The 272817-nt window shown below is 39.1% G+C and overlaps 53 protein-coding genes and 1 non-coding gene across 101 annotated transcripts in view; 24 read left to right on the top strand and 30 right to left on the bottom strand.

Annotated features, from left to right (window-relative positions):
• LOC117794476 (skin secretory protein xP2) overlaps window positions 1–824 on the bottom strand; it is a 1900-nt gene extending 1076 nt beyond the window's left edge. Inside the window, exons 1-2 of the mRNA XM_034635088.1 lie at window positions 523–824; window positions 1–385 (exon numbers count right to left, since the gene is read on the bottom strand). The exon at window positions 1–385 is cut by the window's left edge and continues 191 nt beyond it. Of these exons, the coding sequence (XP_034490979.1) occupies window positions 1–385; window positions 523–577 (440 nt within the window). The 5' untranslated portion in view covers window positions 578–824. The remainder of the gene's footprint in view (window positions 386–522) is intronic.
• A 2251-nt stretch (window positions 825–3075) lies between these two features.
• LOC117794478 lies at window positions 3076–5635 on the bottom strand. The gene is made up of 4 exons (XM_034635090.1): window positions 5617–5635; window positions 5426–5511; window positions 3604–3730; window positions 3076–3543 (listed from the first exon to the last, which is right to left on the bottom strand). The coding sequence occupies exons 1-4, from the start codon at window positions 5618–5620 to the stop codon at window positions 3179–3181; spliced, it is 582 nt and encodes a 193-aa protein (XP_034490981.1). The 5' UTR covers window positions 5621–5635; the 3' UTR covers window positions 3076–3178.
• Window positions 5636–8652: 3017 nt separating this feature from the next.
• On the bottom strand, window positions 8653–10244 carry LOC117782274 (mitogen-activated protein kinase kinase kinase 7-like). The gene is made up of 5 exons (XM_034619337.1): window positions 10104–10244; window positions 9667–9987; window positions 9429–9599; window positions 9220–9361; window positions 8653–9153 (listed from the first exon to the last, which is right to left on the bottom strand). The coding sequence occupies exons 1-5, from the start codon at window positions 10158–10160 to the stop codon at window positions 8930–8932; spliced, it is 915 nt and encodes a 304-aa protein (XP_034475228.1). The 5' UTR covers window positions 10161–10244; the 3' UTR covers window positions 8653–8929.
• A 2331-nt stretch (window positions 10245–12575) lies between these two features.
• LOC117782277 lies at window positions 12576–15725 on the bottom strand. Of its 3 annotated transcripts, XM_034619339.1 has the most exons (3): window positions 15608–15725; window positions 15102–15315; window positions 12576–13149 (listed from the first exon to the last, which is right to left on the bottom strand). In XM_034619339.1, exons 2-3 carry the CDS (start codon window positions 15157–15159, stop codon window positions 12770–12772), a joined length of 438 nt encoding a protein of 145 aa, XP_034475230.1. In that variant the 5' UTR covers window positions 15160–15315; window positions 15608–15725; the 3' UTR covers window positions 12576–12769. The 3 variants fall into 3 exon arrangements, with proteins under 3 accessions (XP_034475230.1, XP_034475232.1, XP_034475231.1); XM_034619341.1 differs by lacking the exon at window positions 15102–15315; XM_034619340.1 differs by lacking the exons at window positions 15102–15315; window positions 15608–15725 and adding an exon at window positions 13862–13930.
• Window positions 15726–18694: 2969 nt separating this feature from the next.
• On the top strand, window positions 18695–23045 carry LOC117782275. The gene is made up of 4 exons (XM_034619338.1): window positions 18695–19151; window positions 22167–22340; window positions 22403–22795; window positions 22859–23045. Exons 1-3 carry the CDS (start codon window positions 19097–19099, stop codon window positions 22618–22620), a joined length of 447 nt encoding a protein of 148 aa, XP_034475229.1. The 5' UTR covers window positions 18695–19096; the 3' UTR covers window positions 22621–22795; window positions 22859–23045.
• An 853-nt stretch (window positions 23046–23898) lies between these two features.
• On the bottom strand, window positions 23899–24637 carry LOC117782278 (guanine nucleotide exchange factor MSS4 homolog). Its single transcript, XM_034619342.1, has 2 exons — window positions 24366–24637; window positions 23899–24296 (listed from the first exon to the last, which is right to left on the bottom strand). The coding sequence occupies exons 1-2, from the start codon at window positions 24486–24488 to the stop codon at window positions 24051–24053; spliced, it is 369 nt and encodes a 122-aa protein (XP_034475233.1). The 5' UTR covers window positions 24489–24637; the 3' UTR covers window positions 23899–24050.
• A 1076-nt stretch (window positions 24638–25713) lies between these two features.
• On the top strand, window positions 25714–28476 carry LOC117779791 (protein mitoshell). Its single transcript, XM_034616104.1, has 5 exons — window positions 25714–26065; window positions 26123–26339; window positions 26399–27587; window positions 27644–27790; window positions 28130–28476. Exons 1-5 carry the CDS (start codon window positions 25714–25716, stop codon window positions 28274–28276), a joined length of 2052 nt encoding a protein of 683 aa, XP_034471995.1. The 3' UTR covers window positions 28277–28476.
• Window positions 28477–29198: 722 nt separating this feature from the next.
• On the bottom strand, window positions 29199–34202 carry LOC117782273 (multidrug resistance-associated protein 7). The gene is given in 6 exon segments (XM_034619336.1): window positions 29199–29744; window positions 29747–29809; window positions 29869–30838; window positions 30901–31601; window positions 31665–33611; window positions 33671–34202. Coding segments are annotated over 6 exon segments (4440 nt in total). The 5' UTR covers window positions 34017–34202; the 3' UTR covers window positions 29199–29331.
• Window positions 34203–34918: 716 nt separating this feature from the next.
• On the top strand, window positions 34919–36142 carry LOC117781492 (coiled-coil domain-containing protein 97). The gene has a single exon (XM_034618262.1). It carries the CDS (start codon window positions 34947–34949, stop codon window positions 36021–36023), a length of 1077 nt encoding a protein of 358 aa, XP_034474153.1. The 5' UTR covers window positions 34919–34946; the 3' UTR covers window positions 36024–36142.
• Window positions 36011–37728, bottom strand: LOC117781491 (N6-adenosine-methyltransferase non-catalytic subunit). Its single transcript, XM_034618260.1, has 3 exons — window positions 37542–37728; window positions 36938–37481; window positions 36011–36881 (listed from the first exon to the last, which is right to left on the bottom strand). The coding sequence occupies exons 1-3, from the start codon at window positions 37605–37607 to the stop codon at window positions 36271–36273; spliced, it is 1221 nt and encodes a 406-aa protein (XP_034474151.1). The 5' UTR covers window positions 37608–37728; the 3' UTR covers window positions 36011–36270.
• Window positions 37729–38024: 296 nt separating this feature from the next.
• LOC117780490 (tumor suppressor candidate 3) lies at window positions 38025–39537 on the top strand. Its single transcript, XM_034617047.1, has 4 exons — window positions 38025–38231; window positions 38351–39077; window positions 39140–39302; window positions 39367–39537. Exons 1-4 carry the CDS (start codon window positions 38145–38147, stop codon window positions 39380–39382), a joined length of 993 nt encoding a protein of 330 aa, XP_034472938.1. The 5' UTR covers window positions 38025–38144; the 3' UTR covers window positions 39383–39537.
• LOC117780491 (polyprenol reductase) lies at window positions 39482–40578 on the bottom strand. Its single transcript, XM_034617048.1, has one exon. The coding sequence runs from the start codon at window positions 40520–40522 to the stop codon at window positions 39551–39553; it is 972 nt and encodes a 323-aa protein (XP_034472939.1). The 5' UTR covers window positions 40523–40578; the 3' UTR covers window positions 39482–39550.
• Window positions 40579–41079: 501 nt separating this feature from the next.
• LOC117780465 (epsilon-sarcoglycan) lies at window positions 41080–43498 on the bottom strand. Of its 2 annotated transcripts, XM_034617013.1 has the most exons (5): window positions 42848–43497; window positions 42045–42467; window positions 41725–41817; window positions 41491–41634; window positions 41080–41432 (listed from the first exon to the last, which is right to left on the bottom strand). In XM_034617013.1, the coding sequence occupies exons 1-5, from the start codon at window positions 43405–43407 to the stop codon at window positions 41321–41323; spliced, it is 1332 nt and encodes a 443-aa protein (XP_034472904.1). In that variant the 5' UTR covers window positions 43408–43497; the 3' UTR covers window positions 41080–41320. The 2 variants fall into 2 exon arrangements, with proteins under 2 accessions (XP_034472904.1, XP_034472905.1); XM_034617014.1 differs by lacking the exon at window positions 41725–41817 and having other exon boundaries at window positions 41292–41432; window positions 42848–43498.
• A 314-nt stretch (window positions 43499–43812) lies between these two features.
• LOC117780006 (dolichyl-phosphate beta-glucosyltransferase) lies at window positions 43813–45197 on the top strand. The gene is made up of 4 exons (XM_034616373.1): window positions 43813–43994; window positions 44061–44235; window positions 44302–44698; window positions 44755–45197. The coding sequence occupies exons 1-4, from the start codon at window positions 43929–43931 to the stop codon at window positions 45095–45097; spliced, it is 981 nt and encodes a 326-aa protein (XP_034472264.1). The 5' UTR covers window positions 43813–43928; the 3' UTR covers window positions 45098–45197.
• A 335-nt stretch (window positions 45198–45532) lies between these two features.
• Window positions 45533–89295, top strand: LOC117780045 (tyrosine-protein kinase Btk29A). Of its 4 annotated transcripts, XM_034616422.1 has the most exons (13): window positions 45533–45881; window positions 48737–49004; window positions 62952–63047; window positions 63130–63331; window positions 64122–64268; window positions 86123–86319; window positions 86380–86496; window positions 86795–86875; window positions 86935–87065; window positions 87130–87258; window positions 87613–88385; window positions 88729–88862; window positions 88929–89295. In XM_034616422.1, the coding sequence occupies exons 2-13, from the start codon at window positions 48756–48758 to the stop codon at window positions 89025–89027; spliced, it is 2355 nt and encodes a 784-aa protein (XP_034472313.1). In that variant the 5' UTR covers window positions 45533–45881; window positions 48737–48755; the 3' UTR covers window positions 89028–89295. The 4 variants fall into 4 exon arrangements, with proteins under 4 accessions (XP_034472313.1, XP_034472310.1, XP_034472311.1 ...); XM_034616419.1 differs by lacking the exons at window positions 45533–45881; window positions 48737–49004; window positions 62952–63047; window positions 63130–63331; window positions 64122–64268 and adding exons at window positions 70218–70663; window positions 76013–76254 and having other exon boundaries at window positions 88929–89036; XM_034616420.1 differs by lacking the exons at window positions 45533–45881; window positions 48737–49004; window positions 62952–63047; window positions 63130–63331; window positions 64122–64268 and adding exons at window positions 70220–70663; window positions 76016–76254.
• Trnak-uuu lies at window positions 55969–56041 on the bottom strand. Its single transcript has one exon. It is a non-coding gene; the product is annotated as a tRNA-Lys (tRNA).
• A 7854-nt stretch (window positions 89296–97149) lies between the features above and the next one.
• LOC117782400 lies at window positions 97150–107182 on the top strand. Its single transcript, XM_034619517.1, is given in 15 exon segments — window positions 97150–97269; window positions 97331–97520; window positions 97584–97889; window positions 99458–99562; window positions 99701–99799; window positions 100693–100791; window positions 100882–101763; window positions 101863–102576; window positions 102579–102608; window positions 102611–103849; window positions 103921–104016; window positions 104120–104212; window positions 104477–104542; window positions 106325–106832; window positions 107042–107182. Coding segments are annotated over 15 exon segments (4443 nt in total). The 5' UTR covers window positions 97150–97260; the 3' UTR covers window positions 107049–107182.
• Window positions 104972–105567, top strand: LOC117782399. Its single transcript, XM_034619516.1, has 2 exons — window positions 104972–105070; window positions 105133–105567. The coding sequence occupies exons 1-2, from the start codon at window positions 105007–105009 to the stop codon at window positions 105495–105497; spliced, it is 429 nt and encodes a 142-aa protein (XP_034475407.1). The 5' UTR covers window positions 104972–105006; the 3' UTR covers window positions 105498–105567.
• Window positions 107183–107909: 727 nt separating the features above from the next.
• Window positions 107910–108672, bottom strand: LOC117782398. The gene is made up of 3 exons (XM_034619515.1): window positions 108583–108672; window positions 108116–108517; window positions 107910–108044 (listed from the first exon to the last, which is right to left on the bottom strand). The coding sequence occupies exons 1-3, from the start codon at window positions 108643–108645 to the stop codon at window positions 108000–108002; spliced, it is 510 nt and encodes a 169-aa protein (XP_034475406.1). The 5' UTR covers window positions 108646–108672; the 3' UTR covers window positions 107910–107999.
• Window positions 108673–109374: 702 nt separating this feature from the next.
• LOC117794506 (vascular endothelial growth factor receptor 1) lies at window positions 109375–130893 on the top strand. The gene is given in 20 exon segments (XM_034635141.1): window positions 109375–109603; window positions 120862–121051; window positions 122533–123041; window positions 123650–123824; window positions 124221–124556; window positions 124967–125118; window positions 125183–125363; window positions 125427–125896; window positions 126319–126345; window positions 126459–126768; window positions 126995–127441; window positions 127505–127984; window positions 128048–128207; window positions 128576–128826; window positions 128885–129157; window positions 129460–129709; window positions 129778–129850; window positions 129906–130056; window positions 130319–130376; window positions 130378–130893. Coding segments are annotated over 19 exon segments (4722 nt in total). The 5' UTR covers window positions 109375–109603; window positions 120862–120984; the 3' UTR covers window positions 130730–130893.
• Window positions 130894–131313: 420 nt separating this feature from the next.
• On the bottom strand, window positions 131314–132103 carry LOC117779787. The gene is given in 2 exon segments (XM_034616098.1): window positions 131314–131764; window positions 131822–132103. Coding segments are annotated over 2 exon segments (603 nt in total). The 3' UTR covers window positions 131314–131443.
• Window positions 132104–132683: 580 nt separating this feature from the next.
• LOC117781824 (E3 ubiquitin-protein ligase msl-2) lies at window positions 132684–136263 on the top strand. 2 transcript variants are annotated; one of them, XM_034618692.1, is made up of 3 exons: window positions 132684–132784; window positions 132903–135105; window positions 135169–136263. In XM_034618692.1, the coding sequence occupies exons 2-3, from the start codon at window positions 133203–133205 to the stop codon at window positions 135546–135548; spliced, it is 2283 nt and encodes a 760-aa protein (XP_034474583.1). In that variant the 5' UTR covers window positions 132684–132784; window positions 132903–133202; the 3' UTR covers window positions 135549–136263. The 2 variants fall into 2 exon arrangements, with proteins under 2 accessions (XP_034474583.1, XP_034474582.1); XM_034618691.1 differs by lacking the exon at window positions 132684–132784 and having other exon boundaries at window positions 132818–135105; window positions 135169–135544; window positions 135815–136263.
• A 991-nt stretch (window positions 136264–137254) lies between these two features.
• Window positions 137255–138981, top strand: LOC117780343. 2 transcript variants are annotated; one of them, XM_034616828.1, is made up of 3 exons: window positions 137255–137486; window positions 137551–137813; window positions 137878–138981. In XM_034616828.1, the coding sequence occupies exons 1-3, from the start codon at window positions 137414–137416 to the stop codon at window positions 138871–138873; spliced, it is 1332 nt and encodes a 443-aa protein (XP_034472719.1). In that variant the 5' UTR covers window positions 137255–137413; the 3' UTR covers window positions 138874–138981. The 2 variants fall into 2 exon arrangements, with proteins under 2 accessions (XP_034472719.1, XP_034472720.1); XM_034616829.1 differs by having other exon boundaries at window positions 137258–137497; window positions 137878–138976.
• LOC117780342 (exocyst complex component 2) lies at window positions 138866–142069 on the bottom strand. The gene is made up of 4 exons (XM_034616827.1): window positions 141883–142069; window positions 141205–141819; window positions 139325–141149; window positions 138866–139266 (listed from the first exon to the last, which is right to left on the bottom strand). Exons 1-4 carry the CDS (start codon window positions 141989–141991, stop codon window positions 139128–139130), a joined length of 2688 nt encoding a protein of 895 aa, XP_034472718.1. The 5' UTR covers window positions 141992–142069; the 3' UTR covers window positions 138866–139127.
• A 298-nt stretch (window positions 142070–142367) lies between these two features.
• On the top strand, window positions 142368–145929 carry LOC117780405 (conserved oligomeric Golgi complex subunit 3). The gene is made up of 8 exons (XM_034616918.1): window positions 142368–142563; window positions 142641–143138; window positions 143193–143680; window positions 143742–143881; window positions 143945–144105; window positions 144366–144480; window positions 144536–145290; window positions 145356–145929. Exons 1-8 carry the CDS (start codon window positions 142399–142401, stop codon window positions 145668–145670), a joined length of 2637 nt encoding a protein of 878 aa, XP_034472809.1. The 5' UTR covers window positions 142368–142398; the 3' UTR covers window positions 145671–145929.
• On the bottom strand, window positions 145729–147030 carry LOC117780406 (AN1-type zinc finger protein 2A). Its single transcript, XM_034616919.1, has 3 exons — window positions 146886–147030; window positions 146256–146800; window positions 145729–146193 (listed from the first exon to the last, which is right to left on the bottom strand). Exons 1-3 carry the CDS (start codon window positions 146938–146940, stop codon window positions 146020–146022), a joined length of 774 nt encoding a protein of 257 aa, XP_034472810.1. The 5' UTR covers window positions 146941–147030; the 3' UTR covers window positions 145729–146019.
• An 837-nt stretch (window positions 147031–147867) lies between these two features.
• Window positions 147868–150439, bottom strand: LOC117780218 (sorting nexin-2). Its single transcript, XM_034616659.1, has 5 exons — window positions 150135–150439; window positions 149714–149835; window positions 148742–149627; window positions 148525–148677; window positions 147868–148457 (listed from the first exon to the last, which is right to left on the bottom strand). The coding sequence occupies exons 1-5, from the start codon at window positions 150306–150308 to the stop codon at window positions 148407–148409; spliced, it is 1386 nt and encodes a 461-aa protein (XP_034472550.1). The 5' UTR covers window positions 150309–150439; the 3' UTR covers window positions 147868–148406.
• A 135-nt stretch (window positions 150440–150574) lies between these two features.
• On the bottom strand, window positions 150575–151476 carry LOC117780219 (trypsin). Its single transcript, XM_034616660.1, has one exon. The coding sequence runs from the start codon at window positions 151447–151449 to the stop codon at window positions 150628–150630; it is 822 nt and encodes a 273-aa protein (XP_034472551.1). The 5' UTR covers window positions 151450–151476; the 3' UTR covers window positions 150575–150627.
• Window positions 151477–152623: 1147 nt separating this feature from the next.
• On the top strand, window positions 152624–153965 carry LOC117782297 (ras-related protein Rab6). Its single transcript, XM_034619384.1, has one exon. The coding sequence runs from the start codon at window positions 153002–153004 to the stop codon at window positions 153626–153628; it is 627 nt and encodes a 208-aa protein (XP_034475275.1). The 5' UTR covers window positions 152624–153001; the 3' UTR covers window positions 153629–153965.
• Window positions 153966–154908: 943 nt separating this feature from the next.
• On the bottom strand, window positions 154909–158169 carry LOC117782296 (threonine--tRNA ligase 1, cytoplasmic). 3 transcript variants are annotated; one of them, XM_034619382.1, is made up of 4 exons: window positions 158041–158169; window positions 157288–157351; window positions 156694–157127; window positions 154909–156640 (listed from the first exon to the last, which is right to left on the bottom strand). In XM_034619382.1, the coding sequence occupies exons 1-4, from the start codon at window positions 158092–158094 to the stop codon at window positions 155054–155056; spliced, it is 2139 nt and encodes a 712-aa protein (XP_034475273.1). In that variant the 5' UTR covers window positions 158095–158169; the 3' UTR covers window positions 154909–155053. The 3 variants fall into 3 exon arrangements, with proteins under 3 accessions (XP_034475273.1, XP_034475272.1, XP_034475274.1); XM_034619381.1 differs by having other exon boundaries at window positions 157825–158159; XM_034619383.1 differs by lacking the exon at window positions 158041–158169 and adding an exon at window positions 157448–157598.
• Window positions 158170–158707: 538 nt separating this feature from the next.
• On the top strand, window positions 158708–161203 carry LOC117781164 (probable protein S-acyltransferase 23). Its single transcript, XM_034617904.1, has 2 exons — window positions 158708–160384; window positions 160442–161203. The coding sequence occupies exons 1-2, from the start codon at window positions 158918–158920 to the stop codon at window positions 160631–160633; spliced, it is 1659 nt and encodes a 552-aa protein (XP_034473795.1). The 5' UTR covers window positions 158708–158917; the 3' UTR covers window positions 160634–161203.
• Window positions 161102–164251, bottom strand: LOC117781163 (engulfment and cell motility protein 1). Its single transcript, XM_034617903.1, has 4 exons — window positions 164039–164251; window positions 162611–163639; window positions 161997–162548; window positions 161102–161937 (listed from the first exon to the last, which is right to left on the bottom strand). Exons 1-4 carry the CDS (start codon window positions 164148–164150, stop codon window positions 161435–161437), a joined length of 2196 nt encoding a protein of 731 aa, XP_034473794.1. The 5' UTR covers window positions 164151–164251; the 3' UTR covers window positions 161102–161434.
• Window positions 164252–164420: 169 nt separating this feature from the next.
• On the bottom strand, window positions 164421–165634 carry LOC117780550 (tRNA (cytosine(38)-C(5))-methyltransferase). Of its 2 annotated transcripts, none has more exons than XM_034617116.1 (2): window positions 165495–165634; window positions 164421–165436 (listed from the first exon to the last, which is right to left on the bottom strand). In XM_034617116.1, exons 1-2 carry the CDS (start codon window positions 165553–165555, stop codon window positions 164460–164462), a joined length of 1038 nt encoding a protein of 345 aa, XP_034473007.1. In that variant the 5' UTR covers window positions 165556–165634; the 3' UTR covers window positions 164421–164459. The 2 variants fall into 2 exon arrangements, with proteins under 2 accessions (XP_034473007.1, XP_034473008.1); XM_034617117.1 differs by having other exon boundaries at window positions 165491–165576.
• A 1203-nt stretch (window positions 165635–166837) lies between these two features.
• On the top strand, window positions 166838–168199 carry LOC117780262 (probable ribosome production factor 1). The gene has a single exon (XM_034616717.1). It carries the CDS (start codon window positions 166948–166950, stop codon window positions 168166–168168), a length of 1221 nt encoding a protein of 406 aa, XP_034472608.1. The 5' UTR covers window positions 166838–166947; the 3' UTR covers window positions 168169–168199.
• Window positions 168191–169966, bottom strand: LOC117780264 (peroxisomal biogenesis factor 19). The gene is made up of 6 exons (XM_034616718.1): window positions 169803–169966; window positions 169613–169730; window positions 169331–169547; window positions 169028–169114; window positions 168793–168956; window positions 168191–168671 (listed from the first exon to the last, which is right to left on the bottom strand). The coding sequence occupies exons 1-6, from the start codon at window positions 169855–169857 to the stop codon at window positions 168434–168436; spliced, it is 879 nt and encodes a 292-aa protein (XP_034472609.1). The 5' UTR covers window positions 169858–169966; the 3' UTR covers window positions 168191–168433.
• Window positions 169967–179946: 9980 nt separating this feature from the next.
• On the top strand, window positions 179947–182265 carry LOC117781926 (segmentation protein paired). Its single transcript, XM_034618810.1, has 2 exons — window positions 179947–180086; window positions 180288–182265. Exons 1-2 carry the CDS (start codon window positions 180020–180022, stop codon window positions 182036–182038), a joined length of 1818 nt encoding a protein of 605 aa, XP_034474701.1. The 5' UTR covers window positions 179947–180019; the 3' UTR covers window positions 182039–182265.
• Window positions 182266–188912: 6647 nt separating this feature from the next.
• LOC117781927 lies at window positions 188913–189977 on the bottom strand. The gene has a single exon (XM_034618811.1). The coding sequence runs from the start codon at window positions 189962–189964 to the stop codon at window positions 188975–188977; it is 990 nt and encodes a 329-aa protein (XP_034474702.1). The 5' UTR covers window positions 189965–189977; the 3' UTR covers window positions 188913–188974.
• A 3396-nt stretch (window positions 189978–193373) lies between these two features.
• LOC117781698 (epidermal retinol dehydrogenase 2) lies at window positions 193374–196195 on the top strand. The gene is made up of 6 exons (XM_034618505.1): window positions 193374–193513; window positions 194291–194394; window positions 194810–194963; window positions 195028–195182; window positions 195419–195779; window positions 195846–196195. The coding sequence occupies exons 2-6, from the start codon at window positions 194372–194374 to the stop codon at window positions 196107–196109; spliced, it is 957 nt and encodes a 318-aa protein (XP_034474396.1). The 5' UTR covers window positions 193374–193513; window positions 194291–194371; the 3' UTR covers window positions 196110–196195.
• Window positions 196196–196991: 796 nt separating this feature from the next.
• Window positions 196992–202812, top strand: LOC117779788 (rab3 GTPase-activating protein regulatory subunit). The gene is made up of 7 exons (XM_034616099.1): window positions 196992–197086; window positions 197149–197455; window positions 197513–199282; window positions 199691–200029; window positions 200082–201213; window positions 202239–202436; window positions 202536–202812. Exons 1-7 carry the CDS (start codon window positions 197011–197013, stop codon window positions 202710–202712), a joined length of 3999 nt encoding a protein of 1332 aa, XP_034471990.1. The 5' UTR covers window positions 196992–197010; the 3' UTR covers window positions 202713–202812.
• LOC117779789 (WD repeat-containing protein on Y chromosome) lies at window positions 202702–208003 on the bottom strand. 2 transcript variants are annotated; one of them, XM_034616100.1, is made up of 6 exons: window positions 207377–208003; window positions 205831–207070; window positions 205018–205451; window positions 204759–204957; window positions 203670–203870; window positions 202702–203457 (listed from the first exon to the last, which is right to left on the bottom strand). In XM_034616100.1, exons 1-6 carry the CDS (start codon window positions 207984–207986, stop codon window positions 202803–202805), a joined length of 3339 nt encoding a protein of 1112 aa, XP_034471991.1. In that variant the 5' UTR covers window positions 207987–208003; the 3' UTR covers window positions 202702–202802. The 2 variants fall into 2 exon arrangements, with proteins under 2 accessions (XP_034471991.1, XP_034471992.1); XM_034616101.1 differs by lacking the exons at window positions 202702–203457; window positions 203670–203870; window positions 204759–204957 and having other exon boundaries at window positions 205373–205451; window positions 205827–207070.
• A 5-nt stretch (window positions 208004–208008) lies between these two features.
• Window positions 208009–209118, bottom strand: LOC117779790 (60S ribosomal protein L7-4). The gene is made up of 3 exons (XM_034616103.1): window positions 208993–209118; window positions 208281–208929; window positions 208009–208222 (listed from the first exon to the last, which is right to left on the bottom strand). Exons 1-3 carry the CDS (start codon window positions 209001–209003, stop codon window positions 208109–208111), a joined length of 774 nt encoding a protein of 257 aa, XP_034471994.1. The 5' UTR covers window positions 209004–209118; the 3' UTR covers window positions 208009–208108.
• A 348-nt stretch (window positions 209119–209466) lies between these two features.
• On the top strand, window positions 209467–214546 carry LOC117780800 (large neutral amino acids transporter small subunit 1). Of its 2 annotated transcripts, none has more exons than XM_034617461.1 (8): window positions 209467–209629; window positions 210777–211107; window positions 211706–211901; window positions 212435–212537; window positions 212610–212877; window positions 213237–213561; window positions 213617–213741; window positions 213801–214546. In XM_034617461.1, the coding sequence occupies exons 2-8, from the start codon at window positions 210884–210886 to the stop codon at window positions 214072–214074; spliced, it is 1515 nt and encodes a 504-aa protein (XP_034473352.1). In that variant the 5' UTR covers window positions 209467–209629; window positions 210777–210883; the 3' UTR covers window positions 214075–214546. The 2 variants fall into 2 exon arrangements, with proteins under 2 accessions (XP_034473352.1, XP_034473353.1); XM_034617462.1 differs by having other exon boundaries at window positions 210771–211107.
• Window positions 214410–216707, bottom strand: LOC117780801 (PI-PLC X domain-containing protein 1). The gene is made up of 4 exons (XM_034617463.1): window positions 216351–216707; window positions 215336–216290; window positions 215005–215278; window positions 214410–214946 (listed from the first exon to the last, which is right to left on the bottom strand). Exons 2-4 carry the CDS (start codon window positions 216279–216281, stop codon window positions 214709–214711), a joined length of 1458 nt encoding a protein of 485 aa, XP_034473354.1. The 5' UTR covers window positions 216282–216290; window positions 216351–216707; the 3' UTR covers window positions 214410–214708.
• A 957-nt stretch (window positions 216708–217664) lies between these two features.
• LOC117781898 lies at window positions 217665–220978 on the bottom strand. The gene is made up of 4 exons (XM_034618780.1): window positions 220870–220978; window positions 220714–220805; window positions 219933–220221; window positions 217665–219461 (listed from the first exon to the last, which is right to left on the bottom strand). Exons 1-4 carry the CDS (start codon window positions 220875–220877, stop codon window positions 217778–217780), a joined length of 2073 nt encoding a protein of 690 aa, XP_034474671.1. The 5' UTR covers window positions 220878–220978; the 3' UTR covers window positions 217665–217777.
• A 360-nt stretch (window positions 220979–221338) lies between these two features.
• Window positions 221339–223314, top strand: LOC117780340 (zinc finger protein with KRAB and SCAN domains 8). The gene is made up of 2 exons (XM_034616825.1): window positions 221339–221914; window positions 221968–223314. The coding sequence occupies exons 1-2, from the start codon at window positions 221384–221386 to the stop codon at window positions 222913–222915; spliced, it is 1479 nt and encodes a 492-aa protein (XP_034472716.1). The 5' UTR covers window positions 221339–221383; the 3' UTR covers window positions 222916–223314.
• A 1555-nt stretch (window positions 223315–224869) lies between these two features.
• On the top strand, window positions 224870–227471 carry LOC117780873 (pinin). The gene is made up of 3 exons (XM_034617552.1): window positions 224870–226090; window positions 226395–227022; window positions 227089–227471. The coding sequence occupies exons 1-3, from the start codon at window positions 225462–225464 to the stop codon at window positions 227428–227430; spliced, it is 1599 nt and encodes a 532-aa protein (XP_034473443.1). The 5' UTR covers window positions 224870–225461; the 3' UTR covers window positions 227431–227471.
• Window positions 227472–227941: 470 nt separating this feature from the next.
• LOC117794524 (endoplasmic reticulum lectin 1) lies at window positions 227942–230055 on the top strand. Its single transcript, XM_034635162.1, has 4 exons — window positions 227942–228170; window positions 228226–228340; window positions 228406–229226; window positions 229281–230055. The coding sequence occupies exons 1-4, from the start codon at window positions 228018–228020 to the stop codon at window positions 229755–229757; spliced, it is 1566 nt and encodes a 521-aa protein (XP_034491053.1). The 5' UTR covers window positions 227942–228017; the 3' UTR covers window positions 229758–230055.
• A 26-nt stretch (window positions 230056–230081) lies between these two features.
• Window positions 230082–232555, bottom strand: LOC117794523 (UDP-glucuronosyltransferase). The gene is made up of 3 exons (XM_034635161.1): window positions 232474–232555; window positions 231129–232025; window positions 230082–231073 (listed from the first exon to the last, which is right to left on the bottom strand). The coding sequence occupies exons 2-3, from the start codon at window positions 231854–231856 to the stop codon at window positions 230146–230148; spliced, it is 1656 nt and encodes a 551-aa protein (XP_034491052.1). The 5' UTR covers window positions 231857–232025; window positions 232474–232555; the 3' UTR covers window positions 230082–230145.
• Window positions 232556–233216: 661 nt separating this feature from the next.
• On the bottom strand, window positions 233217–235252 carry LOC117781381 (UDP-glucuronosyltransferase 2B15). The gene is made up of 2 exons (XM_034618133.1): window positions 234558–235252; window positions 233217–234497 (listed from the first exon to the last, which is right to left on the bottom strand). Exons 1-2 carry the CDS (start codon window positions 235229–235231, stop codon window positions 233588–233590), a joined length of 1584 nt encoding a protein of 527 aa, XP_034474024.1. The 5' UTR covers window positions 235232–235252; the 3' UTR covers window positions 233217–233587.
• A 1122-nt stretch (window positions 235253–236374) lies between these two features.
• On the bottom strand, window positions 236375–238127 carry LOC117781811 (UDP-glucuronosyltransferase 1-8). The gene has a single exon (XM_034618677.1). It carries the CDS (start codon window positions 238062–238064, stop codon window positions 236484–236486), a length of 1581 nt encoding a protein of 526 aa, XP_034474568.1. The 5' UTR covers window positions 238065–238127; the 3' UTR covers window positions 236375–236483.
• A 1053-nt stretch (window positions 238128–239180) lies between these two features.
• Window positions 239181–240968, bottom strand: LOC117781782 (cytochrome b5-related protein). The gene is made up of 4 exons (XM_034618643.1): window positions 240697–240968; window positions 240296–240626; window positions 239848–240230; window positions 239181–239785 (listed from the first exon to the last, which is right to left on the bottom strand). Exons 1-4 carry the CDS (start codon window positions 240789–240791, stop codon window positions 239272–239274), a joined length of 1323 nt encoding a protein of 440 aa, XP_034474534.1. The 5' UTR covers window positions 240792–240968; the 3' UTR covers window positions 239181–239271.
• Window positions 240969–243188: 2220 nt separating this feature from the next.
• On the top strand, window positions 243189–244848 carry LOC117781784 (cytochrome b5-related protein-like). Its single transcript, XM_034618646.1, has 3 exons — window positions 243189–243651; window positions 243727–244109; window positions 244190–244848. The coding sequence occupies exons 1-3, from the start codon at window positions 243238–243240 to the stop codon at window positions 244701–244703; spliced, it is 1311 nt and encodes a 436-aa protein (XP_034474537.1). The 5' UTR covers window positions 243189–243237; the 3' UTR covers window positions 244704–244848.
• Window positions 244849–247325: 2477 nt separating this feature from the next.
• Window positions 247326–248903, top strand: LOC117781783 (cytochrome b5-related protein-like). Its single transcript, XM_034618645.1, has 3 exons — window positions 247326–247739; window positions 247800–248182; window positions 248263–248903. The coding sequence occupies exons 1-3, from the start codon at window positions 247326–247328 to the stop codon at window positions 248774–248776; spliced, it is 1311 nt and encodes a 436-aa protein (XP_034474536.1). The 3' UTR covers window positions 248777–248903.
• Window positions 248904–249072: 169 nt separating this feature from the next.
• LOC117781778 (myosin heavy chain, muscle) lies at window positions 249073–272272 on the bottom strand. 35 transcript variants are annotated; one of them, XM_034618633.1, is made up of 18 exons: window positions 269696–269996; window positions 268943–269086; window positions 267720–268100; window positions 267573–267636; window positions 267393–267491; window positions 264947–265050; window positions 263392–263799; window positions 262359–262529; window positions 260792–261381; window positions 260442–260559; window positions 257269–257532; window positions 255478–255687; window positions 254356–255242; window positions 253657–253735; window positions 252195–253370; window positions 251222–252127; window positions 250331–250395; window positions 249073–249843 (listed from the first exon to the last, which is right to left on the bottom strand). In XM_034618633.1, the coding sequence occupies exons 1-17, from the start codon at window positions 269897–269899 to the stop codon at window positions 250351–250353; spliced, it is 5850 nt and encodes a 1949-aa protein (XP_034474524.1). In that variant the 5' UTR covers window positions 269900–269996; the 3' UTR covers window positions 249073–249843; window positions 250331–250350. The 35 variants fall into 35 exon arrangements, with proteins under 35 accessions (XP_034474524.1, XP_034474526.1, XP_034474527.1 ...); XM_034618635.1 differs by lacking the exons at window positions 260442–260559; window positions 264947–265050 and adding exons at window positions 258798–258915; window positions 267048–267151 and having other exon boundaries at window positions 269696–269899; XM_034618636.1 differs by lacking the exons at window positions 260442–260559; window positions 264947–265050 and adding exons at window positions 258078–258195; window positions 267048–267151 and having other exon boundaries at window positions 269696–269899.
• Between the last annotated feature and the right edge of the window lie 545 nt (window positions 272273–272817).

Genomic DNA, 272817 nt, shown 5'->3' with positions numbered 1-272817 from the left:
GTTCCAGCTGCTGCGCCAGCTGCCGCTCCTGTAATCACATTATTGCCCGCTGACTCATCTTCATCGCTGTCATAATCCTCCTCATCCTCACCGTTGCCAGCGACTGCAGCTGGAGCTGGAGCAGCGGCTGGAGCTGGAGCAGGACCAGGAGCTGCGGCTGGAGCTGGAGCAGGACCAGGAGCTGCGGCTGGAGCTGGAGCAGGAGCAGGAGCACTGACTGCCGCTGGAGCTGGTGAATTGACAGCGGTACTTGCAGGATTTGTGGCAGGCGATGCTGGCACTCCAGTTGCAACCGGCTGTTGCGTCGTGGATGGCACACTGCACACCTCCAGTTCCTTTAGCTGGGACTGCTCGTCGCAATCCTCGCATGTGTAGCAACGCAGCGCTGCAAGCACAACAACAATTCGATTAATTACTATAATGATCCCGCTTATCAGCTACTCTTATCAGTTGCAACAATTCGGGTCATTCAATTATCACAGCTCCCGCTTGACTCCTTTGATTTATGACATATCCACCTACCTGAACTGGCGCTGCTTAAAAGTGACAACAACAACATGCAATACGTTATCCTCATTCTTTTTTTTCTGGGAATGCTGTAAATTAACTTTCGAAAGGGTCACGCAACGGTGAAGGATTCTCTTGGGTTAGTTGCTCTGTGGCTTCTGTTGCCGAACATTTAAATTGAACTGCCAGCAACAATATCGACACGTCGATTGGGCTGCTGTGCCTCTTTGGTTTTGGCGTTTGACTCTCTATCAAAAATTTGTGAGGCTATCTCGACGTAAAATAATTTGCGGTACTGCTGAAACATGTCGCCTCAAGCTGGATGACAAGCCGACGGTTCGATAGCATCAGCAAAGAGTTTCAAATTAAACGGATGCGTGGGAGGTGTGGGGAGGAATGTGGTAGCTGCTTGCATCTAACATGAGTAATGGGAAAATTATCGCTGATTGGGGAAACAACAACAAAAGCAGCCCAAAAAAAACAAAAAACATAAAACTACAATATCGAGCAATACTCAACTGTGATTCACTGTTATACACTGCTGCTACTTGTATTCGCGGTTGCCATCTGAAATAAACCTTATTTCGTACAATACTTAAAAAAGAAAAGTTAAATATTCTTCAAGTATGTAAATAATTAATGTTCAAAGTGTTAAGTATAAATTGAATAAAAGACTAAACCAATTGGGTGAGATTTTTCATAGTTTTTTATAGTTAAACCGACAGATATTTCTCTAAAAGTTTTAATGTTTTAAACTTACTCCAATTTTTTTTAATACTTGGAACTGTCATATCTTTGTGAAACCTAACCAAATTCCATTGCATAGATTGTCCAATTGATTTCGATTTGACTCCTAGGCTATTATAGAATTTAAATCTTGATGCTTTGAAAATTAAATTTTATTTAAATTGAAAATACATATACGATGTTCTCTTTAATGTACCAAAAAAAATGTACCATTATAAATGCAATTGTACCGACAGTAGAAACAATGCTGTCATACTGTGTACTGTCATACAGTATGACAGTTGTACTGTTGCACAGTGCTGTTGCTATCAATCGCAACAGTTATTTCGCCATTTACAATAAATAATTTAACACTGTTATACTGCTATACTGTCATACAGCTCTTGCTTAACGCGTTCTTTATTTGCCATTTTCATTTGACTTACAAACTAATTAGAACTTAGTAGCATTATGTGCACTTTACTTGCAATAATTTAGCAACATTGATTTTGTGGGCGTGGCTGTGGACTTACAATAAGCACATAATTAAGCTCGCTCTGGTGTTTATAGTTTGTTTGTTTCAATTCTATTATTCCTCAAAAAGTATCAGTATTGCTTTGTTCAACTTTTCTAATTGCACATTTAATTAACATTTGTTGCACTTGTTTCATAATATTTTCACACATTTATTTCTGATTGTTTTTGCGTGTTTGAAAACTATATATATTCATTATAAACTCTAATATATTTTAAGTATTTAAATATATATGTAACTTGCTTAAGGCGCTGTATAAACATTTAAGCACTCACATATCAATAAATTTGCTATATTTTCGCATAAGATTTCTATTTCTAGCAATTATAAATATTTATAAATTTACTAATTAATAAAATTATAATTATAAACCAATTAAAAATTGCAATATGCGGATAAAAGTACAAGAATAATTGTAAACTTGTAGAACTCAAATCCTTTCTATGTGATTGCTTAATTTCATCTCCATTCTTCTTTCAATATCAGTTGCAACAACAAATAATTGCTTTACCAAGCAATTTAAGTTGTGTCTACCTTAAAATACACATACAAGTACATAATAGATATGGTTTCATGAAATACCTGCAACAAAAAGGAAATGAAATTCCAATGCTAATGTACATGAAATTGTTTAACATTTTTAAATATTTTCGATTTTGTATATATTTGTTTAGAATTATTTCATGGTGCCATTAGGTGTTCATATTTACGATTTCATATAATTCTATAAATATATTTAAGTATAAGTGTATATATATTTAAGACTTTTTATAATGTGAACAATAGAAAATTAAAGGCATTTGGTGAATTCTTACTTATCATTCAACTCTTCAACATTTGCTCAGTGCAAACTAATTATAACTTAATAAAGCTATAAAAATCAATTGACTTCATATCTCATTTTTATTTCAAAGTTCACGTTAGTTGTTCGTTGCTGCCACATCTGCGTTGAAAGGCAAGTGGCAACACTGACAGCATATTGAATGTGATTGCATGAATTGAACATGAACACGAGAACATATAAAACTGAATGGAAAGTTCTTGATATACGAGTACTCGTAGGATACTCAATTGGTTTTTTCAAGCTGCCTTTTAATTGAAATTCGTATATTGGTGAGAATCAAAGCATTGGCTTATGTGTGTGCAATTGTAACTGCAATTGTATCTGCATCTTTTAGTAGCTGTATCTGTGTATACGTGTTTGTGCTTTGTATCTGTATGTGGCTGTCTAGGCTTTTTGCGTGGTTCAGGAGGGTTTTCGTGTTGGGGATGACTTCTCGGGGTTGTACAAATCAACGATGTCATTCAATGGGCACTCGAATATTTACAAAGTAAACGATAAACGTTAAAGGTAACTCAACCTAAATGCAACCAGCGTTTAGCCGTGACATCTACACCGCCCCTCTCGCTTCAGCAGCGAATTAGGGGGCGTGTCAGCAGCTGTTGCAATACAAACATTACACCTATTATCGTGTATGACGTTAGCGTGACAGCGTCAGCTCCATTGCAGTGATCCTTTTTGCAAATATCACAAAAGAATTCATCCTCGGCTGAAGCCTCTTCTTCAGCATCCTTGCCATGACCCTTGCGTCGCTGCTGCTGCTGTTGTTGTTGCTGTTGATGCTGATCCCGCTCCCAACGCCTCTGCCTCTGACCCCGCTGCCCTCCATTGTTATCACTACTGATTTTCAACTTGGAGCGCAGAATTTCACAAGCATCTGAATCTCCAGTGTCCAACTGACAGAAGCGTGCTGTTACCATCTTGTTGGTTTCATCTATGGAAATATAATCAAATAACATACATGGTCTATGTGGGAAAAGGACATTCGACTTACAATCTTTAGCCACCACCTTTTGGCAATTCATAAGCGGATTCTTGTTTGCGCCATTATCAAAGTAATCAAACTTGTTCAGTTCAAAAAGCCAGCTGTCCACTGATTTCATTTTGTCCAGAGTGCAGTTCTAGCCAAGAATTCCAAGTATTAGTCGTAAAGTGTTAAGTATATTGTAAATATTTATTCTGCATTGAATGACATGACGAACAATGGCTAATGATTGATCAGTTGACGGCAATTGCTATCTAGTAGTTTCCCCTTTCCTCCTTAACAATCCTATCTTTATGTGAGTGGACTGTAATTGCTCTCTTAATTGACGTTGCAGTTAGCAGAGTTTATCTTATCATCGTCTCACGCGGTACAAGCTCCGATACCGATACCGCTATCGTTATCGTCATCGTCATCAATATTGCAGCGACCTTGCCTACAACAATGCGTTGGCCTAAAAACAAAATCAGCTACACAAAACACACTTACTAACTGAACTTTTGACTTATTTACTGTAAATACACACAAAGTGTTGAATCAGTTATTGGGTTTCCCCTTTTTGACGATTGAAGTGGATAATAAACTTTAATAATCTACAAACATAGGATTCCTGATAGGAATTTCAGTTTTAAAATTAAATTCAATTGGCTTTGCTAAACCTTAAACTTGTTTTTGTAGAATTATAAATTTGTGAATCAACTTTTTATTGGTCACTTTAGTTTAACACTACCAGATGCGGATTTCAAATACTAGGCTATTTTTAAAATTAATTAACATTATATCAGATTTTTTAATTTCAAAGAAAAGTTCAATACTTTCAATATATATCCTTTTTCAAATTCTATATACAGTTTTGTACTTTTGGAAAAGAAGTATAAATATTTAAATTGTATTTTTAATAACAATTAAATATCCTGAAGAAAAAGACCGTTTTTTAAAGTATAGAATATGTATCTTAAGAGTTTTTTTAAAGAATATATTTTCTCAAAATTAAAATATTGCGATAAAAACTGTTCCTTTTAAAATGGCTTCGAGAACAACAATAATTTTATCAGAAATTTGAAAAAGTTCTGTTTTATATTTTTTTTTATTTTAAATGAAATGTAGATAGTTATAAACAAATGCTTGAAGAAAATAAAACAATATTTTTAGGAAATTTAGACTATTTTATTTTTATACATTTAAAGTCTACAAAAAGACCAAAATTTTGCATAACTAAAAATTTAAACAGATTAACTTTTCATTATAATTATGTTCCTACAGTTGCGATATATGGAATTTAAGTTCAGCTCTGATGATATTTGAAGAAATAAAAAGAGTGAGAGAAGAAAGCACAAGAAATTTCAGGCTGTCCAAATTGTCAAGTGTGTGAGATTTACGTTCATAGACTTGTTCGGAAGTAAAGTATTTTAGGCGCAAGTTGTACAAAGAATATGGCAAGGAATTGCAATGGAGAGATGCCAACACATTCAGTTAACGATCACGACAACGTCGACAATAGCGACAACGTTGCACGTTTCCACATCCGTTTCCGTTGTGTTTTTACTTTTCAGATTTTGGTATTTATTTTTTTTGGGACTCGAAGGTGGCTGCTCTTTGAGAATTTATGTGCTATGTGCTTTTAATTTAGGGTGCTCAGAAACTTGGCAAGCAGCTAGCAACTTGGCTGGTACTTTGATTAAGGTCAAGTAGGTCAGATTAGTCAATGGCCAAAGGTCAGGTGCTAAATATGGTTCTTTTCAAACATGGTCAATCAATCAAAAATTCCTTGATAGATGTCGATGCACAAACTGTGATGTAAAATGAAAAAAATAATTAACCACTTTCCACTTACTACGGAAACAATGCTCGAGTTGGGATTGAGATCCTCACAGCCGGGATTGACGCTGGAGTCGCAAACATAACATTGTATGGCTGCGCCTGTGGAGTATATGATTCTTATTTATCTATTTGTATCCATTGTTTTTGTTGAAAGTGAAGGAATATCTTTTAAATTAAAGCACAAAACACAATAACAGAACACACCCATTGATATACAGCTGAGAAGCTGCAACAAAAGCAATATAGCTGATGATCTCATCAGAGCCTGATGGCCACACATTTTCACACTTTTCATGATCTTTAGAATTTGTATATTAGATGAACACTCGCACTTCTTACAATTTCCGAATTTGTTTAATTATTTGTATCTTTGTATCTTTGTTGATAAATAGCGTGTTAAGCAAAGATGTACCGAAGCTAACGTCGGCCAACTGAAAACTGTTCAAGCTATTTGGAATTTTGCTGTTGCTGCCATCAAAAAAGGGGACAAAATGACGACGTCATCGGCACAACACGAGCACAGGACGAGTGTGAACCGAGGGAAAATGGCGAACGATGTGGCATGTGGGTGCGGTGCTCTCTCTCTCTCTCTCGCTATAAATATATACACATATATACACATGTTGTATGTATATATCTCTTTCTGTCTCTTATTGCCTGCGGTTCTCTGGTTGCCTGAGTGTTGCGTGGGTGCCTCGGTTACTTGCGCTCGAGTGGCTATGACAGTAATAACCTCTTGGCTCCCAAGCATAGCTGCAAGTCACAAGAGAAGAAAAAGAACCAAAATATAAGATTAAATTATTCAAATTTGAAAATACAGCCACATGCATACTCTAAGGGCAACAGTTATCAGGCTGACCCATCCGTATCCACCAAATGCAATTTCTTTTCAAATAGTTTGACGCTCTTAAAGTTGTTGTTGGTATGAAAAACTTTTAGCTAGAAGCTAAAACAAAATTATGCATTTATAAGGCAAAACGAGCGGGATGGGGTCACAAAAGCGGATGCTGCACTTGAATCGCCTTGGGGAGTAACCCATTCCCTGAGGAGCAATTACAAAGAGCTAACAATTAGTGGCGTCCAAGAGCGTAAAATCCAACGTTCTGGCATCGTCCTCGTCCTCGCCCATATCCTCGACGATGACTGCATAGTGGGTGCTTATTTATCGCAGTCTCTCCTTGCCTGCTTACAACTGCAACTGGCAACCATTTCAATTTATCATAAACAATGCGTCCACTGATTGGTATAGGTCACGGCCCTGGCCCCAAAAAATAAGCAACAAAAATATGAAGAATAACAAAAAACAAAAGCAAGCAGCGCCAAGTGATGGCTAATGGGGAAGCTTGTTTTCAAAGTTCTGAATGTGGAGAATACGCGTAGGAGGATAAACAGCGAAGAAACGAAGGAATGAGGCAAAAGGATTTCATTGATATGCCAAAAGCATTGCCCACTTACGAGTAGTCGTAACTACAGATAGAAGCAGTTGCCAGTAATCCTTATCCCTTGGCTGCATGTGGTACTCATTCTCAGGATCTATTTCGCTTGCATTTCTCTCGAATTTTGTTAAGTTTAAAATGAAGTATATTGGGTTTAAAAAATAATTGCACTTGAATCTAGAATTATTGGGGCAGCCGCCATTAAAAAACTATTTGTAGTTACTAAAATAAAATACAGAATACTTAATTTTTTGTCGGAGTGTGATCAGAAAATATTAATAAAAAACTATTCTAGCTGGCGTACTAATAATTAAAAATTAAAAATATAAATAGCAACAAAAATATTGTATATTAATGGAAATACGACTATCAGGCTTTTCCCTATACTGCAGTTAGTAACTTTTTCTGACTCTTGTAATTTTGTAGACAATCCTAAAAGTATACTACTATATACCACGAAATACTACAAGAGTAAAAATTTTCTTCGCACGCAATTAAAATCACTTGAGGTCAAAATTAAATCAAAGTTGCCCAATTTCTCGTTGCGTGACGAGGAGACATTTAAGACATGACGTCGTTGGTGGCGTTGATGTCATAATTCGTCGACTTGTGAATGGCAAGTGGCAGGTGACCAATAAATACGACTTTGGAATTTGCACTTTGGACTACAGAACATTCTTAAATATGTTAACGCATGCTTCCGTTTCCGGTTGCCAAAGGTCAGCCTCATAAATTAGTCGCCGCACAAAAACTATGCTTTTGGCATGTCACACTTTTACACGCACATTTGAGGGTGACCATGTTTCAAGATAACGCTTTGAAAAGTCTTGTTTCATTTCATTAATAGTATCGTAAGAACCGCTTCTTTGTCCCGAAATACGATTGGCGGTTACTAATTAGATATAAGTTATTAAATATAAATGCCATGAAATTTCCATTTCATTAAATTTGTAGTTATAGTGTGTTATTTCGAATTAAAGTTCGAACGAGAAACAGTCTATATGCTATTAGAGTTACTATTGTTGGGTTTTATTTAGTCAATAAACCAATTACATCTTTAATTAGCCGTAGACGATGTTGGATGTTTAAAAGATGCAAAATTTTTGATTTGCATGGGCCCAAATTCGTTGTCTACGGTCAATTCTAAGAAATTTTTACAAAGAACCTATAGTTCTAAAATAAATTCCTAATCCCCGCTTTTGAGTTGAGCAATTTTGATTTTTAGTTTATAATTATGTAATTAACCCGCCCTTATATACATACATAATCTAACAAAGTGTACACTTTATAATAATAATAAGCTGTATTTTTCATTAATTCACAACATAAAATAATAATTCATTTAGTTATATGTATATCAACTGTCATAATTTTAAGTTAAAAAAAGGTTGTTTTCTAAAATGATTTCCTTCTTGACAATTAAATTCCAAAGCTATTAAAATCAGACTTTTTCGTGTATTTTATATGTATTGGATTCCTCCGCTCTATTTACTTCTTTAATTATGTATAGAATATGAAATTTGATTCCAAGTGGAATTCAATGCAACTTTTATAAATTTGACTTTTGAATATAATTCAATGAATAAATGCCAATTGACTGGAATATACAAAATATAACGCTTTGATGCATCCATTTAACAGCATTAAAATACGAATATTTCCTTCCACTCTCATTCATGAAAAAAATATTGTAAGTGGATTAACCTATAATTTCACCTCTATAACAAACTAACAGCATCTTGTAATTAAGTAATCTATAAAAAATAGGAAAGCTTTTCCAAATACTAATAAGAAATGCGACTCCTTGTCGTTTGTGGCACGAAACACACCTAAAATTAACAAGTTTCAATCAAAAAATTCATAAAGTCGTCCTAAACCTTTTTACGTTAATCTGCAAAATGTTAAATGTTTGCCATACTTAAAAAACGTTAAAGAATTGATTGATTGCTAAATAAAATATAAAATTTTTTGAGTAATTCGTGCCGGGCTTGTGCTACAAAAACCAATTATCAATATCGAGCCATTTTTAAATAGCTAAATTCGGGCTCGGCTCGTACCGGGACTAACAAATGAAGCCCGCGTTATTGAAACTGGAAGTCTTCAACATTTATCTCAGGCAATGGTCTAACAAGGGCTATCAATTCAGGTCTATTGGAAAACAAACTAGGATCAATGCCGAGAGTAAATGCCAGTCCTTTCATTGTGGGCCGCTTCTTTGGATCTTGATCCCAGCAGTTTTTAATTATTGGTCTTATATGATTTGAGTTCTTAAAATCCTTGATATCTTTAAGATCGGGACGATCACCTGTAATGGTAAAATTTTAAGTTAATTATTGGATATCTGTAAGCTTTCCGAAGGATATTTTCTTACCCAGACTGACTTTATTTTGAAGAGTCAACGGAGGAATTTTTCCTAGGTGGGAAAAAGGCTTCTTCCGGGTCATAACCTCCCAGAAAATAATGCCGAAACTATAAACATCGCACTTTGTGTCGTAATAACCACTAATTGCGACCTAAGAAATAAAAGAATTTCTTCAATTGAAGTTTATATCCTTACATCTTCCATTGAAAAATACAAACCTCTGGTGCCATATAATTTACAGTTCCAGTGTTTGCTGTGTTTGTAGTTGAAATTTCTTTAACTGTGCCAAAATCACATAATTTCAGTATACGATAATTGTCGAAAAGTAATATGTTATCTGATTTCAAATCCCGATGGATTATATTTTTCTCGTGCAAGTACGCAACACCCTGTTAAGAATAATATGAATATTATAAGTATTTTGGTGTCAGTACAAACAGCATAAAACATACATACCTTGGCACATTGAAGCATCCAATTAAGTTTACCTGTATATGAAATTTGATCATTTTCGTGTTTCTTACTGTGCAGGAAATAGTTAAGAGATCCGCACTCTGCGTACTCTAAAAGTATGTGAAATTTGTTCTCGTGATCTTTAGAGATACCGTATAATGTGACAATATTCGGGTGCTTAAGACACGATAAAATAATTATCTCTCGCTTAAGATTTTGGTCAGAATCTAGTGGTTGCTTAATCATTTTGACCGCAATTGTCTTGTTGCCATATTTATTTGCCCACTTTGCACTGTATACGTCGCCAAACGAGCCGGATCCAATCTATAAATACGCAAAATTTAAGTTCTAGTGCATATACATATTTGAGTCGTCTTCTAAAGTTATTGGACGTGTAAAAGATACCAGATTTTAGCACAATTAAATCAAACATTTCGTACAAATTTTATCAATGTTATTTCTTTAATGTTCACGTTAATATCCACGTCGTTATCCATGTTGAAGCGATGCAAATAACTTTAATAAAATTATATATTGATCGTAATTTAACTTTGTCGAGCTTATTACAATGACTAATGAACAAAAAACTGATAAGAAACTTAGTACTGGGAAGAAAATCAAATTCGATGTATCGATATGTTAGAGAGGACACACTTACCGAAACAATCTACTGATTGAATAAAAATTTCGTTGTTAAATTTTTTTTATTTTTTAATTTAATTTAATTCAATAAAGTATTTTATTTTAAACATTTTTCCTCTTTATTTCTTTAAATTTTTTTGGATTTTCATTGCATACTTTCAAGCATAATTTGTTATGCGTAGTGAGGAACTATAGAAGCAGTTTCTGCATAACATTATTATTAGCTACCCTAGGTAAAAACCTAACTTTTTTTAAATTTTAAAATTAAGATATTTTTAGCTTTGTCATATGTGTCCTGGAAAAATTGATAATGTCTCAAGAACGTCAGAGCCGATGTTAAAAGTCAATCATTTTCTGACAGCCGATTTTATATCTATTAATAATTCATACACAGTTTTAAATAAACATCAACAGTTATGCTGGGATCTATTTTTAAAATTCAGAAAATGATGATATTTTTGCAGTATTTTTCCTATTTTATGTGTATTAAATACAAATCTGTATGGGTACTTCCCCTTGACATCATAATTTATTGCATCCTAAAACATGTAACAGAATATGAAATCTTTTCGGAAAAGTTTAAAGTTTTTTACAAGATGATTATCGGTAATTCGATTGACAATTAAAAAATTTCATAAAAGTGTTATTGATTGTTGCAATAATTCAAGATTTTAAAATAAAATCAATGTAAAATATACTTAAAATAATCACTACAACAGCAAGACAAAAAAAGCAAGTATAAAATCAAAAGCAACGTTTCCCCGCTTTATGACTGCATAATTAATAATTTATGTATGGCGCCGGAGTAAAATCTATATGAAGAGTTTGTGTTGATTTAAGCTCGAGCGCAATATCCTTCGAGAGTTATAAGGACTAACGTTAAAGTACGCACCCCAGTGAGTCAACGATAACCACATTTGCTGTTGTCGCAAGAGCTGAATTCAAAATCAATGTTTTTTATGTTGGCGCCAAACTGTCCACGAAAATAATAGAAAGTCGGTTGAAGGGGGGTGGAGGGGGGTGAGAGGATGTTGGTATCAAACGGAAGCTGTGAATACTGTTGCTCGGTTGGCGTCAGACTGACGACAAACGCACACGCATTCACATTCACAAACTATTTGAACTGACAGCGAAAGCAACACAACACAAAGGAGACGAGTCAAAATGGTTATCGACTGGAAGATACCCTTTGTTCTGATATCTTGGTTATCTTCTGGTCTCATCTCAGACAGAGTATACACATACATAGCACACTCTCACGTCGTATACGAGTGAGCTCCAGTTGTAAGTATCTTTACAAGTATCTGGGTTAAAACAAACATCAACAAATGTAACGAGTCCAGCAAGTGAGGGGTGTGTTTTTGTGTATGTGTGTGTTGTGGTGTGTTTTTACCAAGTTGCCGTCCTTGTCATCATCAGCTTCAACTGCTTCATTGCTTTCCGGCGAGCGTGTTCGAAAATAAATTAATTTATTATTCTATCAAAAAAAAATAACATATATTAAATTTAATATTGTTAAGAAACAAAGTTAAATTAATTTTACGTTTACTAATTGTGTCAATAAAAATTTAATTTAAAATGGATTTAAGCGCATCTATCATACCCTTCGACTCAGTTAATAGTATGAGGGTATAGTGAAACTCACAAAGTTATGCTATTAGTTTTGGCTGGCGATGACGCTGCGTAACTGGGACGGGGCCACAAAACAATTGTGCAGACATTTTGGCATCAACTGTTGGCCAGAACAGTATTGTTGTTTTTGTCTTTGTCTTTGTTTTTATTTATTTTTTTTTCATGTGGGCGAATCCTTGGTCAAATCGTGCTTTAGTTTCACTATTCACTTGACTTGTCCAAATAATATGATTTTTCATTTACGCATCGAATTTTATGTAATTTTTGACATTCTGTGAAGCCATTTTGTGCACAATATTTGCATTACGGTAATAAGGGTGAAACTCTAATAAATAAATGTATATGTATAAGCGGCATGACAAAATATTATATTTTTTTTAAATTTATATTGAATTTTAATTGTGTAAAGTTAATATATATCTCACCAATAATGAAAACAAATTTTATTTGAGAAGATAAGGGTAAATATCACATATTCACATATTACTTGCGATTTTATGTTGTTTTAAGTCGAGGCTTTTAAAGAACCATTTTAAAAAAGCTTTTGCCGAAATTGTTGATATTAAGATACGACAGACTGGCAAAAGATTTTAAAATCAGGTCCCTGTAAAAGTATTCCAAATAATTATACAAAAATATAGACGAAAAAAGCATCCATCGTTTAATTATTAAATAAAAATACAAACAAGTGAAACAGATACGATTATAATAGAGCTTATGTATAATGCAAGTTATTAAATTTGAAGTTTAATTTCTAGTTTCTCATCGTATTTGTGTGAATGAATCGTGAGTGGAATTTCCATTTTCTAGATGTATGAAATGTTAAGTGAAATCAATGTCTCAGCAGATAGCTGAGGGATACTGTTAGACCAAGGCTCATAGCCAGGCCGGGACCAATTCCAGTTAAAGCACTTGCTCCATTGCAGCCATCCTCGCTGCAGGTGCAAATGGTTTGCTTATAGCCTTCATTGTCGGCCGTAAAGCAGGTATTGTGGGAATTATCCGGGACCCAACCACAGTCGCGATCGATGCGATGCTCATTGCGAGCTTCCAGCTTGAGGATCGTCTTGCGGCAGAACATCTGCTTATCTTCCTTTGGTGTACATTCCCGTAGATATTGATCATCGCGTTGGGCACGTGGCGTTCTTACCATGAGGCTAACGCAATCTTCATTATTATGGGAACTGCATTGATGACAGCGTAGACCCGAAACTGCATAAATAAACAATGAAATGGAAAATGCAATTCATCAGCAAAATTCAACAATGACATTCAAAATAGGGACGACAGCTGCCCTCGCTCTTTTCAGAGCCAGACATTTTGACAGCAAATTATTTTATTAGCCTCCATTGGCTGTCAGCCACCAAAAAAATAAAGACTAACTGACTGGCTGACTGACTAACTGAGTGAATGACTGGCCAACTCAGAGTCTCTCTGCAGTATACTTAATAATTGCATGTCAACTGCAAGTACTTCGAGTTCGAGTTCGGTTTCTGTTTTTGTTACCAGCTCTGGTAATAGTTGGCACGCAAGCAGCCATAAAAAATGAGACAAAGTTCCTTTCTATATACGTATGCTTAGATACCCTAATAAAAACCACTTGTATATCTATATAATAATATTAAAATTAATTTTTTAGTTACCTACTTCGATAAGTAACTTTGAGAAAAGTTCTGTCAATCTTAAAAAACATTGGCAGCTACAAATCAAGTGAAAACTACTAACAGTTAGTCGGACAGTTTAAGAACAGAACCAAATGCTGTCAGTTGCAGTAAATGTCGACTGTCAGACGTTTAACCGGGCGTATCCGCAATTTTTTCACCTTTCGCAGTAAGAAAAGGAAAATAACAGACATTTGGCCTACTCAGCTGACGGAGGACAGGATGGCGGTAGCGGGAAGTCAAAAGTCGGGTCAAGTTTTTACCTTTTGGTAATTAAGCCGCACAAAACATTGAATACGACGCTAATAAAAAGCAACTGCCATAAAAAATGCAACTGTTGTTGCAACTTGGCATTTGAATTTAAGAGCTTAGATTTGAAATTTGAGATTCGGTATATTTTCATTTCACATTTTACAATATTCCATTTCACTCACTGCATATTCATGCGGCTTGCGGTCTCAACAACAACAACAGCAACAACAACACAAACTTGAACTTGCAATTTGTTGTCAGAGAGACTGTGCCGCCTTTGTAGCAGTCTTTTCAGTCGACAATTGGACGCTAATGAGACGTGCTCTCGAATGATAAATGTTATAGAGAAAAAGAAGAGGCAAGACAAGTATTTGCTCATGTTATTATCACTAAATAGCTTCAATAATTTAACGCCTTTAATGCTCTTGACAGTCTGACATTTACGAATCTTCTTCCAAATATTCGAGTATACACGTCCAAAAAAAAATAAAGGATATAATTTTAAATTCTTCATAGCATACATAAATTGTAAGAAAATTTAAAATTAACAACAAATAAAGTCCCTTTTTAACTTAAAAAAAAAACTTATCGTAACTAAAATTTAATACATATTTGTTAATTTAATTGAAATTTATGAAATTTTAAAATTCTTTGAATTTGATAAAACTTTATTTTACTTAAACTACAACCAAAAAATTATTTATTGTTTTATTTTTTTCTGTATATTAGCAATAATAGTTAATAGTACTTTAAAAACTGCTTACTTTAATTAAAGACGCTTTTTTAAAGGTCAGTCTTTTTGATTCAACTTCATCTGGTTTAACATACTTGAATATAAATGTAGAAAAATCTACTCGTAAAGTAAAGTTTATAAGTGCATGTATATTTGTGTAGGTGCCTGCGATGTCTACTCGTAATTTAATTAAAGTGCAAAATGAAAATTAAATTGCTTTGTCCAATGTATTCTTTTATTGAATACATGATTAACCCGACTTCTCCACCCTCAGACATTGGAAAACAATCCAAAAAAGTGTTGGCATCATTTTCCGCATCAGTGCGTCTAACGCTTGACGAGATTAAATGGAAAGTCAATAGATTTGATTGACAAAATTCGTATTATTTTGAAAATAAATTGGTTAATTCTGATAAGCATTTAATTGATTTAAAAAGAGAATGTCTATTTACATTACAATCTCTTAAAATTTTTAAATTACATTATACATATTTTATATATTTTCATGAGTCATTTACCTGATAAGAGATTCGCTGTTAAGGCGATAAACACAATGTAAAAAAGCGTCGTTGACATTATTGATGTGTCTGTTTCGATTCTCCAAAGTCTTTTTCCGATATACTTGAGAAGTATTCCAAGTCTGATTATATATAGTTTCGTTATGTGTTTTTTTGTTTAAATCTTTTATTTGATCTGGATTTAGTAAAGTCAATTAGTGTGCCATGTGATTATCTGAAGGGAAATGATAAAAGTTTGTTGAAAAACTAGATAAAGTTCTCTTCTCTAAACGTGTAAGTTGATTAGCACAATTAGCAATGCTATAATTATCTTGGAGAGATAAGTGTTAACTGTGTGTATCCCAAAATTTAAATATAATAATTAAGAATGGCAATTAAAGCAATTTCAAATTATTGTCAGTTAACAGTCTTAGAGAACTTAATTCCATTGGTATTTATTAAAATATTATTCGGCTTTTATTTATATTAGTTTTGCACCATTAAAATAATTATGCTCAGAGACTCACAACTTAATTTTATATTTATTTTTGTTCAAAATTCAACGACAAGCCAAAACCGCAGCTGACGACAACTTGACGCGTGCACCGTCCAGATGAATCTGAAAACTTGGTTTGAGTTATTCAAAACAGATTGAATTGGAAAACGTAAACGCTACTCAAGAAGAATAAAAATATATATACATAATATAAAGAGACAACAGAGAGACAACTGCTGAGATTACCGGGAGCATGCATACACAGAGACTAAAAGCAGCCGAGAGAATTACATGTGTGGGTGCGTAAGAGACAGTAGGAGATAGAGAGAAAGAGAGAGAGAGAGAGAAGAAAGCAGAATTTTAAGCGTAAGTTGAAATGGTGGCTGTGAAGGGTTTTCTAAAGAAAACTAGGGAAAAACTTTCGTTACACGATCTTTGTTAGGGGGTCGAAATTGCATTAGGTTAGGGAATTATATACCAAATGAAGCACTTGTGGTTCCTGCGACGTCACTTATTGACCATTTACAAGCAGTTTTATTAACAAAAATTACCAAGGCTCTTTCTATTTTGTTGTTTTGTTATTGAGAGTATCTGTAGCTGTTGTTATTGTTGTGGTCAGCTGTGAACTTTGTATGCCATGTGTTGCTTATGTTCCGGTGCTGCTCTTATTGATTATGGAGCGCACATCTAAACAGTTTTCTTATCAGTGGCTTGTTTAGTTAAAACTGGTATTGGGCTACCGAAACTCAGTCACTTTGGTTTCATCCAGCTCAAAACTGAGAAATCAATTCAATTGTCTGCTGTTTGTAATTTTATACTCATCGCACACCAACCGGAAATTTTAGGCTCTGACTAAAACTCGGAGACGCGGGCTTATCAAGTGTAAGCAGTGCAAGGCAATCATTTTAGCTTCTTTTTTTATACTATGTAAATTAAAAACAAAAATATCAAACAACAATATTACATTCAATACATAAATATGTACATATGACTTTAGTTCTGCATTGTTTTCATAATATAATTAAGCGGTAATTTCTGCAGAGCTAATTGAAATTATTTCGCTGATTTGCATAAGTCAAAAACAGCGCTAAGAATTTCGACAGTTGTCTGCTAAAGCCGGTTTAAAGTGGTTCCCGAAACACATATATTTATTTAAGTTTGTCATTAAATGTTAATCGTTAAATTTAAATATTATTTTGTCGCAATTTCACTGAAATATTTTTAGCTATTCAAGCTATAATTATTACAAAAATGACGATGACAAAGTACTTGAGGTAAAAATACAATCACAATTTACACAGTTTCAATGGGTTGATTTGAATTATTTTTTTAACCGATTTTAATGAATAGTAAGACTATAAAATTTGAATCTAATTCGCTTTTAGATTTCTTATTTTAATCATTAACAGTATAATAATAAAGTACTAGTACTGAATATATTATAACAATATGAATATCTTGAAATAAATAATGTAAAATACATTTATCATTACTCTAATATAGTCTTAACGGTTTAATTTTGTGTATAATCTTTCTCTTTTTTTTAAGACATTTTTACTCTAATTTATTATTCAGCTCTGCGGACACTCAGAAATCTACTTTATTACTTGAAATGAGATCTTGTAATGTAGATATGTTTTGTTTCTCTATTGGTAATCCATGGACGAATGCTGCGAGTGCCAATAAAGAACTGATCTCATCTCGAAATAAAATTCTCTGTCAGCTGATCTTTCACATCCCCTTGGTAATTTTGAAACAGTGTGTATAAGTGTGCGAGTTGGTATGTGATTCGTACTGTTAATATTTGTCAAAACTGGTTTGATTCGATTTATTATTCATTCCTTCATATACCATCATAGCCACTTCCCCTAAATTTCCTGAAGATTAATTGCAAAAGTTGTACCGACGTCGTAGACGTTGCTTTGCATTATTAATAAAATACAATAACAACATACAATGCCCAAAATAGTGGGAATTTGGAAAGGAAAAGCTTTAAAAGCTTAAAAGAACCAATATATATTTTTTAGAAAAGCTTTCAAGTAGTTGATAATACAACCGTAACAACCGTAAAAAGTCATTTTAGGTCTGCAGTTTAAAAGCTTTGTAAGTTGAGCTTAAAGCTTTCACTGTCAAACACTGCGTATACTTAATCCGTTAAATTGAAATAATTTGTTTATCAGCATTTTGATTAGGTGTACTTTAACCCTAGAGTTAGCTGTAAAGCTATTTTTAGACATAGACTCATAAATAAAAGTGATAATGACATCAATTGAAGCGATGCTCGGACAAAATGAGATAGAACTAACGAGAGAAAGAGATAGGTAGTGCATGTGAGTGAAATATAATCAAAAGGGCAAGGCACTGATTGGGATTGTTTCGAAATGTGTTTGGGGTCTGCAATTTTTCGCTTTTTATTGAGGCACAAAGCAACGCACAATTGCAAAAAAAAAAACGAAAAATTCAAATATGAAGGCAAAAACAATATAGCTTTACTCAATTGGATAGCGACTCGACGACTTGGCGACTTGATAAGCAAAAGGAAACTTACGATTAAGCTTAATTAATAAGTTGGGCAGATAGATTTATGTCACTAGTAAATACGGGAACAACTCGTGCATATGCACACCCACACAGATTGTGAGTGTGTGAGTTTCACGTGTGTGTTTTTATCAACTGTCTCGTCGCCTCGTTTAGTGGCACTCAGGGTTAAGAATAGCTTATAGCTGAAAAACAGACAAATCAGACTTTGCTTAATTGCAATTTAATTGCCTAATTTGCATGGATCTGATGTGAGATTAACAAGCTTTGATATATTTGAAATATAAAAAAGAATTTTTAACAATTTTGTATAAAATTAAATTAATTTAAATAATACATACAAATTATAAGTTTATATCCTTTTTATTTATATTACTAGTTTTAGTTAATAATGAAATTTTTGATAAGCATTGTGTATTAGTATTTTAAAAAAAATGTACTTTGATTAATTTAAATTAGTACCCAAACTTGTGTTGGTCTGTGCAAACTTTTTAAAGAGAGAAGCAGGACTCAAGTGACACAGAGCGTACTAGAACGCGCTCAAAAGCTCACAAAAGCTTACCAGGCATTACCCGATGTGTTGCGACTGTGGCTCTGATTATTGCTGTGACTGTGGCTATCTAACCGAGTGCTCATCTGTTCATTCGTGCCACATTTCTCGTGCAAGCTGCGTCTTCAGTTCCAGTCGCTTGTTGTCGTTGTGACGTTCTCGTTGTCAACTAGTGCCGTTTTCACTGGTTTTTTGCACAAGCAGAAATCAAAAAGTGCTGGACAAAAAGAAGACTATAAAGCAAAGAACAGAACACAAACAGATAACAATCAAATCAGTGAAAATCATTTGAGTGCGCCGTATTTTAAAAATTCAATTGAATTCAATAAAAAAAAATAAAAAAAAAATTTTGAAAAAACTATAAGGAGAGCGCTTGCCAAGTGTTTTCACATTTTTAAATATATCAAAATTTATATTATTCAATTAGAAGCAATGCAGTACATCTATGTGATTAGCGCGCTAATTTTGGCAATTGCCGTGCAGCAAGGTAAAATGAAAAAAGAAAAGAGAAACGGCAAATATAAATATAAGCAGAGCCTCCAATTGAAATTTCAAGCCCCCCTAACAAAAAAACGGGAAATCAGCCTCAACGATTACGATTACATAATGCGTATACGATGGAGAGACAGAAAGAGAGGTTCAGAGAAAAACAGAGAATGAGCAGAGACGGAGAGCGAATTTAGAGTGGAAGTTTTAGCTCGCTACTGCTTTTGCCCCAAAAAGAGAGCAAGTTGCGACGCCAAGACTCCCTGTCACCCTGACGCCTTGACGCCTTGACGCCATCTAGTGCCGGCCACAATGGCGCCTTTTTGGCCAGCAAAATAGCAGAAATCTTTGGAGCACAGTCACCCCAGACTGGCAGTCTGTCAAGCTGTATTTCATAGATATTTTTTTTGTTAGTTATAGTTAGTCTTTGCTGGTTTTGCCTTCAGTCTTTCCATAATAGAGAGCTAAGTGACATTCTAATCGAATTTGCTTCCTTTAATTGACACTTAAACTATCCATATACCATTAGTATATTGTATATGCAACCCACTTCTCATCTAACTTATAGACAGAGAGAGAGACAGAGAGAATGCCAAGTAATCCCTAACTTAATTCGCAGTTTTCCTTCCTGCCGTTAACTGGGTGACCTGCGTGTGTATGTATGCGTGCGTGTGTGTCTGTGTGTGTGTTTATGGGAATGTAGGACATGCGCACTCTCGCGCTCCAATTGCCCTGCCTGTCATTTGGTTAACAGGCTTCGAGCCAGTTGCAGCAATCCCCACTGCCCAACTGCCCTCAAGTCGTCAAGTCGACTGACTTATATAAGAAATATTTTTATTAATAGAACTTAAGAAACCGACTTAGTTATGCATCTGATATACTATATACGCTTTGCTTTCGAATAGTGGAAAAGCAATGCAATCAATCGGCATTCATTTACTCAATAGACCTCAATAGACCATAAAAAGCACTTAAGATTTTACAATATAAACGATTTTGAGAAGAAATTGCATGACTTATGTATCCTCATAAATGTCCATAAATTACTTAATCAGAAACGAGTTTCACACTTACATATGATCGAACATAAGTATTATTATAAACAAATTGTATTTCCGTTTAATGTTTGACTTATTTTTTCGGCAACTATTCACGCCCTCATACACATCTGTACTGATTGAGAATTGAACAGTATTAGGTGTTTAAAATGCCAAAAACTAATATACATATATACTCTATCGAGATTCAGTTTCTAGATAACTTTCCAGTCGAAGTGTGGACACATAATTCAAATAATTCAAATAATTGAAGCCCCTTAGGAACCACATCAAAAACCCATAAAAAAAAAATCCCGGACATTTCTTTACACATGTTGTTTTTGCTTGAGCTGGAGCTAGAGTTGAAATTTTACAATTAGCTGAAAATTTGTTTGGTAGGGTAAAGTGCTGGTGATAAAACCTCAATAGCCTCCAAGCGCAACGTTGATAAGTCCGCGCTACAAAAATTATATTTTATTGTACAAATTAAATTTTGTTAATAGAAAGTCTTTTTTTGTAGAAAAAACCTTTATTCATTATGTTTAAAAATGTATTCCTTGATCATATACTGTAACAGATTATATAATTACTCATACAGTACATATTAGTATACAATTGCGAATAATCAGATTGATTATGATATTTCTTCAGCAGAGATAGAGTTTTTTACTTAACTTTACATTCCATAAGCATCATGCTGGACTTAAAACAGTCCATTAGACCTACTATTTTAAAGTAAAAATTAATCATATTGATTGGTCGTATTGGTCGACTACTCAATATTTTTAGAGAATACTCGAATAAATGTCGCTAAAAAGCCATTGCTCTGATTCCTCGCCTTTGTGGGCAACGAGAGTTCGTTGTCTTAGATAATGTGCATTGTCTCATGGAGCACTCGACAACAATGTGCATTATGTAAACGAGTTGGGAGTAAAGATGGGCTGTGGGCTGTTTTATGAAATTAAATGTTGTAAATGAGCCGGTGGCAGAGTTATTGAAGTCCATTAACAAGTAAAAGCTGATGCAAGCACACCGAGATTGGTTCTAATTAGAAGTCGACTCTCAAGAGTCTAACAGGCGGACTCTAATGGAGGCGTCGCTTCCATCGATCTATCTTGGCTGCAAAGTGCAATTTTTGCCACAGTGTGATACGTGAACAAAAGCGCATATCAATTGCATAATAAAGTGTAAAGGGGGTTAGGATAGTGGCCGGGAGTTGTGGGGGGTACATTTAATAAATAAATTTATGTACAAGTAGATGTTTTTGTCAGAGTATTAAATAAAATTAAATAATGCGAATCTCGTGTCGCGCACGACCTTAAATTCAATTTAGCTAAGTCAACGTCTCAATCTAATGCTCAATGTAGCGACTAATATTTGTTTACACTTGTTTGTTCTCTTTTTTTGTCCAACAATTAAGGTTAAGCGTATTCGAGTAGCTTTAGCTTAATTCAACATACATAAATGGAAAATTTATTTTCAGGATAACTTATGTTGCCTTGTCAAATATTAAATTAACTATTAGAAAATGCCACAGTCGAGGGAACTCAACTGAAAGAGACCCGGTACTTACTTTGTAAAACGAATTCGTTTCTTTGTTAACTTTCTTGAAACTTAAAGACGAAATGGGCGTGACAGTAATATAAATAAACTAGGCATTATACATACACTTATAAAAAGAAAATTCTAAATGATTAAGATTTTTGTTTCAACAAAAAGAACTTTTTTTTACAAAAATAAAAAAAAAGTTTGTATCCGATGGGAACTAGATTGATTATCAATATGATCTTAAATAGCTATGGCGGAATGATATCTGAGTGTGTTTTCTAGTCGCCACAACATCTTAATTATAAGTTGTCTTATTTTAAAAATAAAATAATTAAGACGATTTAGATCTTTTTTATCAGTGTGTAGACTGTAAGATCGAGCTGCTTATTATTTGATCTGAAACATGCAAATTTTACTTGAATTTGTTGCAGGCGTTGCCATCAAGTGTTTTGTATGCAACAGCCACAAAGATGCCAATTGTGCGCTGGATATACCGCCCGATAATTTGCTCAAGGACTGCCAGGAGGATTATTCGACGCGCGGCAAAGGCATACCCACTTATTGCCGCAAGATCACACAGATTATTGAGTTCTCCGTGAATAACCGTGAGTACAAGGAAACAAATAACTCAACATTTTGTTGAAAATGTTGCTTCCATTTCGTACAGTGCCACCAGATAGTCGTGTGATACGCACCTGCGGTTTCCAGAATCAAACATCGACCAATTATTGCTACTCACGTGCCGGCTTTGGTGGTCGACAGGTGGTTTGCTCCTGTGATACGGACAATTGCAATGGCGCCGCTGCGCTGAGCGGCATCTCGGCCCTGGGAATGGTTGGCGCCGTTGGCCTCCTATTGGGCGCCTGCAAGTGGCTGCAGCGTTAAGCGCCAAGCGTCATTATGTCGCTTCAGTTTTACTTTTTCTTATGTTCTTTTGTTTGATTTCAACTCACCGCACCATGTCCTCTTTTGTTATATTGTCGCTGATCCTTTAAGTTTTCCGTATTACCAAGCAGCACTTTCAACTTGATCGACTAACAAATCTCTGCTACAGTCGCTGGTAAGCATTAATTCTTCTTAATTTAGTCTGACTAGTACCTAACTAATAAATACTCTCTTGCAGTTTAGTTCCAGCAACTTTTTTCCCAAATGTCTCAATGTCAAATGGCAAAAGCTTTACAAAAACAAAAATATATATTTGAAGAGTTCTTTAATTGTATATAAACAAAATAAAAGCAACAATTGGCCAATAAAATTATCTCCTAGCAATAATATGAATTTTGAAACTAAAGTATTAAATATAATAAAAATAAATACAACTAAAACCTACCGCAGTTAAATAAAAAAGTATTTAAATCCCCCCTATAAAATAAATTTATTAAATAAATGAATAAACGTTATAGTTAAGGAAATCAAATAACAAACAAAACCTTTAACGGAACTTAGTAGTACATACGAGTATATAAAATAAATGTTAACAATTTTTTCTGAGTTCCCCTTTTTTATTTTCATAAGAAAATTTTCTAACAAAGAAACAATAACAAACGAAAGCTATACAAAAATTATTCAAAATCAGCAAGATTGCTAAACAATTTCATATATATATATGATACAAATCTATTAGACAAATTCATAGCGATATACAAAAAAACGAATCGTCAAATTGTATTCAAAACCAAATAAACAAAACCCATCTAGGCTAAGTCGAACACGCTTAAAGGACACCGCCAGAGGCAATGCGATAAACACGCCCCTTTCATATTGCACACACGAAGAACACTCGTTGAAACCAACTGCCAAAAACAAAATAAAAACAATGAATGAATGGAACAACTTTTAAAATTAAACCATAAGCCGTAAAAAGATTTCTCTTTGCACCACAAGCTATGATATGGAACTGGCACCCGTAAATGATTTGATGAAATGGGAAGACCAAGCTGTGTCCACGCAGATACCAAAGCCACACCAAATACATTTTAGTTAAAATTGTAAGCCACATTGCAAAACAACAAAAAAATAACAGTTTATAGTAACAATTTTTTAGTTAAGAATCTCCTCTTAAATGCAATAATTATAATGCAATAAAATTGTAAAATGTTTGAGCAAAAAACAATAAATATTAATAAAAATAAAAAAAAGCAAGAAATTAATTACTGTATACAATCAAGAAAACATGTTTATAGATTTCCTTATATTTTATACTTTAGTCATTTGTATGTTTTCAGTATACCATTAAATTTACAATTACAATAGGCGATGGAGGCAGTAAAGGGGTTGGCTACAATGGGATCCATATGATTCATCAGCCTATTCGCCTATTTATCCGAGTGCACCACTCGCTTTAGCGCCAAGAAGCAATGTTTCGTGGACAGCTCATGGTATCCCACGGGACCACGTTCACAGTCTGCGCAGACCAGAAACTTGCGCCCGTCGACGGTGTGTGAAAAGCCGATATTCTCAAATGTCATCATATCATCGATCTGCCAGAAATGACGCAGTGTCTCTGTGTTCAGTGACTCCGCTTTACTGTCTTGCTTCTGAACCATCAGTGGTACATCTATCTGACAAAATTTCAAGGCGTTAGCAAAAGTTGTTGGTCATAATTATTCAGATTCGGGCCCAAAACTTACTTCCTGCTCACAATACTTTCCCTCTCGCGCTTTGAGCATAAAACTGTTGCAAAACTGGCAGCGCACATTTGTCTTATTATGATTGTCTGCGATTTGCTCCGCAAAATTAGCTTCCTCTGTCATTTTCTACTTTTTTTTTTGAGATACTTCTTGTTTTGCAAATAAAAGTAAATCGTGATTCTTCTTCTTGGCAAGACGGGTGATTTACAAATGTAGAGCTGCCCACTTGTTTTAATAGCAATGTCGCAAAGGAAAACAGGCTGGCAGCCTTATCTCGCGGATTAAGGCCTATTATTTTCAGACACTTCTATAATTTTAAAGCTATAATTTTGAAAATTTTTGCATCTTTTTGTTTGGTATTTTGACGATTTTTTGGATTTAAATAACTAATCATAGTCACACAACTTCTCCCCTTGAGTCACAATGCAATCTCTGCATTCATAAACAAATTTATTTTTATATTAACTTATTTCGAATTTAAAAAGGTTCATTTAAAAAAAATGTGAATTGCTCGCCGTTTGCATATTGTAATACTGTTAAGTGAGGAGCAAGTTGCTAATGAGGAGTAACGTGGTAAATCAATTCAAATTTATTTACAATCGGATCGAATCGATTCGCCATAAAAGTTTTTAGCAGTGACTATCGATATAAGCAGTTCAACACATTTGCTTAGCGATAATAATCGATTTCTTGGGGACGTTATTATTTAAATTTTTCAAGTAAAAGTATATAATCTGTACGTTTTTTTGAGTATAAATAAAATATAAAGGAGGAATAATATATTATATAAGCCCGAATAACATATTATTAAAGGCTCTAACCAATTTAATGCGGAGCTGCTTGTGTGTTTGAATGTGTAACTGACATTTAAACATATCGTACCGATATTAAAGCTCGAGCTTGGATTGTGAAATGTTTTACTTTGCAAATGTACTCTAATATGAATGTGATCTATTTGTATTTATTAATCATTGAATATTTAGTGCAAATATTGAATAAATTTTTGATTCAATCGATATCTTTTCGCCGATATTTGCTTAATCGCGAATACGTTGCGCCGTCGCTTTTGTGCCGTTTTTACCGTTGCTCTTTTTGTCCGTGTCGAAATTAAATTCGGTCAGACTTGCTCGGTAAGAAATATTATTTTTATTTTTTCAATCTTACAATTTTCAGTTGATTTGTGTAGTGTGTGCTGTAAAGTGATTAAAATTGACAAAAGCATGAAAACTGACAATGCGCAGCTAAAAGGAAAATTATCTGACAATAAACTAACCTTCCAATTTACTGAGTCGCTTTGCAGTTGTTGCAATTCCTTTTGCTCAACGTATTTCTTTTCAAGAACCCCATCATGAATAACGGAAGCAATGCTCCCATATATCATATGCCAGCCATGGCCATGGAGTCCCATGGTGTCCAGCAGTCCATGTACCAGCAACGCACCTATGTGGATCGCAGTCGCATGGCCGTCACAGATGTCTATGTGCAGGAGCATGTGTCGCAGAGCTCCTGCTCCTGGTCAGTGAGTTCCCCGCATGTGCACGTGCGTGCTCCAGTTTACCTACAAACCGGTCGAGCTCCGTATATAGGTAACAATCCCGGTCCTCCACCGCCACCGCAAGGACAACCGCATCCATCAGTGCAAGGTCGATTTGGCTACATGTCCGTGCCGGGAAATGTGCAGTATTATGCAGCAAGTTCGGGTAAGTAGGATTCCAAAACGTTGAAATGTTTCCTTTATGGAGCTTCTTTTATTCCAGCTTCCATGAATTCCTACGGGCAAATGTACATGCAACATTCTTCGGCATCCGCCAACGTTGGTGGCGTCTATGTGCCGCCGTATCATTCGATGCAGATGCGTACCAAGGAAACTTCAAGTCAGACACTGGCGCATATTAAGCGTAGCTGTGATGCAGCCACTCAAACTGATCTCATTGGCGATGCTCCACCCATGACGAAACTGAATGTCAGTGACAGGTAAGTGGAGATCGCACTATGTACTTCCAGTTGGACCACAGAGTTCGTTTCATTTGCAGCAAGGATTCGAGCAACAGCTCTCTAGACAGCTCCGAGATACAGGGTGTTCAGCAGGGCGAGCGTCGCAATTCGGAGGTGACATTGCCCGTGCAGCGTCTACAGGATATCACACGGATTTCGCTGCAGGGCAGCGACATTGCCGAACGTTTGGCCAATGCGCATCGCCAGCGTCCTTGTTTCAAGAAGATGGACACGTTGTGTGCACGCCTTAAGCAGGACTTACTGCGTCCGGATGGTGTGCTGCCTAACATCAACTCTCAGGGCATTGCTTGGGCTGTCAAGGATTTCATTTTTGTTTTCACTCGCATTGTCAATTCGTGGGTAATACTCAAGGGATATGTGTACAATACTCCTGAGGGTCTTAACAAGATCAAGGACGAGCTGCCGGATGGCTTTATGGCCGCCTTTGATTGCTGGCAGATCAGCACACTCACTCTGGTCGACATGATCATCAAGTCGTTTGTAAATCTCGATAGTATGCTGCAGAAGCAAAAGAACAGTTTCTCCAAACCGGACATTAACAATTGGAGCAGCAACGGAAATAGCAGCGATTCCAATTCCAGCAATAAAACCCTTAATGGCACTGATATCGTGTCGGAAGTCGAAGCTGGACGTGGCCCCAGTGCCTACAGCACACCGCAGAGTAACACGAAAAATAGCGCCAGTGGCGATGCCCTGGACAATAGCTTTAATAGGCCACAGGTGCAGCTAAATCCCAATTGCATGGATAACAAACCGATGGCCGGTAAGAATTTGAATTATTTGTATACAATGGTTCAGGATTCGGAGGAGGCACAGCGCTGTGTAAACGCCAATGGCACATATCTAAAGACTGGAACATATACGCCGCTCATGAAGGACGCTACTCAAGTCGAGCAGTCACCACAGACTCCACCAAAAAGCATTCCCATGGTCTGGGTGCAATCAAACGTGCCCAATGCCAGGAACAGCCCCTGTCTGCCGGCACAACCTTTGCCACAGCAATCACTGGAGCAATCCAAGACGGTGCTCAAAAGTCCAACAGCAAAGCTAAAGTCCCAGTGTCGTCATAACGATGTGAAACCCTACACAACACCAATGAGTCTGATGGGTCGGGAGATGGCACGCAAATTGTTTGAGCTGAGCAATCGCATAATGCAGATGCAGAACATCGATCGTTTCTTTCAAAAGCTGTTTACACTCAACTATGTAGGTTTTAACGGTTTTTATGTTAATCTCCAGATCTTATTCAATTAACATTCCAGTATCCGTATTTCTATGAGCGTTGCCAGCACGAGTTCATTGATGTCCGTGCCATCATATTAAAATGTGAGAGCGCAACCTATCAGCATGTGTTCCAGGCCATTCACGATTTGCGACGCATTATATTCTTGGTGCGCAACGATCTTAAGGTACTTACTTGATCCAATTCGATTAATATAGCTTTATAAATATACAAATCTTTTCTTTATTTATTCACATACACATTTATATTCGTACACACTTTTGTTTATAATCTTTTGCTGCGTTTTAGCCAACGGACTGCGTATCCATGTCAAGGTATTAGTATGAGTTAGCCATAATATGGACTAATGCACTAATCACTGGTCTCATTTGGGCACTAATCTCATAACACGACTAACAAGGCTAATCAATTTACATACCATACACTATACATCAGTTAACATATCATTAATAATGCTATTAACATTAATAATAAATTTAACTAATACTTATTATAACTTTGACAGGATCATACCAACATGGATTTGCGTCTATATACAGCTCTCTATGAGCGCTCCATCAACGAGATGCTATCCAAGCCGCCCTATCAAATCCAGCACTTCGAGCATATCACTGGACGTCCCGGCGAGAAACTTTTTAACTTTGACATTTGAACTGCTTTTGCATTTATTCATTTGATTTTTTTTTAACAATTCCGTATCAACGGTATCCACTCAGCATAGTTATTAGCTTTTCAATTTTTTCATTATTACTTAGCTTTTTAATTTGCAATACTAATCGTAGAATAATTAATCAAAATAGCATGGTTTTCACAGCAGAACTCAATATTTCGGCTGTAAGCAATGTGATATTATTCCATCTTTAATTTTTTTTAGAAAACATATTTAATTGGTTTACTATTGTTTGTTGCTACAATTCTTTAAACAATCTTAATATCAATAACTAAAGCTGAAAAACATTTGTTCATCGATATCACACCGTTATATAGCAACAAATTATTAACTAAAACTCAGATAAACATTTTATTTTAGGCATGTTTTAAAATACTTGAATGCAATTTTTTCACAACATTTTATATATTCAACATATGTAATATTTTCAATGTCCAATTTGTCACAATACAAATAGATACACAATTTACACAAGTAATGTAAATCCCAAATAACATAATATTGGAAATTATTACAAATATTTAGATATATTCAACAATATTTGCTTGTATCGTAATTATCAGTTTACACTTTGATTTCCTAAATTTGTATATTAGATTTATGTAATAATACTTCAGGAAATATGATTTAACTAATCAAAAAACTAATTATTAAATATTTAAAGTTAAATTTTGTGTAGATTATGATAAACCAATTTTGTTAATATTATGTAATCTCACTATAGTTAACTTTCCCACAAGATGCAAATATATACCACAAATGTAAAAAAGGCTCAAATGATTTAACTGATTATAAATTTTAGTATTTAAAATTCATTGAATGAAATTATTTGTTTACACTTTAATATTGCAAAATGCTTTCAATTAACTTTATGTAATCCCTTATAGTCAAGAAAAAGTAAAGATTATTTTAAATGTTATATTTTTGGTAAAGAGTTAAATACTATGAACTAAAAATAGTTTACATACATTTAAAACAAATTATGTAAATAATAAATACACAGATCTATTTAAAATGAATATTTACAACGATAACTATTAATCGACCTTAGCAAAGTCCTCCAGACTAATGTCCTGCGCTTGCAGCATGCCATGGAACATTGTGGACTCATCGGAGGCCAACTCCTGCGGCTTTCCCTGCTCACAAATGCGTCCATTATCAAGGACAAGTATGCGATCCATAGCCTGTAGTCCACGCAGTCGATGAGCAATGAAAATCAGGGTGCAACTTTTAAACGCATTACGCAGCGCCTGTTGCATGCACAAATCCGACTCATCGTCCAGTGAGGAGGTACCCTCGTCAATGCAAACGACCTTTGCATTCTTGAGCAGTGCTCGCGCCAGGCACAACAATTGACGTTGTCCGGCCGACAAATTGTTGCCACACCGATCCACATGGCCATCTAATCCACCCAGTTGCTGAACTAGCAATGTTGCTGCCGCTGAATTTTGATGGCATGCCAAATCTCAGAGTCATAATATCTATGACTAGGATCCAGATTTTCACGCACAGTGCCTGCAAAACAGGACGGGATTAGCTAAACGCAATGCTAAGAAATTTGTATATTTTTATACCTTCAAAGAGGAAAGGCTCCTGGGTGATGACGCCGATTCGTTCGCGTAGCACACTTAGTGCCAGTGTCTTTAGATTCATCTGGTCGAGATATATGTCACCCTGGGATAGTGGTGCAACTCGCAGCAAGGCTGCCAGCACAGAGCTCTTGCCGGCTCCAGTGCGTCCGACGATGCCGATGCGTTCAAACGCCTCCGTTTCAAAGCTGATGCCATGTAACGCCGGCGACAGATGCTCCCTGTAGCTAAGCTGCACGTGTTTAAAGCTGAGCACACCTTGTGTTGGCCAACCAAATGGCGGATCGGCACTGCCATCGGCATTCTGTTCCGGCTCCAGCTGCAAATACTGATCCACACGCTCAACAGCCACAAGCTCTTGCTCTGTCTCGGCCACGGCATGCAAAAGACCGTCCAGTTGGCCAGTAATTGACAATGCATACGTTAAACACAATCCAACCAGGCCAGGATTCGTTATATGCGATGCTGTTATTGCTGTCAGCAAAGCAGCACCGCCCACCAACATTGCACCCAACAACTGGAGACGCAGTGCCAACCACTGTTGGGCAGCTGCTGCTGAAAGTTGCGCCTTTATGCTCTCCTCCAGCTTACCCTGAAAGTCACGCTGAAACCGGGCACTTGCACGCATGCTCCGTATCGTGGATAATCCCTGTAGAGTCTCCGTGAAGTGCGTATAAAGCGGCGACATGGCATTGCTAGACAGCCGCTTAATATCCCGGGAGGCATGGCGATAACGTTGCTGTAAATTTAAATAGATCGGAACCATGGGTATAATGACCAATCCCAGCCAAGGCATGGCATACAGGCTGACTGCCAAGCCACCCACTAGTCCCGCCAGTTGGGCCAGCAAAATGTTCACTATGAATGGCAGCGAGTCATCAACCGTGTTGGTGTCCGAGGAGAAGCGATTAAGTATGCGACCCACAGATGTGACATCAAAGAAATTAAACTTGGCCTGCAAAGATGATGACATAAATAATGGATTTTAATTAAATTAAGATAGTTAAGGCGACTCACAAACATGACTCGCTTGAGCAGCTTCTCATGCAGAAAGATGGCCGCCTTGATGCCAGCAAAGGCAAAGAGAAAGGCTCGCGCTAAGGTCACCAACGAATTGGTCACCGCCAGGGCAGCAAAGATGCCCAAATAGAAGCCCGTGGTGTGGGCCGATTCGTCACTCTCATTGCCCGGATGCATTAGGACATGCTGAAGCGTGGTATCATTGGAATGTCCATCGAGTGTCGTCTCGGTGACCCAATGTGCCAACCAGGTGTCACTTAAATTCCGTGTCAGCTGCATGAGCACCACAAAGAACAGCACAGTGAGAGCCAAAGGAGTTGTCACAGCACGCCAATAGCAGCTGAATACATTGCCAGCGAGATGACCATATTCACGGGATTCCTCCATCAGCAGACTATCCACACTCTTTTTATCCTCATCCGCTGCATTGGGCAACTCGATGGAGCAATGACGCATGTCCAGCGATTCGCTGGTCGATTCCTCATCAAGACTCAGATCAATGCTCTCGGTCATGTAGTCACTGGGACACAACTGGCCATCCTTGACGTGTAGAATCTGATTGGCATGGAAGAACAACTGTGTGCTGCGTGTGACCACAATGCGTGTCTTCTGCTTCAGCAATCCTAGCAGACAGTGTCGTACAATGTGCTTGGACACATGGCCGTCCAGTGCAGAGAGTACATCATCTAGTAGATAAACTGAAAGTGTATGAATTTAATTAAATCTCAGAAAATGTAATATTAGTATATATGACTACTAACCCTTCTTGTCCTGGTAAACGGCACGTGCCAGTGCGACCCGTGCACGTTGTCCGCCGGAGAGAGTGCGACCATTTTCGCCCACGCCAATTAGATCGCCGCCAAGTGATCGTATATCCTCGTTGAGGGCGCAGGCAAATAGCACCGATTTGTACCATTGTTCGTCAAAGTTGCTGCCCCACACAATGTTGTCCCGGATGGTGGCGCGTTGCAGCCACGGGGATTGTGGCACATAGCCAAAGCCAGTGTTCGTCTCCTGGACGCAAACCTCACCGTCCAGACACTGCAGACCGGCTACGATGGCTGTGAGGAAGCTGCTCTTGCCACCGCCCACAGGTCCCTCGATGCAGATGAGTTGACCCGCCTTGATGTCGACATTGATGTCCTTCAGCCGGAATTGATGAGTCGGAGTGTTGTCGTTATCCTGGTGCTCGCTATCGTGCACAAAGTGTGCACATTTCATCTGGAGCACGCTGGCAGTTGTCTCGGCACCGCCAATGCCACGCATAATGGGATTGTAGTAGCTGGAGTAGTCCAGATTGGGCACATCCATTAGTTGCTGCACACGCTTTAGAGATACCCACGCCTCGACAAGGCCATTGAGCACCCAGGGAAAGGCATTCAATGGTCCAATGAGCATGTAGAGCAAGGCGACACTTATGTATGTCGAGGAGGCAGTCAACTGGTTGCCCAAGAGCACAAACATGCCAAATGTTAGCAAACATATAAGCACCGGTGTCGTGGCCCAAAAGTATACGCACAAGGCATCCAGATACTTGCGCTTCGACAGAAACTTGAGCTCCTTATGGCGTAGCTCGCGGATTTTCTTAATGAATATTGGCTCCCAAGCATTGGATTTGATTTGCTTAGCGCCCTCCATTGTCTCCGTTGTGGCTGAAAGACGCGCGTCCTTCGCGGTCATCAATCCCGTGGAATAGACGCCAATGCGCTTGGCTATCCAACGATTGACGGGTATCAGGAGAGCGGCAAAGATTACGCCAGCCAAGAAGGCAACGCCCAACTGTAGATAAAGCAGATACAATGTGGTGAACAGCTTAAAGGGTATGCTCCAAAAGGAGTGGAAACTAATGCATGAATTGACAATGCGATTCGCATCCGTGGACATCAAGTTGAGCATATCTGGACGGGACTCACGCACACCACGCGCCTCCAAGGCCTTGCGATAGATGCTGCTGATGACGCCCACGCGCATCTTCATGCTGACCATCGCCATGCGCCAGTCAAAGTGACAGCCACACATAGTCGACAGCAGCTGTGTTCCAAACAGGGCCAGCGCATAGTAATATGCTCTATTATTATCCGCTTCATTCTGCTTTTCGCTGTTCAGCCGTAAGAGTCCTCCGAGGAGAAGTGGTCCTGCAAAGCTGCTGATATCGGCCACAAGTCGAAGTAATCCAATCAAATAGAACTCGAATCCAAAGACTTTATGCAGTGCTCGGAATGGGCTTTGGCATTGAGAGAGTGCCAAATGGAGACGCTCGCTTAAGCGTGCCACGTTGAGTGCATCCGGAAGATCGAACAGATCCTCAATGCGATGCAATTTGCCAGCGACGCCTTTGCTGATCAACGGCTGCACCCAGTGGAAAACGAAGCGGGATGCCCAATTCGCCTCATCCTGGGCGTGTCCGAGCAGCGATTCATTCAACTCAAAGTTAAAGTATGTATAACGATTTGATAACAAGGCATCCTGCTCACGATCCCTATGATTGGAATTTGCTAAGCTTATGATCGCACTTCCCTTGGGTATCAATGTGGCACCATAACACAGATCACACAACAGTGTGGCAAGGCTCCAAGGCCACCATTCAAAGTGTCGACTGGTTCGCAGCCAGACAGCGTCCAGCACAATAACCATAAGCCACACCACGTTCAACAGCAAGGAGCCTCGATGGCTCAAGGAGCCATTATTTCGTGTTGTCATCAGGTAACCTGCCAGAAACGTTTCTTAATAACTCATTATAAATCAAGACTAATTGAGGTGCACTCACCACAGTGAACTATCCACATGATGCACTCGGCACCCACGACAAGCACATCGACTGCATACAATTCAATGCCATCACGATGGAACACAAATATCTTGGATACGGGCAAAATAGCCAAAATAATACTAATTACCGTACGTAAGGATAGTAATCTCAGTTGGATTCTATCGCGTGTTATAATTTGTGTTTGATTGCCAAAATTGTAGGCGGATATTGCGGCAAAGATTGAGTAGACGGGAAACTGGAGCAGGGTCTTTTGAAAACATGGCAACAGATCGTTGGTATCGTTGGCGAACGGTTTCAAGCCCGTCGGACAGAACTGTGTCCAATTCCAATCACTGTTTGACATGATGAATTTCCTTTAACGCTTGCAACCAATTGTAACAACGGGTACTTTTCTTTTCTTCACGCAGCTGCGTTTGTGAGTCATCATTTGCGATTTCCCCGCAGACCGTAAAAAGCGAGCGGTGGCCGTAAATAGCGATAAATAATGCTTTGTGAAACCCTTTATTGTATTGCTGATTAGCAGTTGCCTCTCTTGTTTATAGTCAACTAAATAAAAACAGCTGACGCAGATTGTGCAGTTTACGATAACAGCTGCAACGTGCACACTTGAATGGTTGAGCAGGTATTAATCGAAATTGATACAGCCTATCGATAATACTAGTATGTTTCCATTATCGTAGGTGTTGAAGTATTTAAAAATATCCTTGTCGCTACTTCGATCAAGTGGCGGCAATGGTAGAAATACGATAATATTGAGCAATAATATTTATATAAACGTCAGAAAGAATTTCGCTAAAATTATATTAGCCTAAATCGATCGATGTATCGTTACTTTAATGTTTTGCCATTAGTCGATAAGAAAAACAGGACAAACGGACTCCGAAAAAAACATAAAAATGGGACAAATATTTTAAAAAGAGACAGAAAAACAGGACAAATCTTAAAATTTCAGCTCTTTCATAGTTTACACATGAATAATACCATGCATGGAAAAGAGCTATAAATAATCTATGTTAAAAAATAGAAAATAAAAAAAAAATAGCTAAATTGGCAACAGAGATTTGTAATAGGCGTTAATGCAATTGTTAACATCGCAACCAGCCCTATAAATCACGATTCCCGAAATTTGGTCAAACTTTTTTTGATTCGATTACAAGTAAATAGAGTCAACTATAGATGATATGGCAGCACTGATTCACAGCCCTAATTATCGTTCACAGAGCAGAAATCAAGAAGAAGCGTTTGTTTACAAAGTAATTTAGTTCCTTAAATAATGACACAGATTGAGGAGAATGCCGACAGCGAAAGCAAGTCCGAAGCCGCTGTTTTGCCAACTCAGCTTGTGGATATATTCAAAGCATTGGCTGAGAATGCCAACATCGTTTTTAAGTCTCAACAAATCGATGATCCCGAGCTGAGCATTTGCGAGAAGCAACAAATTGCACAGGATGCGTATCATAAAAATCGAGAGAACTTTTTGATTCGTTTTGGCAGCTATCTGAATGAGCAACAGTTGAGCGACTTTCAGGCAATGGGCGTCCAGGAGCCCGTCAAACCCGACGAGAGTCTGGAAGATATTTGCCTGCTTCTGGAAGATTTCAAACGCAAACTGCACACACGGACGGTGTGCGTCAAGAATAGACGTTACCATGCCATGCAGCAGCTGCTGCAGAAAGGCGAGTACTTTAGCGAGCACGAAATGATGCAGCGGGCACCAGAGCTGTACCAGGAGCTAATCGGTCAATACTTGACAGAGGCGGAGAAGAAAGTACGCGACAGCTACGATGTCCGAAATACCAGTTTCTCTGGCATACTGATGCACTCGCTGGAGCAAAAGCAGCGTGACGAACTGCTGCAGCAAGTTGAGCCCAGCACGGAGACAGAGGTGCAGGCGTTGCCGGAGTCCAGCATAGATTGCGAAGTGCCTGACGCATGTCGCAAACAATGGGGCGGCTTCGATGATGACGAACCTGTGGCTTGTTCCACAAGTCGCAACATTGAAGCACAACCTCTAAACAGGATCAATAGAATAACAACACCCGAGTACTATAATCCTGCGGAGCGCGAGCGGTTGCGTAATGAGTTTATGGGTTTAATGAAGGAACGCTTTCTCAGTGGCCAGGACAAAGATTTTGATTACACGGCTGTCGATGACAACGTCCTGCTGGATGATTTGAAGCAAATAGAACGCGATGAAGAGGATGCCTATTTTAACTGCAGTGATGATGATGATAATAACGATAATGGTGCATTCGCAATAGATAAACAGTCTCCCAGTGGTGATGATGGCGAGGATGAGCTGGATGTTTATATGCGGCATCTAAACAAACACCACAGTTTGCAGCATTAGTATTTATTTTTAGCTTTAATCCTAGCATTATAAGGAGCACAATGACATAAGAATATTGTCTCTTAAACTTGAGATTAATCCCGCAGAATTGTGTACATTAAATTGTGGACGTAGATTATGAAAATCTTTAGCGCTTGTCATTTAAATAGTCCTTCTAAGGGGGTCATTTTAAGCACGCATCATAGTGCTACAACCAGTGAACAATTTCGCTCTTAAGAACTAGAATACATGCAAGTGAGAAAGATGACTATCTGGGCCTGCCACGACCACGTGGAAATCCACGTCCACGACCACGCAAAACCTTACTGTTTGGTGGCGGACTCTTTGGCCGCAGTAATTCGATGCGACTTGTGCAACCGGTGGCGGGCGCCTCAGCGAAATACGTTTGATATAGCTCCGAATTGAAGTTGGAATTGGTCAGCTCGGGTCCAACGGTGAGCCAGCCGGGTCTTATACTCGAGTCGCGACCAAACAAATGCAAACGCCGACGACCGAGACAGAAATGCTCAATGATATGAAAGATCTCGATGGGCTTCTCAAAACTGCCAAATTCCTCTTCCTCCGAAATTATAAGATCAATGTCGACATTGGCATGTATGAAATCGCCATCGCTAGACCGTCGTACAGTTCCCTTGATCCCCATCAGGCAGTGTTCCTTTGTGCGCTGGAAAACGGCTTTAGGAATGGCCTGTTTAGAATGCCCTGGTTTGTTAATGTTTGTGCGTATCCAGCAAATGTCTTCGCACCGACGAAAGCCCCACTTCTTAAGGCAATTGCGACCTTGATCCAATCCCTCGGAGGAACCGCACCACAGGAACACAAAGGAGCGATGTGCAGCAATCTCCCCAACATCCAAATCTGCGTGTAGTGATTCATTAGAGTGTATCGATGACAGTTATGTTTAATTAACTTACTCAGAATGTCGTCCCAGTTCCAGAAGACCCTTGGGGCTCCACCTACCGTCGCCACAGCTGGCGCGGCCCGCGCATATTCTTCCAAAGGTGGCTCAATTAGTATGACATCAAATTTTGTGCCCAGTGTTTTGACGTCTAGTGTTTTAAGATCGGCCTTTAAATACATTGGAGCCGATGCTGTGTCCTGGATAAGTTTATCCTTCAGCTTTATTAGCTCTCGTAACTTGGGATACTCCTCGAAGCGATCGGCCAATCCAACGTCGCGTATGAAATTTTGTGGTCTTTGGCCCGTGTCCACAAAGTGTTGGCAGTAATCATTGTGCGGATTGGAAGACTGTGTGCCCTTCAAAAACGTCGATGAATCCCTGTAAATAATCTCATTTGGCGTCTTCTTTGACGATGAAGCGCCGCTTCCGTTTCCATCCTCCTCGTCCCTTTGTCCGGTGGCATTAAGCTGGCGACTGCCGCCAATGCCAGCATAATTGTTACCATCTTCCGCATTGCCCAGCACTTTTTTCAGCTCATCAACGCTAGACAACCCGAGCTGCGAATTAAATATTTTGAAAATAACAAAAATCAAAGTCACCAACTAACGCCTACACACCGTTTGGGCTAAAAGAAGTCTTCGTTTGCGGGAACGCTCTTGCGAGCTCTTTAATACATCGCTCATGATCAACTGATACTATTGTTGCACAGTTTATTAAATTAGAATCTAAGTTAAAACAAAATAAAGGCAAATAAAAAATAGTCGACCAACGCGTCTCGGCAACGCGATAGCGATGCAAAATCGTTGATGAAAAAACTATCGATATTATTAAAGAATGTTTCGATGAGTAAGCTACCGTGGTTGTTTTTGGTAGTCGATAGCTAACAATATGACATTTGCGATCTTTTTGCACGCACAACAGATCAATTTTAAACCGCAAAACCAATAATTAATTTTAAAGATCTTCACTGAAACTGCGGCAAACATCTTACGTACATTGACCTAATGGCAAATTGGCAGGAGCCATCGTAGCTAACCAAGGTGACTGGTAAACTGGGAAGAGGAAGAATAAAAACGTACAGTCTGGCAACATTAATGCACGGGTGCCATTCACAATCAGCTGCATGCTACGCCGCCACAAAAAAAAAAAAGAATTGTGTTGTGTTAAACTCTGTGATTTGGACTTTAAATAATAGTAATTGTTAAATAAATCACTGCAAAATGAAGGTGCTGCGCAACACGCTGCTGTGCGCGTTTGTTGTGCTAGCCGGCTGCTTGATCTTTGTCGCCGCACAAGGTAAACAGAAAGTAAGTACAACCAACCGCCTGCACCGATGGCCACGTCACTTCCAATGGCTAAGAGGAAACCGGCTCTGGAGCCGGTAAAAGAATTTTTAGAATGTAAACAATAATGTTGTTATTTGCAGACGGGTCTCTCTCTATCGGAAAGAGTTCAAAACCTGGTGGAAATGAACATGAAGAAACCGCTTTTACGTTTTAATGGACAAAAATTCCGTGAATATGTGAAAAACACGCCGCGCAATTATTCAATGATTGTGATGCTAACGGCGCTGGCGCCATCACGCCAATGCCAGATATGTCGACATGCACATGACGAATTCAGCATTGTGGCCAACTCGTACCGCTTCTCGCCCATCTACTCCAACAAGCTCTTCTTCGCCATGGTCGATTTCGATGAGGGCTCTGACGTGTTCCAGATGCTCCGTCTCAATACGGCGCCCGTGTTTATGCATTTCCCGGCCAAGGGCAAGCCAAAGGGTGCCGATACAATGGACATACATCGTGTTGGCTTTGCAGCCGATTCGATTGCCAAATTTGTAGCCGAACGCACAGATATTACAATACGCATCTTCCGACCACCAAATTACTCGGGAACTGTGGCCATGATTACACTGGTCGCTTTGGTGGGCAGCTTTTTGTACATCCGTCGCAACAATCTCGAATTCCTGTACAACAAAAATCTGTGGGGTGCTATTGCTTTATTCTTCTGCTTTGCCATGATTTCTGGCCAGATGTGGAATCACATACGTGGTCCGCCACTGGTGCATAAGACGCAAAACGGTGGCGTTGCCTACATTCATGGCTCGTCCCAGGGTCAATTGGTCGTGGAGACCTACATTGTCATGTTCTTAAGTATGAATCGAGTTGTTCAGCTTGTGAAATTGATGAATTAACAACATTACTACGTATTTCAGATGCGATGATTGTGCTGGGAATGATACTGCTGATTGAGTCCGGTACACAGAAGGCGCACAATAGAAATCGAATTATGGCCATGGTCGGTTTGGTCTTGTTAACTGTATTCTTCTCCTTCTTGCTCTCTGTATTCCGTTCCAAGGCGCAGGGTTATCCTTATAGGTAAGTTACTTGGCTTACAACATCTTAAATACTCTGCTTAACCTTATCTAATTCTCGCTTGCAGTTTCTTGTTCAAGTAGAATCGACTGAGGCCACCTTTGATATCATAATCGAGTGGATCGTTATTAACGTTTTATAGTTCAAATTAAAAGCAAGAAGCACCAAGTACTAAGCGTGCGTGTGTGTAAAACAAGTTTAATAATAAATGCCACTACTAAATTAGAATTGTAGACCTTAAACTAATTCTTCTACAGCAACCAAGGAATAATTGCATGTCGTTGCTCTGGGTAATCCTTGAAGTTAGCCTTGTACCACTGATGCGTAAGCAGAGCATTGATCGTTTGATTGCTGGCCACCCATATAAATATAAGCTTCCATGTGCGTATGGGAGTCAGTAGATCCGCCAGGCAGTAGTACATGACCATCTCGAAGAACATGTGCGGCGACGAGATGAGATTAAACCAGCCACTTGTGGGCATCAAATGATCTTCAGTCTTGACTGCTCCCGTCTTGGCATTCTTCCGTAGATTAACTAGCACCATGTTGCTGCTATATTGTTGATACCAAGAGAATAAAAAGATGAGGATGTAGGTCGCCTGGAGCGGCGTCACATTGCTCAGCGTGAACGGAGCTGGCTTCGAGTTGCGCACAAAGCCCGCTGTGTTGGCCAACAATGAGGTAATGGCGCCAAAGTAATGCACATATCCGACGGCATAGTGTGAAAGATTCATTTTGCTGCGTTTGGAAAAGATTTGCACAAAGTTTGTCTCGTAGAAGCGGCGCACGCACTGCAAGCTTAGCAGCAGGGTCGCCAACAGTGCCGTGTTGGAGTCGACCTGCACCTGACGATGACTCCGACCACCGCACATAAAATCCAGAAATCGGAGCACGAGCTCAGGTGCCACCTTTTGAGTTATAATCGTACTGATGATGAAATAAAGCGACAGCATTGACCAACCAAAAGCGAATATGTAGAAATGACTGAACCATGCCTTTGGGACCTCAAGATGATTGACGAGGGCGTCGCTTTCACCCTTAAAACTGTGCTTGCCATACCGAAACGACTGTCGGATACTGTTGGGCAAATGAGGCTCCACTAGCGTCATTAGACTGCCCAGTATGACGATCGTGACGATGAATACGATAAAAATCAATTGAATTACATTGATTTTGTATTGATCTATGAGCTCCTCCAAGGAGCCTATTAATCCTATTATCATTTTGTGTGACACGTAATTCTAATTAAAATCTTTACTATTACAACGACTTTCACCGCAGTAATGAGCGGTACAAAAAAACACACAGCACACACACCCGGTCTAAAGGCTGCCACCCTGCCAAACTTTCCGATCTGGTTTGATTTTTTGTACTTAAGAAAATAAGTACATTTCCGAATATGGATTTTCTTAATTTTTGTACCTTTTTTCAGATTGTTTTTTTTTTTTTGTTTATCAGAACTTTGGTTAGAATTTTATCGATTTTTTGACTATTTTTTTGGAACTAAGTTTTCTAATTTGTTTTCCCGAGGTCTGACGAACTTCACATCATCATTAAAATGTTTACCTTAATTTGATCTAATTTCGAATTTGAAACTTTCATCAAATTTTTTGATTTTTATTGAGTTTTTTTGTATGTTTTTATTTGCAATTCATATCAGTGCTGGCAGTATAGCCGTCAGTGTTGAGACGACACAGCTGATTTTCAAATATAGCGCCGTGCTGCCAACTTCCTCTAAAAATAGATGCGCGTAGATTAAAAAATATAAAAAGCTTTCAAATATCTTGAATCATAGCGGAATTTTATATTTATTTGCAACAAAGTTACAGATCAAACTAAATTACGCTATTTATTATAATAAACATTTATGATTAATTCGATGCGGCTATGATATGGCTGGCTACTAATAAATGCATCTCTACTGACTGCTATGCCGGGAATTGTAGAGAAGTTAGTTTTGAGTATTGCTTGCTGAACGAGGCGAGGCACCTTTAACAATAGAGCACTCTGGCCGATGATTGTCAAATGTCCACGCCATTGCGTCCCAAAGTACCGCCCTTATATGGTGGAGGTTTGGGACGTGCGTAAATGCCGGAGGCGCCGCTGTCCAATTGATACAAGCTATTATTGGGACTATAATAGAAACGAGAGCGTTAACAGAATATAACTGATTGAATCTTGAACTTTTAACCTTTGAGAGCGCATGCTTATATTGTCCAAGAGAAAGTTGGGATCCTTAAGGCTCTTTAGCGTTGTCACTGGTTGCATTGGATTCGTATCAGAGCACTGAACCATTTGTACGGTAGATGACATTGGATAATCCATGTGGATGGAACTGTTAATATAATAAAGGTTTTTAATAAAATTATTTTCTAAATAATAGCATAAGTAAATATAAAATCATAGGATTCAACTTAAAATTCACCTGTCATCTTCCGAATCGCTCTGCGGTTTTTCGCACGACTCTTCGCAAATGTGAAAAATATTGGCAAAGAAAAACTCAGAATGTGGATCGTAACTACAAAGCAAACCATAAGCGATATAAATTAAAATATGAAAAAGGTGATAAAAGATACCCTTGCAGAGTTCTATGAGTTTAAAAAGACAATCTGTAAGATTGCTCAAAAAACCTGAATAGTTTTTTTATTATTATAGTTATTTTCAGGATACCTTTAAAACTGAGAGACTGGACTTTGCAAGGGTATGAAGATTAATATTGAATATTACCCAATTGCATCCACTTACAACTTATGGTGCTGAAAGCAGAGTACAGCCGAGAGCATGCCCAGAAGCACGGCCAGAATCATGCCCGGAATGGCAAATGCAAAGGCAAACTCATCGATGTAATTGCGCATGGGAACATCCTCGCGTGAAATGGCCATCCAGTTTTCATTGTGATGCTGCACCTCCGTATTATGTGGTTGCTTTTGATGCTCGTCCAGACGCCCACTGGCATGGTTATTGTGATAGAGTACCTCAGTGGGCGACTCTATGCCCACCATTTTAAAGGCACACCAATCTAGTTTGAAGCCAACATTTTCAAATATCTTTTGAACCGATGTTCGTTTGTAGGTGCAGGAGGGCAACTTGTACAAAGGACGAACTTCTTCCTGCAGTTCCTTCAGTCGTGGTGAGAACTGTGCAAAGCTTCCAACGTGCACGATCACTCTGTAAATAAACATTGACGGATCGATAAGTGTGTTAAATGATTGATTCCCATTTTCCATTGAAACCTTTTTAGAGTTCTAAAATTCATAAAATTCATTCTAAAATTTTAGCCGCTTTCCTTACCGCTTTTCTTACGGAATTCAGCATCAAAATTTAAAAAGTCATTTTTTTAATACTGTCCATTTTTTCCCTTTGACGCTTATTCGAAAACTTCAAAATGTCAATACTCTTTCTAATATAAACATTTCTTTTTTTTTTTACTCTGAATGGTTTTCTTAGTTGAAATGTCATCTGTATTTTGGGTTCCTTACATTTTTTTTTTGTTTTGTTCGAAATTTATTTGAGGTACTCTAGTGAATACATAATCTGTATGGACTCACCCTTCGCGCTGCTGTGGACGCAGTGGCAAACGTCCGCCCATATTGACAGCCGATTCCATAAACACAACGCTCAGATCCTCTTTGCTGCCGGGCCAGAGATCCTTGCGGAAAATGTTACGCAAGTTTTCCACACGTCCCGGATCCATTAGATGCACCCAATTGAGATTGTCGATTTTCATTTGCACCACATTTGGTGTTATAAATTTGTGCGCTACAAACATTGAGATGATCAACTGGCGAGTCTCGTAATTCTGTCGATTCAAGGCCACGACATCGAAATTGAGAGATTTGCCCGCTGCAGAGATTGGCGGCGTTCCATATATGAATCCAGCATGGTACTCATGACTGTACATGTACCGCATCCAGCTGGGCAGATCTGGGTAATCCTGCAATGAAGGTCTATACCGAAACTGTTCGCCAATCACTTGGTGCGTCCAGTTAAAAAGTTGCGGTGCAATTTTATAGGTAAACAATTCTCCAACATTCGCCTGCAGCTGTAACTTGAAGGCCCTGGCACTTTCCACACCAAGCCATGCCACGATGAGGAGTAGAAGCTGCATTTCTAATTGTTTTTCTTTCTTCAATTGCTGATTTACATAAACATTTCAATAAGCTTAAGCAAACGCGACTGAAAATTCCTTAAGTGTGTATCTCACTGGGAGCGAGAGCAGCAACCGGGAGAGCGCAGGCGCAGTAATCCGTCGTATGTAGACACCTGTTGCACCAGGTCAGTTATTATTTATTTAAACAAAAATAAGTAACATAAGTATTCATAATTAAACAGCGGCAGATTTCTTTAAAAGTAATGAATTTAAATTTATTTTCAAATTAAACGACTGTTTTGCCACATTTATGCACAGTCTGGCTAGGTTGTGCAGGCGAGCCTGCAAATATCGATATATATTGAAAAAGTGCATATCGAAATCGATAGATTTTTGTTGACTTCTTAGAATTTTATCAGCTGCTAAACGAACGCAAGGTTGGCACAAAATACGTGGCTTTCGCTCGGCAATATCGCGCAAATTCAAAAAGTGATGTTCTTCTTCAGATAGCCGTTAGTTTAAATAAATACACTACAAACATGTTGACATTTCTGCTGCAAGTGTCCTATTATCTGCTTGCATTTATCTTTACTGCTGCACTGTTGGTATGTAAATGTTACATATACATGTATACACACAGAAAACGTTGATAACTCGAATATTTATTGCAGACTGTGGCTATATTGTTATACAAAACAAAGCCTTACCCAAATATAACACGGCACAAGGATGAGAAATTCTACCTTGATCCCAAAAGCATTAAAACTGTTGAATTTCCCAGTTTAGACGACTCACCTACCTTGGAGCTAAGTGTCATTGTGCCGGCATATAATGAGGAAAAACGATGTATGTGCTGTTCTGTTTTAAATGATTGCTATGAGTAATCATCACATGATTATGTTCCATTCACAGTGCCTGCCATGCTCGATGAGTGCATGGCTTTTCTGGAGGAGAAATCATCGAAACAATCGGATTTTACCTACGAGGTGATTATTGTCAGCGATGGCAGCAGCGATGCAACTGTTGGCGTGGCGCTCAAATACTCCAAGAAATACAGTGCGGAGAAGTTTCGTGTGCTGGAGCTGGTCGAGAATCGGGGCAAGGGCGGCGCAGTGCGTTTGGGCATATTGAGCGCACGTGGTCGCCAGTTGCTCTTTGCGGACGCCGATGGTGCCACGAAGTTTGCAGATTATGATAAACTAGCCGAGGCGTTATCTAGCTTGGCGCCCGAGTGGCGTCAAGATGGCATTGCCATTGGCTCCCGCGCCCATCTGGAGGATGAGTCGATTGCCACACGCAGTTTCCTGCGGTAAGTAAGACTGTTTGCCATCCAAAAATAGTTCTTAACCATTGTCTCTTTCATAGCACCATACTGATGCATGGCTTCCATACGCTCGTCTACATTTTTGCCGTGCGCACGGTAAGGGACACTCAATGCGGATTCAAGTTATTCACGCGTGCCACGGCGCGAAAACTGTTTAATAGCTTGCACGTCCAACGTTGGGCCTTCGATGTAGAGCTGCTGTATCTGGCAGAACGCCTAAAGCTTCCCATGTCCGAGGTGGCCGTGCGGTGGACTGAGATTGATGGATCGAAGCTATCACCATTCTGGTCGTGGCTGCAAATGGGCATTGATTTGTTCATGATTTGGCTACGTTATATGGTTGGTGCTTGGCGCATTGCTGCTAACCAGAAAAAGGAGAATTGAAAAATGTTTGGCCTTAAAGTTTAGAATTCGCATTTAATTTCCTAACTATTTATGTTTCTCAATAACAAAAATAATTATACATACGTCATAGTATTCAAAATATATCTTTCAATGTGTGATTGTAAAAAATTATTTCAAATGATTTGATCGATAACATAAATCAGCTGCTCAACTCAATTTGCTAGTGGTCGGTCGATAGAGCTTTGCTCAAGCATCGATACTTTGAACCCCTGAAAACAGCATCGATATCAATTACATGGTTGCAAGGTGCAGCTAAATTATCGATAAACGTTTCAAAGTTATGTCGCGTCGGCGCGGTCGCTTCTCAGAACAGCAGCGCGTTAAATATTAATTAAATAATTAGCAATAAGTTAACACATGTGTATGTGTGTGCATTGACAGCAATTGCTTTACACCAAGTGCCATTTATTTCTAGTCCACAAATGTGTAGCGCTTTCTTTATGTCGTAGTACATTTGCAGTTCCAGGAATAAGTAAATCAAGTCGCCGCCTGTTGCGTTTGTTTGTGTGCTTATGTGTATGTGTTTGAGTGTGACTGTATGCCACAGCTGAGCCTCTCCGAATTGTTTATAATTTTTAATGCTTCTGACTGGCAGAACAGTATGCAAATGCTCAACAAGCCGGTCGCGTCGTCGTTGTCACCCGTTGTCGTGTTGAGCGTGCGCGCCGCGTAAATCGAAAGTGATTTGTTGTTATAAGTTTCGTTAAAGATTTTGTTGTTGTCGGTCATTGCTTCAATTGCTCAATCAACGGCAGCACTTGTGGTAAGTTTGGCACAGTTATTGCCCACTGTCCGTTGTTTTTGTCGTTTCGAATTTCATTGTTGCTTAAAAATCTTTTATCGCCTTTGTTCTTGTTTGGTTGTTGCTTTTAAGTTGTTTTGTGATTTATCAGCACAAATGTTATGTGAGCGGAGCTCAATGTAAAACCCAGAACCTGCACTAAAATTTACAGTTGCAGTCGCAGCGCTTACTGATAAGACTGTTTACCCTGCTCCCCGCTCACCATACAAATCGTCCAATAGGAACACTCGCCAATCAGACCATGTTTTGTCACTTGCCTTCAAATATTTTTTTTATATTTCTTATGTTATTATTTTCTTGTATTCTTTCAAGCTGCAAACTCGTTTTGATTTCGCTTCGTTGAAATTCTTTCAAAGGTCGCATTGTCAAACGGCAATGCAGTCAACATCGCCAGCCCCCGCAATTGCCATGCAAAACATGCGATAATAAACAGAAAGCAGATGAACAGAAAATCAAAACATTTGCAAAAAGTAAATACAAATAATAAGCAAGAAGAATGAAAACTTAACGCAGCCATTTGCGTGGCGAAATTCAAAATCGTCGACTGAATCTGAATCTCTCTACTGTTAGTGTGTGTGCGTGTGTGTGTGTGAATGTGAATGTGAATATGTGTATTTGTATGTGTGTGTGCCATGGCCATGGCCACGCCCGCTTGCCAAAACGCGTTGTCTGTTGCTGTTGTTATTGTGGTTGTTGCTTTTGTTGTTGCCGCTACTGTTGTTGTTGTTGTTCCTGCAGTCCCAGTCGTTGTTTCGGTCTCCGTCTTCGTTTCATATGCGAGCCCCAGGCCAAGATTTATGTATGCGCCATTGCCGTAGCGATCCTTTGCGCTGTTTATTTTATTATACCCTGTATTTTTGCGAACACAGGCGGGCAAGCGGCTCTGAAAGCTTAAAATTGTGTTTCTGCTTGCACTTTTGACACAATTTCATAAAAATCTGACTATTATCATGTTATCATAAATATGACATTGAAATAAATAGCTAAACCTAGAGCAAAAATATTTTTTGAACGAATTTAAAAATATTTGAATTAAAAAGCCAAATCATATTCAAAATAATATTCAGTTTGAAAATCGGTTCAGTTTTGATCAAGTTATGACAGTTTAAAGTTGGTCAGACTTCGGACTTGGGCACTTCTCAAGTCAAGATTTTTATCCAATTTTTCATGATTTTTTACAAAAAAATGAAAGGCCTCAGAATCAAGTTTAAAGTGTTATTTTATACTAATTATGATATTGGAAGTTGATTAATAGTGAAAACTTGAGATTTGAAATTTTGAATTTTCGAAAATCCTAAGGGGGAACCCTTAGTATCGAACTCAATAGCTAGCGCAAAATAATTTTTTGAACGAATTTAAAAATATTTGTATGCAAAATGAATTTAGAACTCAAAACGTGATCAAAATGACATTCTGCTTGAAAATCGTTTCAGTTGTGACAAAGTTATAAAAGTTTGAAGTTGGTCAAACTATTGACCTAGCCACTTTACAAGTCCAAATTTTTGTCCAATTCTTCATGATTTTTTACAAAAAAAAAAATGATAGGTCTCAGAATCAAGTTTAAACGGTTGTTTTATACTATTTAAGCTAGATTAAGAGTTGATTAAAAGCGAAAACTTGAGATATAAAATTTTGAATTTTCAAATTTCCAAAGGGGGGAGTCTAAGCTTAAAAGTCGTATCTAAGATCTAGAGACGAAATATTTTTTCAATAAAATTATGAAGCCTAACCATGCTCAAAATGACATTCCAATTGAAAATCGGTTCAGTTTTGAAGATGGAAGTTGGTCAACTCTTTGAGCTAGCATAAAAGGTTCTTATATTATTGAATTTTTGTTTTGTATACGGTATGTACTAGTCGTGCATACTTGAATTTGCATAGCTCTAACTTGTTACTTATGGGCAAATGTGTGCTGGGCTCTCAACGCTCTGCTTGATTAAAGTGCCACGCATGAATATGTTGGCGAGGAGGAATGGGAGTGTGCAGGGTAACTAAAAAGGTTACAATATCTGTTGTTGTTGCTGCTGTTGTTGCTGTTGCTGCTGTTCCTTTCGTTATCGTTGTTCGTGTTGTTGGTGTGCATTTGTCGCTTTTGTTTGTTGATTTCCATGCGCAGCCGCATGTGGCAACGTTGTTGTCGTTGCCGTTGTTGAAGTGCGATAATTCCATAGCTTGTAGCAAGTATGTATTTATTTATACATATATGTATGTATGTCCATATATAATATGCACATATGTATGCAGCTTGAAACTGGTGCCAACGAGACGTTTGTTTGTGCACACGCTTCGCTGGCAACTTTAACAGTTGCTGTTGCTCAACTGTTTAACTGGTCGCTCAGTTGATCAGCTTATTGTGGACTAATCCTTTAATCAGTTTTCTACACAGTCTGCAACTGGTTTTCGACTCTGCGCTTCACTTCAAGGTCAGTCGAGCGAGGCATCTGACTCTTGTCAGTTTTTCCGCCTAGTCCATGGCTAATTAATTGGACATTTAATCGCTCGATTTGCTGCTTGGCTTGCCAACTTGACTCTCTCAGCCTGGCTTACTCTGGGGCCTCTCTCTCTTCCTCTCTGATTTCTGATTGATGTCTGCGAACGCCCACAGCAATTAGCCGGCTACTCACTTCGGCCACGGTCAATGGCACAAGATTCGCACGCCCACAAGCATATTGTATGTATGCTTGACTGATTTATTGGGGGCGAGGCGTTGTCATGTTGTAAGCCAACTATTTTGGCCAGATCATTAACATCATTTTATGGCTTACCAAAATAAATATCACAACCTTTTTTATATTCTTTCTTTCTTCTGCCAACAGACTCTCTTTCGGTGTCGCAATGTTGAGCGGCAAAATGCATCGCAGCTCACATGGCAGCATCAAGTCATCGTCGTCACTGCGCTCCAGCAGTAAATCCTATCAGGCCAAAATGGACAAAATGGCTGAGCGTCTGTATGACATTGTGAAAAGTGGCTCTATGGTAAAACGGGCCCAAAACAAGAAACGCTTCACCCCCGTCAACTACAAACATCGCTGGTTTGAGCTCACCAAGCGCACACTCTGCTATTATGATGTGGAAAATGTTGAGGTGAGTGAAAAGTCCAAGGAACAAGGTCTAAATATATCTTGGTATTAATATGAAATGTGATCCCAAACATACTCTATAAATTCTTAAGAAAACTCTGTTCACTTTTCATCAAGGTGTTACATTTCTGTGCAACCTTAAGCAACTTCTGTCTTAAAATAAAAATCAACTAAAAACTATTTCGAAATATCTAAAGGCACGGTATCAATAAAAGGATTATTTCAAAGCAATCTAAAATATATTTTACAAGACCTTCCCTTTCGGTTTCGCTCTTTCTTTCTCTTGAAAACAAATTAAAAATGAATTACAATTTAATTTTAAAAGTTTAGTTATTCAATGTATTGGCTGAGATCTTCTCTATCTCTTTTTTTTTCTGTTCGCGTCTCTTCTTTGTGTATTGTTTGAGAATTGAGCTACTGGGAGACAAAGGCTCAGATAACACGGCTGTAATGGGGTGCTGAGGGGAGAGTCGGCTCTCGCTGTCCATTATTCATGTTTAAGTGGGTGTCTCGACCTGTCGCCATGGTTTCGTCATTTATTGCGTCGTTATTGCAGCACCTAACGCTGTAAAGGAGTATGAGAAGGCGTTTGGAATAGGGAGAATACGATAAGGAGTTGTGGGATGTTAGGGATGTGCGTGTATTGTGAATGGGAGCACAGCTGCCAGAGGCTCGCGTCGGTTTTCGTTTCAAAACAAATGCGACAGTCGGCAAATAGCATTCGGTATTCGACGTTCGGAAACGCCGTCGTTGTTGTCGACAATCCTTCCAGTCTACAGTCTCCAGTCGGTAAGGACTTATGTGGTTGGACAAACACACCCTGCCAGCAGCTGTTTGTTTCCAGCGCATCGGCACAGCCGGTTAAAGGGACGCACCCCCGTTTGTAGAGTTGTTGCCGCTATTCTATCCTATCCTATACCGTTTGTCATTCCAATTGGAAGTGTTCGTTCCTGCCACATACTGGATGAATGTGTCGGCTAAACGAAGTTCACTAACCGTGGTCTTGGACTCTGGAGTTGCTAGCGTTTCCTCGCCGCGTTCGGACGTGTATATTAATATTTCCTGGACTGTTTTTTGGCCATCCACTCAATTTAAGAGTAATTTCTCTAGAATTAAGTGCTTCTTAAACAGTTTATGCAATATAAAAAGCTTATTATAACTTAGCTAGTCCCACAATTGTTGGCCAAAATTACGAAATTTCGGGCTTTTATTTCCAAACGCGCCGCCGGCTGTGCCACCCTTGAAAAATTCGTCGGTTTTTTCGGCAAAAGTTCAAAACAACCCTTATGCGAAATATACACGTATTTGTAACCATTACTTGCCGCATTTCCAATAACTTTAATCAAAAAGTCTCATAATCTCCTACACTTGGAATACTTCTCAATTTTGCAATAGATAAAAAAGGAAAGAAAAAAAGCCCCACCCAAGCCAAAAGTTTCTCAAGTGTTGGCGAGTGTTTGTGTTGTTGTCTCTCCCAACTCTAGCTATCTCACTTCCTCTTCGTGTTGTTATTGTTGTTGCCGCACCCCAGGGCTAAAAACTAAAAGGATTATCCCAACGCCGCTCCAAAGTGTCGCCGCAGTTTATGTAAGCAGCCTGTTAATTGATTTAAACTATGTTCTTAGAGACACTAACTAAGTTAAGTTTAGCTAGTTAATTTAATTTTACTCAGACAGTAAATTTTCACAAATTGGAATTACTTGGTTTTTTGAATAATGTCAAATTGCAAGAAGTTTTAATTTATTAAGTTTTGAATAATTTTTTTCTCTCTTATTTTTCTAATAAAAATAAAAGTTGAATTTTTTGTTATAGCTCATTTTTTGTAGGTCCCCTCTTATTTAATTTTTTTTTTCACTAAACCCAATAAAAGTTAAAAAAAATTATTTTTTAAATTTGTTCGTAAATTAAAACTACATTTTTATCTCAAGTTTTAATGTAAAGCAACCAAATCTCTAGGTAACTTTAATTCATAAGCCTCTAGTGTATTATTTATTCACTGTCCAACTGTCTACCCTTTGTTGGTGTTTTCTGTGCTTTCCTTTTCCATGTTTTTCCGCTTCAACTGTTGGGTTTGAGGTTCGTTGAACTTGTGGTGGTAGAATGCTCAATTAATTGATTGATTCGCCTTTTGTCTGGATATTCTAGCTAACAATATCCTATCTTGTGATGTCTATTGGGGTCACTTGCTTTCCCAGTGTGCTGGTTAATGCTTCAATGGTTGCAACTGCAACGTTCGCTACTTAGTCATTGCACCCCCGAGAAACGGGCACTGTGGAGGAGGGGGTGGTGTGTCATTAACCTGTCATAAAAATCGCAGCTCTAAGTCCCACGACTAGCCATGGCTCACCAAGTTGGTATGCTAATTGAACCGAGCTTTGTTTGTAAACACTTTGCGCTTCTCCAACGTTTTTTTCCTGTTCCAACTCCTTCTTTGTTTCGTTCTGCTTCGCTCTGTCCGGCTCTCTAATACATTTCTCGCAGATTAAGGTTGTAAATAACAATTTTCCTAAGGCCCAGCGCAAGCAACGCATGTTAAGGTGACCAACTACTTTTCAATTTCAACTACATAACGAATTCAAAATACTCTTCAAGAGCGCGAATTGGCTATAGTTTTATTTTAGGTAAAGTAAAACTATTTTTCAGTTTCTATCTTATGGGAGAGCTGCAGCAAAAAAATATTATAAAGTAGCGTAATTTTTGTTGTTGATACTTATTCGAACAAGGAACAACACTTGAAATTTTTATTATTATTCAATATTCATATAGCAAAGTTTATAATTTTTTATTTTTATTTTTTATCCCTCTGTGATCATACTTTATGATATTTTTTAAATCTCTTCTCTAAACCTTATGCGATAGTTAGAATACCTTTTTTGGTATATTACAACGACAGTGTAATTTTTGTTATATCCAAAGCTAATGGAGGTGCCATCTACATCTGTAGCTGACCACTTCGTCCAACCGAAGTTCCAACTGCATTTACGCCTCGTAAAACGTTGTAAATGCCTATGGACAATCATTTGGGGGAGCCTTGTGTGTGGGCCTCCATTCTGTTCGGAAGCCATTTGGAATTGTTGGCCATTGGCATTGGCAAAAATGTTTCTTTATTTTTTTTTATGGCTTTTGCTTTTACGGCTCGCTTGTCGCCTAAAGACGTTAAGAAGGAGAAGAAGTGGCTGAAAACTTGCGCACTGATCAATCTCCATAATTGTGCGGCATATCCAATTAGACATTCAAATTTATCACCTCACATTTCACTTTATTTCACTTCTATGGGGTTCCATCTCTTTTACAAAATGAATCTCTCGCTCATCGGATTATTACTCATCGAATGCATTTAAATTCTTCACGAATTGACACCTTTTTGGAAACCAAAATGGCCCAAAGCCGATTTCGTAGAATTACAAGACCATCCCGCCTGGTCAAGCGATGCTGACAAATAAGCGAAACAGCTAATGATTTTTTTTTCTTGTCGGGAGGTCGTCCCCTCTCGTTTGCACTCTTCCGAAGCCAGTCACAAATTGGTTGCAGTCTCAAGTTTTTTTTTTCAGCTGAAATTGACGCCAAAACGAAAATGTTTTTGATAAACTTTAGCAATGTCCCCCCTTGACACTGACAGATGTCGTCCCCTACAGAAAGATGTACAAAATGAATGTGTGGCATTGCATGGCCCGACATGTCTGTGGACTGGTCCACATGTTGCGGCTCTGCGGTTTGCAACATCGAGCACAATCCGACAACTTCAGCGTTGCAACCGCCTGCTTTGTACCTCATTTATAAGCTTAAAATTACAGTTACTCTTTCGCCTTTATAGTCCTGATTATGAGAGTTTTTATCACTTTTTTAACGCCTCATCTCTCGCAAGCTTAAAATAAATTCAAACCGAAATTGGGTAACCTGAAAAAGGAATGTTATAGACATTTGAAAATGTTAAATATTAATAATACTTAATCAATAATTTAAAATGTGAACATATATACTATGCATTTTGAATCAATTATTAATTTTTTTTTAACACTTAATATTTTTTTTAAACAAATTGAAATTTCTAAAATTTTGTTATTAATTCGATTTATACAAATTTAAAAAAATACACAATCTGTGCAATTTATTAAAAAATTCCATCCATTGGAAATTGAATATTTCTTCCTATTTGTATTTGAATTCTGTTTAATTCACGCACAATTTGCTGTGTAGTTCATTCAGTAGTCGACTACATTTGGCTTTATTGATCAGCTGCTGGGTCTGCTGACTAATTGCCAGCAATTTGGCCATTTACATATGAGTCCATTACATATCAATTGTGCATGTAGCTCCCATTACAAAAGCCCTGGACTCTGACTGGTTACAGAGTGGAGCCAAGCCCTTCAATAAACACTTGTAACAATTATGAATCATAATCAAAAAGGTAACAACACTCGGTACGCTCTTAACTGTGTGTAACTGTGGGCAAAAGCGAATGTCATGAGACCACAGAATAAGGAAAACCTGTTGGTCAATAGCCGCTTTTAGCCGCATTGTCTCCGCATATGAGTGCGCCTCGACTGTAAACCGCATGTCTACATGATTTGCCTATTAACGGTATAGTTATTGTATAGGCCAAGGATGATTCATCATCAAATGCAGCCACCTCGTGGAGGGTCTTGGCCAGTTGCTGCTCTGCATGCCCAATGAGCCGACTTCTAATGAGCCGGAGTTTGCCTTAAGCTTCGTCCAAGTTACTGGGATGATTTTGACTATGCTTTACATTGCACCCTGCCCCTTTCTTCATCCCCGAAATCCGTAGACGACGCTTTGTCTGTGCCGCAGCCTCAGCTTTTCATGCTTCATTATGCGCCTTTGAAAGCATCTCATGCTACCTGTCTGTATGCTGTGACGTGCCCTCCTTTTCTGCTTCTAGCTGTTGTCGGTCCTTTGTTTGTCGTTATCGTAGGACGAGATGGAACATTGAGTTATTGCATATTACTACAAACTTAAGAGCTGTGCTGTAAAATCTCATCTAGAGGCAGACAATAGGCTTTAATCAGGGGGCAGTTGCCACATGAAGCAAGTGTCTTCCCCAGTAAACCCACTCTTTTTGGAACTGGGCTCATAAACAATCGTTTAATTGGAATTATGTTTAAAAAAAACGCCTTTTATATAAAAACGAGCCCACAAAACAAAGACTTTAAAGATTTTCGCTTTTTTTATTGGCTTTATCGCTTCAGCTATTTCCGCTGCTGTTGGCCGTTAATTTGAAGCTCACGCGCGAGCCTCAAAATCAAACCAAAACGATTCAACCGATCCCAATAATTAGAAATCAAAGCCGGTTCCCAAACACACACACAGACGACACAACGCGACTATGTTCCTAAACTTGTCTACTTTCGTATTCCGAAATGTTATCACGAACGATGCTCAATGGTCGTACTACGAATGGTCAAAACCGCACTGCTACAAGATTGTTATTTTTGTTGTTGTTCTTTCCTTTAGCCCATTTCAAGCCCGTTTACTGTGGCTGATGATTGATCTTATCGCGCTTTGCAGCTCGTGAGTCATCATAAAAAAACATAAAAACAAAACCAATAAAAAAGCAAGAACAACATCTTCTTCAGCAGCCGCCGTCGCAAGATGTTAGCTGTTTTGTACTTTATGGCATGGACAGAGGCTTAAGTTCATAACTCAATGCGGCTGCTTCATAAGCTGCGTGCGATCTGTGACTTTCCACAGAACGGGTCGGACGGGTGGCCCACCGCAAAGGCCGTTCAGTTGCACCATGGGATTAATTAAAAATTTTTAGAACATAAACCAATTTGTTTAAAGTTGAACAACTCTGTCTATTATTTATGTTAAACTTAAAAAGACCTTGAAATAATTTTAAATATTTTCATAGAAATTGGCAGCAAAGATTTTAAAAATATCCCTACAGTGTCTAGCTTATATCTGAGATCTTTCTTCTATTTTCATAAAAACAACTGCAAAAATCCATTATATATTTAAATATGTATATTTATCTATACAATTAGCTCGACATTTTCCTATTAAAAATATATTCACAGTAAGATATTCAGTTATTGTTGTGAAGTTAACAAGAAAACAACATTTATCGATTCTTAGACTAATTCGAATTTATAAATAAAGATCATTATAATCTTTTAAATTCAATTACACGAAATGTATTTATATATTTTCTGTGTTTATTTTTGTCAGTTTCCACTGTGCGTTGACATCGATTTCGCTGTTTCCTGGTAAAATGTGTAACTGTAAAAAATCGGACAAACAATTGTGCTGTCCAAGATGATAAATTGTTTTGGACCTTGACTTGACTAATTTCCGATTTTAATGAAAATTTCACCAAATCAAAATTCCGTTGAATCTGTCATGCATAATGTATCCGTTGCTCAGTATAAATTGCAACTCCTGCGTTGCATACATAGGCCAATGAAGGAGGCCGGCAATGAGTGAATGATTCAATCGCTTTGGCATCCGCCCAGTATCCGGTTAGTATTACAGTTGCACAGAGGCGCTCTGAAACAAGCCCAAAACCTTCTTGTTGCATGTGAGTGTGTCCGCCAATCTTTTGGGGGGCGTTGCGCACTCATCGCTCTGGAATTGCGCAGGCTACGCTTCTGCTTGGACATTTGGACATGGACATTGAGTTACTCGTAGTAGACATGGATCGAAAAAACAAATTCAGTCACCGCAGGCGTTGCTTGTCTGTGCTCTACTGGCTGGCGAGCCGCCTTCTTCCTGTGCTAATTGCGAGCATGTTGCATATGCCGCATGCATTTTTATGAATGAAATTTTTCAGCCTCTGGCGTTTTCCCACGCACGCAAAACTTTAAAATTACGAGATGCGCTTTAGCTCTTAGATATCCTAACACATCTTTACACACCTCTTTTTATCCATTCATTCCTTTTAAAGGTAAAAAAATAAAATTAATATATACAAAAAATAAAAAAAGTAAAAATTAAAAAAAAAATTGGCTCGCCCGAGCAGGGACTTGAACCCTGGACCCTTGGATTAAAAGTCCAATGCTCTACCGACTGAGCTACCCGGGCACTTGCAACTCAAGGCGCTGTGAGCGCCTATGAGCTAAGCGAAAGAGCGCAAGTATTGCCCTCTCAGCAATGTCTGTGTGCGAGCCCGCGTGCGTGTGTGTGTGTTTTGCTATCTCGCTTTGGCGCACATGTTGCTGCCATGTGCAGACGTTTATAAATAGCAAGCAAGGCGAACAAATGTGCTTACACACTCTGATTTGTATATGGTTTGTTGTTTTTGTATTCTAAATATTTATATTCATAATCTGTGTTATATTTCTCGCATGCGATAAATCTCATTAGAGATTAGCAATTATTGTCAAGCTACTTTTCTCCCATGATAGCATGTCTATTAGAGGATGACTAATAATTATAAGATATTTATGAATCTGAAAATTAAGTTAATTAAGTCAATTAATCTTTGAGTGCGAAAAGCTTTAAAGTAAAATGTTGGGTTAAAGAAAAAATATGTTAAATTAAATACATTATTAATGGCAATTAATTTTGTGAATGAACTTTAATTAAGTAAAGAGAAATGCGTTTCAATAAACCAACTGGCAGTAATTATAAATTATCAAAAAAAGAGTTTGCACTTCTTAGTGAACTTTATTTAGTTTATTTCTTGGACTCTTTTTAACATATATCCAGTGAACGACCTCCGCCGCGATGTTGCAGCTCATGAAATGCATTTATCAAAACATAAAAATAAACACAAATTGCTTCAGAAATAGACAAAGGCAGCGCGGATCGTTCATCGGTCCTCGATGTGCCACACGAAGAAAGTATTTAAACAGCTAACCAAGCGAAGACCCAAGACCTGGAACACGGGTTGACTTGGTTACCATCTGAATCTGAGAATGCCTATGCGTAGGGGTATTTTCCACAGCTGTCAAGAAGAGCACTCGCATGTAATTATGTGAGAGTTGAAGGGAATTGGTATTTGGAATCGTTGTTATGGAGGTTTACCATTTGACCTTATGACTGACAATTTCCTCTGCACATTTATAACTTGGTTGCTGTCTCTCTCTTACCTTCTTTTTACCCTTACCATTTTTTTTACCATTCAATTATGCCCTCTTCTCCATTTGGGTCTCCTATTCCTCCTCCTTCTCCATTTCAACCTTCTAGCATTCTCTCACTTTTGGCTCTTTGTCATTTTCCGGCCTTACACAAGTTTTCCATATGATTGTTTAATACATTTTAAGCGCTTTTTAAGCGTTCAAGTCACGATTTTCATATTTATACGACAGCATGTGGCAGACGGGTTGTGTGTGATGTGTGGCAAGGCTGGTAAGGGGAGTAAGGGGAGGGTTTACAGCACACCTTTTTTGGCTGATTGATCAGCTGTGTCATTGTGTGTGTGTCTTTGTCTCGGATGTTATCTGCGGCGCATCTTTGACTTCGATTTTCTATTTTTTTTCTTTCGGTTTCTATAAATTTAATTATTGAAATTTTGTATGAACTTTTTTATATCAAGAGGCGTTGCTTATCTTTAATTTTATCGCCAACGCGCGCTTTTGTTTTTCCCAGACTTGAAAATCATGATGATCATGATGATGATGATGATGATAGATCACTTGATGATCGTTGCATCCAAAAATTCCAGCGAAAACGCAGTTCATGCTTGGGCGACTTGCTTTCCCAGGACGCAAGTGGGGGGCTTAATTATAGCGTAGGCTTTCAACAAAACATACACACACACACACACACACACACACACACCCACATGTGCACAATGCAAATTTCTACAAAAGACTCGACTCGAAAAGGAAGTCATCAAGGCGGCCTTCATAGGTAAAGATACATGCCTAGATACACACAGGAAGAAGCACAGACAGAACGACAAGCGAGTGGACATGACTCAGCAGCTATTCAAAAGATACGAAAATGTTTTCAACGCCAAATTAATTACACTGAGAAACAGAAAAGGCAACACACACAAATGTTGGCAGTCAAGCATGTCCTTTGATGTGAGAGAATTCAACACAAATTATGCATATGAACAAAAATGTTTTCCAGTTTCATTTTCATTGGAAAAATGCATTCATTTTCATTATTTTTCTTTAGCGCTGTGTTTACATATGTGAGAAATGAAAATTTATTGCTCTGACTATTGCGGCTGATGACCTCTACCCCTACCCCTGCCCCTGCTTCTACCATATGTCCATCCAAACCCATGTCCAGTCCCGTTTCATTGCCGTGAAATTGAAAAGCCATTAGATACATTTGTACGCATGGATGTATCTTGTATCTGAAAGTACTTTAGCTTGAATTTTGTTTGTTGCTATACCCTAAGTTATTTTCTCTCTGTTTTGAAAATATATTAATGAAATTTGTTACAGATCTGTCTTTCTACTGGATCAGAATAATATATTATGTAGCTGCCATATAAACGATGGGTTGCAAATCCACCTTTATTATGAGATTCCTTTTTGTTTCTTGAGATATCTTCACTAATATCACATATTATAATTCTGGTGTTAGTTTTTACGTTATGAACAAGTTTGACTAAAATCTGAGTAATATTTCATATAGCTCTCATAGGAACGACCAGTTGAAAAATAAAATACATTGCTTTAAAGGGTATCAAATCTGCGGCGAGTCAAAATTACTATATTTCTTGTCTTTTTTTATTACAGTTATAATTTATTTGAGACAATTTTTCAATCATACTATCGCTGCATGTGGTCAGGCGGCATCAGAAGCGCCTGGAGGCGCGTTATCAATCATGCAACGTTGTTCCCCACTTCCCATTGTCATTCCTACGTGAATCAATCGGCAGTCGAGTTCCAGACTTTGCACTCGTCACATTCGTTACGCATCTCACAATCGTTGGCATTTGAAAATGCCTCACATGCAACAACGCAGTTTGGTTTCCATTAATCAACATTGAAATGTTGCACTCGGTGTTCGACACTTGAGGGGAGCAAGGGGATCTCCATCCAGTTCAAGTCGAAAGTTATTTGATGTTCTTATTCTATGCTGAATTGCCTCATTAGCTACACATTAGTGAACAATATTTTTATTTGTGGGAAGAGTCACCTCGCCCTTTGTAAAATGTGACCACTTTTAGGGAAAAAAATTTATTTACTTTTCTCATGAATAAAATATTTAATTTAATATAAGTCAAGCTATCAGTCTTATATTTGACGGAAATACATACATTTTCTTTTAAATAGCTTAATACGAGAGCAAAGATTGTGGTGTTGTTTTGTTTATGTTGATTTTTTCTAAAGGTTTTCAAAAATCAACACGGCTCTAAGTATTTAAGTTTAATAATTATATTTTGTACATTTTCGTGAATAATTCTCAATTCTAATAATTTTTTATAAACTTATATTTTCTATTCCTAATTGATTATGTTTTTTTTAGGCCTTTTACAGTTTGCTATTCGTTTTGTATTTTATTTTCCTATTCTTAACTTGTTTATATCTTATACAATCCTTTGGCAAATTGCATCCTTATTTCCTTCAATCTTTTCTCATATTTCTAAAGATATATCCGCTTTTTTTCTCTCACTCAACCATTGAATTGCAATGTTTACTAAATTATTTTGCTTTCCCTTGCATTTTTCTTACCTACCTGTCGACATTTGTTGTCGCTTTGCTTTGACATTTCTTTCAATTATGCGCAGGTGTTTCCAATTCCCGTATCAATCTCTGTTTTCCCCCTTGCCTTAAGTCTGTTAGGGTTACCTATATTTTTTTTGCCAACACTAACAAAGGCTCATTTGGCCCAAGTTTCGAGTTTCAATGTGTTGTCCTTTGGCATATTGTGTTACTTTTAAGTGTTGAACTCTGAGCTGCCCCTGTTAGCCCTAAAGTCATAAACCGACTGCTCTTAAAAGCAGTTTGATTAATGTTGCATCGATGGACTTTCACTACCTTTCGTTTTCGTTGTGCCCCACGAGTATTTCTCTTCATTGATTTATTTATTTATTATTTTTGGTTGGAATTTTAGCAGGCCAGGATTTCGAGAGGTCTTCAGGTTAGTAAACTCGGTTCTTCTTTCTGCTTAATTGCAGTCAAATATCTGGCTGCGTTTTTCATTGTAAATCAGAAGCAGCTGTAAGTTTTATGTTGATGTTATTCCGGGGGCAACCCACTCATTTGCCGTTTATTATGGCCACATGTCGCGCTTGCCAATTTGCAACACATGCAGCAACAGTGCCGCACATGGATGGGAGAGGGAATTCATAACATGAGTTCGTTCACCCACTGTCGGCCGACTAAAACTTTTGCCATGATTCTCAACTATGCCACACATAGACACAATTTTCCCATTTAGCATTTATCATTTCCATTTCAATTGCTAGTTGCTAGTTTTTAGTTCTCAGAGCTTGCTTTGTGTGCTATTCATAAAGAAAGTGGCACGACATGGAAATGATGACATGCAGGAAGCATCAGAACCTTTGACGATGTTCCAACAACTGCCAACAGCAGGCGTCGGATGTTGTCATTGTAATTGTGATGGTTTTCCTTTTCATCAGCCACGCCCACTCAACTACCCACTTTTACATTCATTCGTCAACAGTTGACAGGCAACAAAAATAAAGTTATTGCTAACAGCGAAACCTGAATATGATAAGCTTTTAGCTAGGACTAAGATACATTTGATAAGTTTATAAATGATCACAGGAACATTTTATTGTCTACTTAACATTTGTTTTAAGCTCAGTAAAACTAGCACAATTTCAAAAATACTTGGATTTCAATATTTGCGGGATGCATCTGTGTAAATATTTAGTTCCATTTATATATATACAGATTAAAATACCGAAAAAATGCTAAGAAAGAACCTACTTCAATGCAGGTGTTGGAGTGAATCAATTCAGAAAAAAATCTTTCAGAAATTATACAGACAATAAAAATAAGTAGATATTGAAGGGACTTCATGCAATATTTAAATTACTATTGAATCTGACATTCTGACATAAGACCTAAGATGATTTCTATTCACAATAATGCAATCCGTTTGCAATCTTAATAATTCTTAATCTTATACTCTAAGTATAGTTTCATGCTTAAGTTCTATTCCGTTATTATTCTATTATAGCCACAACTTCAAGCACATTTTCAGCTTTCTCGCACAATTTTCATGATTATTATAATACATAAATACAGACCGAGTATTCTTGTGTTCTTTCAAACTTTTCTCTCAAATTAGCGCCAATTGAGATTGCTTGTGTGTTTCTCAAGTGCGTTTCAATTTCAATTTCAATTTCAATTGCCTGTCAAGTTGATTCTCGTTTTCTTATGCGCTACTTGAAAAATCATTTTCATTTCGTTTCGCTTTTCTTTCGTACTTGTTTCTCTAATTTTTTTTTAGCTCTCCCACATGCTTTAGACTTTGTTTTGGCTTTGGCTTAACCCAAATAATTTTTGACGTTTTATGTACAATTTTATGTACTTATTGTTGTTGTTTTTTCGAGACTTGAAAAGCCAAAAAGGAAGTTAAATTTTTTTTCGTCTTCATTTTTTTTTTTTTGTGTGTAGCCTCCCCCTGACCCCTGTGTCTGCCCTAATTTCTTCCTCTTCTTAAAAGTGTTTTTTCTTTATTTTTTTTTGTTTGGTTTTTTTTTTCTTATTTGAAATCGCTGCTTGTTTGTTTGAGGTCTTTGTGTCAACTTTGTTGCTGTTGGCTAAGTTTTTTTTTTCCATTTTATGATGTCGTCGTTGTTGCTTCACTTTTTTGTTTAGATCTTTGTTGGTTTCTTTCAGGTTGCTGCGATAAGCCAAAGGGGCTAAGCGGCATCGAGACGACGTGCTTATCTCTCGCTTTTCACTCGATGACGCCACGCTGCGTGTGTTCCACAAAACAGATTAAACAAAGTGCGCCTGGCCAAAAAAGTATAAATAAAAGATGTTAAAAATATGTTTAAGAAAAGCTAAAGAAATTACATTTGGGCTTACTTCAAGCCTTGTCAAGTCAATTAGGCCAATTATGTTGACTTAATTGAGCTCGCAGCGCTGCAAAGTGTGCACAATTGCGGCAGTTAGGCTTCCTCCCTGCCACGCCCCCATCCGTCAGTGTCACAGCTGCCACACGTGCACAAATTACCCTTGCGCCATTGTCGCAACAAGGACTAGGCAGCCAGGACATCGCCAAGTGGAATGTCAGGCCACAACTGGCAAAAAAGGGCTGAGGAATATTTCGGTGGCACTTTATTATGCGACGCCATTTCACAAGCCAGGTCCATTTATGATTTTTTTTTATTTTTGATGGGGTTTCATGCTTTTTCTGTGCATTTGATGCGATGTTTTTTGCTTACCAGTCCCTTTATTGGTTTCTTTTTTCAAGGGTTGAGTACTTCATACATAAGACTTAAATTGCTTTCGTGGGTTTCTGAGTCTTTTTCATGTGCAATACTTAATCATTGTTACTTTAACTGGGTAAAAATATAGAAAAACAAGTAGGTTCTTTATTACTATTACGATAGGTGTGTTCTTAGCTTCGTAACAGTTAAAAAATTGATATTTCAACAGATAATTTTGTTTATAATCAGTAGAGTCTAGAACTTGGCATGTTTTTGTTTAATTCTTCCTCTACATCCATTCTTCCATATTTTTACTTTGGTCATCGGGTATATATATTTTTTTATATTTTTTAAACGTTTGATCCAACTACATATCTTTTTTTTTTTGTTAATTTTTTCTGTCTTCCAATTTTTCATTCCCTTTTATGTTATGATTATTTTATTTTTAAACGATCCGCTCCGTCCGGTGAAATCTAATGCTGAAAGTTAAAAAATTTGGTGGTCTGTCTTTTTTATAATCCTTTACCAAAAAAATACATTTTTCGTTCTCTCTTTTAATTTGTAACCGAATAACAGGGCTACAGCTCTTGAGATTATCCTTAGCATTTTTTTTTTAAATCGGTTTGTACTCCTTTCCCTAACCTGTACTCTTTTTCTTTGCCCTTTCTCTTTCAGCGACGTCGTGAACGTGGCCGCATAAATCTGAAAGGTGTTCGCCTTGTGGAGGAGGCAACAGTCAACGGCGAGGGCGGCGATCCCTTTGCCCCGGATGTGAGTAGTTCCCCAATATTGATATTGAGTATGATTTTGATTTCGATTAATATTAACGCAATGTTGCCCAACCAATTAACAGGGTTACCCATTTCAAGTGGGCTACTGCGAGACGACGTCGACGACAGCCGCACAGCAACAGCAACAGCAGCAGCAGCTGCATCTATTGGCGGGCAACGGCGGTGAGGGGCATCTGGTGGGACGAGCGGTGCCACAGTACACGCTCTACGTGATAGCCAACAGCGAGAAGGAGCGAAGCGAGTGGATACGCGCCATACGACAAGGTAAGCGATCCACCACCATCATGATGATGATGACCCCAAAAGAACAGAAAAAATGAAGAAAGAAAAAGTTATGTTCGGCACGCCGATGTTTTTGATACACTTTAACTGCAGGTTCAAGAAATACCAACATAAAGAAACTTTTTACAGCAAATACGAGTCTTTTGATCTACGTTATTATTTTAATAAAGTTGTCGACTTATCGATTCCACACGATTCTGGCCAAAGTTGCGTAGAATGTAGAACACAATACCAAATACAAATGCTGTGAGAACTCAAAAAAAATGTTTAGGGAAAATTTGAATGTTTGATCGATCTATTCTATGGCAGCTATATATGCCATAGTAGCAAGATTCTGGCCAAAGTCGTAAAATGTTTTGGTCAATGACAATATTTAATATATAATCTGTGATATTGGTTGTAAAATCTCATAAAAAATCCAAACGGAGATTTTCAATCGTTTCTATGACAGCTCTACAATATAGTAATCCGAGCAAACCAGAATGTAGAAGAGACTAGAGATTAGTTTTCATAGAAACATTTGGACCTTATCAAGTGTATATGTTCCACATCATCGTTAATAAGTCTTACAAATTTCGTGGCAAAATCATAATAGCCTCAGTAAGGGTATAGAAAAGAGCTGCAGATGCAGCCGACTTACAGCTGCCAATCGCTTGGAGCATGATAAGCCATCAAACCAGACAATGCTTAACCCAAATCTGTGAATCGAAAACTTTATTGAAGCTACTCTAACTCAATCGCTCTCTCTCTCTCTCTTTCTTGCTTTTTGCAGTGTGCGAGGACAGTAATACGCCAAAATCGTATCGTTATCATCCCGGTCTCTGGTCCGGCAAGAAGTGGAGCTGCTGCAAGGGATTAGCTCGTGGCACCTTTGGATGTCACGCCGCAACTCATTGGCGTGAGGCCAACAATAATCCAAGTAAGAAAAGAAACGTTGATATCACGGGTATAGCTATAAAGAACACGGCCATCAGTTTTTCACGTTGTGTATAACAAGGGTCCACCTTTAGTTCATGTTCCTCCAGATCATGTCCGTTCTCAATCTCCTTGGAATTGCGACGTCTTCGTGGCATACCGAGGCGTTGTATATATAGTTATATACAAATGTGGCCGATTTTTAAAAAATGCTGAAAACTCCAATGTCTATTTATAGTCGAGTAAATGAGGAAGACATTGACAGACCCGGCAGAGGGCAACCATGTGGAATTGTTAAACTGGGGAGAATTGTTTTTGTTTTCTTTTCATTTGTATTGTTTTGTTTTCCATTGCTTTTGGCATTGCAACATGTGGCGATAAACTGTGGCAAGCATTCGCCATGGCTAGAGAAGCTGTTCAGATTTCAATTTCATGGGCTGAGCTTTCACCTCAAACATGGAGAGAGACGGAGAAGGTATTCATTAGGCACGGTCGAGCCTAATTTAGGCATCGGAAGCTAGAGAGGTTCTTCTTATTATACCTGTTATTCATAGAATACAAGGGTATATTTTATTCGTTGCAATGTACAATATTACAGAGAATAAAACGCTTGGCGGACCCTATGAAGTATATATATTCCGCCTACATGAACAGCTGGATCTATATAGCTAAATGACTTCGCAAATCGTGAAAGGATCCACCTTACCCACAGTTTTTAAAATCGATATTGATGGTGAACAATTCTTTTTATTATCTTTAATTAATATCACTTAATTGCATCAATATTGATTATAAATAACAGTTGTTATGACTGTTTTAAGTTTCAATATATATTTCAATTGAGTAACAGGTATCTTACAGTCGGGAACAGGACAATAGCGATCTTACTTGTACAGTCTAGAGATGAACTGTTGCCGTGACACGAACAGAACGTGTTGATCAATCATTTCTTGGTTTTAAACATTTGTTTTGTGTCCATCTCTAATGTCAATGCTCAGCTCTCCTAGCTGGTCTAGCATACTCCTTCCAGTTTTCCGCACGGCTCCTAACATTTCCTGCTCCTTCTACCAACAGACTTTTCACACATGTTTGCCATTCGAAGCGCTTTTCATTCTTTATGTCGCCTTGCGCAATTTGACACATTGTCGACTCTCTTTCCACTTCCACACCAAGTGGCACATAGGCAGACATTCGTGTGTGCCTCGGGTGATGTTGCAACAACGCTGGCAGCGACTTGGGGTAGTATCTCGCTTTTCTAAGCTGTTAATGAGCAGAAAGCATCTGAAAGATGTGCAGATACTCGTACATTGCAAAACTTGGCAGCGCTTTGTGTGTGGCCGGAACAAATAAGACAAAGTCGTCGCCGGTTTGCTTACGTTTGGTTTGTCTAATGCAACCTGCCACCTTGCCACCTGGCACCTGGTCAACTTTTGGTCTGGCTTTAGGTTATATCGACTGCCTGTGATTTCCAAGTATTATGACAGCAGCAAACAATCAAGAGGCGGAGCAACTTTAAACGTGTGATTCACAAACTCAATAAACATTACTTATCTGCATCTGTTATGTTTGTTGTCTCGTGATTGCGTCTCACTGATCTGTCAAGATAGGAAGATCTGTGTATACTAAAAAAAGAGAAGTGAAGCATCTCTATAAGCAAAAAGCTTTGAAAATAGTTGAATGTTGTGATATCATAGTATCCAACTCGGTATATTTAGTTACAAAGTTGTTTGAAACCATTAGACATAAATCCTTATATTGAATTGAGATGTATTTTTAAACAGAATTTTGTTTGTTTTTATCAACAAACTGTAAAATTTTGAAAAATCCGTATATATTTGAGAAGACATGACTCAGCATATTTTTAAACCGAAAGTTAGACACGTTACCCTCCACTAATCAGATGATAAACAACTGTACAATTTAATTATTTGAAGACATCTATAGAACCTTTAATAACCCATAATATGCAGTAGAATTTTTCCAATTTAAAACACTCCTTTTAAAGTATTTGTCATATCTCTTATCTCTTCAGCTTATAAGAACCCATCTTTAGTTATAAGCCTATTCACATAATTAGATTTTTCGCTCATTTAACACATTTGAGTTGTATAATTATCAGAAAATGTGAAACACATTTCTTGTCCAATTATTCTCACTCATCCTTTGTCCTGTAGAATAGACCCCTATCTAAATATTTCGACTAGACGACAGCTGCATTGTCGTAGGAGAACACTGAAAACTTTTCCCATCATGTCAAACAATTACTTAGCTCCCTTGTCAAGTGGATTTCGATCAAGACAACATTTGTGTCATCAGATTAGAGACATGCACTCCGAACTCCCTCTGTGTCTTTATTGTTCCATTGTCACTGGTCGCTTGACAGTTTTGGGAAATTAAAGTCTACCCTTAAATTGTGGCAGGAACATTCACCATTGGAGGCGTCATATTAAGTTGCCGTTAAGTCTGTGGATTTCGGCAAGTCATTGGACACGATCGGCTGATACTGATGCAAAAATCAAGTCGCCATCATCTTCATTTATCAGACAGAGAACAAGGAAAGTGGAGGGTTTTTTTTTTTTAAGCTGTCAGTTGCCGTTACAATAAATTAGCCTGTCAATGGGTGCAATATTTTTGCCACAAGGCACAAGGCTACGCCCGCGCACTCAGCGAGTGCGAAAAAAGGCCAAATTCCAAGCTCCCGAATTGTGGAACTCTCTTCTCCCTATCAGTTGAAATTAATTATGGCTTCATTCTTTCCATTGGGGTGAAGTGTGTTGTGTGGAGGGATCGGGTTGGGGTATGAGGAAGACTGACTTTCGCCGCGTGTCTGTTTCATGAGCAACGCTCGTTCCAGATTGTAATTAAAAAGTGACTACAGAAATCAACAGCTAGCTGGAGTTTTACGATGCCGTTGCTCCACCCTGACTTTCCCCCACCCCTTTGGCTCCTTGTCCCCACACACACACACTGACATACACACTTGTCAAGATTTATGCGCCTCGTTTTAAGTGCTTCGAAAATAGTTTTATGTCTGTGATTATCATCTGGTTTTTTTTGTTGTTTGTTTTTGTGACTCTAAGCGGGAACGTTCATAAAACAAGCTCGTCTAATAACAGCACACAGAACAAAGACGCACTTCCCTCAAGTATCCCAAATACAAAATTTCAAATAAATAAAGAAATTAATAAAAATAAGATATTAATAAAAATTAAAAGAAATACAATAATTTAATAAGATATTAAATGAGATGTTCTAATAGGTTAAAGGGTTTGGTTTGGTTTCAATCTTCTCTTAACTCGCTTGCAGTTTTTTCTTCTTCTTTCATTTGGTTTTTTTTTCGTACACCCCCGCGTAGTTGGAGTTGCCAGAGTTCCTTAAAGTCGAAACTGGTTTTTTCGGTTTTTAGTTTTCAGTTTTTGGTTTGTTGTATCCGAAAAGCCAGTTCAATATTTAAGAGCGACGTCTGCTTTGCCGAAAGAGCGAAATTGGTAACCTTAAACTGGTTTTTGCCAGGCCAATTGTTGTGCTGCCTGTTGTGACTCTGTTTGGCTCAAATGGGAAAAAGTAAACAAAAATTGTGTCTAGTATGTTGTGTGTTCTGTGTCGCGGGGCACGTGCAATGAACTTGCTCAGGACGAGGATCTTGAGCAGCAGCAGCAGAAGCATAAGCATCAGCAGCTGCCTAGGCTGCACGTTACCTGCTAAAAGGGGGGCGTCTCTTGTCGCTCGCCTGATTAATATGCCGTCCCCCTCACTCCCCTCTCTTTCTTTTTATCTGTCTTTCATGCGTAGGTTCCTAGCTCCACAGTTGCCCATTTGAAAGTCACAAATGATTGTAATTAGGCGCTTTTGTTGTTGCTTCTGTTATTGTTGTTGTTGTCGCTGTGTCTCCTTCAAAAGCGTCGGGTGATTGACCATGAAAAGAGCAGAGAGTCCAAAATTAAACTAAAACCCAGAGAGTATACCAAACATGCTTTTTTTGTGCCTTTTTATGCATCTTCGTCTTCTTCTGAGTTCGTCTTAGCGTCTTCTTCTTCTTCTTCTTCTTGGATGCCCTGCCCACTCGCTTGCCTAAAGTTTAAGGCTCTCCCTCCTTGCCTTCTCTCCTCTACATTTACTGTCTCTCGCCAGCTTACCATGATTAATGATGCGTTTCTGTTGTGATTCGTTCTAAACGTGGGAAATCAGTTTCAGATTCAGCAGCAACAGCAGCAACTGAAACAGAAACAGCCACCGCAGCAGCCGTTGGGTGTCGCTTTAAAGCTCTTCTTGTGCTCGGGCTTTCGTTGCCGTTCATCGTTCACTCATCCTTGGGGTTGACACTAGAGTTGGCACTTTAAGTTCAACTTGCTCAATAAGTTCCATCGTTCATTTTTTGAGTAGTGATTTTGTTCATTTTGTTCATGTAAGAGATTCTTATGGAAAACTTATTTTTTTAAAGGTATATACACTTAAAACTCATTGAAGCATACGAGAAAAATTCAACTATTACTCTGCAAACTTAAGAATCGTCGATCAGCTGCAATGTAGTATTTAAAAAAATAATATATTTGGCATATAACCTGCACTTAAATATCTGATTTAAAATAAATACGAAATGCTGGCTGAAGCTGGGAGCCACTGAAATGTAGAACTTTTTATTTAGATTCATGACAAGATTTCGTTTCAATTTTTTATGTTTTATTTGTATTTTGGGTACTTAAACATTAAAAAAATATTAATGTAAAAAAAATTATATTTTCAAAAAAAATAAATAATGAAGAAGTTAAATCTTATTATGGTACTAGTAGTGCAAATATTGTTCAAGACAATTTCATTTTCATGAATGAATAAATAAGTTGACTCGATCACTTTAGCAACCCGTTCATTTGAACTTATTCCGAACGAAACGAAACAACTCTATTTGCCACGCAATACTTATTTTTGGTTCGCATTTTACCAATTAATCTTGCGGCAATTTGACAACTGTTTAAGTTCTAATCATCAACGTTGATGATAGTTGGTTGTTTGGAATCAGTCTTTTTGTTTCGCTTTAGGCCAGACACTAATGTTTGTTATGTAAATTTGTGGCTTGATTAGAACAAAAAGCCAACTAATTGCTTAAGTATTAATAGACCAATTTCATTTATCTTTCATTGAAAATTCTACTCAATCTGATGTAGTTGTTGTGGCTTTTGCTGGCAAAATGTTTTCCCAATTGCGCCATATTATTGATATTAGCCCGCGTCATCTCCAGCTCCCTTTTGGCTGCTAGCCAAAAAAAGAACAAAAATGCAGTCCACACTTTTTTCCTCCGTCTTTTGCACTCTCCGTTTTTCTATCTAGCATTGCAAGTTAGCTTCCAAAAAAAAGCAAAAACAAAATTATAAAACAACAAAAACAAAAACTTGCTTGGAGCACTTCCTGCTAATGGCTCGCTATGCAACTGGCAGCAAACTTAACAGCTTTAGAACTTTATTTGCCTGTACTGCATGCTTATTAACGTGCTCTTCTTTCTCTCTATTTGTCTCTCTATTGCTCGCTCTGTCATTTGTTGCAGGTAAGTCTAACTGTAACTGCAAGTGGGCATGGGTTATAGTGTAAGTGTAAGTGTGCTCATTTATTTGCTTAGGCTACAAACAACTACAAGAAACAACAACAACAAAATATCATTGCGTTTGTATGTTATATGTGTGTGTGAGCATATCTCTATATGCTGAACAGCAACTGCATTGCGTTCTTGTTGCTTTGATTGCTTTTGTTTATGTACTTTTTCCACCCATATGGCAGCCGTCAACTCCCAAAATGTTGTGCTCTACTCTTTGCCATTGCAGCACACACTCACTCACTTACTCTCTCTCACTCACTTGCTCACTTACTCGATGTCTTCACTCTCTGAGCGAGTTGCGACGCGACGCTAAACGCCCTCAACTTGTTTCACTCCGTTCGCACTCGCCGACTACGTCTTCGTTCAGTTGCTTACGAGCCGTCTTTGAGAGCGCAACAGGCTTAAGTTGGAGCTGCGCGCGTTGTTTATTTTACACGTCTCTTCTTGTGAATCGTCGTTTGTCGCGTGTGCCATTCAAATTCGACTTGCCGTCTATTTAAAAATCATTTCGTCGCGATTTTTACATTTCTTGGCGTCACAAGTCGCGCTTTTAATGCCATTTAGGCGGAAAGTTTGCGAGCAGAGAAGAGAAATGAAAAAAAACTACGCCTAAGTCATGCAATGATAATTGTCAAATATCCAAATAACCAGTCAAAGTTAATTGCATTTTTGTTAATGAGCAAAACGTGGCGGCAACAAAATGTAAAGCAAAGCCAATAAAACACAACCCAAAAAAAAAAATAAATAAATAAAAATACTAGTGAAGTTTTCAAGTGGTTCCAAGTGTAGCACAAAATATAACAGAAGAAAATGTAAATACACAAATCAATTGCGAATGCCGTTTAAAATCATTTGACCCGAAGTTATTACATTTTAATGTAATATTTTATTACAAAAACAGAAATGAGCGCATCCGATTGCATTTCTAACAGTAAAAGTGGCTTATGTCACGCACACACACAGACACACACTTGCATTTACATACATACATATGTACATGGCTTTATTGGGCTTGGGGACAATCTGGCAACGCCGCACAGCGCAAAGCTGTTTAACTTGTTTCTTTTTTGGCGTGCGCAGTTTTGTGACTTGTTGGTGTTGTTGTTGCTTATCTAACGCACAACTTCTACAAAATTTAAAGCTTTAGTTTCTTCTACTCGCAGTTTTTAGTTAATTGACTTGTTAAAAAAAAAAAAACCAAAAATATACTATTTAAAACTTTCGTGAGAATTCTACAAAAAGGGAAAAGTGGTTTCAAGTTTTAGTTTATTGTTTATTGTTTTTTTCTTTTCTGTCGCTCTTTGTCTTTGCGTTTCTTCTCTTTAGCTTGCACGTTGCTCTTTGAGAGTTGTTTTTATGCTTAGCATAAATGACAAATGTTAATTTTCAACACAAAACATTGAACTAGGCACGTGTTGCAGAATCAAAAGAATAATTTTAAGCGAATTTTTAGTAAATTTGAACAATATCTAATGTCTGCTCTTTCATTTTATTATGTTCTGTCTCTTCTCGCCTGTCAAACCAATTAGTGTTCAGGCGCCTGTCAAGGAATACCTCACTTAAAAGTCGTAGCTAACCGTTCTCAGCTCTTTAAGCACTCTTCCCTTGCAGGTAGCTGTTGAGAGTGGCCTGAACAACAAGAACATCAACAACAATCCCAAAACCGTATCGTATCTATCCGTTGCCGAAATGTGACCTTTTCGTTGTGTAATTCAATATTGTTCTTTTGGATATTTCGAAAACAGGATCTTGAATTCTCTTGTTTGCTTTTGGATTTCCTTCTTTGTTGTTTTTTTTTTTGACTCAATTGCAATTGGTATTTAGTTTTTTGTGTTTCTTCTTTAGATATTGCTTTATCCAGAAATTATTTGTTTTGTTTTTTTTTCTTTGTTGCTGAGGCCAGACACGTCCAGTCATACGCTTAAGACTGCGCATCACGTAACGCCAAGTTTGAGAGTGTGTTGAAGCCCAAGTATAAGTTGAGATTTTACAGGTACATACATGTATATGTATATTTAAGATCACAAGTAGTTTTTATTTTCTCGCTCTTTCCGACCATCGTTCTCTTGTATTTCATCATTTACTGAAAATATAGTGTTGCTCTCTTGAGTTTCATTATGGTTTTGCAAAGAATTTTAGATTGTTTCATTAAATGTTATAGAGCCACAAACTTTTTCTTTTTCAAACTTTCCATATCATTAAAGAGAAAAATAAATAAAGAAAGATCTTTCATTGCATTTCTTCTGGTTGAGTCTTATCTTACCAAGTATTAAAAGTGCCGTTTCAAATTTCAATAGAAATCAATTAAACTCAACTCATGTTTTTCGTCTCAGAGCGTTGCTTAAAGCTTTTTTATCAAAAATTCTATAGTTGTGACTGTCTTTCATAAGAAGAGCCGACTATAAAAAAATAGAGGAGAACCCCCCATTAAAGGTTGGCTGGAAATTGTCATTAAAAAGGCAGAAAATAATAATAATAAAAAAACATGTATACACATAAAATGCACTCACACACACATTCAATTTGTTTCTGTCTTGGCATAACGCAACCTGCCCATAAATGATAAGGAGTTACAAATATTATGATAGCGCTACCTTAACACAATCCCAAATAACCTGACGGTAATTCTCGGTAAATTCGATTGGCATCTAAAGATCATAAAAGCCAAAATGCGTACCCAACAAATGAGCAAACAGTGAGCAGCAAACGATGTTTGGTAATTGGGATAGTTAGGGAATAGTTAGGGATCGTGTATGAGTACGTTTGAAGTGTTTGTGTGTGGTATTTACAGGTATACTTCCATTTAGATACAGAAAGACCGAGAGAGAGAGAGAGGAAAGGAGAAGTGGAGAGACGTTCATTTGTGTGTTAATTATGCACCTTTTGAGACAAGAAGAAGAAGAAGAAATTTTCACCTGAGCAGCGGAAAATCGACAGGCAGGCCAAACAGGCCAAACCACTGCAACTTTGGATGGTTGGTTGGTTGGGCATGGCTAATTTATAATGCGCCAGCAGACACAAGACCCTCTCAGTCTTTCCCTCTCCCTCTCCTTCACCCTCTCTCTCTCTCTCCCTATCGCTATCTCTGTTACGCTCGTTTGTCTGTAGATCCTTTAACTAACGGTTATTTCGTTGGTACGGCAATAAAAATGTTATTTACTTGTTGTTTTTGTTGTTATTATTGTGGTTTCTCTTCTCTTCTCTGTCTCTGTCTGTTTTCTTCTCTCGTTTCTGCACATCTCGAAGGTTGCTGCCCATACAAAACAACAACAAATCGCCCAAACAAGTTTTTTCAGCTCACATCTGTTCCTCTCTCTCCTCTTTCTCGTCTTTGATGTTGCATTTTGATCTTTGCATCTTTGCTTTGTGGTAAAAGCTTCACAACTTGTTTACCGTTAGCAATTTACTAAAGAAAATTAACTGCTGGTGGAAAGGGAGGTGGGCACAGGAGGAGAGGGGGATCCACAAAGGGAGTTGCAGTAAAATTGCATATTTATTGGTCAGAGCGATGGGTCAAGGTCAGCTACGTGCCCATTTCATTTGGATGACAAGCGAAAGCGACCCAAGAATCCCTCTCTCAATCTCTCTCTGTCTCTTTCAAAGCTGCCCATTTGTTTTCCTCTCCTTAAGCCCCTGGCCTCAATGATCAGCTTTGAAAGTCGCAACGCTTGACCGCCTTAAATTTTATTATACGCGATTATTATTATTTTGTTTTGTTATTTTTCATTTTTTTTTTTTTTGGAGCTTTGCGGATTTGCTTTGTGCACGTTTCTCATGTTGTTGTCTTTTAATTTACTGCTTTTGTTGCTGTTGTTATTGCTGGCACTTGGAATCAGGTCAAAACGGTTGCTTTCTTTCACTGCCACGCCCCTAACCTACTGCAAAATTTGCATTCACACGCATTCGTGCGCTTTCTTCGCTCACTCGGAAGGTCAAAACAAGTTCGATAAATTTCAATTCAATCGGTAACTATCGCAAAGTATTTGATATAGCTTTAAAGCTTTTCAATTCCAGGGCATAGGTTGAAATAAAGCTTTGTTTTACTTTAAAGTTTCACTTGACATTATAATTGCGTCCTTAATTTAGATATGATTATATTTACTGTGATTAACGGTTGTTTTGTGTTCGCTTATTAAAACTGAAAGTTCGGCTATAATTAAAATGAGTTTAGAACGTTTTTTAGGGGCATCTTAATTGGTTAAAAAAAAATCCCCTTAAATTGGAAACTCTATCTTTATTAAACTTGTTAAAATACTAACAAATAAATCGAAAAATAACTAAGCTTAGAACTTATGTTATTGCCCAGTTTTTAGATTGTGCTACGCCCACATTTACGTCAGTTGTAAAAATAAAAAAATTGGCAATTTGCTTTTTTTTTTAGCTTCTTATCGACAATCGTTTTGGAGAGTTCATTAGATTTTTGTTGTTTGCTTGATTGAGTATTGATTTATTGTATGTATAATGGGAACAACAAGCCGAAATTGATGTTAATTATGCAGCAACAAGCAGCTAACTCAAGTCCAACTGTCAGCTCATTGAACTGCGCGCCTACGGCACAGCTATAGATACAGATACTTGGACAAATAGTTTCAGATACAGATACAAAGATGTGTAGATATGCTTTTAACTTGAATGTGTTTGCTGAGCGCGTTGTGCTTCTCAAGGTTTCTTGTCTCGTCATCAGCTTGATCATTATCTTGATCATCACAACCATTATTGTTACCATCATCTCTGATGCTAATTGAATCTCTTTGCAAAATTACAATTTATAAGCTAAATAAGACAAAATGAAAAGTGTTCTAATTATGTACATGTGAATATTCAAAATCAAAGAGATCTTGTGAATTAATTAAAAATGGGGAAGCTTTTCCTTATTCACCGCAAATTAATTAACTTTACGCTTGCTTTAAGTAAGCAATTTATCAAATCTCAAACCAAAATCGAGTGTTGACGACTTGTCGATAGATCAGCGTATCTATTTTTTTTTTTTGGGCAACCGCAATTAAACTCATCATCATTAACATCTGCAGTATTATTCATTGATCTTTAATCAATATCATTATCGTTAGCTGCAAATGCAACTTTAAAGGCAAAACTAACCTCATTTCTTGTCATTACGAGTATATTTACGTTTTTATTATTATTTATTCTGTTGCTGTTGTTTTTGTTGTGTTTAATGCGCATTTTTGCGGCAAGTTTTTTCTTATTTGTTTTGTTGACGAATCTTCATGACGCAATTTGTCTTTGATTTTTCGTGATTCGGTTCTTCGCAGAATCTTTGCGGCGTTTTTCAAATTCTGATTAGCAATGCAAACAAAGCACGTTTCACGTTTAATACTTGACATAAATCAAAATCTCACAAAATTGCAAAAGCAGCAGCTGATTTCATTGTTGATTGATTTATTGTCCTATTTCGATTTCGAATTCAGTTGCTTCGTTTGCGATTTCGATGTTCTTTACTGATAAAAGTGAGAGAGAAGGATATATTATGGTATGGTGTAGTACAATTAGGTGTCCCATTTATAGGCAGGAAATTCCGTTAAGTAGATACAATATTGTTAATTTTTAATATTTCTTCACGCTCTACAGATCGAAATTGCAATAAATATTTATTTGTAAAGATTAATTGATTTTTTTTTATACCGATTATTTTTATATGCCAGCTTTAATTCTTCAAAATTCTGAAATATGCAATTCGGTAGCGTATAGGGTATCTTCTAGTCACGTGGTGTTTGACTGATGTTTTTTTGTGGATTTTGATTGATTGTTGAAACATTGCGCATAACTTGCAATTTTATTTTATTTTTGGCAATTAAAGCGTGCAATAACTACAAAAAAAACCATAACAACAACTGTTGTTTTTTTTTTGCTTCTCAAGTTTTAGCGTGAATTGGCCAAGAAAAAATGGACAAAAAACGCTTCCGCGAGCGTTGGACGAGCACTTGAAAAGCCGCCAAATATTAGACAAAACTCTTAGTATGTCTATGTAAGGGCACGTGTATCTGTGTGTGTGTGTATTTGTGTGTGTGTGTGTGACACTGTCAATCTCAATTACAAAACAAGTGAAGCAACGCGTCGAATGATTTTAAATTGCCACAAATTAAATTCGTACAACAAATTGTTAATTTGAATGTATTATTTTATTTTTGCATTGATCTCAGCAGAGTTTGCATATAATTATTGAGACGCGACTAAAAACGCAAAAAATAAAAGGAATAGAGAAAAACGCGCGCGATTTTCGTAGTTGTTGACGCTACTGTGATGATTCCCTGCGTGAGTCTGGCCGAAACGAGCGTCATTGGCAACATGAAGGAACGTGTCAAGGAAATGAAAGTGTTTGGCTGTCGCCTCAACTTTTGGAATCACATTGGCCACAGTCTAACCAGCTCAAAGGCCAAAGAAGGTAAAACGACTATAAGACCATTCGATTATTATAGAATAATGGATTAGTTAATATATCTGAGAAATTTCCTAGGTTTGAAAGTAAGCAATATAACTAAATACTATAGAACAAATATGTTGAGGAAATGTTATCCTCATTTATTGTATTTGTTTGTCACTTGCATTTACAGTCCTCCTTGAATATATGAAAATAGTCTGGTTTATTATAAATTAAACTCTACAATATTGTACTAAGTTAGGGCAATATTTTTTCATAAATCCTTTTTTAAGTATAAAAATACATTTTTAGAAAAGACATTTATTGTACAGTTTTCTCTTTTAAATCTTTGTTGGTTCTACGTATGATCAATTTTAAAAGATACTCTGTTTTCTAAAAAGCTTTATATAAAAGAAACTTTACAGATATGATTAAATAGTTTTTTGATAACTTTATGCAAAGTTTGGTAGAAATTCAAACTCAAATAAAATAGAGAATTAGCTATAAATTTAGCGTCAGTTAATGCTAAAGAGCAAAAATATCGAATATACTTTGTTGTTATATTGCATATATCTGAAGGCGTCGCTGTTGATGATGACAAGGCCAGTCAAGTTGCATTTAGCGACAATCTGCAGTGCGAACTGCAATTATTATACCGTCTGAAAGAGGGAAGAAGGTAGAGAAAGAGAGAGGGAGCAAGAATTCTCTACAAAGTCAGTTCCACGCCTAGCAATTATGATGATTATAAGGCTAAAGAAGCTGGCAACGTTGGCAGGCGGTTATTAGATGATCTGATCGTCATATGACAGACAAAAGCTGCTAAAATGATGATGATGAAGATGATCATAATGATGATAGCGATGATGATGGGGAGACAAACGCAGATGCAGACAACAGATGCGCCAATTGCATAATTGAAATGAATTAGCAGTCAGCCAAGCCTTATGTCGAGAAGTCGAGAAATCGAGAAACCGAAAGAGAGAGAGAAACTGAGTGAAACTGAAAGTGCCAAGCGTGCCAATAAGGAAATCTCAAAATGGGCGTGACAGTTCCCCTTACCTACATATGCATACATACAAACGTATGTAAATGCATTAATAAAACGTCAGACAGCGAGTCAAAAGATCTCAGATTCTGATTCAGATTCAGTAATCGTTTATTATGCGCATCTTCTACAACGTTCATGTTATGGCAATTACAGGCTAAGATTGAAACCTGCCCCAAAGGGAATACGAGTATCTGTATCTGTATCTGCAGCTGAAGCTTAACTCTCCGTCAGCTGTATCTGTATATGTATCTTTGGAGTTGCCTCTGTAAGTTGACTGTTGTCGAGGCATGCAAATGTTCTCAGTTGACAATAAAATTATTGCATTGTTGTTGTTGTTGTTGTTGCTTGGCTGTGTGCGCCTATTTATGGCCTTTTCTTAACAATGACCACAAAAATTCGCAATTTGCATTTGCAATTCGAGCCAAGCGGTCAAACAGCCACTTGACTATGGGGCCAAATCGGCTGTTTCTGTTGTTGTAATTTGTAATTGTTGTTGTTGCTGTTGTTGTTGTGGTTGTTGCTGCTGCCAGTGCCGGCAGCTTTAAAGTTGGCCAAGCAATTGACCAGCGGGGCCAAGCAATTTTACCTTTTCATACCCAGCACAGAGATAAATCAGGCTGCGCAAGGGGTATATCAGTTTAGTATGTAATTTGTATAATGTTAAATTAGTTGATTATTTATTTAAAAAATAAAAAACAGCTAAATGAATAAATGAAATGAGAAATCGTAGACACACTATTTTTAGATAGAGATAAACTTTTATTTTTAGTTTTTATGACAATGTTCAATTATTTTATTTTATCTCCTGATTTTAATCTAAATAAAATAAATTATGAAATAGTCCTTTAATTTTAGGGTTAGTTAAAAAAAAATAGCAAAAGTCTTATTATATCAATTTTTATTATACAAATAATTTTTGTGTTTAATTTGTATTACTTATTTTGACTTTAACGCTTTAATTTAAAATTTTGATTACTAAGATTTATTTATTTTTAATAAATTTCGACAAATAATTTCTTATTTGTATATTATTTTTAATCAAATCAATAGAGCGTGGTATCTGCATAGTCTCGATTTGCTGCCTTGGATTAATGACTAATTTAACTACATGCTATTTTTGTTCAAATGTAACAAATTCTTATCGATAACGATACATATCGAACAGTCTGTCACATGGCCAATGACGTCACATCTGACACGAGTCGTGCCGCTATGCAAATATAAATCTGACACATTTGAGTTGTTTGAGTTGTTTTTGAGGGGAGAGGGGAAGTTGACAATGTGAGCGCGATAAAAACGTCAACGTTTTACAATTAACAGTTGACAGTTGGTTTTTAACTGGAATTGGGGAGTTACCCATCTAAAATTCTCAGCCTTCGCTGACCAACAAAGTCTTAAACAATCTGAAACACGTTCGCTTAAAACAGCTGAGTATATTAAGATAGAAATTCATGTAAAACTGTTTTGAGGTGAGCTCATTTTAATAATAAGATTCATTTTTTTTGTAATTCCATTCTGTGCGTGTCTGCACACGTCGCTACGTGTTTCTCTTGAGAGATCGTTTAGCGAGCTTGTCTCGAGAGGTCTGAAATATCCGGTTTGCATTTCCATTTGTCGCCGTAGTGAAAAAGTTTTGCATAAAAGGCGCTACCAAAAAAAAGAAGGAGAAGAAGGATCAGGAGAAGGCGTGGACAATGAAACGAGTTCAACACAAAATTATTGACAGCTTGAAAAATGGGGAAAAATTTATTGCACAAAAAAAAAATACAAACTAAAAGCTGATGCGCAGCCAAAACAACAACAACAACAAAAGAGCGAACGCACAAGGTCAAAGCAGCAACAAAAGTTGCTTATCAACTCGATGGCCAAAGTCGCAGATACTTTTACAACAATAAGTTTTATAACAACTTTTTTTTCATCTGCCCCTCGCTAAAGTTGCAGGCGGTTTCAAGTTGTTGTTGTTGTAGTTGTTGTTGTCTTTTAAATGGTTTCATTATAAATGCATAAAAATCCACGCCATCGTCATTATCGACATTCACTCGACTAAAACAACAGCAGCAACAACAACCAAAGATACAAAATATTTCAACCATCAGCTTTTTGTTATAGTCCGCCCGCCTTTTGTCTGTTTGTTGTTGTTGTCATTTTTCATATGCAAATTAGTTTTATAACAGTTTTTGTTGTTGTTTCATACGAATTGAGCTTGGTGTTTTTAATACTGCGTTAATTGGCCACAAACGCCAAGGGGGGTGCAAAGTTAACAAATACCAAAAACAACATACATAAAAATAGCTAATAAATTATGAAAAGAAAATCGGTGAAACAAATAAATGCAAAAATCGCTGAGTTATAAAAAAAAGCATAAAGAAAATGTAGAAAATAGTCAAGTAAACGATTTTTTTGAGCAACCTTTAGACAAAAGTAATGAAAAAGTTCAACTATCAAGAAAGTTAAGCTTTCTTTCGATTTTCCATTTATTGTAAGATGATCTACATCAGTTACTAAGTAAACAATCCGTTAAGATCTTATCTACAGACAAATTGACCGCTTTTGACAGATCGTTTAGCTAGTTTTCTCCTCCCCTGTTCCTCCTCTCACTGCATCTATCTCTAACGCTCTCATAGTGCTTCCTCCTTACCAGATAGAATTTTACTTCCGTCTTGCATAAATTGAGTTTTGCTTTGGATTTTGAAATATGCTGCATAGTTTGGATGCATGCCACGTTGTGGCAGTGAAAAATCAGTCGACAAATTGCTGTTTAGGCCATTAATCAAACTCAATCAGCTCCGTTCTAACATATCTGTAACTTGTAATTTGTGTTCAAATACCCTGTATTAATTTAAATTTCTAACTTATTTGTAAGAGGTAAAATAAAACTTGTTGTTGTATTCAGCTTTCTGTATGTCATTAAACCGCATTCAGCTGAGTAATTCATAGGGTATTTTCTCGTCTCGATTAGAGAGCATTATTGCTTATTTGCATAGATTTCGCGCACTCGAATCTAATTAAAAATCAAAATGTTTATTACGCATTCAGCAATGTTGTTGTTAATTTGAATTATGTTGTTGTTGTTTTTGCAAATATTTTGTATGCGCGTCGCGCATGCGCTCAAATGTTATTAACCTACATTTGCATAAAATTGTTACAACAACAACAAAAACAACAACAGCAAAGGCAACTGCAATAATAACGATTAAAAATTGTTTTGTTTTGTTTTGCTGTTTCCTGTCTGATTGTTGTTTGTTGTTTTTGTTTAGCTGCATATTTTCTACAATTTATTGTAATTATTTTTTTTTTTTGCTTAGCGAGTATATTTTTTCTAGTTTTCTTTTTTGTTCAAATTGCAAATTAGTTGACAACATTTTTCACACGCTTTTTATGAGCTTCGGATGTAAACATTTAACCTTAATTTTTTCATCATTTATTTACCCATTGTTTTTATTTTTGTAAATTACTATTATTTTTTTGAAAAAAGCTTACTGAGTTTTCTTTAGAATTCTTTTCCCCTGATGCTGATTTTAAAGGTACTATAATTAGATTAAATGATGAGACTATTACCATCTCCATTTGTCCAGTCTTTGAATTTGAATTCACACGCTTTTTTTGAACAGAAACAGGATATGAAAATGATAGTTGAAAAAGTGTATTAAATCTCTGGTAGTTTGACTGTTTATTGCGTAATATCAACGCCTATTTAATAAATATGTTCATTCGCAATTTTTGGGTACAAAGAAAGGCTACATTATTTCCGTTTGTATTTTTTGACAGCAACTGAAGCTGATTCGAAAAATGCAGCTAAATCGATGTTGCATGCGGCCTCATCATAGACACATAACGCGTTTTGTGGCAACAACAATCACAGAAACGCAAATTAGACAACAATTTATGGGAATTTTTTTTAAAAGTGGTTTCTTTGCGGCCGAATTGAGCTTTAACCAACAGAGAACTGAGCTTAAATAGAAAATCAAATTTTTTGTTGCCTACTTTTAGGCAGCATTTTTTAAAAAGTGAAAATGTGAGTAAATAATTTTATTAAAAAGTAAATAAACAATAAACATACATACAGGGTGAGCCATCTAAATGCGGACCCAAGAAATTTATTATAACTTTGGCCTTAAGTATGCATCAAAAGATACATTTGTATTTTAAACCTTTATTCCGAGATTTTCTGGATAATTAAGTTAAGGGAAACTACGTATTTTTACTATAAATATTGTGTTTTTTTTTAGGCGTTTAAATCCCGTTTGGTTGGCAGCCAAGACAAGACAAAGTGCTTTATATACAGAAGATTTATCAATATATTTCAATTACAACTACTTAATAAAATGTCTGCGTTTATTATTCATCCTTAATTCCACTCTCTTAAAATTTGGCTCTCTTGAGAATTGCAACGTTTTGCAGTTGCTTTTTTAAATTTTGGGTTACCTGTTGCTTCATAGAAATGCGGCAACACAAGTACGCAAAAAAAAAACTTAACACAAAAAGTCAACGCATTTTGTGTCATTTTTTTCCTTCTTTTTGCGGCTTTTTACTAGCCACTTTGGTGTTTGGCTTTTTGCGTTTACTTTGCGTATTATACAAGTGTATTTTTTTTGTCGTTTGTTACTTAAATTTTTCTTTGCCAGAGTTTAATGAATAAGCGTTTGCAAATACTGTTGATGTAATTGTTGTAACTTGGAACTTTGCTGCTGCCTTCTGCTCTGTAACATTAAACAACAACTAGTATAAAAGGCAACAGTCGAGCGTACTCGACTGTGAGAAACCCGACATTTTAAGTCATACGATTAATTTTCAAGTTATGATTGTTAGATAAGTGCCAAACTCATGGCTATAATTACAAAATAATTTGTTATTACAATATAAAATTAACTTGATCTATGTACGGTTAAAGTAATTGACATACAAAATTGGAGTCTCTAGCTCTTAAAATATCAGTTGTTGCAACTGATCAGAGATCTATGAATATACTTTATAGGTTTATAACCATTACACTCTTTCTTGCACATTTTAAACGGGCTCTGGGTATAAAAATGCAGCTACAATTGGCCACACACACACTCTTACATACTTACATACATGCCCAATGGGCAAAAGTCTTGATCTATGCCTCTGTCTCTTGCCAAAGTTTTCGTTGTCTTCATCGTTTCGCTTGGCGGCTTCTGTTGCAGATTGTTTGTTGTTGCTGCTGCTGTTGCTGGTTGATGTTGTTGTTGTTGCTGTTGCTTGTTACTTACTTTAGTTCTCCGGAGGCCTCTGTGCTTGAAACTTTGCTCTTCTCTTTTAGCTTGCCACCTGCACTGAGTTGATTTTTCTGCTGCTAAAGTTGTAATTGTTGTTGTTGCTGTTGCTGCTACAATTAAGTTTTACTTTATGTTTATTGCCTCTGCTGGTTGTTGTTTTGTTGTTGTTTTTCATATATTTTTTCTCAGCGTTTGCCATTCATGCGTTCGCCGTTCGCTTTACACTTGCCAGAGTCGTCGCTCACCTTCGGCTGCTGCCTCTGTTGTTGCCTCTGCCTCTGCCTCCGTTGCTGTTGTTGTTGTTGCTGCTGCTGCTGCTGCTGCTGTTGTTACTCTTATTGTTGGCTGGCTAGCAAAATTTCATTTGCCGTTTTGTCAGTTGGCTTTTAAACATTTACTGAAACAGTTCGCGAAGCGCTAAAGAAATTTCAAATACCACAATACATATACAAATATATGTACATCTATAATTAAATACATAATTAAACGATTATTTCAATAATATTATTAACGAGTTGCCAGCGTTTATTGTAGTTAAAGTTGTTTTGTTGTTGCCTTGTGCAAATCAGTGAAGTGCAAATCGCTAAAATAAAAAAACTTTCCGTCTTGTCATGAAAATGGTTTTCAAAATGGCTGCCGCTGGCATTGCGTGAAAGCCAAAGAAGAAGCAGCAGCAGATGAAGAAGACAGCCAAATAAAATTCAGAGATAATTCAGAAATTGAAGTTTGCGCGTTGACATCAAACTAAAAGTGAATGCATATAGAATTATCAATTTATGCGAACGAATATCGACAAATACTGTATATATATTCTGATTGTGCATCGTCAGGAAGCACTTGGGGGCCATATTGAACGGTTAACGGTAAAAGCCAGTCGCAGAGTTGCTCAGATCGTCGAACACCTAAAGGTCAGGCCAAGTAGCATGGAAATGCCAACAAAAAACCGAGACAACAGCAACAAGTACAATAATATTAACAGCAACGACTACGACAACAAAATTGCAAAAAGGAAGCAGCCATGAAACCAGTTTGACAACAGCTTCAAATTGTAGTCAAAGCAAATGCAACAACAATAGCAACAACAGCAACACAACAATAGCAACAAATAACTGAACAAGTGATTTATGTGAAAGTGAATTGACACAAATACTGTAAAATCATCAAGTTGCCGCAGCTCCTTTGTAACCAGCTAAAAGAAAAGTGAGATTCACTCGATATCTGCTTAGATCTTGAGCGTGTCCACAACTCAAGGAAGACAGCCGCATTAGAGATGATGCTTTTATCGGCTCTGAAGCTGGGTAAGCTGCTAAAAATTATGAGTCAAAACTAGCCAAAAATGTCTGCTTGTTAAATTCTTGTATTTCCTTATATGTAATTGGTGCTTTCGACTACAATATTATGTAACTTTTTCTGACTCTATATAAATATGTATACATAAATAAAATAAATCTCACCATTTTTTATATGACATTGATTTTGTTTGTATTGTACATTCGATGAATTAAAATAAAAAAAGATTAATGTAAAGTAACTTGAGTTTCTTTCCATTCAATATTGACCAAAAAAAAAGTAAATTGAAATCTAACAAAACGTATATCAAACAGAAAAAGCTTTTAAATAAATGCCGCTAAACTTGTTTCATAGAACATAAAGAAATATTCAGTTTTTGTAGGCGTTTTAAGTGAGTCACGTCACAGTTACACCTGTACAAGAACTGTAGAACACGTGTTTGAAAGTCTAGCAAATAAGTACTGGGTTTTTTTTTTACAAGGTCTCGGCAGCAGCAGCAACAACTGACAAATTTGCATAACAACAATTTGCACAGCGCAAAAAAGTGCAAGAAAATGCAAAGAAAATTACACAATTGACCATAAACACGATTGAGGCAGCGCCGCGCCGCACAGATAATGACAATTGGTCCGGCGGGCTGAATGTCTGTATGTATGCATATGTATGTGTATGTATTTATGTACGTGACACGCCTCTTGCTTCCAATCATGAGCAATTTATAAATATAAAAAGTTTTGCTTCCGTTTGCGCCAATTTGCCAAAGTGTGGAAAATTGTGATGAAAAGAAAGCTGGAAATAATTATTTAAAAAAATTAAATAAATAAATAAATCTTTCTTTAGACACAACAAAGCTTGAATGCGCTTGAATCCTGTGAGAGGCTCAAATTTAAATTTCTTTCCAATTTACCTTTAGTTTGACTTTGGATATTCCTCTTCAATTTATGTTTTTTTTTTTTTGTGCCAAACAATGAAAACGCTGCTGGCGTTTTTCATTTGCATGTCAAATGGCATAACAAAAGCTACCACGTCTGCATGGCGCCGGCAAGTGTGCCATGTGGTTGAGAAATAAAGAAAAACTTTCTATTTTTTTTTTATCTTTTTCATTTTCTTTTTGTCTATTTTGCGTTGTTGCTAATGCTGCCTGCAGGCTCTGCTGGCGCTGGTGTCGTCTATCGTGGGCACGTTTAGCTGGTTGTTTGTGCAACCCGAGGAAAATGATAATGCGGGCAGACAGAGAAAAAGAGAGTGGGCGGGAGTGGGAAGCAAAGGAGTTGTCTGCAAGTTTTCACATGAAAAATGTGGGCCCGCATTCGATATTGTAAATTGGTTTATTATCAATTGAAAGTTTTCCACTGTCTTTTTGTTTGTGTCTGCAGGGCAACTGAAATACTTATTAATATTATTAAATATCTGTGTGAATGTTCAATATTGTTGCTTGGGAAATCGTCGAGTGGCAAGTCACTTTCGCTTTGCTGATTTCGATTAACCTTCATTTCTGCTTTGGCTCGATTCATTTCAAAGAACTCGAGCGGCTTTAAGTGGCGCCTACTCGAGTACTCAAAACATTGAAGCACCCACAAAGCGAGTACTCAAAATGCTAACGCTGCTTACTCATCGCTACCAATGTGGCTCTCTCTGTATGTGTGTAATTGTTGCATAAGTCGTCCCACAGTTCATATATCTCTTCGTATTTTATCTCTTAATTGGGTTTACATTTTGAGTTTTGTTATTTGGGGTCTGCGCTTGTTGCAAATTGATTTGCATAGCTGAAGTATTGGCAGGCAACTGAACTGATCAACGGATAAAGTCATCATCAGCTTGTCAGTTGCCATTTACCTCTCCTCTTCTCTTCTCTATTCACCTGTGGGCGGCCGCCTTGAATCTATGCTTCTATTAACGTTGTCAGTGTCAAATTGCAATAATTAACCTTGACAAAAATCGCGTGGCGAGTCTTTAAGGCGATTTTTTATACATTGTCTGGGCTAATTACGACAAGATTTGAGCCAACATTTTGAATGCTTGTCTAATTTATTGGTCTTATACCCTATAAATAACTATGCGTAAAATCAACAAAAATAACTTTTTTACATATTTTCCATTTGATAATTACATGGTATCAGCTAGTTGAGCACTCTGGAGTAGAGCAAACAAATTATGAGCAATTTGTGAGCCTTGAAAACAAAAGACTTAGACAACGAACTTGAATCCACAAGCTTTTGTAATTAAAATTTAAAATAAAACAAAATATAAATAAATGAAGAAAAAAATAAAACACATTGCTTACGTTTCCGTTTCCGGTGCTTTTCTTTTGCAGGCAACGGCAGTTCTCCAGCCCAGAATTCGACACGCAGCATCAGCCCGAACAACTCGACGACCAACAGTCAATTCAGTTTACAGCACAACAGCTCCGGCAGCCTAGGCGGCGGTGGAGGTGGCAGTGGTGGAGGCTTAGGCAGTCCCAACAGCCTAGGAGGCGGCGGCAGTTGCACGCCCACATCGCTGCAGCCACAGGTAAGACGATGCCTAAACTCAGTGTATCATGAATCCTTGTCTAATCGTTTTCCACTGCAGTCCTCGCTGACAACGTTCAAGCAGTCACCCACTTTACTTAACGGCAACGGGGCTCTATTGGATGCCAACATGCCCGGGGGAATACCAACGCCTGGTACGCCCAACTCCAAAGCCAAGGTATGCTTACTAAATATACACATTATATTTGTTTTAGTACAGACTAAAGTTTATTTATTTTTTTGTAATTGAAAACAATCTTAAGTACAAATTGAGGAAAAACAATAATCTATTTCCGTAAAAGTAACTTGGTCGCCTCTATTATTTTTACAAATTCAGTGTTAAATTTTAATTTTTGTACAGTAAAAGGTTTATAATTTTATTAAAAACTTTTAAATAATTTTGGTCAACTTCTCTTTTTTAAATAAATAATTATTTTCCTTTTTATAACAACTCTATTTATAATTTTTAATTTTAGGACAACTCTCATTTTGTCAAACTTGTGGTGGCTCTTTATCCCTTTAAAGCCATCGAAGGCGGCGATTTATCGCTAGAGAAGGTAAGAAAATGTACAAAAATGTAGTGTGATTTCAAATACTAAACTTGACTTAAATCTAGAATGCTGAGTATGAGGTAATTGACGACTCACAGGAGCATTGGTGGAAGGTTAAGGATGCACTCGGCAATGTCGGCTATATACCCAGTAATTATGTAAAACCCAAAGCGTTGCTGGGTCTCGAACGTTATGAGTAAGTTCATCATTAATATGATCACAGATTCCAAATATTTATTTGTATCCTATTCTCTGTGCAGATGGTACGTGGGCGACATGTCTCGACAACGCGCCGAGTCCTTGCTCAAACAGGGCGACAAGGAGGGATGCTTTGTGGTGCGCAAGTCATCGACCAAGGGTCTCTATACGCTATCGCTGCATACCAAAGTGTAAGTCCAAAATGATAATTACAAAGACAAACTACTGGATTATGTTTGTTGGGTTACTTTTTGAAAATAAGGTTCTGTTAAAAAATAATAATAATTTCATACTTTTTTTAAATTATAAACTAAAATTTAGATTCTAAAAAAGTATATATGTTTATATTCAATAATTTTATTTGGCGTACAAAAGAAGAAAATATGTTCGGAAGAGTGAAAGCAGTTGAACAAATAAAATTAATTTTTTTGTTTTATATTTTGCTCTATGATAGAAACCATCAAACCGAATCTTTTTAAAAGTTTTTAAAAATGTACTGCCTTGGCTTAACTCACTTTTCTAATCTATTGGTTTATTTTACACAGTCCCCAATCGCATGTAAAACACTATCACATCAAACAGAACGCCCGCGGCGAGTATTATCTTAGTGAAAAGCATTGCTGCGAGACAATCCCGGATCTGATTAACTATCATCGCCATAATTCGGGCGGACTGGCGTGCAGATTGAAGTCATCACCATGTGATCGTCCTGTGCCACCAACAGCGGGCTTGTCGCATGACAAGTGGGAAATCCATCCCATGGAGCTGATGCTGATGGAGGAACTGGGCTCGGGTCAGTTCGGTGTGGTGCGTCGCGGCAAATGGCGTGGTTCAATTGACACGGCCGTCAAGATGATGAAGGAGGGCACCATGTCCGAGGACGATTTTATTGAGGAGGCCAAAGTGATGACAAAACTACAGCATCCAAATTTGGTTCAGCTATATGGTGTTTGCTCCAAGCATCGTCCCATTTACATTGTCACCGAATACATGAAGCACGGCTCGCTGCTCAACTATTTGCGCCGGCACGAGAATACACTAATCGGCAACATGGGTCTGCTCCTGGACATGTGCATACAGGTTAGCAAGGGCATGGCATATCTGGAGCGTCACAACTACATTCATCGCGATCTGGCGGCACGCAATTGTCTTGTCGGCTCCGAGAATGTTGTCAAGGTGGCCGACTTTGGTTTGGCACGTTATGTGCTCGATGATCAATACACAAGCTCCGGCGGCACCAAGTTCCCCATCAAATGGGCTCCACCGGAGGTGCTTAACTACACGCGATTCTCCTCAAAAAGCGATGTGTGGGCATATGGTGCGTATACTTATTCTTGAGACCTAGGACCATAACAGTTATAATTTGTATTTTGAAATTCAATTTTTAACAATTTTGAAATTTATTGAATTTTTATTTTAGAAATCTAAGTTAAATAATAAATTTTAATTACTTAACATATATATAATTTAATTGTGTCATAATCAGAAATCGAAATCAACCAAAAATCTCCCAAAACTACACACATTTTTGGGAGATTTTCGGTTGGTTTCATTTCCTGGTGCACCCCTGAATAACAGTTATTGGTGACATTTATTTAAAAACGTTATCAATTATATTCAACCACGGACTTTTATTTACATAAATTTAATTCAATTTGTAGGTGTGCTCATGTGGGAGATCTTCACCTGTGGCAAAATGCCCTATGGCCGCCTAAAGAACACCGAAGTCGTCGAGCGTGTGCAACGCGGCATTATACTAGAGAAACCAAAATCGTGTGCCAAGGAGATATACGATGTAAGTAAAGCCCAAAATAAAGAATTTAATTAATATATCTAATAAAATTTGTTGTTGTTATTGCAGGTCATGAAAAAGTGCTGGTCGCATGGACCTGAAGAGCGTCCATCGTTCCGGGTGCTCAAAGAGCAGCTGGCACTTGTGGCCCAAACGCTAACCGACTAAGCGGATCATGAAGCAACGGATCGTCTGGATCACGCACTGATTAGCACACAGCATAAACATAAACATTAAACATTAACATTAACAAGAAACAACAAAAAAAAAACATTTTAATATTAAGTAAAGAGCTAAAGTTAATGATATGAATAGGTTGGATGACATTAAGTTTAGTTAGAGAGCAGCGCGTCTGGAGTTATGATCGGATCGTACATAGATTTGTAATATGTATGTGAACGAAGATTATAGTTCAGTTAATGATTATTTACTTAAATGGCAAACTGAATTATTTATAATAGAGCTAAAGCTGAGCAAATGATATCATTATGTTTATAAATGTATAATTAGAAGTATATACATATACATATATATATATATATATATATATATATATATATATATATATATATATTTGTATGTCATATAATAATAACAACAGCAACAACAACTATATATACTTGTGGAGTATAGTAAACTGTAGTTAATAGTCAAATTTTTGATACATTTCATAAAGAATGCTGATAATACACAATGATGTATGATGTCTACAAAGACATACGATTTAAATATACATAAATACTATTATGATACTATGCAAAAATTCAGATTCATTTTGTGCTTCTTGTACGTAAGATTACATACAAGAACAACAGGCAAACACGCAACATTAAGGCAAAGTTTAATGTTAAATTAAGAAAACTGATTAAGCGTAAAGTTAAATTTAAGCTCGAGTCGGAAAGTGAATCGCTGATCAAGATCGTAATGAAAGTGTGGAAAACCACAATTTTTATTAGATTAGAATTTTACATGCTTAGTTTAAGTTTTGTGATTTATTGTTTAATCTCTTTTCAATTGATTTCTCTTTATATTATTGATTATTTTTGCCTGTCGCTGGCGAGATATACATATATCCACCATTTATAGTTTGCATGGAAAATGAGTATATGCATGCTTTAAATTTTAAATGGATTCTTGAGTTTTTTAATATTGTGACAAACAATACAAATATTATTAAAATATGCATACATATATATATTTTACCTATTTTTATGAAAAGTTTTACTTAATTAATTTTATCGTTCGAATAAGCCGCAAACGCAACATAAGAAACGAAAAGATAAACAAAAATAAAATGTATGATGATCATTTATTTGTTGCTTCTGTACATTTTTATTTAAAACTTTTTCTTTAATTGCAATGCAGCTTTACAGCTTATAGAAGAAACACGCACACGCCCATAGAAGAAACACAGATACACACACACAGCAAGAATAACAACAATAATGGGCCAGACTGCACGCACAAAAAGTTCGGCTTCAGAGCAAGAATCAACAACCCGAATCCGAAGAGAACTTAAAACTAGAACCAGAACCAAACCAAATGCAACTTAAACAAGACTTACAAGTGTAATTATAAGTAGTTCAGACTATACAATAGCAAAGTAACACCAAAGTAATCAAAGACAAAACCCAAATCAAACAGCAAACATGATGAAGTTTTGATACATTTTTGATACTGATTCTCCGAGTTGTTTAAGACATTCGTTTATATGACTAGCTTGTAAGTGCAATTCGTATAACTATCTACATAATTATAAAGCATTAACATGCATACTATGTTGTACGTCCATCAGTCAAAAGAAAATGCTTGATTGTTAATTTACTGGTCAAAACTCTCTGAACTATCCCTTGGAGCAGCTCTGATAAATTAGTGCATACTGCAGTCTATATACACAAAATAATTACAAAATCCCTATGAGATGATCATATATGCATTCAACAAATTACTAGTAAATAAAAGAATGCTGCTTAGTTGGTTTATTGCGCCTATCCACATACAACTATATAACATATTTCCACATTTATCGCTATAAAAACATCAAAGAACAAGCCCAAATACAACAAATTATCAACGTGATATTGCTACTTATTGAAAGATATAAATAAATGGTCCTAAATATGTGTAAAAACTGCATTATTTGGTCGAGAAGGAACCTGGTTCCGAAAATGGTAATGGTAAATTAAAAGTATTTCTAAGCTAACTTAAAGAAAGTGTCTTATTTGGATTTGGACAAAGAAAAAATGATATATATATAACTAAATAGTACTATTAAATGTATTTTCCAATTCCAGAAAATGTTATTTACGTTACGTTAGTAATTGTAAGCTGCGAAAACTGATCTTATAAGGTTTGGATTGGCAAAAAGCTTTTCACGCTTCATTTGGCCCATGTGTGGGTGAAGGTTGTCTCTGTGCGACCGCAGCACTGAGAATGATTATGATTCTACAACTTATATAAAAAGTATAAGAGGCGGCATTGTTAAAGTTCCATAAACGGGGCGACCTGATGAGTAAAGTCCCAATCGAATTACAGCAATTCAATGAGCCATTAAGCTATGTATAATTGCGAATCGACTGTGGGTGCAGATTGGTCCGGAACAATTTGAAAATATTGAAAGTTTATTTCCTATAGAAGATCTATACAATAAAGAATTACACTGAAGGTCAAACTAATTGAATAACCGTTATAGAAGCAAGAAGTACATTAACAGTGGGCACTCTATTAAATTCTGTTAACGCCAACGCAAGAGTTGCGATGCCACTGTTGCTGTTACTGTTATGGCTACGGTTATAGTTGACTATTAACAGTGTTATTGCTTAGTGCTGTCAGACAGTCGATGGTGCCTGTTAACGCCAACGCAAAAGCTTGCGACGTGACTGTAACTGTTATTGAAATGAATGCTGTTATTGTTGACTGTTAACGCAATTCAAACGAAAAGCGACAGACATTGAGTTTGGCGCTTAGTTAGTGTTCAGCAGCGCTCGAGTACGATACGATTGAAGCAATAAGCTACCGAAATAAATAAAGTGTATAAATAAAATCAGAAGCAGCAGCATCAAATAGTTGAATCGTATATTATTTGGCAATTTCCAGCAATTTACCGAACGTACAGCAGCTCGACAGCTGTCACTTTAACTCAATTAACGATCAGCAAACAACGAAAACAAAATCACAATCTACCATTTTCCAAATCGTGTCGTGTTATTCACGCAGATGTTTTGAAAGTCCTGTGCCACAGGCTGTAAAACAAATAAGGACTGTTTGCCATAAAATCGGCTAGCCGTGTGCTAACTCAAAGTTTTTTATTGTGCAAATCAAAGTTGAAACTAAATAAATATTAAAGGGAGATACCAGACAGTGAACCAGATACAATCTAGTGGTAAGTCGGGATAAGGACTAAATATAATCATGTTAAATCAGCGAAAATCAACAAGACAGCCGAGTAGGCGTTTACCCAACCAACCCCACTGTGACTATCAGTGTCACCGTGACTGTGACCACGACTATACACAGTATATCAAGTAACTGCTTTGACAAAGAAAAAAAAAATGAATGTTTGTAATTAAAATAGTGTTTTATATTTTGTTAAATGGTTCCAATATTCATAAGTTAATATAATATAAATCAGAGTTAAGGTTTTTAAAAACAAGTTAAGGTATTTTTATATTTTTTCAGAACAGTTACTTGACTAACTGTATATTGCGTGTTGCCTGCTTTATCCTGACCTAAAAGTTCATTGACTGACTAAGTTGGGGCAGTTGCTTCTGTCTGCGCCTTTGCCTCATTCTGTGGCAGGTTCGGTTTGTCTGTTCCTGTCTGTATTGGCATTTTGTTGTTGCCACCACCCAACTCCTAACTCCCCACTCCCCCGCAACAGCTGTTCACCCCTTGCCAGTTGCAATTCTCAGCCCACTCAATGTTTTGTCAATGTTACCTCATATTGATGTCACACGCTGTATAGACTTGTGCCACAAGTGGCAAATGAGGAAACCTTTAGCAGGTTCATTGTAACTTTTAGAGTTTTCAGATCCCATGACATCAGATCTATTAAACGCGCAAACCGGTCGACCCAGCTCATTTTTCAAAGCCAGTGATTATAAAGCACAACAAAAAACAAATTACTAAAAAAACAAAAATAACAACAAAATGAATACAAAAAAAATAAAAAAAATAAAAAAACATGACCAAAGGCGAAAAAATATACAAAAAAGTAACCAACAGATTTTGCTCGTTGAAGCATGGTAAATGCATAAGATAAATATTTATAAAATGATATAATAGAGTTGAAGCTATGCAAATATTAGTCAGAGCAACGTTCCCACTCCCATTGATCGCGTACTTCTGCCATAAATCGTAAGTCCGTCGAACGGAAATGGACAAATCCATTAAGAAATTACAATATTACGGGTATACTCATATCGTACTTAGCCCTAGAAATTATTGAAATGTTGTGAAACTTGGCAGGAATTCAAGAACATGTGTTGGCTTTCTAGTTGACAAAGCTTTCACTTAGCGTATTTAACATATCGCATTTCGCATTTTGAAAAAAACAAAACACGTTCCCAAAATCTAATTAGATCTCCAAGATCTAGAACCAAACTAGTTCACACAACGATTGTTGACGTCAGTCATTTAGTTGAAGTCTTTTCAGTTTCTGTGTCTTTATCAGCTTGTTTTGTATTTTTGCCTCTTTTTGGCCAAAACAGTTGTCTGCCAACTATTTTTGGTTGTTGTTATTGCTGTTTTCGTTGTTTTCTTTTAACTCTTGATGTTTCTATTTGCCGGTTGGCTTTTTGGCTTGCTTTGCCTTGTTTTGCTGTTAATTAAACTTATTGTTGTCATTTGTGTTGTAGTTGTTAACTGAGGAAAAAGTCAATAAAATTTTCGATAGAGAAATAGAGAGAGACACAAGATAAGTCGAAGTTTCGTGTGTGGGCGCCGTCTGGAGACCCCATTAATGTGTAAACCTGACTTTTTGCCCAACTTAATGTGGGCTAAAGGAAACGGCAACGGCAACGACTGTCATCAGACGTATTTGGGCGTAAAAGTTGATGATGGACGTCTAAATGCTGGAAAATGAGCTCATTTTTTGACTATTGCCTCGAGAAACGTTTAGTTTAGAGAGCGTGAAATGCGATTATAATAAACAACCAAATAACATTATGAATTATTATAATTTAAACTTGTATAGGGTATATGTGACTTTGTCGACTGATTTAACTCATAGCTCATAAAGATTCTCAGCTAATTTTAATCAGTGTCAATCAATATATATACACAATGACGTCGACAAGTGTAGGGTATTCTAAGTTTGCCAAGTTCAAACAGTTGTTTGTAAGTAGTCTTTAAATTTGTAGCTACTCTCGATTTATTTTGTTTTAGATTCTTGCATTCATTTAATTAATTAATAACAGTTAGAATAAAAAAAATTAGTTCTTAAGAAAAATTAGTACTCATATACGAATTTGTGCAGAATAATGCATGGTTTATAGGAGGGACTTTAGCGATATTAATATACAATTTTAGACACAAAATTATTTGTTAGGTGCTTTATAAAAAATAATGTTTTCAATTTTAATTATAAAAATAAAAAAATTAAATTGTAAATATCAATTTGTATTATAAAACTAAAAAAACTCAAAAAATTATTATAACAGCTTAATATAGACTTATATTTAATATAATTATTAATTCATAACTATTATATGTAAAAACATAAAAGCTTAATTATTAAAGGTTAACATTTCTGGACAATTTGTAAGCCAAAGTTCTAAGCCAACTATATTATTAAACTGTCATGTAAGAAAGGTATTAAATCTTCGGCTTTTAGCTGTTCTGCGTTATTGTTAGCGTTTCTGGCTGTTTTGTCTTGTTGTTAGTTGATATCATAAATTGATGCTGACGTGTGTCAGGTTTGTCTATTATACTAGTTGTTGTTGTTGCTATTGTGCGAATTATGTGCACACAAAAGGTGCGAGTTCAAAGTTGGCCTGTCATCCATTTATTAAGATGCTATATGAGACACAAATGCGACTGGTGGATGCCGCATTAGCATGGAGTCATGCAACGAAAATAGCCGACTGACAGGTTTCTGTGGTTGCTTTTGACAGTTAGAGTGTGTAGGGGGGTGGGGGGATGACGTGGGCGTGTGCTCAATTCAAATAGAAATCAGTTTCAATTCGACGTTCAATTAACATCAAAACAGGTTGTCTGATTGCTACATTGGAAGCTGTTTTGACCTGTCGCCCCAAATTGCTGATATGAGGTTATCGGTGGCAACATCTAAAATTGAAAATAGGCTGTGGCAACACCTCATGCCACCAATCGTTGCATGGCAAGGCGTTGCATGTGCGCTTCAATAATTTGGATTAAATGCAACTAAGTTGAGTGCTTGTTGTTTTGGCCACAAATTTAGATTAATAAGCTGCAGGCATTCAACATTTGCTGCCTTTACTTCTGCTGCCGCTGCTGCTGCCACGCAAATGTCTAGCGGCAATCAGACAGCCGACTGATTCATCAAAATAGCCAGTTGGCTGGAGAACCAACCATATAAGGCAGACTGTGGCAGAGTTGCTTGCGATTGATCTTGCCTCGCAGCGCAATGTGTGGGTGCAGACTCGACTGTGTCGATGATGTAAGACTCAATTTCAGTGCGATGTATATATTAGAGGGTAGTTCCAGAAATTACTGATAGAGCATTTAGATATTAGCTCGCTAAAAAAAGTCCATACAAACTCTTTAGACCCCATAATGCTTTAATGTAAAGCTCACTGAGACCAAAATATTTGTAAGAAACCATCTTTAGTTGAAAATAAGTTTTAAAACATATTTATATACTAAATTTAATTAGTTTAAAATTGACTTAATAATTATAAAATTCGATCTAGAAATCGACGGTTCTTATTATAATTCGGGTATCAAAACAATCGCTGGGAAAAATACTTTGTTTAGAAATGCAACCATTTTTACTTAATTGTAAGCATTGTTTGCTCTGTTAGTCCCAGGTTGTTTTGGGGCTACCCTCGTAACATTATTGCATTTGCTTACCATAACTGTAGACCCAGAAACGTATGAGTGCTCGTCTTACAAAGTAAACCCCAAAACAAGTTTCAATTGCGTGCGAGGTCGACGGCAACACACCCACTTTTTAGCCTCAGCTTTGCTTCATTTAGTAGTTGCCCATTTTCCCCATTTGCAGGCAAGACAAGCTGTGTATTTACATAAGGCTGAGGCAATTGAATTCACGGTCAAATAAGTGGCATGCCTTGCCACATCCTCCCTCCGCAACGACTTCAACTTGGACTTTGGTGTGGACTTCTCTCTCTCTCTCTCTGTCTCTCTGTCTCTCTCGTTTGGCATGCAATTGTCGCTCATAAGTCATTAAAAGTAATCGTTTTGTTGGCTAACATGCGCCAAATGGGCAACATTAGCACTTTGCATATTTTTTGGGGCGCAACCTTGTTGCAGCTGCCCCTCCCCCTTCAAAGTCATCAGCAGAAGAAAGAGGGAAGGGTGAAAAAGGACGCGTAAACTAATCGTCAGGAAGCCAATTGAGGTCGTCATCGTATAGTATCGATTACATTGCGACGTCGCTGCCTGATACCAAATCAGGCAACACCACCGACACCACCAATATTACCACTCGAAGCCGTATTGGCTGTAGCGCCTGCTGATAGGCAACACTTTTGGCTTTTTGATGTGAAAAGAAGGTCACAGGTTGAAGAGCCTACCGCAAAGTTATTGTTTTTGTCCATTTGCCTGTCTTTTCTTTACGCGAGCAAACAAATCTCCACAGCAAACAACAATGTGTCAGGCAACCAACAAACCCCACCCTATCGAATTGACCCAGAATATTCGAATCAAATAAATCGCAACTCGTTGCATGTCACGTTCAAAGTTGGGAGTCTCCTTTTGACTCCTTTCTTTGTTAGTTTTTTGGAGCGATTGATTTTGTGTCTGGCTGGAAATTCGTCCAACGAGCTGATTGTAATTTAGATATGGCAGTGACATCAAGAAAACTACTAAAAATTTGCTTTGGATACTTTGGGATAGCTGAAGAAATTTAGCAAGCAAAGCTTAATTAATTAATGCCTATGATAACAATTTGGCTGTTATTATGGCATTGATGATGTCCTGATTTTTTTCACAAAGGTCACAAGAGTGAGGGGTATAACAGTTTATTGTACTTGAAAAACCCTTAACTTAATAAATCGTGATCGAATCTCTAGCCAAGTTTCCAACTTCAATATTCCATTCTCAAAATGCAAAGCATGAAAATTGTATATTCAAAACAAATGTCAAATTAGTGTTTATTTCATAAAAATTTCGGGAATTTTCTTCATATTAATCACTAACCATTGTACACGACCCGTGACTGAAGCCCTACAACTGCAACAAGATGAAAAAAGTTTGAATATTTGCAAGACTATCAGACAAAAGTCGTAATTACTATATTTCCACATAACCAGGCATTCTTATCGCGGAAAGGCAAGGCTAAGAAGAATCTGGGACCCTGTACGCCAGTACGGAATATACGTACTCTCACCATGGCCGGAAGTATTGAACAACGTCCCTGGACGCCCACTGTGCGCATTGGAAGAATCGCCGCAGAGACCTCGAATCCGGGACCAGCCATAGTGCAGTTGCCCACGCTAATTGGTGAGTTGCATTTGGAGAGACCAATGATTCTTCTATACTCATGCATTCTATGTACGCCAACAGGCAGCAAAGTGCCGGATTCAAAGAAGAAGGGTGCACCCTCGTATACATTTGGACACAAAATAACTACCAGGGATGAAACCACTGGACCCGGCCCGGCTCAGTACAATGTATCGGGCTTACGGCCGAAAGGTAAAGATTATCCACGGGCAGCGACCTTACAGAGTCGTCCCAAGGAGTTGTCCTCGTTCGTGAATCCCGGACCCGGTGAATACGATGTCCTGCCGGCCGCCAAGGCCGTCATTGATGCCACGCCCAAGTATACGTTTGGCAAGAAGCCAGCGAGCGCCAAGTTTCAATTGATACCAGGTAAGACGGGACGGTCTATTAACCGACGCATAGGTGTTACAGTTTGGTTGTTGTTGTTGTTGTTGGTTGTTGCTGTTTGAATGGTTCCACATTTTGGTACCGCATTTGGTGTATATTTGGTCATTTGGGTTGCATGCGCATCACTAACGATAAGGATTACGGAAGGGGCATCATCAATCAAGCTATCGGCATTCAGCATTCAGCATTCAGTATTCAACATCATCATGGAGGCAGCCGCAACATTGTATATATATGCGCATATATGAATATCCAAATCATTTTGAATCCTAACCCCATGAAAAGATCATCCAAGCAGCGCGTAAGTAAACGCTGCCTTAGAATGAGAATTCTCTAGTTCTCTTTCCATCTCTCTCTCTTTCTCTTTGTCTCTCTCTTTCTCAATATCAATCTCAATCTCAATCTGTCTTGCATCGCATCTTAGTAGTCACAGTAGCTATAGCTGCTTGATACTTAGTTTAGATTTCTCTCTCTTTTGACTCCCGACTCTCCAAATCTTTCTCTGTCTTTCTCACTCTCTCCCCATCGCTGTAGTCCTTAGTTGTCATGTAGTAAATATAGCTGCTTGCTAGTGTAGTTGTTTTTTTCCAATCTCTCTCCCTAAGAGACTATCTCTTTTGTATCATAGCTTTAGGCACTTTGTTCTTTTAAATGTTTTGTTGATTTGTTATATGTTATATGCTTTCAGTAAACGCTTGCAGATATAACAGTTTTATGAAGAGTTCTTTTAAAAAGATATATAGTTTTTAAAAGAATTAAGCGGTTTATCGTCTGTTTATAAGTATCTTTGATCGTTTTTAATTTGCTTTAATAAATTAAGATTAATATAAATGTTATGGGGAAAATTTGTCCAAGTTTTGGCTGATGCATACAAAATCCAATATAAAAAATCTTTGAAAAACAATATCAGTGTCAAAGTCATTAAATTTATATTCTATTGTACTCAAATAAAATTGGTCAAAGGAATTTAATCATATATTTTTTTATATATATATGTATATTTATATGGTATCTGCAAGTTGTTAAAACTTCGGCGTGCCGAAAACAGCTCTTTAGTGTTTTGATTTGTTTAATTTGTAATGCATTAATGATTTTTAATTTTAATTAAATATTTTTCTCTTTTAAAAAAATGAATGATAAATCGTACCACGAACAATCACCATGAACCACGAATGTTGCCACAATTTAGGTCCCAATCATTATCAAGTGGTGCCGCTTGATGTCATTAAGCCGCGCGCGCCTCGATATTCCTTTCGCATTAAGGTTAACGTATACCTAGTTAACAATCCAGGTAACACAACTAACTGGCTGAACGTTTTTCCCCAGTTAACACAGTAACCAAAAGCATTCACCATGCATGTACAGTATTCGTAATCTCACCTTCTGGTTCTGGTGTCGGTTATCCCACTTATGCTCCTCCACTCGTAACTCGTAACTCTTAACCCATTTCATAGTTATACTTACATATATACTTAGTTATTCCTCGCAAGTGTAGTCTAAAACAAAAAACGTTACCCGTACCAATTTATTTGTTTTATTAACACTAACAGCGCCAAATAGCTATTGTCCTGAAAAGGTCACGCAATCAAGAAAGAATGCGCCACGTTACACATTTGGTAGACGAACTAAAATCCAACACGATCTGAATACACCAGGTAATACTCTCGTATGTTGAGGCACTCTTAGGTATCCTAGAAAATTAGTTAGTTATTGGATTGTATCTAGAACTATTTGATTTGGTCTTATGCACATTGCTTGGTCCTATATTAATATTTTCGTCATTTATTTCACAGCTCCTGGCGCCTATAATCCCGAAAGGGTGAGCTCCACAAATGGCCCTGAATACAGTTTTGGCATCAAACACCATGAGCTGCGACCCGATTATACGCCAGGTTTGTAGAGTCGTCATTAAACCACTTAATTCTCAGTAGTTGTAGTTGAAGTTTTATTAGAACACTGTTCCATTCTACATGCAATTTTACTTTCCCTTGATCTTTCTCAATGTACTCGTACTAAGAATAAATAATTTTTATTTATAGTATAGTATTAAATCTAGTATACAAAACCAAAGCTATACATTTTAAACGAGCACTAGATACTGGGGAAGAATAAATAAATTATTACTAACTGTAGTAAAATTTTGAATTCGAAGACAGTCTACCAAAAAAATCAAAGCCTTAGAAGTTAGAGACCATGGAGAAAAGAATATTCATACAAAACGTATACAACGTTTTTGGATCAAATCATGTTTATCACTCAAACAAGCGGGAAAGCCTATAGTGGACCATAGGATACCCGTTACTTATTTCAATATATATTAAAATAATTTATAGAAATTACTAATAATTAATTAATAAAAGCTATTGCATACTTTTAGGTGATTTTCGGGGGCGTGACTTAAATTTGAAACAAACTAGATCTGCTTGGGGTCTATAGAAATCTGTGTGCCAAATTTGGTATCTCTATCTCTGAGATCTAGGCACTCACACGGACGGACAGACGGACATGGTTATATCGAGTCGGCAGTTGATGCTGAACAAGAATATATATACTTTATAGGGTCAGAGATGCCTCCTTCTCCCTGTTACATACATTCCAACGAGCACAATATACCCTTTTACTTATTTTTTAAGTAATGGGTATAAAAAGTAATGATACAGTTCGATTTCTAGAACCCGAATTAAGGGAAATCACAATATCCAGTAATTTTTTTGACATGTACAGTGTTATTATGGAGTTGACTGAATTGATCTTAGCCTGACTTAAATCGTTGTCTTTTGAATAGCACCTGGCACATATAGTCCTGAAAAGTCCAAATTGCACACGACACCTGCTTTTAGTATCACAGGCAAAACAACACACGATGTAGTTGATGCCACACCAGGTAAGTCGATTCATTGTCTAGACTCTTGAGTCCACATAGTTAAGGGTATTTAACGCTCTGGTAATGAAATATATTCCTCATCTCTTTCAGCGCCCTGCGCATACGAGCCAGAGAAGTTTATGTTAAATAATACGCCTGCCTACAGTTTTGGTCAACGTGCTCGAGTTGGCAAGTTACAAGATACTCCCGGACCTGGCACGTATCAGCCGGAGAAGTTTCGATCGGATTATGGCCCCTCATACACGTTAACAGACCGCCATGACCTTAAAACAGAAAACTTGAACCCGGCTCCAGGCTGTTATGCCCCAGAGAAATATCGCAGCGATCACACGCCATCGTTTAGCTTCGGTGGTAAGCATGAGCATCGAGTGGAAAGCTTTACTCCGGCACCGGGAGACTATTGTCCTGAAAAAGTACGGCACGATCACAATCCTGCTTACTCATTCGCTGGACGTCATGACACACTTAAAGCAAGCGACACTCCGGCACCAGGCACCTACGATCTAGCAAAAGTACGATTAGGTCACAATCCCGCTTTCTCCTTCGCTGGTCGCCACGACCTTCACAAGCCAAGTGATACCCCAGCTCCTGGAGCGTATTTCCCAGAGAAATTTCGACAAGATCATAATCCCGCATTCTCCATTGCTGGTAAACATGATCCAAAAATCACGAACGGAACCCCAGCACCCGGAGATTACTCCCCCGAGAAATCTCGACTCGATCATACTCCCGCTTATACCTTTGGTGGAAGAAATGAGCCCAAAATAGAGAACAATACACCTGCCCCCGGTGATTACCACCCCGAAAAGGTTAGACAAGATCACAATCCCGCTTTCTCCTTCGCTGGTCGCCACGATCTTCACAAGCCAAGTGATACCCCAGCTCCTGGAGCGTATTCCCCAGAGAAAGTTCGACAAGATCATAATCCCGCATTCTCCATGGCTGGCAAACACGATCCAAAGATCACGAACGGAATTCCAGCACCCGGAGATTACTCCCCCGAGAAATCTCGACTAGATCATACTCCAGCTTATTCTTTTGGTGGAAGGAATGATCCCAAAATAGAGAACAATACACCTGCCCCCGGTGATTACCACCCCGAAAAGGTTAGACAAGATCACAATCCCGCTTTCTCCTTCGCTGGTCGCCACGATCTTCACAAGCCAAGTGATACCCCAGCTCCTGGAGCTTACTCCCCGGAGAAAGCTCGTCAAGATCATAATCCCGCATTCTCCATGGGTGGCAAACATGATCCAAAGATCTCAAATGACACTCCAGCACCCGGGGACTATTCTCCAGAGAAATCTCGACTCGATCATACTCCCGCTTATTCTTTTGGTGGAAGGAATGATCCCAAAATAGAGAACAATACACCTGCCCCCGGTGATTACCACCCCGAAAAGGTTAGACAAGATCACAATCCCGCTTTCTCCTTCGCTGGTCGCCACGATCTTCACAAGCCAAGTGATACCCCAGCTCCTGGAGCGTATTCCCCAGAGAAAGTTCGACAAGATCATAATCCCGCATTCTCCATGGCTGGCAAACACGATCCAAAGATCACGAACGGAACTCCAGCACCCGGAGATTACTCCCCCGAGAAATCTCGACTTGATCATACTCCCGCTTATACCTTTGGTGGAAGGAATGATCCCAAAATAGAGAACAATACACCTGCCCCCGGTGATTACCACCCCGAAAAGGTTAGACAAGATCACAATCCCGCTTTCTCCTTCGCTGGTCGCCACGATCTTCACAAGCCAAGTGATACCCCAGCTCCTGGAGCGTATTCCCAGAGAAAGTTCGACAAGATCATAATCCGCATTCTCCATGGCTGGCAAACATGATCCAAAGATCACGAACGGAACTCCAGCACCCGGAGATTACTCCCCCGAGAAATCTCGACTTGATCATACTCCCGCTTATACCTTTGGTGGAAGGAATGATCCCAAAATAGAGAACAATACACCTGCCCCCGGTGATTACCACCCCGAAAAGGTTAGACAAGATCACAATCCCGCTTTCTCCTTCGCTGGTCGCCACGATCTTCACAAGCCAAGTGATACCCCAGCTCCTGGAGCGTATTCCCCAGAGAAAGTTCGACAAGATCATAATCCCGCATTCTCCATGGCTGGCAAACATGATCCAAAGATCACGAACGGAACCCCAGCACCCGGAGATTACTCCCCCGAGAAATCTCGACTAGATCATACTCCCGCTTATACCTTTGCTGGACGGAATGATCCCAAAATAGAGAACAATACACCTGCCCCCGGTGATTACCATCCCGAAAAGGTTAGACAAGATCACAATCCCGCTTTCTCCTTCGCTGGTCGCCACGATCTTCACAAGCCAAGTGATACCCCAGCTCCTGGAGCTTACTCCCCGGAGAAAGTTCGACAAGATCATAATCCCGCATTCTCCATGGCTGGTAAACATGATCCAAAGATCTCAAATGACACTCCAGCACCCGGGGACTATTCTCCAGAGAAATCTCGACTCGATCATACTCCCGCTTATTCTTTTGGTGGAAGGAATGATCCCAAAATAGAGAACAATACACCTGCCCCCGGTGATTACCATCCCGAAAAGGTTAGACAAGATCATAATCCCGCTTTCTCCTTCGCTGGTCGCCACGATCTTCACAAGCCAAGTGATACCCCAGCTCCTGGAGCGTATTCCCCAGAGAAAGTTCGACAAGATCATAATCCCGCATTCTCCATGGCTGGCAAACATGACCCAAAGATCTCAAATAACACCCCAGCACCTGGAGATTACTCACCGGAGAAAACTCGATTGGATCATACACCCGCTTACACATTTGGTGGCAGATATGACCCCAAAGTGGACAACCATCAACCTTCGCCATGCGACTACTCGCCCGAGAAAGTACGCCTTGATCATACACCTGCCTACACAATTGCAGGTCGCTCGACAATCGAGCATATTAGCCATACTCCAGCGCCCTGTGACTACAGACCGGAGAACTGTCAGCAGGATGGCTCGCCGGCTTTCACTTTCGGCATGAGGCTGAATAGGGAGCATATCAGTGATACACCAGGTGAGTTAAGAGTAAACCTAGATAAAATGATAGTACGCGTAGTGGCACTATTTCAATCCGGAACCTTACAGCACCCACTGCATATGAACCGGAAAAGCACACACAGCACACACCAGCCTTCACATTTGGCACGAGAACTGAGATTAAGGTCTCCACCGATGCACCTGGTAAAGAATTTGTTTTTATTACCCTCTCATTAGAGTTAAGACCACACTAGCATGTTGCTTACTGTATGTATGTTTGTGTTTGCATCTTGTTACCACGCTCTAGCTCCCGGACATTATCATCCCGAACAGTGCAAGCTTGATAATTCACCAGCGTATAGTTTTGGTCTTAAGACTTTACCTATGCCCCTTTTACCTGGTAGGTACCTCTTCCTGTTCCCATAAGTACATTACTTAAGTTAAGCTGGTGCCGGCTTTGCCATGTTGCATTGGGAATTCATTGGAGGCATTGATAAATCTATTTTATTTGTTTGTATATGTTTATATCTGTATTTCATGTTTTCTCCAAACACACACACACGCACACACACAACTTTTGTTTCCATTTTTGGTGCTCTGGCCTGTAAACCATATATGTTTTCTTGTATATACCCGTACTCCTGTATTCATCTGCACTCACTAGAACCTAGAGGTGCTTACATTGAAGATCGTATACTGCAAAGACGTGAGCGACGCTTGGGAAGTCCCGGTAAGCCCTATAATCCCATCATCGAACAATCAGCAGCATTTAACGTAGTTTTCACATAGCAATAGTTCATTCAGATTAAAGAATTTTTTACTCGTTCAGCTTCAAGTTTCATCTTTAGAAATCATGAAAATAAAATAGATCTGTACATATTTAATTGATTTAAGAGTCTTATATTTTTTATAAGAGCTTATTCTAGAACACAATTAATTGAATGGATATGCTTTGTTTAGTATCAGTTAATGAGAAAAGCCGTTGTATTTGAAAATCTGCATTAGTTAAACACTTTTTATATTATATCCGTAATCCATTTGTATAATATTATAAAAACGCCGGCAATGCCGGGTAACATCCGCTATTAGCCATATATAAAAGGCATGAAATGCATTTGACACCCTTACATAAAATGTGACTACTATTGTAAATTTTTTGTTGGACTCGATGGTTAGAACTTATTTTGAAAGACAATGAAGTGGTTGCTACTCGGATTCCTATTCCTTTGGTTTATAACTATTCATGATACAAGTCAATGTAAGTGGCAATCTATCACAATCTATTGAAGAAACGATGGAAACTTCTTTTTCGTCTCATAGTTAGGCCAAACTCGGCTTGTTTGGTGAGAAATAAATACAAACATGAGAGCAGTTGCTCAGGACCGCGTCGTAAATTCTATGCCTTTCATCGCATTATTTTGGACTGCGTTTCGGTCTTTACCAAGTGCAAACGATTTCATATACACAATGAATATCCGACGCTCAAGAAGTGTCAATACGATTGTGCATGGCACATGAAAGTTCGACTTTCGACCAATAGTAGCAATTCTACAAATGCAACAACTGGAGGTAGCGGTGTCCTAGATCCCACTGACGCTCCTGCTGATGCTCCGGCTGACGCTCCGGCTGATGCTCCGGCTGACGCTCCTGACGACGGTGCTGAAGAGGCACCCGCTGATGCTTAACGTTGAACCACCCGATTTAATGTTGTTGTTTCTTCCTATTTGGCTTGAATAAAAATAACAGGGACTGTAATCATTATAAGTTTTGTTATAAAACTCAAGAAATAAACATTATTATATGAGTTTTATTATTTTACTTACGATTACACTTACGATTTGGAGCAAAAAATAAAACTCTGGAATAATCATTATTTTTTAGCAAAAAAATAAAACTCATAAACTAATGATTATTTCTTGAGTTTTTTTTTTTTTATAAAACGTAAAACTCAAGGTGTTATTTTGACTTTATAAAAATAAAATTAAAATGAAATAATTATATTATTGGAAGTATAATTTTAAAATTTATTTTGAATTTTTTTTTTTATTTAAAAATGGTTCACTGACTAAAAAAGTATATAAATTTTGTGCATATATTTCTTATAAAAAATTCAAAATAACACCTTGAGTATTATTTTTGATTTAAAAAGATAGAACTCAAATAATAATCTTTATTCTATGAGTTTTTTTTTTCAAATTTATGAATATTTCTTAAGTTTTATTATTTTGCTCAAAAATAATGATTATTTCATGAGTAAAATAATAAAAATCATAAGTCTTAAGATCATGGTGAAATTGCAAAGATTACCCTTAAGTAAATATGTTGGTATATTTCACGTTTTTTTACAGTTACTAGAAGTGAATGATTTTTTCAATTAAAAAAAACAAAACAATCATTATTTGCCGTCCCTGAAAAAAAGCTTTAAAGCACATATTCACTCAACACTCAATCTTTTCACATAAACACAAATCAATTTGATTTACTTGTATTTAATCACAATCTGCACATTCAGTACGCAGCAATGGCATTGATAGCACCACTGGCACCACTGGCACCACTGCAACCACCACAACAACAACAGTCACCGAGAAGCGCATCGTAAATGGTGTCAGTCCGGCGGAACTTGTAAATGGAAATAGTCATCAGGAGGCGACAACTACGACAATCACAGCAAAGCACAACGGCACCACAAATGGCATCACTTGCACAGAGCTGAAACCCACAAGCACCACAACCACAACAACGAAGACAACCACCACCAAGAGTGTAGGGCATGATAAGGATCAATCAAAGTCCATGGAGGCAACGTTGCACCACTCGGAGAACGCACAGGCTCAGCGGGGCAATGTAAAGGTAACAGCCATGGGCACCGCTGATGCCACCACCAGCAAGGCGGCCAACACGAGCACACGCACTGTGGTGCAGGATGATGGCACAATTGTGACCAGCGGCAGGTCGACAAGGTCAAGTAGGGTCAAGTACGCTGTGGAGGCGAGCAGCGTGCAAGAGAAGATTATCAGGTAACCCTCCTCCTATATTGCGAACAGTCCCTATCAAAGTTGTTATCTCCCTTGTTTAGTGTTTTACAGAGCTGCCTCATCATTATCCAGTCAAGTATCACCTACTAACCCAGCCATTCAAACATCAACAGCCAATACCAGTCAATCAATTGAACTTAATTATCTACATTTTATTTACTATAACTCTCATCTTTATTCACTATTGACAGCTCCTAACGTCTATAAGATACCCACTGTGTTGGGCAGCAGCAAGGAGGGTCCCATACGTTCGGCACCCGCTTTTACCATGGCCGGACGGGAGAAGGACTCGCTTATACCGACGCTCGTACTGCCCGGTCCCGGGTATTACGATGGCGAGTATACGGCCGTCAAGCCAAAACCTCCCGTCTATACCATGCGCGGTAAATACAAAATGGTAACCGATGACAATAAACCCGGCCCAGGCGCTCACTGTCCAGAAAAGGTTGGTAATCCCTAAGAACTAAAATACATTTCAGATCTTATAAAGAACTGTCCCGCAGTATTGGGAGAAACGTTCGACTCCATCGATATCTTTTGGCATTATCCATTCCCCCTACTGTGGCAAACAGGGGCATTATTTATTGCCCGAACGTTTTACGCGTTGCCTTCTGGAATTTCGTCCGGATAAGGCTTATCCTTAAGTGTTTTCCTCTAAAAAAAAAACCAGCTTAACAAAGAATTAAAAGAATCTTATTAACATGTCTTCACTTTGTGGTTTTCTCTTTATAATCATTCCCCAGGTGAATCTATCCCATATGCCATCTTACAGCTTCGGCATCAAGCACTCACCCTATCTGGGCCGCCTGAAAGAGAAGGTCAACGATTGCGACTATGGGTTTTCGGGAATTTGCTGAACTTCGGATCTATTTCTCGTGCTGCTCAATATGGACTCTCTCCAATATAGCTTCCTCACTTTGTTTTGCAAATTGTGAATAGAAATAACACACAGACTAACAATAAGATTTGATAATTTTTGAATTCTATATGTAAGCAGAAAGTGCTGTAAAATGTTAAAATATATTGTATATTACTCATACTAATAGAAAAACAAACTCTTTCTGTGCACTCTAAAAACACCATTTATTACGACGAAAGCATACAGCTAATTTGCAAGACTCATAATGTAAAATCGGATCATCTGAATGTCTAATTTTTGGTTATATCGATTTCGACACGGAAACAGGACTTGCCCTTGAGAAAAATAACAGAGAAAAGGACGCATTCATTGGGATGAACTTTGGATTAGGACCTGAACTACTCACAGTATCGTGCTTAATTTCGCTCTCGATGATGAGATGACCACGTGCCATGCCCAGCATTGATTTGTACTTGGACATATCCACTCTATGATCGTTGGTGCAGATCTTTTCCTCGGCAACTGGACAACTAGAGGGTGCACCGAATAGCTTCAGCATGTCCTTGGCCTCAGTGGATGCCTGATCTGCTGCAGCACAGAGGTCCATCTTTCCCTCTTTCATGACAAGGCCGTCCTTATGAACCTTGAACTTAGCCACAGCCGTCGCAAAAGCCTTGTTGTTGAAGCAACCTGTTGGTACCAGCTCACACTTCTTGTTCAACTTGACATCGAAGCCATCCTCAATGGTAATAATGGCATCATCACCAGCACAGTTTTCCAATTTGGCGATCTTAGCCTTGTAGCCATTCTACAGATTCGATTTGAGAATAATCCATCTATATTTAAAGTCCCAATATATTATATTTAACTTACACAAGCCAAGGCCACGTCAAAGGCCACACAACTGATAAACAGGATTAGAAATTTCGTTAACATTTCTCGCGTCAAATGAACAAAACGATTTTGGCCACGATTGCAATTTTGAAACTTCTATTTATACTAGCGTCAAAACTGAATTTTTGACTTTCTGGACCGTAATTATTTAGAGATTAAGCGGAATCGGGCTATTTCAATCACAGATTGTTCGGCTCAATTGCAGCACTGATCAGTGGGCACTGAACAGTCAATTGTCCATTAATTCGGTCTATATAATACCTGAAATAATTGATGACTGTTTTTAATTGCTACGGAACATTAAAGTTCGAGTACAGTACCAACTGTATTTGACATGCATGTTGATGATTCCGATAACTCCATAAATACATATAATGCATTTACGAATTGCAAATATTTGTTTTACACCATGCAAAGTCATTTTTATTTGCTTAGCTAACGGTCAAATAAGAGTCTAACTTGTTCAAACTGATTAACTATCGTTGTAAACAGTTATATAAATAATTGTTATGTATGTATAGTAATAAAATAAATATTAAGTAAACTGAAAGCTGTATTTATCTTTTAATGAAACCAATAATTTTTGCAACCACCTTGGACATTTCAAATATTTAATCTATCACATGCAGTCACGCTAGAAAGCTGATTGCTATAGCGCAATTCACAGCGCACAATTTAGTACATTTTTTGACGATGTGGCAGCACTGTAGCTCATCTGACCGCAGCGTAGAGAACACAGCTGCCTTAAATTCGCCGCTTAACGTTCAGTTCAACTTAACGAGTCCCACAACTCGGACGCAATCAAAAGTGGTCGGAAAGCGCTCAGAGCCCAAATCGCGGGTTTTCCATATCTGTTCAAAGAGTGTAGTTCAATAATTGAGATGCAATAACAAATACCGTGAAAAAGAAGCAACTGTTTAAGCTTTGCTGACAACGCAATTCATTTATTGTTAATTGCGCCGAGTCGCACATTTTAAAGTGAAACAAAAAAGTCTACAACGTAAGCGTTAAATAAATGCAATAAATTCAAAAGAATGTTATAAGTATATGCCAAATAATAAGGAATAGCCAAGTGGATCAAAGTGTTTATAAACCGAACCATACATCAAAAGGTGCTAATGCGAAACTCAATACGACTGTACAAGATATAAATATTATATACGGTTATATTGAAGTGCAAACAAATTGAGATATGTATACAGTATGTTAAGTAACTGTTTTGACATACCAAATTTAAATTGTTTTCTATTTTTTAAAATACTTGAATCCAAAGGGTCGTATTATTTTTGGTATTTTACTTGTTCAAAAAACCATTATAAAAGAAGAAATTAAAATGTACATAAAATCAAGAATAAATTTTTTTGTGCAAAATTAAATATGTGAATTTTTTAATTTTGTCAAAACATTTACTTGACTAACTATAACTAAAGAGTTAGATAGAAACAGTGACAGAGATAGAGAGAGCTACAGGTGGTGACAAAGCACAAAACAATAAAAAACAAATATCTGATATTTTAATTCAACTGGAAAACTCTATTCACATATTTGTGTGTATGTGTGTGTGTGTGCGAGTATTGACGTCTGTCAATGTCGCTGGGTAATCTTGGTGCAACATTGTTATTTTTTTTGGTGCTCTCAGGGATATTCAATTCTCATTATCTAGTGACCTCTCTCACTCTATCTCTCTCTCTCCCGCTGTTTGGTTGTGTGCGTGTCATACGTGTATTGTTATCAAATTAATTTTCATTGATAAGTGTTTTTTAAAGTGTGTGTGTGTCTGCGTGTGTGTGTGTGAGAGAGAGAGCCCCAAGTTGGAAATGACAACGTCAAACGGCATCGGTATTCCAGCGAATTGGGAGAATAAACATAGCGACAAGCCCGGTCCGGTAACCAGGCCGTGATTCATCGCTGTCGTGACTGTATGTAGTTGTTAACGTTTCTTGCTGTTGTTGTTATGGTTCTTATTCAAAAAATTAGTGTTGTTATTGTTGCTGCTGTGGTTAACTGTAGGCTGCGTAAGCAGCTGACTATGTCTATCAAAAAGTTTGTTAATCATCAACCGCATCTGAAAGGAAGTGCTCATCTCTTTCAACTTATATAGTATCTGTTCTAATATTGGTTTTGTTATTTTTTTCTTTTTAATTTAAAGCTGCAACTTGTGAGCCAATGACCTAACGTCACCGTCACAAGCTTCTGACGTTCTTTTGTTTTTCAGCAGACGAGTTTTGAAAACAACTTTCTTAAACCGGTTTCCTTTGGAAGACCCTGTTCCAAAATTTTGGGAACAGTTACAGTTCACGCTGTTATCACAAATGCTATGAGCTCATTTTAAAACAAAACAAAAATTTCATTGATCAATAAAATGAAATGAGTCAGTTTTGATCGTTGCGAAGATACATTTTATGATCTACGGATGCGCATCGAGCCATATCTGTGTCTAGTCAAACTGGGTCAGCTCGACAATTAATTGTCCATTGTACTGGTGTTCGATTTGTTTATTAAATGCAGACTTTTGTTGCGCACAACACTTGAGATCGCTTGCTACATTTATCCATCAACTTCAACTGCCACGACTGCTGCTAATTGCAGTTGCCCCACAGACAATTCATCCATCACTCGAACTGAGAGGAAAATTGCAGCCGCCAGGAGCCATATGCAAAATCACACCACAAGCTAAAGGAGGGAGGAAGGGTAGGGAGGTATTCACAGCTCTAACAACTGTTGTGATAAGGCGGAAAACTGAATAGAATCAATTCAACTTACAATGAAAATGCCGCCCGCAACTTGGACAACAGACACACACGTTTTTCACACCTTTTCTCAGTTGTTGTTGTTGTAATTTATTGCATTCCATTTGCATTGGCAAGCTAACGGTTTATGGTTATGGTTTAACAATACATATATCACAATTTATTTCATAATATACGACAGTCCCCCTTCGTATAGTTCGTCATCTAAGTACATTCGACTGGAGTCTACTCGAATAGAACAGGAATTCTAATGGGGCATGCAACAGAGCCAGCAGGAAGCATAAATAAACAAGTTAAAACGAGTCTCATATTGTATTAACGACTAAAAGATACTATGTATCTAAGTCTTAGACATGTGCAGATTTTTTATAAGGTAGCAAAGTCACAGTTTGTATCTTAACATTTTACAGGGTATTTAAATGACCCAAACACAGCCATTTGGCTAGTAAAATAACAATTTCTTGGCCTGGCCATTGGGATGTTGAGCTCCTTGGTCTGTGGGTGGTTTCAAGTGGTGCAGCGGGTAAAGTCGTAGCTTTAGCTACGGCTTTCATGTTACCTGAACTGAGCGTGAAGATTTTCCTCGCTCTTCATTATGTTTATTTTAGAAGTTTTCATATTTTTCCGGGTTCGCATTTGCAGGTCGTAAATTGTGCTCGTGTACATTTGGAAATGTGAGTGGAAAACTTGGTCTTTGGCACACGCAGCTGGCGAATAACAATAAAAACTTAATCTCATTTTCCCCCTGCAATCCCACCCTTTCTCCCCCTATCCCCTCTACCCACCCACTCTTAACTTCCGCTTGCAGTTTTCTTTAAATGCCAGAAATTATTTTGAGCATTTTTCAGTGACCCAAATGCGGCAGTCAAACAAAAAAATAAAAGAAAAAGTGCAGCCGACAGAATTGTTAAATATTTATATGAGCCAAGTCAACAATTGAATGCAACTTATTGGGGTCATTGCCAAGTAATGAAAATTAAGTGCACATGGGAAACTTATTGATATGAAAAGTATATTATTTTAGCAATAATACAACGATTTGTGCCATTTGTTTTTCTGTTGTTAGTTGTTTACAAGCAACTTGAACAACAAGTCAACATAAGAGTATTGTCGCCACTTTCGATATCGCCGAAGGCATATAAATGGGCAGGTTGCCAAAATTGTTGCTCATCATAAAGTATCTTAGCAAATGGCATTAGATTAATAACAAGCACAATGAAATTGAAAGCAAAAAGTTTAAGCAAATAAAACGCTCAAAATTTCTTAAGAGCATAAAAAAAACTTGAGATACGAATTGTGTTTTAAAATTGTCTTGCGGTCATTACATAAGAAAACATGTGTTAAACATAAGCTGGTCGCAAAGAAAATTTCCATGTCGCCGACTCATGCGTAAGATACATTCACAACTGTTGCTGTTGCTCTGCTGTCGCTCTGTTGTTGGCACGTAATTTCACTTTTAATTCATTAGAAATTCGCAACTTTCCTTATAATTATGTTAAATACGCAACAAGTTATCAATTTGGCTACTTCCCCTGTATCTTTGTATCTACAGAATTTGCTATGTATCTTTGCAGCTTCCTGGCGTCAATGAATACCAAACTTATCCCACATCTAAGTAGTCATTAAGATAACCACACGCACATATTGCAGAACACATGTTAAACAAGCTGATAAGCTGCGTTTCCCGTGTATTCGCCAGATACTGTATCTAAAGCACACCCGCACTAGTTGCGAACCCGAAAATGAATATATACAGTATTCTTTTATAAGAAATACAAATACTAGCGATTATATGTCGGCCTTTATCTTGAAGCGTTTAAGCGGGCGGTGGATAAGGGGCGGGGAGAGGCAGCGGGTGGGAACAGCGTTGCTGTCGCTCAGTTTTTCTTGCCAATTTATCAAATGTGAAGTTTGTTTGTTTTCTGCTTCTGTTGTTGTTTATGCATCTGTCTTGTAGATTAGTTGCCCCCTTCTTCTTTTCCTACTCCTTCTTCTGATTGCTGTTGTTTTTGTTGTAGGCGGCACAGTGTTTGCACTTCAGAAATACATTAGACAAAGGCTGCCTCTGTGGAGGCGTAACCAGCGAGACAATCGGATAAATTGCACAACCAAACTCCCCGCTGGTTACTCTTGTGTTATGTGTGTGTGGGTGTGGATGTTGCACTTGTTGTTGCACCACAGCCCCCGCCCACTTTCAAAAAGCCCTACCCAAAACTCTAAACTAACTGTACAACAGTCTCTACTTATTTCGAGCAATTTATCAATATATAACAATTAATTGAAGCTCCCATATATTTTCGTATTGTTTGTCAACAATTGTTAATTTATTATCAAATAATTAAGAAAAGCGCGTAATGTTTTTGTGTAATTGACATATTTTATAGCCTACGCAATGAAAAGCATTTTCATAAAAAATAATTACAAATATATACTCTATCAATTTTCGTTTATAATCCACTTTCTTAAGAACAATTATTCTCTGCATCAACAAATCCTACTTGATACAGCTAGATTACAACTGTCATACTGCTGCTTTTTTTTTTTGTTTTTCTTTTGGAAGTTATGTCTAATAAGTTTCCCAAATAGTAATTGCGCTTCCTCTGAATTCACGCCCACGCAGCGACTCTTAACGGCAGAAAAAAACCTAATGAATTAGACCAGAGAGAGTCCTGTAGTTGGCATATGTAAGTATTCCAGCTAATTTCGTCATCATTAAAGAACACGCGAGTCGCGTCATGTCCAAACATTTTCGGCTCAGTCTTATGATTATAATTATCGTTAGAGGTGGACTACAGCACATTGCAATTAAAATTCCTAACAAAATGTGTAATAGTCTTGCTTGTTGTCTGAGTACACCCTATAAAAATGGATAGATAAAGCAAGTGGTATATTCTTGGAAATGCTTGATCAGCAATCGTAGCACTTTCTATACTCATCTTCTCAGCGATCTTGGCTACTATAAAAGCTAGAGTCTCCAAATTTGGTATGTAGCTTCTCGTATACCCTACGCACTATTAGATAAAATTTATTTTTTATTACTCTCCTTGAATTTCAACCCAGTTATCTCGGGGAGTATAGAAGCTTGTCTCAGAAAATTTTGTATGCAGCTTTCGGTAGACCGTACAAATATTTAAATGGGCTAATATTCTGAGTACACCTCCCTTAGTCCTTATAATTATTGATATAAAGAAAACAATCAAACCAGAACCAATAAAGTTACGGTTTCGGCTCCGGTACGTTCCAAAACAACTGTTACGGTTTCATTACCAGTACGTAACGGTACACCAAAAACATTTTGAAATATTTTAAAATGATTAGGTTGTTTAATAATAATTATTTAATCAAAGTAAATATCTAGATCCAGAGGAATAAAACTTTGTTTTCGAGTCTAAAACATTTTAAATGCAGAATAAATAAAAATTCCGAAACATGATCAAAACGACATTCCGCTTGGAAATCGGTAAAGTTTTGCCAACGTTATGACAGTTCGAAGTGGCTAAGGCCTCTGATCTAGCAACTTTACAAGTCAAAATATTTCTTAATTCTTAACTTTGGACTTAGAATCAAGTTTAAAGGGTCGTTTTATACTTATTACGATATAAGGAGTTGATTAAAATTAAAACCTTGAGATTTAAAATTTTGAATTTTCAAAACTTCAAAGGGGGGACCCTTAGCATCAACATGGAACCATGGCTTCGATAGTCGAAAAATAAAAAAATTTTCGAAACGGCATTCCGATTGAAAATTGAGATGAATATTAACTACACTACGTATCCAATCGGTATCTCGGTATCAGTCATCTCATCGGAAACGAAACTTTATAAGCTGTCCACCCACTCATAACTATATGGATCTTGCAAAAGCTACCTCCACAAACAATTGACACAAGTTAATCATGATTTATGCGTTGGAACGAAACGCCCGCATGCATGTCGTGTCAATCGTTGGACAGAAAATCTAGTTTGCAACCACAAATCGTTTCTTGCCCCAAATTGCGAAAAACTTTTCAATTTACGTGCGTTGTTCAGTTTTGAATTTTAATGAGCAGCAACCCCATCCTTCTGGTAACCGACCCCCCCCCCCCACCACTTTGTTCCAGCTCCAGACTTTTGTAAATGGATAGCAAATATTTCCTCATATTTTTGGCTGCATGCACTTTTGGCTCAAAGCCAACATTTTGTTGCTGTTTTAGTTGTTGCTTAAGCATTTTTTCCAATTAAATTGTTGCGCTCGCAATGGAAATGCAATTGAGCTGCAAAAACCACTTGACTTTCGCAAAGGTCTAAAGGTCACAAAGTCATAAATCTTGGCTCAGCTGGAAGACAGAGAAGATGTTATAGCTAATAAAAAGTTAAATGTGCGACACGTTTCTGTAACAATATCGAACTGTAGTCAACATAAAATTCAATTTGTGCGAAACTAAGTTGAAATTAAGGTCTATGGGTTGCAATGAAATGGCCAAGTGATGAGGGTCGGCAGATACATACTTGCCACATTTTGTGGCAGGCAAACACGTAGGGGAAAGCTGGGTGGCAGGTGGCTGGGAGATGGCAACTCTTGCCACTGTTGCTGCCACAGAAACGTGACAAGCAAAATGCCGCAAATCTGTTGCACATGCAACCAACGCAAGTGCTGCAAACTTTTTCGCTTATTGGCCATAAAAGCCAACTAACTGCCACAATTTTTCATTTCGTTGGTTTTCCTTTTCGACCAGTCTCAAAGTGTCAAAACTCTCGCCATAAGGAACAACAATGTACAAATTCCATGCGTTGATGGAGTCCAAACATGCCACAAAATATCTATTCTCCAATGGAAACTCAACGATCTAAATTTAAAAATGTTTTGTAAAACAATTTAAAGAAAGCAATATGTTGATTTCAGCAATAGAAATGTGATTAATAAGATAAAGCGTGCTGAGTAGAAGCAGTTCAGCTAAATATAAATACGAGGAATAAAAGATTTATTATAATTTCGAGGAAAAAAGAGAGGGAATTTTTAAATTTATATACTCATAGCGACAGATTAAACTATGACTATAAGGTTTGAAAAGATCATCTCCGGCTTACTATGCTTTAAATCTGTTTAAAAACAAAAAGATATCTGTTAAAAATACATATTTAAATATTAAACATTGAAAACTAAACACTAGCATATTTATTTAAGTAATCAGAATACTTAGTTGCAATCTGATTTATTCTGTTATACCCAACAATCGACTTTATGTTTTTTTTCGTTTAAGCGGTAAAATTCGAATTAATTTCAATTATTTTTAATGAATTCCGATGGACAATAGATTGATCTATGGATGATACTCACAGCACGCTGCAATTGTTGAAGGGAATGTGCGCCCTGGTTTCCCTTTGGAAACCGGTTCGAAATCCCGCTCTCTAGACAATCTCTAGTCGCTTCACTGGGCCGCATTTCAATTAATACGCAAATATTGTCATTTATGTAAAGATATTTACATGGTGGACACTGTTTTATTTTGTGTGAGGCTAACAATGCATACGTCATACACACATATATGTATAAGTGTGTGTGTGTGTCTGTGTCTGTGTAGAGGGGGCTCTATGGCAAAACGATTGAAATGAGCCGAGGGCGACCACTCGACCGTGGAGAGCTTGGGATGACGTCATAGAAACATATGTACATATGTTTGAATGTTAAATATTGACATTTGTTTAACTAAACAAATATGATTCGCATTTATGATATACAAACATTTAGCCAAGGCTGTTGATTCATCCGAAATTCAAATCAAATCTGCTGAGGCAGGAATTGAAAATAGCCACTTGATGATCACGTTGGAGCAGCTCCTCCTGCCAAAAGGGGCAAATTAAATCAGTTGTGTGGGTCACTAATTGCAGACAGAGAGAAAAACAATTGCAGAACATGCTCATTTAGAGTTGAGGACTGGACGTTGCCTGGGCAATTAGACGGTTGGTAAACAGGATGAGAGGGGCGAAAGGCAGCTAAAAATAGCTGAGCAACACGACAGCGAGTGCATCAGCAAAAAGTGGACAGAGGTATGCGCCCTTGAAATTTGCAAAAGTGGGCGTATCGCCATAGCAACTCCGCACTTCACCGCAAGCAACAACAAAAAGGCAGCCCCAGTTGTACGACAACATGAAAAACAGTCCCAAGAGTCAAAGTCCAAGCAACATACAGCATGTTGCATTACCAACAGTTTGCAGCATGTTGCCAGACACATTTTAGCTACTGCACGCTATTGAAATGAAAGTGATCTTAGCTAGTTTTTATACCCTATTTCAGAGTCTATACACTGATAAAAAAAATGTTCTAAAATCAAGATTTTGGTCTCAGAACTAAGATTTTTGGTCTAAAAAATGCGTCGAGATCATCAAATTCTTGAATTAAGAGAACACATCTTGATTTTAAGAACATTTTAAATAAGACCAAGTTCTTATTTTAAGAATAAATGTTCTTAAAATTAAAATCAAAAAATAAAATAAATGAAAATTATTTTTTATATTTATATTTTTTTTATTTTTAAATTTTGATTTATTTATATTTTATTCTGTTTTAGTAATTTTATAAATGTTATTTTAATTTGAAGCGGCTCTCTAACTAGAGCGCCACGGTGCCACCATTTATTTAACTCGAAACAGTACCTATTTATACTTTCCTAACAATTTAAGATTTTTATTCTTATATTAAGATTTTAAGATTTTTTAGAATAATAATCTTAGTTTTAGTAATTTGGTCTTAAATTAATCTTATATTAAGAACAAAATATTTAAGTTGAATGTTCTTGATTTTAGAACTTGGTCTTTTTTTTCAGTGTATGTTCTTAAAGTCAAAACCAATGTGAAAAAATTGATTACGATTATAATCGTAAGAAAAGAGGTTAAAACCGAAGTTCAGAATTTTTTCGAGTTTTCCTTGAATTTTATAGCTAAAAAAAGCTTAAAAAACTACATTTTCTTAATTCAAAAATTAAAAGCTCTAAAACTTCTGGTTTAAATCTTAGACTGTGTATAAATGAATTACAGATATATTCATTAGCTTTCAGGAAAAGTTAAGCTTTGAATATCGGTTTTAGCATTCTCAAGTAGTTTTGACAAAAGTGGGCGCAAAAAACGGCATGAAAGGAAAGCCAAATTATAAAGAACTCTAAAAAAAAAACTCTGCCATACAAAAAAAAAAATGTTTTTCGTCGTTTGGGCCCCATATCTATCCAAAAAAGTGGGTTTGGTTCAGTTCAGAAGAAAAAAGTCCAAATTTGTTGACTAATGTTATCTATAATTATGTATCCATTCTTGTTTTATTTTATGTACAAGTTTTATTGCGATTGTATCCTGAGTGGCAACCTTACATTTTGAAACTCCAAACTCTAGATACTTTAAATAAAACTTTATTGATTTTCATGTTTAATCAATTTCTATTTAATTACGGTGTCACTTCGACATTTTTTGTTCATTTAATTTTTTATTTATTGAGGAGTATTGATTTTACTTTAAGTTTTCGATTATTCACATTAAATTTTTTGAAAACTTTTAAGACTCATAACTTTGTCAAAACTTAAACCACTTTGATATATTATGTCTTTTTGATCATTGAATTAATTCAGCATTGAATTTTTGTTTAGTTAAGAGAATTTCAATTTCTGAAGTTTGCTGTGGTTGCTTGTAGTTAGTTTTGATCAGCTGTAGAGCATCTCGTTGTCGACTTGGCAATGTCTTGGTAACTGGTGTACTAGCATTAACTAAGTGCCACATTATGGTTCTGGCAAGCGATTAGCTTACTTGACTGTCAATATTTGCATAAGGCGTTTGGCACTTGGCCAAAAGCAACATGAGTGCCTGCAACGTCACTTAGGTGAGATGGCTGTCTGAGCACTTTAATTAACTGATATCAAGCGGCTTATCAGCAGGAGATGACGCATGCTCCGTGACCTGATCATTAGCAGGGGGGAAATGACGCGGGCACTCACGCTGACAAAGATGAATGTTTCTCTATTTGTTGGGCCCAAATGGCAATTAGCCAAGAAGTTGGCAATGTCATTGGCTAGGCTCTCAAATGTCACCGCCTTATCGCCTGTCCCGGCCTGACCAGGACTGCCCATTAACCCCTGTTCGCCTGGGTGTGTCCCGACCGAAGCAAACGAGACATTAAATAAAATTCCTGTTTACGACTGTCCACATGGGCCACTTGTTGTCGACGACACGAGTTGTCTGTGTCCTCCAATTGCATTGACGCGGGGGCAGGATTATGGATTTATGGATGTGCCTGAGAATGTAATCCCACCCCACCCCGCTATCAAACCCATAAATGCGGCAATTGCTGTTCTAATTTGTGTTAGTCAACTTGTTTAATTGTGCATGTCTCGTTGTCATTTAGTGCTCCGCATGTGTGTCGCCGCTGGAGCTGCACAGCCAGAACATGGACACGAATACTGACATGGGACACACTGAGTTATGGCTATAGCTAAATCCGAGTTGTTAGTTCGTTAGAGGTGGGCGCTTGTCACTTGACGTGATGTGAAAATGCGATGCTGCAGCTGAATTTGAAGATACATTTTACATTTTTAGATTTATTTTGAATTTTAAGCTTTCAGAATATTTTATAAACAGTTTAAGTTTTCAATTATTTTAATTAAAAATGTAAATTATTTTCCGTATTTTTTTAGTTGCTCTGATTTTTTTTATATTTGTAATCTTTTTTAGCTTATCGAAAGCTTAAATTATTAGATATTTTTTCATTTTAGGACCATCAATTTTTTAAATATTGTATTTAATTTATTTACTCAAGTTTAAAATTTAAAACCAAAAATCGTTATTTTTTAAGAATAACTTGACTGGGTTCGTGTCACGACTAAGGTCCATCTCAAAAGTAGAGCTCTCTGACCTGTTGCTAGTTGACGCTATATGACATTTAACCGTTACACGCTACAGCTGGCAACAGCGGATATCGCTTACAGCGGATGTCAGCGATTAGCAACATTCTTTGCGTCATTTTGTAACACTGTGCGTATGCGTAACGCAACGCCCTCGCCTTCGAGCTTTCTTTTTCTCCCCTTGAATCTGTTTCTCTGTGTCTCTGGCGCATTCGAATAAGTTTGTTTTTGTTTATGTTCATTCGTTCGATAAAGAGGGGCTTGAGATAATACTCTTTCTTGGAGATTATCGGTCAGCAGTTCACATACATAAGCATATATGAAAATACATTCAAGATGTATTCATGTGCGCTCATTAATAATAATTTTTTATCAACGAACAACTGCAACCATAACAACAACAGTGCAAGTCTGATATCCTGAACAGTCGATTGAGATTCGTTGTTTGAGCAGCTCGCAAAGCGCTCGCTTAAGATGAAGAATTCAGTTGCCTTTTGAAGATTACGGGTAAAGCTTGACTGGAAAAGCCCAAGCTTATAAAGTGTGTGTGTTCAAAAAAAAAAAAATAAATATGAGAATAAGTAAATAATAATAACTATATTACTGTAAAAACCTCAATTAAAAGAAAAATATATTAATTATTTCTTTCAGTGCATCTAACGAAACCGCAGACATACTCGTATTAAGTGATTCTCAAACTATGGCGCAAGTCTTGCAAAACTAAACCCATTCAAGCCATACAAATCAAACAAATATATTTATATATTTATCAAAATGTTCAAGTTACTCAATTTACTGCTGTTTCTCATTTCGATCTCAAATTTGGACGTGATTAACTCATGTAAGTAACGGTTTTGTATTCAAATAATTAGATTAAAATATTTTATTTCCTTTCTTGAAATTTCTTTTAAAAGATAATGACTCTATATTTAAATTCTTTTTTTGTTTGATAATTATAATTATGGGTTTGTTTGTTCTCCTTTCAATAAAAAATGCTTAAGAAATTTCTCAGAATTGATAAAGTTAAAAAATTATTCAGAAACATATCAGCAAAAAATAAACAAAATGGCAGAAAAGTTGAACAGCAGTAATTTAACCAGCGATACTCTATATGCAGTTTGGTATTGAATAGACTGACAAGAAAGTTCCTCTCTATAGACATTGGGGACTATAATGTGATTGGCAAATCTAAACTTTTTTGATTCTTAATAGACATTTTTGAAATAGACAAGCTTATGTTACCTTCCTTTCCTCTTTAAATATAGGGTATTTAAAATGATCTCAATTATGACCATGGCACGCTTAGCTCAACCAATTCGCACAATTAAAATATACTTATATCATATATATCATGTGCCTTTATAGACGAGTTATAGCTTATATATTGTATTTATTATATGAGTATTTATGCGATCCAGACCTTTGTTTCCTGTCAAACACACAGAGACAGCTCGTATTATTTATTGTCCACGCTCGATCGCCTCATCTCCCAATCTCTCAGTTTCCTTAGGCAGTGTTAAGTGAATCGCTAGACACAATTAAAGTGAACTTCGAACGTCGCGTCGTTTGATAAGCAGCGATTTCGGGACTGCCAGTGAATGTCGTCGACTGTTCAAAGAAAATAGTCAAACCACAAGAATACCATAAGCCCATTAAAATGTCGAGTATTTAATTTAGTATGCGCCATCTCAATGCTTGTATATAGATCTATTGCACATTCCTCGACTTGTGTGCTTATAAATGTTACATATAAGTATTTACAATTGTCGAGAAATATGTGCTAGTAGAAAAGTCAAGCAGATCCAAGAGCATTATGCTATCAGCATTTTAGCAGCATTTGCCTTCCGTTATCGCCAGTAAACAAGGAGAGCAACAAAACTGGACGCCACGCCGGAGCCAAAGCCCTAGCACTAGACGTAGTTGAAGCCATTAGCGTAGTTTCACAGTGAGCCTGAGATGGAGGCAGAGGCAGAGCCTCAGGCTGACGTTGGACGTTGAACGCTAATCAATGGAGATGGAGCCAGTGTGGCCAAGGGGGCAATTAAGCCAAATCACTTAAGTGCATTATTTACGATAGCGCCACATGATGCACAATGGGAAAAGAGGGAAAACCTTTTTTTTTTTTTTTTGAAATATTGAAAATGGATTGACCTTGAAATAAATAGTAGCAGATACGTCCTACAATTAAATACCCTTCTGTTTGATCTAGTTTAAAAGTATTACAAGTGTAAGCCATGCGAATTATTTAGCTTAAATTCGTTTCTATAAACCTTTGGTAAATGTGATTTTAATCTGTCTGCTTATTAATTTTGATATCTATAGTGCCTCGCCAGCGACGCCAACTGGAGGACAATGATATACCTGTCAATTGTGGTGGAGAAAAGGATGTACCGCTGATAACGCCCTGCAAGGATTCAATTAAACTGGAAGTTCACACCAATTATATGCTGCGTTGCGAGGCCAGCGAACCTATTGTATGGTGGCATAGCCACGATGGTCTCCGGATAAGTGAAGTGTTTGACAACATTGAGGATCCCGTGCGACCCTATGGAATTAAGCTCAATTTGGAGTCGGTTACGGTGGACAATGTGGGCGCCTATTATTGCATCCAGTCATCGATGATGCCGACAGAAGAAACGTGGTCGGAGGAGACGCTGGCGGAGTTGGTTAACAACGATAAGGCCAGCACTATCTACGTTTATGTGAATGACACGCAGAATTTGCTAGTGCTCCTGGAGCCCATAATAAATGCTCGACAGTACACCGAAGTAACTATACCCTGCAAGCCCTCAATGCCCGAGACAGAAGTGTTGCTGACATTTAACAGTGAGGTTAGTACTTCTGGTCTTCCCAGATCTTTTGCAAGCTTATCACAATCAGACACCTTTCTATATTTTCGCTATGATGACTTTCTATTTTAATTTCACCGTGCAGAATGATACAATATACTCAAATAGGCTTAACCAAAGCCAACATAATTTCTACAACAGTTCGAGATATGATCCAAGGGTGGGATTCATATTTTTCATTGTAGACAAAATTCCCGCTTTCATCTCATGCAAAACGGAGTCAAGTAATGTGTCGGACATAGATGTAATATATAAAAGTATGTTTTCAAGTTATAATTCAAGTATTTTCGATACCCCACAAGTAGTTTACTCTTCTTACCAAACTGTATATAGTACATATACAACATCTGATATCGTATGTAAATACTGCATACCTACTTACACATAATATATTCCTATAGTTACTATCTAGTTATGTAGTGAAATCTCTTTGATCCGAATTTTCAGGTTTTTCTCGTTTGATTGATAGGATAGAAAGTCGATCCATTTAAACACAGCTATACCTATTGCACTTCTCTATTATAAGATCTAATATCTGCTGATTATTAAAAAAAAAATATATATATATATATATTGTGCGTTGTCTGTAGACATTTTCCAGCGAGACAGCCGGTCGATACGATCCGAAGCGCGGCTTCGTTATCGAAATAAGAAGCGTTACCGATGGTGGTGAATATTATTGCGAACCCAAGATCCCGTCTCCGGATAATGAAGAGGAAAGCACGCTCATTGTTGTGCGCTTTATTGGTAACGGTCACATTGATAGTGAGTTTTTGCACCCCAAAGTTTGTGATTTGTGATTTTCCGTCCAATATGTGTCGTAAATATTGCTTTATACCATTTTTGAAAAAAAAAAAAAAAAAACATTAAACTGGATTTGGATTTGCACCAATGGCTATGGGTCAAAGTTGTACCACAAAATATCACACACACACACACACAGACACACAAACACACACACACACACAAAAACACACACTCCCACATTTCCACACGCTGTAGATTTTAAACCAATCATTTAGAAAATGCTTCTTAAATGTGAGGTTAAGAGTGCTAACCGATTTGATATGTTTCGCTATTATTTCACTCTATAAATTTAATTTTCTATTTCTATTGCTGTTTTCCTCCCGTCTAATTAATAATGCTAACCATTCCCACCAGCATTAGGATTGGACAATATATCAACTAAGGTGCAAACCGAGAAGTTAACTAATATAACGCACGATGATTTAAAGGTTATGGGTATCGATGATGAAGAATCCCTCAATGTTACTAATAACGTAATTGATACCGTTACACTAACAACTGGTGCTGGGCATGTTGCATTCCATACCGATAACGATACCGATAACGATACCGATAACGATAACGATACCGATCCCAATGATTCCCAAGACCAAGACACTGATTACTCATTATCGCCGACGCGTCGTGAAAAACGAAGTCCAACGAAATTGGCCCCGATGAAGCCCTCACCCTCAAGGGGACCTTCAGGGCGTAAGTGTTGTGGTAGTCCCTCTATTCCCTGTTTTGGTTGTTGTCTTCTTTGTCTTGTTATGCTTGTCCTCGCACCCTACCTTACTCTATTGTTGTTTCCTAACTCTTCTTTTTTTTGTTTATGTGTTGATTTTCTTTGGGCTTGTGTTTGGTTTTGTTTTGTTTGGTTTCGTGGTGCATGTTTTAATTTTCAAGCTAACCTTAATTTAAATAATTCTCTAATATATCTCTAAATGTATTATTTTATAACCTAATTTGTAAGCATAACAGTTAATGCGTCCGTGTCTTTAAATAACTCCTCTGTAAACCCACTGACATTTGCATGTATCTGTAAAATCGCTTGAGAAACCAAAACAATTCTCAAGTTGTGACCGTATCTAATATTGAAATTCACTCTACAAACACAACAGAAGCAAACGATCGTCTCAATAAACCGATTATAAACTCAACCTCCCGTGGTCACGTCTACGAGGGTGAAAATTTTGAATTGGTTTGCGAGTTATCTGCACCACACGGTGTGGACTACGAAATGCAATGGATTATACCCGACAAAGTGGATAAGGTGGGTTTAAAAAGCTGATAATCTACAATTGGAGATTAATCATTACCTACGATAATTTTACCAGAATCGGACGAATCACACCACACCGCTTTTTGATCAGAAGGTGAAGAATATCACCCATCAGGTGGGTCGCAGTACGTTGACTGTAAGGAATGCCAAGATTACAGATAAAGGTGTCTACAAGTGCATTGTTAGTAATTCATCCCCGACAAAGGAATACTCTTCCTACAAAATGAACATCCTGCGTAAGTAATCTTTGACACATCTCAACAAAATGAAACCCACTTAACATCTTAACAATTCGATAGAACCAAACTCAAGTTATCTGAGAGTGTGGGAGCCCTCCAATCATTATACGGTACACGAGCACGCCAACAGAACGATTCAGATGACAGCCAACTTTGAAGGCTTTCCACAGCCCACATTCAAGTGGTATAAGCCCAACGGCATTGAGGTCTGGGAGACCGAACAGAACTTTAGGATAATCTCCACTGAGTCAAGCACCACTTTGAAAATCTTGAATGCTCAGCTAGAACACAGTGGCACCTTCATTCTCAAGGGAACCAATGGCATCGATGCCAAGCAACTGGACTTCAATGTGAGCGTCATTTCAGGCCCAGTTCTCAGCATGGATGATGTCTATGTGGTGGCAGGCAGCGAGGCGCATCTTAACTGTACCGTCCAATCATTCCCCACAGCTGTGGTGACATTCCTATTCAAACCCTGTAGCCTTAAGCCTCGTTGGCCCTTCTGTAAGTCGGCCTCGCAAAACTTAAGTGTAAGTATTGAATTTTTGTATTTTCTAATATTTTCTAATATCCTTTAATCTATTGCACACAACATACATAATATTTGTGGTGATCGCCAGCTAACGACCTATTTGAAAGATTACTCAAAATTTATCTAAAAACTTTTTAATATATTGTACAATACATCTTCCTGAAAAATCGCCAGTAACCAAACATTATAAGCTTTTGCATGCCAGATATTCTAATTCTCTTTAATCTCTTCCAATATAACTACTTGAAAGATTTCTTTTAACTATACATCACTAGCTCTACCATTACTATTTTTTAAACTAACAAAAACTACTCCTTATGCTTCATATTATATATCGTTAATTACAATTTTAATAATAATAATTTTTTATTCGATATTGTCCTTTATCTCTCCACGCAACATTTCTTGCCGTTCTCCTAGTCCGAAACTGTCCAGGAAGAATATAAGGTACTAGGTTTGCTTAGATCAACTTTAACTGATAATGATATGATAATGATAATGTAAAATTAAATGTGAATCTTCAAACCAAATAATAATCAAGGGTATATCCTCTTTAACAGTATAGAACAAGCACTCGCCCTGGAAAATTAAGCGTGGAGTTTATACACGAGGCGATCTTTACACCTAAAGAACCCGGAATTATCATCTGTGTGGCGCTGAATTTTATCAACGAAATTAAAGTAACTTCCCAGGCCCAGGCACATGTACTCATAGGCGATATATCGGAGAATATGAGCATATCGGGGCTGGAGCCGAGTCACAATATAGCGAAGGGTGACCAGGAGACCTTCACTTGCTCTGCGCTGGCATATCATTTTAATGGTCACTTGGAATGGTATCGCAATGGTGAATTATTAAGCGAAACTCCAGGTAAACTAATGACATCCTTATTTATTATTTACAGATATAATTCCAATACTTTAGTCCAAAAATTTATCCTATCAATTTTGAGTCGAGAAATATTATGCCAGTTCAATAAACTAAAATTTGTGTTTTCTTAGAAGTTTTAAAAGCTGAATACACGCTTTAATTACTTGAACCCTACCTTGTTAATAATTTATTTTTACGAAATCTATGTATAACATTTTTTTCTTAGATATCACCATGGAAACGAATAGTACGGAATATTCCTTCAAAAAGTCGCTTAAATTCCGTTCAATTTCCGATGAGGATCGCGGAACTTACATGTGTCGTGCATACATTAAGTATCCGGAAAAATACGACAGTCGCGAGATCGATGTATATGTACACGATCCAAAGGCACCGCAGTGGGAGTACACAAATCTGAATGCCAAATCGAAGATTGAGCGCAATTTGGGTGACTCCTTGATCCTAGATTGCAGATCGAAGGCAATGCCGAAGGCAACTGTTAGATGGTATAAGGATGAAGTCGAGTTGCATGAGACAAATCGTACGCACATCCTGGATGGACAGACGAGACTGCGGATTCCCCATCTCTATCCCACAGATGATGGCATCTTCAGGTGTGTGGTGGAGAATCGTTTGGGCAGCATTGAGAACTCCGTCACGGTGGTGATAGCCAGTAAGTTTAATCCTTAAACATTGCAAAGAATCCTTATATTAACATTGATTCCACATTTTGCAGACCTACCTGGCGTAAGTAAATTTTGGATTTGGATGGGAGCCATCTTCTTTATTGCCCTGATTGCACTTTGCGTCTTTTTGGCCATACGATATCGTGAGGAGCGCAAGCATCATCTGGCATTGAAGGCCGCTGGCTTGGCCAACTTTGAGGAGGGCGCTGTGGAGCACATCAATCCGGCGCTATCATTGGATGAGCAAGCGGAGCTGCTGCCCTACAATCGTGAATTCGAGTTTCCACGCGACAAACTGAAGCTGGGCAAACAGTTAGGTGCCGGTGCCTTCGGTGTGGTGCTCAAGGGCGAAGCCCAAGGCATCCGGTCCGATGAACCCGTATCCACAGTCGCTGTCAAAATGGTAAAGCGCACCGCCGACGCGGAGGTGGTGCGTGCCCTAGTCTCCGAACTGAAGATCATGGTGCATTTGGGACAGCATCTGAATGTTGTCAATCTGTTGGGTGCCGTAACCAAGAATATTGCCAAACGTAGGCTATAATTTATAAAATTAATTTGCGGTTTCTTACAAGTTATTTTAAATCCTTTTGCAGGCGAACTAATGGTTATTGTGGAGTATTGTCGTTATGGAAATATTCAGAACTTCCTGTTGCGTAATCGCAAGTGTTTTATCAATCAGATTAATCCAATCAATGATCGCATCGATGTAACAATAACGACCCAACGCATCTCGGATAACTTTGATCTGCACCGGTAAGTTCTCAATTAGTATTTGTATTAACATTTGTATTAACAACTAAGATAATTCAGTTCATCTTAATAATTTAAATGTTTACTAATAATGTTGTAATCTTGTTCTAACTTTGTTCTTCTGCAACCTTTCTGATAACTAACAACAACAACAACAACAACAACTAACAAATTTACATAATCCCCCCGAATACAATCTAATAACAAACGAAACTCTCCTCACACACACATACTCACACCTAATCATAATTGTGAATGTGGTTGTGACTGTGCTTGTGGCTATGGTTATGGTTATGGTCTTCACCTCTCTCTGCACTGCTCTGATCTGCTCTATGTGTCTGTGTTGTGACCAATAATAATTGTGCATCCAGTGATGTTATTAATGGTGGTGGTGGTGGTGTTGGTGTCTTGAAGTATGCTAACGTCGGTTACCCAAACCATCCATATATCAATCACATGAACTCCGTAAACAACAACTATACGCAAAATCATCGCAGAAACTCCGATAATGATCCACGCTCGGGCACACGAGCCGGCCGCACCACATCCGGCAGTTGCAGCTATGATCGTCAGATGGACACTTGCGCCACGGAGGCCACCGTGATGACCACTGTGCCGGAGGGTAAGTTCCTCAGAGAACCAACTTTAGCTTAACCTAATCCTTCTTTAAACTTTATCAGATGATAACCATATCATGTCGAACAACTCGATACAGCCAGCTTGGCGCTCCAATTACAAGACAGACTCCACGGAGGCGATGTCGGTGACCACCACAGAGTTGGTCAGCTGGGCCTTCCAGGTGGCACGCGGCATGGACTATCTATCCTCTAAGAAGGTGCTCCACGGTGATCTCGCTGCCAGGAATATTCTTCTCTGCGAGGGTAATGTCGTCAAAATCTGTGACTTTGGTCTAGCACGCTCCATGTACAGAGGCGACAACTATAAGAAATCCGGTAAGTAAAATTATATTTATATTTCTTATTTAAAAAATCATTTTAAACAGTTATATCTTTTCATTTGTATTATAAAAAGTTTATTTTTGATCTTTAATCGGAAAATCAAAATTAATTACAATTAGCATTATTTTTATTTTTTACTCCTATTCTATCATACCAGATATTAATGACTTTTTTTTATTTATTGTATTCTTTAACACCCAAACGAGAGAACTAGATATATTTTAATATAATTTTCCATCTTTATTATTAGTACAAAAGAAGGGTATATTTATTAAAGTCTTCTTGATTTCTTACAGAGAGTGGTAAGCTGCCCATTAAGTGGTTGGCGCTGGAATCGCTTAGCGATCATGTGTTTAGCACCTATAGCGATGTGTGGTCCTTCGGCATTGTGCTTTGGGAGTTGTTCTCGCTATCTAAGGTACCTTATCCTGGCATTGATCCTAATCAGGAACTATTCAACAAACTAAATGATGGTTATCGCATGGAGAAGCCGCCTTATGCCAACCAGGAGCTCTATGAGATAATGCTGGAGTGTTGGCGAAAGAGGTAAAGGAATTGTTTGACGATCATTTGATGCAGTACTTTAATCGTTTTCTCTATTTTTTTACGTTTAGTCCTGAGAGCAGACCTCTGTTCAATGTGCTGGAAAAACGCTTTGCCCACATGTTGGGCGAGGATACGGCAAACGTAAGTAAATGAAGAATTTCGCTGAATCCTTCACTAAGATATATATTTGGTATAGCACTATTTGGATTTGAATGATCCTTATATGCGCTCGAACACGGAGTACATGAAGAATCGACCCACGGACTATTTGTCATTGATGGGATCACCAGATGAGTTTGCACCTGCTGCACCGCGTTATGTCAATGGGCACATAGTGCCTGATATAAGTAAGTACACATTAGATTCCTGTTATGCTTGGATGTGGTTACTAACTACCCTGCACACATTTGCACTCACCCACCCACACACACACACACACTAACCCATTCACAGGAATTGAAGAAATGCCCGATGATTATCTACAAATGAACACTGAGAATAGCACCGCCATCTTTTCACCCACGCGTCCCAAAGGCGATGCCAATCAAATCACACAACTTGCGGATATGCCAGACCTACAAACAACCGAAACATCTTTCACCTTCCCAGATACACATAACATTGGCCAACACTCGCCAACATTGGCCAACAACATGGACAGCAGTGCACAAGCCGATGCGCCGAAAGAACGGCATCACCACGGTCGATGCAGCCGATCAGGCGCCCGAGGAGATACCAATGTTACACCGAGCATCCACATCGGATGGTGAGCAGAGTCCCGAGCAAGCGCGCAGATTCCCACAGGCCTTAAAGCAGCAGTATGTGACGCCAACGCCATCACCACGTCACCATATCGAGACGAACCTCAATGGGGATTCCGATAACTATGTGAATGTGAAGCCGCCACGTAAAAGTCTTGTCAACAAATCTGCAGCCGGCGCAAGCAGCACAGATGCATTCTCGAATCCCAGCTACCAGCCGCTGAAAGTTGTTAACGAGAAGGAGGAGCGAAGGTATTAATAATGGAATACGAGCAGCAGCTGCGAATTAGTCTTAAGACTAGATGAACAATGCTACCTAGTGGTATTGTAGACATATTGATATAGCTTTAAGTACATATAAGTTGCCGACGCATTATGTTTATGTACAATAAAATAAACAGAACTAAGTATAATTGTAATTTATAAAAAGTTGTTATTACTTACAGAGGAATTTTTTGTTTATTCTTCATTACTCCAAAAAATAATATAAATAAAAACATAGACAGAATATAAATATTATTAGTAAAATTGTGTTGGTATGAAAAACTCCAAGTAAAATTTTAATGATAACACAAATCAAAAGAAAAATGTAACTTGTAGGAAGACAAATAAATAAATATTTACTTGTGCTGGAACCCATAGCAGTACCAGTAGTAATATACTGAAAGCTTGATTTTTTAAGCATTTCTAAACTCAAGTGAAAAATTTCAACTAGAATTACAAGTGACCCAAAAAGTATTTGAGACAGAATCGAAGCATATTTCAAAGTAATTTACTTCAAAATAAACTTTAATCAGTATTCCAAACCCTGTTCGTATAGATTTTTACTAAGTATTTTCTATTACAAAGTTGGAAACTTTCTAGTGATATCTGCGAAAACTTTTGAAGCATACATTTGGGTGTAAATTATGTATTAATAAAATTTCCACTTACTTCCACTGTTGCAATTTTAAGTAGAAGAATGTTATGCTTTCTATGTGCTGTCCTCTTCCAATTTAATGCAAGAAAGATGTCCATCTGCACGCAGTCTAATTTCCACTTCAAAGAGTTCCTTTTTTAGTTCAAGGACCTCCCTTCTCATGTGATGCATTTCAGCAGCTCGAATAGTTTCATTTTGATAAAACTCCTGCTGCAGCCTTATCAGTACAAGTGTCTCCTCATCCAAGTTGCACTTTCGCTTAGTTGCCAGCATTTGATATTGTTCTTTTAGCTCTTGCGGCCTGCGATTTAAAGATGCAACTTCCTCCACAATTGGATTTTCATTAGGTGGCACTGGATTGCTTTGTAAGCATGACTGAAATTTTTTTTTAAATATGTACGTTCAAAATCAATAAAAACTATTCAAATTTACTTCCTCAAGTTCAATGATTTCAAATACTTCAGTTTTAATAAAACTTGATTTTTCCGTTGTTTCTTGCAATTCTCCAACTATTGTAGACCATTTTGTGACGGTCTTGCATTTATTATGTTTTGCCTTAAAATTTCTGTATTTGTCCCTTAGCGCTACATATGATCGGTGTACTCCGGTATGTCTGGCAAATTCCTACTCCACAGTCGCCCATGTTCTCTGTTTGCGCTTCCATGTTTCAGCATCGGAATAATTATTATTTAAAACATGTTTATGAGCCTTCATTAGTTTCAAGAGCGTTAGTTCCTCCAACCGTGAAAATTCTTTCCGCGCTGCTTTCGAAATTTTTTTACGGACATTCTATTTAACAAATTTTGCAAGATTCAAGAAAGGTTTTCGTAATGCCGGCAGGGATTGTTTACAAATGCGCCGTCTGTGTTTTTAACGTTGACAAAATGAATTTTGTTGCTTGGTTGCCGAGGGCTGCCCATCTAGTAAAAGTTTCCGATCTGGTTAGATGTTTTTTACTCAAAAATATAAGTAAATTTGAGAACGCATGTTTTTGTGAATTTTTGTAACTTATTTCAATTTATTATTTAATTTTAAGCTAGTTTTTTTTTTAATTTTTGCAGAATTTTTGTTACAATTTTCTCGATTTTTTGAAAATTTTTTAAATTTTTAAATTTCTCCGAGGGCTGACGAGCTTCAAACCTTAACTAAATTGTTTACCTTAATTTTATATAATATAAATATAATTTATTAAATTTATTCATTTTTATTAAGTTTTTTGTATTTTTCAATTTGCAATTTTTATCAGTGCTGGCAGTATGGCAGTTTGATATGCTGCATTTTGCAACAGGTTGGCACTCCTTCAACCATTCACAGTGCTGGCCGACAAGCCATGTAAGACAGTCACACTGCAACAAAGAATATTAAACGCAAGCACGGCGTTTTCAGTTCTTCTTGGTAAATTTATCAAATAAATTGTTAATTCACTGTGATTATTAAAAATGACTTGAATAACTTTGTGACTACATAACTATCTTTTTTTTTTTTTTTTGTATTTTTTTTGGCACGTGAAAAGTATTTTTAAGTATTTAGCAGATAAGTGAAACAGTGCAACTACTACATCAACAACAACAACGAGAAGAGAGGAAGGCCTGGCTTAATTAAATGCAGACCGGTGAAAAATTACAGCAAAGTGTTAAATAACATATGTTGCTAGCGCGATTTACTTCAAATTGCTGTGCAATTTTAAAATCACGGATAGGCAGGCGACTAAACACGAGTTTTGGCCAGCGGAGTCGCTGCGGCAGAGGGAGGGGGTGTAAACAAACCAACATTTGTACAGTCGCACACACACTCACACGTACACATAGATGCAATGGAGGCGCAAACAGTTTATATAAAAGTTTGGCGACTGTCGCTGAAGTCGACCTCAATGATGTCCAAACGTCGCGTCCAAGAATTGAATGCAGGACTTGGAGAGCTACGTCAACTGCTGTCATGTGTCGTTTGCCGCGAGCTGCTGAAGGACCCTTACGAGCCGGCGAGACGACGATGCGGTCACCATGTGTGCCGGCTGTGCCTGCGCGGCCGCAAGCGTCTGAAGCCCAGCTGTACGCAATGCGGTGACTGCTCCGACTTTAAGACGTACAAGGAGAACAAATCAATGGCATGGCAGGTGCTCTGTTACCGGACGCTCTGTCGGCATCTGCAGAATTCGCTGCTATATTCACAACTCTACGGTCACCGGCTGTGCAATGATAGCAACTACAATGCCGGATCGACACCGCGTATTGAATTGCCGGACGAATCAACGCAGTGGTTTATTCAGGAGGGCGCCAATTATATAGATATGTGCGACACATTCTTACCACAGCCAGATACGCTGTCCCTGCCCTCATATATTTCATCACTTCCAGCGGAAACGCCGCCCACAACAGCAGCAACAACACCTGAACTGCCATACGAACAGCATATGCCCGAGCAGCTCTCGATTACCGACATTGAACTGGAAGGAGCTGCTACCGGCGACCAGGCGCACTTTGCTCATCCCTTGCCCCTGATGCCCTCCAGTGCCCGCATGCTAAGTCACACTCATATTGCTCCACAGCCGCAAATGATCCTGCCAGCTGCACAGCCCATTATTACGGCTGGTTATCCCAGCTGGACTGATCAAGTTGATTTATCTGGAGCATTCCCGATGCCCGCGACCAACTACACCACTTACGTGATGCACAGCGGCGAGCCTACAATTGGTCAGGTGGTACAAATATCGCCGGAGTTGCCACAGACACCGTTGGAACCAGTAACTGCAAGTACTTCCACTGCAGCCAGCTTTAAACGTCGACATGCCGACTTGCTGGCCGATGATGTGGAGCAGACGAGCAGTTTTGTTGTTCCAGCTCCAACGCGCATGAGTCTACGCAACCAAAAGGCTACAATTATATCATCGGTGCAGGTTAAGCCGCCCAGTGTTCCTACTGCTGTAGCAGCGTCTATAGCTGTACCAGCTCCAATAGCTATGCCAGCCCCTGTAGCTGTAGCAGCTTCTAAAGCTAAGGCAACTCCTGTAACTGTGGCAGCTTCTAAAGCTAAGCCAACTCCTGTACCTGTTGCAGCCGCCAAAGCCGCAGCGATTCCAAAAACCCCAACAACTCTTAAAACCGTGACAGCCTCCAAAGCCGCAGCGACTCCCAAACCCACAGCACCTCTTAAGGCCACAGCGACTCCCAAGCCCGTAACAGCTCCAAAACTCACAGGCACTCCGAAAGTCGCAACAACTGTCAAACCCGTGGCAACTCCTGTAGTTGCCATAGAACCGACCGTAGTTTCCACAGCTGCAGTAGCTGTCAAAACCACGTCCGCTAGAGCCGTGAAGACGGCGCCAGTGCGCAGCGCCGTCCAGAAAGCCAAACCGATGGAAAAACGCTCCTGCCGATGCGGTACCTCATCAGCTCCGGGTCTCATGACATGTCGCAATGGCCGATGCGCCTGTTACTCGATGGGATACAAGTGTGTGGACTGCAAGTGCAATGGCTGCAAGAATCCCCATACGTATTCTGGCGGCGAAACTAGCGACGAAGAAGATGAGCAAATGGAAACTGACGTAATTGCAGACACAGAGGAGACAACAACAACAGCAGCAGCATTAGATGCGACGGTAGAGTCAGTGACTCCATCTGGAGCGGTACAGCCGGGCTACACGCTGGTGCCGCTTGAAAATCTACAACAATCGCAGCATCCGTTGGTTCTTATTCAAAATGAACGTGGCGAATTCCAGGGTAAAATATCGGCATAGAATATATATTTCACATATACTAATCGTCGTGTTTAAAATGTTGCAGGCTTCAACCTATTCAACGGCACAGAGCCAGTACACCCGGCTCAAGTTGGCTATCAGCGCATACCATTGCAAAGTAATGATGGCAATAGCTCCATACCCGAATTCGCGTATGTTCTACCCACAACAACTGTGCAGACGGCACCGCCACCACAGCCAGCATCACCGCTGCCGCCACCGCCAATTGAACAGCCATTTAAGAAATTTAAGAGAGCTACCAACATGGAGAAGAACTGTACTTTGCCAAGTTATTCACGCATCGAGTCGGTGGATGAGTTACTCGGTGGCAACTCCAAAAGTAAAGCTTCCTCGGGCGATGCTTTGGCCACTGACAAGGCGCATTTGTTGTTTGAGGATATTATGTCTGGCTCGGATGATTTGTAAGCGACTAACTGGATGTCCTGTCCTTGTCTTGTTTCTAAATAGTTGCCATGTTTAGTTGCTCTGTAGATTGTTTCGTATCCGTAGGTAGAACTTTTTTTGTATTCCTGCCCTGTACCTGAGTTCCATATTTATCCCTCTACTAAACCGTTTGTCCTCCGTTTACCTGCACACAGTATGCAAAATGTTTTCGGTACAGGGCAGTTTCCAGTCGGACAATTCCGACTTTAACACTTACCCATCTTACACATTGACATTGTATTTTTCAGATTATTTCATTGCAAAACCATAACTACATATGATCTTTGCTTTCAAAATTGGTGCAACCAACTCAATTACTATTAACAGTCAAATCTTAAAAAAGGAACATTTTTCAGAAACATTATACATCAAGAGTTCTCAAATACTATATATAGTTATATCGACCGCTTTGCTCGAAATTATCGTATTTTATGGGCCCGAGCCCATGTCTAGTCCTGTTTACCGATTGATCCATGGATCTTCCTATTCTTTTTAAACCTGTTCCTTCCCGGACTACTTGGAAGTAACTGAAATAACATGGAGCATAAAAGGAATCGATATGTATGTGAATAATTTCTGGAAAATCATAATTAATTATGATGCATCTTCTAACTGTTAAGTGATAATAACGTACATTCAAAATTGTACAGCAAAAATCAAGCACCGCAGGTTATTTGCTTAATCTAACTAACTTTAGTGAAAGGAATAGCAATAGTCAAACAAATAACTGCATAATTAAATTTAAATATGTAACTTGTGTCGTTCAACGAAAAAACAATTGTAAAAACATTTCCTTCAAATGCGGTCGCTGTAAACCAAAAAACAAAGAATTTTTTCATAGTTATAAGACAATTTTTTTCATATGCATAAGACAATTTTTTTCATAGATATAAGAAAATTTTTTTTGATATGCATAAGACAATTTTTTTCATATATTTAAGCCAATTTTTTTCATACGTTAAGATCATTTTTTTGAGCACGAACCCTTTTTTTTAGCATGAAACCTTTTTTTTGAGCACGTGAAACCCATTTTTTTTTCCTATTTTAAGACAATACTATTTATATTCTCAAAGCAAATTGCAATAAAGAAATTATTAATTGTATACAAATCAAAGATTAAAATTACTGGAAATTTAATTGCATATTCATTCATTGGGGTAAATAAGTGATACTTTCTGAATTATTATAAAAATTTTACAAATTTAAAAAAGTTTTCGAGAGAAAGTTGAAGCTGGCAGAACTTCATAGATATTTTTTTGTTTAAAGACTTTTTATAAATGCTTGCATTTTTGTCTACAAAAATTGTTGCAACACACTATGTTGGAAAATATAAAAATATTCTCGAAAGAATTTTACTTTAACTTTATAGATTGATTGGATGCTGCAAAGTTATTTGTAGGGTATAAAATGAGAATATTATCATGCACAAAAATTAAATACATATTGAACTATTTGTGTGTAAAATATTTAATAAATTTAAAGATAGGAAGAAACTTTCCAGAATCATATGCATACAACTCAAACTGCACTCAGTTCCACTCAACTCTGAGATTAATCAAATAGCCGGAGCTTAACTCAACTGAGATCATCTCGGCTCGGCTTGACTCGGACACTCGGACAGCAGCTGTAGCAAGCAGTGCCCTTAGATAAGCGTCAGCTATGAAGTGCCGCTCATCTCATCATTATCTCTTGATTAACTCGCGCCGTCAGTCGTCAGTTGAAATCCGAGTCGAGTGGAGGCAACGTTTGCGTATCCCCGTATCCGTATTGTTGTTGCTGCTCTTCAACTGATAAGCACAACTTTTCATATAAAATTAATAGTAATAATAAGCAAATCGCTCAGAAAGATGAAGCCACAGATAATAATACTCGTGGCACTTTTCTCACTTGTATGTGGCATCCAAGCGCAGGATGTGAATGGTGAGCATATGGTGATAAGCCTCCTCAAGATTTGTTGAACCTTGTCACCTTGTCAACCCCATAGAAGACGAAGTGGACGAGGGAAATGACGCACATAACATTGAGGCAAGTCAAAATCGCTTGGCCGCTCAGTTTGAGGCCGTGTTGGAGCATTATAAGCAAAAGGATCCAGTTGGTCTGCCTGGTGCTAATATCCCCGATCCAATAGATGTCCCCGATATGCCCAAAAGCCTGGGCGTGGCCACACTGAACATGCTGAACGTGAAGGCTTACGGTCTGTCCAAGTTTCGCATCGCAAGCATCAATGCTGATTTTAAGGATATGATGGCAAGTTTTCAATCATTAATCCCAGCGAGCTGAAATTTTTACTTCCTCATTTAATCTGCTCTAGGTGGAGACAGGTATACAGCTGGATGAGATGTTGGTCAAGGGCAATTACGTGCTGAGCTCCTTCTTCTCAAAGGCCAACGGACCCTTCACCGTCATACTGAAGAAGGTTTATGTGAGAGGATCGGCCACGCTGATGGTGGAAAGTGATGGACATCTGACAACGGATCAAATTAAGATGGACATTACGTTTGGTGACATGGCCATGGATTTTCAGAATCTCGGCTTTTTGGGCAGTGTTTTTCAGGGAATCGTCAACTCAGCCCCCAACATAGTGTTCGATGCAATGAAACCATTTATGATGCAGGAGGCGGACAAAGTGCTGCGTGTCGAGATTAATACCAACATTGAGAAGATGTTGGGCGATCGCCGGTTGCCCAATTCGATTACACCGCTGGACAGCGCCATTGCAATGGGACGCAAATGGGTGCGCCAACAGGGTTACGATCCGTATCATGTGGACGACATGAATCGCACCATGGGAGTGTTTAGTGTGCAGCTGTCAAACACCTGGATCAGTGGCATCTCTAGCTTCTATCGTGTGGGCAACATCACAGCTGCCATGTTGAATAATACCATCTCGCTGCGTGTCCAGCTGGGCACCCAAGAGATCATTGGCGCTGGCCAGTGGGAGGTTGGTTTCGGCCTGATGACACGTGTGGGTCATGTTCAGTTCACGGTTCAGCATATACGTGCAACCGTTGAAATTAGTCAACCCTTGGATACCCGAAAGCGTCCGCAAATCAACGACTTGCAATTCGACATGGGCAACATTCAAGTGCGATGCGATGGCGCCGGCACCTTGGACTATGTCATGGAGTTTGCGGTGAATGTGTTGCCAAATCTATTGCGCTATCAGATCATGGACGCCATCGAAAATCCTATTAAGCAGCGCGTTCAGGAGAAATTCAATGCTATCGATGTGGAGCTGGCTATGAAGCAGATGATTGAAAAATACAAAAAGGGTGGCAAAATGATCAGTTTCGATTTTAAACTATAATAACTTTGAGATAAGTTATGCTTTCAGTTAATCATTACTTGCAATAATTAAATACATTTTAAACTTTCACAATTACTTCAGCAATATATCAAAGCATAAAAAAATAAATGACTTTCAGTTCAATTAGCTTGGCCAAAATTACATTTATCATTGAAATACTGAAGTAATTGCAATGGTAATGATATATGAAAGCTTCTTGTGGACAATGGTTACAGGAGTACATATATATATATATATATATTGAGGGAATGTCACTAAGGATCCTTGACTGAAAAGCAGAGCAACTGCAGCCGCATATTGCGCTTCACACATTCCAGAATTTCATCCGCCTTGCGCTTCTGTTCTCCATTAAGTGGCGGGCTAATGGCCTCCAGTGCCTCCAGAAAGTAGTTTCTGCAAGACAAGATTAGCTTAGCTTCAACTCCAAAATATATGGAGTGTGATGACTCACTTGGCCGTCTCATTGGTATAATTTTCGAGTGCATCGCGTAGCAACCGAATATCCACATGCGCCTGGATCGCACCCGTGTGGCTGAATCGTTGAACGCAGCTCATGAGACGAGCCAACTCCTCGGATATCGTCTGCACAATGGACTCGAGTATGGGACGCAGCAGCGAAGGAGAAATGCTGTAGATTTCGGAGTAGACACCAACTAAATTATCGCAGCACTCGTGAGCATAAGGACGAAGCTGTCCCTGTCCGATTTCCATCTCGTGATCCCATTGAAAGCGACCCAGATACATGGAGGGCTCAATAGTGCCCACCAGTGGATCACCCTTGTGCTCCACATACTCCTCCAGTAAGTTAGTGAACAGTTGATTCACATTGTAACGCGCTGATTCGATAGCCAGTGTGGGCAGTGGATAACCATAGCGAAGGAAGAGGTCTCCAATGTGGTGAAAGAAGCCCTTGTTGCAATACGCATAGTTGGCCAAGCAGCAGAGCATCCGCTGTTCCCAATTGACGGCGGAGCTGCCAACGCCGGACACCGACTCTGGTTGTTGGGCATTGGGGAAGCCAAGCAATTGGGATACATTATGCGTGGGCGTCTCATCGTCGTGGGATGCAAAGGCCAGCTCCGCAATGACGCCACTAAAAGCGGACAGCAGCTCCTGCAACCGCTGTGTCACCTCCCGCTGCCCATCCGAATGTGGCTCCAGAAGATTACCCTCACGTGCCTCTGGCTGCATGCACACCGACTGGACCTCGTCAAGTGTTTCCAGCAGCAGTGACTCCAGTGCAGCGGGCAGTAATGTGGCTCCCGGATACTCCTCCACACCCATCTCCCAGGTCTCCTGTGCGCCCAGTTTCTTGCAACGATCTGTGGCACGTTTGAATATGATGGAAAAGCAAAACAAACGCACCTCATCAATCAGTTTCTGTATGATGTCAAGTGCCTCTGAAGGCAGATCAAGTCCAATCAAAGTGGCGTACGCAATCCTCGTGTAGCGTAAGCATTGCGGTACCCAAGGCAGAAAGTGATGCGTGGCCGATGAGGAACCAATGGGCCAGGCCAAGCCACTGGTCTGGCGCAATGCACGCTGATCGGCGGCAATGAGAATGGCCAGTCGCAGATAGACACAGAACTTTTCGATGGCATTCAATACCATGCGCTTAAAGTCACCCGGCTTTGGGTCATGCGGTCCCCTCAGCTCCCCCGTGAAATACAACTGTCCAAGGCGCCACAGATCGGGCACCTGGGAGGCAGCAATATCGCAGAGCTCCTCACAGAAATTGACACGACTGGGCGACTGGCTGGGATCGCGATTCTTGGACTTTTCCTGCGTTGCAGCATCCTTACTAACATGCTGTTCAAAGGTTTGACGAAACGTTGCCTCCAGATACTTTGCCCGAGCCTCAATGGCATCCCAGGCGGGATCTGTATTGCGTAGCCGATCTCCAATAGGCGTACCGCTCTGCTGCAGCTCCAGGCTGGTTAGTGCCTTGATCAGCTTCTTTTGTTGCTCCACACTTTGTGGCATCTTCACCACTTTCTCGTGCAACTGGCGACGTATCAGCAAAATGCGTTGATCCACCTCTTCCAGGACCTTGCGAAATATAGGCAGCTCCGTTTTTCCAAACAAATTCTTAGCTCGGGAGTAATCGTTCACAACAATGTCATACTCGGCCGCCTTGGCACGCCGATCCACTGCGTTGGGCAGACAGAATAGAAACTTGTGACGGGATAGTGCAAAGAGTACAGAACGTGTGGAGTCCGCTTTCTCCTTGCGCACCAACACGTCCGTAAAGATCTTCTGGGATTCACTGATGGAATCTGCAATTAAGAAAGTTAGTCTAGCTGAAGGTGGAACCAAGGTAATGCAACTCACTTTCAATGGACTTCTCGAGTATATTTAATGGTTCGCTACCATGTAGCTTGACATCTTCCTGCAGCTTATCCCTGATGTTCATCAGCGTATCCAGCTGATCGATGACAGACCCAGCATTCGATTTTAGAAACGACAATTGACCTTCCTTTTGACTCTCCACCTTGCGCTTAAGATAAGCTAAACCTGCCTTTAAGTCATTAAACGAAGTGGCCAAGTGATTCTCGAGCAGAAACCAAGCGGGTGAAAAGTTCTCCTGTGACAAATCACCGCAGGCATCGGGAAACAAATCGCGTAGGTCTTCGGGAATCTTTTGCTCATTGCCCTCAATGGACAAGCCCAACGGATCCTCTTGGGTTAAGCCCGATTGGGCTAGCGTTCGCCTACCCCAAGCAAAATTCTGTGACGGCGACTCCTCAATCCATACTGCAGATTCCTTGAGGGGTCCAATTGTCTCGTGGTAGGCACGAAACTGCACCGTGGAGGTGCCTACGCCCCCACTATTGGTTGTCACTATGATATCACCCTTACCTTTAGCCGGGCCAGTGCGTGCTATTATTTTGTTGGGTGATTTCCATTCCGCTGATAGAAGGCAATCTGAGCCGCAGATTTTAAGACCTGAGAATGGTAAAAATAATGGGTTAAAGGTGTTACGATTACGATGACAAACGCATCTAATACCGATAAGATCCTGTACACGGGTGCCCAGGAACTCTCCACGTATGATAACTCGCGTGCCGGGAGGACCCTCCTTGGGCGACAGACCCGTAACCACCGGCTGTGGGGCCATTACGACCTAAAACAACTTGACAAAAAGGAACAACGCCTAACGAAAGTGCAACAGCGGATTCAGTGTTTCGATTAATAGCCAGTGTGTACAAATCGAAACATATATTCTATCGGCATTGCAGAACTGCCAAAATTTAGCGATTAAGAATATCAAAACAAAAATTTAAAAAAAAAAATGCATAGTGTAATAATAAGCTTATACTGAGAAAATATACAACATGTTATGTAGTGTAATGCATAATTTCTAGCAATTAGTATGTCTTCAAATTTTTCAGCTTTCGCTACGTCTAGCTGTTTTATAGCTTAAACATAGGTTCACAGCACTGCGACAGTGTGTACACACGCGCAGCTTATCAATAGACGAACCGAACAGCTGTTGCACTGGATCGGCGTTGCTTCAGCAGGAAAATGGATGACGTCGCCAGCGCGCAAAGTGAAAATGAAAATTTGCGTAAAATTCGTAATCGTTTGATGCAATGGGAGACCAAGACAAATCCACTGGCAGCACTCAGTGCCCAGCAGGAGGAACACTTGGATGTGCTATCCAATTTGTGGCACGACGACGAAATAACGGCAAGTTAACGTTACCATTTAAATTGAATGGACACGCACAATCAACAAATTATTGCTTGTGCCTCATTTGTTTACAGGCACCGGCAGTGATCACTCCGACCAAAGTCACCAACCAAGCGGAGAGGAAAAGTGAGGGTGACATTCAGTTGCCTGTGGGCGGACTGCAAAACACAAACGATTTTCTGTTGTGGTTCGTTAACGTCAACACGGAGATAGAACAACGTGGCGATGCCAACTATCACAAATATCTGCAGCAGTTGGAGCAACGCAAGGCCGAATGTGCTCACATGCTTACACAAATCTCTGTGGCCATGGAGCGTCTGGGTGCCCTAAGTGCTGAATACGAGTTTGTTTCCCAGAAGACAAGTGCCCTGAACACAGCGAGTGAGCAGCTTATCGATGAGCAACAGAAGCTGCAAGAGCTTAACAACGATATCCAACGACGTTTGCATTACTTCAGTCAAGTTGAGCTGCTCAATCAACGGCTGCAGAGTCCCACGTTGTCCGTTGCCAGCGAAGCATTCCGCGAGTGTCTAAACAAAATTGACGAATGCCTGAACTATTTGGCGGAGCATGTGAGTATCCTTCTAACTTTTTGGCATGCAACCAATTAATGAGTCCCATTTCAGCCTAACTTTAAGGATGCAGCTCCCTACAACGTGAAGTATAAACAGTGTCTGTCTAAGGCCACCGGCCTGGTGCGCAACTACATCATTAACGTCATCAATCAGGCCACTGAGGCGACACTGAATCCACGAAATGCCAGCGGTGATGCATCCTTACAGGCCCCCGATGCAGCTTTTGCACTCTACTATGGCAAATATCAAACGTCTGCCGCGAAAGTAAAGCGTGTGGCACAGCTAATCGAGTCACGTTTGGAGAATAGTTGTAGCAGCGAGTATGGCCAATTAATGACGGATCTGCAGCAACATTATCTGGCTCAGCGAGCAAGTGTCATGTCACCTGCCGTTAATCAGTCCATACAGAATGTAAAGAACGCCCATAAGGGTGACCATTGCTCTCTGACCCGCAGTGCTTGCGCATTTCTGGTGCACGTGTGCCAGGATGAGCAGCGTCTGTACTATCAGTTCTTTGGCACGGGAGCCTCGCATCTGACGTGAGCTAATACTACGTTATAATGTCTATTATTTGGTTTTAATTCTTTTTTTTTTTTTTAGTATTTATCTAGAGGGCTTATGCACGATTTTGTATGACACCATGCGACCGTTTATAATACACATCAATCACTTGGAAACGCTGGCGGAGATCTGCTCCATCCTTCGCATTGAAATGCTCGAGGAGCACGTGCAACAGAATCGTATGTCATTACTTCTATTTATATGTATTACTCGACACCTGACTTACTGCACTCTTTTCATAGCTGCGGGATTGGAGGCATTTGCAACGATTGCACATCAGTTGCTGCAAGATGTCCAGGAGCGTTTGGTATTCCGTGCGCATTTGTATCTGCAGTCTGATATCCAAAACTACAATCCCTCAAAGGGCGATTTGGCATATCCAGAGAAGCTGGAAATGATGGAGGTGCGTGCATTGAAAACAGTATAAAGAACTTTATTATTAGTTGACATATCTCAACCAATCTCTCAGTTTATGCATTTAGTATTGTCTCATACATACTTGCTAAATTTGAATTAAGTCGGTCCATCAGAACATATAGCTGCCATATAAACGATTGGTTGAATACCTTCAGTATGAAAAACTTGATTGTTTCTCAAAATTGAATACAGAAAACAGAGCTGCAGGATATTAAAACTTACCACTTTTTAATATTTCCTGCACAGAGCATCGCACTGTCCCTGCAAGAGCCTTCTCAACTGCGTCGAGCGGACTCGCGAGCCTCTATGATGTCCACCGAGGCGGAGAGTGTGGACACTGCTTACAGAGTGAAACAAATGAGTAGGTTTAATAGATCAACAACTAATTCACTGATTAATCACGTCTTATAATCCAGATTCGCCGGCTGATCTGCATGGCATGTGGTATCCAACTGTGCGACGTACTCTAGTTTGTCTGTCGCGTCTGTATCGTTGCGTGGATCGACCCATTTTCCAGGGATTGTCCCAAGAGGCGCTGAAAGCTTGCATACAGAGTGTCTCGCAGGCAGCTGTTAAAATTGGTGCCTCTAAGACGGCCATCGATGGCGAACTATTCGAAATCAAACACTTGCTCATACTCCGCGAGCAGATTGCACCATTTCGTGTTGATTTTACAGTGAAGGAAACCTCGCTGGATTTCAGCAAGGTTAAGACGGCCGCTTTTGGACTCCTACAAAAGCGTAAACAGCTCTTCTCAATGGGCAGTAACAATGCAATACTGGAATTCCTGCTCGAAGGCACCCCACAAATTAAGGAGCATTTGCTGGACTCGCGCAAGGAAGTGGACCGTCAGTTAAAGACGGTATGTGAACAGTATATTAAGGATGCGGTTCACATGCTGGTGGGACCGCTTGTAACATTCCTCGACAAGGCACAAGCGCTATTGACACATGATACGGCGAAAGCAACGGTTACAACGACCCCGGAGCCAACAACAGCCAAAGTCAACTATGTGCTGAGGCAAAGCACCTGGGCGAGTCCACAGCAGATAAGCAGCATTATTCAAGAAACTCAACGTCTGATCAAGGCCAAGCTGGCGGTACTTCAGCGTGCTATGCAGCTCTATCTGAGCAATCGTGATACAGAGTTTATCATATTTCGACCTATACGCGTGAGCTAATAGTTTAAATTGTGTAAGGTTTTTTCATTTAATTTATTTATTTTTTCTTTTTGCAGAACAATATTATACAATCCTTTATAAAGTTAGAGCAATTACTAACAACAAATGGCTACTCACCGGATGATATGATCATCACAAGCTGCCCATCTGCGGAACAGGTCTCCATATTACTTTCAAGTGCCAGCATTTTAGCCGCCGAGGGTGTGGCAAGCTTTGCAGCCGCAGCACGCAAAATCAGCACCTCTTCATCCGTAGAAGGATCAACAGCCGGCAGAAAATTAAGCACAATATCCAATAAGGATCAACAACAGACGGTAGTCGTAGAAGAGCCAGAAAGCGACCAGATTCCGACGCCAGTTAACCCTGAATAGCTTGCAATATGTAGTCCCTATGTAACCCCCACTGTATGTATTTTATAAAGCTAAGCAATTCAATATGTATATTACAGTTTATTCTTTCCAAGTAGAGCTAATAAGCGAGCCTGTTTTTATGTCCGAGTTTGTTAACATATTTTCATTAATCGGAGAGATAAACAAGCTCTAATAAATTATTTTTGCTAAGCAGCCTTAAGCATGCCGAGAATGTGACGAAGTCAAAGTAAATTATCAACATTAAAATACAATTACAACAAAATGACAATTAGTTTAACTAACAACCTCAGTGTAGGCAGTGGACAACGCCGCTGGTCAAGTGATTGATATGTTCTGTATTGGTTTTGAACTACGATAGCGAGCATTTATCCTTTCCATTTGATTGCTGGGAGTCGCGTCCTCCCACTGTCGTCGCTCGCTGTGCATTAGCTGTGGACGGCGTACTACGTCGGCTGCTGTCTGCTGTGCCATCCTGCTCCATTATGGACAGCGCTAAAGCATGTGCCAAAGCCTCATCCTCCGTCTAAATAGGGAGCGAAACATGATAATTGTTTTCAATTATATTTGTTCAATTGACAGACTTACCATATTTCCTTGTATGTTTTGAACCTGAGTGGAAGTCGTGCGCTGCGCAACAGTTACTGTTGCGGGAACTGGATTGGGTCTGGGATTTGTTTGTTGCTTGTTTTGCCAACGACTTTCGGCTGCTTTAGCTGCCATCGCGCGTGTATCAGAGAATATCTTAAATATACCCTGGGATGTGCCAGCTGCTGGCGCGGTATTAGTAGCAGGTTTGCAGTCATGATCACTGCTGTGGCGATGACGTAGACAAAAATTCAGTTTGCATTGCGAGCACTGAACTGGAATCAGCTCCTTCCGTTTACATCCTTTGGCATAGCATCGATTTGTGTAGATCTTTTTACTGTCCGACTTGCACTGCTTATCAATGTGCTGGCTAACGGTTAGATCCGGTTCAACGCCTGGTGCCGTGGGCACAGGCTCTCCGCACAGCGGACATATTGGAACTTGAAAGTTCTTTCTGTGAGCGCCTGGACAATTGTGACGTTCATAATTGTAGTGTGTGGCACAGAACACCTTGTCGCATGAGTCACACTTGACTGGCAGGAAATCTACGCGAATATGTAAATAAACATACACATGAAATGCTTCCTGTATAAGATGTGTTGTTATTGTTTTGTGAAGGTCGCAACTTACCCAATCTGTTGCATGTGGCTTCGTTGCAATGTTGCCCCAAATGTGGAAACTCCATATTGAGCTTGTCCCTTCGTTGTTCGTGACTAATTAAATGCGTTAATTCACGTAAACTCGGTATTTATAACGCCAGTCACACAATGACTGGACAAAAAGTGGACACACTAAACCGAGGGTTGCCCATCTATTAAAATTTTCCGATCTAGTTCGATTTTTATATAACCCAAAAAAGGTACATTTTTGAAAAAGGTACAAGAAATTTTTGTACCTTTCTTCCATTTTTTTTTATTTTTGGAGAATTTTTGTTAGAATTTTCTCAATATTTTATATACATATGTATTTAACTAACTCCTCTCCCCGAAGGCTGCGAACTTCAATTCTTCATTTAAATGTTTATTAAGTTTTGTGCATTATTAAATTTTGCAGAGTTGCTGCCCACTTTTAATTAAATAGCTAAGCTGGCTGGCAGCAGTGGTTGTATCAAATCGTTCGTTGCCACCTGCAGAAAAATTGTTGCCGTTTATATAAACGTTGCAAGACCATTAACCGATAATAAATCGATATTGAAATTGGTATCGTTAGTGAATTAAAAATTCAAATTTTGTTTTTAGCTCAAGAGCTATTTATTAATCTAATCAATTCAATTCAATTATTTTGACCGCAGAAATTATTCTCTTTTTTTTTTCTCTGTGTTTTTCTAAATTCATTTTAGTCAACATTCTGCTCAGCTTCTTTTTCCAATAATGTCGTTCTCGATCTCATTTTTTTATATTTTGTTTTGGTTGCTGCTAGCAATCAGCTAACGATCTGTGCTCGCTCCCCCTGTTTATGTCTAATTTTCTATATATAAAATGTGTATATAAGTGTACATACATATTTACAAATTTATTTATTGAAATGTTATGCTGTTTGTCTGATACAAAATTTTTTAATTAGGAATATAGTACATATAAATAATATATATACCAACAACAATCATGAAAGGTTATTTCCCAATTCAATCACTTTAATTTACATTTAAATTTTTTTCATAGATATTCATTTAATAACTGGCTTCATTGATCTTCATAGATAATACCGAATATAGAATGAGAATAGTTTCGCGCTCAGCGACTTGTAGACTATACCAAAAGTCTATAATAAACATTGTGTTTTTGTATACATTTACAAAAATAAAAGCAACATTTGCAATAATAATATTAATTACTGTGTAAGAATAAAAATATATGTATATATATATATATATATATATGTTTGTGTGTACGGTAATAAAAGTTTAACTTTTTATGCAAGCATAATTGTACCTGACGGTAGCAATTATTGAGAGGAATTTGAAGCGTTTGGAAAATGCTCAACAGCAGCGACAGTGGAAACTTGTAGCTCAATTTCAAAATCAGCGCCTGGTGACGACAAATTGGTCCCGCTTAATTAACACACGCACATTATATAGAATATATTCGTAGCACTGCGACGCTCTGCTGTTAGTTAAACATTTTGGAAATGCAACTGGCGATTTCAATTAAGTTAAACGATTTCTCTGGCAAATGGTGCAAAAGCCTCCCAGTAACTGATTATCTGTGTGAAAAACGAAAATAATAATTAACATCGGTTTGCAGACATTTTATTTTCATTTTATAGTTACCTGTTGCTGATGCGCCATTTGAACTTCAATATATTTTATAATGTTGGCCTTAAAGTCTTTCACTCTGCTTAACTCGAAGCGTTCCATTTCTCGTTTTATTTCCGCCGATATGTCATCAAATTGTTGCTGACAGCGCTGCACCTTGCCTTGCCACTGAAAGTCAACAATAGAACATTAATAATACCAACAAATAGGAGTTTATTATTATAGACCAAACCTCTTCAACCTCCTGTTGCGCTTGGTCAAGCTTGTCTGCGCGATTGGCCAACTCAAATCGTCCACGATTCTCGCGCCGCTTTGAAAGTTGCATTTGGGCGTATTGCCAGTTTTGGAACGCTTTAACACGCTCGTGAAAAATGCACTTGATTGCACCAAATAGACCCAAATAGTCTTTTATAAACTCGGCAAGTATATAAAAGTCAGAGTTTGCTTGCTCGGAGCGTAGCAACTCGATCTTTTCCTCCACATCAGCCAGATTAGAGAGCGCACGTGACAGTCCAGTGTGCTCTTCACAAGTGCTAAGCATGGCCGCCGACTTGGCAACCAGACCCGTCAGTGCAGAAAGCTCCCTGCGAGAGGTCACCAAAGATTTCAGAGCTGAAGAAAGTTTTTGCAGATTCGCGTCCAGATTTTCCACTTCTGTTATCTTGTCATCAAACCAGGGATCATTCTCATCCATTTTGTACGTAATCTTGTTAACAGTCTCGCCAACTTTGTTAAAGAGTCGAATTACTCCAGCACCGCTTAGAGCCGACGTATTGACGGCGCGTGGCAGCTCTTGGTCACTTTCTAAGAAATTGACAAAATCAATATCCACACGCAGCACTGGATGCTGAGCTGTACGATGCACAAAGCGCTCCAGTGCTGCACGCCGTATTTCGATCCATTCCTGATTAATCGGTGTGCCCGGCTCACTTTGCTGTGGACTCATTTTCACCTTGGTGCTGCCAATAATATTCTTGGAGGGCGCTGGCGGTATAATCCTGCCCATTCGCATATATTTGCTTACCAACAGATCATGAATGCCCAGAAAATCGCTAAAACGTCGTAGAGTGCTAAACTCAGTGCGCTTAAATTTGGGAATGTTTGTTTTCGTTGTCACTCTGTAGGGAAAAGCGCAATAAAAAGTAGGCATTGTTAAAAATAATAATAATAATAAAATTAGAGATAAGGCTGTGCTGTGACTCACTTGTATGCCAAATACGAGCTCATGCCATCGCCCACCTTTTGTGGATCCGATACAATTATTTGAATGAAATAATCGCCATCATCAGTTAGAACCTCCTCCAAATTGCTGGCAGAAATACGACGCTAAAACAAAATTGGGAATTATCAGAAAAACAATTGCAATAGTAGCATATCCGATTGAATTAACAAGCGATAAGTGTTTTGTCCAGTCAACATAAATTCAAGCGACTGAGCGCGGCGAAGGGGCGGAAGCGGTGATTGCTGTGTGATTGTGACGTTGTCACATCAAACAAAGCAACAGCGCAGTGGCAGTTAGGCAAAAATATATAAAGAAAGATAAACGGACAGACACCGCCCACTTGCGTCGTCAAATTGAAGATAATTTAATCAAAGTTTCGATTGCTTGGTAAAGTGAAACTTACATGCACTTCGCTAGGGGTCATTGCCGACACGAATAAGTCATTTTCTTGGTCCAACGTTACACTGCCCGGCGCTGGCACCTCTTCCTCATCTGATGCACCGGACGCTGAGCCATTGTTGATATCCACATCGGCAAACTCTCTGTTCTGTTCATGTGTGGGTGTCTCAACTTCCATTGTGGCACGGTCAATACTAATTAACTAAATGGGGTTCCGCTACTCGTGTTTTAATTATAAAATTATTGGAATTCTTTGCGTTTTGTCGCCCTACTCGATAGGTGCACTGTTGCCAACTTAGCTTTTATATAGCTAGATCTGGCTATTTTCATAATTCGTTTGCCAGAAAAATTCTCTAAAAAATGATATCGATATGCCGAGTGCAGTTTTAAGAGTGACCAGCCTTCAATGAGTTTAAATATACCAATACTAAACAATTTCAATGCTAAATTTATAGATTGCTGACATTTATTTTATAAAACAAAGACAATAAAATACGTTACAATTTTTGATTGGCTGAAATCCAGGATATAAAAGAAGAAACTTGCACGTAGACAGAAGGTGAGTTGGTCTGACCACATGGCAGCTTTCCCCAAGATACAATGCCAATCAGGACGTTACCTTGAACCAAGGGACCGCCAGAATCGGAAGTACAGATACCCACTTTTCCCGTCAGGGGACCTGTACATAAGTTGGTGGAGTGCACGTCTTTGTTCAGCGCCTTTTCGCATGAAGAAGTGCTGATGATAGGCAGGTTGGCAGCAACTTGAAGTACGCTTGGATATGAGGCCGTATTTGAAGTCGAAGTACTTCCCCAGCCATATAAGTTTGCAGTTCCAGTGGGAACCACACCAGACTTGGGTAGATTTACAGGAGAAACAGCAGCGGACCAGGTAAAAGCAGTCGGAGTGTAGATTAATCCAATATCATAGGGTACGGTTCCACCTGTATAAAGGTCATTGATCACAAAGTGGGAGATGCTTCGCTTCTGTGTGGTTGACGCTGTTCCTGCAACTGCATTGCTGCCCGCCACTAAGGTACTCCCAAGGACCTGCGCTCGGTTGGTCAAGCAATGAGCTGCTGTAACCAGCCAGTTGGCATTTAAAATGCTTGCGGCACAGTAATGGGTTCCCTTGTACTGCATGGATACCGCATAGGGTGCAGCATTAACTGATGCAGAAACTCCACCCACCACACGTCCATCGGGTCCAGACTGGTCCCTTGGTGATGCCACAACAGCAGCAGACACCTCGCAGGAGCCAAAGAAAAGGCAGCATGCGATCAAGCAGATGCTTGACTTACTTTGACTGTTCAGAGTCATTGTTTTCGAGGAACTGTTTACATTTCCCTTTATCGACTGCTCTTTAAATTAAATAGAGATACGCACGCTTACCGCCGTAAATGATAAGAAATTTCAATTTGGTAATCATACTCGTACTCAAAGATAAGCTTTCGTTTAAAATGGAAGGGAAGGTAAATTAATTATAGCCCCATCAATAAGACACATATAAAAAAGATAGTTGCCTGTTTCATTCTAAGAACTTTTGTGTTGTGAGATGTTATTGATTAATTAATGTCCAAACAATCTGATAGACTTATTACCTTATCTTGCTGACCGGTACGTAGAATTGCATAAATCTACTATACTTTTTTTCCTTTATTTAATGGTCAACCGAAAACAAAAAACATACCCTATTTTGCCCATTTTCAATGGGCTCGGGGTATAAATATGCGTCTTAGCTCTCTGGCTCTAGGGTCTATCACGCATTCTTATGCTGTTTCACACATGGCAACGAATTCAATGTACCCCATTATTCAACAAGTACCGGGTGTGAAAGACTACAAGTGTCTCGTGCATTTTGTACTCGACAAATAAATTCAAACACAAACAGCGGTGTTCCAGAACTACAAAGCAACCGAAATACAACCAAAATCCCATACGATTACAAGAGTCAGAAAGCAATAGACGCATATTATCCCCTTTTTATCAGCATAATTTATATGTATGTGTATCTGAAAATGACTGATAAGCCAAATATCACGCCCATAAAGTTCATTTTATTGCTGGATTAAAATTGTGTTGAATTTAAAAAATGAACTATATTTCGATCATTTTACTACTATAATATCTGACATACAAAGATATTTACAAATTATATGTTTAATATTTTAAAGTTAAAAGTCTGTTTAATTATTAAATTCAGCTTTATCTGATCGGACATATATTTCGAATTCGGTAACCTACATGTCATTTCATATTTTCTGGCTTATTTCTTTAAAAATTAGTTTAGAGCAAATAAAGTGAAATGTTTAATATTTTTAAGTAAATTTAACTAAGAAGCTCTTCAAATTAATGAACATTATTTGCAGTTGTTATACCTTAATTTTAAAATTTGAATTAAGTTTAAAATTTTAAATGCATTCTTAGTACATTTTTGGTATTTTGTGGTTTTGACTGAAAATATCGATATACATAGTTCTTACCGATATTTATCGTCATCCGTACAACTGACTCAGATCAACTTGGTGGCTGACTTTTTTCCACGACAATTTTTGTTAAAACTACGGTTAAAATTCGACTTATCGCATTGCAAAAACACTGTATAATCAGTGTGTGCTACTGAATATTTCACATATATATAATAAACAAAGTGCAACGTGTGCAGTGGAAGCCGCAAAAGTATCACGCCCCAGTAGCAAAACAATAGGAGGAGAGAGTGCGCAAGAGTGAGAGGAGAGAGGTCAGCAAACCCGCAATTAAGAAAAAGTCGACACGTACAAGAAAGAGTTTAACAGAGGCAGCACAAGAGAGCGGCAGCAGAACTAACTAACTTAAGAAAAAAAAAAAAAAAAAAAACAAAACAATAGTAAATATGTCATCCGGCGACTTTGGAAATCCGCTGCGTAAATTCAAATTGGTGTTCCTGGGCGAGCAAAGTGTGGGGAAAACTTCACTGATTACACGCTTCATGTATGACAGCTTTGACAACACCTACCAGGCGACAATTGGTATTGATTTTCTATCCAAAACGATGTACCTAGAGGATCGGACGGTGCGATTGCAGCTGTGGGATACGGCGGGTCAGGAGCGATTCCGTTCGCTGATACCATCGTACATCCGCGACTCCACAGTCGCTGTGGTTGTATACGATATAACGAACACAAACTCGTTCCACCAGACATCCAAGTGGATCGATGACGTGCGCACGGAGAGAGGCAGTGATGTCATTATCATGTTGGTTGGCAACAAAACGGATCTATCCGATAAACGGCAGGTGTCCACCGAAGAGGGCGAGCGCAAGGCGAAGGAGCTAAATGTGATGTTCATCGAGACGAGCGCCAAGGCCGGTTACAATGTTAAGCAATTGTTTAGACGCGTGGCGGCGGCGTTGCCCGGCATGGACTCAACGGAGAACAAACCATCCGAGGATATGCAAGAGGTTGTGCTTAAGGATTCGCCCAACGAGACAAAGGATCCCGAAGGAGGCTGTGCTTGCTAGAACTGGGCATCCAGAACCCTTCCCCCACAACCTCCGCTACGACCTCGACCTCGACAACATTCACACATTGACAAACGCTGGCGACAGGTGTACGCCAGGTGTATGTGGGCAGCGGGTTAAAGATGAGCATGCAAAAACAACAACAACAACAATTTATGAGATGCACACATACACAATTTTATGTTTAAGTTTATTTATAAAACAAAAAAAAAACAAGTATAAAACGAAATGATAGCAAAACATAAAATAGACTAAAAACTAATTTAACGCAATCGGCTAATTATGTACGTTAAATGAATGCAATGCAATTAAGTATGCGCCTAATCCTAACATCCAAGCAAATAGCTAAGCTCAGTTCACACGTTAATACCCTGCAGCTATTGTATTTCATGTTTTTGCACATACATTTAATGTGACCAAGATTAAAAAAAAAAGGTATCATATTCTCATGCACCTGCCACAAATCAGGAGCGTGTGAACTGCGCTCTAGCTTTTACTCTCTTACAACTTGTACTTACAACAATGAAACATTTGAACACACGCCGAACAACAAGAGCAACATTCCAATTTGTCTGCTGGTTGCCTTCTTTCGATAAAGATACCACAGCCAGCCTGTGTTCAAGCCCGGAGAGTGTCCCAATATATAGATTATAATCGAATGATTATCAACGTTATCAAGCGATTCTGCGATTTCGTTTCATTTATTTATTGAGCCCCGTTTTGTTTGCGGCTTTTATTTGTTTGTTTTTTTATAGGCACAGCGAACAGCAGTTGGTTGGCGCAAATCTTGGCATCTTATGACTATATATATATATTTAAATAATATATGTATTTATAAATATATATGCGATATGTATTTTTATGAAACAGGCAGAGTAAACAATTAACATTGAACAATATTAACAATTTTTGCTTCGATTAGCGAGAGAACTTTGTGCATTTTTTACGCAAGCAAGCAAAGGCTTACAAAATTGAATACGAAACGCAATTTTTAATAAATCAAATTATAAAACTAAACATAATAAGTATTAGCAATAAATTAAAAAAAAAAACAAAACTAAAACATGTGCATGAATTCTTTAAAAAGTGACTCATTGCAATAACGTTTGCCCCTTTTTATCTTATCGATATTCCAATAAAACGGGAGATAAGTTTTTATTCCTAAAAAAAAAGGGAATGGTTAAGATATAAAACGTTCTGATCATCATATCACCGGACATGGAAGTGTTCCTGGTTTTATAATAAAAAAGTTTAGCTTTCAGAAAGATATCGAAAGTCCATTATTTGTTGACCCTCGATGGGGCATAATTTATTTGAGGAATTTCATAAATGTTAAAGCGTAAATACAACTGAAAAAATGCCGGTCATTTGCTTTGCAATGCTAACTTTTGAATATATAAATAGAGTACATATTTTGAGGGTGACTTAGAAGCTATCCTCGTTTGTGATAAACTCATCGCGAATCTTTTGCAGCTTGGTGATAAGCTCCGCGACGGATACCTCACCATGCACCTTGTTATCACGAGTGCGCACATTCACAGTGGTCGAAGAGCGCTCCTTATCACCGACGACCAAAATAAAGTTGAACTGTGCCAACTGAGCATTGCGTATCTTCTTGTTCATCGTATCGCCAGCATCGCAGTCGACTTCACTCATAAAGCCAGCCGCATATAGCTGATCTCGCACAGACTTTGCATACTCGTCGTAGGCAGGACCAACTGGCACGACCATGACTTGACGTGGCGACAGCCAGAATGGCCATTTGCCAGCATAGTTCTCCGTGAGAATGGCAATCATGCGCTCCACAGAGCCAAGAATGGCTCGATGAATTATAACTGGACGCTTCTTCTCGCCGTCGTCGGCAATGTAGTTGAGATTAAAGCGAATGGGCAGCTGGAAGTCTAGCTGAATGGTAGCGCATTGGAATGGACGCTTCAGTGCATCCATAATGGTAATATCAATTTTAGGTCCATAGAAAGCACCATCGCCGGGATTCTCTTTCCATGGCATACCAAACTCATTCAGTGATTCAGCCAGGGCCGTTTCAGCGGTGTTCCACTGTTCCAGCTCTCCCAAGTACTTCTCAGGCCGCGTGGACAGCACCAGTTGGAAGGAGAAGCCAAAGACGGTATAAACGTGACGCAAAAAGTCCAGGCATCCCTTCATTTCGCTCTTGATTTGCTCAGGTGCACAGAAGATGTGCGCATCATCCTGTTGGAAGCGTCGCACGCGTGTCAAGCCAGTCAATGCGCCGGAGAGTTCATTCCGATGCAGCACACCAAAGTCGGCCATGCGGAGAGGCAGCTCGCGCCACGATCGATTGCGATTGTCAAAGATGAGGCAGTGACCAGGACAATTCATAGGCTTGAGCGCAAACTTCTCCTTCTCCGCCTCAAAGCAGAACATATTATCGGCATAGTGCTCCCAGTGGCCGGAAGTCATCCACAGTTTGGCATTGTATATGTTCGGAGAAATGACCTCCTGGAAGCCACGCTTCCTGTATTCTCCCCTAATCAGGTTCATCAAAGTGTTGTAGATATGTGCACCACGCGGCTGAAAGAAGCAAGATCCAGGCGACAGCTCGTGGAAGAAGAACAGTTCCTGTTCACGTCCAATCTTGCGATGATCCCGCTTGGCAGCCTCCTCCTGCAGTTTCTCCCATTCCTTGAGTTGCTTTGGATCCGGAAAGGAGATGCCATAAACACGCTGTAGAGTCTCTGCATCCGCCTTGCCTTCCCAATAGGTCGACGAGTTCTTTGTGATCTTCAGTGCTTTCACCTTGCCCGTGTGACGCACATGGGGTCCACGGCATAAATCAATCAATGATCCGCACTTGTAGACTGTGGTGCGATCTGTGGTCACCTTCTCGTTGAGGATGCGCAACTTGAACTCATTGTATTTAAACATCTCCAGCAGATCAGATTTCTTCATCTCCAGACGCTCAAAGTTTTGCTTCTCCTTGACAATCTGCTTAACTAATGCCTCCATGGTGCCGTATTCAGTTGTCGAGATCTAAATGAAGAAACTGATTATAAAATGCACTATAATGACATAAATACACATACACCATCGCCATCCAAGTGCATGTCGTAGTAGAAACCATTTTCAATTGGCGGACCATAGCACAAGTGACCGCCATAGATGCGCTCCATGGCCTCGCCCATGATGTGGGCAGAACTGTGCCAGAATACGGCCTGTGCCTCTGGATCATCAAACTTGAGCAATTGCAGGCTACAGTCGCCTTCCAACACACGATCTAGATCCCAAACCTCTCCATTCACCTTGGAAATGATGGTGTTATCAGCCAGACCCTTGCTAATGCCGGATGCCACATCGTAGGGAGTAGTCTCCCATGAGGTGGCGTCCACCTGTTTGCCATCCGGCAAAGTCACTTTGATGGCTGCACGCGGCTTGGCAGCCAACTCGGCCAAATATTCCGCCTTGCACTTCTCCCACAGCACATTACGCTCCTCAATATATGCCGGCAAGGGATTCAGCTCTGCAATTGGAATGCCAGGTAAATTTTAAAATTAAATTGGAAAATTCAAGAATGGATATAAAAACCAATGTGACTCCTTTTCTTTTCAACAAAATAACTTGACTTTATCTAATACATATCAATTATTGTCAAATTGTTGGTTAATTAATTAATTAATTACCTTTGCGACCATCTCCACCGCCTGCGGCTGGTTTTTCTTTCTTTTCCTTCTTCATTTTAGCAGCCTGCAATGCGAATGAAAGGAAAATCAATAATAATACTGCGCTTGCAAAGTGCGGAATTATTAATATATGTACAAGTTAAATAGCAGACGTATCAACCTTTAGCTACGCAGTTTAAAAGTAATTAAATTTAATGAATTTTTGGTGTTTCAGTTTCGTGTTGTTGACGTTTACACAGTTGTCACTAAAGCAAATGACAAAAACACAAACTTTTTCGTCACTATTTCACTATTTTTTCTTTTATCTCGTTTCGCCGAAACTGATGCAATAATACGGTAGTTTTCGTCACTGTATATGATTGTAAAGGGGGTGGGAAATAATTTCAGTTGCAGTTAGTGACGTCACATAAAGCGGCTCTGATTCATTTTGTCATTTGGTATGCACATGAAAATACACACGCACAGGTAAATTTGATGTGGCAATAATAACAATTATAAAGAAAGAAAACACAAACAATTGCGAGCAGAAACACCAACCAAAGTTGCGTAGCACCGACTGCTGTGAATGTCTTGTTGTTGTTGTGGCTGCAAGAACTGCTGTCGATTTTTGGCTACCGACAAAGTTCGAATATTGTGCAAGGTTTTTTTGCTACTGCTTCTAAACGCACTAACAAACGGCAGTACTTTTAACATAACTTAAGTGTGTTACTGGCTTTAATACACACGAATGCAATTAAAAGAATATTAACATGCCTTCTGCTTGTTTAAATCCAAATTACTTAATTCCGGCACCACGTTGTCACCCATCTTTTTACAAATAGAGAGGAGAAGAACTTAGAGAGTCTCGGTGAAAAGAGAAATACTAAGCCGAGGGTTGCCCATCCAGTAAAAATTTCCGATCTGGCTCGATTTTTTTTAAGCCAAAAAAGTAAGTAAATTTCAGATAAAAAGGTTTTTAAAATTTTAAGCTGCAATTTTTTAAATTTTTGCAGATTTTTTGTTAGAATTATCTCGATTTTTTATATATATATTTTTTTTGAATTCAATTTTCTAACGTCTCTCCACGAAGGCTGACGAGCTTTAAACCTTCATTAATATGTTTACCTTTATTTTAACTAATTTCGAATTATAAATATCATCACATTTATTAATTTTTATTGAGTTTTTTGCATTATAAGTTTGAAATCTTTTATCAGTGCTGGCAGTTTGGCCATCAGTGCTATCGATACAAAAGAATATCGAAAGCTACATTGCTTCTCGATAGGCGATTTTTGCAATGCAGCTGTTTATTTTAATTGGCGCCAGTTCGAGTTCGAAATTCGAATGTCCTACATTCGCAGTTAATATTGATTTTTAACCTGCTGACATAATTGCTGTTCTGGAGTTTATTTTCGTGACTTTTTCGTCTAGCTGAAGTCATATTTAGACCCGGAGTTACTTAAAAGCGAACAAAATTGCACACTTACTAGAAAATCCGTTGCACCACCAACCACCGTTATCGGGTGGCACAGCGGATCGTCTTGGGGTAGAATTTGATTTCTACAACGTGGCCTCCAGCAAGGTACACCCCAGTCCGGGGGCAGCGCGCAGTGTTTGGGCGCTGCCCCTGACTGCCTCCTCGTCATGCAACATGGAGGAAGATGGTCATGCTCATGGCGACATTGATATTGACATCGATCATCGTCCGCACTCGCCGCCTGGCGCCAATGGCGGAGTTTCCAACGGCGATAGCAATGAGCATGATAGCAATATGCTGCTATTTGAGGGATTGGATGGCGCTACGGTTAACCTGGATGATATCTTTGACATTATCAAGAACGGTGAAGTTAGCGAGGTGGAGAACCTAGTGGAAAAGTTTGGCATGGAATGCTTGTCGGCCAGAGATCGTCATGGCTACACGCCCGCCCACTGGATTGCGCTCAATGGCAATGTGCAGCTCATGCGCTATCTAATCGAACGCTCGGCGCCCATTGATCTGCCCTGTCTGGGCACCCAAGGTCCACGGCCCATTCACTGGGCTTGTCGCAAGGGACACGCCTCTGTGGTGCAAGTTCTGTTGCAGGCGGGAGTGGCAGTAAATGCGGCTGATTTCAAGGGTCTCACGCCTCTACACTTGGCCTGCATGTATGGACGCACTGCAACAGCTGCCTATCTCCTGGGCATGGGAGCGCTCAATAATCTGACGGACATCAATGGGGATACGGCTCTGCACTGGGCGGCATACAAGGGACATGGCGATCTGATGCGCCTGCTGATGTACTCTGGCGTGGAGCTGCAAAAGACGGATAACTTTGGATCAACACCATTGCATCTGGCCTGTCTGTCCGGGAACATTAACTGCGTCCGTCTGCTCTGCGAGAAGTCTCAATTGGATCTGGAGCCGCGTGATAAAAATGGCAAGACGCCCATTATGTTGGCACAGGCGCATCAGCACCAGGATGTGGTGCGCTTGCTTTATGGAGAAGTCAAGAAGAAGTCACGCTGGATGCCATCTGTATCGGAGAGTTGGGGCTGGCTCTTTGGCGGCGCTGGGGATTCCAAGGGACCGCTGTTTCTCTTTCTCTTCTCCGTGCTGCTCTGGGGATATCCCATGTACATGATACGGGCTATACCCATTACCTGGAATATCTTACGACGATCGCATTATTGCTTCATATACTGGAATGTGGTCATGTGGGTTAGCTGGGCCATTGCCAACCGTCGGGATCCCGGCTACATACCCTTGAGTTCCGATGCCTACTACCGTGCGATCAAGCAAATCCCGTACTTTGATAAACTCAAGAAACGGAATGTGATGCTGACCAGGTTGTGCCACAGTTGCCGTTGCCTGCGTCCGTTGAGAGCCAAACATTGTCGCGTCTGCAATCGTTGCGTCTCCTACTTCGACCATCACTGCCCCTTTATCTACAACTGCGTCGGGTTGCGGAATCGCATGTGGTTCTTCCTCTTTGTGCTCTCGGTGGCCGTCAATTGTTCCTTTACCATTTATTTTGCCTGCTACTGCGTCATGATCGAGGGATTCACACTCTTGTATGTGCTGGGACTTATCGAGGCTGTGGTCTTTTGCGGATTGGGTTGGATACTCACCTGCACTTCGGTAAGAAATGACTTCATTCTCTTTTGAGTGCCTAATATTATCTTGAACCACTTACAGATCCTTCATGCCTGCATGAATCTCACTACGAACGAGATGTTCAACTACAAGCGGTATCCATATTTGCGGGATAAGCGTGGCCGTTATCAGAATCCTTTTTCGCGTGGTCCAATACTGAATCTGCTGGAGTTCTTTGTCTGCCTCCCCGACCGAGGAGATGACAACGATCTGCTGCTTGAGGATAACATTTGATTAAGAAGCTAGGAGCGCGCTCTTTCTCGCCGGCGCAAGGTGCCCGTGCGTGGATAATAGCGTCAGTCACCGCTCAAAGGAGGCGGCTGTGCTTTGATTTTGCTCCAGGCTTAATGCTTACTTGATAGATCACATCTTAAACCGACACTCCAATCGGTGTGAGTTGCTAAATGCATCTTTTTATCAGATTTACAATTGCAATTTATAATATCCTTGCAAAGGAATTCTCTCTTATAAGTTCTCACGAAATGCCTTCGGGAAACTTTAAACTAAATAGCGTTAGTAAATTGTAATTATTATAATTATAATATCCATAATTGTAGTTTCCATATATCATAGATCTTTTATAAGAACAATATGAGGACTCAGCTGCAAGGATATTTAAGCTTCGGTGCTTCGAAGAATGCTTTTTTTTATCTTGTTATACTTATCTAGCATAAAGAATATAAGAATACGCTTCTCTTGTTATTTAATTTTTTTTGTACAAAATTGTTATGTATAAAACGTTGTATTTAATGAATCTCTATATTATATATACTTAATATAATTAATAAAAATGTATGTAAAATGGTTACTAAATGGCTAAGCAGAGGGATCGCGATTTGCGAGTGACCACTCCATTTGTTCATTCGGTTAGAAATTGCACAGGTAATACTAAAACTCAGATCGGAGAGAAATAATCGCTATATGTTTATAATGGGTACACTTTGGTATGTATCTTGGGCGTGTGGGATGCATGAAAATTAGATTTGGAACGATTGGTTATTGCATTACACTATAATAAAAACAATACTGCATTGTTTAGCTTTCGAAACAAAAGTCATAGTTCTCGGGATCTTCTGGTATTGGCGGCGGATCCTTGCTAATGTCCACGCCTTCAGTATCAAGCAGTCGCAACTTGATCTCCATGGATAGCAGCGTGTCGAAGTCTTCCTTCTTTTGCTTGCTGCACATCTCCTGGCCTAACAAGGCATTGATGCCATCCGTCCAATAATTAAAGACGCTTTCATCTGGCGCCACAAAGTCTAGCGTTGAGTGATCCACGCTTTCGAACGTGATGGAAAATGCTAAATTAACTGTTTGTGATTTGCGTGTGCGCGTCTCTTTCATGTGTGGACACTCCTTGCCCTCCAACAGCTGCTTGATATCAATAATGGGCAACTTCTTTGGCAGCTCCTCCAGCGTCGGTATGTTCTTCTCATCGCAGTCGCCATAATGTATAACCTTGTGGTTGGGTGATAAGCGTGCATACCAGAACTTATCCTTAGTGCGTGTGCCACGCAAATATTTTGAAAAACGTGTGCCTGCCAATGAATCAAGAAGTGTTGATAAGGTATTATAATAGAGGATTCTGTGTACTCACCTTCCACTAGAAATGAGAGACGTTGTTGTTTAATCAGCTCCACAATTTGCGGAGATATTTTTTCCTTAAGTTTCACAATAGCCGAAGCCGTAGAGTCGCATTCCTCCTTTGAGGTGCGTTCCTGCTGCCGTAGCGTTGTTATCTGCTGATAGGTTAGCAGTGCAATCTTGCTGCGAAAGTCCTCCAAATTCTCAGGGCGCAGCTTTAAAGTGCGCTGAATCTGTTCGCGCACTACGCTGAATACCTTCTGAAAGTCCTCGGCTGTGGCGCGCATATCCTTCCAGGTGCGATTCAATGTGATGACGCAAATGCAGAAGAATTCCTCAAAGGGCAGATCGTGAGTAAAAAACATGGGCTGAAAGTCACCCGATTGCTCCGCTGGAGGCTCCCCAATACGCAGAATGTCACAGAGAACCTTGACGAGCTCAATCGAGGTGCGACCAAAGGGACACTCGTGCTCATCCGCACGGCACGAATTCTCGTGCACAATCTTCGTGTATTGCTGAGTGTAATTGCGAGCAAAATAAACCATACAGTCCAGCGCCAAGATACCTATAAACATATTGATGAATAAGTTTTCCAATAGTTAATTTAAATTTGTATCGCTTAATTACCTGGAGGAGTTTCGATAAAGTCCTGTGCCGGATTGATGTCGCACTTGAAGCCAAGTTTCTTGTAGTACTGAGAAAAGTTGACATTGCCACCGCCGGAGCCACCGCCACCACTGCCGCTGCCACCACGTCGGATATGCTCATCGTTGTGACTGAGAGTGCCCGCATAATCATCAAAGGCAATCCGACGCAGCTCCTTGATCTTCTCGTGGGCATCTTGATCCTGTGCATTCATTTTCATGCGCATACGTTTCTCTAGCAAGCCCAGCGTCAGCGTCTGCAGCACGTACAACTGATGAGTCATCTCGGTGCTCAATCCGTTTCCAATTAACGCCAGACGATATTGTTTCGCACTGATTGTGTGGGCAATCGTACGCTTCCGGGGCTCCTCTGCCTTCATGAAGAGCGCATTTAACAGTGCAATGGCATTCTGACGCATTACAGGAGAGTTCACCTCCTGCAGTAGACGCAGCAAGTCCTGCAGTTTGATATCTTCTGCGACCAGGACATACTTGCTGCTGCTCTGTACAATGTTCTCCAAATTCGAAAGCGCACTCTCGCCGCATTTGGTGGGATATTTTTGGAAATTGCGCACAATTTCAATGTTGCGTGCGACAAAAGAGTTCTCTGGTACCTCCCAGGACACAGTGCCATGTTCCATTAGCTCCACAAAGCTAGCCAGGCTGTACTTGAGTATCTCTTCATCCTTCTGGTTGACATCCTCAATCATTTTGATTAATATATCCAAGCCCTTCTCCTTGATGAACTCCAGTGCAAATGTATGATCCATGCTCAGCGATGTCAATTCCTTCAGACGTTGTGCCTTGTCATGAGTGCTACCATTAATTAATGTTTCGAGAGCATCGCTGGCCGTCTTCGAGGGTGAATACTGTAGCCGGAGCACAGAGCCGTTTTTAATCTCATTACGATTTTTTTCGGTCACATATTTCATATTGTTTGTCTCACAGAACTGTAGAGCATAGTGCTGATGATCGCTAATGGACCATCCATTGCATATTTCTTGAATCTTGCCTGTGAATTGGGATATATTATTAATATTCAATAGTGATTTAATGTGGGGTAAATGTACTGCTAATGAAAACAATTGTCACAATATTGATATCGTTTAACAGGCGCCATTAAGAAGGCTCTACTGTAGAAGATAACTTTGTGGTCAATGATCTTTCCAATGCCGCTTCTTAACAACTTCCACTTCCACTTCCTGTTAAGTCCGTGCATCTTAATGAGGGCTGCTGACATCACATTAAACCACAAAGGGCGTTGCCGCTACACCTTTATGTCCATTCAAATCACATACACTACACTGAAACAGTAAATAATTGACCTGCCCTAGCATAAATCCATTCTATGACACACCAGAAACATTGTCCATTGTTTATAATTAAATGAAAGCACAATTTATTCACATACTTGCCAGTGGGTGTCTTTGATCAAGATTTATTAGCTGTGCCATATGATTCTCGCGCTCAACAGCTATTTTCACTATGTGAGCATCTCTCACTGTCATCTTTTTCGGTATCATTTTGATGATAGCAGTTAAATAATAATAATATATTAACTAAATTAGTTTTATTTTCTACTTGATTTGATCGTCAGCGTCAAAGTAGAGGACCTTTTCTTATACAAATGTAAAAGCAGTGCTGCCAACTTGCTCTAATATTCGTGTCGCAACAAACAACGGGCTGGCAGGCTTGGTTCGCGGATTTATATTGTAATCAATTTAAAAAAAGTACAAAAATTTGAATTTTTTGACTTGAGTTGATATTTATTTAATGATAACACAAAAATATCATATATGTTTAAACATTTATTTACAAAAAATTAAATAAAATTATGTAATCGTCAAACATTTAAGCAGTTCACCCACCACACGAACATTAATGCTATTTCCAAGCAGTCGATATTTTTGTCGATTAGTAGTTTCGGTGGGAAATTCAAAGTCTTCGGGAAAACTCATCAGTCTGGCGACTTCTCGGGGTGTAAAATATCGCAATTTTACTTGACGTAATAGTTCAAGTCGTCGTTCTTGGGCTTCACAAGTCGTGTTATTAGAATCGATGTCAATTTCTTTAACTGCTTCGAATATGTTATGCGATTCCTCTTTAGAAAGTGGAGTATACACTGACCCAGTGCCTTCTGTGTAGTGCGTATACCCCTTTGTGAAACACATTGACCGGCTTTGATCTGGGTGGACAATATCCATGACCAGAACTCGCTTTGTTAGAACGTCGTCTGGCACAAGAGTTTCGAGAGGAGCGTCAGGCTCAGTAATTGCGGATATTTTGGCCATTGGCAGATGCGTTGAGTCAATACTTTTCCCTGGCATTTGCTCCCAGATTTTGCCAGCTTCAAAGTGAAAGTCCTTTTCTCGCCGCGCAATACAATAGTAACGATGTCGTGTGTTTGGAACATTGAATTGTGTTGGAGTTAGAATAAACTCACGCCAGTAGAAACCCGCCTTTTCCAATGCTTCAATAAACTGATTACGAGCCTGGGACCCTTCGAAACCCTTCACATTTTCCATGAGCACATATTGAAGACTTTCGCATTGCGGTATTAATGAGCACAGGTGAGATAAAGCACATGACCGCTTGTCCTCCACGTCCCGCTGCAGACCTTGACGAGTATGCGGTTGGCAAGGCGGTGACATGAGTAGCATGTTAGCTTTTAATTTCGCCACTTCCTTCTCTGTTAAGCTTTGAATATTCCTCGTCTTAACATTAGTTCCTTTATAATTATGAGCGTATACTGCATTGGCGACAGTGTTCACATCCAATGCGGCAACAACTTCTCCTGGTAGCTGGGCATCTGGAAGTTTTATATTAGTTGGTGCTTGCAGCTATTATCTTGGTCATTACGTACGCACATTTAAAGGCATAATGCATGCCTCCGATGCCACTAAATAGTTCTAATACACGAAATTCCATCTTATCAACTTTGTTTACTTCGCAGTAAATGTATTAAATCGTCAGCACGCTTAAAGCATATGTTTGCCATTCACAGAAAATACAATTCTATTAATCGATAGATAATGACTCCATCGATTACTTAAGCTATACGTTCATTAAAAATATAAAAACATTATTTAAATAACGCAGATGTGATTTAACAGTTATTAAATACAAGGACTTCTACTAAAAAAAAGTTGGTTCTAATAGAAGTCAAAAGCCAAAATTAAGTAAACTGAGCGAAAAGCAGAAAGTAAAAGTAAGTAATGGTGTGAAATTATTTTAATTATTTTTTTTACAAAATTTAAGTGGCGCCTTAGAATTATCGCATGAACTGTCATTTTATCCATCCATAATTATTAAAAAGCGCTTGTGTGAATGTCAATTTTGTGTAAAAGAAAACGTCAAAACCTTCGAATTGTCAAAGCTCAAACGTTGTACTGTACAATTTTATTCGTTTATTGCAATAATGGGTAAGTTTAAAAGAAAAACTTAGCTTCCAAGAGTTAAAGAGGGTTTTAATGTTGATTTCTATTTTGCAGAAGAGGAGATGTACGAAAAAGATGAGGCAATCTCTGATTGCAGTGATGATGATGAAAGTATGGCGGCTGAGATGATTGAGATAGCACGGGAGGAGTTGCAATTGCAGAAAGAGCAATTGAAACTGCTTCGGGAAATGGCCACTGAAAACAAAACTTTCCAAACCACAATTCTGGAATTGCTGAAAGACAGATTAAATCCTTAGCTCTAAGTCTTTTCAAATAAACAACTTGGAAAATTTGATTTTTTATGTATTACTTTTGATCAATGCGGACGGAAGTACGCGCTAGTGACGAAAGCAGCACCAAGGGTGCGAAAGGCGACTAACAATATATACAGCTAATATAGAAAATTTGCTACGACTGTCCGATCAGATGGAGTTATATAACGATCGAAAGGCTTAGTCCTAACTAACTAAATGGCATTCTAAAACTTTTCTAACTCACTTTATTCACGATATAAGGGGCTGTAAGTCGGTTTATAAATTCTACAATAGCAGGTCGTCTGCCTTTTTCTCAATATCGATCATTTCGGTGGTTGTGTTGAATGTTCCTCAATTAAATTACTACTATGCTGCTCAATAGAATCAACGGTCAATCAGCTCGAAATTAATTTCCATTCGGTAGTCAGTGTAAAAAACATTTAAACATGATAATAGTCGAAGAATCATCGATATTTCGATCTTTTGTGAAGTATCGAAATTATCGATATTGTCATTGATACTTTTGCAGTTCTTGGGTGAATGGCGATATTATAAAGAAGCAGAACGTCAACACGTGCCGCTTGCTACGAGTTGTGCTTAAAGGCTTTTTTTTAAATTAAATTACAATAATGGGTAAAATTAAAAGAAAATCTCAGCCGCCACCAGTTGAAGAGGATTCAGACAGTGACTCCAGCTTTGCAGAAGAGGAGATTGCCGAAAAAGATGAGGGCACCCAAGAGGCAATCACAGATAGCAGTGATGAGGACAGCGACGTTGAAATGGACAGCAAACAGTCGAAGAAGAAAGAACAGGAAGAAGATGCAGACGCTGCAGGTGATGATGATGATGATGACAACGGTGATGATGATGACGATGAGGACGACGACGACGATGATGATGATGATGATGAGGATAAAACAAATGGTGATGTAAAAAAAGCCCGCTTACCTGTACTAAATCCGCTCAGCTTGATGAGAAATAAGGAACAGCGCATGGCACTTTTCCGAAAAATGAAGAAGGAAAAGCACAAGAAAAAGATGCAGGAGCGTAGGGCACGTCGTAAGGCCGGTTTGCCCGCCAATCCTGGTCACACAATAGAAAGCTTGCGAGAAAAAGATCAGACCGAAGTTAGCAATCTTAATGATTCTGATAACGAGGAGTTGCGCAAAGAGCTTGAGATCGATGATTTTAGCTCATATTTTGAGCGCATCTACGAGCCAAAAGTGCTTATAACATTTGCCGACAATCCCGTGACAAAAACTCGCAAATTTGGCCTGGAATTGTCGCGTATTTTCCCCAACGCTCTGGTGAAGATCCGTAACAAAGCGTCGGTGAAGAAAATCTGCAAGAGCGCCGAACGTGAACAGTTCACGGATGTAGTCATTATCAACGAGGATAGACGCAAGCCCAACGGTTTACTTGTCATACACTTGCCAAATGGACCGACTGCGCATTTTAAGCTCTCCAATGTGAAATTGACTACGGACATTAAGCGGAATCACAAGGAGATAACCAAGCATCGCCCCGAGGTTATACTGACTAATTTTACAACTCGTCTGGGTCTCACTGTGGGTCGCATGATGGGCGCTCTGTTCCATCATGATCCCGAGTTCCGTGGCCGCCGCGCTGTCACCTTTCACAATCAGCGAGATTACATATTCTTTCGTCATCATCGCTACGAGTTCTCCAAGGAAGGCAAACGCGTAAAGCTGCGCGAGCTGGGACCACGATTCACACTCAAGTTGCGGTCACTGCAGGAGGGAACATTCGACAGCAAGACAGGAGACTACACTTGGATCATTAGCAACAAGCGACATGCCATGGAGTCCAGGCGTCGCTTCTTCCTCTAGTTTATAACATTAATTTTCATCATTTGAAATGTTTATATATTGTATTTCATAGAGAATATAAATAAAAAATAAGGGTAATTAAAGCAAAACTCAAAACTCTTAAAGCATTGTTGCCAAATAACCGGTAGAAACCACCACAAGTTGTCCAAATATAATATATGAAAGTTATTCAAATGCTTATGCTAAATGTGCAACATACAACAAAGAAAGAGGCACAAGTCGGCCATTGGCACGCCAAGAGGAACGACACAGCCAGGATGCGCTATTACATTGTGGGACATTGGGGACTTGGAACACCGCCAACAGCCGCTGCATCAGCGAACGGCAGATCGGCTCCGGTCTCCGCAAGTATCTCTGATGGCGGTTGGCCATAATCCTGCAATTTTCTCATGTCATCAAGCACCACGCGGAATTTCTCTCTCTTCACGGTGGCCGAGTCGTCGGGTTTCTCGCTCTGCAGGTGTTCCTCAATAACCTTATAGAGCTCCAGCTGTTTCTGATATCTGCAATCAAAGAAGTTTGATTGTAAGCAAAAGCCGAGAAAGAATAAACAAGCTATTTATGTGGAATTGAGTATATGAGTCTTGAAATTGATAGCGGGCATACTATATGTATGAGACGCACCTTTCTTTATCTTCGGCAGATAGGGTTGAGTCATTTTCCTCCAGATATTTCGGATACTTCTCCAACAACTCCTTGATGCTAGGCAGCAAAATCTCAGCAGATAGTAGACTCTGCATCATGCCCTCCATGAATGGCAGGAAAGTATTCCCATCTCCCTCGCTAGCCTAAAAGTAGTCACACCAATTTCAGCATTATCACGTGTAGTTAAATGCACTATTCTCAATGTAATACTTACACCATCCAAATTCAGGGAACTAAACATGCTGGCAATGTCAGTGTCAGCTGCGGGAGCTGCCAGATTATCGGTGCCCTCTTGAAGACCCTATATATAATAAGAAAACAGGGTTATCTTCTGCTCTCAAGAACATAAATTAACTGTTTTGATAAAAGTTTTTAACTTGTTATCCTTAAAAATTAATTAAATAAATAAAATAAATTTTTTGATAAATTAAATTGCGAGTTATTAAGTTTATCAAAACAGTTAATGACTGTGCCCTTAATATAATGTAGAATTTTAGATACTTTTTCTAATACTCACTTTTAAAGCCTGGGAAATGCTATCTGAATACTTGGACACTTCGTCGTCGTTGGCAGAGTTCTCGCCGCTGAGGGTCATTGCGGCCGCTTCGGCCATTTTCTTGAATCCGGCCATTATCTGTTCCGGATTCTGTGGCAGTGGTGGAATATCACCGGTGGGCGTATCTGGCCCACCGAAAAGTGTGAGCATGCGGTCCGCTAAGAGTTTCGCTTGCTCACTGAAATTCCAAAGTTCAATTGTCAATTGATGAAAATCATAATCATTTCTTCTCTTTGTACTTACTCAAAAAATGCATTTGAGTCCTCGTTGCTTTCGCCGGCTTCACCTGCGGTGTCATTTGTGGAAACAGGCTTTTCCTGCTTATCACCGCTTTTGGTTTTGTCAAAATCCTGCAGTGCATCTGCAAAAGGAGGTATTAGATTTATTATATAAGGCTTAAAATGAATTAATATCTTTATTTTTGAACACTCACTGTCGAGCAAATCGTTTAAGTCATCAGACTCTCCGTTTGGTTTTTTCTCAGACATTTCTGTTGGATTCTATGAATTAAATGATTTAATTGCTGCAAAAACTATGTAACACCTCTTGTTTTTAACAAATGCTGCCACCCAACCGAAAGGCTGCCACCCTGTTAAGTTCACCGATCTGGCAATATGTACCATTTCAGGTCAAGTTTCAAAATTGGTAACCTACAATTTCTCTACGTAATTTCTTTTGACAATTCCTTAATTCTGTAGGTAGAATTTTTAAATTTTTGTTAGAATGTTCTTCATTACTTAATATATTTTTTAGGACTAAATTTGTAACTTCTCTTCCCTTGGTATGAAAAGCCTCAAATCTTTATTAAAATGTTTTCCTTAACCTTATGTAATTTCGAAATTTAAATTTTCTTAAAATTATTAATTTATTGCAAAGTTATGGCATTTTGATATTTGCAATACCTACATTTTAATTTATCGCTAAATCTAGCGACATGGCGCCAATCGAAAGATTGTGGCGGTCGGGTAGTAGACAAAATCGTTAAGTTCCCTTGTCAAATAATTAGATCACCCTATGAAATTTAAACTTAAACAAAATTAAAGGCAATAAAAATTTATTTATTATTATTAATAAATTTACCCAATAAGATATAACGAGATATGAAAAATAGTTAGATATTTAAGATTTTTTATTTCTTGATAACTTAAAAAATATATAAATGATTTTAATGTCTATTTTTATATTTGGATACATCAATTATTATTATTTCTTAGCTTATAGTGCGAATATATTAGTTATTAAAGGTTCTTTTCGCATACAAACTTAAGTTATTGAGTTGTCTTGTACAAAAACCTGGAGGTGATGAAAATGAAAACAATCCAAGGACATTAGGTGAAGATTATCTAAAATAATCACCCAAAATATTTATGGTCGTTCTGCGAAACACAAACACACTAAGGTCATGCACCTTGCTGTGCAGACATGAAGATCGGCGACCAAACTGCGACCAAAACTTAAACCGCACATACTACAGGACAGAGCAGTGAGGGGCCGTTTAATGCGAGACAAATTCCGAAACCAGAACGGTACACCCAGTACTACAGATCGTACATATGGACTTCGGTAGGGAGTCTGTGCAACTGCTGCTTCCTCAAGGTCAAATTAGAAGGAACCCTGCAATGTTTTTCAAGTCCTTAACGCAATCTCATATGGTTGATTTGGCTATTTGGACATTTGGTTTGCCGTTTTCTGTTTTAACCGCACCGTTTACCAAAAGAGCAAGACGAATTCAAATTCTCATTCGGCACGCCGTGTTTGCTTTAAGTTTTGGGCCTTATCTTTAGGGGTGGGTGTATTCCATGAATATACGTGGTAGGCGGAGTCTACCTTAAAAAAGATATGGCATAAATTGGTGAAAATTTCAGTAAATTTACTCCATTTCAAATCTGAGGCATTTTTATTTCTCATTCAATAAATGTATTTATTTTCTGTAAGCAAATGAAAAATCAAACCGAACGTTTTTCATGGAACTTAAACGGAACAAGTCAAGAAGTCAAAACAAAAGTCGAAAACGTAAAAACCCTTTCTCAAAACAATGTTTGTCCAAGTTAAATAGAGCTCGATCTTTTTTGACACAATTTTTAAATGGACTCATCGAGTCTGAGTCCTTGTCATAAACCGTTGATCGAGAGAAGTAAATATGAAACTTACCTGGGACCAAAACGTAGCGCACGCAAATTTTCTTAAGAAGTATAAAACAAAACGGAACCATGTGCAGGACTATGTAGTCCCTATTTGACGGCCATAAAATGCATGTCCTTTACTGGCGTTTCACTTCTATTCCTTGTTGTTATTGGGAAACTTTGTTGTGAACCATCCATATATCATTTTGTCGAGAATGCTGCGATTTCACGGTCACTGATCGTCCGAACAACTTTTTTCGATGATCAACCTTACACATCCTTCTAGCGAAGAAGAGAACAGCGAATTTTTACAACCTTCGCTCTATAGATCATTCCATAATGGAACTGCGATTGTTCCTCGCGAATGCCAATGATTGTGGTCTTATATGCCCACCATTGAAGCCTCAATTGTGCTGCGTGTGCCAAATCGAGGATCGTTCTTTCAATCTCTTTTGATAGGCGACCGTTGCCAATTGCGATTACAGCACTTGACAAGATTTCCTGGAACACTGTGACAGTAGTTTTCTTTTGAAATCAAACAAATGTTGCCCCCTTCCCCTTCCCCCTCTCCCAATTCCACATTTCCTTATGGGCAATGAGGCAACGCCTTGTGAGTTTTTCACGCACTTCCCATCAAAGCGCTTAACGCTCAACATCAACATGCAAATGAGACTTCGCGTCTGCCTCCGCCTTGAGGGGAAGGCAGGGAGAAAGGGAGGGTTGCCCAGCTCCAGCCAGCATGCATCCCACTGATAATGTGGGTCGCCTTTGCCGCAATGTTCTGAATGATTAAGCGGATATTAAGTGTATGTGTGTGTCTGTGTGTTTGGGACAGCCTCCTAATTTGACACGGTAACTTCTTTTTTTATTTTGTGGGTTGGGTTTAATGTCAGATGATCAATTTGAATTGTCAATTTTGTATGTACAATTTTAAAGAGCTTACAGATTGTTGCCCAGCTATTTACTGCAAGTAAATTATTCATAAAAAGCAGTTAAACTTCAATAAGAACGAAAGTAACGTCACTTATTAAGTATACATACTGTAGTCTTGAAATATTGACTACTTTTATGATATATCTTTTAAATTTATTTATTATGTATTATACTCAATACAACAATTATGAATAGCGTACAAACGATCTCAAAATCTGATCAAGTTTGCAGATTTTAAATCAGAGTACAAACTTATTATTTTAAGTTCGCTTTTAACACTTCCAAAAGTAAGTTTGATGTGTCGTTTTATACTATTAACGATTTAAGTTAGAATCTTCAAAATTTCAAAGCGGGGAGCCTTACCATCAACATGGAACCATGGCTTCCATACACGAAAAATAAGAAAATTTTCAAAATAAAGAAAATTTAAATACAGAATAAATAAAGAGGCCAAACCTTGATCAATATGACATTCCACTTAAAAATTGGTACAGTTTTGCCAAAGTTATGACTGTTCGAAGTTGCCTAAGGCTCTGATCTAGTAACTTTACAAATCAAAATATTTCTTAATTTTGACATGATATTTTACAAGAAAATGAAAGGCCACAGAATCAAGTTTAAAGTGTTTAATACTAATAACGATATAAGGAGTTCTTTAAAAGTAAAAACTTGAGATTTAAAACTTGAAATTTTCAAAATTTCAAAGGGGGGAGCCTTACCATCAACATGGAACCATGGCTTCGATAGTCGAAAAATTAAAATGAAGAAAATTTAAATACAGAATAAATAAAGAGGCCAAACCATGATCAAAATGACATTCCGCTTGAAAATCGGTACAGTTTTACCAGTTTGACATTACGAAGTTCCTTAGGCCTCTGTCTAGCAACTTTACAAGTCAGACTATTTCTTAATTTTGACATGATTTTTTACAAGAAACTGAAGGGTTAATTAATAGTAAAAACTTGAGATTTAAAAATTTGAATTTTTTCGAAGTCGAAAAGTCATAAAATTTTCTAAATTAACAAAATTTGAATACAGAATGAAAATAGAGGCCAAACCATGATCAAAATGGCATTAAAATCAGTTTTCATCAAGTTATGACAGTTGGAAGTTTGTCAACTCTTTGACCTAGCAACTTTACCACAACCGTACCGGTACAAGCGTATCGGTTTTCGGTTCTTGAAAGAGAATTAATTTCAGTTACGGTTGCATGTCCGGTACTAAAAATTAAACGGATAGTTTCGGTTAACGGTTCCGATACCGGTTACGGTGTTATTCCCTGAATATTAGCATCAGAAAACTAAATCTAAATGTCTTTAAAGAAATATCACATAGAGTTTTGATACCCTCTCTATGATGAAATATGTTAGATTATTGAAGACTTTAATGTGAACTATGAAATCATAATATTTGTCGCCGTTAATTTGCACAAAGATAACGGTTTATAACGTTGGCATTGGTACATATATCGATAAAATTGACATCACAATTTGACGTAAGCTCAATTACTTATCGATATCGTAATGCAACACAACATGACGTAAGCTTAAGCAAGCGAAGCGTAAATTAAGTATCAATATCATTTGAGAATTCGTAATGCATCTTCAAAACGCAGGCGTAGCTTTGATTAATGAAGTTACTGAATAGTTTTATTTAAATTCGCATACATCCGATACAAAGCGTTGCTAATGTACAAAACGCCGGCAAAGATCGAGAAGAGCGCCGCGTCCATTGCTGTGAATGTGAGAAAAACGCCACCTACTTTTAAGAGCTGCTCTTCTTGGACATGTCTTGAACCACATCAATAGCTCTGATGATGAATAGTTGATGATCGGTCGATCGCTCGATCAGAGCAATAGCAATTACAAAATCACACTAGAGCCAGGCAACAGGTTGTTTATTGTTTGTTGTTTGCTGGAAGTGGAACCTCTCAGTCAGTCAAGAAAACAAATTAATCTTGTTTGCCACTGACAGAAGATCGTTGGTTGGTTGCTTGCTCGGCCGTCTCATCACTTTCTTCTAGGACCCCGTGTATTTATACCCGTTGTTGTTGAAGTACACGGGTATATTGTTTTTTTTGCACCGTATGAGAACATTGGGTATCAGAGATTATAAGAGCTAGAGCTACCAGATTTGGCAGACAGACTTATCTGAGTACTCCGTGTTTTAATAAAACGTCTTCCAGTTACACTATGTGAACTGTTACCATTTTAGAAAAATTTTTGCTAGATCCAGAAGATTTTAAAATGTTAAAATAGAATTTTCATTGGTTTGTCTTTTATTTTCAATTATTTCTTATAAATATTTTTTTAAATTATAATAATAATAGATTTGAAATTCGGTGCTTATTCTCCTATTATCTTTGCGGACATCAGAGTGTTTTCAAATTTTTGTCAGGTCTCCTAATAGTGAAATATTGTACTCTCTGTTTTGTGGGACAAATTACCAATTTTTATAGTTAGTCATACTGCTTAATCACATCAAGATCGGATTTAACGGTTGTTAGGATATTAAACAACTAAATGTATGCAGTATATATACGATTAATGCATATTTTAAATGAGTAACGGGTATGTTATAGCAGTGAACTTGTCTATAGCATTCTTAACTTGTTCCATTTGCCTTGCAGCATGTTTGATGATGCTCCCTGCCCTGCGGGTCGAAGCGTGAACGACCTGTGACGTTGCCTCCAGATGTTTGATTTCAGCCTGATGCTGTTGATGCTATTGTTGTTGGTGTTGCTGTTGGTGTTGCTGTTGGTGTTGCCGCAATGTGGACCCGTTGCGCCTTCTGTTTAATGATCAATTTGTTGGCCTCTGATCGTACCGACAGCGTTTAGCAGTCACCACTCGATTGGGATGTTTGTTGCAGCTTCGGCTAATGAGTTTTGTAAAAGTGGGTGTATGTGGCAGCAGCTCCTTCCAACGGCCTCCTGCTCCCCCATTCATTCGCCTCCCTACTTTATATTTTTTGTGCTAATGACGAATGTGCGAATGGACAACAGCTTGGCAGACAATGCGTCGTCGTAGTCATCTGGTCTGGTTGGTTGACTGGGCGTGTCGAAATGTGACTATATGTAGTTCCACTAACCGACACTTTGAGTTTGCGGCAAACCGTTGGATTATGCATTTGGCTTTGTGTTTTGTGGGCAGACACTTGGAAGCACCTTTTGGCAGAGCTTACCTTTCAATCGAAATATAAAATATGCTAATTTGTAGACAATGGATTTCCGGGGAAACCAGCTCGTGACCCACAAACAACTAATGCCTTCAATTAGCCAAACTAAACACATTGCGACCTGACACCCGCTAAGCAAGTCCAATGGCCAAGCAAGGGTTAAGGACTAATCGCATTCGCCTTGCTGCTGATCGCCGACGACGCGAAGTAAATGTCAAAGTGGGAGTGGGAGTGGGACAGCTACATCGGGATCGGAATCGGGAAAGCCCTCGATGGGCGTTAACTGTGTTAAGCCGCATCTCAGCTACCGGCTACCTGACGACGCCACCCGGTTTAACTCGTTGACGGACCAACCCAATATGCAGCCATGCCAAATCATTTACAAATGTTGATCAATAAAACGTTGGACTGTAATGCGATTAGCCGCTATAATCGTGCCCCGACGCAGCTCAATCTCTGAAAACTTTTGCCAAATATTTGAAAAAGTCAACTGAGGATCGACAATCTGGGGATCTGTGCGACTTTCCCTCTAATCTCGCTGTTTGTTTCTATTTGTTTGCATGCTTTAGCGAGGATTTCGTTTTACGATCGCCCCTTAAGTCTGCTCCTGTTGCTTGGAAAATTCAGATTCGCCTGCTGTTGGTCTGCAACTGCAACCCGGGGGCAGCAACTGCTTTTGCATATTGTGACTCGTATTTACTAAAACTTACTGCGGATTAGACGAAAAGTCAATATACGCCCGCTACCAGAGCCTTATTTCTACCTTTCTCATCTCACAACTGATTTTAAAGAGTAAAGTAGTCCAAAAAGAATTTTAAAAGTTTCTAAGCCTCAAATATTAGCATTTTCGAAAGAATATTAACTTATTGTATTATGAATTATAAATATTAGTTGATCGAGAAATGATAACTGCCTGTTAAATAAGATTCACGTATCACACTATTTTTACAATACTTTTTGATTCCGCCGAATGCAAGAAAGTAGTAATCATGTAACATAATTTGTGATCAAAATTACCTGCAGAATGCCCCCATTGATTACTTTACAAGCGACTTTCAGTAAGTTTTATGGTTCAGCTCTGCTTCTCATTGACTTTCTTAAAACATGATAATTTCCTGTTAAACAGATGCATTTAATAATCTATTGTTATCAAAATATATTTTCTTTCAATCTTAATTTATGTGATCTTATTTTAAATCTAGAAAAATTAAAAGTTTTGTATCATAAACATATATCCAGTATTGTAGTTAATTTGAAAAATATGTATCTCCTTTGTATTATTTTTTATAATTAAGGAGAAAATCGAAATTTCCTACCTTTAACTTGTCAATTCTGAGCTTATTGACATGCGGCTCACCTATTTGGATATGAAATAACAAGCCAAGTGTAAGTTAATTTATAAATTGTAATTGAAATAAGAATTTTTTTTCCAAAATTAAAAGTATTAAAACAGGACTACAACAAACTTATGTACGGAAAGCTTCTGCAGAAGCTGAAAACTAAAATAAATTTTTTTTTTTAACAATTTTCAAAATTAAATTTTTTATATATTGTATTACAAAGAGGATTTGTAATTATGAAAATAGAATATGCATTTGTGTATTATTTAAATATTATTAATATTTTTATTTATTTTCGTCTCACTCGCACTACTTTGGTGCTCCACATGCGGTGATCATTTCAAGAGGCACAGCTTGTTCTGTGTTATATGGAAATTTGTTACATGGCCGCAAGATCAGCGTGAACAACAATAGAAAATGTCTAAATCGACTGATAAAGACATAAGCAGGAGTTAAGGGAAGGGGAGCGAGACAATCAAGGCCGTTCCATTGAGTGTGTGTGAGTGTGTGTGTGTGACAAGAGGCGACATTACGTTAGCCCAAAGCGAATCAATTGCACGGGAGGGAACGAGATAGAGATGTGGAAAACAATTTAACAATGTTTGTGAATTTGTGGAAAGCAAGCGTGGTGCAACCACGACTAACTTAATTAAGAATGGACCATAAACAGGTGTGTGGGTGTTGGGGGTATAGGGCGTGACAACAGGCAAGCGAGAACAGAAGAGAGAGATAGAAAGATAGACAGAGAGCATATTTGAATACACTCCACTCCAATCGATTAAAGGACTATTTGTTTGCGCAGAATGAGGACGCACGCAATGTAGCTGAGGCCCTGGTACACCTTCGGGTGCTGTGCCAGGTACGCCGTCTGGCGAAACTTGCGCTAGCAGAGATGATATTCATTCATAGCGCCGTAGGTGGCATCATAAAAAGTCTTTTAGCACTCTTTATTCATCCAGACTTGGCTTTTCGGGGAAATGTGACGATGTTGCTCGTCACGTTTATGGTACCGCTGCCTCCTACTGTTTCCAGTCCATTGCTGTTGAAGTTCTTCTTGTTGTTGTCTTCGAACCGTGAGGATTTTGATGCCTGACATTTGCCCTGTTGATAGCGCGAAATTAGCGTTATATGAGTTGCCTTTCAGCACTCATTGTTAACGCAAATTGCGAAATCAACGAGCATCAATCGATATCCGAAAAAATGCTAACACCCTTATTGGATTGTCAGAGATCCAAGCGTAGGAGTTGCATAAGTGGTTCCACTATGTGTGCCAATCTTTGCAAGGTCAACAGCGTTTCAAGGTCACGATCGTTATCCAGCAAGGCGAAAATGTCTTACTTACTAGTTCCCGTTGGGTTTGCTTTACCAAAAACCCAACGGGCAGCCGTACCGAGCAGTAGAAACCCAGCTATTGTTGGATTGCGGCCTCCGTTGTCCTTGCTAGCGGTTCAGGATGCAGCGTTTCGTCACGACCTCCTGATATCTGATATGGCAGCATTACGAGAATTCCAATTTCCGCGCTGGCGTTTACCTTCTGCCATCGACATCATTAATTCCACCTCTTGGCGCTCTCTTTATCATGTGGTACTGCTCAATGGGTGCTTTCTATTGGCTTTCTTTTCTATCGCGCCTTTGCGGCTCTTTGTTTTCTGCGGTCGGATATTCGTTGCGTGAAATTTGACAATTAATCAAACTCACACTGCTCACTGACCCGTAAACGCTACAAAACCGGCTCCACCACTATGAGACGAGCACCAGCAGCACCACCGTATAATGGTTAAGCGTGACAAGGATATGGTATGGTCTAAAAAGGGCTAATACTTCATTTGTTTTTTTATTTAGAGCGGTTTTAAGTTAAGAGCAGAAGCAATTTTGAATAAATACTTAAGATTCTTTTAAGAAAAGTATGAAAATCATGAAATATAAAAAATGCTGAAGTAATATTGGTAAATATTTTAAAATTATAGTTAACACAATTATTATATCCGCCACAAGAAGACTTGGCAGATTTCAGCCACTATATCTTTAATTCCCCTGATAAACTTAAAAACTTAATTAATTTTTCAGCAATAAAGTTTAAAAGGTATTTTCTTTCTTTGTTTTTTTAGAATTTCATGACTGTTCCACATGGTCGTTCTTTAAAATACAAATATTAAATTCGATTTAGAGCACATTTTAGATTTAGCCCGACTACTTAATCCTTCAAATTAAACTAAAATATTTATTTATTTGCCAAACTTTTACATCGTTTGTATAGTTCAGGACGCTGTGTGGAACTGCACTGTAAGCGTTGTAGTATTTTACTATTTATATTGAATGAATGATAATTGAGCACTAATGTGGTATCAATAAAGGATATATTACGCTTGTAAACTATTTAATGCATACTCAATTACATTTTGCGTTCCATTCAATATTTAATTCGATTAACACGTTGCTCACACGACACTTGAAAATTGGGTCAAAAGGATAAAGACTTTATTTTGGGCTCCAAAGTCAAGGTTATTGGAGCCAGACGCTTTCATTGGCCCACTGATGGCGCTGCCAATGACGCCCCCTAGCGAAAGATGACGGCAATCGTAAGTGCCAAGCCTATGATCAAGCGCAAGTGCAAGCGAGAGGCAACAACTACAAGCGCTGCGATTGGTCCGCGTGTTGTTTACCTGCTACAATGGCTGACATATTGACTGTTGCTGTTGTTGTTAACATTGTTAGTGCTTCTGCTGCCGCTGCTGCTGCCGTCGACGTCTTCACAGAAAGGCAACGATCTTGCACGACGCTGCTCGGTTGAAGTTAGTTAGACACAGACTGCGCAACGAGAAAGACATACAACTTCGTCGTCTCCGTTTTCGTCGCCTTTGTCGTCGTTGTCGTTGTCTTTGTGCTTTCGAAACTTGCAACTAAAACGAATTGATTAATAAGTACCGTTCGCTTATGAAACTGTAACTAAACAAATTGTGTAACAATATTGTAATATATATTTGATTTGCTATCGATATCGTGAAGTTGCGAATTCGCCTTCGCTTTCGCTGTCGCCGTCGCCGTTGACGTTGAAGTTGCCGTTGGGGCTGTGAACTATGACCGTTACCGCATTTGCCGCCGCCATGCACAGACCCTTCTTCAATGGATATACAGCAATGCAAGGTAAGTGTCCCAAGGGCCAAGGCCAAGGCATCAAATAAAGATCATTAGTAGCGACCTTCGCTGCGTTTCTTACCGGGAAGTCAATTGTTCGAGGTGCCGTAAATCAAGTGGCACAAGCGGAAAAAGGACACGCGCTGTCTGTCTACCTAGTGGAAAATTGGAAAAGCAAGGCTAACTTTCTATTCTCCTATTCCCACACAGACATGAACAGCGGCCAAGGACGACTGAATCAGCTAGGTGGAGTATTCATCAACGGACGCCCATTGCCCAATAACATACGCCTAAAGATTGTGGAGATGGCCGCCGATGGCATCAGACCATGTGTAATTTCCCGACAATTGCGTGTCTCCCACGGCTGTGTGTCCAAAATACTGAATCGCTATCAGGAGACGGGCTCGATACGGCCGGGAGTGATTGGTGGGTCCAAGCCGCGCATTGCCACGCCAGATATTGAGAATCGCATTGAGGAGTACAGGCGCAGCAATCCGAGCATCTTCTCGTGGGAGATACGCGACAAGCTCATCCGCGAGGGCATCTGTGATCGCAGCATGGTGCCGTCGGTGTCAGCTATATCGCGCCTGCTGCGCGGCCGTGACGCTACCTCCGATAACGATGTAACCAAGCCGTCGTCCAGCTCATGCAGCTCCGATCCATCCGGATCGAATTCCGGACATGGCCATAACAAACCCTCTGACGAGGACATCTCGGACTGTGAAAGCGAACCAGGAATCGCACTGAAGCGTAAGCAACGTCGCTGTCGCACCACATTCTCGGCCTCCCAGCTGGAGGAGCTGGAACGTGCCTTTGAGCGCACCCAATATCCGGACATCTTCACACGCGAGGAGCTGGCTCAGCGCACCAATCTCACCGAAGCACGCATCCAGGTGTGGTTCAGCAATCGACGAGCTCGTCTCCGCAAGCAGCACACTTCCGTTGCCGGCAGCAGCGTCCCAGCGCCAACCGCGATCAGCGGCAACAGTGTGACCAGCTCTCATCTGACGCCACTTTCGATGATGGCCATGCCGCCGAGCATGGATCCAGCTACCGCTGCTGCCTATCAGCATCAGTATGACTTCTACAGCAATCCCGCTCCAGTCAGTTCCGTTGCCAGCAATCTGTCCCCCTTGAACTCGGCCAACACGCCGCCGCCGCATCATCATCAGTTCTATAGTCCCGCCGCCGCAGCCAGCACTGCCAGCTACATCATGCCCAGCTCGGCTACCAACTCCAATTCCAACTCCAATTCCCACTCCAATCCCATTGCCCATGGTCATGGCAATTTGGCAACCGAACTGTCCCATCACTATGAGACGCAATTGGGCTCCGTGTACAGCACTGAATCTGAGCCGCATCAGACAATGCCACGTAACGAGAGTCCCAATGAGTCCATCTCCTCGGGCTTTGGCCAGCTGCCGCCCACACCCAACAGCCTGTCAGCAGTGGTGGGTGCTAACGAGCCGGCGCAATCCTTGGCCAATGCCAGTGCCGACAGCGAGGAGCTATCGGCCGCCCTCAAGGTGGAGGCAGCTGTCGCCGCACAGCCCCAGATCTACAGCAGCTGGAGCTCCAACATGCAGAGCATGCGTCCCAATGCACCGCTCTCGCCGGAGGATTCCCTTAACTCTACCAGCTCCACGAGCAATGCTCTGGAGCTGTCAGTCTCTGCCTCGGCAGCTCACCAGATGTTCCATCCGTATCAACATTCAGCTGGACAATATGCGCCTTATCCCACGGCAACGACGCACTCGCACTCCCACCATCCTCATCATCCACATGCACATCCCCATGCGCATCATCCGCAATATGCGACGCCACATTATCCCCCCACATCCTCGACGCACTTCATGCCACAGAACTTCAATGCCGCCGCCGCAGCAGCTGCCTTTTCATCGCCCTCCAAGATGAACTACACAACGATGCCGCCACAGCCGTTCTACCACTCCTGGTACTAGGATCAGGAGCCGGTGCAAGAGCCCAGCAGACCTCTGACCTTTTGATTGACGTCGCCAAAGATTCATGTACACTATACTAGCCCTAAGTGGTTCCCATCTATATACTATAATCGTAAGAGCATTTAACTATACCAATACTACCTTGATGAGTATCTGACTATAGTCTATATGTGTAGTTCTAAGATCTATATTTTAAGTTGAAAATAAATATTCTAATTTATACAATAGATGAGTTCCTCATTTGTGAATATGTAGTACTCCCTGGAACTGGCATGTCATGCTGTGTCCATTCAGTAGCTCTAAAGTCTAGACCTTGACACGCTTCTGTTCCCAGCGTGATTTCGGAAAATCTCGATACGAAGTGAAAAGCGCAGCTTGCCAAATGCGATGCGAATGCTGGGAACATTAGAACCCTTAAGTAGCAGCGCATTCCATGGACATCTCAACAAAGTTTTGGCATAAGATTTCAACAAACTCAACGGGACATTAGGGCTTCCATGCTGTGAGTCCGTGAATGCCAAATGCGCACTCAAAAACTCCCAAAAAAAAAAGAGAAGAAAATCTTTCTAAATGATAGTGCTATAGATCCTCATCAAAACTGGCACAAACTCCAACCAAGGTGTTAATTGCCCATCAATTCTATCGAATTGAGTAATTGCCCTAACAATTTACCTCAAATTCACACCTTGTCTGTTTCTAGCTTTTCCTCTTCCTCATCCTCATCCTGTAGCATCAACACTAATCTCAACACGTTCTACGTGTGCAACAAGTGGCAATTAATGAATTCATACTCGACTTGTAGACAGCTCATCTGCAGACGGTCCCTAGTATTTTGTCTATCTCTTTGCACATATTATTCTAATCTAGTTTTTCACTTTGAAAAATGTTTGTGTTTATTTTGTCTTACCATCTTTGAGAACAATCCAAAGTAAATATTGACTTTACAATCGACTTACGATTGGGATTCCAGGTAGTCTGTGCAAATTTTTGCAAAATCCGTCTGCAAATTGCGACAACACAATCCATTTAGAACAAAAGATTTGTATCATATTTTTAAAATTTGTTTTTCTTTCTTGAAACTCTTTTTACCAATGTCATGATGAAGCAAAGTGCTACAAAATATTAGTTTTTTTTTCTTTCTATAGAGATTATCTCATGGTTACCTACTTATGACAGAGTTTCGTAGGTTAGCCCAATTTTGAAGCTTGTCTAATGCCAATTTAATAGCACCCAAAGATTTCTCTAGGCAGCAGTCGCTCATAATCTCCAGCCAAGCTAATAATGCAATAAACTCAATAAACTTAATTAAAATTTGATTCATCAAGCAACCCCGATCCCATCCAATCCGACCCAATAGAAGTACAGTAGCCGAGAAAGCTCCGTTCGACAAATGTGTTTTGTAAATGTTACAAATCCAAAATATTACGCATTAATTTTCGGTAGCGATAAAGAATTACAATCGAAAGCTAACTACGGGTATTTCTTAAACTCTTGGACTTGAACTTTACAGCAAAGTTTTCGTCTAATGAACTTTTCACAGCCTCTCTACGTGTATTTGTACCACACTCCTGTCCTGTCTCAGCTGTCGGAGATCATGGGCGGAGGCTACTTGCTTCGCCGTCTTGATTAATGAACCGACAATGTGTTGAGCCGACAAAGGTGGAAAACTAATAATTTAACATATGAGTAGCAGCCACATCAGCAGCAGATGAGCCACAGATTTAATTTTATTTTATATACCCTACTAAAGGGAATTTAGATTATTGTCACTTATTGTCACGGACAACTATATTGGCAAATAAAAAGTGAATAAAAAAAAAGGGGTTCACTTTCATGTACAATGTGAGGGTATTGTTAAAATACGGAAACATTAAAACATTTATCAATAAAAAAAAAACTTTTGTGTAATGAATAAGAAAATTATGTTTTCTTGAGAAATCTTTTTATTATTAATATTTAAATATTTTGAAACAACTTAATTTATTTGAAAATACAAGAAGGGTATTTAATATTCGAAATTATAATTTAACATTTCGAAATTGTATTTATATATTTTTTATTTTTTTTTTGTTTAGCCATTATAACAAATGGTTTTGCTGTAAGTCTTGACTTATACCTGTTGCAATGCCCACGATAATGGTCCAATTATAATGGTATTTTACATTACATATATCAGGCGTTGCCTTAGGCATTAGAAGCGCAAAACCTCAAAATATTTACGAGTCCTGGCGACTGACTAGCCTGCAAATTATCGGGCAGTCCCAAATATTTGGCAAACTATGCGAATGCGAATTGCATTTCCAGGAGGACCAATAGCTAGGTCAGTAAGGTGGCGAAAGGATTTGACGAGCAGGACAAACAGACAGAAAGACAGACAGTCTGACAAACGGAGAGAACATAAACAAACGGCAAAGACACAGCTCGAGGATTAGGCAGATTCGGAAATAATCCTTTGCTGCCAGGAAGCGCACAGTGCTCACCCTCATTTCCCAGGCAAAGGGAATAAGCAACATTTTCGACTCTCTTTTACGATGGCCCATAAACTTTTATTTTCTGTCATTCTGTGTGCTGACCCAAGCGCATGCGCTGCTCTCAGTCCGGACACGAACCCCTTTACGGGCAAGAGTTAAGATCGGAAAAGGCTTAGCTTTCAGCTCGGTACGGCACTTCACGACCCAACCCGACCCGACACGACCCGATATGAAACGGAACGAAGTCAATGTCAGGTAGACAGGATAACTGCAGCACAATGAGGAAACTGCTTTTCACGTCTATGTCGAACAGGCCGATAATCCTTGCTAATGAGGTGTTTGCATCAACTGGCTGCAGAGAAAGTCTCTAAGTCAAGGATAATGTGCATAGATCTTAGGTATTCAAGTTGAATGAATTTGTTGTAAATCTAGACTGGCTCTTTCTATTAAAAATACTACAGAAACAGATATACACTTAAATATATATGTATTTCTTTTTGTAAAGAACTAAAATATGTAATTCGTATAAAATTGAGTAGTCAAATTGAGTAGTCAAATTGAAATAAAGTAAGTTAAATTAATGTATTAAATACTTCAAATCAAAAAAATAAATAAATAAAAATATTTTAAAACATAAATTCTAGTGAGAAAATTGATATAGATCGTTTAATGTTACATTGTTTAACAGACAAAATTTTACATTATGCTAGATCCCGTTTCTTATCTGGTTCGAAGAAGTTGAACGATACGAGTCCAATTGATCTGGGACAATATAGAAAAAAACTATACAAAATTAATTTCAAAAATTCCGCTTTGAGTGGAAAACTTGTAAAAATAAAAAGAGTTCAAACAATGACCAACTTTATTAAATTTAAAATAAATATATATTTTAGTGTCAGTGTAGATTTTGATTCTTTAATTTTATAATTTCAAGAATATATACAGGGAAATTACTTATTCCAAAGACTCCAGTATATATTAAATTCAATATACGAACTGTTCTCCCTATTAACTTTGCTGATAATGGATCACATTTGAATAGCTCACGCTACGACACATTCAAAACATTATCATAGTGTATTGGCAAACATTTTGGTTTGGTCTGTCATACCAACTACTGTCGGTGCACAGGTTCCAGACCCATGCAGTTTTCTGTTCTCGTCGATGTCCTCGGCTTGCTGTCCCACTGGTTCGGCAAGACGCGTAGACTCGGGATACGAAGTCGGATGCGGGAGTTGGAGTAAAGTCCAAGTCGGAGAGTTTTTGAGCGCACGCTGTTAGCTCAGAAATTGATTTGTCAAATTGAAAGGCACAAGGACATTGCCATCATTAACGATGATTGCAGGACTCGTCGCGCACAGCAAACTGAAGGTCGTTGCGCAGTCGGACCTGGGTCGGGAATTGTCAACACTTTGTGCTGCGAGAGTCTCAGAGTCGTACCGCCAACTGTTTCTGTTTCGCGACGATCTCTCACCTTGTTTCCCTCTCAATCTCTCTACCTATTTTGTATCTCTCTCGCTCTCTCACTATAAGAGTTTTATTAATAAATACGCAGACTAAGCAGAAGGAGAGATAGAGCGATAGAGCTAGAGGGAGTGAGATATATAGCCCTGTCTTTGATCTTGCAAATTGTCGTAATCGATTTGGAATGCTTGGCGGGACCTTCGACTGCTGGCTCCTTTTATGATTCCTGTTTGGTTAGCAACTTGTCAGCTTCCTTTTGGCATCTTGGCCCAGCAAGTGTCTTCTGTTCAACGCTTCCACCACAAACTGAGTGCAAATTCGAGTTAGGACTGAAACCGTTACGCTAATTCAGTCTAAGAAATTCAAAAATTCTCTTTTAATAGAACTTGATTTGGACCTCATACAAACGTTAAGTTACTTTCAGTCTTGTTATGTTTTTCAAATAAGGTCTTTATTAAAATATGTTTCTCCTGACCGTTCACTAGTTCACTTTTGTGCAGATTGTCCTATCAGTTTCAAATTTACTATGGTATTGTAAACAAATAATTTCGCTTTAATGAAATAAGTATAATAACTATCTGGAAAATGATATAAAATGAGAAGTGTAAAATATCTGCATGGAGCTGTTCATGGAAAGACTTTCGTCACTAGACTTTTACCTAGTTAAGAGGTTTTTTTTGAAGATACCAGAAATTTTTGAACTTCATATGTTTCTGACATTGTTACTTGAAAAAAAGATATTAATGTGCTTACTTAAAAATCAATTCACAATTTTATCAAGGCAGGATACCCTGCTCTCAGGCTGTATATATTGCTAGTCGCCTTTCACACCCTATAAAACTAATATTAACAATAATAATAATAATAAATTCAGCGTTACAAATAAGTTACATTTACCTACCTTATCGTAAAAATTGAAAATACTTGTTTAACTCTGTTGGAATCTATGCCATCTAATGAAATATATGCGCAATGCTAATGTGCTCACCTGTGCCCAACTGACATTATAATTAATGACAAATTGTCGAAGCAGAGCGGACCGTGGAAGGGCAATCATGAGAGAACAATGACCATTCGAGTATTATGTGAAAAGTGAACAATGTTGAGCAGCAAACGGCGCTTTTCATATACTTCTCATACTTCGATTTTCGATATTCCAGGCGTCTTATCGCGAGGGCCTCGCTCTGAAATTTAGCTGCTGCCTATTAATATTAATGGTTTATTATTATGACCCAGTGCTGCTGCCTGCCAAGGTAGCTCCAGCTCCAGCTCCAGCTCCAGCTCCAACTCCAGCTGTACTATAAGTGTAGATGTGGCTCTAGGCCTGGTCACTCGACAATACGAATATAGCTTCTTTGGGGTTGCCGTAGCTTTGTTCACGCCGCGATTGCTTCACTGCACTGACGCCTGGCGTGACGATTTTAATTTTTTAATACCCTGTAACCATAAATGATTGAGAGAGGGTATCATAGATTTGTGCAAATGCATTATCCATCGTTTTTTTCTTTAATTAATAGACCTTGTTTGAAATGCTTTGTGCTCCTTTGTCAATAAAATTCAATTTCCAAATAAGTGTTAATAAATTTTTATTGAAAGGTAGAAAGGTCGCTATGCTGCAAATGAAAACCATAATGAAATGGCCTATTAAATTTATTATTTTGAATTATTTCTAATTATTCTAAGTAAGACGAAAAATTAAAAGAGCTGAGTCTAAATAATATTCCCAAAGCACATTGATCTAATGAAGTTCTCTCCATTTGGCAATTCTATATTTTAGCACAGTATCTCTATACTTAATAAATTAAAAAAAGAATTTGCGAAACTTTTATTGGTATTTATAAGTTGGCTAAATTTGCCGAGGATATCTGCCAATCGATCACTCTCGACTTAAGCATACTTACTTTGTTTTATTATTATGTATATTGCGGCACACGGAACTTGCAGTCGCCCCCGTGACTGCAACAAATGAGTGAACAGGCAAGGGGGGAAGATACAGGGGGATGAGGTAGAGAAATGTCGATGCTTGAGGTATTGGACAATAGTTGGTGGAGTTAAAGGAGTTAAAATATTCCTCATGAGCTCGTACACTTTGGGCACATGGTTTTTATGTTCGTTTTTAAACTGCGGCCGTCGTAATTAGTCGCACGCCCAGTCAGCGCCACCTAGCGGCCAGAGCGGCTAGAGAGTAACGAACGGCATTGCCCGACATTCCTTGAAAGCAGGCCCCTAACTTAGTGGCGCAGCTAATGAAGCCCCTACACGGTATGTGGCAACAACAACATCAACTGCAACCACAACAACAATGTAGCTGTAGTTGTAGTTGTAGCCTGACGTGGTGTCGACTTCACGGACGCGTGCAAATTTCATTGAAAAAGGAGTTAAACTTTTTACTTTATCTGCATTCGACCTGCAATTTACTTAGTTTAAGTTCTTATTTTTTTTTTACCAACTTTATATTGCATGTAAAGCGTTTGGTGCCTTTTTTTATGTATTTACATATGTTTTTTGTATGCGGAAATATAGTTTTACAAGTGTTCTTGAAAGGGCCAGTTTTCACTGGAAATAATTAACGACTTGTAGACATGATCCTGGAGATATGATAAAATTAGCTTATGGAACTTTGCTTACCTACGATTTAAGATACTATAACATTATCAATAATTTAATATTTTTATTCATTATTGTCTAATGTTTTGGTATTGTAGGAAATTTTTGAATATGTAATTTGAAGTTTAAAAAACCGAACTTTAATTCTTAATTGTTTTTTTATTTTAGAATTCTTTTGTTCTCTAAATCACATAACTTTTTTGGTTTAGTATTCAGATCTACGCCTCCTTTTATTATAACTGTAATCTGTACACGATTGTTCACATATTATTTTAATGCGAATATTTGGAATATCAAATGAAATGTTGATTATTTAAATATATAGCAATTTATTTGTTATAATTTTCTTGCTCCAATTATATACAAAATATACACAAGCTTAGCTTGAAACACTTTAGAAGATTGCTGAGCGACAACGACGTAATCCTACTTTATCCCCCTCGGTGCGTTCCACGCCGTAGCCATGCCACAATGTGTCCGGCGGTTTGTTCCATCTTACAAAGTAGGTTTTGTGCACAGCGGCGAGTTGAGCTTTGGTTCTGGACGCAGAACGTCGACGGAATGGCCAAAGGAACCAATGCAAAGGTCCCCGACTTATGGGATAAGCATCAGCTTGAAGGGGTGGTGGTGATTGTAGGGTCTCCAATTGCAACTGCAAGGATGTTTCCGGGGATTTTCTCAGCAGTTGAGGTTGCTCCACGATTACAGTCTCCTGTAAGGATCTGGAAGCAGGCACAGCAATTGCTTGCATTTGATGTTGACTCTGGCTGGATATGATGCGCGTTCTGGAGGCGAAAATCTCCACATCTTGGTCATCGCTTGAAGTCCAGGGACTGATCATTGGCGTGGGTTGTTTGTCCTCCAGTTCCTCTAGAATGGGAGAAACGCGGCTGCCACGATTGCATTTGAAGCAGCGTGGCAACTTGGACCCAAATTTGCTATGTGTATCCGTTGAAGGTGGAGGAGACTTGGATACGTGACGCTCCTCTGCATTTGGCATCTTGACCAGGATAAAGTGATCGTTGAGCAGGCAAACATCCGATACCTTCTCGCACTTTTGTTCCTCGCCAAAGAAGGCATCCAAATCGACGCTTTGCGGATAGATGCGATAATCCTCCGTAGACAAGGCCAACAACTTTTGCCGCTGCAGTGCCAGAAAACTGGGCGACTTCTGCGTCTGCAAGGAGCTGCCAACCTGGCCTACACATCTCAAAATACCATTAGCTTGGTGCTCCACAACGGCCGAGCTGTTCCGAGATATGCTTCTGTTTTTCATAAAACTCCAGTAACCATGACGCTGCTCGAAGATTCTAGCAAAGATTCTGGCTGTCTGGCGATTACATGGCTGTCGCTGCTGCGGAATTAATGCCGTAGACAACGACATGCTGATGTGGCCAGAGAATCATGGAATCTATGCCTTTGGGAAAAATGTAAATCACATTAATTGACAGCAAAAGCAGAGAGTTCTTAAATATTCTTTCCACTACAAAAGATAGGTACTTTTTTTACAGTTTTAACCAAATTTACAAAGTATCCATTAACTCAATTTTTTATTGGCTCTGTTGTTAATGTTAAAATTTAATCCAATTTCTAACCAGTCTTTTAAACTCAAACTAAATTAAATTTCAGATAGCAAATTTAAAATAGTATAACATTTATGTAAAATCTTTTTTTCAAATCGAACCTTTACTTTAAAAAAAGGACCGATTTATTGATAAAATATATATATGTGTTAAATTTACAAAAGTTACTAAAAGTACTTTTTAAATATTTTTCTAGAGTTAAGGGTCATAGTGCTGCCACTCGTTGTTGAGGTGCTGCCAACTTAATGACATGTCGTTACCACAATTTCAACAAATGTCTTAAAAGGAGAATGAGTAAAAGTACCATGAGAAATGTAAACTTAAAGGTTAAATAAAAAGAAAGCTGTTGCATATGTATTGAATTCGAATTCAATCAAATAAAGTTGAGGCAATTTTCCTGTCAAATAATGCCAGAAATGTGAACTTGACGCTGTTGTTGGTATCGACTCTCCCCCTTTTTTTGCCTACATGCTCAGCTCGTTTATCCTTTGACTTTTGACACTGCACTTGGGCTCCGGACAGACATGAATGTATGTATGTATGTAGTATACAGACAACAGACTGGCGCCATGAAGCCAAGGCAAGGTAAGCCAGGACGAGACATAAGTCGATGTTGTTGGAGGGACGACGCTTCCGCGTCAGCCAATGCCAACGGCAACAAATACCACAACTACAACAACAACAGCAACAATAATAATAAATGTATTTGATGCGGCACTGGCAACACGAAAGTTTTATTTAATATTTTGACAGGTAAACAAATCACGAGCTCAACACACACACACAGACCCCAATGCACACATTCTCACTCACATTTTTATTTTTAGTTCACGTTCAAATTTTTGTGTCCGGTTTTTTCGCTTCTTCTTTTACGTAGTGCTCACCGCTTGACTCCACAATGACAACTGAAGCCGACTTTTAGGCTGCAATGATTACGTTGTGGCTACAGCAGTTCACTGTACGTAACGCAACACAACGAAACGTAACGTATCATAGCGCGCACGTTGCGATTGCTGTTGTTGCCACTTTTTTCATTTGCATTTTCATAATTGTTGTTGTTGTTGTAAATAGTTGTTGCATGCCTCGCAATACCGGCAGACGATTGAAAATTATTACACACACATTTTCATTTACATATGTATGTATTTTTATGTACTGCTGATGTGTGTACAAGTTAGGTGTACATTAATAACGTAAAAGGACAGTTGACAGCATTTAGTCAGTAAAGTTAGAATACTTAATTTGTTAATGCACACATTAAGTCAAGGTCAACAGAAAGCTTAGAAAAAGTACTAGGCAAATATTTTATTTATTTTATTTATATTTGTTTTGTTCTCGTAATTCTTACCACATATACATATAAATTAATTTATATATTTAGAAATATAAAAAAAATTATTTGTATGCTCTGCAGAGAATTGGTTATTTATAAAATATATTAAAAATGTTCTGATTTATATAAAATACCATATTTTTAAAAGTCACAATCTCAGAGACTACATCAGGTAGAAGTATCCAAATATGGAGATTAGTTTCGAAACAGGTTAAATCCAAGCTACTTATTTTTTTTAAATTACTTTAATATTTTCGGAATACGTCCATATGTAATATTATTGTATGTATATTCCAATTAATTTATATCTGATGCAATCATTATTGTATGAGCTTATCAGTTATTTTTAGGCACGATAAATCCAACAGTGAATCTACCCCCGATTTGAAACTCCATTCAAACCCCAAACTCGCACTCATAATTGAGTTTGCTTTTGTCAATATTGATTGTTAATGCACGCAAATAGTATAGTCCTGTCATAGAAATATATAGGCTTACCATAGCGATAAGAGGGGGCGGGCAAGCAATAAAGGTTGAACATTAATTCAGTAGTTGCGTTATAAATCCCATTTGGGAATACGAATATTCCTATTACATAGTCAGAATTGGGGGAGTTGTGTTTCCGGTTGAGTTCTGATTGATTCAAGACAAATTAACCAAAAACAGCAATATACACGTAAACAAAAACAGAAAATGTTTGCTTAGATTTGTGACAGACAAAAGCTGAAAACAAATTTGACTTCACGATTTGCATAAATGCCAAAGCTTGATTTATGCATACATATGTCATAATTTTATACTGAACTGTAGGGTATTACTGGTGGGATGTATTAATTGTAATGTCTTTTAACTTTTAAGGTAGTTATTTTAAATGGAATTTAGATTAATATAATATAAATGTGACAGCGTAAAGTCATGCCAGCATTTGGACTATTTCCGAGTAGTTGCCAAATAAGTTAGTCGACTATCCCTAATGAGTGCCTACTTATTTATCACTTGGTGTTGGGTTGTTTCTGTTTACTGTTTACAGGTTATCTGGTAGTGAGCTACCCTCAAATGGACCATTCTCACATGTTACTTGGGTACTTGTGCACTTGCAGTTATTGTTTTAGTCACGTCACTTAATTAACATTCTGCAAATTGTGTCTGTCAACAGCTGATGATCAGCATCGGGCAATCCAAATTGACACCAATTATGTATGTGAACGGGTCGATCCGATCGTCGGGTATACTCAATTTGCAAGCATTAACGGCGGCCCTTTACTGACCTTCTCCAACAGAAAACTTAAACAGTTAAAGCATTGCCTTTGTTTTACTTTATGAGCGAAAGGAAGAGAAAGAGAACAAGATAAAGTTGAGATAAAGTGAAGGACACGAGCAGAAAAAGAGCTGCATTCAAGCACAACGGAATGCAGCTCATTAGCTTGATAAACAGTCGAACATCTCTATAACGAACACGCCCTTTAATTTCTTTTTCTTTATAATAAATTGATATATATATACCATAACTTTTTGTCATAACGTTCCAGTTCGTTATAACGTAATTTACCTGTACATTGTGTTTGTCATTGCTGAACTTGAACTTGGGTGCGAACTGTTGCTTAGTCATGGACAACAACAAATAGTGCAGACAGTCGTTGCCAAACGGTAAATCATGAACAACAAAAAGAAAAGACAATATGCTGATAATGAAGCTGCATAACAGCTTTTGTTTTTGATTTCAACTTGACAGTTTGAAGGTCGTTTCTGGTTTGCGTTTGTTTTGAACTCTGCCGTCCTTCATTTTTCTCTCACTCAAGGATCACTCACCCGACTCTCTTGCTCTTGCTCGCACTCTCGCGTGCGCTGGCTCTCTTGCTCTCTGTGTCTCTTGTTGGTGTTTGGAGCTCAGCTTTGCGAAGCTTCGTTGACTTTGCGCGCAGGCAGCTCAAGTTAGTTGGTGGCGAGCAGCGGAGCATTTCGGCTGGGCAGCGACCGAAGCTAAGAAATTGAAATAGCAATTGCATAACTGCAACAAGTAATTGTGGCACAGTTGTATTATAAATGTTAAGCATACACCGCGTTGCAAGAAGTGCTAGAAAGTGTTCAAGCGGACCTCGTTGCAATTGCAACATACACGTACATGTTTCCACATTCCCATATCCATTGCAAGTTGCAACATGCAGGCACAACTAGTTGCCACAACAAAACGGTAGCAAGAGAATCGCCAACAAAAGAGACTACAACTAGAGTCTATCAGTCACTCGGTACGGTCTGCTTACGGGTCTATAACTAAAAACGTCTAGTAGGCTCATTGATTGTCTAACTGAAAAGGCCCCTCCGATTTTTTTGTTGTTGTTATTTTTCTTTTTATTTTTTGGCACAGCGTAATCGTGGTCTGTGTGTGTGTGAGTGTGTATGTGTGTGCCACACTGAAGTGCACGTAATTTTCATTTAAGCGGTCTCCGCGGTAAAAACGAAAGTGGAAATGTTGCATTTTAGCTTCAGCTGCCTTTCTCCCCTCGCTCTTCCACTTCAGGCAAAACGCTAGCGTTTTCTTCTGCCGGTTGCAAGTTTGTGGAAATGTAAACCGCTTAAACTACACTCAAAAAATCGCTTCAAATTATAAACAACAGTAAAAGATAAATAAATAAACTTGCAAATACGGAAGACACTCGTAACTCGTTACAGCACTTGCAACAAATATTTGCCTTGTTTTAAAATTATTACAATAAAAATGTTTTACACTTTTAGCAGTTACAGGCTTGGTGTTCACATTGAATAACAAACTTATATTATAATATATTTTCAATAGCACTTTTTGTTGACTTTGGATGAGCCGTAGGGCAGACACAAGCTCAAACTCTTCTACAAGTATACAAAAATTGCAATCACCATGATTGAGCGTGAAATTATTCAGTAAGTATTCAATATTCATAGTTACTTAATATACGAATAAATTATAGACAGTCAGTATCATACGAGTCTTCATTCGCATATCATTGGTCAAAGTTCTAGCAGCGACCCGAAACTGGGCCAAGAGTTATCGCCAACACTCGAGATGGTGCTGCTAATACTCAATGTACAGAGAGTTCCCATTATCATTGTCGTTATGCTCGATATGATGATCATTATGGCAAAGTCCGCTGACCATTTGAACATTGGACATGCGAAAATGCACTCAAAGTTCGCATACATATTGACAAATTAAATATGCCTCAAAAAATTTACAAGTGCATTTGCATATTGTTGTTTTCTTTTATCCATTACGATTTATAAGACTAATTAAAGGTAATTTATACAAATGCAATTATTTAATTAATTCTATTTTTAGCACAACAACCGCCTCCAAACGCATATTTGCTGTCATTCAGGACCTGTTGCAGTTCCTTGTGATGTTCGGCCGCGTTCTCCTCGAACTGATTGTCATCCTGGCTCAGGCGTTTATGTCTAAAAAGGAAAAGGATATCAGCAAGGATGTTGTGCTGGTAAATATGTATTGTAGTCTAATAATTAATCAATTTTATCTTAAATATTTATCTTCTATTTAAGATAACTGGCACTGGCCATGGCATTGGTCGAGAGCTGGCCCTCCATTATGCCAGCTGGGGCAGCACAGTTGTCTGTGTGGACATCAATGAGCAAAACAACATGGAAACTGTGCAGCAGGTCAAGCAATTAAACCGTGGTGCAGTGCACAGTTTCAGGTAAACTACTTGCATATATAAACATAGGAAAAATATATAGGACTGTAGAGGCTCGATTCGATGATGATGATAATTGATATAATTTATAATTTGCAAAATTTTTATTGATTCTGACTCAATATGATCGAAAATTAATTTAGAATTGTATGTAAGTAGTATGTAGTATGTAATGAAGATATTTTTAGAGAGTAAATCCTGCCAATTTCAATTTAATAATCTTATAATTTCATTCCCAGCTGCGATGTGTCAAAGCGGGAACAGGTGCTAGCGCTGGCGGAACGCGTCTTGGCGGAAGTTGGTCCCGTCACTGTGCTGGTCAACAATGTGGGCATTATGCCAACTCATCCTTTGCCACAGCAGTCGGCTGAGGAAATCCAACGTGTATTTGATGTCAACGTATTCTCGCAGTTCTGGACAATACAAGCCTTTCTGGGTCAAATGAAGGAACAAGGACGCGGTCACATTATTTGTCTGTCCTCTATTGCTGGTCTGGTGGGTTTGTCCAATTTGGTTCCATATTGTGCCACCAAATACGCAGTACGTGGTTTAATGGAGGCTTTGCACGAGGAGCTGCGTGAGGGACCCTACAAAGATCTAGTAAATAGAGATTGTGTTCGAATTTTTTGATCTGCTATTATTCTTATTGATTCGCTTTAAATACAGATAAAAGTCACCACCATTTTCCCCTACATGACCAACACCGGGCTGTGCAAGTACCCCAAAGTAAAGTTCCCCTCGATTTTAGGCCTACTGGATCCAAAGGAAGTGGCCAAACGGATTGTAGAAGCACATCGAGCTGATTGTGTGGAGGTAACCATACCCAGATCTCTACTGCACATCAACAACTGGACCCGAATTCTGCCAAGCAAATGTGGTATTATGCTTAAAGATTATATTGATAGTGGCGTGGAGTCGGATTTGATTTAATTTTATATTTTGCCCGCCCTTTTTTAGAAATTACAAATCTGTATCGTAAATTATGGAAATAACAAATATATTTGGTCTCCAAAGTAGTCAATTGATTAATTTTAAAGTACAATGCAAATTCGCACTCAGTAATTTAAATTTACCGCACAGCTTTATTTATCGAAATAGCTATCATACAGTTTTTAAAAGCTGGTCACACGCTTGTTTACATTTTCTACCAGAACATCTGACCAGTTGAATAGTCTGGCAGCTCTGGGTGTTTGCCAGCTGTGGGGATTTCTCGCTCAATTTGCTGAGTAAGTTCAATCGTTCAGTTTTGAGTTGTGAACTAAGTCAGTCATTTAGCTCAGCTGATCATTTTCATGAACGATGAGCAATAAACAGAGCTTTCTATTCAGTTGTACATGAACGATAAACGGTGAACGATGAACGATATGAATAGGTTTTTCATGGACGATGAACGATATGAATAGGTCTTTCATGAACGATGAACGATATAAATAGATAGGTCTTTTAAGTCAGTTGGTCAGCTGTTAATGAACTATGAGCGATTATAGGTTATTATATTCAGTTATTCAATCGATCACTGAAGAGATCAGTCGACTTATTTAACATTAAATTTATAACTAGCTTTTGATAGGCATGAACGACGAAAGATTATAAGTTTTTTGATTTAATTTATTTATGTCTATTTTTTATTCAAAATAATAAACAAAAACTCAACTAACAATATGGCACTTCATTGATAATTGTAATAAAAAATAATAATAATAATAAGGAACAAAGTGAACCATATAGTTCAGGAAGTACTGAATAAGTTCATTCGTTCATTTAAATGACTCGTTCAATTGAACTTATTCAGAACGAGACGACCCAACTCTAGTCATGACAACAAAGAAAAATGGCTTGCGAAGTGAAAAGTTTCGGGAATATTTTAGATTTTCGAAAGGTACAAGAATACTTTGGACTAGGTCATGGTAAAATTGGAATCTTCTGGCATAACTATACGTATGCTAATCGTTTTTCAATAAACCCACAGATGATAACTGGCTCAACGCCATCAACTATGCGATGTCGCCAACTGGAGAGACAATTGCCTTGGCACAAGGTGAAAAATTGGCCTTTCTGTCCACTTGCTGGGACAGTCGAACCAACGAAAACACATACGCGATGAGCTGGTGTGGCGAACTGGAGAACGCCAACCAGATTGTGACTAGTCTCATGTGCCTGCCCATGACGCATGTTGTGCGTTCAACGGATGTGGACTGGACTTGTGTGGCAGTTGGCTTGACCTCGGGAATGGTGCTATTTTATACGGATGCTGGTGTCAAACTCTTCTCACAGTGGTAATTTACTATAAGTTGTTAATGTGTGAGTGATATGTTAAATGGTTCGTCCACCAGTTGCCAGGAGGATCCCGTGCTGGGCATCAAACTATTGTCGCCGCCACGACATTCCGAAGTTGATGCTCTGTTCTACATCATCTACAGCAACTGCATGTGCTTCATCAACGGGCAGGACATTCTGCCCATACTAGCCAACTGTCGTCACAATATGCAGCGTGGTGCCTTGGAACGCAGCGGTTATCCAACAGCCGACGTGGTGCCATTCCAGAAGTTCAAGTTCAAGCGACAACGCGAGAGTATTATCAATGATGCAGCCATTGTCACAAATCAGCGCACGCCAAGCTACGATTATATTGTACAACAAAGTATTGCCCATGGTTATTTTGCCAAAGTTCAGGCGACGCCGGCGAGGAGTTCCCAAGTGCTGGCTGCTGGTGCGGAACCCTATTTGGGTTTCTTTCAGGCCGAAGAAGGCTACAAGACGGTGTCGATAAAGGAGGTGGCCAAAGATGTGATTGGAATGGCATACAAGAATCTACTTGGAGGCTGGTTTCGTCGTCCGCCGGAGGAACAGGTGCCCGAACAGATGCCGCTGCCCATCAAGGAGGCGCCTATGCGCACCCGCTGTCGCCTCTACGATGGCAAACGCGATGGCCTGAATTTGATAATAGCTCCAGGTGGAAAGCTAGCAGCCGTCACGGATAATCTGGATCGTGTAATGCTGGTGGACACGCAACAGGCCATTATTTTGCGCGTGTGGAAGGGCTACAGGGATGCACAATGCGCCTTTGTGCCCATTAAGGAGAGATCTGTGCGTGGCATTAAGACGAATAAGCGTAAGGCGCTCTTCCTGGTTATCTATGCGCCGCGACTCGGCTGCCTGGACATTTGGGCACTGCAGAATGGACCCAAAGTAGCCGCCTTTACGGTCTGCAAGGGCGGTCAGCTGGTCTACAACAATCATAGTCCAATGGGCACTCCTGGTGGTCAGTCCAGGAAATCGCCGTCCATTAATCATTGCCTGTTTCTCGATCCCACCGATGGCAGCTTGAAGGAGGTGCTCATTCCGTTCCACTACGCGCTAAGCGAGACAAATTCGCAAACATCCCGAGACATTGAAATGCTGCGACAGCTGCGCAATCAACTGAGATCCCTGGCACATGCTGGCGAGGATCGTCAGCAGCAAATCAAATCAATTTCCCAGCTGGCAGGGAAGCTGGAAACGTTGGAGGTGCGCCAACAGTGCCTGGAGATGTTGCTGAAGAGCAAACGATTGCAGCCGGAATTGTTCCAAGGCATTGTCAATGCGTTTGCCCAGGACAAGGATCTGCAGTCGCCGGACGAAGCTGCCCAAGAATTTCTGCATCAAGTAGAAAATTACAAGCGTTTGACCGATCTCTACCTGACATTGGGAAGATTCCAACAGGACAAGAGTGATGATTTGCGGACACCCATGGAACCCTTAGAACTATCCGATGCGGATCTAGTGACCATTAATCAGCTTGTGATACTGTTAGATAATGGCTCTGAAAAGCCAACGCCGCCTCGTGAAGTCAGCTTCCAATTGCAGAGCACGCACAGCGTTGAGGAGTTTGTGGATTATCTGAGCATCTTTAACATTGAGACGCCCAACTGTGTGACATTGCTGCCGAAGAAGATCGACAAATATGGCAGCGTGAGCAATGATCTCTTCGGGCATTTCTTTGCCCGGGGACTTTCCTTTGAGCAGTTCAAACTGTGGGCTGCACAGGCCAACATACCCAGCAAGGATCTGCTGACGCTGGTCATTTACTTTTGGCTGGATAAGCCATTTAAGTATGCCAACTGGTAGGTTAAATGGAATGTTGAATTGAGTCTGAGTTAAATCATCATTTTACTCCTGTATTGCATTCGTTGTACTTTATTAAATAGGAAGAAGGAGGTGTCCGTCCGACAGACAGATCTCAGAGACTACGAATACCAGAGCAATCTAATTTTTCACACATTCATCTCTTAACCCACCACAAATCAAGTTTGTTTCCAATTCCGCCTCCGAAACTCAGATAAAGATCCTATTCTATACGAGCTAGAGACTCCAACTTTGGTGGACAGATCTGAGACAGAATGCTTTTTTAAGCGTTAAACATTACATTTTATGATCATCAATCATCCTTATTAATTTCAACAAGATCTGAGAAATATAACGTTAGTTATGAGTGTTTTAAGTTTTGCATTTATTTTTTAATCTTTTTGCAGTGATGAAGTTGTGGAGAACATGTCTCGCATTGCGGCAATGGTGCGCGCGATTTGTGAGCTGGAAGGTGAGCATATACATGATTATGCCTACAATGCCATCTCTCCCTGGTGGCAGCAGGTGCGCGAGTTGCTGCTGGAGAGCAAACAGTTCTCCGGATTGTTGGTGGCCATTGTCTGCAAGACAGTGGCCACACAACTTTGGCGCAATCGACGCGATGGCTCCTGCGATGAGAGTGTCGACGAGGAGGAGCGCTGGGAGACCATATCACATGACGAGGCACAGTGGGGACTGCTCACTGGCAAAATGGAAGATGTGGCCGTGCTAGGCGCCATATTATCGTAAGCTGTATCAACTTTTCTTAAAATCATAACTAACATTTTGTCTTTGCAGTCAACCAAAGATGTGCCGTGAACCCGTTGGTCCGGAGTTGCCTTATGAGTCGCCCGATTGCAGCTTGAAGAACATTCTCAGCAGCGGCAAGGGCATTGTCTCCGAACTGACGGCCAAGTGGTTAAACAGCAGCCGTCTACATCCCGCTCTGATTGTGGAAATAACGCCGCCAGAGAACGAAACGGATGAAGAGCAGCCAGCTAAGACAAAAGCAAAGGTGAAAGTCCCAGAGCTGGCAAAGGAGGCGGATCAGGAAAGTGAAACTGACGGGGAGACGCAGGAGCTGGAGCCGGGCAAACCTAGTGAGCCCCTGGAACCTGTGCTAGAACGCTTAGCTTTGTTGCGGGCACATTTCCCCTTCAGTTTGGAGTCGGGAGTGCTCCTGAGTCTGATGGCCTGGCAGCACATGGTGCATTGGAGCAAACAGTTGGCCTCGTTGCATCACATGCGTGCCGCATTACTCTGCCTGGCGCAATTCCGCCCTCCCGACTGGGCTCTTAAGCATGGAATCTGCTGCATGATGTGGCAGGCGACACTCAAGTATCCTCTCCAGGCGGCGGCCAAGTTAATGCAAAAGGTTGGCCGCCTGCCTGTTGACAAAATGTGTCAACAGGATCTGGACATGTCCGCAGCCTTGGTGCCGGAATTTCTCGAGCTTTGCCTGGATTTTCTGCAACATTTCACCAGCTCCTTGGAGCACGACAAGCGCGAGTTGCGTTTCGAGCAGGCGTTGAGTGAGGGACAACTTCCAGTGCAGTTCTTGGCATTGCAGCAACATAATGCACTCCCTCAGCTCCTCCAGCTGCACACGCAACTCTGCACCGTCTTGCACTTTATAGCAATGTTTCAGTTGCGAGTGCCACGCCCATTGACAACGTTATTTGATGCTTTGGCCAACAAGGCATTTTTAACGGACATCAATAAGGAGCTGCCGTATGCACTGCCTCCGCCGGATCTGGTTTTGCAGGAGCAACGCACTCAGTTCCTCTGCAATGCTGTGGCTGCCACCATGGATCTGATACGCGAAGATCTCGAACAGCTTTACATTCTCGATCATGTATTTTATATGGCCAAGATTTGCGCTTTGGCCGATAGCTGGCAACTGGACAAACTGCCTATTCTACGAAAACAGGTGAGTGACCGAATGAATTATGCTCGACTATGAAACATACTTCGCCTAAAATTATATAAAAAAAATAATGAATGATAAGTTACAGTGATAGAAATGATTTAAATTAGGTGTACGAATAAATTTTATGCAGTTTTTGAGTTTTTTTTTTTTGTTGTAAAAACAGGAAATAACACAGGAACCGGTACCGGAATCGTTAACCGAAACTAACCGTTTCATTTGTACTAATGGAACTGAAACCATAACCGAATGAAAATTCGATGGTAATTTTGAAATTTTTAAAATTCAAAATTTTAAATCTCAAGTTTTCACTTTTAATCAACTCCTAATATCGTAGTTAGTATAAAACAACACTTTAAACTTGATTCTGAAACCTTATATTTTTGTAAAAAATCATGATGAATTGGATAAAAATTTTGACTTGTAAAGTGATAACTTGATTAAAACAGATCCGATTTTCAAGTGGAATGTCATTTTGGTATTGATTTGGCTTCTAAATTCATTGTGCATTCAAATATGTTAAAATTCCTTTAAATTCAATGTCATATTTATCATAAAACGACATCTTAAAATTTAAAAATGTTTTAAAATTGATTTGCTGTACCGTTACGTACCGGTACTGATACCGGAACCGAAAGAAAAAACCTGAAATATAACCTTTTACCGAAATAATTATTTCGGGACGTACCGGAACCGAAACCGTAACCCATATTTGTTTCGGTTTGATTCCCCGAGTAAAAAGAAAAAAGTTGGTGAGACTACGAATGAATGTTGGGATGACTCTATTTATAAAATTGTATAGCTATATAACATTTAATATTTCTATTGTATTTTTTTTTTTTTGAGAATGTTTTCGGCTATTGCATTTTTTAGAAAAACTAGAGTCTGTCGCTCTGGGAATGAAAAAGAAAAAATAAATACATACTTCTGTAAATACTGAAAAGAAATATTTTTTTTTTTTTGAGTCGCAGATGCCTGTACAAATTTTTTACCAATTTTTATTGAAGAATTTCCTTTGAATTTTGCAGGTGGTGGAGCTGTATGCCTTTGGCTACGACGCTGAAGCACAGGTCCTGCTGCATGACATCAGCGAGGACGAGGAACTAGGTCGTCTGCTGCTAGAGATTGCCGGCAGAAGGTTAAATCTCTATGCTGAAGGCTCCCAAACAGCATTTCTAAAGGTTGCCTCGGTGGGTCACCAGTTGCTGGCGTATCTGGACAATTTGGTAAGTGCTTGTAGCGTTTACTATCCACAGAAATGACTTAAAAGCAACACACACACATATCACACCCACACAACACACCCACACAACATGCATCTGCAGAAGGAGTCAGGAACTGGGCAAAGTATTGCGATAGCTGCCACGAAACCGGAGGAGATTGATGTAATCGCCTTGGATAAGCTACTCTCCCATGCCTACAAGTGTCTGTCCCGGCGAGAGACAAGGCACCTGGTCACCGCAGCCCAGATGTACAATGCTGTGCGCATGCTGCAGACTTAGAGGATTCACTTTAATTTCATCCTTAGACTAACTGCAGTTTGACTTGTTGACCAAAACGAAAATAAATAAATAAATTGTTTATGACTTGGATTAAGACTCAGATTTGCTCGATTTGCTGCCAATTTTGGCTTTCGATGCTTTCCTTGGTTTGATCTGAGTGGAGCCACCACCCCTAGAACGCCCTTGAGATTGCGGTTCTCGGATGTTAATCGCTGATGCATTGGGATCGACTTTACCCTCAACGGGCATATAATGCTTCAAGTAGTTCTCAGCCTTCACCTGGCCAATAATTGGTGGTGTGGGCAGATTCTCCATCATCTCGGACGGATATACCCTTAGATGTGTGTAGACGGGTATATACAACTGTGTCGTATCCAATTCGATACGTTGCTCGATGGCACTGCGACCTGGCAAAGCGAAGTGCTTGCCCAGAATTGGCTCCTTCAGTGGTTTATCGAACATGGTCTTCAAATCGTTGGTGGTGGTGTCATCCACTTCACGGTCATCCTCACGCTCCTCGTTGGCCTTGACATGCTTCAGCGTGGCTGAGTATTGAATGCCGGAGATGACCTTTAAAGTTGTGGAGCTGGCCACCTTCTTAATATCTGGTGGCAAGCGATAGGCTCGATTGTCCTCTCCCGCTCGCTCAAATGGAGTTAGCTTCGACCAGGGCAAGACAGTGCCCAATGTGCCCAAATAGCGTCCTCCTTGTGTCCACAACCGGCACGAATAATCGTGACTTCCACTGAAAAAATTAACAAGTTGAGTTAAGTGGAGCTATAAATACTTCACATATAAATATAAATTTTGGTGTTAATTTTTAAAATTCTTCAAGAATTTGTAAAAAAAAATGGATTCAATAAAAAAATATTTCTGCATTACTTTATGGTCCGATATTTAACATACAAAATTGCCGAAAATTTTTAATATTTTCCCAATAATAAATTTAACACTCACGTAAATATAATCTTGGGCAGATTGATGAAACCAATTGAATTGATCGCCTTGAGATGTCCTTTATAGGAACTAACCAGCATCGGTTCCGGTTGATTGCGTAGAATACGTTTAGCCCTCGGAAGAAACAGTTCCTTTCTTAGAAAGATAAACTCCAGTCGCAGTCTGGGCATGCACACATGTGTCCTCTCAGCTTTTGGAATACTGCAAGCACAAATGGAAATAAGTATTTCTTTTCAGACGATTTCCCAAGAACTAATATGATGTCGGAATGTCGTTCTTTATTAAGTCCACCACCTCACTTCTTATTACTCTTCATTCTCTGTTCTAGTTATGAGTTATTTATTATTATTTTTTTTGTCAATAAAAGTTTGCTTTGCTTCGGAATTCGTCTAGACACGCAAGGTCTGCCTAAGGAATTTGTGGGTGGATGACTTGGATACAAGTTAATACACGTGTAGTATAATGAGTCGTGTCGTTAGAGCCAATTTCTGTGGTTTCTTTATGCTTCCTATTGAAGCGTGTGACAGTACAGTGAACTGACGCTGGCGAGGATTTTGTTATCAGTCAAGCTCTACAAACGGATGTTAACAGTTGAATAACATTTCCATTTCCATAAATACTGCTAAGATCAGAAGAAGCTTTACCATATCATATAGTAAGTTCTCTTAATTAAAAAAATATATAATTCATGTATTGAAATTTACTGAGTACAACTTTTCTAACATTGGAAAACTGTAGGATGTATTTATATATGCTATAACCAAATAGCATTTCTTAATAACATTAATATACTGACATACAGTATCTACTATATTTAACATTATTCTAGTCTTTTATCTCTGCTCTAAGCCATATTTTAATGTAAATATTCTACTGAAATAGGAAATTAGTAGAATCCGTTTATTTCAATTTGAATAACAAATTAAAAAAACAGCTGTGGAAACATTAAGATGACATTTAAAATTTTCCTGCCATGATTTAACAGGGTAAAATAAAAGAAACTCTAGGGACTTTAGTGGATCTAACGCTGTTATTGTGGTTTACATAGAAATAAGAGTAACACCCAAAAATCTAAAATCGTTTTCTCACCAATAGTTAACAATGTGCCAGACCTTGACATAACCGAAAGCGGTACCAGTAAATAAAAAGCGATTCTTGCGATCCGTGGACATGGTAAGAACACAATCTCCAAGCTTGTGCACGGCGTAAAACTGACTGAGAATGCCGCCATGTTGGTGATGGGAATACACCTGAATAAAGCCCGTGTCTAGAGAGATAAATACGCTGCCTGCAGGAAAATAACTATGGGAATTCAGTTAGGTAAGTGGATAATATGATTATGACCCACCATGATCCTTTGTCATGGGACGTTTTTGTAGGAAGAGCACCGCCTGAACGGATACGGGTATATTGGCGCCGTAATCCTTGATTTCATCCGGTTTGGCAATCATTGAGGTGAGGCGTGACAATCTGCTCACCATTTGGAACGAGGACATTCGTTTGCTGCGACGAGATTGTTTCTCCTCTTCCCGACTGAGTTTCAGCTCAATGAAGCGAGTGGGATCCATGACATTGTAACGACGATACGGTTGACCCGTTTCCAGTTTCCAGAAGATAATCTCACCCGAATAGGTTGCCGTGACAACACCCTCGCCCAGCTTAACATCAGCACAGGTAATATCATCTGTATGGAACTTGGACCATTTTTTAGGATCACCATATTCCCGACCTTCTACATCATTGAACTCCGTTACCTGACGATCCCAACCCATGGCTAAAATACTGCAGGAAGATAAAAAATCAATTTTGTATAAATAATCAAATTTTCATTATAATAGAGCGAATTTGGAAAGTTTCTTTTCTTGGAAGAAGGAATTTACTGACTGAAAGTATTTGATTCGCTTTGATAAAGAAAGGGTTTTTTCGATACGTCGAGGACTAATCGTTCCTATGAATGTTATATGATAGAGTAGTATGATCTAAACGAATTTGTTTTGGATGCATGAGATGAAGAACTTTTCACGTATCACAATTAGAGGGAATTTCCATTACAATGCTCCCTAACTATGAACCATTTCAAGTTGTTCTTATTCAAGGAAGGCTGGACAAAATATTTATCAAATCTGCTGTGATTACTGTATTATAGAATTTCCTCACCCACCGATCCACAACCCAGATGACAGCAGTTACCTCCTGGTCCGGCATTATGCTCATATTACGCACCACGACCGCATTGTTGTAGTTCCAGATTTTAAGAGAACCATCCCGTGCCCCCGTCAACAGAAACTGCTCGAGAGGATCGAAGCAGGCGGCGGTAATCTCAATATCAATAGTCTCCCCATAGATCATCTTGGTGTGGCAATTCTTCATGATGATCTTGCGTCTTCCACTCCATGGATCCCACACAATAATATAGCTATCCAAGCCACAAGTGACGATATTACGGAAAAGGCGATTATAGAGGACCACAGAGACTGGAGCGGCATGGGTGTTGCCATCGGTGAGATCAACTCGCACTCGGGGACAGCATTTGATGGAGATGAGCTTGCGACCGGCGACCATGAGCTCCCGGAGATGGGAGTGATAATAATATTTGATATCCGTTTCGCTGTGATGAATAATGCGCACCAGATCTCCGTATGTTTGGAGCAGTGTGTGCTCCTCCAGATCCCATACCTTGATGATCTTGTGGTAATCCACGCTATACACCTTGTTCTCCTCCGGCTGCACAAAGACGGCAACAATTCCGCCATTGTGACCCGTGAGTATAGCCGATGGTTCCGATGATATATAGACATCCCAGATGCGGACAAAAGTATCTGGTCCGCCGGTGACCAGAATGTTCTTAATCTCGGACACGTAAAACACGGTCACACCAAGTGGAATACGGAAATTATTGCGATCATCGTTGCTGACCATAATCAGACCCGGACAGCGACCTCGATACTTCTTGGTGTTCCTGTACTCCGCAGAGGCAAACAACGCATTCATATGAAGTGAATAGTACACACAAGAGATGAGCTCATTGTGCAGATTGATATACTCTCGCGGCACCAACAACGGTATCCTACCCCTCAGCACATCTGCCCAGACCAACTCGATCAAGGCGGCGCCCGGCTTGGCCTGAAATGGTCCGCGCAGATATGGGGAATAGGACAGGATTCGCACATTGCCGGCATAGTCGCCGAGCACCAGCTTGGAGTGCACTTTCCCATTGTTGTAGAAGGCATAACTCATGCAGTATACGGCAAACGGCAAACTCCGGATGACCATGCGTAGCGTAAACGTCGATGCAATCGTCTCATGGAAGCGAAGTTCCCTCTCCGTCGACGAGGTACACACGATGCTCACATCGGAGAGTGCTTGGAGCGCCAGTATCCAAGTGGGCACTTTCAGATGAACTACGAAATCAAGATTAGAGCTTTGAAAAATTCCACTTAAACCGATTGCAATCACATAATTTTTATACACTCAAATTTGAAGTTTATGCAAATGATTGAAATCATTTTGATTGCAATATTTACAGATTGCAATTAAAAAATTTAATTAATTTATATTTGATCGAAATCAACATAATTGCAATCATTTGCTTTAAATTGATTGCAAATTGGAACTTTTACAATTATATTGAATGCTATGAATTCATAAGTAAAATTATTGCAATTTTTTATAAGCTCTGATACCAAATCCTAAAGAAATTTACTTACTGCTCTCGGAGACGGCACTGCGCAGCGGTTCCATGTGTGCGCTCCAGAAACGCAGCTGACCCTCATGACTGGCGGTCACCCACATGCCGGAGTTTTCCGGTGAATCCTCTCCGCCAAATGAATAGTTTGTCGTCTCGGTTATTTCCTCGAGCGGCGTCTGATCCGACTTAACCTTGAGCAACGCTAGACAACAGACTGCGGATCTGTGCTCTGTCTTACGAACTGCAGGAGCTGTTGAGATTGGCATTATAAGTGCCTCCTTTTGATTGCTGGGATCTTCCTCCTGAAAGCCAAATATCAAATACGAAACAAACTCATTCCAATCGACCATATAGTCCCGGTTCTGATTTATTTTGAGAAATAGACGCGTGTAGGTATAATCACTGAAAGTAATGTCCACATCCTCGAGAATTCGTCGCAAATCGGCAATTCCAACTACTTGATTTGGACTCGCATTAAAGCAATCGTGCAGTTTCTCCAGCTGTGCCTTGGAAATGCGATCGTGCAGACGCTCCGATTGCTCCTGACTAATCTGGGTGGCAGTCGAGGAGATTGTCTGGTATTCGACCTTCGCATTGCTGTCACCACTGGCAAAATAGATTACAGACATAGTGAAAGCAGGGGACTTTGCATATATGTGTATTCCAACTTATACATAAGTATTGTATATAACTATATTTATTTCTGTTTTAGTGTTTGCTTTTATAAAATGTAGTCTACTAGGTTAAAGTTTTACAGGCAGCGCGCAACCAGATCATTGATGCCATTACCACGCTCGCCGTACTCGCCGCCACGATTAAAGGGAACGGACACCTTCTTCTTCCAGCCATCGCGGGGACTTGACAACTGAAAGGGTAAACAAAATTAACAATATTGTATTCATCTTTCATTATGAAAAACTCACCATAAAGGCACACAAAAACTCATTGACGGCAGCAAAATTAGGTCCAACTGTGTAGATCTCATGTATAATATCCTCCAAGCAGATGATACCTTTATCGCCCAACTGCTCCTCTACCATGGTGTTTGACTGTATAGCGGTCTTTTTGCCATCGATGCGGGCAAATCCCTTCTTGAAAAGCAGCTCACGTATCATACTCAGCGATGGATGACCGTAAACCACAAATGGCTCGATGACACGCAGCAGCAACTGATTCTCCTTGTTGTTCTCCAAGAACACTGTATTATGACGGAGCGGCATGCGCAGAGATTTGAATATATCTGAAGTGGTTTTGTCATAAATCTTCTTTCCAGCGTGGCGCATGACGAGCAACAGCCTTGGATTCGTCTCTGCAGCAGCCTGAGCACTCTGCTCTGTCACATTTGTACGTAAAATTGTCCGTCTAATCCTCTTGGATGTGCGTTCAGCCTTCAGGTAGCCCATGACAAAGGATTCAGCGCGTCGAAATTTGTGGTGTGTTTTGCTTTTAAAGGTGCGTTTAATGCGATCATTGCGCTTCTGTTCGAGCACCGATTTGTCCTGTTGAATACGCCTCTTGCGGTGCTTAAGCACTGAGATTGTTTTCCCAGGCAATTTGTTGGGCACGGCATATCTGTATAGCAGAAATTAATATTTTTAATATTCAATGTTATTAATGTAGGTATATTGCACTTACTTGTCGGACATTGTGATTAAATAGTCTTTTTTTCTATAAAGAACTCGCAGAAAACACGTGCAAACACAATCAAAACAAAAACTGAAGGACTGCCAACTCTTTTCGGAGTTCAAACGCAGAGTGAATGGCAAATATATCGCCCGACCGCCACAACTAAACTGTATTCATATCGATGTTTCGACAAATCGTTATCGATTGATAACGCACAATGTATATTTTTATTAATGAAAATTACAAAATGCAATAGCTTTGCAATAAATAAAAAAAAAAATTTGAAAATTTCATTTCAATTATTTTAATTTAAAAAATTCTTGCATTAACATTAAGAAATTGTTAAGAAAAACAGGATGAAAATTTTTAAAGTTACCAATTTTGACATTTAACCCAATATTATACATACTACCAGATCGAAAAATTTAACAGGGAGGCATAATTTGGGCCTGGTGGCAACGTTTGGGCATACAGTGAGAGATACTACATTTCTCTCACATCAAACATGGGGGGTTGGGTTGTAATGGCAAAAACGCCGGTCTCGGGATTTCTGTGGTGACTCGCTGTGTTCGCCGAAACTCACAGAACAGTCTCAACGCGTGCCTCGAGTGAATTTGTGTGTCGCGGAGCGGTCTTTTAATTTATGGTAAACTAAAAGCACAAGTGGTCAAAGACTTACAAATAATGACGACACTGTAATACACGCATTAAATTTTGACATAAAGCAAATAAAAAAAACGTGTGGAAGAATCAATTTAATGATAAAAACAATTATTATTATTAAAATGAAGAATATACGACCTTAGCAAACGTAGACACAACTGACACAAAAGCAAAAGTCCAATATAAATAAATGCAATGTGCGCACGTTGGCAAATAGAACAAAAATAGACAATGAAATTTACATGAAATCAACAAAATTGGTCGAGTGGCAGTAAATCATTACCCAAAAACTGTTTACATAAAATTACGAGCTGACCATGTCATAAAAAAAATGGCACGCGACTGTCCGCACAATGCCCTCAGTTTTTACACAGGTTTTGCATTGATCCCAAAATTGCGCGATTACCTTACATGTGTTACACTCACACAGACACACACGGGTGTAAATGTATGTGTGTGTGTTTGCGATTCTGTTAGCCAAACAGTTTTCTGGCTAAAAGCATAACTGCAACGTAGACAAGGCTGGCGTACAATCACTAGCTATCAACTTGTTTTGAGTTGTTTAAAAACCCTGTTCATAAAAATTGCAAAGAGTCTATTAAAATTGATTGTATTAAATGCAGAACTGAGATAATTGGTGTATATTTTTCTGTATATATTTAAAAATAATCAATAAATTATCAAACACTTGGTGCATGGATTTGTGAAATCCCAGAAAAAAATTAGTATGAAGCATTATTATTGGGATCAGTCAAAAAGTATTATTACTAGTATAAGCATAAAAACTACTATAAGTACACAAAGGGAGAAATAGTTCTGTAGAGAGCAAATGATGTTCAGAATTTCGGCAAAATTGGTTAAGAGGATAGAGTATCCAACTCTTAAATTCGTGGTCCCGGGTTCGACTTTCCTTCATTTTTTTGCAGGGTCTCTCATAGTCGAGTTTGCTTGACTTCGGGCTACCATACTAGCTTAGAGTTTTTTAATTAACAATTATCTACTTATCATTTAGTGACTATTAAACGAATACTATCACTTGAGCTTTTTTGCGAATCTGCCAGACGATAATAGGGTGTAAAAATGTGTCTATTGATAACACTAAATACCCCATATAAATTATTTAGTTTTAGTGGCAATGTCTACGAAATAATAAGTAATTAAACCATCAAAAGCTGGAATACAAGAAGTACTAATAATCGGCAATATCTATAAAGATTTAAAATCATTGTGCAAAATAATGCCGGATCGATATGCAAATGGAGTGACCAGTAGTTTGGTTGAGCCCCCTGTCAATGGACACTCTGTGGACAACAATGGAACGGGAGGTGGAACAGACGGACAGGATGAGAAGATTGTGCTTAAACGGAAGCTAACTCTTATTAACGGTGTGGCTATAATAGTTGGCACTATTATTGGATCGGGCATTTTCATAGCACCCACTGGAGTCTTTTACTACACCGAGTAAGTAAAGAAGTTTTCTACCCCAAAACGGTCACTTAATTAGTTGAAAAAGCATACGTAAAATAATTATAGACTTTGCTTACTCAAGGAATGCAGGCTTCAGGCATTTTCGAATATATAAAAAAAATAAAATGATTCCGATTCGCATTTGTAGTTCAATAAACAGCGGGTGACCCACCCACTATGGGGTCAATAGTACTATAATTAATAGTAAATTGAACATTCCTCTAATTGATGTGAATTGTAAAAGCAATCTTTCTCAACTTGTTGGGGATGAGTAATTAAGCCGTCGTCGTATCGCAGTTGCCAATTGGGCGCCCTTGATATAATGTTTCTCCAACGATTTGAAATTGTTGACAATAATTGCATCAGCTTTAAAGTATTCGGCAAGAATCATCCGAAAATAAACACTTCTCATCGATACACACACACACACACACACACACACAAATTGAATACTACAGATATCATGCGAATGTTTTCACTTTAACCACTTGGAGCCACAAAGTGACCGCAACTGTCCATTGTGCGTCCACTTACTTATTTAGCTGTACCGCATTCCCCACATTCCCCATCTTCTCTCTGTCTTTCTATACAGATCTGTCGGAAGTTCGCTCTTTATTTGGTCTGCCTGCGGTATTCTTTCGACTATCGGCGCTCTCTGTTATGCTGAATTGGGCACAAGTATCACCAGATCCGGCGGCGACTATGCTTATTTGTTGGTGGCATTTGGGCCACTTGTTGGATTTTTACGCCTATGGATTGCCCTCCTCATTATCAGACCAACTACCCAGGTAAGCTGAGGGTAATTTATATCTATTAATTGATTTATGCATTTTGTTGTGATCTAGCATAGTCAATGCTCAAATTGATTGTTTTGGCACACCAAAACATGGCGAAGTGAAAAAATACCCTTGTAGATTGCTATAAACTGGAATGATTTGCAGAACTTATTTGCTTTGGTGTGGTTATATGGAATTGACTCACTTCGCTGCACTTTTTATAATAAAATTCAAAAACCATATGTACAGTATAACGAGAGGGGATTATCGGAAAGGAATATAAAATGTGTTAATACTCTTAAATCAGATGCGGCTCCAGTTTATTTTCCATAAAAACGAGTTACGCCAAAACACAATTTATTATTACGAAACATTATTTAAGACACGTAAGCTCTGGAGTATCTAGTATCCAAATAGCTAATAATATTGTTGTAAAATTTTGATAATATCGACACTGATATATTTTCTTTTACACGATTTAAGGGTATCTAATATCATTATTATTTCAAATGTGTAAATGGAAATATACAATTTTCTCATTTAAGACAATTGTGGCGCTAACCTTCGCCCATTATGCAGCTAAACCCTTTTTTGAGGACTGCGATCCACCCCAGAATGCAGTTAAACTTCTGGCAGCCGTTTGCCTCTGTAAGTAATAAGTTCAATTTGAAATAAGGTATAAGTAAATAAGTAATTAATGGTTTAAATTGCATTTTCAAGGTTTACTGACTGCGATTAATTGCATGTCGGTGAAGGTGTCGATGAAGGTGCAGGATATCTTTACGGTTGGCAAGCTTTTGGCATTGGTAATGATAATACTCGCTGGTGTCTATTATATGGCAACTGGCAAGCTGGATAACTTTTCCAATCCCTGGGAGGGTAACTACAGTACACGGAATATTGGCTATGCTTTCTACTCGGGTCTATTTGCATTTGGAGGATGGAATTACTTGAACTTTGTGACTGAAGAGCTTCAGGATCCCTACAAGTGAGCTTAACAATAGAAAAAGTATCTGTTTGAATGAATGAATGAATGAATGTGTGGAGAAAGATAGGAGTGACTGCGTAGAGGAAGCCTGTCAAGAAGACAAATTGATGTGTAAAGTTTGCGTCATGCGCAGGCTGCAGCAACAAGTTAAGGCGCCCACTTGTTGAGTGTCCTTGAAGCCTGTGTGTATGTGTGTAAATGTGTCACTGGGGGTGGCAAATGCTGAGTTTGCTTTTGCCCCTAATGAATTCAATTTGCACATAAGGCGCAGTAATCAATTTAAGTGCTGAGGCTGCTTTAATTTCCATCCCAAGCGTTTGAAACGTGTCTAATGTTAGTTTATTTCGATTCCCGTCTAGAAATCTGCCACGCGCCATTTGGATTGCCATGCCGTTGGTTACGGGCATCTATGTGCTGGTCAATCTTGCCTATTTTGCGGTGGTTTCCAAGCCAGAAATGCTCAGTTCGTTGGCCGTTGCGGTGACCTTTGGCAATAAGGTCTTTGGCCCACTTGCCTTTATGGTACCCATTTTTGTGGCATTGAGCACATTCGGCGGTGTGAATGGTGTGCTCTTTACCTCGGCGCGTCTCTTTGCCACTGGAGCCCAGGAGGGTCATCTGCCCAAGTTCTTTCAGCTGTTCCATGTAAAACAGCAGACTCCTATACCATCTCTTATATTTACAGTAAGTTGTCAGTTGAATATTAATGAATATGTATTAATTAAAAACTGTTTGACAGTGCCTAATGTCTCTACTAATGCTCTTGACGGACAATGTCTACGAGTTGATCAACTACTATAGCTCGGTGCTCTGGCTCTCTGTGGTGGCTAGTATAGCGGGCATGTTGTGGCTGCGTCACAAGAAGTAAGTACTAATTATTAATTATTTATACTTATTACTAACTTGTTGATTCATTTTTTTAGACCGAATCTTCCGCGTCCCATCAAGGTGCATTTGGCACTGCCAATTATCTTTATGACCATCTGTGTAACTTTGGTGCTATTGCCCAATTTTAAGGAGCCCGCCAATCTACTAATTGGCATTGCCATTACTCTCGCCGGCATTCCATTTTATTATGTGTGCATTGCTTGGAAGAATAAGCCACGTTGTTATGGCCGCATCTCGAATGGTATGGTCAATCTGTGTCGCGCCATCTTCAACACAACAATCATAGAGTCGAACGAGTCTCTCAAGTAGTATCTCTCAGCTGATACGCCCGATCCAAGCAGCATTTAGTTTATCACTCAAAACAGATATTTTATGGCACAATCCGAATTGCCTTTGATGTTGTATGATATTATCGCTTAGACGATGGCATTTCTCAAATCCAAAGTGGAATCGTATACGTTAGTTTAGTTATTTGTATTACCATGGTATTTATTTGAGCGATCGGCAGTCGATAGCTCTTAAGTTGTTGTCTAATTATTTGCAGTTTTTGAGCTTGTCATACAAATCATAAAGATACATAATTTTAAATTATTTACTTGCCTCAGTTGTGACACATTTAGGGAAACTAATAGATAAGCAAACTAGTTGTAAGCTAATCTATCTTTATCCAAGTTCAACTGACCAACCATATACATTATATATTGTGTACGCTGCAAATCTATTGTAAAAACATCGAAAATATGGCTTATTCAGATGAATTTATAAATGTTATTAAATGCAATCAATTTGATGTGAAGTTCGTTTCTTGGGGAGTTAAATTGTTTTGCTTTTAGAGATTTTTTTGTGATTGAAAAATGCAAACCGAACTTCTTGTAAAATTCTACAGCTTAGAAATTCTGCTTCAATTGAATCTTATAATTAAGGAAATTTAATTTAAATCGCTCTAGTAGGCAATCTTGCGTCGATTTAAGTCGATGGCAGTGTCCATTAGCGTTGTGCCTCGAATGAAATCGGCAGCAACAATGTTAGCATTATTGCCCAGTTCATCCCGATAGAGCTGTGAGATGCGCCAGTTAATGTTGTCGGCCATTTTACGTAGTCCTCCATGCTTGTCCAGGATTACACCCCAGGTTTCGGGTGTCAGCTCCGCCATGTCGACCACTGGACGACTCGAAAAGCGGCTACAATTAAGGATAATAAATAAATGCAATAAGAAATATTGTCAATTGGTTGACTTACGACATGTCAAAACCGTTCACGTAGCGTAAGTGAGTCTCCAGGCGTGCCCAGGACTGTACATTGCCCCAACGTTGCTCCACGCCGCCGAAGAGCGTCTGTGGAAACTCCTGTACCATTTGATCCTTGTCGTAGGCGAGTATTACGTTCTGCTGTCGCTTCCAGATGTCGCGCATTGTGGCATGCCAGGTGAGGGATGGATGTGCCACCAGATCACCGAACTGCTCCCGCAAGTAGCTGACTAACAGACGATGCACGCCCAGACCCTTGCCAAATCCTGCAGCCATAACAGATTATAAGGGAAAAGAAGACGATTTTCTGACTGTCGACTTACCCACGGGAAATTCCTTAAGTCCAAAGATGACAATCTCGTTGGTTTCCAGCACAAAATCCTTGACCTGCTCGATTACCTCCTGCAGTGGGCGTTGTCTCGTTATTCCATGATAGATGAAGAACTTTTCCGGCGCTGATCGAAAGTAACCAACACGAATGTCCAGATAGCGGGCTCCATGCATCAACTGACCACGTATATCATCATCCTGGGTGAGTGCATACTTCGTGACCACACTTTCGCGTAGTAAGGGATCGAAATTAGGACGATAAGAGCCGGAGTCATGGGTGCCGGGTATGAAAAGATCTCGCAGACGCAGATCTCCCAAAATGTCGCGCATGTCAGTCATCCAGCGTGGATAAGCACGCACACAGGTCTTGGACAGAATGCGACCATTGGCATCAATGTAGCTGGCCCAGTAACCGTAGCAGGAACTCTCGGAGGTAACATTCCGGGAGAGGGCATAATCAAAGGGAACACCCGTGGTAAACCATTGAGCGGAGAGACTCGGCTTGATGGCAGCCACGATATCCGTGTTCCCACCATTGGCCACCCAGACAGTGGGATACTTACTTGGCTCTGCACCGGACCTTGAGCTGGGTGTGCTTGTGTAGCCATGTATGGGTACATAGGCCACTTGATCCTCGCCAGACCCGCTGCCCTCTTCGTTGTTACTTTGGAAGGAAGCCAAAGGAGTGCCGATTGGCGTAGAGCGTTGCTCGAAACTTAGCGGATCCTGAGCAGTCAGGAGGACATTGTCGCCGTCTCTTACTGGCGCATTCTTCCAGGAGACTTCGAGGAATCGCTTGCGTGCGCTGATTGTCAGCCAGAGCTTCAGCTGATGAGCATCTGCTGCAGGTCGAGATCCTCCCACAACATACACCTGTTCCTCCTCTGCCAAAGCATGACCACTCATGCTTAATGCCAGGATGAGTACGAGTTGCAACATTTCAGAATTCTATAAGTTGAATTAATTCTGATTTGTTCTGATTGCGTTTAAGGTTAATCAGCGACTCACTTAACACTGTCAAGTCGAGTCGAGACAAGTGTAATCGCGTTACGTTCCGGGCAATTGTGCGCACTGCCCGGCAATGTCTCGCTGAGATCAACTGTTTCCCACACGCGCTTCGTGCGCCTTCTTATTGGAAAGCTGAAGCTCCAGCCTCGAGGTGTCTCCGAATGCCGATCTTGCCGTATAAGTAACAATAGCTTCGTAAACAAAAGGCAGCGAAAACAAAACAAATAAACTTTCCGGTCTCGGTTTATGTTAGTTTGGTTTCTTCAAAGTGTTTCTATTTACACTTACAAATGTATTTGTGTAATGCACACCGTTTATTATTAGTTTTATTTATCTTATTACTAATTTTTTTCACTTTTATGAGCAACGAATTTGTAACAAGTTTTCTCGATTAGATGATTTTTGTACAGATATTGTACTGATATGGCATGCAAACAATACAACGAGAACACAAAAGTCACACGAATGTTGCAAATTTAATTTTGTACGAGAACTATACACAATCAGACCTATAATTGACACTGTAATTGCTACTTGTTTGTTTTGTAATTGATAATAAATATTGATAGGCAATTGTGTCAATTCTTGCTAATTAAATTTACTTTTTGATCGAATGTGATAATTAACCTAACAAGTCTTTAAACGCACTACGATTTAGTTATAACTTATTTCCCCTTTCTCTTTTTTTTTTTTGTTTAAATATATTTATCAAAATTTAGCATTTTTTTTTAGCTTTTTATGATTAGCTCAAATAATAAATAGCTCGCAACTCGCGTGTCCGACTTTCAAGACCTGACTTTACTTTGCGACTGAAGCTTTGTTTAGTTTTGTTGAGCAGTGATTACTACGCAAAAGTTTCTGTTTACATTTGACATTTACGTCTTTAGTCAAGTTTAAAGCGATACAGTGAAACGGTTTATTTAGGCGTGCATAATCGTTTGATTTTCATTTACATATATATTTATTTAATACGAACACTGCACAGCAATAGATTTCAAAAATAACGATCGATTCAAATTTGTAGCAGTTGGCAAGTCGATGCTAGCTTTCATTTTGTGTGAATAGCTGCTCATGCATGTGAATGGCAAAAGCGCGCGAATTTTAAAAATACAAGTTGCAGAATTACAACTTTAATAACATTAGAAACAACAATTGAAATTTTAATATATTTTTCAACAATTTTTGTACAATACAAAATTAAACATAAATATTAGATGCAAATTCCAGATATGCAAAAAAATGTGTTGCAAAACATTAATAATACAATAAAAATTCAAAATAAATTAATATTTCTAATTTTATTTATTTACTTCAAAAACAAGAGTTAAAGTTTTTTTATAGTACATTTTTAAAATAAAAATTTATCCAGTTTCAGAATACCCCATTCAGTAATATTGTATCTGTATATTACCTGGTTTCAAATGCTCTCACAACGTTACCGTTTCCATATATCGCTCAAAGGATTGTGTGAGAATCGTATGATCGGGAGCCAGGTGAGTGTCGGCCATAATTGCCAACCTATATTTGTCTCCAAATCGATGGAGATTTAGTGATAAGCAGGTCTTTGATTGCGGCGGCCTAAACAACAGCACATCTTGCACCCGCTGTCCCCAGGCAGACAGAAACTTTGTGTCCGCTGCTCCGTAGATCTCAGTGATAGTAACAGGAAAGTTATAGGAGAAAAAGTTAATGAAGATCTTTGTTAGCACGTGGGGAAACAGCGCCGTTAACACACTATACTTGGTCTGGCCAATGGAGGCCAAATAGATCATGATCTGCTGTCTCCTAATACGTTCCACAATGTCATGAAGTTGATGCGCCTTAAGGGCGTCGGGGGGTCCAAGTGGTAGCTGCAGGAACACCACCCCGCCAATGTGTTCCGACTTATCGCCACTGCGATCCGTAAAGTAACCCTTGGAGATGGTTCGACAAGTGGTGTTCAATAGCGTTGGCACCGCCGCAGTGTCTGAGAAAGTATTGAAGTAATCATGGACAGCACCCGCTAGACAGGCCAAGCTAAAGTCGGATTCGCGAATCTTTTGGCCAAACAGATGCTGATGACGTTCACGCAGCAGGGCCCCATCGATGGAACGACTAAAGGAAACGATCTTTCGTCCGGCATAGGATTTCTTGTGCAGAATGTTGAGTTCCTTTGTTGGATGGACAAATAGGACCTCAAAGATGTTGCGTGGCGCCTTGAATACCTCATAGCAAATCTTGATCAACTCGAGCTGGGCATAAATTAAAAGCGGAACATAGAGATGGAGACGGGCACAGTAGGTTGTGCTATAGCTTGTATGTCCGCGGAGCACAACATCGAGCAAGGCCAGCAGCTCACAATAGATGTGATAAGGCAAAAGGATGACATGATTCAGCGCCAATTGGCCCACGAATCGAGTCCAGGCCTTCACCATGTTAGCCGGTTGGAGGCTATTTCCGAGTGCGGATCTTGCCACTGCCCAGTTGAGATTACGCTGTTCCAGCTCACGGAGAAGGATGAGATACAGTGTCTGCATGACACCCACATCATGGCGATATCCTCCAGACCGACGATGGAGTTTGCGCCGCATCGATCGAGTGCGCCAATAACTCAGGCAGACATTAACGAACACGATGAGGACCAGGGACAACAGCTGGCTGAGATTCTGGGCATCTGGATGCGCCCTGACGCCATCGGGCGTATCCAGAGATTCAAATTCATAGATGAACTGTTGCCAGCGACAACTGACAAGGTGCAGCACATGGTTCAACAGTTTACTTATGTGCTCCGGCTGTCTTATAAAGTGGGACAACTGATTGCTGTGCGTTGGCATCGCTAATTCATCCTGCAGGTTTAAAATGGTCTTCCGATCTGTGTCCTGAAGTAACAGCATCTCACCCACATGCAAATCTTCTTCCTCGGCGATGATCAAATGATGCAGCTTTACAAGTATATAGTAAGGCTGTGAGGGATCCGAGTTGGGTATGACAGTCACCTGCCATTGCGGCAAATCAGAGGGCATATATTTAGCAGCCAATTCACTGACGTATTCCTGGATGTTGGACTCGTTCACAGGACGACCTCGATGTTTGTGCGTGCCCAACAGGACGTGATTGTTAATGTTGAAGCCGCTAAAGGACAACAATAATTTATGGATTGCAATTATTATGAACTGAAAATCTGTATCGATTCTCTTTTAAAATTTTCAGAAATAGTGTTCAGAATACCGAAATTTGGAAACAGATTTTGAAATAATGTTAGCACAGATTTCGAATAAATATTAATTTTAAATTAAAATTAGGACAAAAATAATCAAAATAACCCTTAAATATTTTATAAAAAAGGCGGGAAATTATTTTTGCTTATATTTTTGATTTTGTAAAAATCTGCATTTTGCGATACCATTATTTGGTTGTATGCAGCATCAAGGAGTGTCCACAAATTGTGTGCCACATTATTTAAAAATCCAATAATATATAATAACTTTACATATATTGAAATTGATTTTCGACTTTTCTGACTTTGCATATTTTTCTTTCCATCATAATGTTTTATTCTGTAAATATTCTGACTTGTATGAGGTGCCATCTTTATCATCTCACCTGCTATCATTGACCCAGGCATAGTGACCCCAGCACGTGACCAGCTTCTGTCTCAACTTTGGAAATTTCAGCATGCCCGCCTTATCCTTTAACTCGATCAATTGTTGGGCATAGGCCCGTTTGATGCTCTCAAAGTCACAGGATCCCTCGACCTGGAGGAGGAAGTGAAAGATGCCGGCATTCTTAGGAGTATCGATCAAGGTGCGAATTTTCTTTGACTTGGATATGGTCAAATTGGGATACTTGATGCTCAGCAAATAATTGGCCACTTCGTTGGCAAAGTGCGCGCCTGCAATAGATACAAATAATACTGATAATGAACCTTGACTATACAAATACTCAATGATCATTAAAGAAAATGAAACAGAACCTACGAAGCAGCTTATCGCTGGTAAATTTTTATGAGTAATTCACATGGTCAAGGTTCAATTGGTGGCTCGTCTGGGTTCCGCAAAGGTGCAACAGGTAATCAGCGACGCATCGTATTGTTATTATTTATAAACAAAGCTTATCAATGACATAAGTGTGCTATCGCGCCCCACTCCACCTCCAATTTCTGACAAGGCTTCTCACATGCGAATCCATTAATAATTGTACAGAGTATAGAGTATCTGTGAAGCAGTGCATCCTTTGGCTGACTGGGCGGTTAGTCAACCCATGCCTCGTTTATTTATAGTCGGCCTGTTTGATCTGTTTTAATTAATGGCCTATCAATAACCTGATAATCTATGTCAGAACTTGTCGGATTATTGATTGAGCAGCTGGAGGATTATTTACTTACACAGAAATGATAGAAGCAAAAATGGCAACATCATTAGGGCCACCATGAAGCACAGCAAGGTCTTCAGAAATGATAAAAACTCCTGCCAAATGCTGTAAAAGCCCCTTATTTGTAATTACACATCCATAGTACACATTTTCTGGAAATCTTTCATACCTTTCCATGACTGCTACTACTATATGTACTATATATGTGTAGCGTTATATACGTTTGTTTTACTTGGCTTTTCTATCACTTAGCACGCCCGTTCTATTCAATGTACTAGACATAACTGATCTCACAGCCGAAGCTCTGACGAAGCTTCAATTCTCTTATCAGCAATTGATAAGACTGCTCCTGTCTCTAGCAGAGCAGGATGAACACAAATCCCAAAGCAACTGATTAATTATTTAAATATATTTTGTAATTTGATAAACATTTTTTAAACTACAAAAATGTAAAATGTATATTAAATATGTGTGATTTAAAAATAACGTGCAACCATTTGAACTACCAGCATGTTATGCAAAAGTCCGCGTTTTAAGTGAATAGCAAATAATATGGGTGTTATATGTGAATGGCAAAATGTTGGAAGTGTGGCCACCCTGTTAAAACAGCTGTTGCATATTCAAACAACTAGTCGGATTATTTACATACATTTTCATTGTTGATATTATTAAATAAAATAAAAATGAGTGCATCGCTGCAATCGCCTGTCCTTCAGCCCACATTGCATCAGCCACTCCACTCAAAAGTCTCAAATTATTTAAACAATCAACGACGCACTGGACAATATTGTGATTTGCTGCTTGAATTGGACTCGGATGATGCAGCCTGCACTTGCAGCGTTCATTTTTGTGTTGTGGCTGCTCAAAGTCAGCTCATAGGTCTCAATCAGCAGAAGCAACAACAATTTTCCATACAAAATCCGTTAAAGGTTACGATACGCAACTTCAGCTGCACCGTTTGCCTGCATACAATTGTTGACTTCTTCTATGAGGACATTGTATCCGTGTCAAAGGAACACGAGTCACATTTTCGCGAGTTGGCCAAAATATTGTCTGTTACTGAGCTCTTGAATTTGTACCAAATTGAACAGGTTAGCGACGACAGCTCAGGTATTGAGCCAAAAGCAATGGCAGCTGGAGATGTTGAAAATAGTATTCTGCCACCTGCCAAAAAGCCCGATGTTGTATTTGAAAATCAACAAAGCTATTTTAAGGTAAAGAGACGTAATGCATTAGTCAACTTTTAAAACGTTTTTTTCGATTCCAGCTAAAGAATCCGCGTGCCGTTAAGTCCAGTAGCAAAATCAATTACTGTATAGGTTGCGATTTTAAATGCTACCAGGTTCAAAAGATGATTGACCACATGACCAGTTGTGAGCCATCGCATTTAACGTGTTCGCTCTGCGAAGTTGGTTTTCTGGATTGGCGAGTGTATGACGCTCACCTCCGTCGACATGGCTCTGATATGCGCAAGCCCTTTTTCTGCCTGCAGTGTGATAATCACTTCAGCACTCGAGCTGCGTTGCTTATCCATCAGCCGAAACACTCGACAGAAACGCCGCATGTCTGCACGCATTGTGGCAAGGCTTTCAAATGGAAGCAAGGACTTAACAACCACATGTTGGTGCACAAACCTGAGAAGCAGATGCTCTGCGACGTCTGTGGTTACAGCACAACTCATATGAAGGCTCTCAAGAGTCACAAACTACTACATACCGGCGAGTTCTTTGCCTGCACCGTTGCGGGCTGCAAACATCGAGCGAATCGTAAGGAAAACATGAAGCTGCACATTGAGACGCATAAGCAGGGACGCGATTTCATTTGTGAAATATGCGGCTGCAAGTTCAGCCAGAGTAAGAATCTCAAGCGACACGCACTGAAGCACACGGAGGGTGGCCCAAATCGTTACAAGTGCCAGTTGTGTGGCTTCAGTAGCCATCGCTCAGACAAGATGAAAGAGCATGTGCAGCGTGTTCACACGGAAAAGGCTGTACAGCTAGAACTGTCGGAGACAGTCGACAGCTCTTTTGAGAACAAAATGCCCGATGATTTCGCTTTGCCACCGATTGACGCATTGCCATCCGCAGGAAAGGACATTAAGGCCACAGAGCAGCATAAGAATTACCGCAAAGTCACAAGAGAAGTTCCAACAACGGTTGTAAAGCGCCTAAAGACGCTGTTACCAAAACAAACTTTTGGCGAGAATGGGAAATGAGGAGTACAAAACAAAATGTAATTGAATTGAGAAGCCAAGCTATTGAAAGACCGGCTACATTAGGTTTATTATAATTATTGTCTCAATAACTTAAAAGACAGTTGAATGTATCCATCTTCAGAAAAAGAATTGAAGAGCTGGTCAAATGAAATTGATACGTCAATGAAATGACGTGCCTTAAACCTAACAACTGGCTAACAGTTTGCAGCGACTTCAGCTTGATCGAAAGAGAGAGGGCTTTAAAGAGAAAGAGTACGACATACCGAGAGTACTCAAAGCTTTCGTTATTCATATGAAATGCAGCCACAACCATTGTAGTTTGATATTTCAAATCGAAAAGACGTGTCCTCAACTAAAATACAACCTAAACTCAAACGTGTCTTTGGCATCATAAAACAATAGCTCACGAAGTTTATTTGCAAAGAATCGAAATGTCTGAGGCTCAGTTTGACAAATATGAGCACTATAATTTTGATTATGACAAGCATATATTTTCTGGTCACAGCGGCAAACAGCGCTCTAAGAAAGAGGCCAGCGATCACACCAATCATTTTGATCCCTCTGGGCATTCCAGAAAGATTTTAACTAAACTGATAAACACCAACAACAACAATAAAAAGTTTGCAAAAACTCAATAAAATGCGATAGACAAGTCATATTGAACATAAATTAAATAAGAGTGAAAGGTAGCAGGAGGTAAAGCAGGAGAAACTGGAAACAGGAGAAACTGTGCTCACAAAGAACAATGAACTTTCAAATTTGCACTTAAACATACCTACGTTATACTGTATTTACATCTACTTTAGTTACTATCTTTAGATATTGTACGTATAGTAAATAAATAAAAACCATTCAAATCATATTTACAACACTTGTTATTTCTAGCACAAAGGAAATATAAACAAGATTACGGGGTGTAAGTGTGCAAAAGTATTTTGCATTTTAGCTGAGCTCAGCTTTTCTTTTAATCAACGATTTTAGCGATAATAATTGGCAACTGATTACTATACTTACATGTAGTATACATCCTTACTACCTTTTATTAGTCAATTTATTCTATTTCGTTGAAATATAATTACATTTACATTCAATAGTTGAAACGGATCCACCCTAAAAATAACAAAGTCTTTACTCTTTTTCTCAATTTGCCGTCTTTTTACTGCGTAGATGTTATTATTTGGTAAACAATCAGCAGACAGTTGATCAGGTGTTTCAGCAATGCATTAATCAATATTATTATAATCATTACCTTAACTTCCATTAATTTCATTTCAGAACATACTGGATTTTTTTAATACAAAATTATTATTTAAGTTCCTACTACGTCCTGACTTTTAGCACGTACGTGAGTACATATATTCTTATACATATTTATCACACTATTATTAAAATTTATCAACTGACTTTAATTTATATTGAAAATACTTACATATTTTCTTTGTTGACGATTGAAAAATTTAATTAACCACGTCCTTATTTTGTAAATGCTATATTATTTATAATAATCTAATACTTTAATTAAGCAAAAATATACAACGAGTGAAAGAAAATAAAGAATATGCCAATTTTATTAATATTTTTGTAAAAAAAATTTTATTGAAAGATTAATTGTTTACTTTTAAGCTCAAAGTTTATTGTATTCATCCATTAGGGTATTTAATCTTCGACTAGGCAAAGTTAACTGCTTCTACAATTATTGGAGGTACATCATTGTGGGTGGCTATAGACCACAAGCTTTGACACAAAAAGGTAACATATTTATTATTAAACTCTTTCTTGTGGTAGATATCTTTCTTCAAACTTAATGAAAAACACACGCTTGGGGTTTCTATATATGTATGTACAAAGATATATTTGTATATTGTATGTAATCCACATAGATGTGTGTATGACTGCATATTTCTAGTATCTAGATCGTGACAAAGTCCGTGGCACACGCCATGTTTCGAGACACGGATTGGGGCTGGGGCAGCTCATTGATATTAGAGTATTCGTTATAAGATCGATCTTGAGCTGGTAGAACATCCAATCTCCCTTTCTCTCTCTCTCTCTCTCTCTCTATCTTACTCTAGGGAATTACAGAGGAAATCAAATTGCTCACTTTCACCGCGAAAAAGAATTTCAGATAAACAAGTGAAGGCACATGGCTGGATAGATTATTGAGAAATGAATGGATCGTTGCGAGTAAACGGGATGGATGAGTACATGATAATTGGTAGTGCATTCGGTGCCGAATGAACCGTTAAATTGAATCTAGAGCAGTGGCCCAATATTCGAGCAATACGCTGTCAATAGATTAGCACCTTTTAGCGTTTTTCGAGTTTTGACGTTGATGTTCTAGATACAGATGCGAGTATCTTTGGCCCTAAGAAGATACATTTCTCTTGTATTAACACCACACACACACACTCACACACTCATGAATCTTTGGGCTTTCAACTGAGTTTTTCTGGCACATCGTAAGAGTTTCTGCGATTAGTTTGGAAGTGGATTCCCAGCCGAACGAACGGCAGTTGCCTCTCAACAAAAGGATAAGGATACACACCATGCTAGGATACTCAGATATGTCAACAAAGCCACAACGGAAGCCTCTGACCGGAGTTTGGATGCTCGTCTTGGCCCTATTACTCTTCGCTCTCACCCTCACCACAGTTGCCATGCTGGAAGCTGGACGAGCACAGACCCAAGAGGATCAGGCCAATGCGGGAAATGTGTTTCTTGTGAGTCGTCTGTGGACCACACACTTCAGGGCGGCCACCAATGAAACGGGTGATGAAATCCCAGCCACCGTGGAGCGCGTAGCAAGAGATGCGACCAATGTTAGCCACAGCAATAACTACTACGAGGAGCAACGTGCCGTGGTCGTCAATGCGGAGAGTGCTCCACCAATTCTGGCCGAGCGACAAGATCAATTTGGGCCGCCACAAAGTAGAATGGATTCCTACGAAGCGGATCCCATCTACGAAGCAGCCGATGAATATGAAGTGCAGCAGTCATCGGAGGAGCGTGAATCAGTTGAACAGACACCGGGGGAGGGCAGAGCAGTATCCCAGAGTCGTCCCTTTGACTCCTACTACGGCCAATGGCAGCATGATTCCAAGAAATTAGCTCCAGCATCTGCAGAATCATCAGATCCAGCCTACAATTATCGCAAGTTGCCGCCAGCCTCCAATCGGTAAGAACATCTAAAGAGATCCCAACTGGCATAGACCCTGTACTTGTTCAGTTGGTGAAATTTGTGAAATTTGTTTGAAATTTTCAATTTGTTTTATCGATTAATGGGTTCGGAAAGTCGTGTTAAGTTTATACATTCCAAGTTTGTTGGGCCTAGCTTTTATTATCTCTAAGATCTAGGTGTTTATACACATTTATATATCGACACTTATGTACTTTGTAGACCCTTTATACACTTAAGTATAGGGTGTAAAAACTGTTTTCATTTCATGCCCTAATCTCAACCAATAATCCTTTATTTATAGCCCACCATATCCAGTCTACGATGATATTTATGATTACCCCATGGGCTTTCAGCCACGTCCTAAAGATCAGGCGATCCCCAAGCAGGTCGTGCCCACCCAAGCTAGTGCTGTGGCCAATGTGCCGGTTCCCACGGAATCCACCCTGGTGACCGTCTTGAAGAGCCTAAAGCAAATCTGGGATCTTTACCAGGCATTGACGAGCGCCTGGAATGCGGTATCTGAGCGTCATCAAGAGAGCAGCGAACAGTTGAAGAAGGAGCGTCTGGAGAAGCAACGTCTGCGTCAGCAACAGCAGCAAAAATTGAGAGTTAACTCGAAGAAACCGCCTCGGATCGAGGGCGAGAAGTTGACCAAGAAGGCCAAGGGAACGACTACAACCACCAGCACAAGCACCACTACCACCACAACAGAATCGAATGCGTCCAACGAAGCGACAGCAGCCCCTGCCAAAGGAACCAAAGGAGACGATGCTCAAGAGAGCTCAGTCCGTGGTCTACGCCAGAAACGAGAGCCGGAATCTGCGAGCACAGATGTGGGTGAGGGGCGTTATATCAAGGGTGATCCGCTCAAGGGCTACTACGATTTCGTTATCACCGAGGGATCCTACAAGTTTTGGGCTGCTTTCCAGGCAAGAAATGCATATAAAACAATGTATCACATAAAATAAGACCAATTTTCTCAACTTAATTCTCAGGTTGGCACAGCTATTTTAATCATCTACTCCACATTCGCTGCCATCTACTATTCCAAGGTGAATCCATTGACCAGCGATTATGATTATCAGGATTATCTGGGAGCTAGTCGTTCGCTTTCCGGCGCCGATGATGATTTTGTCGACGACAGCGATGACACAACCACGTCAACATCATCTACTTCTCGTATCATGGATTGGATACCACGCACTGCGCATTCCATAAAATTTATAATGGATGCCATTGATAAAATACCATTGGATCATGATGAGAAATTAGAAAAAGGCTGGTCAACGGGGAGCAGCGAAACAGCGACGTCAGCTGAGACAACAGGGGAAAACTAATTTTAAATATTTATGAAAATAAAACTAAACTTGAAAGAAAATCTATTTTGGTTCCGTAACTCTGGCTTTAAAAATCGCTTTTAGCTTATAAGTTATAATATCATTTACTTCTTCCCAATTATTTTGTCAAAGAAATTCTTGGTATATTACAATTATGGGCTGATAAGTTTTTTATCTTAAAGAGAATTTACAACAAAATTTATCAACTTATAATTTTGTTGGACAGTGTAATTAGTACCTTGTCTTTGTTTTAAACACGTTCGTTCTGTTTTTTGAGCGCGAATGAAAGACCATCACAAAAAATATCACATTAATTTTATCTTATTTCGAATTAAAAATTTTCATTAAATTATTATTTTATTGCAACATTGTTGCAGTATGAACTAAGAACAAGCTCACATTTAAATTTAACGCCCGTACTTTTTTATAGCTTGCACTCACTGGTTGCCATTCACCACGCAGCGTCGACATCTGTCATTCACATCAAAACATCAGCTGAAAATCATCTGTTTACTATTTTTTAGACGACGTGTATTTTGCATTTGTTATGAAAATAATAGTTGAAAAATACAAATAAAACAATAAAAATGCATCTTACTGCACAAACTATAAAGAAAATGGCGGGCTTTACGATGCTGCTTGGTTTGATGGCCATGGCAGCAGCGCACGAAGCCAAGGACTTTGACGATTCCGTGCTCTACAAAATAGATTTTGAAGTGCCTGATTTGCTGGGTGAACCGGTAAGTTAAATCATTAAATTCCAGAAATATTGAAAATGTTACACGTTTGTTGTAGGTGGTGGGCAATCATCTGCGAACATTCTACACACAGGAGAAGGAAAAGTATGAGTGTCTCATACCCACCTTGGAGACGCCCAAAGAGGAGGAGAAGACCAATCAACCAGAGCTGTGTAAGTAGTTGCTATCTACGAGGGTTGATTTGAAATTTAATGACAAAAATTAATACTTACTGTAGCGCCGATTGGGATTCTTCAGCCAATATTCTCGGCGCCAACCTGTTCATATCGCATCGAAGCCTATTGGTCGTATGAAATTTGCCATGGTCATCATGTGCGTCAATACCATGAGGAGCGTGAGGGGAAAAATGTGAAATTTCAAGAGTACTATTTGGGCAAATGGAGTGAGGAAAAGACCGAACTGGCTAAAAAGGAATGGGAGGCGGAACGCAAGGCTGGTGGCAAGCCAAAGTACAAGACTCTAAAAATTGATAATACTAGATATCCATATTTTGAAATGGAGTTCAACGATGGCACCATGTGTGACATTATAGAGGCGCCTCGCACCACAATGGTGCGTTACGTGTGCTATCCGCATGGAAAGGATGACATTTACTCATTCAAGGAAACATCGTCCTGTAATTACGAAGCTATCATCTTGACATCGTCGTTGTGCAGCATTCCAGCCTTTCATGCAGAAGAGACTAAAGAGATTTCCATAAAATGCTTCAATTCACAAACGGAACCACGCAAGCCATTGAGTATGCTACGCCAAGAGCTAAGCGAATGGGCAGATAGCGAAAATGATTTGCTGATCTCAAAGGAAAACAAAGCACCAGCCAAGTTGTGGTCAAAGACGGAAGGCGATACGGTTACGTTTAAGTATAGCGGGGATGTGGACAAAATCATCTTGGAGCTGATGGCTAATGGCGAAGTTGATGGAGAATATGCATATCAGCAACTCGTGTTATCCAGAGGCTCGCAAACATCAACTCCACCACCGGTCAATGATTTGACACCCCTTAAGGAATTTATATCCGGCAAGAACTGTCTAACAGGCGTAAGTAAAAAGGGATATTTCGTAGTTTATCGATGTAACTTTCCGTATCTGCAGGGCACCGGCTGGTGGAAGTACGAGTTTTGCTATGGAAGGCATGTTCGCCAGTTCCATAAGGATAAAAACAGCGAAGTCGAGCTATTTCTCGGATATTTCTCGGAGGAAGCGCACCGACAGTGGATAAGTTCCCATCCAGACAAGGGAGGCCGACAGGGATTTTCAACGTCCTTATGGCACCACTACGCAAAGGGCACCCACTGTGATAGCACTGGCTTGCCACGCGAAGTGGACGTTAAACTAACCTGCACGCCAGTTACCTCCAGCGGTACAGCTGTGTCCATGTATTTGTTGGAGCCAAAGACATGCCAATATATATTAGTTGTGGAATCGCCCATCGTTTGTGATCTCATGCATTACGCAGACGAAAACGATTTAGTGAAACCTGAAAATTTACAAAAGATCCTTTCGTCTGAGAAAAAAATGGCAACTCCCGCTGTTCGGAATGTAGACTCCGAGGGAGAAATACGATCCTAGATTCCACGAGTTAGTATCTTAATAAACAATAAAAATAAATTAAGTATACCTTTGTATGCACTTCTTGTTAAAATGTATCTTCTTGAATTCTGACCAAATTCGAAGTGACCACATTCCCGAAGCGAAGACACAAACCAAATTATCGTAATACGATCATCGTATGGCAAAATATTAGTGCATGCATCAACCCAATAAAAGCAATTGCTAACGACAGCTGAAGATGACGTAAATTATGTGAGACCTACTATCAGATTCCCTGTAACTAATATTGACACTAAATTAAAACGCTCTTTCTCTCTATATTTAATATAATATTTAATTTAGTTAATTTTGTAAAAAATGTATTTACTTCGATACCTTCACATCGTCCTTATTACTATAACTTAATTTAGTTTTTCTTGACTTTCGTTTTTTGTGTATTCTTCTTTGAGCAGCGCTTGCTACCACAGCATTTCCTGCAAATAAACTTAAACAGAACTATGTTGATCATGAGGACAATGGATAGTACTACAGCTAGTAGCACATAGAGGTCCACGTTACTGCTCTCGATAGAGTTCATGTGGACCAGGGGACTCTGCATATGGGCAGCACCATGATGACGGAGCACATAGTTGGTCCAGTAGATAACCAAGTCTCGAGCTGTCATTGGACGATCGCGATAAAGCTTGGAGAATTTCTGGAGTTTGTTTGCGTAGCTGGGATTCTGCAGTAATTCTTTGATGGCAGCCTTAAGCTCGTCCGTCTTAAGCGTGATCAAATCCAAGCGAATTCCGTAACCCGATTGAACTAACTTATCGGCATTTCCCGGCTGATCGGCAAAGACAGGCAAGGCCAGCATGGGCACTGCATGGTACTGAGACTCGGCCACGCCTCCTTTGCCGGCGTGAGTAATAAAGAGTTTGATTTGGGGATGGGCGAGAATGTCGTCCTGTGGCAGCCACTTCTTATAGAGAATGTTTGCCGATTTTCCGGGAGTATTCTTAAGATCGTCCCATTTCCAAATCACATTCTGTTTTAGACCAGACAGTGTCTTGAAGATCTTGTCAATGGCTTCAGGCTTAATGTGATCGCCTTTGAGGTTACTGCCCAGACTGAAGAGTATCGCTCCATGCTTAGAATTGTCCAAAAATTCCTTGATGTCCTCTGGTAAAGGATCAGGCTTGTTCTTAATCTGAATGCCGCCAACCTCAACCACTCCGGGCACATTAGGCCGAATGGGTCCTTCGCTAATGGAATGACTATTGCAGAATACAACAGACACGTTCTTCTTGGCCTGCTCATAGCTGATCATCGATGGATCATTGCCAAACAGACGCCTTAAAATGTGGAATCTTTATAATAAAGTCTATAAAATTAGAGCGGCAAACTTACTCGTAAAATCCAGCATTTTTATACTCCAAATAGTAACCAAGGGCCCGGAAAGATATTGTGGCGAAAAAGTTGGTCAGACGCTGTTTGAAGTTCATCACCTGTCCCAATTGAACAGCAACGTTCATTGTCGGCACTGAGGCGGTTAGAATGGGATTGCCAATAACGGCATCGATCTGTTCCATTGGTGGTCCCGACCAGCTTACAATCAACGGACAATTGAACTTGGCACCGAGACCGACCTGATACATGTTGAAAAAGAATCCCACAACGACTGCATCGAACTTATTGCCCTTGTTCCTGTAGAGCTCTGTGAAACGTTCATCGTCCAGCACGTCCACCTGCTTATTGATGAGCAGCTGAAGGGATCCAAACATGGTCTTCATGGTGGTGATCATCGAGGGCTTCTCTTTCGCCAAAACGGACATGCCGTCATTGAGCGTCTTTTCATCGCTCTCGCTCATCGGTATCACAATGTGTTTGATGCTCTTGTGGGTGACCTTTGGTGGCAATGATGACACGACCGTCACATTGTGACCATCCTCGGCCAAAGCCTTCATAACCGACATATGGATTATTAGATGCGAAGGACTGTGACTGGTAAACACTCCCAGAATGTTAGCCCCATCCACAGGCGGAGAATGGATCACTGCGATCATCGCCAGCACCAGACCCAAAGCAGTGCAGGAAATCAAGTTACGACCTCGTTTCGTCATGTTAACGTCTTTCATCGAATGCAAGTAAAACTAAGTTGTCTGCTCGAAACACAATCGTTTTATATATCAGTGTTCAGGTTTCGTCAGCTTTAAGTAGCAGTCCTGATAAGCGTAGATATTTATTGATAAGCGACGTCCAATCGCCGGCAACCACATTAATAGAAATCCAACTCCGTTCTATATTCTGCAAGTGTTTTTTTTTAAGAATAACAAACAATTTGTTGTTAACCAAGTCATGATTTTGGAAATCAATGGATTAGTGCAATCACTTATCATTTAAATGAAGTAACTTTATTAAAATCTGGTGAAATTCCTATGTACGAGTATATGTATGTAGATATGTATGTAGATCAAAGACGACAAAAACATTGGTTTATGTGCCACTTCTCGTAAAAGTTGTCAAGTTCATAATGTCAAGGAAAGTGCACACGTAATTGAATGGACTTTGCCTGAAGTTTAGTTGATCGCATTTATTCTGCAAGCGCGTGATTTTTTAGCCCGGTTATATATGTATGTATATTAATAATTTTGGTAACCAAAACAACAACAACAATAGAATGACACTCGCACTCAGAAATTAAAAATTCATTTTAAATACTAAAAAAAACACTTTGGAATATAAAAAAACAAACCAGCAGAAATTGGCGCTCGACACACGCAATTCCGATGGCAACGAGGCACTGGGCATTAAATATGTATATCAGACAATGGGATTGTCGGAGAACAGACGCGAATCAAAAACAATACGAGAACTACACTTTGAAAAATCTACTACATAGTAGACTGAATGATTGTTTTATTAATATCGTGACATGTAAACACAACTCAAGTGATGTAGGCGTCAATAAAGATATTGTTATCCAATTTCTAAAAATAACTTGTAAACAATTCTTAGTATTATCCTCTATTTTACCCATGCTCAAGATACAAAAGTGCTTTGATTAGCACAAAAAAAAAAAATTATCCTCTATTTACAAAGATTTAGGAGAATTCTAAAATTATCTCGAAAATTTTAAATATGTGGGAAGTAGGGTAGTGTTTGTCGAAATGTGCACTCGGACGATTAAGCTTTTTGGTAGATACAGAGCTTTGTAATTTAAAATGCTTTTTCTATGTTTATTGTGTAAAAAAATGTTGAGATCTATTTAATTTTTAAAAGTTTAAACCTTTTAAAGAAAAACACAAATACTACAATCATTTTGGTTTTGGTTTTTTAATTTATTGATTTACTTTTATATTTTTTTTCTAGCTTACTTTTTTAAAGTCATGTGTGTTAAGTTAAAAACGGTGTCTTCACTTACTGAATTCCACATTAATTTTAATGAAATATAGTACCTTTCATGATATATAAATAAAAATGTAGAAGTTCAAGTTATCTTCATGTATTTGATCTTGTATTTCCAGTAGGTTTCTATAAATTCTTTTATCTTTAATCTAATAATTTTTTGCTCAGTGTTCATGATCACACACATAAAGCGAGAGCAAGAGAGCAAGCGAGAGAGCGAGAGAGACAATTGACAACTATTAATAGTCAGTGCGAGTATTGGAAACTTGTTGATTCTTACATATAATAATAAGAGAATGTAATCATGATTGTACATGTTTGTACAAGTGTAGATATGTATGTTTTATCTCGATTTTGTAATCGTGGAGGTAGTTTACTATATAATTGCACTTGCACCGCACATCGTGTCGTATGCTTAACAATATCACTATATCAATTAGAATCAACTCTGTTGAATTTGATTAATTGCTCTTGACCTTGATCACCGATTGTCGTCGCTGGCAAATAGTTCTGAACAAAAGTCGGAGGAGCAACACGAAAATGATCAAAGAGCCACAGAAGATCAGCAGGAGAACGGCGTACACATCGATATTGTAGCGTGCGACAAATCCGAGCCGTAAGCTGGGACTTCGCAGATGATAGGCTCCATTGTGACGCATCACATACTCCGTCCAGTAGATGACGGATTGCCGTGCCGTGAGAGGACGATCGCGATATAGGGCTGAGAATTTGCGTACATTATCCCGATACACGGGATTATGCATGATCTCTTTTATGGCCTCCTCCAGGTGTTCCTCCTCGATCGTAAGCAGCTCCAGGCTGCGTCCAAAGCCTGAAGTTACCATATTCTGAGCATTTCCCGGCTGATCACCAAAGACTGGCAACGCCAGCATCGGCACACCATGAAACTGGGCCTCTGCCACGCCCCCTTTGCCAGCGTGTGTGATGAATAGCTTGGTATTCGGATGAGCCAGGATATCGTCTTGGGGTAGCCAGTTGCTGAAGTATATGTTTGATGCATTCCCCGGCTTTGGAAGCTGATCATCCCATTTCCAAATAACACGCAGGGACTGACGGGACAGCACCTTGTAGAGGGTCTCCATGATGTGGGGCTCAAAGTATTTGACCTTGACATTGGTGCCCAGGCTGAAGAAGATGGCACCATCTGTGGCATTATCCAAAAATGCGGCCAGTTGCTTGGGCAAGGGATCCGGTTGCTCCTTGATCTGTATGCCACCAATTTCAATGGACTGCGGCACCGTTGGACGCACAGGTCCCTCACTATGGGAGTGATAATTGTAGAAGAGCAACGAGATCCTTTGCTTCACTTCATCGTAGCTGGGTAAGCTGGAATCATTTCCAAAAGCCAGCCTAGAATATAAATCCAAGTAGTTAAATGATTCTCTAAGAGAGTAATTGGTAATTCCTTACTCGTAGTATTTGTTCATGTGGTACTCGATGCCAATGCCAATGCACTTGAAGAGTGTCCAAGTGACGAAGTTTCGCATACGCCACCGGAAGCCCGTTGATTGTGTGTCCGACATGCTGGGCACATAGGAAGGATCGTAAATGTTGCCAACGCTATCGTCGACAAATGTGAAGGGAACTCCAACCCAGCTGAGGATTGCGGGCACTTGCAACTTGGCAGCCACGCCCAATTGAAAGTCGTTCAACACGTAGCCCTGCACAACGAGATCAAACTTGACCTGGGGATTCTCATAAATGGCCTTGACATTGGGATGCAACAGAAATTCATATTGAATGGTCAGAAAGGATACCGACTGTGTCAGCGTATTGATCATTGTTTTCCCCATGCCTATTTTCTTCTTTGATGATCTCTCCAGAATTTCGCTTAATCCATTCATGCTCTCTTCACTCGGTGGTGCCAGGATCAAGGTTATATTCTCGTGCCGTGTCAGTTTGGGTGTCAACATGGACACAATGGTTATATTATGTCCTCGATCCGCCAGAGTCCGCATCATCGACATGTGCACAATTAAATGGGACGGACTAAATGTGCTGAATAATCCCAATATGTTGGCACCCCATACGGGAGACACCACCAAGGGAATTAGGAACAGCAGCAGCAACGATCTGTTCACCATTCTGATACGAGCTGTTGATCTCGCAATGTTTAACTGAATTCCGAGCGGGAGAGACAGTCCAATTTATTGTCTCCGGTCAGAGAGATTTGAGAGCCATAGTCTCTCTATTGTGAAACTTGCTGTGAATAGATGACTCCGCTAAAGCAAGGGAATTGATAACTGCTTGAGTGAGATAACAAGTAAATTGAATGTACTCGACCACAATATACCCTAAATCTAACTCTAAGATTGCTGGTTCTCCTCATATACAAAAGTAAAATATAGTAGTTAATTTTTATATTGAGATTGATTGACCGTAATAAACTCTTTGATTATTATAATTATAGATATAAATATTTGTAAAGAAAAAGAGAACTGAAAAAAGACTGTGTTAAGAGAATTGGTACCCAATTCTCAAAAATTATACCTTTTTTTCATATTAAATGTGATATGAAATATATTAATATTTGGTGGCATTTCACAGTTAATTCCATCTTTGTTTACTTGCTTATACAAATACTTATATTACCACTTCCTTGGTTACAGGGTATCAGAGTGTATGCACTGACAAGCTAAAATGATTAAAGCGATAAGCTCTGATAGCACTGGTCAAAAACTCTTGACACAGGTCAATAAATGCCTTAGCTCTATATTAAGTGCTTCATATATGAACACAATCAGATAATCAACTAATAAGAAACCTATAATCATTATGAACGACAAAACAGACAGAACTTATTTTTCTGTTTTCTATAAAATTGAGGTAAAACTGCGAGAAGTTTTTGGGTAAGCTTCAGGTTACTACTACTACTTCCCTCTTCACTAATGCGTTTTTACTTGTTTCTACATTATGTTAAAGGTATTATAATTTTTTTTTATTACAAATTAAAGTTGGGTTGAAAGTTTTAGCTGCAACCTATTTAAATATGTATTACAGTCCTAAAGCTCAAGAAATAAAAAATACGTTGAAAATTGTTAAAGCAGTCAAATATAATTTATTCAGTCACTCAGTCAGGACAAAGACATTTTCATATTTTATTATTTGTAAAATTATCAGAAATTCTACATAAACAATTTTATTATTAATTGAATAAAATATTTACAATTAAAGTACAATTAAATTAAAGTAAATTGTTTTATTAAGTAAAATATTAAAATTGACACAAAGAAATATGCATTTTGTAAGTTTTTTCATTAGCAGTCTAAAATATTTAACTTTCACTCTATTAATTAGTGTTTTTGAAAAGTCAAACTAATCTTTAACTATTTTAGTCTAATGTTGCTTTACTTTCTTATTGGCTTTCTTGGATTTGCAAAATACTTTTCGGTAAACAGATCTAATAATTATCCAATTTAGAAGCAGGACAATGATCACAACTGTTATCAGCAAGGCATAGACATCCAAGTTCAAGTAGGCCACAGAGTTCATGTGAACTGACGGACTCTGTAAATGGGGAGCACCGTGATGCCTCAAAACATACTCCGTCCAGTAGAGCACCGTCTGTCGAGCCGTCAGTGGCCTGTCCCGGTACAGCTTTGAGAATTTTCCAATTGCCGATTTGTACTTTTTATTTTGGAGAACTTCATGAATGGTTGATTTGAAGTTCTCTTCGTTGAGCTGAAGTAGATCCAGTGTGATTCCATAGCCGGAACTTTGCATAGAGTCCGCATTGGTGATTTGATCCCCAAAGACGGGTAGGGCTACCATAGGTACGCCGTGGTATTGCGCTTCCGTAATGCCGCCTTTGCCTGCATGGGTAATAAATAGCTTGATCTTGGGATGGGCTAGTATGTCGTCCTGTGGCAGCCACTTCTTGTAAAGTATATTTGCCGATTTGCCAGGAGTATTCTCCAAATCATCCCACTTCCAAATCACACGCTGTTTCAGTGAGGACAACGTCTTGAACATGGACTGCACCAGCTCCGGCTTTACAGATGTACCCTTGATATTTGAGCCAAGTGAGAGTAAAATGCCGCCATGCTCTGCATTGTCTAGGAATTCGGCAATATCTTTCGGCAAGGGATCGGCCTTATCCTTGACCTGTATACCTCCAATTTCCACGCTAGCCGGCACAAGAGGTCGAATTGGACCTTCACTGATCAAGTGACTGTTGGTAAAAATCATTGAGATATTGCGCTTAATTTCCTGAAAAGTTGAACAATCAACTGCCTTGCCAAATATCTGATTGTAGTACCTCTCACTACGATGGTTAAAGTATATGGCAACAATCCTTAAAAGCACACTTTTTCCTAGATTCTCGAGTCGTTTGCTAAAGCTCATTTTTTCACCACGACCTAACGAAGTGCCCATTATGGGGACGTATGAAATCTCTCCGGGATTGCCAACGAGCTCATCTAAGACGAGAACCGGTGCCTGCATCCAAGCCACAATTACAGGCACCTTCAACTTGTTGGCCACGCCCAGCTGGAAATCGTTGAGAAAGTATCCCATAAACATTAAATCAAACTTTGTCTCATATATCCGTTGGAAGCGTTCATCCGTCAGCAGATCAGCCTGCGATTCAATCACTGCATCCATTCCGCTCACAAGACGTAAAAGTGTATCAATGGCTGAGTGCTTTCTTCCCGTCATTTCCTTTAGTTGATTATCCATCGCCCTTTCATGCTCCTCCGACGCCGGCACCACGATCAGATGTATGTCCTTATGCATTACCGTCGGCTTTATCATCGACACCACGGTCACATTGTGACCCTCTTCGGCCAGCGCCTTAATCATGGACATGTGTAATATCAAATGCGATTGACTGTGGCTACTGAAGAGGCCCAAAATATTGGCACTCCAAGCGGCGGGAACCACCACCAATAGTGCGAATAACCACCGCAAACCACCCATTATGATTGCCAATAAGCGACTCTTCTATTCAACGACTAATTTCGAACTGTTTGAACGTCTGCAACCGAAAAGCAACCAAACAGTCGATTAAAAACCCGACTCTTATCGATCCAGTTGGACTCGTATTACTCACATATGTACACAGAAAAAAAATTCATTCTAAAAACTTGATTTTAAAACTTGATTTTATCTAAAATTCTTTAAGTATACATACATTCAGGATATAATCACTAAATTAAGATAATACGTAGATCAATTGGCAAGTCAAAGAAGCCTAAATGATTTAATCTAACTGAAAACAAAAATTACAGAACCCCAAAGATGTTGAGAAAAATCGGGCTTTACACGTATTTAAGTATTTCATACTTGGTTTATGAGAATCCGGGATTACCGTACTTCTGATGCCGCATTGGATTAATTTTAGCCCGGAATCCCGGATTTTTTTTTCTGTGTACTCATTTTAAAATGTTGAAATTTTCTGAAAGCCATTGAAATTATCACAGAAAGAAGAAGCAATGAATTCAGGTACACTGCAGTTGTACGAAGAACGATAATAATAATCAGTACCCGATAATAACAGTCATAGAACCATGTTTAACAAAATAAATCAATGTGATGGTAATGAGCTACAATGGCATGGATTACACTTATGTTACGCTTCTATTTTTTTAAGTAATAATTAATAATTAATTTAAAATTACAATTAAAGAATTGCGGAAAATTTAATATAAAAAAACACTAATTATGGATTTGAAAATAAAAAGTTTTTTTTATATTTTAAAATTCACCTCAAATATCTTTAATTATTTAAGACAATTAAAAAGATGAATAACATGAAACGTAGTTTTATATGCCATACAGAAAAAAAGTAGGGTATCATTACTAAAAAAAAAACCAAGCCCTATTGTGTATCGTCAGAGTGATAACGCATAAAACTTATGCTCCGTCTTTTAGTCTCTTCATATAAAAATGTGTACTCTTTGTGACTTTGTTCATCGCCAACTGATCTATAAATAAAATATGGCTTTCCGATGGTTGCTCAGTTATGGGAGAGAAATTAATTATAGCAAAAAAGGTTTCCAGTATAAAAAATTAAGGAAATCGTTGGGAAATAAAAATAGAGATTGCATTGTATTATATAATTTACCAGTTCTAAAAGAAAACCATAGCACTTAAAAATCCACGACCATTCATACACTTAATAAAACTATTTAAACTTCTTGCTGCCCGGTGGAATTGGATTCGGCTTTGTACGCAGTAATTGTTGGTTTTGACCCTTTATGTGACCCCAATGGTTGATTTCCCGCAATTCACTCTTGAACTCACGTAGGGTCTGACGCAATTCCGGGTACAGATGTTTTAGAATGCCATGGTCAAGAGTGGGAAACATATGATGCAGTGCATGCTCTCCAAAGTGGGTGAGAACCAGTAAATCGGACCACTTGATGTCGCCACGATCGATGATCGTGTCCAGCTGAAACAAACCCCAATCCCGATCAGTACGCGGTGCATCTCCATCATGATAGATTCTCGGGTCATGGTGAGCTGCAGTTAGACCAATAAAGCCAAAAAGGAAACTGGCCATGCCCACAATGATAGCCCAGTTGACGATCGCTGAACCAAGTTCCACATTTGTGGATAGATAAAGGAAGACGGGTAAGATGAGGCCCAAAAGATCGTGCCAGTACATAACGTTCCGTTTGACAACGGAGTAAACCAGACTGAGGAACAGAATTATGCAATTATTATACAAAAAAAAATATCATTTGTTTAAGTAACACACCGTTGTGAGATCTGCACTAGACTCAATACCGTATATATTACGGGTGAGATCAGTAAGGAGATAACTCGCTGCCGCTTGCTCGCATAATGTGGACTCGGCAGCCAACAGAGAAAAGGCTCAAACAGCGACATCTCGAGATCATGCAGAGAGTTGGTATAAACATGATGGGAGAGTGCATGAGAAATGCGCCAACAGTTGAAGTTCATCATTATTAGATTAAAGCTGTACATGCGCCAATTATCACGCTGATGGAAGTAATTGTGGGAGGAAGTGGCCAACCAGCAAAGGGCAAGTCCAGCAAAGGCCCTCAACACCATTGAGTCCAGCACTGTAGCTGTCCAGCTCAACAGAAAGACAGACAGTAAGATTCCGCTGTGAAGGAGCTAAAAGGAAAACAAATTATATATTATAATACTTAAGCATTTCTCAAAGTTTGTTTATAACTCACATCGGTCTTTCGCGTTGATCGATTGTCCAAGGATCGCAGTTTTTCTCTCACACGTTTTTTCAGGACCATATAGAAACCATTTTCTTTGAAAGTGAACTTGTAATTCCTAGGCTTTGAGGCCGATCGTACCTCAAATTTGCTAAGCATGCGAGCAGCATGTTCCTCGATGTGATGGGACTCAAAGGGCTCTGTGATATCGGTACCTTTCGTTCGTTCGATCCAAAAGGCACCGCCCGGGTGCCGTTGAGCAAAGTCTGTCAAGTCGTAGAGTTTATCTTTAATCCGCCAGAGACCCTCGGCCTCATCGTCGTTATGTTTACCCTCCAACCAGCTGAAACAAAATGGAAGTTGTTGGTGCTGCTAATGATAGCAAATTCTTATCTGTATCTAGAGATACGCACCTCTCATCGCTAATGGGAAACTTTCTGCGATAACTGGGATATGTTCGGGATATGCCAGAAACACGCCATGCTTCCAGCTCCACGTTGGGTGGCATTTGATTTTTTTTACGTTATTAACTCTTTCATTAACTAAATCCGATAGTTGCCCTCTAATCGCTGAACTTTAAATGTCCAAGTATTCAAAACGAAGTCCAATTCCAAAAATAAAACTGGTCAATCACCGAAGGCCGACCACAATCCACTGCTTGTCCGGCTGCTTTGCTTACGGAAAGCCAACTAAAGTCGAAACTTAAGCATCGCTCTGATTATTTATAAAAGCTCTCAACAATCGTATCAAAACATTCGAGCTGTGAACTTTTGACTGTGAACACATTTCTCTCGCCCTTATCGTGCCTCGTTGATGTTGATGTAAATGGAAATGGGCCACAGTGAAACCTCAGCTTAACCGCAGCCTATACTTACATAAGTACCAAACAGACAGATGTTACTATTTTAAATATTTCCGACTCTCTGATTCCCTCATTGCAATAAGAAAAAGTAGCCGAGTCAATATAGCAGTGTCCGTCTGTCTGTCTGCCTGTCTGTCTGTCTGTCTGTCTGTCTGTCTGTCTGTCTGTCTGTCTGTCTGTCTGTCCGTCTATATGAACACCTAGATCTCAGAGACTGTAAGAGCTAGAGACACCAAACTTGGAATGTAGTTCCTCTATATTGCAATCAGATCAAGTTTGTTTCAGAATTGGGCCACGCCCCCTTTACCGCCTAAAAGCCGACATAGAAAATGTATATTCAAATGATAGGAGCAATTTAAAAGCTAGTGACAACAAACTTGGTATGTAGATTCCTATATATTGCAGGTAGATCAAGCTTGTTTCATTTACGATCGGACCTCTATATCATATAGCTGTCATAGGACCGATCGGCCGAAAATCAAGTCTTAGTATAAAAATTTTTTTTGTTTCATGTGATATCATAACCAAACTTATAGAATATGCTTTTAAGTTAGTCTTATACATCCTTACCAGTTCAAATCGGTTTACTATATCATTTGGTTGCTATTGAAACAAGTTGTCGAAAATGTAATACAGCGCTCTGCAAGGGCGTCAAGTGAGCAGAATATTTTTGAATTTTAGCAGTCATAGCTTTTTCATAGTAAGTACGGGATCCTTGACAGTCAAGAGTGTTCGACTGTAGCTCCGTCCATCTAGTTTTAAATATTTACAAAAAACATATATGTGAAATTTCTATTTTGCAAAACACTTGTTTGACAAACTGTATGCAAGACTTGTAGGGTCACGATTTTTGTTGATAAATCTTATCATTTTGCTGGAAGCTCATTCAATACATTAAAAATTTAATTATAGAGTAGCGCAACTGAATGGAAATTGAGAAGGCAAATTATCTTTAAAATAATTTCAGCAATTGACACGCGATGAGACCCAAATGGTCTGAATAACATAAATACTTACAAAGACATCAGTTTGATCAGTTTGCCAGTCATCATTTGTCATCAAGTTAAATCAAAACAAAATTACGAAAAGAATAATGAATACCCTTACCAGTGCTTTGCTTGTGTATCTGTATTGCAAAACAAGTCACCGTTTGAAAATCATATGGAATGCCATTTGAGTACCTCTATAAAACACAACTTTTAAATTTCTTATTAAAAAATATGAATTCCATTAACTAAAACATGATTATTTGAATTATTCTATTTATGTTGTCAAATCCTATGTGTTAAATTTCTATGAAAATACTTAATGAATTCCTAAATGTTATTTAAGCATGATCATCTATATAAGTTCAATAGTACTATCGCTCATAATCAATCGCTGAGTTGTATATTGTTATAATAACTAGAAATCTACTTGTTCTACTTACTCTACATTTATTCAAAATATGATGCATCATGCTAAACACGACAAATCTAATAGCATCTATAGACTTGGTAACCTTATTCGCCATTAAGTATTAATTATTCTATATTATCATGTGAAATATTTAAAATGCTGTTTTGCATTGATTAACTTTATCTCATGTCTACAATAAAATATGAATCGTCATCGTGAGTACTACAAGCTTTGAAGTCTCCTCCTTAACCATCAATCTCCCGGCATTATATTTGTAATGTAAATGCTACTTATATACCCTATAATATTTGACTATAATTAATCAAGTGTTTGTTTGTCGGCGTCAGACCCTAGAACTCAGCGTCTTGAAATTTTTGGGGATAGTATTGTATTTTTTTTATCGCACATCCCCTGTCGAACCGAAGTTATGGGTGCTATGTCTGTTATTTAAACTGATAACACGAGAAGAAACCCCGTCTGGAATCAAAACGTTGCTCTGGGTTGCTACTAATTGACTGTCTGGACCGACTGGACTGATAGTTCGGTTCTTATTGCTTATCAAAATTCAAATGTTTTTATTTTTTTTTAAAAATACATTATTCGATTTTTTTAAATGCTTGAAACTGCGCCAGTTGTGGCTCAGTTTAATTGAGAGAGAGCTCGCAATAACATCGTTTAGTTCGCGCTTTTAAGGATGGTGATCGAGACATGGAAAGAGTGTGGCATTTCCACCAAATTTCCCACATATCGCAACTCGGCTCTGGTGACGGCGCACAGTTGGCAGAAGGGTAAATGGCAGGACGATGAGGCAGAAGGATTGTGGCGCATACACGACGGCATCTATGACTTTACGGAGTTCATTGATAAACATCCTGGCGGTAGTTTTTGGCTACGTGAAACGAAAGGAATGGATATCACCGAAGCTTTTGAGGCGCATCATTTGACCAAGACACCGGAGAAGATGATCCACAAGTATAAGGTGAGGGATGCAGTCCAGCCAAGGATCTATACGTTGACACTGCACGAGGATGGATTCTACAAGACCCTAAAAGGTCGTGTGTGCGAGAAGCTAAAGACGATTGACAATCGCCCAAAACGCAAAAGTGATGTAAGTAATCCTAAGTTAAAGTTAAAAAAATTCCAAAATTTTGTACTTATCAGTGATCTTATTGCTTAACTTTAGCTGATCCATCTAGGCTTACTGCTTTCCACGTATGCTTTTGCTTTGTTATCTGCGAAATATGACAGTCTCTTGGCCCTGATCCTGGCGGGCCTGACCCTCTGCTGGACGGTGATCGTGTCCCACAATTATTTCCATAGACGCGACAACTGGCAGATGTACACATTCAACTTGGGAATGATGAATTTCTGCTCTTGGCGCATCTCTCATGCACTTTCTCATCATATCTACCCGAACTCCTTCCTCGATTTGGAACTGAGCATGTTCGAGCCTTTTCTCTGCTGGATTCCAAATCCACACATCAAAAGTAAGGCGTTGAGATATTTATCCTGGATTACGGAACCAATTGTCTATGCTATTGCGTTCTTCCTACAAATGGGCACGCGGTAAGTAACTGATCTTAATCTCGATCGTGTTCTATCAATCTGTCAATCAATAATTTCTAATTTGTTGTCATTATTTCCAGCATCTTTTACTCGCTGCGCCACACAAATATTATGTACTGGCATGATTTTTTGCCCCTCTCTCTACCCTTTGTTATGTACTTCGGATCGGCTGGATCGGCGGGTCTGTTGTTATGTATACGCCAATGGATTTCCATGACGGCAATTGCTAGCACTACATTTTGCGTAATCGGCCTGAATGCCGCTCATCATGACCCCAAGATCTATCATGAAGGTGACAAGAATCGCGATGACCGTGACTGGGGATTGTTCCAAGTGGACACCATTATTGATCGTGGTGATCTCAAACGGTCACATTTCCTGGTTCTTACACATTTTGGAGATCATGTCCTACATCATTTGTTCCCCACTCTCGATCATGGACTGTTGCCGGCTCTCTATCCTATTCTCTACGAAACCCTTGACCAATTCAAGGGTCAGCTTCGTGAATGTAATCACATTGAGCACATTATTGGACAGCACAAGCAGCTTCTGCGCATAAAACCCAATAACAGGGCACCCGGAGAAAGCAAATAACTTTAGTACTGCATTGAGTTGAGCTTTGAATACTTAGAGCTAGCAACTTTTGTAATTAACAATATTATACATGCATGCATATTTCATTTAATTTGAAATAAATAAACTGTAGCCAATAGGTGTGCATTTCAGCTTTAAGGATAAATCACAATATTTAGCATTTGCAGCTTTAAACTTTTGTTTTTGTAAATTTTTCAGATAAAATATATATTTGAGGGGACCAGAAACTAGAATCTTTGAAAGTACTTTTAATTTTTGACGGAAGGGAATTTTAAAAATTTTTGAATTCTCTCCCTAAAATTTCTTAAATAAAAACCATTTTTATTTATAATTTTTATGCCTGTCACTTAAAAAAAGATATAAGAGTATATTGTGAAAAAAAGGGCGGTTCTTTTCTTCATGTCCATAGTAATTTTCATGAAAAATGAAGTAATTTGGGAGTATATCAAATTTTTTCCACGCCACCATTGTCCCATGCAAATCACAAGATAGAACTCTCTTGTTTTTGAATAACGTTTTGTATAATTTTAGCTTTTACTCTGATTAATCTCATTAATATCAGATAAACATAGCGGTATTAATCTAGGTTAAATGATATTAAACAATTCAGGCTCCTAAACGTATGCAATAATTGATACACCGTATGGCGTTGCCCGTAGCAACACGGAAATAATCATAGTAGGCACAGTAGGAACAATCGGTCGAAAATCAACTTTTAGTACAGAGTACCTGGGCACAGGGTATCCTACTGTCGAGCGTGTCCGACTGTAGCTGCCCACTTTTTTTTATAGTTGTTTATACTTTTTTTATTTTTTTTGAATATAAATCTATATTTTTAACTTTTTTTATTTCTGACTCTTCTCCTTAGCATGGCACAGAGTAGGATTTGAACCCAGGACTTCGGACTGAAAAAGTTCTGTCTGTAGCAGGTCAGCAACTCTAACTATTTAGCCAGCGGACTTAACAGGAAAATTTTCCTATTTTTTGTCTAACATAAATGTAGCAATAGTATAAGTTATTAGTTAAATTAAAGTTTGTTTTATTTATTTTTAATACGTTTTCTATTAAATTCTGACATCAATTCGATGAACTTTTATCAACTTTACCGCATATTTAAAATAAATATGATTTAAGTTTATAATAAATATGATATGTTAAATTTAAAGTTTAATACGGCTCAATTTATTTTCCCTTTTTCTCTGTCTGTTCTGACTAGTTTGTATAATTGTTTTTTAATTGAAAATTCGATCTTTTCTTTTAATAAAATATTTTAGTAAAACAAAATTTTTGCACGATGTAAATTTTTGGTCATAGGTCTTTGAATAGATCCAGGGAATGAAAAATGTTAGGGTGGATTAACAAAAAAATCGATACTGCGTCAAAATTAAAATAATAGGATTAATATGAAAATAAATTTGTCGATTTATCAGTATATTTTTACATCACTAATCCTAAATACTCGTAAATTTCAGATTATCGCATTTGAGTGAAAATTGAGCAGAAAAATGATATTTAAATGAACTTTAGCAATTGACTCGCGATAAGACCCAATGTGGTCTGAATAACATACTTATAGACATCAGTGTGGTGAGTGCACCGGTCCCAGTATTGCTAGTCATCGTGTGATATCAAGTTATGTCAAAAGTAATCTACTAAAAATTTGAATACCCTTTATTAACTTATATATTGAAGAACTATGTATTATAAATTATAAAAAAAAAATGCAATTTTCAAATTTTGACGGTGTATTACAATGATCAAATTTTGAAATCAAAATTTCATGTTTTAAAATGACACTCCGATTAATATTAACATGTTTTTTTTTAATTATTCCATATTTGTTGTCTAGTTTTTCTCTGTAAATTCGTAATCATAACCCGAATGTTATTATAGTGCGTTCTTATCATCTTTGATATTGTTCTTATTGTTCTTTACAATAATGAATTTAACAATGAGAACTTACAATGTCCACCTCAAGAAAATAAAAAAAAAAAAAAAAAAAAAAAAAAACTAAAACTCGATTATAGCATACGTTCCAATACCAAAACATATTCATCCACAACACTCTACATTCATTTAAATTTTTGATGTCTCATGATGAGTATACAAATCGAATTGCATTTATTTTATAGACTCTGTACCCATATTCTCAGTAAGCATCAGTCTTCCTACTTAATACCCCCTAGTGTTTTGCTATAATTAATTTCAGCCTATCTCTGGATCTTCGTATCAAGTGTTAGGTTTGACTCTGCTTTGACCTTAGAAGTCGGTGGCTTGGCTCACACTCAACCCCCGTGGATGCAAACTTGTGGAAGCCTGTCTGGTATTTAGACTCATATCACGTGTAAGAAAATTAGATCCCCGTGTGTTCGTCTTAATCAGTGTGGGATCAAAGCGCTTGGCTGGGGTGCTAACATAATGTTCACATAGTTGACAACTAACAATCAGGACAGACTGGACTGATAATTTGGTTTGTATGAGTTAGCAAAATGGAAAATTTTCATTTATTTTATAAATTTATTACGTGAAAAAATTGTTAAAATGCGGAAACCTGCGACGGTTGAGGCTCAGTTCTATTCAGAGACAGCTCGAGGTAGCATCGTTTAGCTCCAGTTTTTAAGGATGAATACCGAGAAATGGAAAGAGTGTGGCGTATCCACCAAGTTTCCCACTTACCGCAACTCGCCTCTGGTGACGGAACACAGCTGGCAACAAAGTAAGCGAAAGGATGATGGGGCCGAAGGATTGTGGCGCATACACGATGGCCTCTATGATTTTACGGAGTTCATTGATAAACATCCTGGCGGCAGCTTTTGGATACGTGAAACGCAAGGTATGGATATCACCGAAGCCTTTGAGGCGCATCATTTGTCTACGACGCCAGAGAAGATGATCCACAAGTATAAGGTGAGGGATGCAGTCCAGCCAAGGATCTATACGTTGACCCTGCACGAGGATGGATTCTACAGGACCCTTAAAGGGCGTGTGCGCGAGAAGCTAAAGACGATTGACATGCGACCTAAACGCGAAAGTGATGTGAGTAATTTAAAATCCAAAAAATTCTGCAGTGATCAGTGATCTTATTGCTTTTTTTAGTTGATCCATCTTGGCTTATTGCTTTCCACGTATCTTTTTGCTGTGGCAAGTGTTAAATATAACAGTTTGTTGGCCCTTATCCTGGCGAGCGTTGCTCTTTGCTGGACTGTAAACGTGGCACACAATTATTTCCATAGACGTGATAACTGGCAGATGTACACCTTCAATTTGGCAATGTTGAATTTCTGCTCATGGCGCATCGCTCATTCCATGTCCCATCATATCTATCCGAATACCTTTTACGATCTGGAGCTGACCATGTTCGAGCCATTTTTTTGCTGGATTCCCAGTCCATATATGAAAAGTAAGACAATGAGATATTTATCCTGGATTTTGGAACCATTTGTCTATCCGATTGCGTTATTCCTGCAAATGGCCACGCGGTAAGTAACTGATCTTAATCTCGATCGTGTTCTATCAATCTGTCAATCAATAATTTGCTATTTGTTGTCATTATTTCCAGCATCTTTTACTCGCTGCGCCACACAAATATTATGTACTGGCATGATCTTCTGCCCCTCTCTCTACCTCTTGTTATGTACTGCGGATCGGCTGGATCGGCGGACCTCTTGTTTTGTATACGTCAATGGATTTACTTGACGGCAATTGCTAGCTTTGCATTTTGCGTAATCGCGCTGCATGCCACTCATCATAATCCCGAGAGCTATCACGAAGGTGACAAAATTCACGATGATCGTGACTGGGGCTTGTTCCAAGTGAGCTCCGTCGTTGATCGTGCTGATATCAAATGGTCACGTTTCCTGGTTATTACCCACTTTGGAGATCATGTCCTGCATCATTTGTTCCCCACTCTCGATCATGGACTGCTGCCGGCTCTTTACCCTATTCTCTACGAAACCCTCGATCAGTTCAAGGCTCAGGTGCTTGAATGTAAAAACATTGAGCACATTATTGGACAGCACAAGCAGCTTTTGCGCATAGAACCCAAACAACGAGCACCCGGAGCTGTCAAATAATATACGTGCTGCGTCATAGAGTTGATTGCTTTATAAGTACTTTGTACTAGGAATTTTTGTAACAAACAAAATTATATATATTTCTATTAATTTAAAATAAATGAACTATAGGATCAGATTTGACTTATTTTAAAGCTCTATTTAAAATTATTATATATAGTAGTTCACGCTTTAAAGTCTCAACCTTTTGCTTTTGCCGAGCTTACCTTAGTTGCATTTTTGTTAAATAAAAACAAATTGTGCTAATGATTTTTTTTTTAAATTGATTTACATTTATTTTGTTCCTTTTTTGTATATTTTTTAATTGTAGTTTTGATCTTTTCTTATAATGTGTTGATAAAATAAAAAATATGAACATAAGCATAAGCGCCATGTGATGCAAGTGGGTATGCTGTTTGTATGTCTATAGGTCTGTCGATCTATTTGTGTTCGGATATACAATTATATTAGACACACAATTTGATAATTAGATTATTCAGTTGCAACATTTCCTGTCAGACACTTCTCAGGGGGCCTATTTTCTCACATTGACGGGGCTCATTTTTGATGTTGTAATGCATAGTTTATCATTAAGATTGTTTCTTTGTTGGTTGAATGCGTTTTGAAAGTTGTATAAAAATATATAAATACACTAACAGGTCTTGAGAAGTGTCCCAAAGCAAATGTCGTGCTTACAAAGCTGCCACCAACTCCCTCACAAAGTACTTATGTATGTAGATCGTTGTTGTTGTTACTTATATTGTTGATATTGTTGTTATTTTTTTTTACCGGGTATAACACCAATTGTTTGGGTTCCGATATTATCATACAAGTAGTAAGTATTTGTTTTTTTCCTTTTTTGCCTAAGTGCATATTGCCTCCCGTCGTTTCGATATATTTTGTTATAGTTTTATTATTTTGTTTAAATTAAGAAATTAATTTAAAATCATAAACATAATCATTATGAAATATCATTTAAAATAAATTAAAAAATGAAATGGCATTTAGAATTCGTTTTCAGGAGCAAGGTCGAATCTTGGTGGGAAAGCCAATCCGTCGAATTGTGGCCTAACGGATGTCGCACGGGGCTGCAGAAGAGAATGAAAATCAAGATAAGTATTTTCATATTTCAATTGATATTTTGTTAGAAATATTATTATCTAAATATGATATAAGATGATGATGAACCATAACATGCTGAGACGATTTACTAACTTGCTCAAAACAACAATTGAGAGTGAAAGGGAGAGCGCCTTCGCACGTTCTGTGGTGCACGCAATGACGATGTGCGGGATAGAGAGAGAGAGAGAGAGCAACATGTGACGTAACGCAAGTGTGTGCTCGAGACGTTCTGTATGCGGGAAATGTATGAAAGAGAGCGCAACACATGAAAGAGAGAGCACGACTGTACGTATTTTGGGAATGTCTGTGTATGTTTGTGGGAAGAAGTTTCCAACATACTGACACAACAAGACAACAAGACAATGGGAACGTAAACGTAAACGAGAACGTAAACGGAAACAAGAACGATAACAATAACGTATCCCCGATCTGTGCGAGAGAGACGCCACTTACAAATGTTATCAAGAAAGTTTCTACTGCTCCAGCGCGCTCTTGCGGCCACCTCTTGACGCTGCAGGCTGCAGTACACATGTACAAATACATATATCAATAATATAGTGGAAGAATAGTTTTCTATATTGTATGCAGAATGGTTGTAGAGAAAGCAAAGTCGATTGATTGTTTGATTGATTGATTGCTCTTGCTTGCTTACTGTTGATCTTCAGAGATTTACAAAATTGTCAAAATGAACGCATTTTTGGTTGGTACGAGATAACGTTGAACGATGATCGATAATTATTCGTTTTCTTTCTTTCTTTCTTTCATTCATTCATTCTTTCTTCTTGAAGTTTAGTTGGTTTCTTTTCATTTAAGATTGGTTTTCTTCGCCCATGTGCGTATGGGCTTTGCTGGGTGCCTCTAATTACAATTCTCTGTTCTACCGAATGTCGTATGATGCATCTATATTATTATTATTGTATATTAATTCTTATAAGCTATAATTCTCTTTGCATGTTTTGTTCTCTCATTATTATTACAATATAATTGAAACCATTTATAGATTCGATTTATATTTTTTCAATTTTGGTTTCGGTTTTGTTTTTCTGTTTTTTTTTTTTTTGGTTTGGTTTGGTTGGGCCTCAACTTTTCATTTAATTCTGTTGTTGTTATTTGGTAGAGGTGATATTTGTGAAGAAGCAGAACGCGAACCGCAATATATGAAAGGGAAGAATTTCAATATATATATTTATAAGAAATTTTAAGACTATACTGAATTGAGATTTATTTTTGATATCGGAGTACTAGTAACAATGGTAGCATTATGTTTGCTGCTGCATGAGTTGTGGATAATTGTGGAGTGTTGTGAATTATTGGATGGATCTGCGAGGGGGATTATAAACTTACCGCTGGGCTGGCACCACGACCGACAGAACCGGCACGTCCCTTGGCGCGGAATTTGCTAATGGCCTGCTCAGCCAGATCGGCACGCTCCTCGGCTTCCTCGAGCTCCTGCTGGGCCTTGCGGAATTTGGCCAAGTTGAGGGCAGCGATTTCTTCGGCTTCCTCGATCTGCCTCTTGTATGTCTTGATCTTCTGTTGGAGCTTGTCGACCAGATCCTGCATGCGTTCGTGGTTCTTGCGGTCTTCCTCAGACTGGAAGCTCAACTCCTTGATGCGACGCTCGGATTTGCGCAAGTTCTTCTGGGCATCGGCGTGTCTCCTCTGCTCACCATCCAGCTCGTTCTCGAGCTCGCGGACGCGCTGCTCCAATTTCTGGATAGCCTTCTTGCCACCCTTAAGGGCATTGGCCTCAGCCTCATCCAGACGGACCTGCAATTCCTTGATTTGCTGTTCAAGGGCCTTCCTCAATTTCTCCTGGGTCTGGGCATGATCCTGCTCGGCACGGAGCTCATCAGCCAGGCGGGCGGCATCAACCATAGCCTTCTTGGCCTTCTCCTCGGAGTTCTTGGCTTCGTTAAGGAGCTCATCCAAATCGGAGTGCAGAGTCTGGAGCTCAGACTCCAATTTCCTCTTGGCAGCGGAGATGGAAGCATTCTGGGCAGAGACTTCGTTCAGCTGTTCGTGGGCATCGGCCAGTTCCTGCTCGGCCTGGCGACGACCGCGATCGGCCTGCTCCAGAAGAGTGCGGGACTCTTCCAGTTCGTTCTGCAGAGCGTTGGCACGACGCTCGGAGATGCCCAACTGTTCACGGGCATCGTCACGGGCTCTCTGTTCTTCCTCAAGGGCGGTCTGGATGTCCTTGAGCTGTTGTTGGTAGCGCTTGATGTTCTTCTGGGCCTCGGCGTTAGCCTATTGAATTATATCAAAGAAATTTTCGTTAGCTAAAGGAAATCAGTGACTCGAGGCTTGAACTTACCTTGTTGGCATGATCCAGAGCAATCTCCAATTCGTTGATGTCGGCTTCCAACTTCTTCTTCATGCGGAGCGCCTCAGCCTTGCCCTTGGCTTCGGCTTCGAGGGAGGCTTGCATGGAGTCGAGAGCACGCTGGTGGTTCTTGCGGGTATTCTCGAATTCCTCTTCCTTCTCCTGGATGCGACGATCGATTTCCTGGCGCACCTGGGACAGCTCAAGCTGAGCGCGGAGAACCTTGTTCTCCTCCTGTTCGAGGGCAGCCTCAGCTTCCTCAAGAGCAGCCTGGAGTTCGTCCTTTTCGGCTTCCAGGCGCTTGCGGGCCTTCTCGATCTCATGGATGTTGCGGCCACCCTCACCGATCTGGTCGAGCAGATCCTTAACCTCATCGGCCAAGTTCTTGTTCTCACGACGGACAGCCTCCAGCTGCTCCTGGCCTTCCTCGTAGGCACCCTTGAGACGGAACAACTCGGTGGAGTAGTTGCGGCACTCCTTCTGGGAGGCATCCAACTCAGCGGCCAAATCATCAACCTTGAGCTTCCATTCGCCAATGATCTTGTCGAAGGCCTTCTGCTTCTTCTCGGCGGCGTTGGCAATGGCATTGGCACGGTCGACCTCCAGCTGCAAGTCCTCGACTTCGGTGGACAGACGCTGCTTGGTCTTCTCGAGGCCAATGCACTTCTGGTTGAGCGACTCAATGGTCTCCTCAGCCTCGGCAAGGCGAGCCTGCAGCTTCCTCTTGGCCTCCTCAAGCTCCTCAGAGCGGGCAACGCCATCGGACTCGTACTTGCTGCGCCAGACCTGAGCCTCGGCGTTAGCCTTGCTGAGTTGACGCTGCAAATCAGCCTTGCCCTCAGCCTCCTCCTCAACCTGCTCGCGCAAGTTGTCGAGGTCGTGCTCCAGATTGCGGAACTTGCCCAAAAGGGTAGCGCGTTCGCGAGACTCCTCATCGGCCAGACGCTTGGTATCCTCCAACTGGGTGGTCAAGGAGATCTTGATCTTGGACAGCTGAGACACCTGAGACTCGGCTTCCTCCAATTGACGCAGCAGATCGGAGTTCTCGATCGACAGCTTCTTCTTGCTGGCATCGAAATCGTTCAGAGTCCTGTTGGTCTCATCCAATTTCGACTGCACCTCGTTGAGGGTGTGCTGCAACTGCTTGGCGATCTTCTCCTGGGCGGCCTGTTTAACAACAATAACATACAACATTTCAGTTCACAATTCTCAGCAGTTTCTTTTCAGGTTGTGTGGCATTTTGTCTTGTGTAAGCGCTGTACAGAATTAGTAAACGGGGGGCACATTAAAAGCATTCAAAAATTAAGTGGGTCGTTTTAGTTGTGGTCAAAATTTTTTTTTTTTTTTTTATCGGTGGTTCTACCAAGAAAATATACAAGTTTCGGAGATAATAACGTTCAGCATATAATTTACAGCAGCGATCGCAGTCGAAGAATAAAATCATATTGTATACCTTCTCGTTGGTAATGTGGTCGACACCGGCACGCAGATCGTTCAGTTGGCCGTAGTACTCGTTCTTCTCCTTCTCAGCCCTGGTTTAGATAATAGAGAGTAGATATATGTGGGGTTAGTCTAGGGGTTACAAGTCTGTTTTGGGATATACACATAGCAAAAAAAAAAAAAAAAATGGCGAGAAGCGAGCGAGCGACCGAGTCCAAGTCCATTGATTCCTTCTAGATTCATTTCAATTTCATTTTATGGGAAGATCACACAAAGTAAGTGAGAAAAAACAGAGAGAAAAAGAGACACGTACACAATTGTACTCTTGGTGTTGTGTTCGACGTGTGTGAGCAAATGTGTTTTGTGTGTGTGTCGTACATGCGAGTGTAGTATATGTCGGTGTGTACGTGTAACCCATATGCCCCATAGTCGAGATCACCGATCTCCGAAGAGATGGCAATCACAGACCATTGCATATGTCCGACATATTACCTTATCGCGACCCAACTGATCGCAGGCGGTACGAGTTTGATTCAACTCGTTGTGGCAAGTCTGACGATCGTGCTCAGCCCTAGATTGCAAAAGTAAATGAAGATCATTTCATATAGTATGTATATACAGTATTTGATCCACTCGATTATCGCTCGGTATGAAGTGGCACCTGAAAAAGCTGGCAAGGTCTAGATAGAAGAATGAAAAGAATGGTACTTACTTGGCCTTCAGCTTGTTGAGCTGATCAACCTGTTCGGCCATCTCGGCGACGGCATCGTTGTGCTTCTTGCGCAGGTTGGCCAGGGTGGATTCGTGCTGGATGTTGGCTTCCTCAAGATCGCGACGCAGTTTGCTGAGCTCAGCCTCACGCTTCTTGTTGAGCTCAATCTGGGCAGAGGTGGCACCGCCAGCCTCCTCCAGACGCTCACCCAATTCCTCGAGCTCACGGGCCAAATCGGCACGCTGTTTCTCAGCCTTGGCGCGAGCTTGACGCTCAGCCTCGACCTCTTCCTCGAGCTCCTCGATGCGGGCTTGCAGTTCCTTGATCTGGCGCTGGTGTTTGCCAACAACGACCTGCTCATCTTCCAATTTGGCGGTGATGGAGGACAGTTCCTTGTCCTTGCGCTGGATGGTCTGCTCCAATTCCTTCTTGTTGCGCTCCAGATCGGCAACAGCCTCCTGGGTAAGCTTGAGGTCACCCTCAACCTTACGCTTCGACTTCTCAACATCGCCGCGCACCTTCTTCTCGCGCTCCAACGAGTCCTCGAGCTCATCGAGGGTCTGCTCGAGCTTGGCCTTAACCTTGTTCAAGTGGTTGATCTTGTCCTCGGCGGCCTGCAGTTCTTCACCAGTCTTCTGGTTGCTCTCACCCTGCATCTTCTTCTCCTTGTTCAGCTTGTTGATGAGCTCATCCTGGTGGGCGATCTCATCGTTCAAGTTGCGGATCTGGTGATCCTTGGTGGCCTTGTCCTGCTCGGCCTTCTGCACATTCAGCTCCAGATCCTCAATGTCCTTCTTCAGGCCAGAGATCTCCTGATCAGCCTTCTTCTTCTGCTGGAACAGCTGGTTGCGGGCATCTTCCTCCTGAGTCAGACGCTCTTGAATGTCCTACAAATCGAACGAAAGTAGACATGGACATATAGCAATCGGTTAGCTCAAGTGTGTGTTCATCAATCATTGGCTAAATTTAGCAAGTGCGCACATCATCAGCTCGCGGGATTCTCGAAATAACCGAGCAATTGATCCACTTGATTGCACTTGATTAATTTTTGTTGCATGAGCTTTTCACTGGGATGAGATGGCAACTGGGGTGGGTGGGTCAACTAATTAGGTTAATACTTACACGCAGCTGGTTCTCGCAGTCGTTCTTCTGGGCGGTCAACTTGGCGTTGCGCTCCTGGAAGTCCTGCAGCTGACCCTTCTCGCCGGACAGGGAGTCCAACAGAGCGGTCTTCTCGGCCAACAGCTTGGCATTCAAGACCTCCAATTCCTTGCGCACTTTCACTTCAGCGGCATGCAATTCCTCAGCCTTCTTGGCCTTCTCCTCCAGACGCTGTAAGTCATTAGAAGCATTCGTTGGATTACTAACTGCACCACCACTCTCAACAGCCTGTGGCTGTGGCTGTGGTGCTGCTTCTGCTGCTGCTGGTTCAACACTTGGCTCAACTGGAGCAGCTGCTGGCTCGCCACTGGCAGGCTCTGCAGCCGAAGGAGCCTCCTCAGCTGGTGTAACAGCAGCTGCCTCGCCTGACGCTGCTGCTGTCTCGGCAGCCTTTTTCGTTTTTTTGGCTTTCTTCTCGTCAGCCATTTTTAATTGCTTAGTTGGAAAAGCACTCGATTTAATTGATAATCAATATCGAAGAGTTAAATACTTGAGCAGGTAAGTCGAAATGAATTTCGTAGTCGATATTCGGTAGATTCGTTTGCAACACGCCGCGACTGGTCAAATACAACTGGAATGGCTGCTGCGATTGCACTGTGCACGATCGTTTGCCTTTTGGCTATAAAATTAGCAACAACGCCCCAAAGTGGCAGGCAGGCAGCTGCTACTGATGATGCCCTGGCATCTGTAATTGCTTCGGTGCTTTTATTTCTCTTGCCTTCATAATTCATAATTCGTAATTCACAATTCGCATTGGTTGCTATCATTTCGCACTTGTGCGGTCAGCAGCAGGTGTACTCTATAAGTATGAGTATATATGCTGGTATATCTATATTTTCATCTCACTTGCACACGTCAAGCATTTCAATTAACATATGTGCACATATACATTTACATAAATGTATGTATGTTAGCTTTTGGTTATTATTACTCAACATTGTATTGAGCTAAACCAATGCGGCGTATGCGTATTAATCATACGCCCTGCTGTACCATTTGCTCAAGGCGCCGCCTGCCTTTTTATTATTTAATTAGCTATCTAATTGGCAACTGCTCTATCACACATATACACACACATTCAAACTATTAAAATGTGAGTGCCTCTTATAAAAAGTGAGCTGTGAACATATTCCCAGAATAGCAATTCAGATGGAGCTATAGATATGCCCAATATATAACACTATTTATGTAGATCTACATATATGTATGTACATATATCAGTATACATATTTTGAGGCACTTTTAGCAAATGCGCATTTGCAGAAATGCTTGGATTTCCAGTTGAATGTGTATCTGGCAGCTGCTCCTTTTTAGAGCGAAACCAAACGTTTGCGAAATACGATTATAGCAGCATCTATTTTTGGTAGCTCGTAATCGAAATGATGACGATCATTATGATCATCATCAGATCGATAGAAGAATGCGTAAGTGTTAAGGCATTTTTCGCTTAGCTGTTGTGGGCGTGGCTGCGATTTAAATCGAGGCAAGTGCATGTCAATGCTGAGATATTAAGTTGGGGGGGCTTAATTAAGAACAAGAATTCGTCCGTCTTCTTACATGTTGTCTATGTTGTCTATGTCTATTTTATAGAGTGCCATGCAGCTGCTGTCATATATCCAATTATGCCTGACAATGCAGCAATGGACATGCCAGGGCTACGCTTGATTTGCCAGCAGCAACTGTTGGCCAAGTTCAAACCACAAGCACACAATGTATTCAGCCGTTCAGTTCACATTTGATTCAAATACTCACGGCAATCTCATCCTCAATGCGGCTGACGTTGAGCAGAGGCTTGATCTTCTGCCACAGTTTGTACCAGGGCCAGGTACGCAGCTGCAGGTATTTGCGCAGATTGCGCTGGACGACCTTGAGGGCGACACGCTGCTCCTGCAGCTTCTTGAAGCCCTTGCGGGACAGGTAACCACGAGCCCAGGCTTGCATCCAGGACATGATCTTGCCCAAACGCTCATCACGGAACTCTTCCATCTGACCCAGGACACCGGCACGGAAGAACACCTGAATATTTGGCAAGTGCAATTGAGGATGCATTGGCAAAGGGCATCAAGAGAATATGTTAATTTTCATTCGAATTTCAAATATAGATCGCGTGCATCAAGCAATGGATTTGCCCCAGAAGGACAATCCATAATTTCATATTTTTTTTTCTTCTTTTTATTTGCTTAAGCGACAGCGATTCTTCAAAAACACTTTTCGACAGGTTGAACTGGGATAGAATAGAGGATGGATTTGGTAAAAACAAACATAAAATAAACGAACAGAGAACAAAACAAGACAAACAACATTTAGATGCATGATTTTATGATATCAAAATTGTCAGAGATGAAACATATATTGATCTTATAGCTAACATTGAGTGTGAGAGTGTGAGTTGCTTTTGTGCAGATCTCGGAGAATGCAGAGATCCTGAGCCATGTACTAATAGCTGAGGTAATCCGGATTCCAAGAGATTTGAACTGGGCAATTGTTGGTGTGTGCTCGATTGCTTAGATGATCATGCAAGCAGTGTGGAACTATTAAATAGTATATTGTCTGTGATATACCTTTGTGTTACCCAGACGGTATTGATCTTCGGGTAAATCGATAAACTTAATGATAATATCAGTGGCCTTTTTGTCTTTGTCGACGCCCACCAATAGCTTGGGGCACATGATTTTGTAGCTGTTTGGGTTTGAATGGTAGTTTCAAATGGTTTGTATTATTGTCAAGTGTTGTTTTTTGTGATACAAACGGTTCTTAGTTAGTGCATATCTAAATCAAATTACGATTAGTATTCGACTACAACTAGGGTATAGTAAAGTTACGTCTATGTAAGTGAATACTACAAATTATAATAATACCAATCTTGGGATTTTGGATTGTGGTAATTATGTATGAATGGGCCTTTTCTCTAAAGGTTTATTTCATTTTAATTTCTTTTTAGCATATGTTGGAATGTTACGTATGTCCTTGTTTGTATATGGATTTCGTGTATATTTGCCAACGCGTAAGAAGAGACAAGTTCAGGAAAAAATAAGAAAGAGAGAGAAGTAGATACGACATGCGCACAGAACACTCAGATCATATAACCAAAGGCTTTTTGCCTAGTTTCCGGTTTGGGATCTGTGTCTGTGTGTGTGTGAGTGTGTGTGAATTGTGCGATGTGTATATTGATTGTAAATGTCTGGACATCTGTGTTGGAGCCATAGACGAGAGTGTTTTTGTTGAAGTCTTTGAGTTATTCAGCTTTGTATAGAATATATGGAATATAGAATGTATCGTGCCTTTGTGTTACCCAAACGGTACTGATCTTCGGCCAACTCGGTCGATTCGATGAGGATTTTCGTGCATTTCTTGGGATCCTCAAGACCCTTGATACCCTTAGGGTTCAGGATTTGGTAGCTATATGTTGTTCACGTATAACATATATAGGTGCATATATGTATGTGCATGAGTTCAATAAAAAATAAACGTAACGATGTGTTTAACTACAATTTTCTATATACGAGTATAAGATAAATATGTATATATATATATATTAAGTTAGTACAACTATCTTAGATCTAGTGTTACATACAGTTGACCTTAAAATCTCGAATCAAAAATACCAAATAACTACTTCAAACTCGAACCCATGCTAAAGAATAGGGTTTATTATAAATATATATTAATATATTTATAAGGGGGTACAAGTGCATGTGTAGATGTGTGTGTGTACGTGTGTGTGTGAGAATGGGAATTGCATTTCATTGGAGGGGGTAGAGGGGAAACAATCAATCATTGTGCTGAACAGCGCCCCTGGCAAGGTTTTGTTTCTCTTTTCTGAAGGGCGCCCAAAAAATGTACTTCTGCATTGAATCTGCAGAATTACCAAAATGTATTGTAGATAGATCGAAAGAAATAGAGCAAGAAGAAGAATATACTGTATGCGGATACAAGTTCTGTGTAGAATCCGTCAAGTGTACGGGAGATAGATATAGATAGAGAGAGACGCAAATATACTACTTGGAGGAGTAGAAAGAGGTACGCAAAATGCAACAAATTAATTTTGGGATGGAATCTTTTAAATAATCTTCTTAAGGAACGCGACTATGCCTTTGTGTGTCCAATACGGTACATATCGGGATCCAGTGCGGTGGACTCCAATAAAATTGAGCCACACTTCTTGGGATCATCAACGCCAACAATACCACCTGGATTCAGAATTTGATAGCTGCAAATGAAATCATTTCGATCATTTTCGGGATCATCGTGTGCACTTGCGACCACTTTGAATAATTTTTGTATAAATTGTTGTTGTTTGTGTGTATTGTTGTGTGGTGTGACTGAAGGTGCATTCACGTTGACGCTTTTTAGCACCTTTAGGTTTTCTTTTGATTATTGACTACACAGAAATATTATATATAAAAATAATTAATTGAGCCATCCACTCAAAAGTGTATGAGACGAAGAATTTCAAATTTGAAATAGCCGAATAAGCGAAATATTGTATTTAAGAACTTAATCATTCATGCCTTGGTATGACCCAGACGGTAGAGATCCTCATTCAACTCGGTTGTTTCAATCAGAATCTTGGATGCTTTCTTGGGATCTTCGAGACCCTTAATGCCGCGAGGGTTCAGAATCTGGTACCTGTTGTATAATACGTAAACATAAATTTTTGTGATACACACTTAACATCATGCTACACTACACAAAAAAAAACTCATTTATCATTCCAAATGAGAGACACCTTTGTTCAAATGAAGACAGCACTATAACGTGAACTGGTACTGGAACTGGAACTGGAACTGGTTCATGGTGTTGGTACAAAAAAACATACATCAAACACAAGTGAGGAGAATGCGAATTGAATACGATCATACAAGTGGAGTGCTTGGACTTTGGTGGAGAGACTACACTAAATATAGATTTGGAAGTATGCGTGCCTTGGTGTTACCAATGCGATACAAGTCTGAGTCCAGTCCAACGGCTTCCAAACACTTGGTGGCAGCGTTCTTAGGCAGTTTTTCGGCTGCCATAACAGCTGGTGCCAGAATCATATAACTAGAGTATTAATTTCAATAGAATTGTTAATAATTTACGATAAATTGAAGAGAGACCCAAGCTCCAGTGTATGTACAGACTTTGTGCTATACTAAGATACGTGTATCTAAGATATTTAATATATAGTAAAGTATAGTTATGTATAGTATGCTAAGTATAAGTATGTCTATGGCTATGTCTATATATGTATTATAGTATATCTTAAGTAGTACGCCTTGTTGTTAGCACTTACCGCATCTTGAAGTCGGGGTAGACCATTCTGTTGGGGAAACCTTTACGGCAAATACGGATACCTTCAAGCACACCGTTACAAGTCAGCTGGTGCATAACCAAGTGAGCATCAACCATGCCAGGTTGTTTCATTTCGTTGGGAATGATGCAACGGACGAAATGAGGTTGGGTCGAACGCAGAGTGGTCATCAACTGGTTCAACTGCTCCTTGTAGGCCGATGAGACGGTAGCGAAGCCACCACCCTTCTTGCCACGACCGCCCTTAGCCTGTTCACCGCCACCGGACTGACCAGCATGATCAGCGAAGATTTCGATGAGCAGCTTGTTCTGCGACTTCTTGAACTGATCGACAACGGTGTCGTTCAGGGGATCCTTGTTCTTCTCCAACCAACCGGTAATGTTATAGGCGACACAACCAGCATAATGGCCAATAGCAAAGTGAGCTGCCTGCTGGCCGGGCTTTGGTGGCTTGGGCTTCTGGAATGGAGCTGACTTGCCCAAATGGGTGTTGGTCAACTTCTCCGAGAAGGTCTGATCGGTGGCCTTGGGGAACATAGACTCTTCTTCCAGGATGGACAAGATACCCATAGGCTACAATAATAATATAGAATATCACAAATTAACAAAAAACCGCCAAGTCAAGAAATGCGACATTTAGTAACAAGCACGCGTTAGAATTCTTTTTTTTTTTCAAAGCAAACATAACGCCAAACAAAAGTATTACTCAGAGACTAGACTTGAAATATTACTAGTTAAATTAGTAGTACATATAACTTACCCCGTCGTTAGTCGCATATTAGATCGATTAAGATATTGTTTATTTTGATTATTATTGTAGATTTTAGATAGGCGATCTTATGACTAGGTTATGGTGCAATATTATTAAATAGAAAGATCTATATAGCAATTGTGTATTATAATGGCGGTCAGTTGGCTATCTGTTTTCTGAGATAGTTGTGGCCCTGTACCTTTTCAATCAAATCAATACACAATTGCAGATCCATGCCGAAATCAATGAAGGTCCATTCGATGCCCTCGCGTTGATATTCTTCTTGTTCCAAAACGAACATGTGATGGTTGAAGAATTGTTGCAGTTTTTCGTTAGTGAAATTGATGCATAATTGTTCGAAACCGTTGTACTATATCGGAAACGGAACAATATTTAACATATATAGCCAGGTTAGTCAGATGGATCAAGTATGAGAATTTTTTTTTTTTTTTTTTTTTTGTATATGTTGTCGTGTTAGTTACCCCCTTTGGACGTGTGTATTTTATCACGTTTTTTTCAGGTTCTTGTCGAAACATATATAAATGGATGGAAGTATGGATGTGGATAGCTGGAGGTAGTAACGCTTCTAGGCGCACTTCTCCCAAATAAAGGCTGTAAAATATATATAATCTTATACATATATAGAAAATATTGTTTGCATACTCTTGTAGGTTTCATCAGTTCTAGATGATTTACCAAAAAGAGATATGGGCTTAAAATAACAAATAAACAAAATGCACTTAAAGATTAAGGAGCAAGTGCAAAAGTCTGTTGTGTGGATCGGAAAACGCAGACGAACCTTTTCAATCAAATCAATACAGGCCAACAAGTCCATACCGAAATCGATGAAGGCCCATTCAATACCTTCCTTCTTGTATTCTTCTTGCTCCAAAACGAACATGTGATGGTTGAAGAATTGTTGCAACTTCTCGTTGGTGAAGTTAATACACAGTTGCTCGAAACCGTTGTACTAATCATGGGATCAATCGATGTGGAGGATGAGGAGAGGTCAACATTTAAAACAAGTGCTTTTTGGATAAATAACAAATACAGTGCAAGTAGTGCTGGGGTCTTCCTAACGTATTGCATAACATATGAATACTGTGCTCTTTGTGGGGAATAACGAATGTGAATGATACACTCAACACGTAAATTGTTACCTGTCATCTCGTGGATAATCCTATTCTGGGAAATAGATATATATTTTTTTCAGTGCTAGAAACACACACAACAAACAAACGGTGCAATTGGACATGGAACATTGAGGAGATATAGTATATATCTAGATATAAGCTTAAGCACCTTTTCAATAAGTTCGATACAAGCCAGCAAGTCCATACCAAAATCAATAAAGTCCCAATGAATACCTTCCTTGGTATATTCTTCTTGTTCCAAGACGAACATGACATGGTTAAAGAATTGTTGCAATTTCTCATTGGTGAAGTTAATACACAATTGCTCGAAGCCATTGTACTACATATTGGGAATATTTACATATTATACATGGCATAGCAGAAGATTTATAGTATTCGTATTATATTGTGTTCTTATTATTTTTTTTTTTGTGTGTGTGTGCGGAGAGTTAATGTGCGAAGAGTGAGTGCACTTAATCGGATCAGATGAGAGTCTATATGTATTACCCATTTCTAACTGTAGAGAGATGTGTTAGCAGGTCGACCTTAATGATTCAACCCCGCCACTATTCAAATGCCGGAGAGTTCATTGAAAGTCAGTTCAGCTTATCAACTATGTCTGTGGCTCAAAGTTTAGAGTTCAAGCCATAAATCATAGTTGGTTTGCCTCATGTTTGTGTTCCGTCCGATTATACTCACGTCGAAGATTTCAAAACCAGCAATATCCAGTACACCAATGAAATGCTGACGCTTCTGCTTGGTATCCAGAGTCTCGTTACACTTCTTGACCAGCCATTTGAAGAGACGATCGAAGACACCCTTGCACAGAGCACCAATGGAGTTGGTGACCTGCTGGACGTTACGGCCCTGGGTGACGAACTCGTTACCGACCTTGATGCGGGGCTTGAGCAAGTTCTTGTAGAGCTCAGCGGTGTCGCAGCCGAACAGCTTGGACACACGGCCACCCTCCTCTTCACCATCCTGCTCAGCCTGCTCCTCGCGACCACGTTGCTTGAACTTCATGCCACCCATATGCATGACAGCGGCGGTGATCCTGTACACATCCTCCTTCTCCTGCTTGGTGAAGCCCAAGATGTCGAAGGCTTGCTATATTTACCAATCGATTGAAGAGTACATCAAATTTATCATTAATATATAGTTATTGATCATTTCCTTTCGATTAATGGAAGGCTTTTTTGTAGCATTATATTTTGGGTAGATATTACAGCGTTTTTATTTTGTTTTTAATCTATTTCTATTTTGTTGAGTGTAGCTTAAGAGACTAGTTCATGCAACATGCTCAGGTAACAAAGAAATTAACGGTGTTTATATCCAAAAGTATTTGCGGCATCAGTAGAAAAGCTCTAAGTTAGTAAACCTATTAACATTTTCTATTTACAACATGACAATGATCGGTTTTTACCAGGTTGACGGGTAGCTTAAGTATTCCGGAATCGATAGACAGTGTTTGCTTATAAACTAACAAAACCAGAAAATGGTGGAAAAAATAGTGCGTGCTATGGTAAATTTCTTTTTTGATGGGGTTTCTTAAGCTGAACGGCACTCAAGTCGGTGTGGGGCCGTTGATAAGAAGTACAGAAGAACTACATACATAGGAGAGAGAGCTTATATCAAGATATGTATATATAATATGAAAAGTAATTGATTTGTACACAATTCTCATGTAATTGGCTTTCTGGTACAAATCGGTCTAACCGGGAGATATACACACACAATTATCGTAGTTATAATTAGATATATAGATAGATATACTAAATTTTGCATACACATTCCAACAAGCTAAACACAATCGATTAGATCAGTCCATAGAAATACGGTCACAACGTCGATAAGGCCGTCGATGTTGTGGGCATTCGTATTAAGTACAGTTACAGATATCTAGGTAAATCTGCTACGTATACGAGTTAGTTTTGTTTCTTGATCGATGCTTTCAATGAAACAAAACCGGGATTCACACAGGAACACGGGATTCGTCATACAATCTTACTCTAATGGGCATTCCAATTAAATTACAAAGTGAGACTAAGTACTGGCAATAAAGACAGACGAAGTACTAGGTCTAGAACTGGAACTGGAAACTGGGTAACCAAAAGAAAAACACATAAAAATATATCTGTGGGCGTGTTGGTGTAAATATATAAAGCGGTGTTTGAATCAGTTTGTATTTGTCGTTCAGACAGGATCCGGAAACATAAATTACGTATACGTCTTCAACAGCTAAGCTGTCACTTACATCTGCCAACGCGAATTCCTCACCGTCATCGATACTGGGCACAGTGACCTTGCCCTGGGATACGTTGTAGTAGTCGTAAATGTTATCAGAGAGTAAGCAATAGTCTACATATAGTCGGAGAGAAGGAATTTGGTTTAGCGAAAAAAAAAATACACACGCAAACAACTTAACGACTAAGTCAGATGTGGTAAGGAATATAATGTTTTCTTCTTCTATTTTTCTTTTGTTGGTTTCATTCAGTGTATTGTGTGTGGTATGGACTGTGGTGCTGTGGTGTGCCTTGTGTGTGCTCTGTGTGTGCTCTGTGTGTGTCTACTACGAACTATCTCCCCCTTCAATTTGTGCAATATACGATACATATATATGTATATATTATTTTTCAGGAGCCAGGAGCGGGCTTCTCTCAAGATCCTATGGCTATTTCAATACTCAAAATATAGTTTATACCCGGTGTCAAGTAAATTACGAATTGATAATTTCGGTTAAGCTAGGTCTACAGAGACCTCCTGCTCCCAGCGGTTTGGGATTATTGTAAGGTACGGTTAAGTTAACTAGGTGAAGGTGCAAACTACAGCAGATCGCGAAAGATATATACCAAGATAGAGAGACGCAGAGCGTGATAGATAGAAAGAGATAGATAAGAGAAAGAAAGTGAAAGCGTAGAGTAACTCAAGATAATTCCGGAATAACACTTGAAAATTAACACACTGTAAATACATATGTACAATAATGAGATCTACGGCTACATTATAAGTTTTTAAAGGATTTTTTTGGTTTTATCGGAAAGTCAGAGCGTGTTCGGATCAATAAACAACTTCAAATAATGGTGTACATAAAAAGATAGAAAATATAAGAAAGATTTTTTAAAAATATTTTACAAAAGTTGTTTTGGGCTTCAAAAGGGATTTCGGTTTATTGTGAACAGATTTTGGATAGTCTGCAACACAACTTACATCGGTTAACTCAAATTCTTCACCATCGTTGACACCGGGTATCCGTGTTTTACCCTGACAAATGCCAGGATAATCACCAATATGTTGGGTAAGAAATACCATCTCTAGTTATTGATGGAGTTAAGCATTAAGTTAAGTTTAAAACACTCCAAATAAAAATATTGTTTTGATTTGGGTATAATGAGTTTGTTCCTACCTAAACATTTTCTAACTAGATGATTAGGTTTAGTTGTTTATCAGATTATGGTTAAGGGTTATATTCGCAATTAGCTTTGATTTGCGTTGGCGTCATAAAGCGTTATGAATTTTGGGTGTAGAGGGAATTTACATATAGATTTTACGAGACGGATGTGAGTTAACTCATTGAATTACATATATTGTTGGATGTTTGATATAAAACGTTGAATATAAGTATCTAGAACAAAGAAGACACGACAAATGATGGGGAGCTAATGCTCCGAATATGTTAAAATTATTTAGATTGAGGTTAGGACACAGATGTTTATTGTGAGTACATGTACATATAAGTAACCATGTTCTGTATGGCCTTACATCCACTGCAACCCATTCTTCGGCATCATTAACACTTGGTATAGTCGTTTTGCCTTGTGATACAATGCGATAATCGTAAATGTTGTTCGATAGCAGACAATAATCTATATTGTATATAGAGTATATATGATAAATCGAACAACAGTTTACCATTGTGGGAGTACATATATTGAAAAGGTAGAAAATTTGAGATTTAATAATGGTTGGCAATAGGTATATTAGATATGTAGGTATGGTATGAGTTACAAGGACAAATGAGTTTGGGATATTGAGGAGGTCGGATGAGGGAGATTCAATAATGAAGGGCACGCTAGCTATACTAAAAAGCCTTCGACAAAATTCCAATAATCCGTATCTTTGGATGGTTTTTGGCAATTTGGAATAATTGTCAGCTATAGCTTGCCATTGAAAGCGATTGACGATTGGCCTACGTAAACGCTACGATTACGATAACGATAACGATTACGGTATACGGCTATAAGCTAGCAAAGAGTTAACCAAATAATTACTCAATTAAGATATTACGATAGTCTAGTAGTAAGATAAACAAATACAATGAACAAGAACACATTTTGTATCATATGAGGGACAATTACATCTGTGAGGTTGAATTCCTCAGCATCATCGATACTGGGTACAGTAACCTTGCCCTGGGAGACAATGTGGTAATCGTAGATGTTATCGGTCAAACCACAGATTTCTAAACAGATTTTTTGAAAAATAAATAATATAAATTTTTGTATTGAAAGCCTTTTGTGTATGTATGTATGTGTATGTGTGTGAGTTTGAGTGTGAGTGTGTACAAGTGTAGTCAGATGTTGAACCTAAACCACTGCTATAAGAACTGAAAGATATTTGAGAATTGAGCAAACTTAAAACTTGCTCTGGAAGCGAGAGATTTGTGATATATGAGTTGGATGATGATGGTTCCATATGTATACCTTTGACACCGGGAACGGCACCAGACATGATCTGGTAGAAGATGTGGTAGGAGCGCTCCAGAGATTGCTGAGAGATGACACGAGCCTTCTCCAACAGATCTAAAGAAGAGAGAATAAACGAAAGGAAAGCGAGAATTTATAGTATCTAGAAAATTTTTAAGCGGCTTAAATTGAACTTACAGGTCTCAATATCAGCACCAGCCAGTTTACCAGTAGGGCCGAAGTGAATACGGATGAATTTACCCTATTCAAAGAGAAGAGAGTGAGAGAGTAATGATTAGAATATATATTATAAACGAGAGAGATCTTCCAAGTGTTTATACTTACGAAACGAGAGGAGTTATCGTTACGCACGGTCTTGGCGTTACCGAAGGCCTCAAGCACAGGGTTAGTTTGCACAACCTGATCTTCCAGGGAGCCCTTGTTCTTCTGGGACTCATCCTTCTTGGTCGAAGCGCCGACAGTGGCGAAGTACGCAATGACCTTCTTCGTGTTCTCAGTCTTACCAGCACCAGACTCACCGGTAATCAACATAGATTGATTCACGTGGTTGGTCAACATGTCGACGTAGGCACCGTCAGAGATGGCGAAAATATGGGGTGGCACCTCATTACGGCGCTTGCCACGGTACATCTTAGCGCAACGGTTGGTATAGACGGGGTAGCGCTTGTAAGGATTGATGGCAACGCAGAAAAGACCGGAGTAGGTCTATTGTCCAGCGTTAAAAAATAGAAAATCGATATTCAAAGTTAATAACACATCAATTATGTGAAGTTCAGATTGTTAGTTATACAATTAGTTTAGATAGTCTCTAAAACATTGGTATTACGATTCAGACCCGTCCACTGAATTTCAGTATTTTCAGCGGTACATCGGTCGTGTTTTAGAGACGTGTTCATAAGACAGTTTAGTAACAGTTTTGTTTGTTTTTCTTGTCAATATTATTCATTGTTCTTGTTTTTTTGGGTCAACCAGTTTTTGGTGTTCGTTTCTTATTGGGTAAAAACTAATCTACAATGTTGTTGTTTTGATTTTTTGTTTATACTTGTTTAAAGTTTTTCTTTGATTTGTTGCTGGAGTTGAGGAAATGATGAGATCTTGTTCTGATGATCTTTAAGGTTTCTGCTCAGCATCCATTGTGGTGTTGTAGGGTATGTGTGTAGTGTATGTGGGTGTGTTGATAATAACCGTTTTCTTTCCAGTGTCACGTTCATCTGACTGGACGGCCAAATTGTGTATTAGTAGAGGCTCGATTAATGCGTACAAGTTACAATTTATGTGTATTAGCCATGGTTATAATAAGAGCTGAATGTAATTATGATTTTGGATGAATATTTTCCAAAGTTTGTTTTTCAAATAATGCAAGAGTTTAACTTAAGTGGTTAGCTGAACTACTAAGAAAATGCATTAGGTGTATTGAAGCGATATAATTTTACTTGAAATTTGAATAATGTTGGAGGTGATTTGGTAATTTCGTAAGCCGGTTAACAAACATTGAACGCTGGTTTAATAGGGGATGATATTGCCATACCGGTACGGCAATTACTTACATAGATGAGCTTGTTGTAGTATCTCTGCCTCAAGTTATGGAGCACAGAGGCATCGTTAAGGTATGTCAAGTTAGACATATCCTCAGCTTTTTCGTATTTCGGAGGGTTCACCTGCTGGAGCTGATCTTTCTTGAAGTCTTTCGTCTATTTTGTCATTTTTGTCAGTTCATTCAGTTGACCCATTTATCATTTATTACCCATATTTTTTTTTTTTTATTATTGTTTTTGTTGTTGTTGGTTAGACGTGGTTAGCAGTTGTTGTTGTTTTTTTTTTGGTTTTTTTTAGAGAAAAGAGACCGAAAGAAGAAGAGAACCCATACATTAGTGAGTTTCTGACTGTTTACACTTACATAGATAAGCTTAGCATAGTAACGCTGGCGCAGATTGTGCAGCACGCAAGGTGTGTTCAGCACGGTCATGTCAGCCATATCTTCAATTTTTTCGAATTTTGGTGGATTGACTTTCTCCACCTTCTCGGATTTGAAATCTTTTACCTAATCATGTGTATAGAGTATATAGCTATATGAAGTTTGGTGTATGTGAGCACTATAATAGCGATTCAATATTTCAAAGACCCCATTCATATCTGAAAATATGAAACACCCTCAACAATCCCTTTGTTGAATTCACTTTGTAGTACCAAAAATTCTTCAACAAAAAGTTGGCTAACGATGATCACATTAAAGTTGATATTTGGGGTCTTTAAAACACTTGCTAGGTATGATTACGCCTTTTGGTACAACGTTGCATTACCTCTCCACCAGGCAGGCCGACGGAGACGATATCACCCTTGGTAGCCTTGATCTCACCAAGGAGATAACCCTCCTTCTCGTCGGGCACCCAACAGTTCTTCTTCGAATCATAGGGTTTCGATTGATCGATACGTCTTTGTTCCAAAGACACGAACAGGTATGGGGTGGGATCCTCATCCTCCTGGCTAGCGATTGGCTTCGGCATTTTGTTTAAATTTCGCTTTTAAACTTAAAAACTCGAGAAATAAATTTGGGACTTTTCAAAATTCTTTTGTTAATCGCGTCGTGAGCCCAAAACTTCCCTGTAATTATAAAAAGAGAATACATCGATCAGTATACATATTTCGCAATACACAAACGCCACTAAATTTTGGATATTCAAATTTATTTTTAATTTTCCTAATTTTATTTTTATTGTTTAATTATGATTTTGACCCATTTTTGGGTAACAGCAGCAACAACAGCAGAAACATTCGAGTTTACATCACATGTGTATAATTGCGTATGTGTGTTTTATTTTCTTCGTATATTTTTATTCCAAATATGTGCATATATAGGAATTTCCATGTGAACTTCGAAAACACGTAACCGGATATTCGGAATTTCGAGCACCTCGCCATTTCAGATAATTAATTAGACCTTGTTGTTGCTGTTGATGCTGTTCTTATAAACAGAATGTGAAAGCACAACAACAACAACAAGTGACTTGTGTGGGTTGTCGCCTAAATATAGATCAGTGCCATATACCCGCACATATATCGCGCCATACATATAGTTCTTGCGTGTCCGCGTCGTCTCTAAAATATACATACATACAGACATACGAATATGTACGTGGTCTATGTGGGGCGTTGCTATTATTACGTAATTTCGATTTTCAGTCATTTTTGAAATGCCAAACATATATATTTTTAAATTTTTTGAAGGAAGTTAATTGAGTTACATAACGTTAAAAAACGTGAAAAAATCAGCTTTCTCTAAATTGTTTAACAGATCTTTGAATACAAACAAATTTTAACTAGTTCACTGCAAATATTATTGCAAAACACTCACTCTATCACTTTTTTAATAAGCTATTTCGATTTCGGTTTCAATTTCGTTTTTCGGCTTGGAACGTCCCACGCTTTCAAATATTGGATTCGAACGTTCTCTGTTCCAAAAGACACGAGTTGCGAGATTGCAATGATCGCATTTGACACGATTCTAAAGCGTTGCGATATTTTGTCGACAATCGGCAAATAGAATCGATCGAAAAAGAAAACAACGGACACTGCACGAACTTTCGACGAATGCGTTATTTTTAAAATTCTCGAAATTATTTCGAAATTAAACACACGTCTGTATCTGTACATATACATAGAGGAAAGCATATGTATTTGGTATTGGGTTGTTGATGAAAAGCTTTTCTTTTCCTACATAATATCTATATATGTATAAATATACGTATGTATGTGTGTACATACTGACTGCCGCATGCCGTTTCTAATACATTTTCATTATATTTTCTTGTATTTGTAGCTCTCTCTTTCTAACGCCTATGGGTTATTTTTAAAGCAAATTCGAAATATTTGGCTATATGTATCTGTATCTGTGTAGATATCATTTCGGCTAGACTATGCTCTTCGGGTACGCATTTTTGAGGCACAGGTATTCATGTATGAAGTCATCGAGTAGTAATTTGAAATACCGTCTATTGGAGTTTTTTAATTTGATCAAGTAATTCGACATTTTGCTATCTTATTTTATAAAATAGGTTAATTGCATTAATAGGAGATTTTCACTTTAAGATGATTAAGTGTTTCAATATCCAATGATTTCGAAGATCTCAAGATTTAATTGGAAATTGTTTATTAACTATTCTGCAAATGGCTGTGATGTTCTAATTATTTCTGAAATAATTATGAAAAACCCTTCTTAGTTGGTATCCTTTAATTGATATTGACTTGGTTATGGTTACTGATTGGGTTCTAAGCAGGGAAAGTACTCATTATACAAGACTTTGATTATGCGTTTGGAATTCGATTTGAAACAATTTCTCATAGGTTAGATGAAGTGATGCAGAAAACCTTTAGAGATAGAGAGTATGGCATAATAAAAATTAGTTAATTATAATCCAGTCAATGGCGTTTTGCATCAGTTGTCATTAATCCAAAGTAGACAAGCGTATATCCCGATTCACTTTTCATTTGGCACTTTTTTCCGATAAATATGCGAATATAGTTTATAGTTTAAGAGTTGGCTGAGATCCTTTGGCAGGATAAGCCTTAAATTCGAATACCACATAAATTCACACACACATACACATATATAGTTTCTTATAGATCGATATGAATTGGGTAATTCTTGCATATATATATTTTTAAATATATATATATATATATATATATATATTTTTTGTCTTTTTCTCGACAAAAAGGTCAAATAGTTGCTCTGTCTCTTTTACACTGCCGCTAATTATGTTGTTGTTGCTGCTGATGCCGCTTGAGGAATATCCAAATCTTAGATAGCACAGCAAAGGTGTTGCACTTACGCGCTCGAAAGCCGTTCTGAACCGTGCAACCGGTAAACTTGCCTTTTATACGTGGCAATTTGATACCCATAATCTGTGCCGCACGATCGTGAAAAAAGCTCTCAGTTCCGATCGTCTTCTGTGTATGTGTATGCCTGTGTCAGTGTATGTGTGAGTGTGCGTGAGGGGCTAGAACTCGGCGTATGCTGGGATGGTTGTTTTTCGCTTCGTCTCGGGTTTTTCTTGCTCCCTTTTTCGGTCTATCAGCGGTTGGGGTTCGTCCACAGCCTCATGTTGTTGTAGCGAGTGGGCAATGCTTGTGTATGTGTGTGAGTGAGTAAGCTATGATGCAATCGTAGCAGCAGCATTGCCACCAGGATCTATATATGAGAGAACGAGAGAGCGAAAGCTCTTTAATTATTGCGTGAGCAAGCACTCTCTCCACACACACACACGTTCTCACATACAGCTGAGCAGTTGCGTGTGTGTTTGTGTGTGAGTCAAATTCATTTCAATGACAAATTTTGCATTTGTGAAAATCCTTGTGTATGAATTGTTGTTTCAACTCTTTTTCTCTATATCACTCTCTTCACACTTGTTCCCTTTCACTGCCG

The sequence above is a fragment of the Drosophila innubila genome, assembly GCF_004354385.1.
Source record: "Drosophila innubila isolate TH190305 chromosome 2L unlocalized genomic scaffold, UK_Dinn_1.0 4_B_2L, whole genome shotgun sequence".
NCBI classification, from domain to species: domain Eukaryota; kingdom Metazoa; phylum Arthropoda; class Insecta; order Diptera; family Drosophilidae; genus Drosophila; species Drosophila innubila.
This window is presented reverse-complemented; position numbering and strand designations above follow the sequence as displayed.

Bases quoted from the DNA above. Each gene is read 5' to 3' on its own strand.
- LOC117780801 (XM_034617463.1), bottom strand. From the start codon at position 216,281: ATGTTGCAACTCGTACTCATCCTGGCATTAAGCATGAGTGGTCATGCT. The intron at 215,279-215,335 runs GTAAGTCGACAG...TTATGGCTGCAG, and splicing joins ACTTAAGGAATTTCCCGTGG to GATTTGGCAAGGGTCTGGGC. The intron at 214,947-215,004 runs GTAAGTCAACCA...CCTTAATTGTAG, and splicing joins GTGAACGGTTTTGACATGTC to CCGCTTTTCGAGTCGTCCAG.
- LOC117780491 (XM_034617048.1), bottom strand. From the start codon at position 40,522: ATGATAATAGGATTAATAGGCTCCTTGGAGGAGCTCATAGATCAATAC.
- LOC117782297 (XM_034619384.1), top strand. From the start codon at position 153,002: ATGTCATCCGGCGACTTTGGAAATCCGCTGCGTAAATTCAAATTGGTG.
- LOC117782274 (XM_034619337.1), bottom strand. From the start codon at position 10,160: ATGGATAACGACGTGGATATTAACGTGAACATTAAAGAAATAACATTG. The intron at 9,988-10,103 runs GTACGAAATGTT...GCGTATTTATAG, and splicing joins AAATAACATTGATAAAATTT to ATTGGATCCGGCTCGTTTGG. The intron at 9,600-9,666 runs GTATGTATGTTT...TATTCTTAACAG, and splicing joins GGATGCTTCAATGTGCCAAG to GGTGTTGCGTACTTGCACGA.
- LOC117780406 (XM_034616919.1), bottom strand. From the start codon at position 146,940: ATGGAGTTTCCACATTTGGGGCAACATTGCAACGAAGCCACATGCAAC. The intron at 146,801-146,885 runs GTAAGTTGCGAC...ATATTCGCGTAG, and splicing joins AGCCACATGCAACAGATTGG to ATTTCCTGCCAGTCAAGTGT. The intron at 146,194-146,255 runs GTAAGTCTGTCA...CTCCCTATTTAG, and splicing joins AAAACATACAAGGAAATATG to ACGGAGGATGAGGCTTTGGC.
- LOC117780340 (XM_034616825.1), top strand. From the start codon at position 221,384: ATGAGTGCATCGCTGCAATCGCCTGTCCTTCAGCCCACATTGCATCAG. The intron at 221,915-221,967 runs GTAAAGAGACGT...TTTCGATTCCAG, and splicing joins ATCAACAAAGCTATTTTAAG to CTAAAGAATCCGCGTGCCGT.
- LOC117779790 (XM_034616103.1), bottom strand. The intron at 208,223-208,280 runs GTGAGTTTTTCA...TTACCCTTTCAG, and splicing joins AGTTTTTGTGTGCCTTTATG to TTGTCAAGTCCCCGCGATGG.
- LOC117781782 (XM_034618643.1), bottom strand. From the start codon at position 240,791: ATGCCACCCAACGTGGAGCTGGAAGCATGGCGTGTTTCTGGCATATCC. The intron at 240,231-240,295 runs GTGAGTTATAAA...TTTTCCTTTTAG, and splicing joins GATCAACGCGAAAGACCGAT to CTCCTTCACAGCGGAATCTT. The intron at 239,786-239,847 runs GTGTGTTACTTA...TCTGTTCCTCAG, and splicing joins CTAGTGCAGATCTCACAACG to TCTGGTTTACTCCGTTGTCA.
- LOC117780490 (XM_034617047.1), top strand. From the start codon at position 38,145: ATGAAGGTGCTGCGCAACACGCTGCTGTGCGCGTTTGTTGTGCTAGCC. The intron at 38,232-38,350 runs GTAAGTACAACC...TGTTATTTGCAG, and splicing joins CCGCACAAGGTAAACAGAAA to ACGGGTCTCTCTCTATCGGA. The intron at 39,078-39,139 runs GTATGAATCGAG...TACGTATTTCAG, and splicing joins CTACATTGTCATGTTCTTAA to ATGCGATGATTGTGCTGGGA.
- LOC117781824 (XM_034618691.1), top strand. From the start codon at position 133,203: ATGGAGGCGCAAACAGTTTATATAAAAGTTTGGCGACTGTCGCTGAAG. The intron at 135,106-135,168 runs GTAAAATATCGG...AAAATGTTGCAG, and splicing joins TGAACGTGGCGAATTCCAGG to GCTTCAACCTATTCAACGGC. The intron at 135,545-135,814 runs GTAAGCGACTAA...TGTATTTTTCAG, and splicing joins ATGTCTGGCTCGGATGATTT to ATTATTTCATTGCAAAACCA.
- LOC117780342 (XM_034616827.1), bottom strand. From the start codon at position 141,991: ATGGCCCCACAGCCGGTGGTTACGGGTCTGTCGCCCAAGGAGGGTCCT. The intron at 141,820-141,882 runs GTATTAGATGCG...TACCATTCTCAG, and splicing joins CCGTGTACAGGATCTTATCG to GTCTTAAAATCTGCGGCTCA. The intron at 139,267-139,324 runs GTGAGTCATCAC...CTTGTCTTGCAG, and splicing joins TATACCAATGAGACGGCCAA to AAACTACTTTCTGGAGGCAC.
- LOC117780343 (XM_034616828.1), top strand. From the start codon at position 137,414: ATGAAGCCACAGATAATAATACTCGTGGCACTTTTCTCACTTGTATGT. The intron at 137,487-137,550 runs GTGAGCATATGG...TCAACCCCATAG, and splicing joins CCAAGCGCAGGATGTGAATG to AAGACGAAGTGGACGAGGGA. The intron at 137,814-137,877 runs GCAAGTTTTCAA...AATCTGCTCTAG, and splicing joins CTGATTTTAAGGATATGATG to GTGGAGACAGGTATACAGCT.
- LOC117794524 (XM_034635162.1), top strand. From the start codon at position 228,018: ATGCATCTTACTGCACAAACTATAAAGAAAATGGCGGGCTTTACGATG. The intron at 228,171-228,225 runs GTAAGTTAAATC...CGTTTGTTGTAG, and splicing joins CTGATTTGCTGGGTGAACCG to GTGGTGGGCAATCATCTGCG. The intron at 228,341-228,405 runs GTAAGTAGTTGC...TACTTACTGTAG, and splicing joins GACCAATCAACCAGAGCTGT to CGCCGATTGGGATTCTTCAG.
- LOC117782398 (XM_034619515.1), bottom strand. From the start codon at position 108,645: ATGTTAACGAAATTTCTAATCCTGTTTATCAGTTGTGTGGCCTTTGAC. The intron at 108,518-108,582 runs GTAAGTTAAATA...TCGAATCTGTAG, and splicing joins TTGACGTGGCCTTGGCTTGT to AATGGCTACAAGGCTAAGAT. The intron at 108,045-108,115 runs GTGAGTAGTTCA...ATTTTTCTCAAG, and splicing joins GCGAAATTAAGCACGATACT to GGCAAGTCCTGTTTCCGTGT.
- LOC117781927 (XM_034618811.1), bottom strand. From the start codon at position 189,964: ATGTCGTTGTCTACGGCATTAATTCCGCAGCAGCGACAGCCATGTAAT.
- LOC117781491 (XM_034618260.1), bottom strand. From the start codon at position 37,607: ATGAGCGATGTATTAAAGAGCTCGCAAGAGCGTTCCCGCAAACGAAGA. The intron at 37,482-37,541 runs GTGTGTAGGCGT...TTTAATTCGCAG, and splicing joins GACTTCTTTTAGCCCAAACG to CTCGGGTTGTCTAGCGTTGA. The intron at 36,882-36,937 runs GTAAGTTAATTA...CACTACACGCAG, and splicing joins GAACTGGGACGACATTCTGA to ATTTGGATGTTGGGGAGATT.
- LOC117780262 (XM_034616717.1), top strand. From the start codon at position 166,948: ATGGGTAAAATTAAAAGAAAATCTCAGCCGCCACCAGTTGAAGAGGAT.
- LOC117779788 (XM_034616099.1), top strand. From the start codon at position 197,011: ATGGCTTGCGAAGTGAAAAGTTTCGGGAATATTTTAGATTTTCGAAAG. The intron at 197,087-197,148 runs GTAAAATTGGAA...ATAAACCCACAG, and splicing joins ATACTTTGGACTAGGTCATG to ATGATAACTGGCTCAACGCC. The intron at 200,030-200,081 runs GTAAGCTGTATC...TTGTCTTTGCAG, and splicing joins GTGCTAGGCGCCATATTATC to TCAACCAAAGATGTGCCGTG.
- LOC117781492 (XM_034618262.1), top strand. From the start codon at position 34,947: ATGACACAGATTGAGGAGAATGCCGACAGCGAAAGCAAGTCCGAAGCC.
- LOC117781163 (XM_034617903.1), bottom strand. From the start codon at position 164,150: ATGATACCGAAAAAGATGACAGTGAGAGATGCTCACATAGTGAAAATA. The intron at 163,640-164,038 runs GTATGTGAATAA...CCCAATTCACAG, and splicing joins TCAAAGACACCCACTGGCAA to GCAAGATTCAAGAAATATGC. The intron at 161,938-161,996 runs GTGAGTACACAG...ATTCATTGGCAG, and splicing joins TCTCTCATTTCTAGTGGAAG to GCACACGTTTTTCAAAATAT.
- LOC117780219 (XM_034616660.1), bottom strand. From the start codon at position 151,449: ATGACTCTGAACAGTCAAAGTAAGTCAAGCATCTGCTTGATCGCATGC.
- LOC117782277 (XM_034619339.1), bottom strand. From the start codon at position 15,159: ATGTCAACGACGCTTTTTTACATTGTGTTTATCGCCTTAACAGCGAAT. The intron at 13,150-15,101 runs GTAAATGACTCA...TTATTTATGCAG, and splicing joins AACAGCGAATCTCTTATCAG to TTTCGGGTCTACGCTGTCAT.
- LOC117780873 (XM_034617552.1), top strand. From the start codon at position 225,462: ATGCTAGGATACTCAGATATGTCAACAAAGCCACAACGGAAGCCTCTG. The intron at 226,091-226,394 runs GTAAGAACATCT...CTTTATTTATAG, and splicing joins TTGCCGCCAGCCTCCAATCG to CCCACCATATCCAGTCTACG. The intron at 227,023-227,088 runs GCAAGAAATGCA...CTTAATTCTCAG, and splicing joins AGTTTTGGGCTGCTTTCCAG to GTTGGCACAGCTATTTTAAT.
- LOC117779789 (XM_034616100.1), bottom strand. From the start codon at position 207,986: ATGTCTGTAATCTATTTTGCCAGTGGTGACAGCAATGCGAAGGTCGAA. The intron at 207,071-207,376 runs GTAAGTAAATTT...TTGATTTCGTAG, and splicing joins CAGTGCCGTCTCCGAGAGCA to TTCATCTGAAAGTGCCCACT. The intron at 203,871-204,758 runs GTGAGAAAACGA...TTGTGCTTGCAG, and splicing joins TGGCACATTGTTAACTATTG to TATTCCAAAAGCTGAGAGGA.
- LOC117794478 (XM_034635090.1), bottom strand. The intron at 3,731-5,425 runs GTAAGTGGAAAG...ATTCTTGGCTAG, and splicing joins ACTCGAGCATTGTTTCCGTA to AACTGCACTCTGGACAAAAT. The intron at 3,544-3,603 runs GTAAGTCGAATG...ATATTTCCATAG, and splicing joins AAAGGTGGTGGCTAAAGATT to ATGAAACCAACAAGATGGTA.
- LOC117781926 (XM_034618810.1), top strand. From the start codon at position 180,020: ATGACCGTTACCGCATTTGCCGCCGCCATGCACAGACCCTTCTTCAAT. The intron at 180,087-180,287 runs GTAAGTGTCCCA...ATTCCCACACAG, and splicing joins TGGATATACAGCAATGCAAG to ACATGAACAGCGGCCAAGGA.
- LOC117780264 (XM_034616718.1), bottom strand. From the start codon at position 169,857: ATGTCTGAGAAAAAACCAAACGGAGAGTCTGATGACTTAAACGATTTG. The intron at 169,731-169,802 runs GTGAGTGTTCAA...CTCCTTTTGCAG, and splicing joins CTTAAACGATTTGCTCGACA to ATGCACTGCAGGATTTTGAC. The intron at 168,957-169,027 runs GTAAGTATTACA...GACTACTTTTAG, and splicing joins GTTCCCTGAATTTGGATGGT to GCTAGCGAGGGAGATGGGAA.
- LOC117780465 (XM_034617013.1), bottom strand. From the start codon at position 43,407: ATGCAGCTTCTACTCCTCATCGTGGCATGGCTTGGTGTGGAAAGTGCC. The intron at 41,635-41,724 runs GTGAATTTTAAG...TTATATTAACAG, and splicing joins AGCGATTCGGAAGATGACAG to TTCCATCCACATGGATTATC. The intron at 41,433-41,490 runs GTTAAAAGTTCA...TTTCTATTATAG, and splicing joins ATAAGCATGCGCTCTCAAAG to TCCCAATAATAGCTTGTATC.
- LOC117780550 (XM_034617116.1), bottom strand. From the start codon at position 165,555: ATGGAATTTCGTGTATTAGAACTATTTAGTGGCATCGGAGGCATGCAT. The intron at 165,437-165,494 runs GTGCGTACGTAA...TAAAACTTCCAG, and splicing joins CATGCATTATGCCTTTAAAT to ATGCCCAGCTACCAGGAGAA.
- LOC117781778 (XM_034618642.1), bottom strand. From the start codon at position 269,899: ATGCCGAAGCCAATCGCTAGCCAGGAGGATGAGGATCCCACCCCATAC. The intron at 260,560-260,791 runs GTAAGTGCTAAC...TTAATACTCTAG, and splicing joins TACCCCGACTTCAAGATGCG to TTATATGATTCTGGCACCAG. The intron at 255,688-257,268 runs GTGAGTATTTGA...AATGACTTACAG, and splicing joins GCATTGAGGATGAGATTGCC to CGTCTGGAGGAGAAGGCCAA.
- LOC117782278 (XM_034619342.1), bottom strand. From the start codon at position 24,488: ATGACAGAGGAAGCTAATTTTGCGGAGCAAATCGCAGACAATCATAAT. The intron at 24,297-24,365 runs GTAAGTTTTGGG...AAATTTTGTCAG, and splicing joins GAAAGTATTGTGAGCAGGAA to ATAGATGTACCACTGATGGT.
- LOC117781698 (XM_034618505.1), top strand. From the start codon at position 194,372: ATGATTGAGCGTGAAATTATTCA. The intron at 194,964-195,027 runs GTAAATATGTAT...CTTCTATTTAAG, and splicing joins TCAGCAAGGATGTTGTGCTG to ATAACTGGCACTGGCCATGG. The intron at 195,183-195,418 runs GTAAACTACTTG...TTTCATTCCCAG, and splicing joins GGTGCAGTGCACAGTTTCAG to CTGCGATGTGTCAAAGCGGG.
- LOC117779791 (XM_034616104.1), top strand. From the start codon at position 25,714: ATGAATAACGGAAGCAATGCTCCCATATATCATATGCCAGCCATGGCC. The intron at 27,588-27,643 runs GTAGGTTTTAAC...TTAACATTCCAG, and splicing joins AGCTGTTTACACTCAACTAT to TATCCGTATTTCTATGAGCG. The intron at 27,791-28,129 runs GTACTTACTTGA...TAACTTTGACAG, and splicing joins TGGTGCGCAACGATCTTAAG to GATCATACCAACATGGATTT.
- LOC117780045 (XM_034616422.1), top strand. From the start codon at position 48,756: ATGTTGAGCGGCAAAATGCATCGCAGCTCACATGGCAGCATCAAGTCA. The intron at 64,269-86,122 runs GTAAGAAAAGAA...TTTCTTTTGCAG, and splicing joins TGAGGCCAACAATAATCCAA to GCAACGGCAGTTCTCCAGCC. The intron at 88,863-88,928 runs GTAAGTAAAGCC...TTGTTATTGCAG, and splicing joins GTGCCAAGGAGATATACGAT to GTCATGAAAAAGTGCTGGTC.
- LOC117781783 (XM_034618645.1), top strand. From the start codon at position 247,326: ATGAATACCGAGAAATGGAAAGAGTGTGGCGTATCCACCAAGTTTCCC. The intron at 247,740-247,799 runs GTGAGTAATTTA...TGCTTTTTTTAG, and splicing joins GACCTAAACGCGAAAGTGAT to TTGATCCATCTTGGCTTATT. The intron at 248,183-248,262 runs GTAAGTAACTGA...CATTATTTCCAG, and splicing joins TTCCTGCAAATGGCCACGCG to CATCTTTTACTCGCTGCGCC.
- LOC117781898 (XM_034618780.1), bottom strand. The intron at 220,222-220,713 runs GTAAGTAAATAA...TATCTATTGCAG, and splicing joins TTTGCTTCTATCATTTCTGT to GCGCGCACTTTGCCAACGAA. The intron at 219,462-219,932 runs GTGAGATGATAA...GTTGTCCTTTAG, and splicing joins GCCTGGGTCAATGATAGCAG to CGGCTTCAACATTAACAATC.
- LOC117781811 (XM_034618677.1), bottom strand. From the start codon at position 238,064: ATGGGTGGTTTGCGGTGGTTATTCGCACTATTGGTGGTGGTTCCCGCC.
- LOC117782296 (XM_034619381.1), bottom strand. From the start codon at position 157,980: ATGTTAAAAGTACTGCCGTTTGTTAGTGCGTTTAGAAGCAGTAGCAAA. The intron at 157,128-157,287 runs GTAATTAATTAA...TTCCAATTGCAG, and splicing joins CGGTGGAGATGGTCGCAAAG to AGCTGAATCCCTTGCCGGCA. The intron at 156,641-156,693 runs GTATGTGTATTT...TTCTTCATTTAG, and splicing joins TGCACTTGGATGGCGATGGT to ATCTCGACAACTGAATACGG.
- LOC117781784 (XM_034618646.1), top strand. From the start codon at position 243,238: ATGGTGATCGAGACATGGAAAGAGTGTGGCATTTCCACCAAATTTCCC. The intron at 243,652-243,726 runs GTAAGTAATCCT...GCTTAACTTTAG, and splicing joins GCCCAAAACGCAAAAGTGAT to CTGATCCATCTAGGCTTACT. The intron at 244,110-244,189 runs GTAAGTAACTGA...CATTATTTCCAG, and splicing joins TTCCTACAAATGGGCACGCG to CATCTTTTACTCGCTGCGCC.
- LOC117782275 (XM_034619338.1), top strand. From the start codon at position 19,097: ATGCAGTACATCTATGTGATTAGCGCGCTAATTTTGGCAATTGCCGTG. The intron at 19,152-22,166 runs GTAAAATGAAAA...AATTTGTTGCAG, and splicing joins GGCAATTGCCGTGCAGCAAG to GCGTTGCCATCAAGTGTTTT. The intron at 22,341-22,402 runs GTGAGTACAAGG...CATTTCGTACAG, and splicing joins TGAGTTCTCCGTGAATAACC to TGCCACCAGATAGTCGTGTG.
- LOC117780405 (XM_034616918.1), top strand. From the start codon at position 142,399: ATGGATGACGTCGCCAGCGCGCAAAGTGAAAATGAAAATTTGCGTAAA. The intron at 142,564-142,640 runs GCAAGTTAACGT...ATTTGTTTACAG, and splicing joins GGCACGACGACGAAATAACG to GCACCGGCAGTGATCACTCC. The intron at 143,681-143,741 runs GTGAGCTAATAC...TTTTTTTTTTAG, and splicing joins ACGGGAGCCTCGCATCTGAC to TATTTATCTAGAGGGCTTAT.
- LOC117781164 (XM_034617904.1), top strand. From the start codon at position 158,918: ATGGAGGAAGATGGTCATGCTCATGGCGACATTGATATTGACATCGAT. The intron at 160,385-160,441 runs GTAAGAAATGAC...AACCACTTACAG, and splicing joins GGATACTCACCTGCACTTCG to ATCCTTCATGCCTGCATGAA.
- LOC117780800 (XM_034617461.1), top strand. From the start codon at position 210,884: ATGCCGGATCGATATGCAAATGGAGTGACCAGTAGTTTGGTTGAGCCC. The intron at 212,538-212,609 runs GTAAGTAATAAG...TGCATTTTCAAG, and splicing joins TCTGGCAGCCGTTTGCCTCT to GTTTACTGACTGCGATTAAT. The intron at 213,742-213,800 runs GTAAGTACTAAT...TCATTTTTTTAG, and splicing joins TTGTGGCTGCGTCACAAGAA to ACCGAATCTTCCGCGTCCCA.
- LOC117780218 (XM_034616659.1), bottom strand. From the start codon at position 150,308: ATGGAAGTTGAGACACCCACACATGAACAGAACAGAGAGTTTGCCGAT. The intron at 148,678-148,741 runs GTTTGGTCTATA...GTTGACTTTCAG, and splicing joins CGCAACAGGAGGTTGAAGAG to TGGCAAGGCAAGGTGCAGCG. The intron at 148,458-148,524 runs GTAACTATAAAA...TTTTTCACACAG, and splicing joins AAATGGCGCATCAGCAACAG to ATAATCAGTTACTGGGAGGC.
- LOC117794523 (XM_034635161.1), bottom strand. From the start codon at position 231,856: ATGAAAGACGTTAACATGACGAAACGAGGTCGTAACTTGATTTCCTGC. The intron at 231,074-231,128 runs GTAAGTTTGCCG...CCACATTTTAAG, and splicing joins AAAAATGCTGGATTTTACGA to GCGTCTGTTTGGCAATGATC.
- LOC117781381 (XM_034618133.1), bottom strand. From the start codon at position 235,231: ATGGTGAACAGATCGTTGCTGCTGCTGTTCCTAATTCCCTTGGTGGTG. The intron at 234,498-234,557 runs GTAAGGAATTAC...TTTATATTCTAG, and splicing joins CACATGAACAAATACTACGA to GCTGGCTTTTGGAAATGATT.
- LOC117780006 (XM_034616373.1), top strand. From the start codon at position 43,929: ATGTTGACATTTCTGCTGCAAGTGTCCTATTATCTGCTTGCATTTATC. The intron at 43,995-44,060 runs GTATGTAAATGT...TATTTATTGCAG, and splicing joins TCTTTACTGCTGCACTGTTG to ACTGTGGCTATATTGTTATA. The intron at 44,236-44,301 runs GTATGTGCTGTT...TTCCATTCACAG, and splicing joins ATATAATGAGGAAAAACGAT to TGCCTGCCATGCTCGATGAG.
- LOC117782399 (XM_034619516.1), top strand. From the start codon at position 105,007: ATGAAGTGGTTGCTACTCGGATTCCTATTCCTTTGGTTTATAACTATT. The intron at 105,071-105,132 runs GTAAGTGGCAAT...TTCGTCTCATAG, and splicing joins TATTCATGATACAAGTCAAT to TTAGGCCAAACTCGGCTTGT.